The 288,358-nt window shown below is 44.2% G+C and overlaps 2 protein-coding genes across 4 annotated transcripts; one reads left to right on the forward strand and one right to left on the reverse strand.

Annotated features, from left to right (window-relative positions):
• The first annotated feature begins 52,282 nt into the window (after nt 1-52,282).
• On the forward strand, nt 52,283-202,680 carry ARAP3 (ArfGAP with RhoGAP domain, ankyrin repeat and PH domain 3). Of its 3 annotated transcripts, none has more exons than XM_040441106.1 (34): nt 52,283-52,398; nt 107,733-108,781; nt 119,064-119,125; nt 120,898-120,968; nt 123,163-123,239; nt 123,997-124,263; nt 124,846-124,915; nt 128,255-128,375; nt 132,585-132,766; nt 138,907-139,013; nt 141,888-142,087; nt 143,799-143,884; nt 145,670-145,852; nt 146,195-146,345; nt 149,524-149,655; nt 150,720-150,873; nt 151,981-152,083; nt 152,170-152,368; nt 160,522-160,585; nt 161,166-161,329; nt 161,501-161,713; nt 173,617-173,722; nt 173,813-173,960; nt 178,995-179,063; nt 184,737-184,811; nt 185,480-185,594; nt 186,568-186,696; nt 187,212-187,345; nt 192,605-192,687; nt 197,139-197,174; nt 197,927-197,990; nt 198,572-198,709; nt 200,057-200,095; nt 201,790-202,680. In XM_040441106.1, exons 2-34 carry the CDS (start codon nt 107,808-107,810, stop codon nt 202,417-202,419), a joined length of 5,346 nt encoding a protein of 1,781 aa, XP_040297040.1. In that variant the 5' UTR covers nt 52,283-52,398; nt 107,733-107,807; the 3' UTR covers nt 202,420-202,680. The 3 variants fall into 3 exon arrangements, with proteins under 3 accessions (XP_040297040.1, XP_040297032.1, XP_040297047.1); XM_040441098.1 differs by lacking the exon at nt 52,283-52,398 and adding an exon at nt 75,585-75,712; XM_040441113.1 differs by lacking the exons at nt 52,283-52,398; nt 200,057-200,095 and adding an exon at nt 75,585-75,712.
• A 46,156-nt stretch (nt 202,681-248,836) lies between these two features.
• Nucleotides 248,837-258,030, reverse strand: LOC121008515 (proteinase-activated receptor 3-like). The gene is made up of 2 exons (XM_040441125.1): nt 257,850-258,030; nt 248,837-251,749 (listed from the first exon to the last, which is right to left on the reverse strand). Exons 1-2 carry the CDS (start codon nt 257,923-257,925, stop codon nt 250,719-250,721), a joined length of 1,107 nt encoding a protein of 368 aa, XP_040297059.1. The 5' UTR covers nt 257,926-258,030; the 3' UTR covers nt 248,837-250,718.
• Nucleotides 258,031-288,358: the final 30,328 nt, after the last annotated feature.

A 288,358-nucleotide genomic window follows, 5' to 3' on the forward strand; every position in this document is an offset into this window, starting at 1 on the left:
TCAAAGGGGTTGTTTGGGATCAACATATTGATGACCTATCCTTATGATATTGGATTGAGGGGGTCTGACATCCAGGGCCCAATCAGCTGTTAGTGGCTGCCATGGTTCAAAATGTAACTAGTGTACAGTCGTGGCCAAAAGTTTTGAGCATTACATAAATATTGGAAATTGGAAAAGTTGCTGCTTAAGTTTTTATAATAGCAATTTGCATATACTCCAGAATGTTATGAAGAGTGATCAGATGAATTGCATAGTCCTTCTTTGCCATGAAAATTAACTTAATCCCAAAAAAAACTTTCCATTGCATTTCATTGCTGTCATTTAAGGACCTGCTGAGATCATTTCAGTAATCGTCTTGTTAACTCAGGTGAGAATGTTGACGAGCACAAGGCTGGAGATCATTATGTCAGGCTGATTGGGTTAAAATGGCAGACTTGACATGTTAAAAGGAGGGTGATGCTTGAAATCATTGTTCTTCCATTGTTTACCATGGTAACCTGCAAAGAAACGTGTGCAGCCATCATTGTGTTGCATAAAAATGGCTTCACAGGCAAGGATATTGTGGCTACTAAGATTGCACCTCAATCAACAATTTATAGGATCATCAAGAACTTCAAGGAAAGAGGTTCAATTTTTGTTAAGAAGGCTTCAGGGTGTCCAAGAAAGTCCAGCAAGCACCTGGATCGTCTCCTAAAGAGGATTCAGCTGCGGGATCGGAGTGCCACCAGTGCAGAGCTTGCTCAGGAATGGCAGCAGGCAGGTGTGAGCGCATCTGCACGCACAGTGAGGCGAAGACTTTTGGAAGATGGCCTGGTGTCAAGAAGGGCAGCAAAGAAGCCATTTCTCTCCAAAAAAACATCAGGGACAGATTGATCTTCTGCAGAAAGTATGGTGAATGGACTGCTGAGTGCTGGGGGCAAAGTCATATTCTCCGATGAAGCCTCTTTCCGATTGTTTGGGGCATCTTGAAAAAGGCTTGTCCGGAAAAGAAAAGGTAAGCGCTACCATCAGTCCTGTGTCATGCCAACAGTAAAGCATCCTGACACCATTCATGTGTGGGGTTGCTTCTAATCCAAGGGAGTGGGCTCACTTACAATTTTGCACAAAAACACAGCCATGAATAAAGAATGCTACCAAAACACCCTCCAACAGCAACTGCTTCCAACAATCCAACAACAGTTTGGTGAAGAACAATGCATTTTCCAGCACGATGGAGCACCGTGCCATAAGGCAAAAGTGATAACTAAGTGGCTCGGGGACCAAAACGTTGACATTTTGGGTCCATGGCCTGGAAACTCCCCAGATCTTAATCCCATTGAGAACTTGTGGTCAATCCTCAAGAGGCGGGTGGACAAACAAAAACCCTGTAATTCTGACAAACTCCAAGAAGTGATTATGAAAGAATAGGTTGCTATCGTCAGGAATTGGCCCAGAAGTTGATTGAGAGCATGCCCAGTCGAAATTGCAGAGGTCCTGAAAAAGAAGGGCCAACACTGCAACTACTGACTCTTTGCATAAATGTCATGTAATTGTCGATAAAAGCCTTTGAAACGTATGAAGTGCGTGTAATTATATTTCACTACATCACAGAAACAACTGAAACAAAGATCTAAAAGCAGTTTAGCAGCAAACTTTGTGAAAACTAATATTTGTATCATTCTCAAAACTATTGGCCACGACTGTACAGAGCCAAAATGCTACAACTATTACACTATGTAGTGGCCAGTCTCTGGTACTGCAGGTGATGCGCCTATTCAAGTGAATAGGTCATTTAGTATGGATAGTTCATTATGTTAGTCCCCTTTAAGAAGAACATTTGCAGCATGGAGACTCAGTGTTTAGTATAGCCCTGTATCTGTCAGGAACTTACCCAACCACGTTCCAGCACTAGCTGGAGGATGGAGGAGGAATGACTGTGGTAGCAATCATTCCTCCCAAATTCAGTATGCATCAGCCTGTGTAATCTGTTTAAGATCAGGCAGTGTAATACCATCCTGAGTCCTCCACCCACAAGCTCTCCCACAAGGCAAATACAGTACTTCAAATTTAGGTGGGGTCTATTAGACTGTATGGGGGAGGCATGGCCCCAGAACACCACAGCTCTGTACATTGTATAATGGCTGTGCCAGGTTACTGCAGTGCTGCTCCCATTCGCTTGACTGAGTGGGCATTCCTGTGTTTTAAGATATGCCTTTTTTTAAGACTTTTGTAAATAATTTGTATTGCCTGAACAACCCCTTTAAGTACATTATTTAGGGGATTTGATAGCAAACTGCAATTGAAATGCAATAAAATGTAGTATTACATGGCACTTCCTCATTAATACATGGACAGTTTGAGTCCTCTTTGCAGTGGCTTTCTTCTCATAGAGGAGGATGCCTAGTGAGGATCCCTGCTCATGCCCGCATACTGTGTGTCTCCATATGTCTTAGTAGGAAGGATTGGTTTAGGTGAAGGCAAATTGGTCAATTACCCAGGGTCCCCATTTTCTTGGACCCTCTTTCCCCAAAGACAACATCCACAGGAACAACTTGAATTTACCGTTGACCCCTTCCTTGACCTAAACCACCAGGGAATGCAACAAGAACCCCCAGTTGTGCTGTCGAATTTCATGCCACCCTGTGCCAGTTGCATAGTGTACCCTGATAGCTTCTGCAGAGCTATTGTAGAGGTCATTCTTGTATAGCTTTTACATAATCCAATAACATAATTATCTGGAAAATAGAGGGAAGAAAATGGTTTGTTTAGTGCAGTGATCCCCAACCTGTGGCCCTCCAGCCATTAAAAAACGACGACTCTCGACTGTTTGAGATTTGATATTGATAGATATCTAATTGGTTTAGTGTAAGTCTTGCAGTGACTGATATTAGATTTCTTTTGCCAGGCTGCCAGTCATTTATTTTATACACCGGTTTTATTGGTTGCATCATTCAATAAGCTCCTGCACAGTGTGGGTCAAGTGGAAGGGTATGTGGACACAGCTTATGTGTCAATTGCTTTCAATGCTTCCTCTTTGACATTGGCAAAGTCTTCAAGAGGAACTTAAACAAGACCTTATCAGCACTTAGCAAAGAAGCAAAACACAAAAGAAACAATGTATTTTTCTAAATATCCAACTCTAGATGGAAAATGTAAGGGTTCTCAGTTTTATATGCTGGCTACAAATTAGCAAGCAGCTACCATGTGGTAGACCAAGGGTGACTGTGACTGACTATACACCTTAGAGGCCAACATAATAGCTGGTCATCTCACTAGAGAAAATTAACCAGGCCACACCTGCAGAACCAAACCTATATTAGGAAATTAAAGGGGTTGTTTAACTTTAGGGGCCCTTTCTGCCATAACCCCCATCCCCCCCTTTGCCAGACCTGCAGAGGGAAGCATACTTATTTGTTCTTTATCAGTCCACTGTGGCTGCAGGTCACGTGGCCGCTGCAGCCAATGACTTGCGGCAGTGGTGTTTTGTCCTCCATGCATTACCTGACCTAGTGATGTGATACACAGGGGACACATCACTGCTAGGGCCAGACATTTGCTGCAGCACCACTTGACCCTCTTCAGAAAGGATGTTGACATGTGGAGACTGGAGCAAGGCTGCTGCGGCAACACGAGACTGAAGAAGTCAGAACCCAGCGGCAGGAGCAGGTAAGTATGCTTTCCTCCACAGGTCTGGCAAAGTGGGGAGTCTGGCAAAAATGACTCCTTAAAGTCAACAACCCTTTTAAAATATACCTGTACTTTTAAAAAACTTTTTAAAGGTTTGAAACTTTTTTGAAGGTTTTGATCTTTGGGTTGGTGCTAAGACCCCCATGAAGTGTTAAAATAAGGAAAAAGAAGTCTGTCTTCCCTAGCTGCTCAGAGCAGAGTGCACTGTACTTCACAATGAAGTCTCCAGTGAAATTGCTGAAGCAGAATCTGGTCCCACTTCTGAAAGGAGTGCAAAATATCACAAAAGGTATGTTTGTACTGCTCTACCCAGATCCTAACTAGTGCTATTAGCAGTTTAGCACTGCTGACAGTGACCCATCGAGGCAGCATTGTCACTCAGGCGTTTTGCTGTATTCAGGTACACAAATCCAGTGACTTACAATTGACTCTGATTGGAGTTGTCCCCTTTCCCTTTTCTTCTCATGTAGGGCCCAAACTGCAATGAAGACACCTTCAAGCCACAACTCTCTGCACACAAGTACACCATTCTGCTGCTCCCTCCAGTGCCCATTTCAGTGCCCCATACACACTACTAGTATCCACTTCTGTGCTCCAAAAAGTAATAGTCCCTCAACACAGTAATAAGCCCCCCACAAAATAATACGTTTTTGCCCTCAACTGATAGCTGTCCCAACTGTGTCCTACACAATAAACATACGGTACCCCCTTTCTTTTCCCACAAAGAAATAATATTACTTTTGTGCCCACTGTAATAGTGCCCGACTTTGTGCTTCCTCACAGTAATAGTACCTACATTTTACAAGTAATAATACCTACCCCTCCCAAGTACGGTAATTATGCATTTCCTGACTGATTTTCTTTAATACTCTGACCCAGTAGGCAGCAGCGTGTATATCCAGAATTTTCATCCCTGTCTCTTCTATCCGGGCACCAAAGAGAAGTACACAAGGAGGAGGATTTGGGATGCACACTTTGCCACTCACTACAATAGATGAGTCTTAAAGAAGCAAGAGTACAGTCAGCCTCGGGGTCCTATTAGGTGGCCAGATATTTTTGATTATTAAAGTGAGTAGTTTGCATTCAAAAGATGTTCAATTAGACAAAACAATAACCACTAAATATTTTTCACTGTTTGCATTTTATTGTGATGGTCAGGGGCGGACATACCGACTGTGCAGCAGAGCGAGGGGCCATTCCCAGTGCTAGCTCAGGTGTTTTTTATTTATTTATTATTTTTTCCTCTCATTTTCTTTGGGGTGGAGGGGGGCTCCGATTAGGACTGCGTATCTGCTCCCGGTTCTGCCTACACTCCATAGCTGAAGGACCTGCGATGACATCATAGTCATGTGATCTTTTCAACACTGGAAGTGGTGGTAGGACCTGTGATGAGGCCACCATCATGTGACCAGTGCAGAAAAAGGCAGCGCTCAGCAGTGGAGACCTGAGATGCTATGGAATGAATGTAAGTGTCAGAAAAATGCTGGGAGATGTGGTTCTCCCTTATTAAACCTCCTCTGATTAGTGGGAGGGAAATATGCTATTTAACTGGAGCTGAAGGAAGCGGATGGGTGTTAGTTACATGGGACTGTATGTTACAGAAGATTGGGGGGAGATGACTGGTGTTATTTACATGGGACTGGATATTATAGATGACTGGAGTAAGTAGTAATGTTATTTATATGGGACTATGTATTGGAGGGGGGTAAAGGAGGGGATTTAAGTTATTTACATGGGACTGTATGTTATAGAATACTGTAAGGAAGAGAGGTTATTTACATGGGACTGTATCATATAAAAGATTGGTGGAAGAGGACTGGTGTGATTTACATAGGACTGCATGGTATAGAAGACTGGAGGAAGAGGAGTGATGATATTTATATGGGACTATATTGTATAGAAGACTGTAGGAGAGGACAGGCATTATAATTTATGGGGGCACTAGAAAGAACATTATAACTCCAGGGGGTACGGCAGGAGGCATTATAATTACAGGGGGCACTGCAGGAAAACATTATAAATACTGTGGGCAGTGGTGGCGGACATTAGTACTGAGGGTTCCATAGAAGTGCCTTATAGATTGGCCTTATTTCTATTAGGGGTGCCTTATTAGTAGTGAGGGCACTGTAGGGGTACTATGGTGAGGGGGGGCTTCCACCTAGTAGTGATGAGCGGCAGAGGCTATATTCAAATTCGCGATATTTCACGAATATTTGCGCAAATATTCGTCATATATTTGCAAATTCGCTATCTTCGCAATTTTTTTTTTCAATGCGAAAATCGCAATGTAAAATTTGCTTACTGCACATGCGAAAAAGGGGCGTGTCCCAGTTTTCAAACTAGCCAAAGTTTGAGGAGATTGGAAAATATGGTTGGCAGCAATTGTGGCGATGGTGAGGAAGAACTCCTGATCACTGTAAGTAATTTGACATTACAATGCATGTCAGACCAATCGCTTTATATGCAGATACAGTGTTAAAATCGCCACTTATGATGCAATAGTTTTTTCGCAATACATACAACTTCACATTTTATCAGGTCTAAGTAGATATTACTGATTTGTGCACTAAGTATTGTTGTGACATCACAGCACTATGTCTGTAGCATATATGTATGGACATTATATAAATATCTCTCACATGCACATTGCACATCCATTTTCCTGCCGCACACTATATACCCCCCGCACACACACACAAACACAGTCTATAGATTAGAGTTTGTGTCCTGTTAGTCAGACTCAGGAGAAGCTTTCTTTGTCTTACCACCAGTATATGCTGGTTTATTTAGACTTACCCAGGGTGCACCACGGGGAGGCGAACCAGTTTTACACCCCATACAGTACCGTCACTTCACTAGACAGGTACATCTCTGCTCAGCTGGCCAATATCCGATTGCTCAGACCCCACAAACATACAATCGCAATACATTCCGATCTTATAACGATAACATTAAATCTAATATTTCCCCTTTAAATACTTAATTTTTTTTAATGTTTTGTTGAGGACATTATTTTCAATACTTGAATTTTAAAAAATGGGGATTAAATGCTTGCGTCTTTATCCTGCAGCGCATGTTGGAGGGGGCGATGACTGGATCCGGGTCCACACTGAGAAGCAGACGATTGTGAGGGAGATCCGTTTTGAGCTATGGAGGCACCCTAGGATGGCCATATTAAAGAAATGGTCCAATTTAAAGAGGAGTAACTCGGAGCAGATCAGAGAGATCCGTCACAGAATATGCCCAGGTACAATGCTTACATTACTTTTGTATCTCTCTCCAACACTCTGTAATGTATATATACAGTTATGAATATAAGTATTTCATCCCTTTACAAATGATTACTTAGTACCTGGTGTGACACGTAGCAAATCAGCAGGTTACATCATACATCTCTACCTCGCCATGAGAATATATATATATATATATATATATATATATATTTTCAATATGTGAGATCGCACATCCTCATTACTATGCTTTTGATATAACAACTGTTTTAAATTTCAGCATGATAAAACATGGCTATACAGCACTATTATCAATCTATTGCTATGCACTATTAGGAGGCATTAGTATACAGTTTGATCAAAGAGCATAGGCCCACTTACTACGACAAGGTTGCCTCTTCAAGTGGGGACCTACTCTAACTTTGGCGCGGCACTGTGCGGCGACTATCGTGCCCCCACACCGCTCCAGCAGGCAATGGGACCCAGCAGCCACACAGCGCCCTCACTGTGCGGCAAAGCCACCTAGGCCCTGGGCCCCATCACTCCACCAGCACAGCACAGTGAGGGCGCTGTGCGGCTGCTGGGTCCCATTGCCTGCTGGAGCGGTGTGGGGGCACGATAGTGAAACCGATTAAGGAGATGTTGGAACTTCATGACCAACTGAAAAAGTTGCCATACAGGCATGTTTGTAGATAAATATTTTTTCTGTTGTAACGTGTGCTTCAGTTTTTTAATATTGTTTTGTTTTTGCGTAATTTTTAACAATAAGGTTGCAGTAAGGCCCCTTCAGTCCAGGGTCAAACTCATCAGGATCAGGACAGACAGTAGCAGCAGCAGGTAAATGGCAACGGTGTACTATAAGGCCTACACATAGCTAGGCCAAAATCATCAGGACAGACAGCAACAGCATATAAATGCTAACGAGGTAGTATAAGGCCTACGCATAGCTCGGCCAAAATCATCAGGAGAGACAGCAGCAGCATATAACTGGTAACGGGGTAGTATAAGGCCTACACATACCTTGGCCAAAATCATCAGGACAGACAGCAGCAGCTTGTAAATGGTAACGGGGTAGTATAATGCCTACACATAGCTCGGCCTAATGCATCAGGACAGACAGCAGCAGCAGCATGTAAATGTTAACGGGGTATTATAAGGCCTACACATAGCGTGGCCAAACTCATCAGGACAGACAGAACCAGCAGCAGAATGTAAATGGTAACAGGGTAATATAAGGCCTACACATAGCTGAGCCAAACTCAGTCATAACAGACAGGAGCCGGTTCTTTGTTTGTAGCAGGAATATGTTCACAGGAATGGGCCCCCGCCAGAACGGGGCAATGCCAAAAATAAACTTATACACCTCTGACAGCAGCAGGTTCTTTGTCTACAGCAGGAATGTGTTCCCATGCATACAAATTGCAATATATTCCTTTGACAATTTTTATTTCAAAGGATTTTTAACATTGTAAAGCCCACAATAAATTGAATTAAAAAAAATATATATATATATATATATATATATATATATATATATACACAGTACAGACTAGGGATCGACCGATATAGATTTTTTAGGGCCGATACCGATAGTTTGTGAACTTTCAGGCCGATAGCCGATAATTTATACCGATATTCTGGGTATTTTTATTTTTGAGAAAAAAAAATTTCCTACACAAATCTGCTGAAAATTAATATGTTTATTGTTAACTTGTATTTTTTATTTTTTTTTGTAAATCTTTTTCATTTATACTTAATATTTTTGTGTTTTTTTTGTTGTTTTTTTTTTACTAACTTTTAGCCCCCTTAGGGACTAGAACCTTTGTCCTATTCACCCTGATAGAGATCTATCAGGGTGAATAGGATCTCACACTGTCCCTGCTGCTCTGTGCTCTGTGCACACAGCAGCATGGAGCTGAACATGGCAGCCAGGGCTTCAATAGCGTCCTGGTTGCCATGGTAACCGATCGGAGCCCCAGGATTACACTGCTGGGGCTCCGATCGGAGGAGCAGGGGAGAGGGGATCCTGTGGCCACTGCCACCAATGATTAATACTGGGGGGGGCGCAATGCGCCACCAATGTTTTTACTATTGGGATGGGGGTGGGGGGCGCACTGCGCCACCAATGATTAATACTGGGGGGCTTGGGGGGGGCGCACTGCGCCACCAATGTTTTTACTATTGGGATGGGGGTGGGGGGCGCACTGCGCCACCAATGATTAATACTGGCGGGCTTGGGGGGGGCGCACTGCGCCACCAATGAAGATAAGTCTCTCAATCATTCATATACAGGAGGCGGGAGCTGGCTGCAGAATCACATAGCCGGCTCCCGACCTCTATGAGCGGTAGCTGCGATCCACGGCACCTAAGGGGTTAACTACCGCGGACCGCAGCTATTGCTCATAGAGGCCGGGAGCCGGCTATGTGATTCTGCAGCCAGCTCCCGCCTCCTGTATATGAATGAATGAAAGACTTATCTTCATTGGTGGAGCGGTGGCCACAGCCCCTCCCCTCCTCTTATCTTCTCTCCTCTCATTGGCGGCAGCGGCAGCAGCAGCACAGGGGGAGGGAGACACTGCTTCCTTCTCCCCTGTGCTGCGGAGGGAACACAGAGAGCGTTGAGAGCAGCGCGTTCTGTGTTCCCAATACGTTATCGGTATATCGGCAAAATAGATGCCGTTACCGATAACGTTCAAAATCCTCAATATCGGCCGATAATATCGGTAAAACCGATAATCGGTCAATCCCTAGTACAGACCAAAAGTTTGGACACACCTTCTCATTCAAAGAGTTTTTTTTATTTTCATGACTATGAAGGCATCAAAACTATGAATTAACACATGTGGAATTATATACATAACAAACAAGTGTGAAACAACTGAAAATGTCATATTCTAGGTTCTTCAAAGTAGCCACCTTTTGCTTTGATTACTGCTTTGCACACTCTTGGCATTCTCTTGATGAGCTTCAAGAGGTAGTCCCCTGAAATGGTCTTCCAACAGTCTTGAAGGAGTTTCCAGAGATTCTTAGCACTTGTTGGCCCTTTTGCCTTCACTCTGCGGTCCAGCTCACCCCAAACCATCTCGATTGGGTTCAGGTCCGGTGACTGTGGAGGCCAGGTCATCTGGCGCAGCACCCCATCACTCTCCTTCATGGTCAAATAGCCCTTACTTTCAACGTTTTCCCAATTTTTCGGCTGACTGACTGACCTTCATTTCTTAAAGTAATGATGGCCACTCGTTTTTCTTTACTTAGCTTCTTTTTTCTTGCCATAATACAAATTCTAACAGTCTATTCAGTAGGACTATCAGCTGTGTATCCACCTGGCTTCTCCTCAACGCAACTGATGGTCCCAACCCCATTTATAAGGCAAGAAATCCCACTTATTAAACCTGACAGGGCACACCTGTGAAGTGAAAACCATTTCAGGGGACTACCTCTTGAAGCTCATCAAGAGAATGCCAAGAGTGTGCAAAGCAGTAATCAAAGCAAAAGGTGGATACTTTGAAGAACCTAGAATATGACATATTTTCAGTTGTTTCACACTTGTTTATGTATACAATTCCACATGTGTTAATTCATAGTTTTGATGCCTTCAGTGTGAATCTACAATTTTCATAGTCATGAAAATAAAGAAAACTCTTTGAATAAGAAGGTGTGTCCAAACTTTTGGTCTGTACTGTATATATATATATACAGGTGCAAGAAAACGTATGTGAACCCTCTGGAATGATATGGGTTTCTGCACAAATTGGTCATAAAATGTGATCTGATCTTCATCAAAGTCACAACAATAGACAATCACAGTCTGCTTAAACTAATAACACACAAAGAATTAAATGTTACCATGCTTTTATTGAACACACTATGTAAACATTCACATTGCAGGTGGAAAAAGTATGTGAACCCCTAGACTAATGACATCTCCAAGAGCTAATTGGAGTGAGGTCTCAGCCAACTGGAGTCCAATCAATAAGATGAGATTGGAGGTGTTGGTTACAGCTGCCCTGCCCTATAAAAAACACACACCAGTTCTGGGTTTGCTTTTCACAAAAAGCATTGCCTGATGTGAATGATGCCTCGCACAAAAGAGCTCTCAGAAGACCTACGATTAAGAATTGTTGACTTGCATAAAGCTGGAAAGGGTTATAAAAGTATCTCCAAAAGCCTTGCTGTGCATCAGTCTATGGTAAGACAAATTGTCTATAAATGGATAAAGTTCAGCACTGCTGCTACTCTCCCTAGGAGTGGTCGTCCTGTAAATATGACTGCAAGAGCACAGCGCAGACTGCTCAATGAAGTGAAGAAGAATCCTAGAGTGTTAGCTAAAGACTTACAAAAGTCTCTAGAATATGCTAACATCCCTGTTAGCGAATCTACGATACGTAAAACACTAAACAAGAATGGATTTCATGGGAGAATATCATTGCTGCACGTTTACACAAGAGCACCTGGATGTTCCACAGCAGTACTGGCAAAATATTCTGTGGACAGATGAAACCAAAGTTGAGTTGTTTGGAAGAAACACACAACACTATGTGTGGAGAAAAAGAGGCACAGCACACCAACATCAAAACCTCATCCCAACTGTGAAGTATGGTGGTGGGGGCATCATGGTTTGGGGCTACTTTGCTGCGTCAGGGCCTGGACGGATTGCTATCATCGAATGAAAAATGAATTCCCAAGTTTATCAAGACATTTTGCAGGAGAACTTAAGGCTATCTGTCCACCAGCTGAAGCTCAACAGAAGATGGGTGTTGCAACAGGACAACAACCCAAAGCATAGAAGTAAATCAACAACAGAATGGCTTAAACAGAAGAAAATACGCCTTCTGGAGAGGCCCAGTCAGAGTCCTGACCTCAACCCGATTGAGATGCTGTGGCATGACCTCAAGAAAGCAATTCACACCAGACATCCCAAGAATATTGCTGAACTTAAACAGTTCTGTAAAGAGGAATGGTCAAGAATTACTCCTGACCGTTGTGTACGTCTGATCTGCAACTACAGGAAACGTTTGGTTGAAGTTATTGCTGCCAAAGGAGGTTCAACCAGTTATTAAATCCAAAGGTTCACATACATTTTCCACCTACACTGTGAATATTTACATGGTGTGTTCAATAAAAACATGGTAACATTTAATTCTTTATGTGTTATTAGTTTAAGCAGACTGTGATTGTCTATTGTTGTGACTTAGATGAAGATCAGATCACATTTTATGACCAATTTGTGCAGAAATCCATATCATTCCAAAGGGTTCACATACTTTTTCTTGCAACTGTATATATAAAACACATGACATGGCACAGCCTCCAGAAAATGTACGTTTATTCACCCCAACGCGTCGTTTCGGTCCATACAATGGGACCTTTCTCAAGCAGTGTCAAAATTGAATGATTGTTTGATTAGTATTGTGTCTAAAAATAAAAAATCCAGTTTAAATTTATTTTTTACATAATATACAAGTATACATACTGTGAAGAGATTAATAACTTCATGTGAATTCATAATATGTGCTTAATTCATCAAAATTACATTTAAAAAAATTATGTCCAAAACCAATTGTGTCATTACAATATCAGGTGTACCGATTAAAAACATAAAGGAGGGGGCCAAGAACTAACCAGCATGGATCCAATATAGCATCCCGTTTCTTTAACAGCGCATGTCGGCGCATTGCTTCCGCATTACATAAAGGCCTCATGCACACAGCCGTTTTTTGGGTCCGCATCCGAACCGCCCTTTTGGCGGCTCAGATGCGGACCCATTCACTTCAATGGGGCCGCAAAAGATGCGGACAGCACTCCGTGTGCTGTCCGCATCCGTTGCTCCGTTCCGTGGCCCTGCAAAAAAAATATAACATGTCCTATTCTTGTCTGTGCTTTGCGGACAAGAATAGGCATTTATATTGATGGCTGTCCGTGCGGTTCCGCAAATTGCGGAACGCGCATGGACGCCATCCGTGTTTAGCGGATCCGCGATTTGCGGACTGCAAAACACACCACGGTCGTGTGCATGAGGCCAAAGAAACATGTGATCGCATCGAAGGAGTAACACACACAGGCTGCGAGTGTCCAGGCGTTCACATACTAACAGATCACATGTTCGCACCTGAAATTTAACGCAAGCCGAGCCACAAAAGCATCCTGTCTATGCTGTGTGGGGATTCGCTCTGGTAGGCAGGTGAGCGGAGGCAGTATAGAAGCAAAGGACCAGGTTGTAAATCACTCTTCAGTGTTTATTCACACTTAGAACATAACACAACAGTCACTTTTCAGGCTTGGTGCTTGTTCACACACAGAAAAACAAAATAAAGTTCACCTGGTATCCTGGGTGTCAGTTCACACCCGGCTGAATGCTCAGCCTCAGAAAGTCCACTTGCAGGCTTTAAGGCGGCCTGCTTGTCTGACACACGGTCTTCAGACCTCAGCACAGAGATCTCCAGAGTTCCACTGTCAGAGGGAGGTAATCCACACCACCTGACAGTGCTAGCTGTTTTTTATAAGCCTGCCAAGACCCGGCCTGGCAAGTGACACATGAAAATACCTGCTCTTACTTCACCGAGGCCAGGAACCTCAGTGACACATACCTACCCTCAATGACGACCCCTTGTACCTTCCTACATATCTGCCCCCTTTGTTCAACCCTGAGGGGGTACACACACATAAAACAGTGTACCCAGGACAGAGCATCCGCATTTCCCTGTAACCAGCCTGCCATGCGTTCCACCGAAAACGTAAAGTTCTGTAAAGAGAGAAACCATCGGGTGACCCGGGCATTTCTGTCCTTGGCCTAGCTCATCCATTTGAGAGGGGAGTGGTCGGTCATCAGACGGAACTTTCTCCCCAACAAATAATAGCGGAGAGACTTCAGTGCCCACTTTATAGCTAGGCACTCTCTCTCCACTATACAGTACCTGGTCTCGGCTGAGGTAAGCTTACGGCTAAGGAAGACAATGGGATGCTCCTCCCCGTTGACTTCCTGAGACAGTACAGCATCGAGGCCTACTTCGGAGGCATCGGTCTGTACTATAAACTCCCTTTTGAAGTCGGGCGTCACCAAAATCGGGGACCCACACAGGGCCAACTTCAAAGCGGAGAAAGCCTCTTCCGCCAGACCATCCCAGTTGACCATAGCAGCTGGTTGGTTTCCTGCTGCTGCTTATTAGCCTCCCGCTGCTGCAAGTTAGCCTCCACGAGGGCTTTCACGACAGCTTCCATTTTGTCAAAGGTCACGGCGGGTTGTAATCTCACTGGTTTGATGTAAGACATACAACCGTGCCCAGGAAAAACAAAAAATTTTCAGCCTTCAGGCCAGCCTCATAGCGCTTGCCAGCATCCTCCACCAAATGTGGGGATTCGCTCTGGTAGGCAGGTTAGCGGACGCAGTATAGAGGCAAAGGACCAGGTTGTAAATCACTCTTCAGTGTTTATTCACACTTATAACATAACACAACAGTCTCTTTTCAGGCTTGGTGCTTGTTCACACACAGAAAAACAAAATAAAGTTCACCTGGTATCCTGGGTGTCTGTTCACTCCCGGCTGAATGCTCATCCTCAGAAAGTCCACTTGCAGGCTTTAAGGCGGCCTGCTTGTCTGACACACGGTCTTCAGACCTCAGCACAGAGATCTCCAGTGCTCAACTGTCAGAGGGAGGTAATCCACACCACCTGACAGTGCTGGCTGTTTTTTATAAGCCTGCCAAGACCCGGCCTGGCATGTGGGGAGTAGTCACCCACCCAGCACTTTGACTACTTCCAGTAAGAGCCGTCCCAGATCAGGTATTTACAGCCATACTAAATAGCAAAGTGTCAATCAACATTAGCTGCCGCTGACACATGAAAATACCGGCTATTACTTCACTGAGGCCAGGAACCTCGGTGACACATACCTACCATCAATAATGACCACTTGTACCTTCCTACAGCGGTCACATTATAGCAACCATAGAAATGAGAAGAATAACTCCCAAAATGGTGACATGGCTTCAAGAATATTATATATACCACAGTTTATATGGGAAAAGCTGTGATTACATAAAAATCACATGTGCAAATTATTATTACATAGTTGTCAAGAAGTCATAAAATGTAAATGTATATATAGATATATACATGTGGCAATAACGCTCCATTGCCAAAACCGGATTACCGCACGGATGAGTATAACACCAGTCACACCCAACCATGTGGAGAGGTCAACATGGAAGTCAGGAATCCTGTTCAGGACGACAGACAACACCATGTTCAAACCTAAATCCTGATTAAAACAAACAAGAAAATTAAAAAATAATAAAATGTAATTAGGTTCCTCAATCACTCCTGTCCAATGTTAACTACACAAGACCTTTTAACAAGGGAAGCCCACATGTGGTCCCCACCTAGTTTTAGTGAGAACCACACCAGGGCCACCCAAAACCCAAGTAAGGCTACTTTCACACTAGCGTTCGGAGCGGATCCGTCTGATGTTTCATCAGACGGATCCGCTCCGATAATGCAGGCGTTCGCATCCGTTCAGAACGGATGCGTCTGCATTAAAACTTTGAAAATTTTCTAAGTGTGAAAGTTGTCTGAGCGGATCCGTTCAGACTTTACATTGAAAGTCAATGGGGAACGGATCCGCTTGAGGATTGAGCCATATTGTGTCATCTTCAAGCGGATCCGTCCCCATTGACTTCCATTGTAAGTGTGGACGGATCCGCTCGCCTCCGCACGGCCAGGCGGACACCCGAATGCTGCAAGCAGCGTTCAGGTGTCCGCTCACTGAGCGGAGCGGAGGCTGAACGCTGGCAGGCGGATGCATTCTCAGTGGATCCGCCTCCACTGAGAATGCATTGGGGCCAGACGGATGCGTTCGGGGCCGCTCGTGAGCCCCTTCAAACGGTGCGCACGAGCGGACACCCGAACGCTAGTGTGAAAGTAGCCTAAGCAAAATTATAACATATAAAATGAAATAAATAAAAAAAAGTTTTTTTGGTGAATGAAGCGTAACACCGTATGATTGTATTTTATTCAAACAAATCTTATATATATATATATATATATATATATATATATATATAAAACAAAAATCGGACTGCTTTCCAAGCATTTCTTCAAAGAAGTATGTTTTTATTCACCCATGTGGTGGCAAAAGCTATTGCCACCATATGGGTGAATAAAAACATACTTCTTTGAAGAAATGCTTGGAGTGCAGTCCGATTTTTGTTTTCTATAAGTGGGTAAGCACCTTTTACCGTACTTGGACATTGCACCCGTCTATTTTTCCATACTCCTCAGGGTGGTGCTGCCAGTGGTTTTTTGCTTTTTATATATATATATATATATATATATATGTATTAAGGCTAAGGTATTGCCGTATTTGTGTGAGGGGAGGCTCCCTCTCACGGCATATAAGGCTCACCCCCATAGCCCACGTCGCGCGGCTCGTTCCTTTTCCGGCGAGTTTCACTTCCGGGTCGGCACTTTTCGGCAGCGCTCACAGACGTCACGTGGCATCGCGATCGGAGTCTCAGCGACAGCTCCGGTTCTCCGCTTGCAAGCATCGGACTTAAGGTGATAAGGTTGGGGGGGGGGGGGAGGCGTTAGACGCCGGTACATGCCCAAGCATGGCGCAGTCTGACTACATGTGTGCGGCGGTCACTGGCCGCATCACTTACCCGGCAGCCGGTCAGTCAGCCGGCGTGGCTACGATTACAGCCTTGGCCATGGTAGGGGGCGTGTCTTACGTGTCTGGGGCATGTGCCGCCGCCACGTGTGCCTCACTGGGCGGCATTTGAGTGCGGTGCTAGCGTACGGGCAGCTCATGGTCCTTCAGTGGGGGCTGCAGTTGTGGTGGTCCGTGGCAGGGCAGTCTGGCGGTACACTTCAGTGCCCTCAGTCAAGGTCTTCAGGGCACGTCGCCTGGTCCGGCTCATGGACACTGGGCATTTAAACTGCTAGGCATGTAGTTATGGCAGTCAGCAGCCCATACTGCTCTGCATTGGGGCTTCTCATTGGCACACACGTGGTGGTCTTGGTGTCTTCAGCCAGCGCCAGATAAAGCATATAATGGCTCATAGGAGTTTAACCTGTCAGGGTGCTAGGTGGTAACCACAGTATCTTTTTCAGGTCAGTAGGATCGTCATCCCACAGCGCGTATTGCCACTACGTATCTCCTGGTACTTTGTTTCTGGCAGGTAAAAAAAAAAAATATATATATATATATATTAAAAAAAAAAAAATGGCGGGGGGGAAGGAGTAGTAGAGGTCATGCAATATGTTGAGTTCCTTTCTCCCCTTTTCCCCTTTAACTCGCAGCAGTAGGGCATATCCGCATTGGTTCAGGTAGGTGACACGGAGTCCGTCTTGGGGGTAGGGGGTTTGGTGTCACGGTCTGGTAACACGGGGGTGTGGCACATCCTATGCAGGGTATTCTACTCCTGAAAATTAAATTAAAAAAAATAAAATAAAATTAATAAGAAAAAAAAAAGTATATATATTAAAATGGGAAAAACGACAAGGGGGAAGACTTATATTTCTTTTCACCCCTTGCCTTGACCGTAGGGCACTAAGGTCTTGTCACGGCGGCCCTTGTGTCGTGTGTTGCGGGTACTGACGTTCGTGGTCTGTCACCAGTACAGATGCTCGTGGCTTGTTACCGATAGGCAGGCACGGTCTGTCACTGGTGCAGGCACGAGGTCCGTCATGTCTACAGAAGATCAAGGCCTGGGCCGATTGCAGGCGCCTATAGTCACAGACGCTCAAACCCGTCACGGCTGCAGACGCTCAACAGTCTGTCACGACTACAGACGCTCAATAGTCTGTCACGACTACAGACGCTCAATAGTCTGTCACGACTACAGACGCTCAATAGTCTGTCACGACTACAGACGCTCAATAGTCTGTCACGACTACAGACGCTCAATAGTCTGTCACGACTACAGACGCTCAATAGTCTGTCATGACTACAGACGCTCAATAGTCTGTCACGACTACAGACGCTCAATAGTCTGTCACGACTACAGACGCTCAATAGTCTGTCACGACTACAGACGCTCAATTAGTCTGTCACGACTACAGACGCTCAATAGTCTGTCACGACTACAGACGCTCAATAGTCTGTCACGACTACAGACGCTCAATAGTCGATCACGGCTACAGGTCACCAGGTAGTTATATATCTTGGGGTGGACCATGGGCATGTCAACAGATTCAGGAGTACGATGCCCGCTTCACTGGGCAGCACTGCATCATGTTAGCAGGCTCAGACATCACGGGTCCGGTGACACTGGTGGTGGGAGCACGAGAGTCGGTACCCATAGGTAACCTCAGTTTCTTTTAGTTAGGATGTCTCAGCAATCGCATGTGGAAGAGAGTGTCGCATCGCATAGTAATGGAGATACCCAATCCGAAAGAGAGGCGGTTCCAGCTCTCAGATCCTGGACTGTGCCGAGGCTCACGGCAGAACTGTTAAGGAGAGGAATTCCTTTTCCAGCGACCGCTAGGAAAGCGGAACTTTACAGGCTGCTGTTCTCAGAACCCCCTGCTTCAGGGGAGGACTCGGTGGCCACGGACACGATACAAAATTCCTTGTCACAACTGCACGCTGTAGTCAGTACAATGGCGTCTTCTCTGTCCCGCTTTCAGACCAGATTAGAGGCAATGGAAAATACGGCCTCTACTTCAAACGCGGTTGGCCCGAATACTGCCGTGCAGTTACTCACCCAGTCTTCTATTGTTGGCTCCCAGGTCAACCCTTTTAATATAGCACCATGTCATTTCATTCCAGCCAATGTGCGTCAAGACATATTAGATGGTAAGGACGTTAATTTAGCTTCCTTGCTCGTAGCCACGCACGAAACACCGGATAGCAAGACCATAGCGTGTGGGGAGGTTTCAGTGATCCTGAAGTCCAGAGATGTCAGGCTTAACAGGAAGCTCACCGTAGCAGAGTTCGTACTTGCATTTAGCTTATTTAGAGATGTAGTGTGTTCCGTGAGTCCCAATAGGAGAGAGGAGCTGGATCTGTATTTATACAAAGTGGTGGATTTAGCCAACAAATATGGCGGTACGGCATTTTATGAATACCACAGATCGTTTTCAGCTAAAGCTGCAGCTGCGCACAGGCAGTTTCAGCATACCATTGACTGGTCCATAGTCGATACCGAGCTGTTTTGCCGGCATTTTGCAGGTCTCAAAGCCCCGGCGTGTAGTAGCTGCGGCTCTTACGCACATGCCACAGATTGGTGTACCAGTGCCAGGCCAGAACGAGCACAAGCTAGCTATACTCCCCAACCTCCGTTTGCCAGGCTTACGACAGGCATAGACAAGTTAGGGTGGCCGATTAAATATCTTGGGAAAACACAGATATGTAACAACTTTAACACTACAGGTTGTTACTTTAATCATTGTAGGCTGCTGCACTTGTGTACCCTTTGTTTCAGGGCTCATTCCGTCACCGTGTGCCCCCAGAAAGGGCAACATTCAGCGTGACTAAGCGTGGTAGATACGGATTTGCTGGCCATATATTTATTAGATCATCCAGATCAGAGTTGGGTCCAGTTTCTAATCGATGGTCTTCGGCATGGCTTCCACACCGGTTTGGTGGCGCTGCCGCAGGTTACATATGAATGCAAAAACCTGTTGTCGGCCGTCCGAGACCCGGTCTCCATTTCACACTTACTATCTGTCGAGTTAGAGAAGGGATATTTGATAGGTCCAATGGCACAGTCCCCATATGATTGTTGGAGGGTCAACCCCATAGGTGTTGTCACAGGGAAATTCTCCAATAAAAAAAGGGTAATTTATGATTTGTCAGCTCCTCATTCACTCTCCATTCCAAGTTTGAACTCACTGATACCCTCTGAGGAAGTTTCTATGAAATATTCTTCCATAGATGAGGCCATACAGGTCATTCTGTCACTAGGCAAGGGAACCTGGTTGTCGAAAGCCGATATCACGGATGCTTTCAAGTTGTTACCCCTTAAACCTCAGCTGTGACAGTGGCATGGCATTAAGTGGCAAGGGCAGTATTATTTTGCGAACAAACTGACTTTTGGCGCTAAGTCGAGTCCCTGGTTATTTGATCAGTTTGCCCAAGGCTTGCATTGGGTACTAGTGAATGTTTTTCGAGCACATCACGTAATCCACTACCTGGACGATTTCCTGTTAATCGAGCCACCCACACAGGTCCCACGAGATCTCACGGTGTTGAGAGGTGTTTTTGAAGACCTTAAAGTCCCCGTAGCCCCCAATAAAGTAGAGGGTCCAGGTAATGTAATTACTTTTCTAGGCATTCGCTTGGACACAGTTAGCATGCAAGCTAGTCTGCCTCACGACAAGTTAACCAGGATCAGAGAAGTAGTACACAAACTTGCACGTGTTAAAGTCACCACTAAAACAGATCTCCAGAGTCTACTTGGTATGTTGAACTTTGCAATGAGGATAATACCACAAGGTAGATCATTCATATCCAGGTTGCTGAAGCTTCTACCCTTAGCCCCGGGTCAGGATAGCGCACTTAGATTAGATCAGGATGCTTTAGCAGATCTCATGATGTGGGATGAATTTTTGGCACAGTGGAACGGAGTGTCATTTTTTGTTCCCTCTGTATCCAGTCATTCCCCGATCATTCATACAGACGCAGCTTCTTCTACCGGGTTTGCGGCCATTTACAAGAAACATTGGATGGCCAGTCCTTGGCCGCCTGAGGTTTTAGATATTCCAGGCTTTCTACAGTCATCCGCCCTTTTTGAGATATATCCTGTAGTGGCAGCAGCTCATACGTGGGGCAGTCTGTGGGGTAACCAGACCGTGTTGTTTTTAACAGATAATGCAGCACTGGTGGACATCATGATGAAGGGCAGGTCTGGGTCCAGAGAAATTATGGCATTTCTGAGGAGGTTTGTGTGGTTATCGTTACAGCATAGGTTCAATTTTGTTTGCACGCATATTCAAGGACAGAGGAATCTTGCTGCAGACGCGCTATCCAGGCTTAACGTTCCATTCTTTTTACAGGTTTCCCCAGGGGCAGATCCGCTACCAACTACGATCCCGCAGCACAACCTGCTAGTCATGCAGTAGCACCACTACTCCTCACTGCCAGATCCCTGGTGGAACAGTCCCTCTCCGTAAATACGTTGAAAGTGTACAAGACAGCATGGGCGTTGTTTAGCAAATTTAGAGTCTCACATCCACCACTAGATATGGGACACATAACCTACCTAATGGCTTTTATTGGGTTTTGCCACTCAAATTTGAAGTTAGCTTACAACACAATCAAGCTATATCTAGCAGGTATCCAGCATTACTTCTATCTGGCTCACCCGGAGCAGCCTTCTTTGTTTTCTGCCTATCCCATTAAGGCGATGTTACGGGGTATACAGAAAACCACCTTTCAGAAAACCACGGGCCGTCAGCCATTCACAGGTCCCATGTTTAGGGCAGTCTCTGACATGCTACGTAACCGCCCCTTTGGTCTAGAGATTAGTAAACTAGTGGAAACGGCATTGTACCTGTCTTTTTTCGGTTTCCTAAGGCCCGGGGAATTTACGTGCACAGCCACTTCCACAAAGTTTCTTCGGAAGAAAGATCTAATTCCAGATAGTTCAGGGTTCTTGCTTAATTTAGAACAGTCTAAAGCCGCTCGTCCGAGGGAGATGGTACGTATCAGGTATTTTCCCACCGGTGACCAGTGGTGTCCAGTCGGAGTCCTAAACCAATGGTTACTTCATATACGTACATCGTTACCAGACTCGCCATTGCTGCCTCACAACGGCACATCTCTCAGCATTCAGGTTTTCCTGAAGTACGTTAGGGCACTACTTGTCAACATCAATGTTAACCCAGCTAGCATCACGGGTCACTCTTTTCGTATCGGCGCCGCCTCAGCCGCCTCCAAGAACGGTGTCCCGGTCCATGTCATCAGGAAACTAGGGAGGTGGAAGTCCTCGTCATACCTTACGTACATCCCAGACCCATGTCATGAAATGTCTGTTGCTTTTCGTAATTTGTTGGCATAATACGTTGTTTTCATTAAAGCACTAACTACACTAACGTTTGTACTTTTTGGCCACTTTAGGCTACTTTACGACAGCAGTTATGGCATAATTCTACTGCTTGTTATGGTAAGGGGGTCGTGGTAGGGCATGCGTTCTGATAGCCTGTCCGAACACAAGTATTAAGGCTAAGGTATTGCCGTATTTGTGTGAGGGGAGGCTCCCTCTCACGGCATATAAGGCTCACCCCCATAGCCCACGTCGCGCGGCTCGTTCCTTTTCACCCACCCACCCATTCCCCCTTTTTCAATTATCAGACTACTAAGGTGGCCCACTTTAGGCTACTTTACGACAGCAGTTATGGCATAATTCTACTGCTTGTTATGGTAAGGGGGTCGTGGTAGGGCATGCGTTCTGATAGCCTGTCCGAACACAAATATATATATATATATATCTTATATATATATAAAAATGGGTTTTTGTCTGTCTGTTCTTTATGCGCGACCAAACGACTGGACCGATCTTCACCAAATTTAGGACACAGGTACATCAGGTGTCCAGGAAGGTTTTAGACCGGGTCTCAGCTCTCTAGGACATACCGTTCCTGAGATATTCCTCAAAAATAACCCACATTAGCCAATACAAGCCTGCAAGTCTTTCTCTTCAAATCCAAACTGCCATAAACACAGTTTTAATCCAGGTTTCCACAACAACCCAGCCATTTTTCTTTACTGCTTAAAGGGGCGGGCACAGTAAAGGTCACTGTTTTTAAAGGGGCGGACACAGTGGAGGTCACTGTTATTAAAGGGGCAGGCACTGTGGAGATCACTGTTATTAAATGGGTGGGCACTGTGGAGGTCACTGCTATTAAAGGGGCAGGTGCTATGAAGGTCCCTGTTAAAGAGGCGGGCCCCCAGAAAGTCACTGTCAAAGGGGCGGTTACTGTTAAAGGGGCAGTCACTTTGAAAGTCACTGTTAAAGGGGCAGTCATTGTGAAAGTCACTGTTAAAGGGATGGTCACTGTAAAAGTCACTGTTAAAGGGGCGGTCACTGTGAAAGTCACTGCTAAAGAAGCAGTCACTGTAAAAGTCACTGTTAAAGGGGCGGTCACTGTTAAAGGGGCAGTCACTGTGAAAGTCACTGTTAAAGGGGCGGCCACTGTGAAAGTCACTGTTAAAGGGGCGGTCACTGTGAAAGTCACAGTTAAAGAGGCAGTCACTGTGAAAGTCACTGTTAAAGGGGAAGTCACTGTGAAAGTCACTGTTAAAGGGGCAGTCATTGTGAAAGTCACTGTTAAAGGGGCGGTCACTGTGAAAGTGACTGTTAAAGGGGCGGTCACTGTGAAAGTCACTGTTAAAGGGGTGGTCAATGTTAAAGGGGCAGTCACTGTGAAAGTCACTGTTAAAGGGGCGGTCACTGTGAAAGTCACTGTTAAAGGGGCGGTCACTGTGAAAGTCATAGTTAAAGGGGTGGTCACTGTGAAAGTCATTGTTAAAGGGGCGGTCACTGTGAAATTCACTGTTAAAGGGACAGTCACTGTGAAAGTCACTGTTAAAGGGGCGGCCACTGTGAAAGTCACTGTTAAAGGGGCGGTCACTGTTAAAGGGGGGGTCAATGTGAAAGTCACTGTTAAAGGGGAGGTCACTGTGAAATTCACTGTTAAAGGGGAGGTCACTGTGAAAGTCACTGTTAACCTTTTAAGGAAACATGACGTACCGGTACGGCATGTTGTCCTGGTACTTAAGGACACATGACGTACCGGTACGTCATGTGTATTTCTGATCACCGCTGCTCGGCGGGCAGTGATCGGAACCCGATGCCTGCTCAAATCATTGAGCAGGCACCTTGGCTTAATGCGCGGGGGGGTCCCGTGACCCCCCGTGTCGGCGATCGCCGCAAACCGCAGGTCAATTCAGACCTGCGGTTTGCGTCTTTACCTGCGGTTTGCGGCGGCGATCGGCGGTGCCATCGGGTCCCCATGCGGCTGTAGGGGGGAGCTGATGGCATGGAAGGCAGCGCGATGCCTGTGGAAGGCATCTCGCTGCCTTCCAGTGACGAGCCTGTGAGATCCAGCCCCCTGGATCTCACAGGCCGGAAGCTGTATGAGTAATACTCACTGTATTACTCATACAGCCAATGCATTCCAATACAGAAGTATTGGAATGCATTGTAAAGGATTATACCCCCAAAAGTTCAAGTCACAAAGCGGGTCAAAAAATAAAGTGAAACAAAAAGTTGAAAAAATGTAGTTTTCCCCCCCAAAAATTTTTACGTTTCAAGTAAAAATAAACCAAAACGTCATTTTCCCCAAATAAAGTAAAAAAAAAATGGTAAAAAATAGGGGAAAAAAAAAAAGTATACATGTTAGGTATCTCTGCGTCTGTATCGACCGGCTCTATAAACATATCACATGACCTAACCCCTCAGATGAACACCGTAAAAAAATAAAAAATAAAAACTGTGCTAAATAAACAATTTTTTTGTCACCTTACATCACAAAAAGTACAATAGCAAGCAATCAAAAAGGCGTTTGCCCACCAAAATAGTACCAATCCAACCGTAACCTCATCCCGCAAAAAATGAGCCCCTACCTGAGACAATCGCCCAAAAAATAAAAAAAACTATGGCTCAGAATATGGAGACACTAAAACATCTTTTTTTTTTAAAGGGGCGGGCACTGTGAAGATCATTGTTAAAGGGGCGGGCACTGTGGAGGTCAATGTTAAAAAGGCGGCCACTGTGGAGGTCAATGTTAAATGGGTGGACACTGTGGAGGTCATTGTTAAAGGGGCGGGTACTGTAGAGGTCACTGTTATGGGGGAAACTGTTGATATCTTTTTACGACACGCAGAAACATAAAATGAAATAGATGAAATATACCCGTGTAAAGCCGGATCCTTCTGCTAGTATATATATATATATATATATATATATATATATATACAGTACAGACCAAAAGTTTGGACACACCTTCTCATTCAAAGAGTTTTCTTTATTTTCATGACTATGAAAATTGTAGATTCACACTGAAGGCATCAAAACTATGAATTAACACATGTGGAATTATATACATAACAAACAAGTGTGAAACAACTGAAAATATGTCATATTCTAGGTTCTTCAAAGTAGCCACCTTTTGCTTTGATTACTGCTTTGCACAGTCTTGGCATTCTCTTGATGAGCTTCAAGAGGTAGTCCCCTGAAATGGTTTTCACTTCACAGGTGTGCCCTGTCAGGTTTAATAAGTGGGATTTCTTGCCTTATATATGGGGTTGGGACCATCAGTTGCGTTGAGGAGAAGTCAGGTGGATACACAGCTGATAGTCCTACTGAATAGACTGTTAGCTGCTTTTTTCTTGCCATAATACAAATTCTAACAGTCTATTCAGTAGGACTATCAGCTGTGTATCCACCTGACTTCTCCTCAACGCAACTGATGGTCCCAACCCCATATATAAGGCAAGAAATCCCACTTATTAAACCTGACAGGGCACACCTGTGAAGTGAAAACCATTTCAGGGGACTACCTCTTGAAGCTCATCAAGAGAATGCCAAGAGTGTGCAAAGCAGTAATCAAAGCAAAAGGTGGCTACTTTGAAGAACCTAGAATATGACATATTTTCAGTTGTTTCACACTTGTTTGTTATGTATATAATTCCACATGTGTTAATTCATAGTTTTGATGCCTTCATAGTCATGAAAATAAAGAAAACTGTTTGAATGAGAAGGTGTGTCCAAACTTTTGGTCTGTACTGTATATATATATATATATATATATATATATACAGTACAGACCAAAAGTTTGGACACACCTTCTCATTCAAAGAGTTTTCTTTATTTTCATGACTATGAAAATTGTAGATTCACACTGAAGGCATCAAAACTATGAATTAACACATGTGGAATTATATACATAACAAACAAGTGTGAAACAACTGAAAATATGTCATATTCTAGGTTCTTCAAAGTAGCCACCTTTTGCTTGGATTACTGCTTTGCACACTCTTTGCATTCTCTTGATGAGATTCAAGAGGTAGACCCCTAAAATGGTTTTCACTTCACAGGTGTGCCCTGTCAGGTTTAATAAGTGGGATTTCTTGCCTTATAAATGGGGTTGGGACCATCAGTTGCGTTGAGGAGAAGCCAGGAGGATACACAGCTGATAGTCCTACTGAATAGACTGTTAGAATTTGTATTATGGCAAGAAAAAAGCAGCTAAGTAAAGAAAAACAAGTGGCCATCATTACTTTAAGAAATGAAGGTCAGTCAGTCAGCCGAAAAATTGGGAAAACGTTGAAAGTAAGGGCTATTTGACCATGAAGGAGAGTGATGGGGTGCTGCGCCAGATGACCTGGCCTCCACAGTCACCGGACCTGAACCCAATCGAGATGGTTTGGGGTGAGCTGGACCGCAGAGTGAAGGCAAAAGGGCCAACAAGTGCTAAGCATCTCTGGGAACTTCTTCAAGACTGTTGGAAGACCATTTCAGGGGACTACCTCTTGAAGCTCATCAAGAGAATGCCAAGAGTGTGCAAAGCAGTAATCAAAGCAAAAGGTGGCTACTTTGAAGAACCTAGAATATGACATATTTTCAGTTGTTTTACACTTGTTTGTTATGTATATAATTCCACATGTGTTAATTCATAGCTTTGATGCCTTCATAGTCATGAAAATAAAGAAAACTCTTTGAATGAGATGTGTCCAAACTTTTGGTCTGTACTGTATATATATATATATATATATATATATACAATGGATATAAAAAGTCTACACACCCCTGTTAAAATGTCAGGTTTCTGTGATGTAAAAAAAATGAGACAAAGATAAATAATTTCAGAACTTTTTCCACCTTTAATGTGACCTATAAACTATACAATTCAATTGAAAAACAAACTGAAATCTTTTAGGTAGAGGGAAGAAAAAATATAAAAATAAAATAATATGGTTGCATAAGTAAGTGTGCACACCCTTAAACTAATACTTTGTTGAAGCTCCTTTTGATTTTATTTCAGCACTCAGTCTTTTTGGGTATGAGTCTATCAGCATGGCACATTTTGACTTGGCAAGATTTGCCCACTCTTCTTTGCAAAAACACTCCAAATCTGTCAGATTGCGAGGGCATCTCCTGTGCACAGCCCTCTTCAGATCACCCCACTGATTTTCAATCGGATTCAGGTCTGGGTTCTGGCTGGGCCATTCCAAAACTTGAATCTTCTTCTGGTGAAGCCATTCCTTTGTTGATTTGGATGTATGCTTTGGGTCGTTATCATGCTGAAAGATTAAGTTCCTCTTCATGTTCAGCTTTCTAGCAGAAGCCTGAAGGTTTTGTGCCAATATTGACTGGTATTTGGCACTGTTCATAATTCCCTCTAGCTTAACTAAGGCCCCAGTTCCAGCTGAAGAAAAACAGCCCCAAAGCATGATGCTGCCACCACCATGCTTCACTGTAGGTATGGTGTTCTTTTGGTGATGTGCATTGTTGTTTTTGCACCAAACATATCTTTTGGAATTACGGCCAAAAGGTTCAACCTTGGTTTCATCAGACCATAGCACCTTTACCCACATGCTTTTGGGAGACTTCAGATGTGTTTTTGCAAAATGTAGCCTTGCTTGGATGTTTTTCTTCGTAAGAAAAGGCTTTCGTCTTGCCACTCTACCCCATAGCCCAGACATATGAAGAATACGGGAGATTGTTGTCACATGTACCACACAGCCAGTACTTGCCAGATATTCCTGCAGCTCCATTTTTTTTTTTTTTTTTTATAAATATTTATTACGTTTTTCCAAATTTTACATGGTTATTCATCAGTCATTTTATTCTTACATTACATGTATTTCCCAAACTCCCACCCCTGACATATCAGTTGCTTAAAGGAAAAGGAACCAAACGAGAAAAAAAAAAGGGGGACATATTATTCCCTTCTCTCTCCTTCCCCCCCCCCCCCCCCCCCAAGGGCCCAGTCCTCCCCCATTGGCCCTCACTTTTTATTTAGCCATTTCTGCCATAACCTGGCAAATCTGTGTTTTTTCTTAATCTCAACCAAATGGAATTCCTCTCTGGCCAGCGACACCCTAGTAAGGTTCTCCCATTCTTTAACTGTAGGAACAACACTCACCCTAACCCCCCCCCCCCCCCCCCCCCCCCAGTGTCCAACTATGCATTTCCTAGCTTGAAACAATAGTTTAATTGCTAACTCTCTATGTTGGGGGCCTCCACTCCATCCATCACCCCCTAAGATACATTCCTCGAAGTGCCTAGGCACTATAAACTGATGGTATTCCTCTATTTTTTCAATAATCTTTACCCAATAGTCTTGAATTTTTACAAATGTCCATAATATATGTATATCGTCCACTCCTATCTCTTCACAGTAAAAACGTTAGTTTTGTAACACTTCATTAACTTCTTGGGAGAGTAGTAAAGACGATACAATATATTAAATTGGGTTATTCTATAGGAGAAGTTCCTTGAGACCCTGTTCTTTGCCTGTATAGCCGAATCCCAAAAATCTTCCCGTAAGGGGTTCAAGGCACCCTGCCATTTATACATCAGATTGTCAACTGCTCTTCTGTTGTTCTTTTGGTGCGACAGACATTGGTATATTCTTGAGACCAGTTTCTTGCCAGGTGTTGACTGAATTATCCAGAGGCTGCTTTAGAATAGTTATTTGTGTGCCTTTCCCTATCGTCTTATACAGTGCGTGTTTTAGTTGTAAGTAATAAAACCGCAACTCTATATTTTTTACTTGGTATTTCCTTTTTAACTCTTCATAGGAGATTATATCCCTCTCTTCCCATACCTGGCCTAATTTATATATACCGTATTTCCACCAGATCTTCTGTTCAATTAACTTTAATTCTGTGAGGCTAATATTATCCCATAATATGGTGTCAACATGAAAACCAGTTTGGGACCATAGTTCTTTTGCCGTCTTCCAACTGACTTAATAGGATGGAAGAATTTCCTCCGTCTACTGATACCTACCCAAATCCCCTTTAAATAATCACGCCAACACCTACTTGCTTGGTAAAATGACCATGACGGCCAAACTTTATTATTCCACACATTAAAGCAACATCTTTCACCATATGACATGAATAATAATAACAATAATAACAGCAGGCACTTATTAAACATCCCTCAACATTATCACCTACTGCACCGTACCAAGGATCCTGGAGGGCAACCCAAACTAGCAGTATCCTCCTTCACCGCCTCACCTCGTACTTCAAGCTTACCCTTGGCCGCACTCACCGACCCAAGGGCACCAACTCCTTGAAGTATACCAGTATCCCTCCTGTAGGCCTTGTAGCCCAAACAGGAGCCCCATCCTCGGTATTAACAAACCATATGAGATGCAGGCTCCAACATGTCCTGCATCTCTTAACCATTGAATTGCTCCCCCAGGATCCCATCTCAAGCAGCCCCTCCTAAACTACCACAGGGCTACCACCAATACAAGGGCGGGAGGGTGGGAAAAACTCGCTGGCTCAAGCAGGCAACTGTCCAGTAGCCCCTCCCTCAGTTATTTATATACAGCCCGCGAAATTACCAGCTCCCCCCACTCCGTCCAGCAGACCAGCCCCCAACCATACACCAACCCAGCATCATTAACCCCTTACTAGCCTACAGTCTTCCCCCTAAGTCAGTACGCCCTGCGCTATGTCTGCGCCTCGCTCCGTTGCTATTATGACTTAATAGGATGGAAGAATTTCCTCCGTCTACTGATACCTACCCAAATCCCCTTTAAATAATCACGCCAACACCTACTTGCTTGGTAAAATGACCATGACGGCCAAACTTTATTATTCCACACATTAAAGCAACATCTTTCACCATATGACATGAATAATAATAACAATAATAACAGCAGGCACTTATTAAACATCCCTCAACATTATCACCTACTGCACCGTACCAAGGATCCTGGAGGGCAACCCAAACTAGCAGTATCCTCCTTCACCGCCTCACCTCGTACTTCAAGCTTACCCTTGGCCGCACTCACCGACCCAAGGGCACCAACTCCTTGAAGTATACCAGTATCCCTCCTGTAGGCCTTGTAGCCCAAACAGGAGCCCCATCCTCGGTATTAACAAACCATATGAGATGCAGGCTCCAACATGTCCTGCATCTCTTAACCATTGAATTGCTCCCCCAGGATCCCATCTCAAGCAGCCACAAAACGACCACCGGTGACACCTCACCTGTGGGCGTCCCGCCATACCTTAAGGGCAGTCTCCAAACCCTCCTGAATACCCAATGCCCACATGTCTATGCCAACGTCATTCAGGTGCACACCATCCTCTCTCAAGAATTGAGGCGACGCCGCCTCCAATTCCCGGTGACGCACTACCAAACCACCTTGCCTGCGAACAAAACGCCCCACCTCCTTATTCAATTTTGCCCGGGCTTTATTGATACGCTCCACCGACCTGGCCAACCGCCAGCTACGTCTCGCAACCACCTCTGACCAAACAATCAACAAATCCGGAAAATCCGACAATAAGCGCAGCACATCCAACTTAATGTCCCGGATCACATCCCGAGATCGCCTAACACCCAGATCGTTGCCCCCAACATGGAGCACTAAGATATCAGGAGGCCGATCTAAAGTGGCATTAACCTGAATTTCAGGCAACACCCGACCCCAAAGGAGCCCCCTCAACCCAATCCACCTGATTACCAACTCATCTGCCGGGAAACCCAATTGGCGTCCGTTCCGCCTGACATCCGCACGTAAGGCCCCCCAATGGACGTACGAGTGCCCGAAAATCCATGCCAGACAAGGCGCTGCCCCTGTAACAAAAAATAAACATATCATAACAGATCCATAACACCAACATGTTACACTCACAGAAGACCCGCCCAACAGTCATTCATAAAAGATGAGGTCGAATATATGATTGAAAACAATCCGACTCCCAGCGACCAATTCGCTTGATAACATCTTCACCCAGCCCCCACCTGGCCGCTTCAGTTGCTGCCCCAATCCGAAAGGAGTGGGAAGCATAATCATTAACAGGCAAACCCGCCGCCAACAAACACTTCCTAAAAACAGATATGAATTGAAAGCGAGACAACCGCAACCCGTCCTGATGAACCAACAATGCACCCGATACATCCGGCCGCACTCCCAGATATTCCTCAACGCAGCGCACTGGACAAAGTACCGACCCCACCAATTGCCGAAGCCACAAAACCACACCTCTACCTTCCTGATCAGTTTTAGACTTGCGTATTACGCACCGCAAACTGCCTTCCAACAACCGTACATCTTCCAACAACAAACCTCCACCACCCGAGCGACTAGCTGCTACCAATTCAGAAATACGAAACGCTCCAAAAAAGGCTAGCGAAAACGCAGCCCTAAACAACAACACCTCAAATGCCGACACACAAACCGACTCTGCCCTCCACCACAACAACTGCAACACCGCAAAAGACACTGGCCTTCTAGTGTCCCTCCGAATCAACCCACGACGGTAACCCTTCAACGCCTGCCGAACCCCAAAACACTTAGAAACATCCGCCAGACCCCGCCAACGCAACCAGAAAGCCACAGCCGCAACCCTCTTTGACACCACTGAGAAAGACAGACCTGCCGCATAACACGAACCCACCCAAAAAACCAATAACGTCCGGAAATCATCATCCGAACTACAACCACCTACCTGCTCTATCAATTCCTCCCACAAAGCCCACACCGCCGAGTAAGCCGCCCACGTACCTCTACTAAGCGACTGCCTAATCAGGTCTGCTGACACCCCAAGGCCACGCTCCAGAGCCACTGGGGACAGGGTAACCCCCGAACTTCGGCACCCGGCGCCAAGCTGCGAAAGCGATCCCACTGGAAACGAGAAAGGGAATCAGCAAGTGAGTTATCTACCGCAGGAACATGCACAGCAACAAAACAGGCATTCAGCCGCAAACCCCTCAACACCAAATGCCTTAATAAATTCAACACCGGCGGAGAGTTGGCTGTCTGACTATTAATCGCCTGCACCACACCCATATTATCACAGTAGAAACGCACCCGCCGATTCCTAAGCCATTCCCCCCACAACTCCGTAGCCAAAACAATAGGGAAAAGCTCCAACAACACCAAGTTGCCGAGGACACCAGCCCGTCTCCACTCTTCCGGCCATGCCTCCGCACTCCATTGCCCCTGACAAAAAACACCATATCCACCCGAACCTGCCGCATCCGAAAACAATTCCAAATCCACACTACTAATCGCCTCTTCCATCCACATAGACCGCCCATTATACTCCCCAAGAAAGCTCTCCCAAACCGCCAAGTCCTCCTTTACCTCAGCCGGTAACCGTAAATAATGAAACGGTGCAACAACACCCGCCGTAGCCAACGCCAGCCGCCGACAAAAAACCTGTCCCATCGGCAAAATACGACAAGCGAAATTCAGTTTGCCCAAGACCGACTGCACCCGCTTGAGCTGGACCTTTTTGGCCCTTCGTAGGAAGACAACCTCAGCCAACAAATCAGACACCTTGTTGTCAGGTAGCCGACACTCCATGGCAATGCTGTCGATCTCAATCCCCAAAAACGTCAATACAGTGGAAGGACCCTCTGTTTTGTCACCCGCTAAAGGGATCCCAAACCTAGCCGCCACACGCTCCATCGTATGCAACAGAACAGCACACACCCTGGATTCAGCCGGACCTAAGAACAAAAAATCGTCCAGGTAATGCAATACTGAATTCCACCCAGACTCCTGTTTCACTACCCACTCCAAAAACGAACTGAACGATTCAAACAATGAACAAGAAATTGCGCAGCCCATCGGCAAACAACAATCCACATAAAAACAACCCTCCCATTGAAAACCAAGTAAATGCAAGCTATCCGGGTGGATGGGCAACAACCGAAAAGCAGCCTCAATGTCAGTTTTAGCGAGCAAGGCGCCCTGCCCGAAACGCCTAACCCACCGCACCGCCGCATCAAACGACGTGTAGGACACCGAACACAACTCATCAGCAATCCCATCATTCACAGACCCCCCTTGCGGATATGACAAATGATGAATCAACCTAAACTTATTGGGCTCCTTCTTAGGCACCAAACCCAACGGGGAGACCCACAAATCAGGCAAAGGACGCTCCTTGAAGGGGCCTACAACCCTGCCCGCCACAACCTCCTTCTCAATCTTCTCCCTTACCACACCCGGATGGCGCAATGCCGAGTTCAAATTCCTATCCGATACACTCGGCCCAACTAAACTACACGGAATCACGAAACCTTCCGTAAACCCCGCCAACAACAACCGAGCCACCTCCCTATTTGGATACTTCCTTAAATAGGGGGCCATCTCTTCCACCCTCACCGGCGTCACCCCTCTTCTGCGTAGCCTCGGGTCCCTTACCCCTCCCTCGCCGGAAACACCGCGACAAACTGTGGGAGCCACCGCAACCGGAGCACTCATGCTTGTACCGGCAGTCTGACAAGAACCTGCAATGTCCTTCATTATACTGCCAGCAACAACCCTTTCTACTTCCTCCTTGCACCTCCGCGGCCGAGGGACCCCCGGCCGTTCCCCGAAAGGGCTGCGAACCTCCCCTAGGCGCCGCCATCAGCCGCATCCAAAGACCAATGTCCTTATGATCCCATCGTATGCTGGGCCTGACCGCCTTCCGCTGCCGGAACTGCTCATCATACCTGAGCCACGCCACACCCCCATAAGTCCGATGAGCCTCCCCTATCGCATCCATATAGCAGAACAGTGCAGAGCAATGTTCTGGCGATTTCTCCCCAACCACACTGGCCAGAATCGCAAAGGCCTGAAGCCAGTTCTGAAACGAACGCGGAATCAATCTATACCGCCTCCGTTCTTCCTCCTCTTTCTTACTCTCATCAGGTTTACCCCTATCTAAATTAAATTTTTCCAACGGAAGCAATGAGAATATTTCCACGTATTCATCCTTCCAAATCTTGTCCCTAATTTCCTGCTTCAAGTGAGCCCCCAGCGGCCCCTCAAAACACACATATATCTCCCCCTTCGCGGCATCCGCCAACCGAACTCCATCCCCCGCATCACTACTAACACCCGCAACCGCCCCTGAACCTGAGGCCTGCGAACCAACAGCGGATACATTCACCCCGGAACCACCAGTACCCTGCACCGTCCCCTGATCCGACGCCCCCAACGCCTGAGCGGACCCCCAAACTGACGCCGGAGAGACAGGAGTCCCGGTCCCCAGCCGTGAAAGCAAAGACAGCATACCCGACAGTACCTCCCGAGCTAAAACATCCGCCCCCCCCCCCCACACTATGCTGTACTGGACCCCCAACCAGCATCTGACACGACGTCATCTCACCTGGCCGTCCCCGGATGAATCCTCCGGCAGCCGCGGATCCGCTCAAAGACACTCCCACCGGCGTGCTTGCTCCGCAGGGCACGGCGACATCCAGACTGGAAATATCTCTCCCGCCTGCCGTGACGTCCGCTCCCGGATCCAGTTCTCCCTCCTCCAACTGCGACGCCTCCCCCTCCAGCAGATGACTAGAGGGGAGGGTAATGCTCCTACTCCTTGATGTATGGGCCCGATCACTCGGCCGCAGGCTGTCCATTCTTCCTGCTTGCAACAGAAGAGGCTCTGCAGCAGCTGTACTGCAAGCCGTCTCTCCCTGCTCCAGGGGCAGAGCCACAGTATTCCCTTCATTAACAATTAGGGTGCAATGACGCCGACCCACCACTAGGGGTCGCGACGCATCCACTTCAACACCGGCTCCTGCGCTCTCCCTGGACACCTCACACATCAGCTGCCGGCCTGTATCCATCCGCCGCAGCGCCGACACCTCAGACAATGCAGCCGCACGAAGGCCCGAACCGAAAGACGGCCCGGCCGCACTGCTTCCTCCAGGATCAGGTAAGGCCCTCCTGGCTCGCTCCCCGCGCGGAGCATCTCGCGGGGATGCCGCCGCAGGCGATGCCATTCTCCCCCGTGTAACATGGGAAACAGGCCTGGGGCGAACCCGGCCCTCTCCCGCCGGCCCGCCACGCGATCCCGGATTCCTCCCGCTGCGCCTGAGGGCCCGACCGGCTACAGACACCTCAGACCGCAGCGGAGGGTCCCTGGCGGGGCTCCTAATACGTCGGCGGACCCGAGGGGTGGATTCAGGGCTCAAGCGCTCAGGGGGGACAGATCTCCTGGCCCTGACAGCGCGAGCGGACGCGACCGGAGGCGGAGGGGGGGGGGTTAAGAGCAGCCTGGATGGTCTGCTGAAGAAAATCCATACCGTGTAACTCCACCGCAGCCCTCACCGACGCCAAAAGCTCATCCATGGAGGCCATGACCACAAAAACTCGCTGGCTCAAGCAGGCAACTGTCCAGTAGCCCCTCCCTCAGTTATTTATATACAGCCCGCGCAATTACCAGCTCCCCCCACTCCGTCCAGCAGACCAGCCCCCAACCATACACCAACCCAGCATCATTAACCCTGAACTAGCCTACAGTCTTCCCCCTAAGTCAGTACGCCCTGCGCTATGTCTGCGCCTCGCTCCGTTGCTATTATTTTAGCCATCAACACAATTAAAGGTGTATATTTACATCCCTGTTGGGCCAGAATATCTGTTTCCATAATTTGAAAGATATTCAATTTTTCCAGTCTTTTGTTTATCCCTGCTATTATATTCTTAGGCCTCTTTCACACGGGTGTTGCGGGAAAATGTGCGGGTGCGTTGCGGGAACACGCGCGATTTTTCCGCTCGAGTGCAAAACATTGTAATGCGTTTTGCACTCGCGTGAGAAAAATCGCCCATGTTTGGTACCCAAACCCGAACTTCTTCACAGAAGTTCTGGCTTGGGATCGGTGTTCTGTAGATTGTATTATTTTCCCTTATAACATGGTTATAAGGGAAAATAATAGCATTCTGAATACAGAATGCATAGTACTGTACAATAGGGCTGGAGGGGTTAAAAAATTAATTAAAAAAATTAAACTCACCTTAATCCACTTGATCGCGAAGCCCGGCATCTCCTTCTGTCTTCATCTTAGCTGTGCAGCAACAGGACCTGATCTTTTACTATGATCTTTTACCATGGTGATGGATCATGTGATGGATCATGTGATGACCGTAGTGACGTCACCACAGGTCCTGTTGCTCCACACAGCTAAGATGAAGACAGAAGGAGATGCTGGCTCAGACTCCTGGACGTCTCTAAACCCCTCAACAAATTCTTCCTCCTCCTCGTCCTGGGCTTGGTCTTGGTGGAGCAGTGTTGCCTCTTCTTGCTCCACCAATGCACTCTCCCCAGCATCGAGCAGGCGTTCTAGTGTCCTGTCCAGCAGGAACACTATGGGGAGCACGTCATTGAGGCATACTCCCCGCTGACCATCTTGGTTGCCTGATCGAATGGGGCCATCATGTGGTATACCTGGTGTATCTGCCCCCACTCCGCATTGGTGATGTAGGGGAGTGGGTGTGATGGCCCGGAAGTGCCTTGGTCCATCAGGTACTCTTTCACCGCCTGTCGCTACTCCCACAACCTCTCCAGCATGTGGAGGGTGGAGTTCCATCGCGTCACACTGTCCACAATCAGCCTGTGAGGTGGCAGTCTGTTGTCCTGCTGCAGTTTCGACAAGAATGCGGTGGCATTTGGGGAGCATCGGAAGTGGCTGGCAATCCTCCGTAGTGTTGAGCGCGAATATTCGAATATCAAATTTTTTTAGCGAATATCGCCTCTTTTTATTGTTATATTTTTTTCTTTCCCACTTCCCAAAAGTAGTTCTTACCTGTCCTTAGGATTCCTGGCTTCCTGGTTGCTCCAGTCAGTGCCCGTTGCCGCTTCTGCCGACTTACGTGCTCATGGAGCGTCCCCATCACCATGGGAATGCCTCCATACTAGAATGTACTGTCGGATGTGAGAATTAAGTTGAAATCGCAATTTGATTATTATAACTTGAATTAATCGAATTGCGATTTCAATTGCGATTTCGATTATTATAACTTGAAGTAATCGCATTGTGATTTCAACTTAGACCTGGTTTACTATGGTTGGCTTGGTAGAATTAGCGAAGATGACGAATATGACGAATGTATTCGTCATATTCCTCAAAACGAAGATAATGAACTATTCTCCATCTTCGTTTTAGCTCCATATTCGTCAACTTCGCTAATTCTAGCAGTCAAATAGGAAAGTTGACTAAAGAGACAGCTGTGTTTAATTCGCTATGCGATTATATTACTTTGCTTTTTTTTAATAAATAGAATAATTATAATAATTATCAAGTATTATAATTATTTTATTTATTTAAAAAAAAAGCAAAGTAATATTATCGCATAGCGAATTAAAAACTTAGCTGTCTGTAGTCAACTTTCCTATTTGATTGCTAGAATTAGCGAAGTTGACGAATATGGAGCTAAAACGAAGATGGAGAATATTTCCTTATCTTCGTTTTGAGGAATATGACGAATCCTTGCCGGATCAAACTAACGCTAGTGTGAAAGTACCCTAACACTAAAACACAGTCAAAGCCTTTTTTTTTTTTATTCTTTTGTTTTTCACAGACAAAAGACGCTGACAATAATCCCTCCCTAGCACACAAAACCCTAAAACTGAGTCTGCTTATATAGAACCTACCAGTGGCCATTTGGCTCCAGGAGAAGTATATGGTGGGCTCAGCGTGCATGTTGGTACTTGCATCCCTGGATCCGATGAAAGCTGTAATGGCACCGGACGGGGTTAAAAGCAGAGTGTGCTTGGCGTGCACGCTGACCTGCATTCCCTTGGCCAAAATGTACACCAATGTCTCATCCAGCATGGAGGCAGGGCAGAATGCTGGATATAGAGTGCGATCACATTTGTATTCTCCGTTTTGTATATGTATTTCGCCATAGTGATCTGCACCTATATACAGGTTGTGCTGACTCAATTCCCCAAAAACCCTAAGGCCCCTTTCACACGAGCGAGTATTCCGCGCGGATGCGATGCGGGAGGTGAACGCATTGCACCCGCACTGAATACCGACCCATTCATTTCTATGGGGCTGTGCACACGAGCGGTGATTTTCACGCATCACTTTTGCGTTGCGGGAAAATCGCAGCATGCTCCTCTTTGTGCGTTTTTCACGTAACGCAAGCCCCATAGAAATGAATGGGGTTGCGTGAAAATCGCAAGCATCCGCAAGCAAGTGCGGATGCGGTGCGATTTTCACGCACGGTTGCTAGGAGACAATCGGGATGGAGACCCGAACCTTATTATTTTCCCTTATAACATGGTTATAAGGGAAAATAATAGCATTCTAAATACAGAATGCATAGTAAAACAGCGCTGGAGGGGTTAAAAATAAATAAAAATCTTTTAACTCACCTTAATCCACTTGCTCGCGATGCCCGGCATCTCCGTCTGTCTCTTTTACTGTATAGGACCTGTGGTGAGCATTAACTATAGTTTAAGGACCTGGGATGACGTCACTCTGGTCATCACATGGTACGTCACATGATCTTTTACCATGGTGATTCACCGGGGCGTTGCCATTACACCTAGAGGCTCCAGGTTCTCTGCAACTGCCGCTCCGTGTCTACTTTGAGAGGGCCTGGCAGCGAAAATGTCGTCACAACTAGCCATGTCAAAGTACAGAGGGCGCTGCAGTTACAGAGAGAGCGAAGCCTCTAGGAGTAATCGTAACGCCCCCGTTTGCATATAATAAAACATCATTTTTCTCAGCAATGCTGGGCACATATGAACATGGGACCAACACAGATGTCTTCAGCTGCCAAGTGCTCATGTAACGGGTCAGCCCTTTAACCCCTTAAGGACCCTGCCATATTTCACCTTAAGGACCAGGCCATTTTTAGCAAATCTGAAATGTGTCACTTTATGTGGTAATAACTTTAAAACGCTTTTACTTATCCAAGCCATTCTGAGATTGTTTTGTCGTCACATATTGTACTTTATGACAGTGGTAAAATTGAGCCAAAAATTTCATTTTTATTTATAAAAAATACCTAATTTACCCAAAAATTTTAAAAATTTCCAAATTTTCTAATTTCAATTTCTCTACTTTTATAATACATAGTAATAACTCCAAAATGAGTTATTACTTTACATTCCCCATATGTCTACTTCATGTTTGGATCATTTTGTGAATGCCATTTTATTTTTTGGGGACGTTAGAAGGCTTAGAAGTTTAGAAGCAAATCTTTTTAAGGACCAGTTCAGTTATGAAGTCACTTTGTGAGGCTTACATAATAGAAACCACCCAAAAATGACCCCGTTTTAGAAACTACACCCTCAAGGTATTCAAAACTGATTTTACAAACTTTGTTAACCCTTCAGGTGTTCCACAAGAATTAATGGAAAATGGAGGTATATTTCAGAATTTCACTTTTTTGGCAGATTTTCCATTTTAATAAAAAAATTTCCATTAACAAAGCAAGGGTTAACAGCCAAACAAAACTCAACATTTATTGCCCTTATTCTGTAGTTTACAGAAACACATCATATGTGGTCGTAAACTGCTGTACGGGCACGCGGCAGGGCGCAGAAGGAAAGCAGGGCAAAGAAGGAAAGGAATGGTTTTTGGAGGGAAGATTTCACTGGGATAATTTTAAGCTGCCATGTCACATTTGAAGCCCCCCTGATGCACCCCTAGAGTAAAAACTCCAAAAAAATGACCCCATTTTGGAAACTACGGGCTAAGGTGGCAGTTTTGTTGATACTAATTTAGGGTAGATATGACTTTTGGTTGCTCTATATTACACTTTATGTGAGGCAAGGTAACAAAAAATAGCTGTTTTGGCACCGTTTTTATTTTTTGTTATTTACAGTGTTCATCTGACAGGTTAGATCATGTTATATTTTTTACAGCAGGTTGTTATGGACGTTACCTACCTAATACAATACCTAATATGTATATTTTTTTTATTTATTTAAGTTTTACACAATAACAGCATTTTTGAATAGTTTTTTTTATTTTATGCGATTGTCTTAGGTAGGGTACAATTTTTTGTGGGATGAGATGACGGTTTGATTGGCATTATTTTAGGGTGCATATGACTTTCTGATCGCTTGCTATTACACTTTTTGTGATGTAAGGTGACAAAAAATGGCTTTTTTGACACGTTTATATTTTATCTTTTTTACAGTGTTCACCTGAGGGGTTAGGTCATGTGGTATTTTTATAGAGCAGGTTCTTACGGACGCGGCGATACCTTATAGGTATACTTTTGAAATTTATTTTTACATTTAACACAATAAAAGCTTTTTTGAAACAAAAAATAATAATGTTTTAGTGTCTCCATAGTCTAAGTCATATTTTCTTTTTTGGGCGATTGTCTTAGTTAGGGGCTCAATTTTTGCAGGATGAGGTGATGGTTCGATTGGTACTATTTTGGGGGGCATACACCTTTTTGATCGCTTTGTGTTGCACTTTTAGTGATGTCAGGTGACAAAAAAATGTTTTTTAGCACTGTTTTTATTTTATTTTGTTGACGGTGTTCACCTGAGGGGTTAGGTCATGTGATATTTTTATAGAGCCAGTCGATACAGACGTGGCGATACCTAATATGTCTACTTTTCTTGTTTTTCCTATTTTTTACAGGTTTTTTTTACTTTATTTTGGCAAAAGGACGCTTTTTTTTTTACTTGAAACTATTATTTTTTTATTATCGAGAATGCTCATCCTGGAGCGCTAAGTGCCGCCGATTTATGACGAGCATTCTCGTCCTGGGTCCTTAACGTGTTAATTGTGCAAGCGTATGAGGAGTCCTGAGGGATAGCTGAAGGCCTAGGGAGCATTTTACTGTCAGCTTTCTAAAAAAATATGGACTTCAGTGGGGAAAGGAAGCCGGCACTAAAGTGCCTAGGGCAGTATATAATCTAAATATGGCCCTGGCTCCACAGCAGCACCACAATGTAGTGTCAGACATCACACTGCTACTGTGAAGGGGGCACATATCTGGATATAACTACTGTGAGGGGCACATATCTGGACATAAGTACTGTGAAGTGGCACATATCTGGCCATAACTACTGTGAAGAGGACACATATCTGGACATAACTACTGTGAAGGGGGCACATATCTGGACATAACTACTGTAAGGGGCACATATCTGGATATAACTACTGTGAGGGGCACATATCTTGACATAACTACTGTGAAGTGGGCACATATCTGGCCATAACTACTGTGAAGAGGACACATATCTGGACATAACTACTGTGAAGGGGGCACATATCTGGACATAACTACTGTGAGGGGCCATAACTACTGTGAAGGGGGCACATATCTGGACATAACTACTGTGAGGGGCACATATCTGGATATAACTACTGTGAGGGGCACATATCTGGACATAACTACTGTGAAGTGGGCACATATCTGGCCATAACTACTGTGAAGGGGGAACATATCTGGACATAACTATTGTTAAGGGGGCACATATCTGGCATAGCTACTGTGAAGGGGCACATATTTGGGCATAACTACTGTGAAGGGGGCACATATCTTGGCATAGCTATTGTGAAAGGGGCACATATCTGGGCATAGCTACTGTGAAGGTGCCACATATCTGGGCATAGCTACTGTATAGGGGGAACATATCTGGGCATAGCTACTGTGAAGGGGCACATATCTGGGCATAACTGCTGTGAAGGGGGCATCACTGGGCATAACTGCTATGAAGGTGGCACATATCTTGGCATAACTGCTGTGAAGTGGGCATCTCTGGGCATAACTACTGTGAAGGGGCACATCTGGGCATAGCTTCTGTGAAGGGGCACAGTGTGGGCATTACTACTATGTGCAGGTACAAAGGGGGAATAATTACTATGTGGGTCCATTAAGGGGACTGGGTGTGTACAGTTATGCATTGGGCGGAGTTAGAGGCGTGGCCTAGTATGAAAAATATATATATACATATTGTAAGCATATTGACCCATATTCACAAGATGATTTTTATTTGCACGTATATGTTTATATTTGTATGTGGTTTGGGGGAAGGTACATTCCCTGCACAGGGGCCCTCTGCTGTCTGTGTCCGACCATGTAAAGGTAGCTTGTTCTTCTCAACAGCATTTACACTGCTGATGAATGGCAGATTTCTGATTAGAAGGTGGTGACTAAGGAGAATCTTTCAGTAAGGCAGATTTGTCCAATCCACAGAAAATGAACGATTTATTGTTTGAAAGTTCTGATATTACACAGCATCTGACCAAGGCCCACCAGAGGAAGGACCCACTCCTCTATATAAAAAGGGCAAGTGCATGACTTCTTTTGACCAATGTTTGTTTTTTGGCATATGCAGGTATGAAGTAGACATTAGGAAACAATGGTGTTTTCTTGGCAAGATGGTGGTGAACTCCTTTTCCTTTTCAGCTGCAAATGAGACTATCTTCTGCTAGACCACCGGGGTCTTGTTTCATTAGGGGCTTATTATTGTTTCACAGCTTGGGCCTACAAGAAGATCCTCTGGTATTCCAGTGAGCCAGTCCAACACTGCTATTACAAGCAACTACAATTTCTCGAACAATTATCTGAAAATTCAAATGATAAAGGTCCTTTAGATTAAAGGGTTTCTATCACTTTGTTTGACATATTTAGGTGTCAGACACTAGCGATCCGCTAGTGTCTGCTCTGCCAAACCATCCTAATATAATAGGTTTTGGGGCAGCCGTTTCGCTAAAAAAAGAACTTATATCTATATGCTAATGAGCCTCTAGGTGCTATGGGGGTGTCATTAGCACCTAGAGGCTCCGTCTACCTTCATAAACTGCCGCCGCCCAGCGCTTCCCTCCAGCCCGCCCATCCCCTGCTGAATGCGATCCTCCCCGTGCGCATCTCTGTTCGGTGCATGCGCAGTGAATGTCTGACCGCTTCCCTGCACAGACATCTCCACTGCGCCTGTTCCTCGGAGCACTATGATGTCATCGGCGCAGGCGCAGTGGAGATGTCTGTGCAGGGAAGCGGTCAGACATTCACTGCGCATGCGCCGAACAGAGACGCGCACGGGGAGGATCGCATTCAGTAAGAGATGGGCGGGCTGGAGGGACGCGCTGGGCGGCGGCAGTTTATGAAGGTAGACGGAGCCTCTAGGTGCTAATGACGCCCCCATAGCACCTAGAGGCTCATTAGCATATAGATATAAGTTCTTTTTTTAGCGAAACGGCTGCCCCAAAGCCTATCATATTAGGATGGTTTGTTAGAGCAGACACTAGTGGATCGCTAGTGTCTGACAGCTAAATATGTGATACCAAGTGATAGAAACCCTTTAACACTTGCATGGCCACCATCTAGGATATTCCCTGATGACACCATTATATGGTGGCAGTTAGGGGGGCGTCTGATAGTTTACTATTGGATAGAGAGGGAAATAAGATTTCCAGAAACTAGATTGTTCCTTCTTTATTGTTTCTAAGTTTAGAAAATATCCCAAAAGAAGCAGGAAAGGAAGTGGGAGAATTAAGAATAGAACATAATAAAATTCCAGTGAGTCAGAGGTTGTGATGTGTGGGAGGTTGATCATCATCACAGGTCCATGACTATCTAATATACAGTTGCAAGAAAAAGTATGTGAACCCTTTGGAATGATATGGATTTCTGCACAAATTGGTCATAAAATGTGATCTGATCTTCATCTAAATCACAACAATAGACAATCACAGTCTGCTTAAACTAATAACACACAACAAATGTTATCATGTTTTTATTGAACACACTATGTAAAAATTCACAGTGCAGGTGGAAAAAGTATGTGAATCCTTGGATTTAATAACTGGTTGGACCTCCTTTGGCAGCAATAACTTCAACCAAACTTTTCCTGTAGTTGCAGATCAGACGTGCACAACGGTCAGGAGTAATTCTTGACCATTCCTGTTTACATACCTGTTTCAGTTCAGCAATATTCTTGGGATGTCTGGTGTGAATCGCTTTCTTGAGGTCATGCCACAGCATCTCAGTCGGGTTGAGGTCAGGACTCTGACTGGGCCACTCTACAATGCTTATTTTCTTCTGTTTAAGCCATTCTGTTGTTGATTTACTTCTATGCTTTGGGTCATTGTCCTGTTGCAACACCCATCTTCTGTTGAGCTTCAGCTGGTGGACAGATGGCCTTAAGTTCTCCTGCAAAATGTCTTGATAAATTTGGGAATTAATTTTTCCTTCGATGATAGCAATCCGTCCAGGCCCTGAAACAGCAAAGCAGCCCCAAACCATGATGCCCCCACCACCATACTTCACAGTTGGGATGAGGTTTTGACGTTGGTGTGCTGTGCCTCTTTTTCTCCACACATACACTGCGTGCAGAATTATTAGGCAAATGAGTATTTTGACCACATCATCCTCTTTATGCATGTTGTCTTACTCCAAGCTGTATAGGCTCGAAAGCCTACTACCAATTAAGCATATTAGGTGATGTGCATCTCTGTAATGAGAAGGGGTGTGGTCTAATGACATCAACACCCTATATTAGGTGTGCAGAATTATTAGGCAACTTCCTTTCCTTTGGCAAAATGGGTCAAAAGAAGGACTTGACAGGCTCAGAAAAGTCAAAAATAGTGAGATATCTTGCAGAGGGATGCAGCACTCTTAAAATTGCAAAGCTTCTGAAGCATGATCATCGAACAATCAAGCGTTTCATTCAAAATAGTCAACAGGGTCGCAAGAAGCGTGTGGAAAAACCAAGGCGCAAAATAACTGCCCATGAACTGAGAAAAGTCAAGCGTGCAGCTGCCAAGATGCCACTTGCCACCAGTTTGGCCATATTTCAGAGCTGCAACATCACTGGAGTGCCCAATAGCACAAGGTGTGCAATACTCAGAGACATGGCCAAGGTAAGAAAGGCTGAAAGACGACCACCACTGAACAAGACACACAAGCTGAAACGTCAAGACTGGGCCAAGAAATATCTCAAGACTGATTTTTCTAAGGTTTTATGGACTGATGAAATGAGAGTGAGTCTTGATGAGCCAGATGGATGGGCCCGTGGCTGGATTGGTAAAGGGCAAAGAGCTCCAGTCCGACTCAGACGCCAGCAAGGTGGAGGTGGAGTACTGGTTTGGGCTGGTATCATCAAAGATGAGCTTGTGGGGCCTTTTCGGGTTGAGGATGGAGTCAAGCTCAACTCCCAGTCCTACTGCCAGTTTCTGGAAGACACCTTCTTCAAGCAGTGGTACAGGAAGAAGTCTGCATCCTTCAAGAAAAACATGATTTTCATGCAGGACAATGCTCCATCACACGTGTCCAAGTACTCCACAGCGTGGCTGGCAAGAAAGGGTATAAAAGAAGAAAATCTAATGACATGGCCTCCTTGTTCACCTGATCTGAACCCCATTGAGAACCTGTGGTCCATCATCAAATGTGAGATTTACAAGGAGGGAAAACAGTACACCTCTCTGAACAGTGTCTGGGAGGCTGTGGTTGCTACTGCACACAATGTTGATGGTGAACAGATCAAAACACTGACAGAATCCATGGATGGCAGACTTTTGAGTGTCCTTGCAAAGAAAGGTGGCTATATTGGTCACTGATTTGTTTTTGTTTTGTTTTTGAATGTCAGAAATGTATATTTGTGAATGTTGAGATGTTATATTGGTTTCACTGGTAAAAATAAATAATTGAAATGGGTATATATTTGTTTTTTGTTAAGTTGCCTAATAATTATGCACAGTAATAGTCACCTGCACACACAGATATCCCCCTAAAATAGCTAAAACTAAAAACAAACTAAAAACTACTTCCAAAAATATTCAGCTTTGATATTAATGAGTTTTTTGGGTTCATTGAGAACATGGTTGTTGTTCAATAATAAAATGAATCCTCAAAAATACAACTTGCCTAATAATTCTGCACTCCCTGTAGTGTTGTGTGTTTCTTCCAAACAACTCAACTTTGGCTTCATCTGTCCACAGAATATTTTGCCAGTACTGCTGTGGAACATCCAGGTGCTCTTGTGCAAACTGTAAACGTGCAGCAATGGTTTTTTTGGACAGCAGTGGCTTCCTCTGTGGTATCCTCAAATGAAATCCATTCTTGTTTAGTGTTTTACATATCGTAGATTCGCTAACAGGGATTTTAGCATATGCCAGAGACTTTTGTAAGTCTTTAGCTGACACTCTAGGATTCTTCTTCACCTCATTGAGCAGTCTGCGCTGTGCTCTTGCAGTCATGTTTACAGGACGGCCACTCCTAGGGAGAGTAGTAGCAGTGCTGAACTTTCTCCATTTATAGACAATTTGTCTTACCGTGGACTGATGAACAGCAAGGCTTTTGGAGATACTTTTATAACCCTTTCCCGCTTTATGCAAGTCAACAATTCTTAATTGTAGGTCTTCTGAGAGCTCTTTTGTGCGAGGCATCATTCACATCAGGCAATGCTTCTTATGAAAATGAAACCCAGAACTGGTGTGTGTTTTCTATAGGGCAGGGCAGCTGTAACCAACACCTTTAATCTCATCTCATTGATTGGACTCCAGTTGGCTGACAGCTCACTCCAATTAGCTCTTGGAGATGTCATTAGTCTAGGGGTTCACATACTTTTTCCACCTGCACTGTGAATGTTTACATGGTGTGTTCAATAAAAACATGGTAACATTTAATTCTTTGTGTGTTATTAGTTTAAGCAGACTGTGATTGTCTATTGTTGTGACTTAGATGAAGATCAGATCACATTTTATGACCAATTTGTGCAGAAATCCATATCATTCCAAAGGGTTCACATACTTTTTCTTGCAACTGTATAAAGCTGAGTGTATGTATGTGTGTGTGTATGTGTGTGTATGTCCGCTAAAGGAATCCGCACCGTCGCATTTACAATCACGAAATTTGGCACACAGGTACATCAGGTGTCCGGGAAGGTTTTAGACCGGGTCTCAGTACTCTAGGACATAATGTTCCTGAGATATTCCCCCCAAAAAAATGCAAATATGGCACATCACATGACCTACATTAGCCAATAGAAGCCTGCAGGTCTTTCTCGTCATATCCCAACTTTATATCCCAACTTCCATACACACAGTCACATGTCCCTTAGGCCTCTTTCACACTTGCGTTGTCCGGATCCGGCGTGTACTCCACTTGCCGGAATTACACGCCGGATCCGGAAAAACGCAAGTGTACTGAAAGCATTTGAAGACGGAGCCGTCTTCAAAATGCGTTCAGTGTTACTATGGCAGCCAGGACGCTATTAAAGTCCTGGTTGCCATAGTAGGAGCGGGGAGCGGTATACTTACAGTCCGTGCGGCTCCCGGGGCGCTCCAGAATGACGTCAGAGCGCCCCATGCGCATGGATGACGTGTCCATGCGATCACATGATCCATGCGCTTGGGGCGCCCTGACGTCACTCTGGAGCGCCCCGGGAGCCGCACGGACGGTAAGTATACTGCTCCCCGCTACACTTTACCATGGCTGCCAGGACTTTAGCGTCCCGGCAGCCATGGTAACCATTCAGAAAAAGCTAAACGTCGGGTCCGGCAATGCGCCGAATCAACGTTTAGCTTAAGGCCGGATCCGGATCAATGCCTTTCAATGGGCATTAATTCCGGATCCGGCCTTGCGGCAAGTCTTCAGGATTTTTGGCCGGAGCAAAAAGCGCAGCATGCTGCGGTATTTTCTCCGGCCAAAAAACGTTCCGTTCCGGAACTGAAGACATCCTGATGCATCCTGAACAGATTTCACTCCATTCAGAATGCATTAGGATAAAACTGATCAGGATTCTTCCGGCATAGAGCCCCGACGACGGAACTCTATGCCGGAAGAAAAGAACGCAGGTGTGAAAGAGCCCTTAATAGAAGCAGGTCCTTAGTCTCCACATACACACAGTTTTACACCAGGTTTCCATAACAACCCAGCCATTTTATTTCACTGCTGCAGGTCAGTTTTAAAGGGGCAGGGCGCTGTGGATGACACTGTTAAGGGAGCGGAGTGCTGTGGAGGTGACAGTTCAGGGGGCAGGTAGGGTGGCCATTCAGGTCACCCTCAAAAGGCGGACTTAAAAACCCTGCCCACAGGTCCCGCTAAGCCATGCCCTCTCACTCCGCAGCCGACAGGGATTAAAAAAATTAAGGTAAAAATCAACCTCTGTCAGCTTCATGGGTGGGAGGGAGGGCGACTTTCTCCCTGCAGCTCACACTCAAACAGCACAGTGCTGTTGTCTGAGAGGAAGCTGTTCAAAAAGACATGACTCCATGAGATATTAAAAGAAAAATGCATTAGCCAATAGAAGCTTGGTCACATGACCCTTATCAGCCAATAGAAGCTTGCAGGCCCTTAGTCTCCACATACACAGTTTTACACCAGGTTTCCATAACAACCCAGCCATTTTTCTTCACTGCTGCAGGTCAGCTTTAAAGGGGCAGGGCGCTGTGGATGACACTGTTAAAGGAGTGGAGTGCTGTGGAGGTGACAGTTCAGGGGCAGGTAGGGTGGCCATTCAGGCCACCCTGAAAATACGGACTTAAAAACTGCGCCCCCAGGCCCCACCCCCTCCGAATCCGCAGCCAACGATTGAAAAAATGAAGGTAAAAATCAACCTCTGTCAGCTGCAGGGATGGGAGGGAGGGTGACTTTCTCCCTGCAGCTCACGTTCAGACAGCACAGAGCTGTTCAAAAGAACATCCCTGTGTCCTTCCAGGCCCTGCGCCGGATGGAGGACGGGGAGTCTGAAAGCCAGACTGTCCGGCCAAAAACCGGCCCTCTGGTCACCCTAGGGGCAGGCTGCCGTGGAGGTAACAGTTAAGGGGATGGTCCGCTATGGAGGTCAGTGTTAAGGGGCAGATTGCTGTAGAGGCCACTCTTAAGGGGACGGGGTGTTGTGAAAATCACTGTTAAGGAGATGGGGTACTGTGGAGGTCACTAATAAAGGGGCGTTCACTGTGGAGGTCACTGTTAAAGGGGTGAGCTGCTGGTGAGGTAACAGTTAAGGGGGTGGGATGCTGTTGAGGTCACTGTTAAAGGGGCGGGTGCTGTGGATGTTACTGTTAAGGGGGCAGGCAGCTGTGGAGTTCACTGTTAAAGGGGTGGGGTGCTGTAGAGGTCACTGTTATGGGGGATTCTGTCTATATCTTTTAACAACACGCACGACATTAAATGAAATAGATGAAATATACCCGTGCGAAGCAGGGTCCTTATGCTAGTATATATATCATATATATATATATATATATATATATATACTGAATATCTAGGAAGGCTGTTTCCTGGGCATTTTCACTGTCAGGTAATGTGAAGAATATTTTCAAGAACTGTTGCGCTCATAGTATGTTCAAGGGCTTCTCTCCAGGACACAAAAAAAAAAAAAAAATTCATCTGTGGTGCATCCAATAGCTCTGTTCACCCTGTGCCTTCTGGTTACACATGTAGTAGGACAGGGGACATGCATGGACAGACTAGGTCCGCCAAAGCGGGGACTGCTCTTTGTTACTGTTACTTTCATCCTGTTTTGTGCAGGATTTTCCCTCAAAGGACAAAACTTAAATTCAATGTGGATATTTCTGGGTGTTTTTTGGTGGGTGACTAGTCAAATTGGGGAAGGGCTTATAATGTCCTGCGAATGCGAATTCATTGTTGTCACAATTGTCATTGTTAATATTTATTTTTTTCGGATATGATAGTATGGTCAAGTTCTCATTGAGTGATTTTTCATTTTTTCCTAAAAAATTTAATAAAAATATGTATTTTTCTTGAAGACAATCATTTTCACATGCCTCCCTAGGATCAGGTTTCTTACCCACAATATGTTTGATGGGTTTTGGAGTTCCATATGAATGGTTGACACATGGTGCCCAGTCCTCCTGACCCTTATCAGTACCTGAACTGGCTGAAGGATATTGGAGAGGCATCTCAGATTTAGGGTGCTGTCACACCTAGGTTAGTGCTGGCATCTGTCTGCACTTTTGGGCCATTTTCTCCCTCCAAAACCAGCTCAAGATGTTAGCTGAAGGTCTATGGGAAATATGTAATGCAGGACAGACGAGCGTTGGCTGTCTTTCCAGCTTCTTTTAAAAAACGCAGCATACTGGAACTCCTGGAGTTTTTCAGGCATTTTCACAACACCTTCTCTAGAGGAGAGAACTGCCATGAAGAAAATGCTACCACTAAAATTTAGACAACACTCCGTGATGATGATGATGATGATGATAAGACGTGATTATTTTTTTCATATCATTTCAGCCGGGCACAGCGGTACACAAGTTGCAACGTTTCGGGCTAACATAAGCCCTTCATCAGGCATAACAGGACCACATGTAAAATGTTGCCGGCGCTGAAGAAAATGCTCGTGGGCAAACACACTGTATGCGAAAGAACGCAGGAAAAAAGGGCAAAAAACACAGAAATGCATGCACTTTGGTAATTCATGTGTGTACGGATCCTGGAGATGATTCGTGTCACTGAAGTAGTCACCTGACCACTCAGTACTGTAGGTCATTTGTACTGGGGAGGGAAGGCCGGGATGTGCAGGGTGAGGACCTTTCTAACAGAGCACTGGAATGTCGAAAATTCCTCATTCATCCTGGATACACAACAAGCCTTTGTTGTACCTCCCATGTATTTCTCATGCAACTCACAATTTACTTTCTCAGGGGGAAGACATTATTAAGGGCACATGCTCCCGCCAATGTCGTTTATGCAGAATATGCACCGTTTCTTGTGAATTTTGCTGCATTTCTGAATGGATTTTGTCCCCGATTTGCCCCAGATCTCATCCTTTTGCGTAGCAAAATCTGCACCACTGGTCAATTTCCACTCCACGTACATGAGATTTTTTAAAAACGGTTACCATGTTACGTTACATCAAAAAGCGTTTTTTTCCTAAAACAAGAACCACCCGTTTATATCTGTTCCTGGAAAACGCTGAGCACCAAAGAATTCTCATTTATCTGGCATTTTTTATTCGGTTTACACCATTACTTAGCACTGAATTGTTTATCTCTTTAGAGTATGATGTTGGGCGTCGCGCTACGGTATTGCAGTGCAGCGGGGCCGCCAAAGGAATGGACAGGGTCACAGCATGACTCGCACGTTTGCTGCGACAAGTAAATCGCATAAAATCCAGTGTTTAAAACGTGCCCATTCGTTCCTATGGCGACCGCTGCGATCTTTGGTCGCGTGACATCTGTGTACCCTTAGTGCAGTGATCTCTCCAGTTGTTGCAAAACTACAACTCCCATCATGTCCTGATAGCTGAAGCTGCTGGAGAGCCACAGGTTGGTTAGCCTTCGCTTGGGAGATACCACAAGAGCGCTCCATCTCAGATCCGTTAGGAGCCTCCGCTGCCAGTTCCGTCCAAACAAATAGCGCAGCACCCATCAGGCGCTGTTAGTGTGTGTGGTGTATTGGATCAGCACCCAGAAGGTTGGGTGATAATGTAATGCCCCCCATACAGAAGGCTCATCCCCTGTCCTGCATGCAGCAGAGCTGAGTGTGCTGCTGCACAGGCCCCTGCTTTGTGAGGGGAGGCAGAAGGCTGTGCTAGACACGGGAGGGGGTGAGGGGCGCACAGCTCTCACATCTTCTCCTGTGAGAACCAGAGTCTGCTCTGCGGCTCCTGTGCGGCTTCCACTGCCGGCTGCAGGCTGGGGAGAGGGACGCACAGCTCTCACACCGGATCCTGTGAGAACCAGAGACTACTCTGCGGCTCCTGTGCGGCTTCCACTGCCGGCTGCAGGCTGGGGAGAGGGACGCACAGCTCTCACACCGGATCCTGTGAGAACCAGAGACTAGTCTGCGGCTCCTGTGCGGCTTCCACTGCCGGCTGCAGGCTGGGGAGAGGGACGCACAGCTCTCACACCGGATCCTGTGAGAACCAGAGACTAGTCTGCGGCTCCTGTGCGGCTTCCACTGCCGGCTGCAGGCTGGGGAGAGGGACGCACAGCTCTCACACCGGATCCTGTGAGAACCAGAGACTACTGTGCGGCTTCCACTGCCGGCTGCAGGCTGGGGAGAGGGACGCACAGCCCCCACACCGGATCCTGTGAGAACCAGAGACTACTGTGCGGCTCCTGTGCGGCTTCCACTGCCGGCTACAGGCTGGGGAGAGGGACGCACAGCTCTCACATCCTCCCCTGTGAGAACCAGAGTCTACTCTGCGGCTCCTGTGCGGCTCCCACTGCCGGCTGCAGGCTGGGGTGAGGGACGCACAGCTCTCACACCGGATCCTGTGAGAACCAGAGACTAGTCTGCGGCTTCCACTGCCGGCTGCAGGCTGGGGTGAGGGACGCACAGCTCTCACACCGGATCCTGTGAGAACCAGAGACTAGTCTGCGGCTTCCACTGCCGGCTGCAGGCTGGGGAGAGGGACGCACAGCTCTCACACCGGATCCTGTGAGAACCAGAGACTAGTCTGCGGCTCCTGTGCGGCTTCCACTGCCGGCTGCAGGCTGGGGAGAGGGACGCACAGCTCTCACACCGGATCCTGTGAGAACCAGAGACTAGTCTGCGGCTCCTGTGCGGCTTCCACTGCCGGCTGCAGTCCCCACACCGGATCCTGTGCTGCTGGGTGTGGAGCACAGTGTGAACGGGACTCCCAGAGAGCAGTGACTGCAGACACGCGGCGGACAAGATCCCGTCTCTCCAGGTCTGTATGGCTGCTTATTGTACACTGTGTAGTGGGTGGCTCTTACATGGGACTGCAAGGAAAGCTGCTACATTATACAACTGCGAACAAAGGACATGACTACTTCAGCTCTGCTACATCTGTACCTTGTGTGGGAGTTTGTGTTGTCACATAGACCTTGGCCCCTCTGGCCGTTTACCTCATCAGAACGAGTGAAATCCTGGTTTTCTGCTCAGTTTTGATCACAGTTTGCACTGGAAATAGATGTCGGGTATCTGGGTTAGGACCATGAATGAGTCTGATCTGGGTCACATCCCATAAACATTAGATGTGTGGTCAGATCTGATAATGAGCGGGTCTCATCATTTTTGGGTCTGATATAGTAATGGTTTGGTTCCACTGAGTGTGATCTGGAACTAATTGGATCCGGTAAAGATTGGATCTGATCTAATGATGACACAGTGTGATCTGGAACTAATTGGATCCGGTAAAGATTGGATCTGATCTAATGATGACACAGTGTGATCTGGAACTAATTGGATCCGGTAAAGATTGAATCTGATCTAATGATGACATGGTGTGATCTGGAACTAATTGGATCCGGTAAAGATTGGATCTGATCTAATGATGACATGGTGTGATCTGGAACTAATTGGATCCAGTAAACATTGGATCTGATGATAACTGAGTGTGATCTGGAACTAATTGGATCCGGTAAAGATTGAATCTGATCTGATGATGACACAGTGTGATCTGGAACTAATTGGATCCGGTAAACATTGGATCTGATCTGATGATGACACAGTGTGATCTAGTAATAATTGGATCTGGTAAAGATTGGATCTGATCTGATGATGACACAGTGTGATCTGGTAATAATTGGATCTGGTAAAGATTGGATGTGATCTGATTATGGCTGGGTGTGATCTAGTAATAATTGGATCTGGTAAAGATCTGATCTGATGATGACACAGTGTGATCTGGAACTAATTGGATCCGATAAAGATTGGATCTGATCTGATGATGACACAGTGTGATCTGGTAATAATTTGGTCTGGTAAAGATTGGATGTGATCTGATTATGGCTGTGTGTGATCTGGTAAAGATTGGATCTGATAAAGATAAGATCAGAGCTGAAAATGCTTGAGAACGGTCTGATAATGATTTGGTCTTATTTCATTGGATCTGATCTGATTGTTTCGCTGCGAAATGCTAATGATTGGATCTGATTCTTATCTGCTACTGATTGGGTCTGATCGGATCATATAATCTGATAATAATTGGGTTTGATTTCTTTGGGTCCTGCTTGTCTCTGTCTGATCTTCCAATCATTGCATCTGATGTGATCCTAATTGTATCTGAGCCGATAATGAACATGTCTGATCCTAGTTCTATATGATCTGATGGTTGGATCTAGTCTTCTAATGATTGGGTTTCTTTGCTCTAGCTGTTATTGGTAGACGGGATAAGTACAACCAGGTCTCTTTGGTGTGATACATTATAATATTAGTAAGCACAGGGATGACTATTACCAGAGGAACCACAGTGTTCACGGCTGGTTTCAGATGATTTACATTGTTTCTTCCCCTGACAAAACTCATTTAGTATGTACGTCATACAAGCCTGCACTTTACTGCATTGTTTTATGAGGCATGACTTCAAGAGCCCAGCGCTGATTCTTCTCTCTTCCATCTTCTTGCATCATCTGGAAAAGCTTTGAAGTTTTCACATAAAGCATGCGTCATGACTATATACTGGAAGCTCCAAGCCATAGGAGATACCTGACAGTGGAGGAAAACACCTTGTGTGCTGCTGATGTATCCGAAATACGTACAGGAGAAATGATAGATAGATATGAGATAGACAGAGGTAGATGGATAGATATGCAAGAGATAGGTACATTTGAGATCTGAGTTAGGCAGTTAAGTAGGCAGATTGATAAATAAATGAGAAATACAATGCATTAGGAAAAGCATTGTGCTAAAATAAAAAATATCAAGTTTTTCCGCATTAATCTGCACCTAGTACCCAATATTGTTTGAGATTTTTGCAAATTTATTAAAAAGGAAAAACTAAAACTTTGCATGGACATAAGTATTCGAGACCCTTTGCTATGACACTTGACATTTAGCTCTGGGGGGCCTCCCATTTCTCTTGATCATGTTTCTACACCTTGATTGGAATCCACTTGTGGTGAATTCAGTTGATTGGACATAATTTGGAAAGACATAGCCCTTCTATATAATCTCTCACAACTGTCAATGTGTATCAGAACAAAAAACCAAGCCAAGAGGAGGAAAAAACTGCCTGTAGAGCTCAGAGACAGGATTTGTGGAGGCACAGTCATGGTGGAGAAGGGTATAAAAAAAACTTCTGCTGCACTGTAAAGTTCCCAAGAACATAATGGGCTCTATAATTCCGGGCTCCATAAAATGGAAGAAGTTTTGGACAACCAGGACTCTTCCTGGAGCTGGTTGTCCCACTAAACAAAGTATTCAGGGTAGAAGGGCTTTGGTACGAAAGGTGACCAAGAACCCAATGGTCATTCCAGACATCCTGTGTGCAGATGGGAGAGACTTCCAGAAGTTCAATCATCACTGCAGCACTCCACCAATCTGGGCTTTATGGAAGAGTGGCCAGAAAGAGGCCTCTCCCCAGTAAAAGACACAGGAAAGTCCTCCTGGAGTTTGCAAAAACTAAAGGACTATCAGACTGTGAGAAACAAGGTTCTCTGGTCTGATGAAACCAAGATTGAATTCTTTGGTCTCAGTTTTAAGCATTGTGTTTGGAGGAAGACAGAGACTGCTCGTCACCTGCACAATACCATCCCTACCGTGAAGCATGGTGGTGGCAGCATCATGCAGTGGGGATATTTTTCAGCATCTGGGACAGGGAGACTTGTCAGGGTTGAGAGAAAGCTGAAGGGAGCAAAATACAGAGATATTCTTAATGAAAATATGATCCAGAGTGCTGTGGACCTCAGACTGGGCCAAAGGTTCACTTTCCAACAAGACAGTGACCCCAAGCACACAGCCAAGACAACACAGGAGAGGCTGAGGGACAGCCCTGACTTGACCCTGGAAATGGTTGTCCAAAGTTCTGAGAAAAGGGTCTTAATATTTGTATAAATGCAAGATTTTAGTTTTTCCTATTCAAAAAATTAATAATTATTTGTAACACCTTGGAGAACCCCTTTTAACTCTACAAAGTGACTTTTACAATGAAGATCTTACTGAGATACTGACGACACTTGAATCATTACAATACAATGAGCACTATATATATAAAGCGGTGCTTAAAAGGGAAATCCAGTTAAGGCCTAATTCCACAGGTAACGTACAAAATATCTTGTATGCCTCCAATGTGCATTTTACCAGAAAGTGCTACTTGTCTACATGTTATGATGTCTCTGTCACAGCGACGCTCCATGCCTGCTGCCAAACCAGTAACTGGGGTGGGCACGGGTGCCACTTCACTCACCCAGTTTCTTAGCTTCTGCCCAGGGCCGGCTACCAGACTCCTGTGTCCCATGCCGCAAACTGCAGCCAGGCTGCTAGGTCTCTTTCTGTGTCTGTATTAGTGTTTATTCTTTGAACCTCACCCTGCAGCACTTCAAAGGTTAATCCCCTCTTTTGTTCTGTGTTCAGCTGTTTGACTAAAGAATTTTTCACCTCTCCTATATATGCTGGCTGTTTTTTTCCCCCACTTTTCTGAGCAATCCTTTAGATTCCTTTGGGTCTCACTTGCTTGCAAGTCCCTGCAAAAGAGCTATAATCCGTTTGTCTTTGTTTCCTAGATTGTGATTCTCTGTTGCCTGACCTGACCCATGCCTGATTATTGTACTGACCCTGAGTCACCTTGCCCTGACATCTCGACAGTTTCTTGGATTCACACATAATCTCCCTACCCTGACCTTTGCCTGTTTCCTGACTACGTGCATTGCCTGATCCTCTAGTGCTTTGCACCTTTGTCTTTGACCCCAGTGGGTCAATAACCAAACACACTGGACTATTCCAAGAGGTACCAGCCTGGTGGATCCCCTTCAGTGAAGGCCAGATCATTCTATAGGGGATAAAGGGTGAAAACCAGGGGACCGCCAGGTTAATGTCCTTTAAGACTAGCTCAGCGTGAAATTGGTTGGCACAGTGGGTCCACATTCATTGTCCGTAACAGCATCCTTCTCCTTAGCTGTAAATGACTTCCTGTATTGGTGACCACCATTTTGTTTTCAGTGGGAAGTGTGAAAATTATGTCAGGGTTTCAGTCACGAAAAACCAATCCAGGTATGCCCAATTGAATTTTTAAGTGCTCCATATGGTGTCACAGTCCATTCATTTTGAGAACGAGCAGGGTTCTGAGCTCACACCAGTTACATCTTCTTGTGAAATGTCAATAACCTATTTCTGGTGAAGGGTTCCTTCTAATTTATGCATTGCCCTATGTTATAAATTCCTCCCCAATTGCTGATAACCTAGCGATGCCATTACCCTGCACCCTCTCACCCTTATGGGTGCGATGACTTGCATGTAATTTATGAGACATTTCCATATTTCATATCGCAGAGGGAAAACCTAATCTAAGCATAATAGACATCTTTATTCAAGTTCCCGGCGTAGAAAGTCGAAAGGAAGAAAAAGGATTTCCTAAAATAAGCCCACTATTCTTCAGCAGGAAATCACACTATACGTTGGAAAAGAAAAATGGTAACTGGACATGCACTAAAACCACCATGACCCCTAACCCCTGCCAATTACAGGAAGCGACTGATTAAACTTTTGCCAAGTCAGAGAAGAGTCTCCTGCTTCCAGATTAACCCATGGGCTCCAGAAAGAGCCCATTGCGTCCTTACAGGGCCCTATTGTTTCACAGGGCTTTTTAAGCTAAGTTGAGTCTGTGCGTTAATACAGAGTCACATACAGTGGTGTCAGGCATTGTCTTTACATATCATTGGGTTTTTCACATATTAACAGGATTCTTCTTTATTTTGCATGTATCGTGAACTTCCCTATTTAGAGTGCAGCCAAGAAAGTGATGAAATGCTGTCGTTTGTGGTTGCTTAACCTTTTTTAGACTGATAGTGCTGCTCCTCTTTCCCTTAGTGCAGGGTACCATTATACAGCACGGACTTGAAAGCCTTCATCTTATCTAAAAACGTTGCAGTTAGGGACTAGAGGTCACTTGTTATTGCTTACTCAGTCTGTCACCCAACTGGATAGTAGAGACAGGCACTTGCATCCTTGCCTACTTGCTTGCACCCATCCCTTTAAAAAATGGAGGGCTTTGTGACCCTCCGATCTCTACTTTCCTTTTGTCTCAAAAGGGGTACCGAACACACAAGAGGTTACATACACCCCATATCCCCCCCCCCCCCCACCCCGTTGGCCACAAGTGGTTTGCTGGGGGGAAAAAAAGCAAAGAAGCACTAAAACATGGGTGGACATTCTCCACAGGGGCACAGTGGGGAAGGGAGCCTTTCCCAAAATGCATCAGACAAGGAACTGATATACATGCTTCGCAACACATTTAGTAGTTAAAAAATACACTTTTTCAACCTGTCTGACAGCGGTGTGATCTTGTAGTAGATAGGTGTGGTCATTTTAAAAGGGACGTTACGTGGCAGACATTAATATGTGGTGCACTGGAAACTAAAAGTGTACCAGATTTATCATCCAGCATCAACCACAGGGTTCCATCCTGTGCATTAGACTGTCTAGTCCAAGTTTAAAGGGAGTTTGTCACCTGTTTTTCGCCAATTTCAGTAAGAGTGCTGCGCCATAGAAGATTGAAGACACATTCCAGACATACCTGTGGGCACTGTGTGTCTGTATGCCATGTCCAGGAACAGCTCCTAAGTGCCCAAAGCAATCCAGACTGTAGAGGGGAGGGCTGCTTCAGTTGGTCATATCTTGGGATTGGTAGCCACTAGAAATATGAACCTGACCTTTCAAACGATACCAGAATCATAGCATTATATCCACTATATCAGAGGATATAGCTGTTAGAAATCAGGAGTGAAAGCTGTTTTTCCTTTCACTTTCAGCTAGGCACCGGGGAGCTGTTTTTCAGCAGAATAAGGGTCCATTCACACGTCGGCAATTTCGTTCCGCATTTTGCGGAACGGAATTGCGGACCCATTCATTTCTATGGGGCAGCACGATGTGCTGCCCGGATCCGGAATTGCGCATCCGCACTTCCGAGTCCGCAATTCCGTTCCTGAAAAAAATAGAACATGTCCTATTCTTGTCCGTAATTGTGGACAAGAATAGGCATTTTCTATTAAGTGCCGGCGATGTGCGGTACGCAAAATGCGAAACGCACATCGCCGGTGTCCGTGTTTTGCGGATACACGGATCCGTGGATCCGCAAAACACAGACGGACGCGTGAATGGACCCTAAAAGTGATTTTCCTGGACATGGAATATAGACACAGTGCACACAGCTATGTCTGGAATGTGTCTGCAATCTTCTATGGGGCAGTGCTCTTAGTTATATTGGTGAAAATTAGGTGACAGACTCCTTTTAAACTGTCTAAAAATTAGACAGGATTAGTACTGTATTTTTCACCCTATAAGACGCACCTGCCCATATACACACCTAGGTTTTAGAGGAGAACATAAGAAAAAAATATTTTTCATCACAACTCAGCTCAGAGCCCTAATCAGACCCCCAATGTTAATCAGACCTCACCTCACAGCCCCAATCAACCTCCAATGTTGATCAGACCTCCGAACAGACCCCCAATGTTTAATAAGTCCGCTGTGGGCAGTTACAGCACAGTAAGTGGCCTAAGAAGACCAGGAAGCAGTGAGTACAGAGCCGAAGGAGCGTTGCTTTCACCGCCTCCCCGTCCTCCTGTACTAATGAGTGCTTCCATAATAGAAGCGCTCATTAGTATTCACCCCATAAAACACACTGACATTTTCCTCCCACTTTGCGGGGAAAAAAGTGCATCTTATAGGGCTTATATCTGCCCCATTTTGCATGAAACCACCCTTGAAAGCAATTCCTATTTAAGACATTTATGGCATATCTTGTAGCTATGCCCATAAATATCAGATAAAGGATACCCCTTTAAGTACATCTGTTACTTGGCACAAAGCTTTCCTTACGTTAGGTTTGAGAGGGTAGAAATCTTTTTGTTTTCGTAACAAGGTGCCAGTGGTCAACATTTCCTGAACATCCTCCTGCCGAGCGGTCTGTGTTATTGTATGACATCTCTACAAGTTTATGTGTATGATGAACACTGTATAACACTGGTGTGCTGAGCGCTTCCTAGTGTTAAGGGGATCCGCTTCCTATGTAGTAAACATATATGAACTTTTACTTCTTCTCCCTAAAGCTGGCCATACAAAATAATTCGGCCGACAGCTAGCTCTCCTGATTCCCTCACGGCTTCCCCATACACAAACACATTAATTTGGCAAAATATGTCTGTGTATGCTATGGGGAGAGCGGAGAAAGCCGCTGCCAGACAGTTCTGGTACTCGCCTTTCTCCCGGAAGAACATTTCACCAGGTCCTTGTCTCCACTGACACCACCGGTCGGGGAACAGTTGGAAGCTGCCCCCACACACATGTCTGCGGCTGTTCTTGGCAGGTTCAGCCGACAAAAGTATAATGTGTACGGTTGAATTAGACCTCATGCACATGTCCATATTCCTCTCCATTTTGTCCTAGGTCTTCCACCGTGGTGTATAACTGTGCCGCTATAAGCCTTGCTGTCATATGGACATTTTTCTTTTACTCAGATTCTAGAAGAATTGGACAGAATAAAAAGGTGAAGCTCAAGTTGATACTGTTTTATACTAATTATATAAGATAATTCCATAACTAACAATTCATTCATATCTTATTATTATGATTATTGTTATCAAGCAAAGGAGATCTGACATGAGCCATGCAATCCTTTGGGAAATTTCCAGTGAAGCCATCAAGTAAAAGTCTTGCAGGAACACTCCATGCAAAGCTCTTATACAAGTGGTGGCGAACCTATGGCACTCAGAGTCCTCTCTGTGGGCACCCGCACCCTGTAAAAAGTCTATGGTGTACCAATATGCCTTAGACTATTCCTGCCACTCTTTGAGAATCTAATAGGAATGCAAATTATGTTACTATGTTTGATACTGTGCTGTGGTACTTATCTGGCGGCCTTTTTTTTCTACCCCCTACAAATCTGTTGTTGGGATATTGTGGGCTGCCCGCATACACATTAGATTGCCTGCAGATCCCGCAGAACCTGCCAGGTTTAGTCAACTTTGATCTTTTATGTATGATCAGTTTAAAGGAGCTGTCCCAAGAGATAAATGGGGTCAATTATCAAACTGGTGTAAAGTTGCCTATAGCAACCAGTCAGATTCCACCTTTCATTTTTCACAGCTCCTTTGAAAAATGAAAAGTAGAATCTGATTGGTTGATATGGGCAACTAAGCCAGTTCTACTTTACACCAGTTTGATAAATGACCCCATTCACAAAGTTTAGGGCAGTTCTGTATTGACTAGACACACCTGCCCACACTGCCCACACCACCACCACCAAAGGCTTACCAGTGGCTGATGCATAGCGCTCTCCTTGACGTCTCTCACATTGTTGGTGGCCATCATTTCTTCTCAGCGTGAATCGACTTTCATCAATGAACAGCCACTAATCCAGCATAGCTGCTCCCTGGCTCATGCAAGACAATGACGCCTGTGCCTTGTGCTGTGGTCAGGCACCCTTGCAGGTCATCTACCATGCAGACCACGCTAATGTAAATGGTTTGGAATGGTCTGACGTGACACTTGGGTGCCTCTCACTTCCCTTAAATGTGCCTGGAGTTGTGTGGCATTTATCATCCGGTTCCGCAGGGCATTGTTCACAATGAAGCAGCCATCAATGTGGGATGTGGGCAAAGGACGTCCACTTCTATGCCTTTCTGTGACTCTTCAAGTCTCTCTGTATCTCTGTTGCAACCTTTAGATGACAGTCTGTGACACTCTAAGCTCAGTGGCCACTTCTGCCTGAGAACATCCTGCTTGAAGCCTCGCAATGGCGAGGTACTGTTGATCACTTGTTAGGTGTCGACTTGGTCTCATGATGTCAAAATGTGAACAGCATGATGAGGAGGACTGTTTAAATTCCAATTCTAATTGAACCAGGAAATGTATTGGCCGATTCATGGATCAAACACCTGTTGTGAATTTTGCCATTAAGCTCCTTGTTAGAGAACAGCAAGTTGTGCAAAAAGTACTAAAACATTGAACATTGGACATGTGTATTCAAAGGTTTAGAGAAGGTCACATTACGTTCACCTGTAAAGGTTAGAGTGCATTTTAGGTTCATCCTGAAATTTCACCCACAAGTCAAATATTCCTAACTTGTGAGTAGTGTATGTCTATAGGTGTCTATAATATATGCCAATACACTAATAAGAACCCATTACCAGCATTCGCCATGAGCTGTAAAATGATGTTAATTACCACCAAAATATTCTAGGAAAAAAGTCGCCTATTTTTAAGGACTGTCCAGAAATGTATGGACATTGGCAACCCTTGATCATATACCTATCCTGTGAATAGGTGATACGTTTATATCTTGGCACAGCCCACTTAAAGGGGTTATCCCATGATTAAAATAAAAAATGAAAATCAGACATCATATAGTACATGACAATCTCTTTCTAACAAAGCTAGAACCAGCCCTGTACCTCACAAGGGTCCAGAGATATCACCAATCATTCTTCTAGATTTATATCAAACTGACAGCTTAAGGGGAGTCACAAAAAAATAAGAAAAATTAAACCAGCACCTCCATAATAAATATAAAGCAGATGCATGCTACACAATACAAAGAACTACAACTAGCAGCACACTGCTTATTGCACGAAGACATAAGTAAATGGGGAATTCATGAAAAATTCATGCTCTCCTTATTAGAACTCAGAAGGCAGTTGAAGGACGAAACTGAGCATGTGCGGCCATCTCAGTGAGCAGGACGAAGAAATTAGAAAAAAAAAAAAAAACAGCAGGTGGTGCTATACAGAGACATTTTATTGAATAACTCAGTGGCTATGCTAAAAAAAATTTATTACATGCAATTACAAAAGTATTCAGATCCAGATTTGAAAACTGTAGAATAAGTTTCGTGGAACAACCTCTTTGAGACAGGTCATATACTGTACATGAATAACCCGCTGTGCCTTCTAACCGAGGGGGAAAGAATGGTTATGTTGGACTGCAACATACCGGATCCTTTAGTTCTTAGAGGAGATAGGCCACTGCCAGATGAGTCTTGTAGTGTCTTATCCCCCTCTACAGATTAAAAACACATACACACTGGGCCGAGCATGCCTGTGTATGGGGTGGAGGGGGGAGGGACGTATAGCAGTCTGACAAACAAGCATTTGGCCAACAACTATTCAAAGTGTAGTCAGCATGAGACTTTTCTGCATATTTAGGCTACAACCATACAGTGAGGTTTCCTTATGCAGTTTTTGAAGCCAAAGTCAGGAGTGGATCATAAAAGGAGAGAAAGTATAAAGGCCAGATACAACTTCTATTTTTTTAATTCACCATTGGTTTTCGCTTCCAAAACTGCATGAAGAAGTCTGTCCGTGCAGCCGTTCCATTATGCAGGCTATAAACTATCCATATATATCCTAAAGAACACTTCATGTGCCGATGTTGCTTCTAGAAGGAGTTTGGAAACCAGTAGTGATTGTTGCAACCAAGAACTGACAGATCTACTGGTTTTGTCTACACAGATTGCGTGGCCGCATACTGGTATCCATGGCTTGATAGTAAGGGGTGTGGCTGAACCCACTAATTACAGTAGAAGGGGCGCCCACTTGCGTTTGGTGATGTAGTACTGTATGTCATTGCTCTTGGCATAGGCTGCACAGTGGATGAATGCATTCTCTGTACAGTGTAATACGATAGTACTGGACAGTGGCATTCTCACTGTCATGACTCTGTCTGGACACAGAGCTATTTTAGACATCATTAAATGAAGATCTCAAAACTTTTCCATGTACATTGTCAGCTCATGTAGTCAGTTGGAAGCATCAGATGGAATTATTTACCTAATCGAAGGCCTTCTAATGTTCCGCCCTCGTAATGGAACCAGTGTCTAGTGCATTCTTTTAGGCTGGGAATACTCTTTATCTACTTTACCATAAGAATTACTGTCATTACACTCATTTACAACTTGAACTTGGACAAGAATTGTCATCAGTCATGTCAGTCTCTGTTCTCACGATCTAATTTCCCTATCAGAAACACATTTTCATATGTATCCAGTTAACCTTATCAGTATGTTATGGAAGTGGGTTGGAAATTGGAATATATGGAGAAAACAAGAAAGCCAGGGGACCCAACTGGAGTTGGCAAAACACAATCATAGGACCCAATGGTACAGCAGAAGCCAACCCCACTTAAGGCTGGCTTTGGGCCAGTGATTGGTTGAGTCACAATACCTATTCCCATACACATAAAAAATCTGTCAGCTGACAACTATTCATGCCGACCTTCCCATACACATGCACACTTAGCTCAGCCACGCGTGGTTCTGTTTTTAGTGGGAACAATTGATTGGTCATGTTGAAATCCAGTATGTCGATCCTAATTTCCCCTGACGTGCTGTTGGCTGAGGGTCTGAATACTCTATACACATTGGGTAGTCTGCCAATCTACCCAAAATCCTCAGTTTCATCCAGCATTTACCTGTGCATGGGCACCATTAAACCTTATTGATGATGTGTCCTGTTTGCAAACATTCTGTATAGATGGATGGTGGGCCACCTAATTAATTTCATCTGGTGGGCCCATGAGCCTTAGTCCGACACTGCACCCAATAGTAGTATTTAAGAGATAATCAGCAATGTGAGCCATGACGTGTGAGGTGAATTGATATCGGAGAATGCTTATGGAGACATGATATTTTTTCATGAGGAAATGTGACATTGAGATCTTGAGATGGACAAGTGGTTTTGATCAGAATTTTCAAGGAGCCTATTGATTTTGGATGATGCTGGTCTGTTTGCTTGATCTTGTGTAGTAATTTGGCCAGCAAATAAAGCTGATCCCATCAATTATTTCTGCCTTTAGGGGAAGTTAGATTGCAATTCAGCCCGTCTGATGTTTCCTTTTTCTCCAAGAAGAAGTGACATCAGAGACATCTGGTGGCTACTTCTTTGGCTCCTTCTACTTATGGTGGAATTGAGGAGAGATAGACTACCCAACACCCTGCACTGCAACAGCTCCACTATATCAGGATATAACCTATCCGGATATAACCTACACTGACTATCTCCCACTAACTATCTGTATTATATATATAAGCTATCTAACTAACTATCTAATGTAATGTGGAAAGCACAGAGCACAGCAATGACACTGCTGTCTCTCTCAGAACTGCATAAAACTACAGAAAATGGCTGCTGGGGAGGTTCTTATATAGTAAGCTGTAGGCAACTTTCTTATTGGTTGCTAGGGATGTTGCTAAGCTCAAACAAAGACATTGCAGCCTTCTCATTGGCCCACAAGCAAGAAGGGAGGTTACTGATGAAAAAAAAAATCTAGAATATTCGAAATTACAAATATATATCACTATATTATAAATATTAGTGAATTCTCGAAGTTCCGATAATCGCAATTAATTTTTGCGATTTGAATATTTGTGCCCAACACTACTGTTAGCCAGCCGAACTCATGAGTTGGATGATCCTTGAAGTTGTGCAGAGCTTTGCTAGAGTAGCATCAGCTTGAGGGAAACTCAAAACACAATCCTCATCACTGTTCTGATACGTCTTTATCTTTCATTGACTGAGGTTTTGGGATGTTTTCCCTTCCTGCGACTTTCTTCATGGGCTACTTTCTTAGTGTGTTGCTGATCATATAAAAGCCATGAGCAAGTGTTGACATGTCTGCTGTACAAAGCCAAGCCATAAAAAAGAACACAGTAAAGAAGCCAAAATAATAGATCTTTGTCTATTTCTTGTGGGAGTTGCTTTCAAAGACCTGTTAACAGTGGGCAAGTGACAGAGAAAAAAAGCTTTTTTTCTTTTTTTCAATACGCCTGAGAATTAACTTTGTTTTGGATGAGATATAAGAGTGAGAGCATTGTTCACGTAGAAACCACTGGAGACCTCATCTTGTATAAGGCATCTCTAACTTTACTGCATCGAAATCCGCAACCCTGTGTAAAGTAGATGAAGCGATAAGAAACTTCTGCACATCAGTAACTAAAGTGCTTTTCATGTGGTTAAACTTGACCCCAGTTTTTTTTTTACCACTAATGTTCAAGGTTACGGTATACAACCTCAATTACTATGAATTGTTGTTCAACGTAAGCCATTTTTTACTATTTTTCATTTAACATTACACAGCAAGATCATCAATGACACATATCATGGTATAGGTTGAAAATTGCTGATTATTCTGGATTCTTTTTTGAAGTTTTTCATAGACATTAATTTACACTGGACATCAACATCTGATTGGTGGGCGTCCAGCCCCCAGGAACCCTGCTGATCAGCTGTTTGAGAAGGCACTTGCACTCACAGTAGCGCCATGGCCTTCCCGCAGTTTTGTCTAGGCCGTGTGATGTCACATTCATTGGTCATGGCCTAAGCACTGAAGTGAATGGGGCTGAGCTGCTCTGAGCGATACTGTGCTTGGTGAGCAGAGAGAAGGTAGTGGTGCTACTATGAGCGCCGGTGCCTTCTCAAACAGCTGCTAGGCGGGGGTCTGGGGTGTCATACCCACCAATCGGTTAAAAAATCTCAGGAAACGCCTTTAAAGGAACACTAAATATAAAAAATACTTGAAAAATAATTGCAAAAAAGATCTATTTGTGTCCATGATAGCTATTTCCCCATTCATGTAAAAATTCATACAAGAATCGACAGGCACTCACACATTCAGAAAGGTAGGAAAGTAAATGTATTTATTAAATCTACTAAAAACAATATAATAAAACACCTAAAATAACTAAAAATGCACAAAAGTGTGGAATAATCGACTGATAGAATTTTAGGATAGCGGATAATATGGCAGATAATATGGCCAATAATGAGGCTGTCCCAATCACTCCGCCACACTGGTGATCAGTGTAATATGACGATATCGCAGTGGATAAATTTAAACACCGTGGTGAGGCGAAAGACTGCCACTTATATTAGGGAACCGCATACTGACCCCTAATAACAAGTCTGTCCGGACTAGATAGTAAATGTATGAATTAGTTGGTGCACGTTATGTAGACGAATCTCACTCTGTTCGTTTATATTATAAATGTATCCTATTCATAGTACTGTTGGTGTTGTTCAATATGTAATCTGCAAACATAAGTATCCTATTTTTCAGCTGAATAGATCAGTAATGTCCACAGTGTGTTACTCACAGTTAGATGATTAGTGTTGAGGAGCGGAATGCTGTGCCCCGGCGTGGCGTCCCACGTGGTCACCGGCACGAGTATCTCTTACCTCCGTGTCTTTTCCCCTCACTGTAAGCACTGTGAGTTCACTGTTCAATCAGCTGTTCTGTTTGTAGATCGGGAAGGCACACGGCGTCCCACGTGGTCTGTGAGGTTGATGCTGGCCTGGAACAGTGACTAGGGTGTCACTTTTTCTGAAAAAGAAGACTCCTTTAAGGCCTGCTTCACATATATCAGTTATGTCCAGCCAACTATTTTAAGCCAGGAACCGGACACAACTGATGTATGTGAACTGCGCTTAGTGCACAGATCCGACGTCTGTCCAGAAAAACAGTATGCAGCTTTTATCTGCCTGGCACTATTTGGCATCACAACTGATGCACCAGATGTATGAGAATGATCCCATAGAAAACTATGGGATCAGTTAAAGCTTCAGTTCCCTTCCAGCGCTTTCTACAGTACTTCATGACGGGAAGGGGGGGGGGACTGAACCTCCAGTAATATGTGAAGGAGGCCTAAGTGGTCTTTATCTGAGACGTAGACACTCTCTCCAACTAGTCCTTGGTTAGCTTGACTGAATTACTATTAAGCCAGATTACTTTAAAATCCATTTAAGTGATTTCAATAGCCAACCCCCTGACATTTTTACAGGTCTTTTTTTTAAATAATAGTTCTGCTTGAAGATATACAGTACCGTGAAAAAATATTCATAACCCCTTGAACTTTTTCAAATTTTTTCACATTACACCCACAAACATAAATATATTTTATTGGGACTTTATGTGATAGGCCAACACAAAGTAGCAAGCAGGAGCGTAGCTATAGGGGGTGCAGAAGTAGCAGTCCCAGGAGACTGAGGGGGCCCAAAGACATAAGAAGACACGGGTATGCTGGTCACGTTATACCTCTGGCTGGAGGGAAGGGGTTAGTTCAAGAATTTGGCATGGGGAGGCAATTAAAATTTTTGCCTCAGACAGCAAGAAGGCAATGTGCTTCCCTGCCCCTGGCCACAAAGCACTGAGGGAAGGGGAGCTCAAGCTGAAGTCTTTAGCTACGCCCCTGGTAGCAAGTATGTGTGAAGTGAAAAGAAAATGATACATGGTTTTCAAAATTTTTAATAAATGAAAAATCTTGAAAGTGTGATGTGCATTTGTATTTAGCCTCCCTGAGTCAATACTTTGAAGGACCACCTTTCGCTGCAATTGCAGTTGTAAGTCTTTTGGGGTATGTCTCTACCAGCTTTGCACATCAAGAGGCTGAAATTTTGCCCATTATTCTTTGCAAAATATCTCAAGCACAGTCAGATTGGATGGAGAGTGTCTCTGAACAGCAATTTGCAAGTCTTTCCACAGATTTTAAATGAGATTTAGGTCCGGACTTTGACTGGGCCATCCTATTACTTGAACATTGTAGCTCTGGTTGTATGTTTAGGGTTTTTGTCCTGCTGGAAGGTGAACCTCCGCCCAGGCTCAAGTCTTTTGCAGCCTCTACCAGGTTTTCCTCCAGGATCGCCTTGTATTTAGTGCCATCTATCTTTCCATCAACTCCTACCGGCTTCCCTGTCCCCACTGAAGAAAGGCATCCCCACAGCATGATACTGCTTCCACCATGTTTCAGGGGGGCTGCTGTGTTCAGGGTGATGTACAGTGTTAGTTTTCCCCCACACATAGCATTTTGCATGTAGGCCAAAAAGTTCAACTTTTGTGTCATCTGACCAGAGCACTTTATTCCACATGTTTGCTGTGTCCCCTACATGGCTTGTGTCAAACTGAAAATGGGATTTCTTATGGCTTGCTTTCAAAAATGGCTTTCTTCTTGCCATCCTTCCATAAAGGCCAGATTTGTGGAGTTTATGACTAATGCTTGTCCTGTGGACAGATTCTCCCACCTGAGCTGTGGATCTTTGCAGCTCCTCTAGAGTTACCGTGGTCCTATTTGCTGCTGCTCTAATTAGTGCTCTCTTTGCCTAGGCTGTCAGTTTAATGGGACGGCCATATCTTGGTAAGTTTGCAGTTATGCCATAATCCATCAATTTTCGGATGATGGATTGAACAGTGCTCTGTGAGATGTTCAGAGCTTGGGATATTTTTTTATGACCTAACCCTGCTATCACGGGTGAGGTAAGGAAGGGAACTCCACACCGACAACAGGAGGGAAGGGAAAAGCCACTAGGCCTCAATGCTAGGGAAAAGGGGAAAGGTCACCTCCTAAATAACCCTACTCCTTGCCCTGTCTCCTATCCGTATGGGCATACCCCGAAGGTAGGAATGCCCAATTGCCCATACACTGGAACCTGAGACCCTGGAGACCCAATGGATCCCTATAGATAAAGGCTGGGCTTGAGGCGATCTACTCCTTCCCAGTTAAAGGAACCAGCGTCTCCCTGAGGCCTAGTAGCAAAAGACACAGGGAGGGACAACAAGACACAAAGGAGCAAGACACTTAACTTCTGAAGAGATGGACGAGCACGGACTTCAGAGAGGACAACACAACAGCTCTTCCAAAATCTAAATGAAGCTATCAACTGCATAGCCAGAAGGGTGAGGTCAGACTATATAGGGGAGGTGTGATGACCACTAAGCTACACCTGAAACAAGGGGTGTGGTCATGAGCAATAACAAAAGCTGAAGCAAGTAACCAAAGAAGCTGTTAGATTCCTTCATGTGTAGCTAGTCTCTTTGATCTCCTGACATCTGTCACAGGAGGGACCGTGACACTTGCTTTACACTTCTCCACAACTTTACCCCTGACCTGTCTGGTGTGTTCTTTGGTTTTTATGATGCTGTTTGATCACAAATGTTCCCTAGCAAACCTCTGAGGCCTTCACAGAACAGCTGTCGTTATAATTAGAATAAATTACACACAAATGGACTCTATTTACTAATTTGGTGACTTCTGAAGGCAATTGGGCATGCAGGATTTTATATAGAGGTATCAGAGATGGGACCTGCACCTATAAGACAATGGGGGCATATCGATATGCCCCCAATATCTGAGGTGAGTCAATCCCTTTAACTTTGTGGGTGTAATGTGAAAGAATGTGTTAAAGTTCAAAGGGTGTGAATACTTTTTCAAGGCACTGTACTGTTGGCAGGGTCTATTATCTGACTCTTGCATTGTTTTGTATGGCACATCTCATAATCCTTTTGCACTCCCATCATTACCATTTCCAGGCAGGACTTTAGTTATGTTCAGCTTTATAGAAAATATTAGAATATGCGCAGTTAAATGAGACTGAGTTTGTCTGTTATTCTTTCTCCTGGGGAGAGAGAATGGGCGCGTGGGAGATCTGGAGAGAGGAAGGAAGTCAAAAATTTTAACAATAGCTGGAAACAGACAAGAAAATGGAAACTGGCAGTCAGTAAGCTGGAGACAGCAGCACAGCTGTTGGTTTGTGAGGGCACAATCGATTAGCATTGCTAGAACAAAGCCTGGCTTCATTTCTCTCCATTGAATTACCTTCATTGTTGCACTTAGAGACTATTAGAAACTCTTCTTTTGCTTAAAGTGTGCCCCTTATTGCTGGAGACAGACATTTTGCAGGCAAAAATCCCTCCCATCAGGATGCAAGTGTCCTACTAGAACTGTCTACGGGCACAGGCCTACTCAGGCTGTAGAAAAAACCAGCCTTGATTAAGGACTAGTTCACTGAAGCAGTATCATACTGTGGTGTACAATAGTATTGAAGGGGGTTTCCACTAATTACATTTCTTACCTATCCATAAGATGAATGATTAATATATGATTGCTGTGGACCCTTCCACTAGGACACGCAATGATCACTATCACAGGGATCCCAATAACCCTGTTTTCCTCACTACGTGACCACGGTAAAGAGGGTATTGAATAGAGTGGAGCTCGGGCATGCGAGGTGGTGCTTTATACAGGGTCGTCAGGGTATTCATCTGTCGGGGAGACGGACCTGTTATCTACACAAAGAGACCATGACCTATATTTTTTTGTAGAGGGAAATGTTCTGTGAAGGGCATGATCACATGTGGTGAACTTTTCATAGCTTTTCACTGTGGAATAGTACATAACCATACAAGTGAATGGGATTTTACAAAAAAAACAAAACTCACTCATATTCTGCAGAAAACTCTGTGCATGAAAATCAGGGTAGGAATATTTTTGGATCAGTTACATCAGGATGATTTCCCTTAAAGGGGTTCCATACTTACCTGTTAAATCCCCTGCCACTCCAGTGCTGCTGCTCTGGTGCCCCCAGCACCTGCAGCATTGACGTAACATAGACAGACATTACCACTGCAGCCAACCACTGGTCTCAGTAGTTAATATGCTTAGGAAATCATACACTTTTTGGGAAGTTTAGATAAGAAGTTTATTATTACAGATCTGCTCTGATCCAAAAAATGAACATTTCAGGAAGAATGTGAGAGTTTGGGATTTCTGTCACTCATGGAGGGACTCTCTCGAGAAATGGAAGGTTCTGCTGAAAACCAGAAAAAAAAAGTTTCTACAATATGAGTCAGATGTCTTATTGTATGGATACACAGTTCATGCTTGTTGTGTGAAATTCCCTTACAATAGACTGTTGGCTCTGCTGGGTGGGGACATCTCACCATCCACAATGGAATTGACAACTAAATTGTACCAAACATGTTCTATGCAGACCCCATTGTTTTTTTTTGTTTGCCGTGAGCTAATCTAGGACCCTATATCTCTGTATACGTTAATATTGGTGATAGAACAGACAGTTTAGGACTTGCTTGTACTGTAGATCTATAGAGAATTCCGCTCTGAGCAGCACAATCCCAGCAGCATTAGGCCTACATCAACCAGATACCATTGATGTGATTCACAGATACAAATCTAGATACACAAGACAACAGTGATTTTCCATGGATACATAGTATTATCTATAGGAGGATTTTTGCGTTGTCACAATTGGAGATTTATTGAATTCTTGATTTGAGGGAAAGAGTAGAGAGTTACAAAGATGTAAATGTTTGCTGCATCGAAACAAAGCATAAAACACAATTGAGATGAATTTCCAATAAACCAAAACTGAAGGGCCCTTTACATGGGCCGAGAGTCTTAAAGATAATCGCTAATGAGCGTTCATAGGGATGTTCCTTTTTGTTTGTGCACATACGAAAATCGTTTGCCCAAAGCAGATTGTCCTGTGTAAACACGATCTCCTGCCGGCAAACAACGAGTCAGTATGGGGAAGCGTGATGGCATTAGTGATCGCTCCTCCCCATACTCTGGAGGAGATCGCTGCATGTAAATGTGTCTCCTCCACCAGCGATCAGCAGATTGTCGGGAAGGAACGCTTTCTTCCTGATAATCTGCTTCTCTGTCGTCCTGTGTAAAGGGACCTTTAAATGATCTTTAGGATAGGTCATCAGCCGGCTTTGTTTTTTGTTTTATCAGTGTGCACTTGGAGATGTCTCTATCTTGGTCATGCACTCCTGAATAACCCATCATTGTAGTATAAGGCTGGGTTCACACCTGAGCGTTTTACAGCGCGTTCCTACGCGCTGTAAAACGCTCAACAGGCAAAAACCAATGTTTCCCTATGGGCATGGCTCTCACCTGAGCGTTTTACAGCGCGTACGAACGCGCTGTAAAACGCCCTACGCCTCAAGAAGTACAGGAGCTTCTTTGGGGCGTATTGTCGCGTGTTCCCACCCATAGACTTCAGCGGGAACGCGCCTAGATGGGCGTTTGCATGTTTCCGCCCATTAAAAACACCCGATACAAACGCCCGATAAAAACGCCTGTATATCGAATACGCTCAGGTCTGAACCCAGCCTAAAGATGAAACCTGCTCTCCCTGTATTCATTGGAGGTCATTTAGCGCCAGAAGAGGTAGCAAACAGAGTGGGTTCACTATATATACTATGTATATATGCTATTCACTATGTAGAGCCTGCCTTTCCTAAATTCATTGGATGCTGGTTGGCACCAGAAGAAGTAGCATATAGCGCAGGTTCTCATCCAAACGAGGTCACCTTGTCATGGTCGATGAGCACAAAAGATTTGATCAAATTATATTTGCTGTACCTCGGGTTTATTCATGAAGTGAGTATAGCATTCCTATATTCTGTGTTTGTGGAGTGCTGTTGCATTGTGCTTGATGGCATTGCAGAGCACTAAAGTTCATGTTGTATTTGGTAGTTTAATCACTGACCGAACACTGACTGTAAATAAGACCTTAGGGGAAAACCTGCTGTATGAATTAGGAAATCTTTTATTGCATGGGAAATCAATAAAAGTGGCAAGTTAAATTTAGAACCCTCCATAGGATTATACATTTTTTGGAAAAAAAAATCCTTGAAATAATAAAATTCAGATAGTGGATTAGCGGGGGGCCTCATGAATTTTCTTTTTATATGTGCCATTTTGGACAATAGGGAGAGTTACAGTATGTAGATGGGTTTGAAGTCCTGCAAGTAGAGTATTTTAGACTTATGCAACTGGGCATTTGCAGTCACTATGCCAGATGGATGAAAACATTGATATCTCTGTTACGGATAAGCAAGTGTGGACCCACTGTACCAACTAACTGGTTTGTCTTTGGGCTAATGGCATTATTATGGCGCTCCCCTGGTATTCACCCTTTAATCTCTGTGCAGAGATCTGGCCTTCGCTTTAGTGAAGCAACTGAAATGCTACCTCCTGGGCTAGTCCTGGTATAGTTGGCAGCTGACCCACAGGGTTCAGGGACTCCGGTGCAGGCACCGGGAGCTCAGGATACAGAAAACACACTAAAACCACAGGGGAACCGCAGGAGTGGTCTGAACAGTCACTAAAGCTTAAATTCTAGTTACTAGATCCAGACTGCGCACTGGTAGAGTAGATGAATGGACCCACAGGATAAACGGGCAGGCTGGATGGTAGTGAAGACACAGGCAGGACAGGCAGGCTGAGTACTTGACAGGAACATAACCAAGGCAGATTGACAGGTTTAAACAAACAAAAATAAAGCTGGAAGTGTAGGGAGCACACAGGGCTGGAGCACAGTCAGGAGTAAACACAGGAGTAACGCAGGCAAAATGCAGGTGAATCACATAAACGTTAGACTTCAACACCTTTGCTGGTCACGAGGAACCTTAAGCTCAGGCATCCTAAAACACCCAGGGACCCCTAGCCATTGTCTGGGGCAGGATTTGAAAGGCCACGCACTAGCCCTTTAAGAGGCCAGAGGTGAGCATGCCCACCATAAGGGGATAAAGACTAGAGTACTAGGCAGAAGCATGGAGCCAGCAGCATGGTGAGTAGCATGTTGCCTGTGCCCACAGGGGAGAGGAGGGTAGTAGCAGCCATGGGCAGCTGTCCTAACAATCTCCTCCATGCAACCTTCATGACCATCTCTCTAGGTATGTCTCACAAGTATATGGAGAATGAAATAAATCCCCAGAAAGAAAACTTAAATGTATGCTTAATTGGGAATAAGCCTACATTTGGAGTTGCCTTTAGAAAAATGATAGAGGATTTGTAGTGGATTAAAGGGGATGTATTACTATATATTGTTTTTTCTACTTTTAATCATATAGTAAAACATATTCATTTTTCTTGTCATTCTCATTTTTTTTATTCTGAGATGCTGTCAAGTGCGGTTGGCCACGAGATGTTTATTGATTTCTATGGAAGAGTATACTAGATATGCTCTGTGACTTGTGCAGGGAGGGGCAGTAGATAAGCTGTGTCCATTACCTCTTGTAAATGGTGAATTCTGTGGATTTCTTTTCTATTCATAATGATAAAGACATGAGTCACTGCTGAAAACAGATCTGTACAGAACAGAAAGGTTTGACATTATTAGGCTCAGTGGCCAGTGCCAATACTGGGATTTTAGGATTTTTTTTGTTAAATAAAATAATGACATGGAAAATGAAAAAGAGCATTGTCAAAAATTCTTCAAAAACACATTTAAAGGGGGATTAGCCTAAACTAACAAATTGATTAGTACTTACCTAGCAGATTCCGCGCTGCCAATCCAGTTCTCCCAGCTTTGTGACCACTGCATCCAGTCACTGGTCTCAGCAGTGCACCGACGAGGCCAGTGATTTGGCTGCCCACAGTGCACCAAAGACCATTTCTCAGGATCAGAGGACCAGATTTTTACAAGACAGATAATAATTTGAAACTGAATATTGAGGTGACAGACTCCCGACTGTATGTCCATGAACACTAAGCTGTAGTATGAGCCAGCCCTGCCAGTGCGTAGAATTAAAGTGAGGATATGCCTTTATTCTGCTCATTAGCGGGGGTCCTAAGAATTGGACCCAAACAATTCAAGCATTGATTGGCGTATCCTAAGTATAGGTCATCATTTGTTGCCCATACACCGTCAAACCTTGTGGCAAACATTCACTTGGGTCCAGTGTGAATCACATTGGACCCATGATTTGTACAGGTGACATTAAAACCACGCCCCCGCTATGTATGGACACCCATAGACTTTCCAGGAAAACACCCTTTTGCCTAGATGAATGGTAACCCCCAGTTATCCAATTATTCATACATTTCCAGGATGGATAACAGAGGAAAGGCACAAATCTGTTTTAATAAGAAATACAAGAATTCAGGAGGCTGATGGATCTTTTTTAATGTCAGAAACCGTTGTAACCCTTTCCTGTCTTATAACTAATATAACCAGGAATGAACTTCACATACGTAGCAGCAGCTTGCAGTTCTAGCCCTACAAAAAGGAAGATAAAGCCACAACTGGTGCTGATAACATCAACGGCAATGGTCAGTGCTTAGAGTTCAGTTCTCAGCTGCCGTCACTTCCCTTTCCTTTTCCTTTGCAAGAGAGCCCTGATGCCTAGTGCAAAAAGGAGAGATGTCCTGGCTGGGATGATGCCCAAATCCTAACGCGTTCTGAGCTCCACCAACAAGGGCCCATTCACATATACAGAGAGAGGGGCTGGACGTCGCTAGCTCAGATATTCAGGTAAATGAAAGCCATGCTGCAGAGGATAGCTGATCAGACGGCACGTAGAACTAAATCCTGCTCCACTGCACAATGCTCCTACTATGGTCCCTACGCACAGTTTTCATATCTTTAATTCTGTCACGTATTAAAGGGGAAGAATGAAGAAAAATCTGTCTATTGGTAGTTAGCACATAATTTCTTGGGGATCCGGCTTGTATTATTCTAGCCCAATGATTGATGACCTTTTTTTTCCCCACGGGTAGTGTGGGGGGGTCGGTATGAGAAATACCCAAAAATAGAGTAGAAAAAGAAAGATGTCACAAAGCACTATTTCTTCTACTAGCCACATCTTCTTTCTTAAGTTTCTTCTTTTTGTATCTCTAAAACCCAAATCTTAAGACTGTTCCCTATTGAAAGGTTGCGGTAAAAGAAAATCTTACATCATGGCACGTGAATGGTTAAAATGGTGCTGTTAGGAATCCAGAATATAACCTATGATTTGATGATGAATTTTTTTTTCATATTTGTTTTTAATATAACCTATAATCTGATGATCGATTTTTTTTTAAATATTATTTTTTTTTTAATAAATATATATTTTTATTTTCCAAAACATGATAATTAATACATAAAACAGTAATAATCACGACGGTATGCCTAGCATGGCAATCATAAACATCTTTACAACAAGAAAAATTCTATACAACATCCTAAGAACACCTTCCCGACAATATATAATAATAACTATATCTCCCCCCCCCCATTGGCTGCCGTCCACTCCATTCATCAATGTGTAAAGTAATATTAATTATGACTATGTAGGTCTGCGTGCAATTCTCCGCTTCCTTTCAATGTCCTCATAAACTCTAATTCTTTGGAGGTATGAAACCCACTCTCTTGTTGAGGGCGGGGAGACAGAGCCCCAATACTTTATCAATATAGCCTTGGCGACCATCAATCCCCGCATCCAAATCCGTCTGACCTGGACCGGGACTTCCCCTTCTAATCCACATTCTCCAAAGAGCACTATCAAAACCCCCGGGTTATAATTCACTGCGCTCTCCCTTTGTAGGGTAACAAAAATCTCATCCCAATAACTCCTTATTTTGCTGCAGCTCCAAAGCAAGTGGACATAGTCCGCATTAATATATCCACATTTAAATATTTGTTTTTAATGCGCACTGTAACTTTAACCCCTTAGGGACTTAGTACGTACCGGTACGCCACGTTTGCCGAGTCCTTAAGGACTTAGGACGTACCGGTACGTCCTAAGTTTAAAAGTAGATTGCGACGCGACGGGGGTTAATTGTGACAGGATGCCCGCTGAAATCATTCAGCGGGCATCCTGTCACAACGCCGGGGGGGTCATGTGACCCCCCCCCGTATCGGCGATCGCCGCAAACCGCAGGTCAATTCAGACCTGCGGTTTGCGGCTTTTACCTTATGCAGCGGCGGTGATCGGCGGTGCCATCGGGTCCCCATGCGGCTGTAGGGGGGACCCGATGGCATGGAAGGCAGCGCGATGTCTAAGGAAGGCATTGCGCTGCCTTCCGGTGACGAGCCTGTGAGATCCAGCCCCCTGGATCTCACAGGCCGGAAGCTGTATGAGTAATACACACAGTATAACTCATACAGCCAATGCATTCCAATACAGAAGTATTGGAATGCATTGTAAAGGATTAGACCCCCAAAAGTTCAAGTCCCAAAGTGGGACAATAAATAAAGTGAAAAAAAAAGTTGAAAATATAAAGTTTTCCCCCCAAAAAATTAAACGTTTCAAGTAAAAATAAACAAAAACTTAATTTCCCCCAAATAAAGTTAGAAAAAAATTGGTAAAAAACCAGCTCTAAAAAACATATCACATGACCTAACCCCTCAGATGAACACCGTAAAAAATAAAAAATAAAAACTGTGCTAAATAAAAAAAAAATTGTCACCTTACATCACAAAAAGTACAACAGCAAGCGATCAAAAAGGCGTTTGCCCACCAAAATAGTACCAATCTAACCATCACCTCATCCCGCAAAAAATGAGCCCCTACCTGAGACAATCGCCCTAAAAATAAAAAAACTATAGCTCAGAATATGGAGACACTAAAACATCATTTTTTTGGTTTTAAAAAAGCTGTCATTGTGCAAAACTTACATAAATAAATAAAAAGTATACATATTTGGTATCGCCGCGTTCGTATCGACCGGCTCTATAAACATATCACATGACCTAACCCCTCAGATGAACACCGTAAAAAATGTTAAATAAAAACTGTGCTAATTAAACCTTTTTTTGTCACCTTACATCATAAAAAGTGTAATAGCAAGCGATCAAAAAGTCACACGCACCCCAAAATAGTGCCAATCAAACCGTCATCTCATCCCGCAAAAATCATACCCTACCCAAGGTAATCGCCGAAAAACTGAAAAAAATATGGCTCTCAGACTATAAACACTAAAACATGATTTTTTTTGCTTCAAAAATGAAATCATTGTGTAAAATTTACATAAATAAAGAAAAAGTATACATATTAGGTATCGCCACGTCCGTATCGACCGGCTCTATAAAAATATCACATTACCTAACCCCTCAGATGAACACCGTAAAAAATTTATAATAAAAACTGTGCTAAATAAACAATTTTTTGTCACCTTACATCACAAAAAGTGTAATAGCAAGCGATCAAAAAGTCACACGCACCCCAAAATAGTGCCAATAAAACCGTCATCTCATCCCGCAAAAATCATACCCTACCCAAGGTAATCGCCCAAAAATTTAAAAAATTATGGCTCTCAGACTATGGAAACACTAAAACATGATTTTTTTTGCTTCAAAAATGAAATCATTGTGTAAATAAATAAAAAATAATAAAAGTATGCATATTAGGTATCGCCGCATCCGTGACAACCTGGTCTATAAAAATATCACATGATCTAATCTGTCAGATGAATGTTGTAAATAACAAAAATTAAAAACGGTGCCAAAACAGCTATTTCTTGTTATCTTGCCTCACAAAAAGTGTAAATATAGAGCAACCAAAAATCATATGTACCCTAAACTAGTACCAATAATACTGCCACCCTATCCTGTAGTTTCTAAAATGGGGCCACTTTTTTGGAGTTTCTACTCTAGGGGTGCATCAGAGGGGCTTCAAATGGGACATGGTGTCAAAAACACCAGTCCAGCAAAATCTGCCTTCCAAAAACCGTATGGCATTCCTTTCCTTCTGCGCCCTGCCGTGTGCCCGTACAGCTGTTTACGACCACATATGGGGTGTTTCTGTAAACTAAGGAATCAGGGCCATAAATATTGAGTTTTGTTTGGCTGTTAACCCTTGCTTTGTTACTGGGAAAAAATTAATTAAAATTGAAAATTTGCCCAAAAATTTAAATTCTGAAATTTTATCTCCATTTGCCAATAACTCTTGTGAAACACCTAAAGGGTTAACGACGTTTGTAAAATCTGTTTTGATTACCTTGAGGGGTGTAGATTCTTAGATGGGGTCACTTTTATGGAGTTTCTACTCTAGGGGTGCATCAGGGGGACTTCAAATGGGACATGGTGTAAAAACAAACAGTCCAGCAAAATCTGCCTTCCAAAAACCGTATGGCATTCCTTTCCTTCTGCTCCCTGCCGTGTGCCCGTACAGTAGTTTACGACCATATATGGGGTGTTTCTGTAAACTACAGAATTAGGGCCATAAATATTGAGTTTGGTTTGGCTGTTAATCCTTGCTTTGTAACTGGAAAAAAAATATTAAAATGGAAAATCTGCCAAAAAACAGAAATTTTTAAATTGTATCTCTATTTTCCATTAATTCTTGTGGAACACCTAAAGGGTTAACGACGTTTGTAAAATCAGTTTTGGATACCTTGAGGGGTGTAGTTTCTTAGATGGGGTCACTTTTATGGAGTTTCTACTCTAGGGGTGCATCAGGGGGGCTTCAAATGGGACATGGTGTCAAAAAAACCAGTCCAGCAAAATCTGCCTTCCAAAAACCGTATATGGCATTCCTTTCACTTCTGCGCCCTACCGTGTGCCCGTACAGTAGTTTACGACCACATATGGGGTGTTTCTGTAAACTACAGAATCAGGGCCATAAATATTGAGTTTGGTTTGTCTGTTAACCCTTGCTTTGTAACTGGAAAAAAATTATTAAAATGGAAAATCTGCCACAAAAGTGAAATTTTGAAATTGTATCTCTATTTTCCATTAATTCTTGTGGCACACCTAAAGGGTTAACAAAGTTTGTAAAATCAGTTTTGAATACCTTGAGGTGGGTAGAATGGGGTCATTTTTGGGTGGTTTCTATTATGTAAGCCTCGCAAAGTCACTTCAGACCTGAACTGGTCTCTAAAAATTGGGTTTTTGAAAATTTCTGAAAAATTTCAAGATTTGCTTCTAAACTTCTAATCCTTGTAACATCTCTAAAAAATAAAATATCATTCTCAAAATGATCCAAACATGAAGTAGACATATGGGGAATGTAAAGTAATAACTATTTTTGGAGGTATTACTATGTATTATAGAAGTAGAGAAATTGAAACTTGGAAATGTGCAATTTTTTACAAATTTTTTGGTAAATTTGGTATTTTTTTATAAATAAAAATGATTTTTTTTTTACTTCATTTTACCAGTGTCATGAAGTACAATATGTGACGAAAAAACTATCTCAGAATGGCCTGGATAAGTCAAAGCGTTTTAAAGTTATCAGCACTTAAAGTGACACTGGTTAGATTTGCAAAAAATGGCCAAGTCCGTAAAGTGAAATAGGGCCTAGCCCTTAAGGGGTTAAAGGGGTTATCTGGGATTTTTGTCAAAAATTTGGGCAATGTGACATAATTCCCCCGCTACTCAGTTGGCCTGCGGTCATACCATGTACATGATTCATGCAAATGTTGAAGCCAATCACTGGCCTCAGCGGTGAAGCTTGCATGTATGGCACAGTGTAAACAAGGCTGGTGATTGGCTGTAGCAGTCAAGATGAAGAGTATATGTGATGTCATTGTTGCAGGATCGGTGAGGCCACTGGAGTGGCAGTGCAGGAGCAGTGGAGGAGTGGACCTTAGTTATTGCTCTTCTGGTATATGAACAATCCAGTTCCAGAATTCTTATCCTTGTACAGCTACACACTTCTTATCCCCACTTGCCGTGACATTATCAACCGCCCCTACCGTCATTATTTTCATTGCTTGTGCAGATATGGATACTGTTAATGCACTGGTGGATCGCATGCAGGGATTATCTTTGGAGGTAGCTGACCTCCGTAATTCAGTTGCACAGTTTCAGAATTCTCAGGCGTCTGGTTCTGTCAGTGGGAACCAGGGCAGCCTTGAACCTAAAGTCGCCCTCCCAGATAGGTTTTCTGGGTGGAGTGATAATTTTGTCTGGTTCAGAGAATCTTGTAAACTGTATTTTCGAGAGCATCCGCTCTCATCTGGGGACGAAAATCAAAAAGTGGGAATTATTATTTCTCTGCTGAAAGGTGATGCTCAGACCTGGGCCTTTTCTCTACAAATCGGTTCTCAATTCCTCTGATCGGTGGATGAATTTTTCAGGGCCCTGGGCCTTATTTATGATGGCCCAGACCGGGTTTCTCTGGCTGAATCTAAGCTGCATAGTTTGAGTCAGGGAGAACGTTCTGCAGAGTCATATTGCTTAAATTTAGGAGATGGATTGACGTTACATTCACCACTCGCCAGTCTTAATGTAAAGTTCATCTGCGCATCTGATTTGATGCATTTATCAGCAGTCTGTGCATCAGAAATCTAAGCCAGTTATGAACTGGTGTAGCTTTGAACTATAATTGACTTCAGTTTCTGGCATAAATGATGGTATATCTGACAGGGTATGGGAAGCCACGCCCCTTTTCTTGCTGCTTTTCTGAAGTGTGAAAGAAGAAAAAGGACGTAAATATGTTATGCATCAAAATTAAAATTTTGGGTACTACTATTAAAAGACCAGTAAAAGACAAAAATACCTTCTCCGACTACCCACCCACCCATAGTGCAAAGAGTAAGAGAACTAGACCCATTAGTTACAACCTTTTTTTTTTTCCTTTTCACCTAGAGGTTTAATATAAGGACAAATGTTAATAAAATGTCCTTCTTAACCACAGAAGAAACAAAGTCTTCTCTGAACCCTGAAGTTCCTATTACCAGGGCATGAAGAGACCTGTCCCAATTGCATAGGCTCATCACCAGACACGAGCTAGAGTGTCTCTGTACCCCGCTGGACAGAAGAGGCTGTTTCCCTCCTCTCTCTCAGGCGTCTATCAATCCGTATGGCCAGGGACATAGCCGCCTCCAAAATATCAGGGCTTTCATGGAATGTCAGGGCGTCTTTTAGTCTCTCAAACAGCCCTTGACAGAATTGACTGCGGAGTGCTGGGTCATTCCACTCCGAATCAGTCGCCCATCTCCTAAATTTAGAGCAATATGACTCTGCAGAACGTTCTCCCTGACTCAAACTATGCAGCTTAGATTCAGCCAGAGAAACCCGGTCTGGGCCATCATAAATAAGGCCCAGGGCCCTGAAAAATTCATCCACCGATCAGAGGAATTGGGAACCGATTTGTAGAGAAAAGGCCCAGGTCTGAGCATCACCTTTCAGCAGAGAAATAATAATTCCCACTTTTTGATTTTCGTCCCCAGAGGAGAGCGGACGCTCTCGAAAATACAGTTTACAAGATTCTCTGAACCAAACAAAAATATCACTCCCCCCAGAAAACCTATCTGGGAGGGCGACTTTAGGTTCAAGGCTGCCCTGGTTCCCACTGACGGAACCAGACGCCTGAGAATTCTGAAACTGTGCAACTGAATTACGGAGGTCAGCTACCTCCAAAGATAATCCCTGCATGCGATCCACCAGTGCATTAACAGTATCCATATCTGCACAAAGCAATGAAAATAATGACGGTAGGGGCGGTTGATAATGTCACGGCAAGTGGGGATAAGAGGAACACCAAGTAAACAAACAGCAACAGGTAAACAGACTAGGCCCCAAAGCTAGGGAGGAGGGAATGGTAACCACCTAACAATCCCTGAGCCTCTCCCTGACTGCTGACAGTATGAGCAAGTCCTGATGGTGAACGAACTCATACGCTGGAACCTAAGCCCTGCTGACACTAAAGCAGGCAGTGACATGTTTATTATACATTAGTATCATTATATGCCCCCAACAAACATCCCTCTGCCTTTTTCTGCTCTCTCCTGTCAAAAGTTGCTAGTATGCGTAAGGGACACCTCATTGTAGTGGGGGATTTCAATGCCGTCATGTGGCCCTCTATGGATTCCACTTCATTAACTAAAACCAGGGAACCAACAGAGGTGTCGCGGATTGTCCATACCCATTATTTGTACAATGCCTGGCGGATTCAGCACCCTACTTTGTGTGATTTTTGTTTTTTTTCATGTGCCCACAAGATTTATACCCGTATTGATAACTTTTTAGTGGACAAGCAGTTGCTTCTGCGCGTAGACTCCACAACCATTCAAACTATTACGTGGTCTGAACACGCACCTATTTCTATGTCTGTGACGGAACAATACACTTCATCACCCTACTCCGTCTGGAGACTCAACAATTATATCTTACAAACTCTGCGATACTCTCCCCAAACTATTCAATCTCTTGAGAATTATTTTCAAGACAATGATAATGGTCAAACATCGGATAGTACTCTCTGGTGCGCCATGAAAGTAACTGTAAGGGGCCATTTCATTAAACAAGCTTCTTATGACTAGGTTACAGACTTTGCTTCAATTAAAAACTCAATTAGCAGATCTCCATCGCCTGAACAAAGACGTTTATTCCCCTAGCAGAGCAGTAAAGATCGCATTAATCCAATCTCGCCTGCACGAACTTAACACTTTTCAATACGATTTAATGTTACGGAGACTTAAGCTTAACCATTACTGGTAGGGCAACAAAAGTGGAGCTTTACTAGCTAAGCAACTGAAGTCCCGCACAGCAAATTAAAAAAATCCCTTTTTTGTTGTGCTGGTTCATGGGTGCTGGATCCGCAGGGCATCGCTGCCGAGTTTGACAACTATTATGCCACATTATGTAATTTGTCATCTGATACGTCTACCCTGCAACCTTCCTTACCTGGTATACAAAATTTCCTAGACCATCTCAATTTGCCCACTCTAACGGAGGCACAGGGGATTTTGGCGTCTTCCGGCATTCTCCCTACATGAGGTCATCTTAGCGATTAAAACCCTGAAACATATTGTGTTATGATATAGATATGTCCCTGAATGATATCTGGCACTGGTAGCTCCCATTGTTATCGTTTAGAGGGCAAGTATTTTTAACATTTTTTCTTTTTGGCATTTAGATATTCATAACAATTTTTGTGATGTATTTTAATATCATTAGCCATTTATTTTTCTGTGGCTAATTGAACTAACTTTATTTCCATTTTACATTCCCTATTGAGTTCTTTGTAAGCATGGAATGCTTTTCCTGAACTCTCAGCCTTCGATGTTTTAAATGCTTTTTGTTTTTGTCTTATGCTCAGAAAATCCCTTTTTAGGCTACTTTCACACTAGCGTTGTTTTAATCCGGTGTTCAATTCCGACACCGGAACTGCCCGCCGGATCCGGAAAAACGTGTGAAAACGGATTACATTTGAATCCTGATCAGGATTTTGATCACAATGAAAAAATGCATTGGAAAAAACGGATCCGCCATTTATGGACTTTAACTTTTTTTTCACATTTTTCGGGTTTAACATGCAAAAGCCGGATCCGTTTTGACTGAACACACAGTGCCAGATCCGGCGTTAATGCAAGTCAATGGGAAAAAGGCCTGATCCGGCGTTCAGTTAAAGTGTTCAGGATTTTTGGCCGGAGGTAAAAATACTGCATGCTACGTTTTTCTGAAAAGCCTGATCAGTCAAAAAGACTGAACTGAAGACATCCTGATGCATCCTGAAGGACGGACTCTCCATTCAGAATGCATGGGGATAAAACTGATCAGTTCTTTTCCGGATTTGAGCCCCTAGGACGGAACTCAGCGCCGGAAAAGAAAAACGCTAGTGTGAAAGTACCCTAAACCACATGAGGTTCCTTTTATCCATGGGCCTTTTATTAAATGTACAGCATTACTTACTGGATTTATGTAGTATGTCTACTTTTGTGATGTAAACCATTTGATAAATTTGCCTCATTGTGTCATGCACTATTAAATACTACTTACCAAATCGCTATGGCCCACATGACATTTCAGGCGTCAAGTCTTTTCAGAAAAGATCACTGGAGCAGTGTGTGTCAAGTTCAATAAAAGGTGCCCCTTAATAGATTTAGCATATTTTGGGCTGCCCGAAAGTCACAAGACAAAATATATGCCTGATATGAGTAGGTGTAGATTTATGCAAAATAATGTTCCATTTACTGTATTTCATCTTAAAAGGAATCTGTCACCAGATTTAAGTTCTCCTACTGACAGAAGCATAAACAGAGACAGGGTCTCTCATATGATATGACAGAGACCCTGACCAAAAAAACTTTGACGGAGAGAAGCTGACCTCTGTCATATATCAGTTATATCAGTTAAATCAGGATTTCTGAGTAAAAAGTAAGGAAAAGGACTCCAAGGAAAGGATCACCTGGCCCTCACAGGATGATTGACAGCTCCTCCTGTATCAGTGTGTGCATAGAGAAGGCTGTCAGTCACTGTGTGTGGTGGGGTAAGCAGGACTCTGTCAGGATTACTCTTCATTTTGCTCAGCTTTGCTCCAGCGTCCCTGCATATGGTCGACAGCTTTCTTCCTATATCATGTATAGAACAAAGTCTATCAATCTGCAGTGGGGAGAGCCGGGAGCTCATGAATATCATGGCCCCCAGCACTGAACTGAATACACCCCTGTACGCGGCTCATGCAGCGGTATTTTGTCCAGCAGAATGCCAGCTTTCATGCTGTAAACCCGGCGGACCTCGTCATGGTAAATGGGATCTGTTTGTCCCCAGCAGTGTCTACCCATGCCGGATACAGCAAACCCAGTATTCTGGTCTTCTGTCTGAACAGAATTCTGGAATGCCTGACGCAGATGTGGACACACTAGCGTTTACACTAGCGGCAGAGGATCTCAATACCGTCGAAAAATGCTTCCGTTTTGTCCCCATTCATCGTCTATGGGGACAAAACGGAACTGAACAGTACGGAATGCTCCAAAATGCATTCCGTTCTGTTTGATTGCGTTCCCATTCTGTCATGAATCTGTCCCCATTGACTTGCATTGTGGGTCATGCCGGATCCGCTTTCTCAGACACAATAGGAAACGGATCCGTTCCCTATTGACTTTCAATGGTGTTCGTGACAGATCCGTCATTGCTGTTAAAGATAATACAACCGGATCCGTTCATAATAGATGCAGACGGTTGTATTATCAGTAACGGAGACTTTTTTCTGAACCCTGCCGGATCCAGCAAGAACGCCAGTGTGAAAGTAGCCTTAGAAAAGTGACAGAAAACAATGCCAGGTCCAACCACAACCCATTAACAGACGATTGAGGGACGGGGTCTCATTCTAAATTATGCAATGGAACCCTATTATCTCTGTGTATACCCCTGTATGTGCGTCTGTTGCATTGGGACAATAGTATTCAGTACTTTAAAAGTTCCGATTAATCCATAGAGATTTTGTAAGATGGTGAAAAATGTTCAGGTGCAATATCTAGCACATCCATTTAGAGGTGCTTGAATTGACAAATTGAACCACTACATACAGTATATGGCTCAACAAGAAGACATTTACCGTACAGTGCTGCATTATTGTTAGGTAATCAGTCTTTGCCATTTTCTGACCTCAGTCATTATGACAGATGTTCACAACTTCCAAAGTCCTGCTAGCTATTAGTGACTCACATCAAAGCAGCAATTCTCAAGATGAATGTGTTCTTCCGGTCCATATATTACCTCCGCCCACACACAGCTTATTTGTAAAGGTTCTGCTAACCTATGACTGACCTGTGCAGTGTAGCATCCCACGCATCTTTTATTCCAGTAATTACCGGTAGTAACTGTTACAGTACACTACACCAGACACCACCTTTCACTCACTCCTTTGCCAGGCATATGCTACCTGCCCCATGGGTCGATACAGAGGGCTATCCCCAGACTAACAAGGCTATACAAAGCCAGGTCTAGTACACCTTTATATGGCACCCCTGGGATTCCTACCTGTGCTAGGAATATTCCCACCCACTGCACAGCAACTTTAGCAGATACCACCCTCAGGTATTCTCCAGCCACGCCAACACACTGCTCTACACCACACAGTAGATAGCAATACTAAGTATTACCAGGTACCATCCGCAGGACAACATATGATGTAGAACAATCCATACAAGTTACAGTTACAGAAATGAATAATACAAAGTGGGGTAAAACAAAGGGATTACATAAAAACTAAATGAATATCCCTAAAAGATGTGGTTTGGGTGTCCCTGCCAGTGAAGCTTGACATTCTTTCTTGTAGCCCTTTATTCAGGGAGCTATACACACAGAATCTCCCCCACACATCCATTTTTATTATTTTTTTTACTTTTCTTGGGCAAACACACCTTATATTTCCTTTGCCAAATCATATGGTTAACAGATAATGTTATCAGATGTGTCCTTCCCCCCACCCAATCAGTTTGGTGACCAGAGATAGATTGTTTGAGGCTCATTTTCAGTCTCTTCAAACAAAGGCATGATGGAGCCTATAAATACCATAATCCTCCACTTATCTTTCCCAGGGTCAGAGAAAGGATATGAGGTCATAAACCAGAAGGAAGTCATAAACTGGCCAAGCAGACCACAATTCAGCCATTAAAAGGGTTTTCCAATATTTTAATACTGATGACTTATCCTCTGCATAGGACATCCACATCTGATCGGTGGGGGTCTGACACCCGGATCCCCCGCCGATCAGCTATTTAAAAGGGCACCAGCGCTCCTGTGAGCGTCACAGCCTTCTCCTTTCTTACCAGTACATCGCCATACATTGTACAGCGGCTGTGCTCAGCCCCATTCACTTACAGCCAAATGCTTCAGAACTCATTGGACAGCACTTCACAGTGCAGATGGATAATGACCCAAAGCATACTGCAAAAGCAACCAAAGAGGTTTTTAAGGGAAAGAAGTGGAATGTTATGCAATGGCCAAATCAATCACCTGACCTGAATCCGATTGAGCATGCATTTCACTTTCTGAAGACAAAACTGAAGGGAAAATTAAAAAGTGAAAGTTTGATTTATGATTATTATTCTGTCCCATTACTTTTGGTCCCTTAACAAGTGGGAGGCACATATGCAAACTGTTGTAATTCCTACACCGTTCACCTGATTTGGATGTAAATACCCTCAAATTAAAGCTGACAGTCTACAGTTAACCCCTTAACGACCCAGGACGAGAATGCTCGTCCTCAATCGCCAGCACTTAGCGCTCGAGGACGAGCGTTCTCGCCCTGCAGTCGTTCCTCCACCCGCGTGCGGTCCCCCTGATTAGCAGCAGAGATCCGGCGGTTACTGACAGCCGGATCCCTGCTGCATCCACCAGCATCGGCAATAACGCCGTTGCCGGTGGAATAACCCCTCATATGCCGCGGTCAGCGCTGACCGCGGCATATGGGAGGTTTGCACTCCCTCACCTCATGCATTGGGTCCCCGCGCTGCTGTGGCAGGGACTCGATGGGTGCCATGGCAGCCCCAAGCCATTCCAAGGCTTGAGGCTTGTCATGTACGGAAGCCTAAGAGGCCCAGCACCCAGGCTGGGTCTCCTAGGCAACTGTTAGCGTCTTCTAATAGAAACAAAAAGGAGATAGAACCCGTGCTGACTTAGTGGCAAGATAAAACACCTGAAATATATGTCGGCCAATGGAGTAATACAATCAAATGACACCCGATTCTCTCGATTGTCCTAAGGTATCTATAAGCAAAGTTCAAAGTCCAAATGAAAAGTCTCAAAGCGTATATAAAGCAGAGCCTGCAGGTATTTACTGCTCAGCGCTCTTGAGGATGGATCTTGTACGCGCAGCTGGATACTTCTCCCGCTTGTCACGATGCTTCTACTCAAATTATTCTGTTAAGCACTTCTCCAGTGTATCCACTGACGCCGTCTTCTGCTGTCTTCGGAAGCTTCTCTGGTCCACAATACCTCCGACGCGTTTCGGAATAGCCGTATTCCTTCCTCAGCGATCCCTGAGGAAGGAATACGGCTATTCCGAAACGCGTCGGAGGTATTGTGGACCAGAGAAACTTCCGTAGCTTCTAGTGTGACGTCACACGCTAGGTTTCCAGGACAACAAGCAAACATTGCTTCCAGGAGCGAGCGCGAGCTACCGGCCGGAGCTACGCGCGTGCCACCAGGTAAGCAGAAGACAGCAGAAGACGGCGTCAGTGGATACACTGGAGAAGTGCTTAACAGAATAATTTGAGTAGAAGCATCGCGACAAGCGGGAGAAGTATCCAGCTGCACGTACAAGATCCATCCTCAAGAGCGCTGAGCAGTAAGTACCTGCAGGCTCTGCTTTATATACGCTTTGAGACTTTATTCATTTGGACTTTGAACTTTGCTTATAGATATCACATGACCTAACCCCTCAGATGAACACCGTAAAAAATAAAAACTGTGCTAAATAAACCATTTTTTTGTCACCTTACATCACAAAAAGTGTTATAGCAAGCGATCAAAAAGTCATATGCACCCAAAAATAGTGCCAATCAAACCGTCATCTCATCCTACAAAAATCATACCCTACCTAAGATAATCGCCCAAAAACTGAAAAAACTATGCCTCTTAGACTATGGAAACACTAAAACAACATGATTTTTTTTGTTTAAAAAATGATATTATTGTGTAAAACTTACATAAATAAATAAAAAGTATACATATTAGGTATCGCCGCGTCCGTATCGACCGGCTCTATAAAAATATCACATTACCTAACCCCTCAGGTGAACACCGTAAAAAAATAAAAACGGTGTATAAAAAGCAATTTATTGTCATCTTACATCACAAAAAGTGTAATAGCAAGCGATCAAAAAGTCATATGCACCCCAAAATAGTGGCAATCAAACCGTCATCTCATCCCACAAAAAAATGAGACCCTACCTAAGATAATCGCCGAAAAACTGAAAAAACTATGGCTCTCAGACTATGGAGACACTAAAACATGATTTTTTTTGTTTCAAAAATGAAATCATTGTGGAAAAGTTACATAAATAAAAAAAATTGTATATATATTAGGTATCGCCGCGTCCGTGACAACCTGCTCTATAAAAATACCACATGATCTAACCTGTCAGATGAATGTTGTAAATAACAAAAAAAAAACGGTGCCAAAAAAGCTATTTCTTGTTACCTTGCCTCACAAAAAGTGTAATATAGAGCAACCAAAAATCATATGTACCCTAAACTAGTACCAACAAAACTTCCACCCTATCCCGTAATTTCTTAGATGGGGTCACTTTTATGGAGTTTCTACTCTAGGGGTGCATCAGGGGGGCTTCAAATGGGACATGGTGTAAAAAAAAAACAAGCAAAATCTGCCTTCCAAAAACTGTATATGGCATTCCTTTCCGTCTGCGCCCTGCCGTGTGCCCGTACAGTAGTTTACGACCACATATGGGGTGTTTCTGTAAACTACAGAATCAGGGCCATAAATATTGAGTTTTGTTTGGCTGTTAACCCTTGCTTTGTAACTGAAAAAAAAAATCTAAAATGTAAAATCTGCCAAAAAAGTTACATTTTGAAATGGTATCTCTATTTTCCATTAATTCTTGTGGAACACCTAAAGGGTTAACAACGTTTGTAAAAATCAGTTTTTAATACCTTGAGGGGTGTAGTTTCTAGAATGGGGTCATATTTGGGTGGTTTCTATCACGTAAGCTTCACAAAGTGACTTCAGACCTGAACTGGTCCTTAAAAAGTTGGTTTTTGAAAATTTCTGAGAAATTTCAAGATTTACTTCTGGACTTCTAAGCCTTGTAACGTCCCCCAAAAATAAAATGTCATTCCCAAAATGATCCTAACATGAAGAAGACATATGGGAAATGTAAAGTAAGAACTATTTTTATAGGTATTAATATGTATTATAGAAGTAGAGAAATTGAAACTTGGAAATTTGCAATTTTTTCCAAATTTTTGGCAAATTTGGTATTTTTTAATAAATAAAAATGAATTTTTTTGACTCCATTTTACCAGTTTCATGAAGTTCAATATGTGATGAAAAAACAATCTCAGAATGGCCTGGATAAGTCAAAGCGTTTTAAAGTTATCACCACACAAAGTGACACTGGTTAGATTTGCAAAAAATGGCCTGGTCCTAAAGGTGAAAATGAGCCCGGTCCTTAAGGGGTTAAAGCACATCTTGTTTGTTTCATTTCATATCCATTGTGGTGGTGTATAGAGCCAAAAATGTTAGAATTGTGTCGATGTCCCAATATTTATGGACCTGACTGTATATGAGGTTGAGCTGCTCCTAGGCCATGTGACCGATGAACGTGTCATCACTTAGCCTAGGGAAAGGCTACTGTGCTACTGTGCTACTGTGCTACTGTGACAGATCAGATACTGATGATCTATGCATAGAATTGGTCATCAGTATTAACATCTTAGAAAACCCCTTTAACTCTTTGAAACACTGAGCATTAATATCAGAAAACACAAAAATGTCATATGCTTGTCACATTTTTGTCTTTAGTTTCAAAAATTTAGCCTAATTGCATTAAAGAGAATGTGTCATAAGAAAATAACTTATTGGTTAAATTACGTTTTTATGTTAAACATATTTTTAAAGAATATTTATTTTGAATTGTCCATATCTATTTTAAAAACACATAAAATCCTGCCACTAGCCCTAATAATAGGCGGCACTTTTTGGTCTGTACGGATCACTTTACTGCTGTCTGCTTAACATTACAGACAGGATTAGAATATACTGTATATATAATATTTCTGTCTGTCTGAATATCTGTCTGTCTGTCTCTGTTCTTTATGCGCAACCAAACGACTGGACCGATCTTCACCAAATTTGATACATCAGGTGTCCGGGAGGGTTTTAGACCGGCTCTTAGCAATCTAGGACGTACCGTTTCTGAGATATTCCCAATAATGACCTGCATTAGCCAATACAAGCCTGCAAGTCTTTCTCTTCATATCCCAACTGCCATACACACGATCACATGACCCTTATCAGCCAATAGAAGCTCGCAGGCCCTTAGTCTCCACATACACACAGTTTTACTACAGGTTTCCATAACAACTTTTGGTGACTGTTGTGTTGCAGTCGCAGCATGTCGCATGTCACAGTGCGACACCATAGCCTATCATTATAAAATTGTTGCGCGACATTGGTTCGACAAAATGTCGCTCGACGCCTCGTTGTGTAGCCCTATCCTTAAAGGAGCAGGGCGCTGTTGAGGTCACTGTTAAGGGGGCAAGGGCCACTATTAAAAGGGCAGCTGCTGTGGAGATCACTGTTAAGGGGGCAGGGGCCATTATTAAAAGGGCAGCTGCTGTGAAGCTCACTGTTAAAGGGGAGTTCACTGTGGATGTTTTTGTTATTTATTTTTTTATTATATAATCTTTATAGATTTTCTTTATTACAACATATCAAGACAAAAATATAAGTCTTTTTTTCCATTTTGCTATTCATTACAATATAAATAATAGAGAAACTTATATTGTGTGATATTTTTTTTTACAGTATACAATTACATACCCCATTGTGCATCCCCGTTGCTTAGTCCTCTTCTGGAGGAGGAAAAAAAAAGAAAAAAGGGAAGGAAAAAATTTCCTTCATTCTCCCTCCTCTCTCTCCCCCGCATCCGCCCCCCTCGCCCTCCACACCCACCACCCCTCCCACCCCCCGGGTCCACCACCAGCCAAATCCGCTAACTCAAGCCATTTGTGGGTAAATATATGTTTTTTCTTAGTTAATGCCAAATGAAATTCCTCTCTAACCAACGATAGTCTAGTCAAATTCTCCCATTCATTAATTGTTGGTATTGTTCTGGCTCCCCAATGTGCTACAATACATTTTCTTGCAATGAATAACAGCTTAGCTACTACTCCCCAATCTTGAACTGCCTCTACTTTACCCATCACTCCCAAATCACAAACCTCTATGCAAGTCGGAACTTTAAAGGGATTCTGTCACCTCCCCTAACCGAAAATCCGATTTTAAAGCATTCATGTAGCACAGCTTACCTTGAATAGGCTGTGCTCTTTTATCTTCTAATCCGTCCAGTAGTTTTTGATAAAATCGACTTTTATGTTTATGTAAATTAGCCCTGAAGGTGCCCAGAGGGGCGTTATGTTAGCTTTAGTGTGCCCAGTACCGCCCCTCTTACGGTGCACAAAACGCCTTCCTTCTGACTGCCCACAGCCTCTCATCCCTCTCCTCCCCCTCCCTCATGGCCGAACGTACTCTCGCGCAGGCGCAGTACCCACTGAGGGCTGCGCCAGTGCGATCTGCAGGAGACTGAGGGCAGGAGCTTCATCTTTGTCACTGGGCATGCGCCGAGCCCAGTGAGGTCAGATGCTCGCTCTTCCCTCAGTCAGCCTGGTGAGGAAGCGCAGAGGATTGCCGATCGGCTGCTGCACCCTGCGTTTTCTCCAGCCTGTCTGCCTGCCAGCGATTTCCTTCCCCACCCTCCCTCCTGGAAAGAAATCCTTATTTTTTTGGAGAAAATAGGTATTATTATATGAACAAAAAAACGCAGGGTGCAGCAGCCGATCGGCAATCCTCTGCGCTTCCTCACCAGGCTGACTGAGGGAAGAGCGAGCGTCTGACGTCACTGGGCTCCTTCAGGGCTAATTTACATAAACATAAAAGTCGATTTTATCAAAAACTACTGGACGGATTAGAAGATAAAAGAGCACAGCCTATTCAAGGTAAGCTGTGCTACATGAATGCTTTAAAATCGGATTTTCGGTTAGGGGAGGTGACAGAATCCCTTTAAGCTCATGATAACTCTCTATTTTTTCATTCGCCTTCCTCCAAAATTGCAGAATTTTTATACATGTCCAAAGTATATGAATATCATCTACTCACTCCCACTTCCCCACATTTTTTACATTTAAATTGTTTGGTTTTATAACATTTCATTAATGTCTTGGGGGAATAATATACGGTAAACGATATCATATATTAAATTGCATAATTCTATAGGAGAAATTATTTGACACACTATTTTTGAACCGTACAGCCCTTTCCCAAAAATCCTCCTGTTGCAGATTAAGTACATCTTGCCATTTATGATTTAAAATAATAACAGCTCTTTTTTTTGTCTTCTGTTGGAGTAGACATCCGTATATCCTGGAAACAAGTTTCTTCCCTGCAACTAACTTGGTAATATTAACTAGGGGTAATGAGAGGGGGACAATTTGCGTTCCCTTTTTTTTTCTCTACGCGTACAGCATGTTTTAATTGATGATAAAAAAAAACTCAAATCTTTATTTCCAACTGAGTATTCATTCTTAAGATCTTGATAAGAAATTATATCCCCCTCTTTCCATATCTGTCCCAATTTAAAAATTCCATATTTCCACCAAACTTTTTGTTCTATTAGTTTAAGTTCCCTTAGGTGGTTATTGTCCCATAGCAGCGTATCTGAGTGTAGACCCTCCTGGGACCACAGTTCCTTTACCCTTTTCCAAGCTTTAATCCACAACTCAAATAGGGGTAATTTATTAACTTGTTCTTGTGAAAAAATATCTGCTTCTAACAGTTGAAAAATACTACAGTTTTCCAGGTTTTTATTAACTCCTGTTATCATACTCTTATAGCTATGTGACTTACGCCACGTTATCATGTTTTTAATCTGTCCAGCCATAAAGTAAAGTTCCAAATCGGGAACTAATAGTCCACCCTTTTTCTCGTGAATATATAATATCTGTGCTCTTATTCTAGCTTTTTTCCCTCTCCATACCAAATCTGTTATTAAAGTGGCTATTAATTTGAAAAAAAAAATTGGGTATTACTGTCGGTGTATTCCAGAGCATATAGTTCAGGGAGGGCAATATACACATTTTCACAAGCGAAATACGACCCGTCATTGAAATATGTATTTTTTTCCAAACCTCTATCCTTTTACGTATCTCATGTATTTTGGGGAGTACATTCAGCTGTACATAGTCTTTAGGGTTAGGTGTTATCTGGATACCAAGGTACTTAACTGATTCCTGCCTCTCTTTAATTTCGAGCGCACCCGGTACAAAACCATTCAAGGGATCAATTGGGATACAGGCTGATTTTGACCAGTTTATATTCAATCCCGCATAGTTACTATAGTCTTTAAATATTTGAAAAATCTTCCTAAGTGAGATATGCGAGTTAACTGTGGAGTTAACTGTTAAGGGGGCGGGGTGCTACAGAGGTCACTTTTATGGGGGATACTGTTGATATCTTTTAACGACACGCACAAACATTAAATTAAATAGATGAAATATACCTGTGCGAAGCCGGGTCCTTCTGCTAGTATTTATATATTTATATAAATAGTCTAAGTTGCACTGAGAATTATGACCCCACAGGTGTTTCATAGAATTTATTAGAATTAGGGCATGAAAATCAGTAACAGTAATATATAGTTTTAGCTCGATATGTTTCATTTTTGCAACGATTCACAGAAGAAAAAGCACCACAAAAATTGTTACTTCATTACTCCTGAGTAGGGCAATACCCCATATGTGGTCGGTACCTTCTGTTTGGACACACAGCAGGGCTCAGAAGGGAAGGAGCACCATTTAGCTTTTAAAACTCAGATTTTATTGGAAAGGGTTTGGGTGCCAGGTCAAACTTGCAGGACTCCTAAGGTACCAGTACAGTGGAAACCCCAAGAAATAGCCGCATTTTTTTTAAATACACCCCAACCCTGGGAATTCAGCTAGTGTTGTAGTGATGGTTTTGACCCCACAGGTGTTTCATAGAATTCTATTAAATTTACATTTCTTTAGCCCTAATTGTTTGTATTTTTGCATGGGCTGAAAGGAGAAAAAGCATCACATAATTTGTTACACAATTTAACTTGAGTACAGAAATACCTCATGAACTTCTGTTTGGGGAAACATCAGTGCTCAGAAGAAAAGAAGCGGCATCTGGATTTTGTAACATGGAATTTGTAAATGGATTTTACGAGCCATAACTTTTTAATTTAAGCTGTGTGAGTAGTCATTTTTTACAGGACAGGTTTTATTTTTTAAAGGAACCATTTTGGGGTACATTTTTTTTTCTTTTTTTGGGAGGTGAGGTGGCCAAAAATTGCAATTCTATTCAGTTTTTTTATGGGGTTCCCCATGTGGTATATATAATATGATATTTTGCAGGTCAAAACAATGCCAGATTTATTTAGTTTTTTTTATGTTACTGCTTTTGCAGCATAAAATCTGTTTTTTTAAACCAAAAAATCAGTTGTATTTTATATCCCCTGTAAGAAGGTACCTGGAATCATCGTGGATGGAAGGTATGTGTCACTGAGGTTCCTGGCATTTAGCATGGCTGTTATAGCTGATCCAGGACGGCTCTTACTGGGAGTAGTCAAAGTGCTGGGTGGGTGACTACTCTCCATGTTCCAAACCGGGTTTTTCCAGGCATAAAAACCAGCCAGCACTGCCAGGTGTGTGGATTTACCTCCCTCTGACAGTGGAGCTCAGGAGTCTGTGTGCTGTGAACTGAGGGCTGTGCTGGGATTTGAGGTTTGAGCCGGGCTGGTGGACTCAGGCTCCTCTAAAGCCGAACAGGCCGTCTATGGACATGATGAAGCTGAACAGCTAACAGGGTGTGAATTAACACCCAGGAGAAAAGGTGACTTTTATTGTTTATGGACTTTCCTTGTGTGTGAACAAAGACCAAGCCACCTGCGTTTTGTGATACACCTTATCTGCATTTTGTTATACACCAATGTGTGAATAAACTGAGAACTGTGTACTTTGCCTCTGTACTGCATCCGCTAGTCCTAACTACCAGAGCGAATCCCCACACCCCATATACTTATTTCCATAACATTTTTATTTTTCCGTCAGCGTAGTTGTGTAAGGGCTTGTTTTTTACAGAAAGGTACCGTATTTTTCACCCAATAAGACGCAATGGCCCTAGGTTTTAGAGGGGGACAATAAGAATTTTTTTTTTTCATTATACCTCAGGTCAGACCACCAATTAGACCCCCAATGTTAATCAGACCTCAGCTAGCAGCCCCAATAAGATCCTCAATGTTAATAAAACCCCAATAAGACCTCAGATCAGACCCCCAAACAGACCTCAGCTCAGACCCCAATATGAATGACCCCCAATTAGACCTCAGATAAGAGCCCCATGGCTCTTATCAGCCCCCAGTAGCCTTATAGCAGCCCACAGTAGCCTTATAGCAGCCCTCAGTAGCCTCATAGCAGCCCCCAGTAGCCTCTCAGGCCCCAGCAGCCTCTTCATCAGCCCCCAGTGCCTCTTACCAGCCCCCAGAAGTGTCCTTCAGCCTCATAAATATAAAATTTAAAAAAACACTTACCTCTCCTGCTCCTGGACGCCGCCGCTCCTCTCCTCCAGCGCGATCTGCATCCTACAGCTGTCGGCTGTCGCAGTTGGTGATGTCACAGCTCATCTACTCCCTCCTGACCTGCACAGGTCACACAGAACGCAAAAAACTTTCCCATAGAAATCAATGAGGTTAACTCTTGTCCATTGTGTTTGTGGCCCCTAGTGGCTGCTGTCAAGAATATCTCTAAAGGCTCATGAACACAATCGTATGTTTGGTACACATCTAGGGTTGCCACCTGGATGGTATCTCACCCGCAAGTCCAGTATTTTAGTGGCCCTGCCGAAATTTTTTCCTAACGGGACTGCTACTAATGAGCACTTCCATTGCAGAGCGCTCATTAGTGAAGCCTTTAACGTGTTAATAAAAAAAAAATCACTCACCTCCTCCATTTGCTCGCGCTGCTGACTGGAGGACAGGATCAGCGAGACGTTATCACATCTTGAGCTTCCAGTCAGCAGGGGGCATTCACAGCGACGTAAATAGAGGAGGTGAGTGTGTTTTTTTTTTTTTTTGCAGAAACAGAGAAGAGGGCACTAATTGTGGCATTATTCTAATTGGGGGCACTAATGGGGGCATTATTCTAACTGGGGGGCACTAATACGGGCATTATTCTAACTGGGGGCACTAATGGGGGCACTATTCTAACTGGGGCACTTATGGGGGGTATTATTCTAACTGGGGGCACTAATGGGGGGCATTATTCTAATTAGGGTCACTAATGGGTGGTATTATTCTAAATGGGGGCACTAATGGGGGCATTATTTTAACTGGGGGCAGTAACTGGGGCATTATTCTAACTGGGGGCACTAATGGGGGCATTAATCTTGCGGGGGCACTAATAGGGTGCATTATTCTTATTGGGGGCACTAATAGGGGGCATTAATTCTGGGGTGCACTAATGGGGGCATTATTCTTCCTGGTGGGCACTAATGGGGGCATTATTCTTACAGTCATCCGACTGGCTTTCTCAATTAGAATGGCTTGTACGAGAATTCTCCTAAATTAAAGGGAACTTGCAATCTGCAGGCATCATGTTATAGAGCAGAAGGAGCTGAGTTATATACAGCTTTGTAAGAATAGTTCAGTAAAACCTGTAACTTATGCATTAAAATCTCTGTTCATTTTATGCACAGGAGTCGTGTGGGTGGTCCTACTCAGTGATTGACAGCCTCCCCTGTATGCTTAGTCATGTAAAGTTAGTTATCAATCACTGAGTGGCAATGACTCCTAAGCATAAATAGGTCAGAGGTGTAAATGAGTACCTTACAAGTTTTACTGAATCTTTTCTCATAAAACTATATATTTGCTCAACTCCTCCTGCTCTATATCATGCAGCCTGCAGCTTGCACTTCATTTTGTGAGCCAGGTTCCCCTTAAATACTGGTGACTCGTGCTTCAGTCATGGAAGTAAGGTACTGATCGCATTTGGATGGCTGAAGCTATTAGAAGTGATTAAACAGCACTAGGAGAGGTGTTAGCACTGCATTATAAGTGGCAGACAATAGATGTCGCGCCCCTCCACCTCTTTTCAAGCTTGTTTTTTCCAGAGTAACATAAATAGCTTCTTTCACACCTCTTTTGAACCAGTCCTCTTCTGTGTCTAAGATGCAAACCTCACTGCCATCAAATGAATGTCCTTTGTCCTTAAGATGTAGGTACACAGCCAGTGGCGTACATAGAGAAGTGAGGGCACCATAGCAAGGATCAAACCAGACCCCCACACAGGACAGTTTCTGCCTAAACCCTTTTCAATGACCATTGGGACATTTTTCACTGCCTCAGTTGTTCCTTTAGAGGGTAGAGTCCTGACCAAGTTTTCTCCCCCAGTAGAAAAGGAGATAATCTCAACTAAGACTGTGCCCCTTCTTGCCCTGGGCCCCATAGCAGTCGCATGGTCTGCCGCTATAGTAGTTACGCCCCTGCACACAGCTGAATCCTGACTGCAGATTTTGGCTTTTCTGTGCTGGACCATGTGCTGTGTAGAAATTCTTGGTACTCCTCACTGCACTGGACTGCATACACAATATTGCTATTTTTGTGTTTTGCTGCTGGGTCTTTTGAGTGAGCCTATTGTGGATACGCACAAGGGCCCCGTTGAGGTGTGCAAATTCCATTGTCTTAGCCTCTACACTGGTTGAGATCCTTTAAACCCGGCGGTGTAGGGTTCTGATGACCCCCAGTTTGTGATCCAGAGGATGGTAGGAGTCAAAAAGCAGGTACTGGTCTGTATGAGTAGGTTTCCAGTTGACTCCAGTTTCCAGCCTTCCTCCCTCTCAAACTGTTAACAAGCAGTCTAAGAAAGCCAGTGTGTTTTTCTGCACATCTTCTCTTGTAAACCTGATATTGCGGTCCACTGCGTTAATGTGTTTAGTAAATGCATGTGACTTTTATCCTAGGTCACATCCACATATCTGAACCAGTGACTGGGTACAATTCCCACAAAGGTGTTAGGGCTTTATGTCCCATCTCGACTCAGGGGAGGGCTGGCAGCATTAGTCCTGGGGGGCAAATCCAGTCAAGTGGCCCATTTTAGCCCCGCCCATTATTAAAAGCCCCTCCTACATATAATAGGCCACTCCCAACAAACACTGTACAGCTGACATTCTATTGTTGAGGCCTGTCTCTACACATCATACGGAGAGGGGAGGCCTGTCCTGGCTGCACTGCCTACTTCACTTTATTCAATAGACAACAGCAGGCTACAGCCAGGAAGCTCCTCCCTTCCCTGAACCTGCTCAAGGCTTGTGGTTCCCCCCACCATCTGCCACCCGCCCGTGGCCTGCTGCCCCCTTTCATCGTCCTCACCTAGTTCTGAATCCTCCTTCTGCAAATGGCAGGGGGAGGAGCTGGAGCATCTCCTCTCCTACATAGCGCCCCATACCTCTTACATCCAGTGATGTCACCTTTGTTGTAGACGTTCTCTTTCCTCATCTTCTCCATTCAGTCCAGACCGCCATGATGATTTTTCAGCCATCTCCCGTCTCTGCAGAGATTGAGAAACAGACATTAGTTTCCCACATTTACATCATCTTCACATCTTCTGAACACCCTTTCCTGCCACCCCAATATTATACTGCAGAAACAGTCCCCCTGGAAATACTGCTACCACACAGATAGTGCCCTAATACTGTGCCCGCTATGCCCCCAATACTATACTGCAGAAACAGTACCCCTGGGAATACTACTACCACACAGATAGTGCCCCCTTAAACAATTATTGGCACACAGTGCTCTAAAAAATAACTGCACCCAGACACTAATAGTATAAAGATAATGTCCCCCAAAAATAATTGTGCTAAGCTGATACTATGCCAGGGTGCCCCTAAAGTAACAGTGCTCCCCAAAATCCCACCAATAGAAATAATTCTCTGCCAGAGCACACTTACTAATAATAATGCCCCTATAGTGCCCTAGTAATCATGTTCCTCATAGCCCCCCAGTAGTAGTAAAGCTTCCCATAATACCCCCTAGTAGTACTAATTATCCCTATAATATGACAGTACATGAAATACCCCCGCTTAGTGCCCGCAGTTGAGCTAATGTCCCCATAATGTATGCCAGTATAAAATACCCCTATATAGTGCCCCAGTAAATGCCCTCATAGTGCTCCTCTCCCCCTTCCCCATAATGTCCCCCATAATATGCCAGTAAAAAAATGCCCCTTCTTAGTGCCCCCAGCAGATGCCCCTATAGTGCTCCTCTCCCCCACAATGTGCCAGTAAAAAAATGCCCCTACTTAGTGCCACCATATGCCCCAATAGTGCTCCACTCCCCCATAGTGCCCCCAAATAATGCCCCATAGTGCCGCTCTCCCCTAAAGTGCCTCCCATAATGTGCCAGTAAAAAATGCCCCCTTAGTGCCACCAAATGCCATAGTGCCCCCATAATGTTCCAATACAAAAGGCCCCTTTAGAGCCCCCACTTCCCCATAGTGCCCCCAAATAATGCCCCTATAGTAACACCAGATGCCCCATGGTGCTGCTCTCCCCTATAGTGCCCCCCAGAATGTGCCAATAATTAAAAAAAGCCCCTTTAGAGCCCCCAGATACCCCCATAGTGCTCCTCTCCCCCATGGTGCCCCCCCATAATGTAATGTGCCAGTAAGAAATTCCCCCATAGTGCTTACCCATAGTGCCAGCTCCTATAATAGTGCCAGCTCCCCTCATAGTGCAAGCTCCCCCCCATAGTGCCAGCCCCCATAGTGTCAGCCCCCCCATAGTGCCAGCTCCCCCCCATAGTGCCAGCTCCCCCATAGTGCCAGCCCCCTTATAGTGCCAGCTCCCCCATAGTGCCAGCTCCCCCATAGTGTCAGCCCCCCCATAGTGCCAGCCCCCCCATAGTGCCAGCCCCCTTATAGTGCCAGCCCCCCCATAGTGCTAGCTCCCCCATAGTGCCAGCCCTCCCTATAGTGCCAGCTCCCCCATAGTGCCAGCCCCTCCCTATAGTGCCAGCTCCCCCTATAGTGTAAGCCCCCCATAGTGCCAGCCCCCTTATAGTGCCAGCCCCCCCATAGTGCTAGCTCCCCCATAGTGCCAGCCCCCCTATAGTGCCAGCTCCCCCATAGTGCCAGCCCCCCTATAGTGCCAGCTCCCCCTATAGTGCAAGCCCCCCCATAGTGCCAGATCCCCCCCATAGTGCCAGCTCCCCCATAGCCATAGTGCCAGCACCCCACAAAGAAAAAAAAACAAAAAACACTAATACTTACCTCCATCAGCAGCGATGCAGGCCTCTTCTGGCCTGTGTCCCTGCTGTGTGCTGCCCGGCTCAGGCGGCGCGATGATAATGACGTCATCGCGCTGCCTGAGCCGGCCTCTGATAGGCTGCAGGCATTAGTGCCTGCGGCCTATAAGAAGAACAGGGGAGGGACACGCCTCTCCCTCCCCTGCCCCACAGCACACAGCCGCCACCACCGCCGCCGCAATTACATCCAGGGCCGCGCCGCCTGTGGTGATCGGCGGTGCGGCCCTGAAGAATAAAAAATAAAAATTATTTTTTTTAAAGACGGGCAGCCCAGCAGTCGTTTTTTTAGGGCGGCCTGGGGGGCAATTGCCTCCCTGCCGCCCGCCCCAGCATCTCGTCCTTGTACAGGTTAGGCTACTTTCACACTAGCGTTTTTACTGGATGCGGCAGGGTTCAGCAAAAACTCTTCCATTACTGATAATACAACCATCTGCATCCGTTATGAACGGATCCGGCTGTATTATCTTTAACATACCCAAGACGGATCCGTCATGAACTCCATTGAAAGTCAATGGGGGACGGATCTGTTTTCTGTTGTGGCAGAGAAAACTGATCCATCACCATTGACTTACATTGGGGGTCATGCCGGATCCGTCTTGCTCCGCATCCCAGGACAGAAAGCAAACTACAACATGTTGCGGTTTGCTCTCCGGTATGGGAACGCAACTAAATAGGACGGAATGCATTTTGGAGCATTCCGATCAGTTCAGTTTTGTCCCCATTGACAATGAATGGGGACAAAAGTGAAGCATTTTTTCCGGTATTGAGACCCTATGTAAGAACTCAATACCGGAAAACTAAAATGCTAGTGTGAAAGTGGCCCTAGCTACAATGAGTAAAACTGGTGATTCCATGGCACAGATGCTTCAAAATTGTTACATGGGACCTCTTTAACACCATAAAGAACATTTTAGAGAGGTCAAGAAGATATGACATGACTAAAGCTACATCTTGCTTGGCCTCCTGTAAAATCATTGGAGAATGTGGTGCATAACTGGGGGGGGGGGGGGGGATGAATGACTGATTAAACAGAGAAAGTGCCTGGCATCAGTGAATGAATATAGAGCTGCATACACTATACAATGTATTTTGAAATTATTTAGACCCTTTCACCTTTTTCACATTTGTTCTGTTGCGATCTTATGCTAAAAGTAAAAAAAATATGCAAGATTTCCTCCATCAATCTGCACTCAATGTCCTATAATGACATAGTGAAAATGAAATTTCAGAAAATTTGTTAAAAGGACACTTGAAACTTAGCTCTGGGGGCTTCCCATTTCTCTTGCTCATCTTTGAGATATTCCCACACCTTGATTGGGTCTGCTTCTGGTAAATTCAGTTGACTGGACATGATTTGAAAAGATAACCCCCTGAGTACATATAGTCTCACAGCTGACAGTGCATATCATAGCAAAAACTAAGCCATGAGAGGAAAGAGCTCAGAGACAGAATTGTGTGGAGGCACAGATCTCGAGAAGGGTACAAAAAAAGCTGAAAGTTCTGGAACAACTAGGACTCTTCCTAGAGTTGGCCTCTCCTGCAAACTAAGTAATTTGGGGAGGAGGGCTTTGGTAATACAGGTGAGCAAGAAGTCAATGGTAACTCTGGCTGAGCTCTAAAGATCCTGTGTGCAGATGGGAGAAACCTCCAGAAGGCCAATCATCACTGCAGCACTCCCTCAATCTGGGCTTTATGGCAGAGTGGCCAGAAAGAGCTCTCTCATCAGTAAAAGACACATGGAAGCCCATCTGGAATTGCAAAAAAAGCATCTAAAGGACTCTCAGACTGTGAGAAACAAGATTCTTTGGTCTGATGAAACCAAGATTGAACTTTTTGGACTCAGCTCTAAGTGTCATGTCTGGAGGAAACCAGGCATTGCTCATCACCTGCCAAGTCCCATTAATACAGTGAAGCATGTTGGTGATAGCATCATGCTGTTGGGGTGTTTTCCAGCAGCTGGGACAGGGAAACGGGTCAGGTTTGAAGGAAAGCTGAATGTAGAGATATTCTTAATGAAAACCTGATCCAGCGTGCTCTGGACCTCAGACTGGGCCAAAGGTTCACCTTCCAACAAGACAATGACCCTAAACATGTAGCCATGGCAACACAGGATTTTCTTAGGGGCAACTCTGTGAATGTTCCTGAGTGGCCCAGACAGGGCCCTGACTAGAACCCAATCAAACATCTCTAGAGAGACCTGAAAATGGCTGTCAACCAAAGGGTCCTGATCCAACCTGACAGAGATAGAGAGGATCTGCAGAGAAGAATGTCAGAAAATCCCTAAATCCACGTGTGCAAACCTTGTGGCATCATATCCAGGAAGACTGGAGGCTGTAATCACTGCTAAATGTGCTTCGACCAAGTACTGAGTAAAGGGCTTGAATACTTATGTCAATGCAAGATTTTAGTTTTTCCTTTTCAATTCATTATCAAACATTCTGTTTTTCTCTTCATCATTATGGGATTTTGAATGCAGAATGATTGGGAAAAACTTGCATTTTAGGACACAGCAAAATGTAAAAAAGGGGCAGGGTCTGAAGATTTTCTGAATGCATTGTATATGGTAAGGTGTCCAACTGAAGTGGAGATGGCCCCCTACCACAGCAAATTAGTCATAATAATGGGGGAGAAATAGGCTATTTATTATAAGTAAGAATGCTAAGGATTAGGGGTAGAAGGTATGCCATGGGCATAACTAGCAGGGTAGATGCTGCTATGGTCACAACAGTTAAAGAAGCCATTTGGCACTTTATAAAATGGATCATGGAAGAGGAGAGTAGTGGTTACTGTTGAGGTGGTCATGGTGCAGAAGGGACCACTTTCACAATTTACTATGAGGTCCTTATGGTTACTTTTTATGCCTCTGGGTAGACAGAAGGCACTTATGATTGCCCACCCATATACATTCATTCCAAGAGAAGTTGTTCTGTCACTGGTCTTAAAGATCAAAAGCAATCTTCACCCGACTCACGAGCTTCACATTCTACCTAATTTCTCACTTTTGCTTGAAGCTTTTCTTTGCAGAAAACTGGATTCTCCAGATAAGATATAGAAATGTCCGCACATTGTAGATTTCCTCCTTCCTACACTTTGCTTGCTAAATGTTGACCTCTCTCATGCTCTGGTTGGCTTGATACGGGACACTCTGGCTTCTTTCTTTTTATCTCTGGCTGAGTCTTCTAGGCTTACATTTAGACATATTTGTTTTATGGGATGTTTGCTTGCACAAGAAACATGTAAGTGTTTAGTTCCATAATTATGTTATGAGGGAAGGCTCCTGGTCCAGAAGTATTTCTGGCTGTGTCATGTTGGTAAAAGTTTTGTATCGTATATACATTTTTCCACTAGAGTAAAGCATTATGTCTATATTTGTAGCAGGTTTCTGTTGCTGATGTCTGTAGTGACTCCTCTTTCATTGCTGTTTTATCTAACCATAAGCATACAACTTTAGTGGTGTTATTCTATGTGCTGTTAAATACTTTTGTGTTAAAAAAAAAAAAAGTATTATAGCAGTGATACCTTTATTCCCTAACCAAGAAAAATATATATGTTTGTAAGCTTTCAGAGCACAGAGGTTCCTTTATCACACAAATGAATGACTGTGAGAAAGGCACAACATTTAAAGGGCATCTGTCAGCAGATTTGTACCTATGACACTGGCTGACCTGTTATATGTGCTCTTGGCAGCTGAAGACATCTGTGTTGGCCCCATGTTCATATGTGCCTGTATTGCTGAGAAACATTATGTTTTATTATATGCAAATGAGCCTCTAGGAGCAACTGAGGTGTTGCCATTACACCCAGAAGCTCTGCTCTCTCTGCAACTACTGCGCCTCCTGCACTTTGACAGGGTAAGGTGTAACAATGTTTTCACTACCTGGCCCTGTCAATCAAAGTGCAGAGGGCGCGGCAGTTACAGAGAAAGTAGATCGTCTAGGTTTAAAGGCAACGCCCCTGTTGCCCCTAGAGGCTCATTTGCATATATTAAAACATCATTTTTCTCAACAATATAGACACATGTGAACATGGGACCGACACAGATGCCTTCAACTGCCAAGTGCACGTTAAACAGGTCAGCCCTTTAAAAGATCTGTGCATGCGGTGATAAATCATCAAGATCAGACAGAGAAATAAAACTGTGGTTATTGTTACATAAGGTCTTTGTGCTCTGAAAGCTTGCAAACACAATTTTCTGGTTAGCCAATGAAGGTATCACAACTTTGTCTTTTTTTAAAAGAACACAGAAATATTTAACATCACATAGGTTTTTCAGGCTAACGTGGTACCATGATTTTTGCCATACATCTGGTGTTATTCTGAATGTGTAAGTTCACCCCCAGCAATTTACATAATGTTTCTGTAAAACGGAGTCCATGCACACTTAGTAGTAATGGTGTGGCAGACAGCCACACCATAAAAAACAGTAGGGTGGATTTATCATAGCCCAGCTGCGTAGACCAAATTCACAAAAATGTTTGCAATTTTACACCAGTTTTGAAAAGTACAATGGGTGGAAAATTGGTGTGGTTACCAATGTTATTGAGCTTCACTCCAGGTTTATGACCAGGACTTTTTAAAAACGTCACAAAAAAAACCCCAAAGCCACTCCAGTAAGGTGGTGGTGCAGAAAACTGGAGTAGCATTTGTAGACAAAAACATATGGTTTAAAGATGAGCCAACCGTCATGTAAAAGCATCTGAACAAAAATGCACAAAGTGGTTTGCATTATACATATTTAATATAATCCTGGTTTTAATATTAAAGTGCTCTTTTTACTTTGTTCACTAGACATTTAAGTAGGTTATTACTGCTGTGACACCAGTATACTGCACCTACAGGTCTTTGGTTGGGATGTTGAAGCTGTAGAAATGTTGAATATGTTGTTATTTTTCAGTATCTTGTTTTAGTCCTGAGTTACAGCATGCATTCTTGCGAAGAGCTGAAATCACAATTCTTGCCTTAAAGGGGTTGTCCAGGTTCAGAGCTGAACCCGGACTTATCCCCATTTTCACTCAGGCAGCCCCTCGATATGAGCATTGGAGCATTTCATGCTCCAGTGCTCTCCCTTTCCCTGGGCTGTATAGCGCAGGGCAAGGGCTGTTTATATTTTTTACGCCGTTCAGCATTATGCTCTGAACCCGGACAACCCCTTTAAGCGTTTACATACCATAGAGACGTTCCAGGGGCTGTTATGGGTCCCTTGGATACAGTTTTTTTTTAGCAAACAAGTAAGTGGGGAATGGTGTGGGGTTACCAGAACCTCCTGTCATGGGTGGTTAGGTGTTTGGTGGTGAGCTCAGGGTTTACACATAGTGATGATTTACATTCTAGATCGTTTAGTCTACACTCCATTCACTGTGACATAATCTGGTATTTAAATAACTAACTCTCAAACTACATTATACAAGTTCCCAACATTTATCCCCTATCCTATGTACATGTCTGATCGTTGGGGCTCTGACCACTGAAAGCACCAATAATCAAGAAAACTGTGGTCCAGGAGTTCCCTATAAGAATGAAGAAGTGTTGCACATGCATAAAAACCAACCTATTAACTTCTATGGAACTGCCAAGTACAGTGCATACTGGAAGTACCATAGAAGTGTCTTCATGAAGGGTTTTCATGGTTGTTGGGGCATGCGGTAGTCGGACCTCCAGCGATCAGACACTTCCTCTATGACCTATCATATGGATAGGGGTAGCTGTTTTTAGTAGGACACCCCTTTAAATTTAAAAAGAATTAAAATGCAATAGTATTAATTTGATTCTTTATTTCCTAGGTTTCTTCTGCTCACTGTCTGAAAATGTTCTGTTGTCACGGCATCTGGTAGAAGACAATTTTTGGCCAGCGTGCCATGACGTCCCCTGCAGATGAAGAGGTAGATATTGCAGACTGGCTCTGTGACATCCATTTGGAGAGATACCAGGACAATTTCAGGCAGCATGGCTACCACCGAGTTAAAGATATTCTGTCAGTGGAGAATGAGGTCCTTCAGCAAATTGGTATTGGTGCCACAGGCCACAGGAAGAGAATAATTAGTCGATTGAGAAATATTTCGGGTGACTCAAAGTTACTTTCCCCTTCAAGTAGTATGGAGATATCAGAGTCTCTTGAATATCTAAGCAAAGAAGAAAAAGACAACAGCACTGGTAAGAAAGATCAAGCAGATGGAAAAATAATTTATACGGAACCCATTGTCAAGCCAGTGCCAAAGCCAAGAACTGTTTTCAATAAAAGTACTATAACAACAAATAAGGAATTTGTAGTAGCCATGATGTCCACGACCACCACATCATCATCATCTGATTATTTAGAACCTAATTCAGCTACAGCTAAAAAGGCTTCTTCTCTTCAGGAAACAACTGTTCCAAGAGGAAGCAGCTTGGATACAGAGAACTGTAATTCATACACAGGGCTGAAGCCAGAAGGGGTGGAGATGGAGGCTGGTTCTTCTCAGTATACTTCCGCTGGGGTTGGGAAAACATTCCATCCCATTCCTCCTCTCCCTTTGCGTCAGAACAAAGAAACTTCACAAACTGGCTCATCTTACCAGCAATACAAGCTTCAGATGGAAGCGGATACCATACAGTGTTCTCCATTATCGATTTTGTCTTCCTTTGTTGGAAGTAAAGAGGAAGTTACCTCCTTTTCAACCAGTCCTCCATCTCCACAGGAAACACTAACAATGATATCCAATGAGATCTATTCTGGGTTTGGTCCCAGGACTGACTCTGTTAGCTGTGCTACAGACATTAAAGGAACACAAAATTATTTAAATCCCCCTGACATGATTAAGCAAGAAACAACACCAACGCCAGAAAGAATAAAGTAAGTACAATCTTGAAACTATTCTATGAAATTTCAGCTAGATACTATGACAATTATATTTTGCATTTGCTATGTAAAATGACTGTACAAAAACTTTTTTATTCTACTTTTATATAAAATAACATAATGCAAATCTTATTTTTACATTTATTTTTAGAAAATTACATTCAAACCTATTCAAATCTAAAATTTTGTGTTAAAATTATACGTCAATATATTATTATCAACAATAATTTTATTTAATTTAGATTAATTTGTGTACTTCAAGTTTAGATTTACAGTATATTTGTGTGCATGTATAAATTATATAGTACATATAAAGCTAGTGTACTTTGTAAATAAGGTATGCTGCAGCTGCTATGGTATAGTGTAAGACATTAAAAAAAAATCACATCCAGTTGTGCAAATAGGGGTAAATAACTTAAAAAAACACATTAACTATTTCAATACCAGATCTATATGAGATAATTTTTCAGTCACACTACAGTATAATAATATAATACAGTAAGTTTCATAACTTTTTTTTATTTTTTTTCAATTATACAAACTGTAAAACAGCATATGAGGAGGTTAATATATTAAGCCCATATAGGTATTTTTGCTGGGAACATTGGGTTCCTACAGATAAGTATACAGAGTGAGCCAACCATGGAAGTCTAAGAGTTTCCTGGAGCCAATGGTTAAGGAAAGGGTGGAGATTACTTTACAGCTGGATTCAGACAATTGAAGGAAGTCTTGACCTTGCTGAAATTATAATAATGACTTTACAAAACTTGTTAAAGGCACTAGCTGCACCCAAGCAATGCATGCTTTGGGGAGAACAATCTTTGCATTTTTCTCATGAACATAAGAATTTGATTTTTCTATACCTTCTACACCATTGCATGCATGGATAATAGGCACCGCTGCAGCAAAAGCAGGGTGGATGCATTTTGTTACTTCATCGTGACTAGCATTTAAACCTGATTAGTGGCTGCTTCATTTAGATCACCGCTGATGAGGAATTCAACTGTAAAACCTGCCCCAATGAAGAACACACCGTCACTAACACCAGGAAGCATGCAAGATGGTGTTTGTCCAAGGCCAGCTCCTGTAGGGATTTCTGCTTCCCCGACTACTTCACGGTTGAGGACTACTGCCCCAGGGAGACCACTGCCTGTTGGTAATCAAGCTCAACTATTTTCAAACCAAAAAAGGAGTACAGTTTCTATTCCATTTTCTACTGCCTCTTTAAGACCAAATCCAGTAGGAGATTCTGGGTCACCAAGGCTTCCAAGAACAGGACAGGTTGCTTTCCCTCGACCTGCACCAATTGGGCATTCTGCATCTCCAATGTTGCCTCGAGTGAGAAATTCTCCTCCACAAAGGACAGAGAGCCCACAGAATGATGACATTTGTATACAAGCAGTAACTAATCCTACATCTTCCAGACAAGTGAAGAAGAAACAATCTACAATGCGACAAGAGGTAACAGGCAATACATCATTGCAGAGGCAAAAGTCTGTAACTAAAAACACATTACATCCTTCACCAGTTGTTAGAAAAAATTCGTCAGGATCTCCACCTGGACCGAATGAGATTTTACAAAGGCCAACTCCAGTTGGAAATGCTGGTTCATCCAACACACCATCCATTCGTGCTCCATCTCAGAAGTCATTTTTGTTGAGGTACACAACTCCCTTAAGGCCTACAGTTTTGAGAAATGTCTCAGGAGCACATTCAGATCTACACAAACCTGTATTTCATACACAATCACATGTAGCAGAGCCGGAATCTGTCAAAAGTGTCGTCAATCCCACCAAAAATATGTCAAAGAGACCCACACCTATGGGAATTTCACCATCTTCATCGCTCAAAAAGTCATTTACCAAGAAGCCTGTTGTAAATATACCATCACCAAGAACAGCAGTGAGCAGCTTGCCTAAGCTTAAATCTAAGGAATTAAAGGTAGAAGATCGTACTGTATCACATCAGGGATCATTGGAAACTGTTTCTGTACCCAAAGCAAAGCCAGATGGATTGGTGCCAAGGACAAAATGTATAGTGAGTTTGGCCACACAAAAAGTAAAAGCTTCAAGAAATGATTCATCACTCAGGCTAATAGAGGCGGAACATTGTTCTGTAGAAAGAACAAAAGTGAAGGGAAGTAAGTTCTTATTGAAGCAGAAACCAGCAGAAAAAGATGGATTATCAATACAGAAATCTGCAGGAAGTGTGACTTTCCAGAGGCCAAAGCAAACAGGAAACACTGGTTCACAACCGCCTAAATGTAGGAATGTTGTGTCAAGTACAAAAATCTCACAGCCAAGTAGTGCTTTGCCAAGGTCTCTTGGGAATGCTGAGGTAAAAAAGCCTTCATGTAATACTGGAATATCACTATCAAAAGTGATCAAGAATATACCATCAGCAAGACCAAAACAAAAAGATGTTACAGTGACCAACCTGACTACATTAAGACCACAACCCGTGGGAAATACATCCTCCAGTGTTTCTAAATTAAAGAGCACAGTTTCATTAAACAATGGAAAACTATCTGAGGGAATTGTACAAACTCCACCAAAAAAAACAGCTAGTAACCTTTTGCCAAGGTTACCATTCATGCAAAAGAAGTCTCCTCCTAAAATGTCCCTCTTGAAGACTTCATCTTCCAGAGCAGGGGAGAACAGTTATTTGCTCTGTTCTCCAGGGAGGAAAACTGCATCAAATGTCCCAGAAGACGAAGAGAGTGATATGAATCCCTTGCTGGCTATATCTTCTTCAATTGATGAAAGCTTTGACCTGCATAAAACATATAGAGATTCTTGGGAGGTAGACTTAACTGAAGAATCTTTGGAAGCTGCATTACGTGCAAGTGCCACAACATTTAACCCAATTCAGGATGAGCATCTAGTTCTTGTAAGGCCACGGTTAATGGGATCCCACTTAAGTGATGCTTTTCTTGAGCAAAAATATCGAATTTCTAAAACAAATGATGGGTAGTGATAAATATCTACTACTTGGAACTGTACAGAAGACACTCTGTATATTTTCTTTTCTACCCAAATGTGTCAATCCGGCAGCTTCATGTTGGCATCAGTGCTTGATTGTCTACTGTTTCATGTATTTGTAAGGTCCTATCGTCATTTACAAGATAAGCATGTTATATGTTTTACATATTTACCATGAATGTGCTTATTTCTGGATTTAGTTGTTTCTTTATGAATTTGCCATGTTAGTTAGTTGGTTACGTTTGAAAGGCATAATTGATTTTTGTCAAGAGTCTCACTCTCTAGTAGGCAGAAATCTGGCACCACAACAGAGTTGTGTTTGCATTAAAGACAAACTATGGACTATACAAGAATAGGCGGATTATAAAACATCATTTTTGGGAAATGATTTAGTATAACTTGTAATTTTTTCATTCAAATTGCTGCTCTTTCTGAGCTGAGAAGCTAAGTGGGTGGTGTTAAGAGTGACTGACAGCTATCTTTATATACACCCTCATACAGGGAAATTTAGCAATCATTGATAAGACTGCCCACATGGCTACTGAGTTCAGAAAAAGCAGAGCTTTAAATGAAAAATATTGACATTTTGCTGAATAATTTCCCATGAAACTATGTATCAATCTTCCCAGCTCCTCCTGCAGTATACATATGTCACTGCATTTTCATGGGTTACCTTTACATCCTGTATTTGTCACTGTTTTGGAAATTATTCAGAGGTGGAGCTACGTACATCAACCGGGACCATTAAAGACTAACCTAATTATGTGTTTAATCACTAATACCCACATTAGACTTTCCATGAGAACATATGTACATGCTCTTTAGGTCTCATCTTTTATTCTCAGAAGAAATAAGTTGTTGTCAGAGGACTCTGGCAGTGGTCTTCTCCCTCTCCCCATTTGTGCTCATATAAGTTCAATACAGGTAGATTGGGCAGTTGTAGTGTTATGAATAGATTCCAGAATATGGCTTTGTATCATTTAGTTTTCTGCCACTACTGGATAGTGGAGGAACATGATGTAGATGTTTTTGTTTAACCTTTGTGTAACTTTTTACGAAATGAAATGAAATCTATATTTTTGTAATCTTTTCTTTGAAAAAGGAAATTGAACAAAAGGATATGTAATACATATAGGTGTGCATTATTTTTGGTATCATTTTAAAATGCTATTTCCCTTTTCTTGCACTTTCTTAATCGTTTTTGTATTATGTGCATAGTTCATATGTCGTTGTTTCTAGAATGTAGATGAAATTTGCATTCCTCAGCACTTCTTGTTTTTGAATTATTATTTTTTTAATCATTTTTTTTAAATTGGTGTTTCATCGAGACAGCCCCATTGCATGTGTCCATGGATATCATAGAGGTGGTGATCGTGGGGAGATACCTCTATCGATTAGACATAACGGAGAACCTCTGGTAGTAACTCTCGCTCTCATGGACCTGGACCATATATTTGGTCCCTGGCTTGTAATGCTACATTTTCCTTGCAGTGGTCACAATGTCTCCTGGCAATGACAGCTGATCACCAAAGGTTTCTGAACAACTGAGCTGATCAACTCAGTCATACAGAAAGTTATCCTGTGTTTATGGGGACATGATCTTGTTATTAGAAGGCTGGCTGTTTTGGTTGATGGGAGAGGAAATAAGCAGTGATTTTTATAGCTACCCTATGGAGATACATCAGATTGGGGGTTCTTCTTGTATCTCTAATCAATATTCTAGCTATTTTAAAGAAAAATTTATTTTCTTGAAACTATTATTTTTCTTTTGGTAGGGTTAAATGTGAGTTTCAGTCATATCTCTTGCATGAAGTAATATTAAATGCATGCTAAAATGTATACATTTGTTCATGATCTGTGAGGTGAAAATGGTTACAAAGGATGAAATTATGGTAACTAAAGTTTTTCCTGATGTATCCTACTTTCAGATATTAGGAATGAGGCTGCTTTCATATCACGGCTATTAATTCCATTCTTCTGCTCCGTTATAGGAGCAGAATAACTAAAATAATGGAAGTGCCAGATTTGGCAAGTAACTTACAGCAACGGAGCCTATCCGATCCCATTGGCTATATTGGGATCCGTTAGGTTTCTGTTCGGGAGAAAGTTTTTTTTTGCGGAGAAAAAAGTCCTGCATGTAGGACTTATCTCCCCACTATCTTTCAATCAACTGTGTGATGGAAGCCCCAAATGGAGCCATCCGCACAGATGTGAAGGTAGCCTTAGAAAGCACTATTTGCTTGGGAGACAGAAATGTCTCATGTGCGCTCTGCTCAATTTGTACAGGCTTTAATAAATATACAGGTGACTCTTAAACTGTCTCCAAGATAGGAGATCCTATGGTGAATCTGTCAGGTAATTTTCCCTAGTTTAACATCAGAAGGCTGTACATGCATGCTAAACATACCTTTATGTCATTTGGCTCTTTATTGAATGTCTTGACAATGTCAAAGGTGCTTTGCTTCTGAAAGTTCCCAGGCCCTGTGCCCTCCCCTGCTGTGTGCTCCTCCCCTTCTTTGTGCTCCTCCCCTGAGCTCCCAAGGCTTCCCCCCACTCTCCCCTGACATGCGAACGATGCAGACAGCACACAGCGGGGAAGCGCTTCATCGTCTTGACATCAGTGGGAGGAGAACACAGCAGGGAAGGGCAGTGGGCCTGGACACTTTCAAAAGCAAAGCAGCCCCTCCACCTCTGGACATTTTCCCTGAATATTCAATAAAGAGGCAAATGACGTAAAGGTATGTTTAGCATGCTCGTACAAGGTTCTGATGGCCATTGCTGGTAGTTAGATTAGTGAAATCTACCTGACAGACTTTAAAGTGTACTTATTATACTTCATCCCTCTGATGTGGTAATGGGGGTGAAAGTGAAGGTAACCATACACAGTAGATGATTTGTATGGATGTATCCAGACTCTTAATGACAGCAGATGCTGGGAAAAAAGGGTCAGACAGGCTGGATTTCAATATGTAAGTTCTCGTGGGAGAGAGGTGTCTCACTCCAGTGAGAAAACATGCATACTTGGCCTAGCATGCACATGTATGGTGGGGTCAGGAGAAACAGCTATCTAAGATGTATGGCCACCATTTGTAATCCAAACGAGCCCACTCTTTATAGGTCCCCTAATTCTACATAAGAGAGCAGCAGCACTAAAAGTGGTGTGGCGTCTGAACTACATATCATGCTAACTGCAAATTAATGAAATTGATGCTTTCCAGAGCTATCTCATCATACATATAAATACTTCATTTTTATTTTGAATATAGATCCTATAGAAAATGTTATATGATCTCACATGGTGTAAGTTGGTGGGCCCCGGTAAAGGTTTTACATAAATGACCAGTCCTGAACAGCCGATTGAGGAGCAAACTACTGAGGCGGGCATGTACACATTGAACCCTTTTTATTAAACTATATAATAAAACAATGTACTATATATACACATATACAAATATCTCCATAATGTCAATACATTGTACGTGAATACACAGTATGTCTAAGGGCTGTAGTAAACCAACAGATTATCTGACCAATTTCTGTCCAGTCAGACCAATAATTGGTGTGTAGAGCAAAAGATCTGTGCGTGTAACCGGCCATCTGACCAATGACTGGTCAGAAAATCTGTCGGTGTAATACAGGCCTAAGCAAAGCATCATCTCAGCTGCAAAGATCCCTATCTGTTATAATGCACACATATTTTTCTCATTTTTGTTTGTTGTAAAACGTACCTGTGTGGTCGATATTCAACAATAAAACAATATATTCCTAACAGCAATATTTTAGGTGATTTTGTATTATTTGTGGTGTTATAATAATTACAATAATTCAGCCATCTAAGTAAATTTCTTATATGTAGTATTAGTACATAGAGGGAATTTATCATCAATTTATCATAAACTAGGCACATCCTCTGGCAGTCTGTGCACCTAAACTGAAATCTGCATCAGCTAAGTGCTGCCGTAGATTTCAGTCTTTTTTATGCTAGCCCCCCCACCCTCTTACCATGCCCCCTTCTCAGGAAAGTGGAGTGGTCAGCTTAGAGCGCCACTTGCGCCTAAATTTACACAAGGTTTGTGGCTTTTTTTACGCCAGAAAACTGCCAATGGGGGTTGATAAATTCTTTCCATAGTATTTCCTATATTTGTGTTATTTGTTCAAAGTTGTTTCTCAACAAGGCATGTTTCCCATTTACACTGAGTTTTTGGTGCTGATTTTGGAGGACCTCCAACTCAAAATCAGCTAAAAAAAAAAGGCGTTCAAATCAGCCTTCCATGTTTTAGTGGGAAACAGCAGTTGCGTTTTTTTTTCTACGTGGAAAAAAGCGGCATGCCCTATTTTGGGGTAGAATCCACCCTGAAACTCCCATTGAAATGAATGGGAATTATAAAAAAACAGCTCCATACATGTCCATGTGGTTTTTGCATGTTTTTTTAAATGTTTTTGTTGTGGATCCACCCTAAAAACCACATGCTGAGAATGCAGTTTTGTATTGAAATAAGTATGGAAAAGAACGCGCATGTATTCCCCACTTAATTTTTTAGGCAGATTTTCAAAAACCTTCATGTGAACATACCCTTATAGTGTGTCTAAAAGGAGCCTAAAAACAGCAGCAGGGTAAAAGGAATATGGAATATAACTAACCTCATGTTTCAAGGGCTGAACTGCCATATAAAATACTTTGCATCTGTCAATGTCCTAAAATTCTGTTATTCAGTGGTCTGCTGTACATGTCTTCTACAAACATGGCCAACCATTAAACATGAGAGGCCTCAACGTGTGTTTGAATATGAAAGCAGTGATCTGATTGGATGCTGGCCCACCTAATGTAGTTTAGTATTAAAGTTCTGTATCAGTCTTTATATTCAGATTCACCACAAGGAGGATTGATCAACTTTTTTTTAGATGTGTGCATAACTTTTTTAAATTAGGGTTTAGAAATCCAGCACACACTCTTAGGGTATGCTAAGGTTGCAACACCGAGTAACCATACGAGCCGCAGTGGGAATAAATTTACCCACAAATTTATGCCACCATTAACAATGAAGACTGAGTAAACAATGCAGTCCTAATTACATTTTATTCTGCTGCGGCTTCAACGGCTGCGTGATAGTCGGCCACAAGGCAGGAGCATCGCAGCCACGACATACCCTTAGACCCTGTGCATATGACAGAGCGGAGAGACCTGCGTGATATAGCCATATGGTCATGGGTTGTCCTGCGCGGACAGTGCCGTATGCGCCGCTGTAGCCAATGACTGGCCTCAGCAGTGACATGTCCCCAAGCAACACATCACTTCTAGGTCACATGTGGGAACGTCACCACTAAGGCTAGTCATTGATGCACATGACCCCATTTGTGCAGAAAGTTTACACGCGGGACCCAGAAGTGCCATGAATACAGTCTAGGAGCCGTGGAACTGGAACCGAGCATCGAGGAGCAGGTAAGTATACTTCACGTCACAGGTCCTGCTAGATAGATGGAGCGAAAAAATGTAAAAAAAAATAAACTTGGACAACCCCTTTAAACAGATCAACAAGTAGATATGGGTACATAACCATACATCTAAGTTTTATCTTGAAAATAAAGTTATTTTAGCTGATAATTTTCTCCACTATCAACATGCACATTTACCAGCATTTGAGTCCCCATGGAGCCGGACTGGGTGTTGGTTTGGTTATTGGCTGCTAGGCCAGACATCTTTGTTGCCACTTCTCTTTCGAAAGAAACTATATAACATGGATGGTGTGATTTCTTGGTTGTCTTTAAAACTTAGACCTCCTCTCCATCACCTCATTACTTGTTATATCCATTGTGAAAGATTTAATTGGTAATGGCTAGATCCACTGTCAGGAATATAATTGCTTGGAGGCTAAATGAAAAATAGGTGACTCTTGCCAGGGTTTGGATGGATTGGGATCAGAAACTAATTCACTTTGGCCATCAGAGATATCGGCAAGTATTGGACAACATACCTTCAATAATTTCATTTGTGTGGACTTTTGGAATTGCAGGTAGGAGGAGAGCTGTAGCATCTTCTGTGTCCACATGCTAACTTTAACTGCCCCCCCCCCCCCACGCCCCAACAACGAGCCGTTACTTCAAAATGACTTCATGCCAGGATCTACATATACTGTACTAAAAGGTGAAGTGTTCAATTAAGGTGAAGTGCTCTGTCTAACAAATTATTATCATGGAATGAAACTGAGATATTATTGCACAGCCACTGTTCTCCTAATGGTCTAGCAGAAATAAAAGCCTTTAGACCTCCTATAGACATGCTGCTCGGCAGGAGGGCACATAATAAAGGTACATTAAGCTGCACTGTTCATGATTAAAGGGGTTGTCTCATGTGTACTAGTGTTGGGCGCGAATATTCGAATCGCGAATACGAATATTTAGAATATAGTGATATATATTCGTAATTTAGAATATTCTAGATTTTTTTTTCATCAGTAACCTCCCTTCTTGCTTGTGGGCCAATGAGAAGGCTGCAATGTCTTTGTCTGAGCTTAGCAACATCCCTAGCAACCAATAGGAAAGTTGCCTACCCCTTACTATATAAGAACCTCACCAGCAGCCATTGTATGCAGTATTTTGCAGATCTGAGAGAGACAGCAGTGTTATTGCTGTGCTCTCTGCTTTCCACTCATTACATTAGATAGTTAAATAGTTAGCTTATATATATAATACAGATAGTTAGTGGGAGATAGTCATTGTAGGTTAGATCGTGATATAGTGTAGCTGAGCACAATCGCGAATATATTGGAGAACTCTAACTGCATATAAAGCCTTTTTTTTTTTCTGCCGTGCCAATCATTTTCTCCAGTCTCAGGTAACTTCTAGCAGCATAGAAAATGTAGGAAAAGTGACCCACGCCTGTATTTCGCGCTCATTATGCGAGTATTACATTGCCGATTTTTCGCAATCAAGGAAATAATAGCGAATCCTCGAATTTGCGAATATATGACGAATATTCCCCCAAATATTCGTGAAATATCGTAATTTCTAATATTGCTCCTCCCGCTCATCACTAATGTGTACTAATAGCACATATGGATATCTATAAGACAGAATCGATCCAGTACATCTGTGCATTGCATGGACAGCCATTTATGTGTATTGCCACCATGTAATGCTACAATTTCTCTGCAGAGATCAGAATTGGGAGATACTGGGGTTAGAGAAGCTGGCTATCGTCATGGGACAACCCCATTAAAGTTGTACATTGATTTGTGATTGCAGAAGATTCTCAGTTACTGTTTCAATGCCACTAACTCTTATTTTTTCCCCAAAAGTTTTTCAGGTTCGGCTGAAGTAGATTCACCTGCTGTCCCTGAAAGGCCTTTGTCTAGTTTTGGTAAGAAATTCTTATTTGCTATAAAAGCAACAATTCATTGCTATTACTTGCAAAATTTGCATTATACTACTCAACCAATCAGACTGCAGCTGTTAGTCATGTGATGCCTATGCACTATTGCTTACCACACACAGTTCAGATTTTACAACCTAGTGCAGTATTAATGGTTAAAGTTAAATGAAGACCATGCTAAACATCTCCTTCTATCCGGACCCTTATGAATTTGAATTGGTGTATGACATAACTACACTAATAGTCTTAGGTACAATTTCTGCTACAAATGTATTTCAGAACTTAATCCATTCAATAAGGTATTATAAATTCTGCTTTGGCAACTGGAAATCATGGGTCACCACTTCCAATGGAAGTTGGCACCAATCTTTCCAAGACTCCTGCCTGGCAAATCTGTCTAAATATGCAGTTGTTTGCTTCTGTATCTAGACAACTTGCCAGAAAGCCAGATACAACAACCACGGTGGTAGCTGCCACTGCCCAGTGACCAACTAGAAGAAGAACAACCCTTGTACAGCCATTGCATGATCCTAAAACACATAGTCCTGTAGAAATCTTCCTGAGAATAGAGGTTTTCTCGTCAGGCCAATCCCTGGCCATATCCCCTTTGAGTGCATATATTCCAAACATTGCCAAACTACTGGACTCCAGGGACACATATTGTGTCTTTTCTGGTGAAGCCAATCAGCGTCTTTAATGGTAGCTGAGGACACATAGATTTGTATAGTATTTTAGGGATCCCTTCCCAGTTCAGTAGGCCTGCTAATACTGTCCCTCACTTATAGGATAGCTACCTTACATCTGGTGGCATCAGAAGCAGATCTTGCTAAGAGCTCATTTACATTCCCTCTTCACATAAAAAAAAAAAAAACATTGGTTGTATAGGTGAGCTAACCAGCACCTTGTATATTAAAGATTTATACAATATGATATACAATAACGGGTCTGGCCACCATTATTTTACTCTTGTTAAGGGCTGTTTCACACTAACGGTAAACAGATTCGACTGGCAGTTCCGTCCGGGGATAGCCTGTCGGATCCGTCCTTGCTGGGGTGCAGCCGTGCAGTGCCGGCAATCCGTCCGGCTCTATTGACTATAATGCATGCAGCAGTTTTCGTCCGGCTGCTTCTCAGAATATTTGCCAGGTTGCGGCCGGATCTTTGCCAGACCCCATTATAGTCAATGGGGCTGGACGGATTGCCAGCAGCGCACGGCTGCACCCCAGCAAGGACGGATCCAGAGCAAGGACGGATCCAGCAGGCTTTTCCCGGCCTGAACAACCTGTCAGATATGTTTACTGTTAGTGTGAAACAGTCCTAATAGTTCCTATTTTTAGTACAGATTAATAAAATATATATTTTGAGATTTGGTGGATATTTACATCTTTAAATCAATGGTTTGTGTAATATATAGCAGATCCTCCAGAGCAAGAAATGCTCTTTGTAGCTGTTCTCCATTCTGCCCAACAGATGAGGAGTCTGAACACAGAATCCCCATTATTATCTCAGAATTTCCTAATAGGGGGTATGAAAATGGGTTTTCTAAAAGGGACTACCCAATATTCATATTTGTCATGTCATGACTTCATGATCTACACCCCTAATTCCATACATAATTGCTATTTCTATTCAGTCATATCTGAAATAATATACCGTATATAAATGTACATTGATGTTCCAGATGTCAACCAAAATACCACACAAGGTACTGTAGACATTGTATCATACCCACTTACTGAAATGTCCTTCTTCTAACTTAGTGTCTGCAGAAGCAATCAACCCATACTGTGAAACCCCCTTCACCCGCTTCCATCAATTACAAGACTCAAAGGTAAGAATTTGGAGGGGTAATCAACATTTTACTATACAAGAATTCCCCCAAATAGATTGGGCACCCTCAGAGCTGCTTGATATCTATATTACCGAAAAATTAAAAAAGAACACCTGGAAAACCTAATGAGATTGAGCTGAGATTGATAAAGTATAAACTGCTAGTGGTGCTTGGCCAATGATCACCAAAGTGGTGCACCCATTATTTTGTGTTCTGCAGAAGGATATATGTTGAGGCAAGGGCACATTAATACTGGGGGCATCTTCCCTTGTTGCGATACAGGCTGCTACTCAAGTATGGCAGCAGTCATGCAGAAGCTGGATATCCTCCTGGGGTATATCATTCCATGCTCACTTGAAGCCATAGTTCAGCCAAGGTAGTAGTGGGCTGCTCTGCATCAGAGATCTACAGGTCAGAGTTGAAAGAGCTTGGAATGACATATCACAGGAGGATATCCAGCATCTGTATGACCTTTACCATACCTGAGTGTCAGCCTGTATCGCAGCAAGGGGAGATGCAACCCAGTATTACTCAACATATACCCTGCTGCAGAACCCAAAATTATGGGTGCACCACCTTGGTTGTGTGATCATTGATGACCAAGCACCACTAATAGTTTGTAAATCTTAACTCAATCACATTAAAGGGCATCTGTCAGCAGATTTGTACCTATGACACTGGCTGACCTGTTATATGAGCTCTTGGCAGCTGAAGACATCTGTGTTGATCCCATGTTCATATGTGCCTGTATTGCTGCGAAAAATAAAGTTTTAATAAATGCAACTTAGTCTCTAGGAGAAATTCATTTTTTGTCGTTACTCCCAGAGGCTCTGCTCTCTCTTCAACTGCCGCACCATCTGCACTTTGATTGACAGGGCCAGGCAGGTGTGATTACGTTCTCACTGCCTGACCAATAAAAGTGCAGACGGAGTGGTAGTTGCAAATAGAGGTGTAATGGCGACATCCCTGTTGATCCCAGAAGCCCATTTGATTTTCATTAAAACATAACTTTTCTCAGAAAAGTGGGCACATATGCTCATGGGACCAACATAGATGTCTTCACCTGCCAAGTGTACATGTAACAGGTCAGCCAGTGTCATAGGTATAAATCTGCTGACAGATGCCCTTTAAGCTTTCCAGGTGTTCTTTTTTTATTTTCCGGTAGTGTGTTTATATTGCTTGCTTTCCAGACAACCATGGTGGGAACTTATTAAATGATTTGTTCTTCTCACTCTTGTCATTTCCATCTCGTGGAGATACATTGGGGGAATTTATTAGGTCAGATTTGGTTGAGTCTGTGTTAGTGTCATTTGCACCAAATTTATCAAACATTGAACACTTTTTTATAAAGTTGGCGCATCTTCACAAAGAACACATTTCTCTATGGATTTTACTCCATTTTTAACGCCACCTCCATGTGTGTATCCCTGATTAGCATTACTACGCATCCCCACTTTTCCACACGTTTCAAAGGTGGCAATAAAATAACAAAAAGTTGGAAACTTTACACAAAAAGGTCATGTGCCAAAAAGTGTTATCTTTTTACAACATAAAACTGGCACAAGTCATATGATAAATTTACCTCATTGCACTTAGATAAGGAAATTTGAACCCCAATGTAGACTGATAAATCCCCAGTGCGAATCTCTTAGTTGCAGCCCAGCTGATACTAATGGAACCTATGAAACTGGGTTGGCCCCAAGAGGAAGCCCTGTCCTCCTTCCGAGTGTCATCATAAAACTGCTTTGTGGAAAGCTGCAACATGACATTCCTAGCAACTTCTAAGGGGTTGGGGTAGCGCCAGTTTGGACAAGATACCTTTGGATGGATTTTCCATTGAATTTTATGATATGCCATTGGCTATGTTAATATCAGTGTCAGAAGCTCCAAAAAATGGACACCTCCGTGGAATCCAATGGACCCCCATTGCAAATCAGTGGAGTCTTAAAGCGATATCTGTTTGTCATTTGGACCCTAGAAGAGTGGGCTGAGGTTGCTTCAGGCAACCTTTTGTGCATAGGACTGCAATTTAGGCCCTTGAAATAAATGTGGTCATTCTGTGCCTCCTGCACAGTGCCAGGAAAGATCTGCCATCAGTAGAACATCATTCTAATGAACAGTGGACATTTTATGTGAAATGTTATAATTACTCTTCACTCTATAATGATTCTTACCTTTATTTCAAATTATGCAGGATTCTAAGAATGGCAAAATCCGGTCATGTTCTACAATGCCCATGTTTACTCCAGGAGAGGATAGAAGTCATGCCAGGCAAGTCTGACTGCTTTTAAAATATTGGCCCAGAACCAACATTTAAAGGGCACAAAACGGGCAGATTCATTTTGGTTTAGTTAATGTAATTTAAACCTCAAACCAGTCATAAACATAACATTTTATTCGACAGCATGTGACATGAAAGAAGGAACAAGGTAGTTCTGCAACATCAGCCTCTGCACATTCTCACTATAAAAGTCAATGAAGCAGCTAAAATAGGAAGTATACAGTTTATAATCATAGGCCATTACAGATCAAATTCCTTCAAGAATGAAAGCAAATAAAAGAAAATGAAGATTTCAGAAATGAAAATTACTTCTCCACACTTTCCGGCCATGGAAATAGGATACCTTTTGGCCACAAGTTCTTTCATCCACTATTTGGCAGTGCTTACCCCATTGACATACCTAGTCATCTTTCCTTGATATGCTTATTATTTCTGTGCGGTTTGAAGGAGCTGAATATTTCTAGTATCATATGGATTTGGTGGAAAACTATAAAATGGCCTGTATTTCCTCCACCAGAGGGCATTATACATAAGGACAATAGGATTACATGAGAATAATGTAATGTCTCTGGCCATCTCAATATGACCAATCAAGGCCTAACTAAAGGTGACCACTTTTACAATAATGAAAATGTATTTGGGGCCTCATCAACCTTTGTCTATTATTTGATGGGGGAGAAATTGGAATAATTCTACTGAGTCGCAGGAGAATCCACTGTATATTGTTTGATGTTCTGTTCATTACAGGAATATTGGTGAGACGGCTAAGGAGAAGAAGAGTGATGATGAAGATGGAAAAACTCAGCGAATCACGCAAATTATACACAATGAGCAGGAAGGTTACTCCACTGTGGACTCTCCTGCAGATAACAAGAGGTTTAGTCTCCCCTCCGACTTGTACAAAGATGAAATACTAGATGACTTGACCATATCACCCTATGCCAGCTACACATCCATCTATGACAAGTCACGGCCAGTACTTAGTGGATGGTTGGATAAGCTGTCCCCACAAGGGTAAGTTGGATGACAACGTCTCAAAATGTATTCTCTATCCAGTATTGAAATCTTTTGGTCTTGCTGGCTTGAAGTATCATGTAATGCTTTCCTGTGAGGCCTGTGGCAGTGCAGTTATGTTCTGTTTTGCCTTTACATCTGACATGAACCCCAAATGGCCCTTATTTAGTAGCGCCAGTGTATTACATGGTAATATGAGTGACTTGCTGGTAGCTTCACTCATGCTATATCCATGACAAGCAATGCTACCACACACCACTTGATCTAAGTACAGTACAATATTATGAAGAATTCAGATAGGGCTACAATATGTCCAGATGTTCAGGCCACATTGCATCTCATCTATATGCCCAGTTTCATCTGATGTTTATATGTGAGAAAATTCAGATTCCATGTCACCTTGCTCTTAACTTCACTTGTCACCAAATATGTAGTTCTGTCAATATCAGCCTTAAAATATAGGTAGGTAACATTTTGGAGGTTGGGAGACTGATCCATATTCACTTTATATCAGTGTATATGATAGTATTTGGTTTATATATCTATGACCTCATTGTACTGATATTACTGATATTTTTGCAGGAACTATGTCTTTCAAAGAAGATATGTGAAATTTGATGGCAAGAATCTAATGTATTTCAGTAATGACAAGGTAAGTACATAGTCGATACTCAATGTCAGTTTACTGCGATCTTTTTACATGCATGGTTCTTCTTTAAATCAAAGATGAGGATTGATAGCTTAAAGGGGTTATTAGTATAGGTCATCAATGTTTGAGCAGCTATCAGTTCCACGAGTGCTACTGTGTTTGTGTAAAGAATGAATGGGATGTGACCTTTTAAACCTTTTACTTTATCTTTTATCAAGTCTTTTAGTATTAGCTCACCTTTACCTTTATCGTGTTGTGAGTTTATTGCATTGGGATGTGAACTCTTTATACCGTAGCTTAATATTATCCTAAGCCTAGAGGTGTCAACAGAATGCTTCTTGTGAAAAGTTTCTGAACAAGTAATTATTCTGCCACTGATGTACGTTTCTGTTGAGTGTAGTGAAGTAGAAGATAGTGAACTCGCAATAATCATTCCCCTAGCGACACCAGTTGCATGTAGAATTTCAGTGAGGGAGATGCAGTAGACATGCCCTTAGGTACATTGAATGTACCTTAAGAAATGATTATAGCGGTCAAAGGAAAATCCTCTCTGTGAAGCATGTCTGACAAACACGAAAAGACTGCAGGAAACAGGATATGAGCTTACGGAAGAGGAGGAGAATGTTACAAGAATGTCATGACATGGTAACTTCAGTATCTAAATAAGTATAGCTGATAACAGAAAACACTGAATAAAATGAATATGGATTATAGATGAAAACCATTATCTGTGACATCACACTAATTGTAGGTATTTGCTCTGTGGGACAAGATCAAGGCCCTTTTACAAGTGTCGATGAACGTAACAGTTATCAGAAATTAGCATAATCCAACTGAAAGGGATTTTTCTTCTTAATACCCCTTTTCCACTTCACATAGCGTTAATTACAGAAGTATTTTATATATCCATCATTACATCTATGTAATGAACTTAATTTACACTCTTTGATGTTTTGCACCTGAGATACCACATGCTATCGTCAGTAAGGTGGGTGTGAAAAAGGAGCAGTGGGTCTGAAATGTGTTGCCTGGGAATGGACCTATTTTTTTGTTTGACTATATATTTTTTTTACTGCAACTGGATGCAAGCTTGTGATTTTAATGGATTTTCTACAACAAAGCATTAATGCTGTGGCGATGGGAATCCCGTTTTTTTTTTATTACTCTTGTAGTTTGATGACTCTGGGAGAATGTGTGCTAGGAGTGGTGAGCTGACAAGTATTTCCATTTGTATCAGAAATGAGTGTTCCTATGGTAAATGCCCAGTGTAAGCGTGCTGCATGCCGCATGTTGCATGCTCGTTCATCTGTTGATCGCATATTTTATGTGGCACATAAAATTATTTTAGTCAAACAGTGAATCTATATAGGGACAAATGATCGCAGTAGCGATCATTCATCCCCATACAGAGAGGATGGTTGCTGCATATAAAGCAACAATCAGGCGACTATTAGTTCATTCCTGATTATTGCCTGTGCATCAGCTCATGTTAAAGGGCCATAAGTGTACAGCTTCTATAGAGGCAGTTCTAAAACAGAATCTGAAAAACAAGTTTTGACCGAACATAAGATTTTCATTTTCAAGTACCATATTGTGGAATTAATAGAAAAGATTTTCTGTTTAGGACCCTCATTTGTGGAGGACCTAGCACATCCATGCTTTACACAGATCAGCTATTCATTTCATTGAGTGTCCTGCAAATTTTATTTTCTTCTGTGGTGGTGCTCCTGGGTGATTAAAGGGGTTTTCTGGGATTTTAATATTGATGACCTATCCTCAATATCAGATCACTGGAGGTCCCCCCTCCCATCACCCCCACTGTATGTAGAGGCCTTTGTGCTCCTTGAATGCTTAGGCCTCTACCTAGGCCATGTGACGTTACATTCCTCAATCAAATGGACTAGGTGCTGCTCAGTCCTATTCGAGTGAATGGAGCTGAGCTGTGATGCCAAGCACAGCCGCTATCAAATAAAATGGCACTGTGCTTGGTAAGCTGCATGAAGGCTGTGGCGCTCAACGGAGCTCTGGTCAGCACCGCGGCTTCCTCAAACAGGTCATCAGCGGGGATACTGGGAGTTGGATTCATATTGATGCCCTATCCTAGGAATAGATCATCAATACGAAACTCCTGGAGAACCCCTTGTTGACATTCCTCCACTCCGTGAAATAACTGTTTCAGTATTGGGACAACATGTGATTTTTTTTTTCTCCAGAGGAAACTGTGTATTCTGTAAAGGAACACTAAACCTAGAAATGAATGATAAGTAACAGGAAGTAATGTTACACAGACTATTAGTCGGTCTCCAACATTTTCTGAAATAAACCCATAGAGAACACAGGGGTTAAGTTCCTGCTAAGCTGTCTGATTTTCTGCTGGTAAAAGGCTGAGAGGTGGAGTTTTACCAGGGGCCAGGGCCGAGGGAATTCAAGAGAATGGGGCTCAGCTTCAATACCAAGCACCCCTTTAACAATTTTTAGGTGTTACTAAAGTAAGGGCGGGGGGATCCTACTATTTTCAGTTGTCTTACAGTTTGTCAGGACAATGGAGAGGTGGATGGGTTGATGACCATATTCTGCCATATTCTGGGACACAGAGAGAGGATTGATTTATTTCTCCGTTTTAATTGTAATATGATACAAAATACGGTAGGTTCAAATTAAAATAGGAGATTGAGGGAGGAAGTGCTGGGATATTTTTAGTGCTTTTTCTATGTTTAGTGTTCCTTCCTCCACAGGGATTTGTTATTATGCATTTACTTTCTTAATTCTTTAACCATACTCCTTTCTGTTCTTTTCTGTTGCCAAGCCAAAGGAGCTGCATATAACCACAGGTAATGTTTGAGGGTCAGCCTTTGGCACTAGGCAATTCATTCTCCGAACCATTGTTAGTCATGACATTTAAAGGTACTGTTTAGTAGCCGATTAGTTGAAGAAATGTCTGCACTTGTTCCATAGATTTGAAAAGGGTTTATAAACCTCCATGCACATGTTGTGGGAACAATGCCATTCAAATGTATGCTACAGATTTTCTGTTGCAGAAATTTTTGCAACAAATCTGCAATGGAAGCACTCATTAGTTACAATTAAACATGAGAAAACAAGAACAGATTAGAATGTGTTACTATCTGGTTTAACTGGCACATTTTCTTTAACTTTGCTACTTGCTTTTATCTCTACCACTTCCTTTTACAACAGTTGTTGTGGTCTCTGAATGTTGATTAACCTTTCCTGCAAATATGATACAATATGACACAATGTGACAGATGCACAGCTGGACAATAGTACACACAATGTCTGCTAACAGCATTCCGAGTAAATCTATTGCACCCGGTCTCTTTTCAGGACATTTATTCTAAAGGTGTCATCCCCCTGACCTCTATTGAAATGGCTCGTTCAACCAAGGAGAACAAGTTTGAAGTAGTGACAAAACACCGGATTTTTGTATTCCGTGCTGAGAGTGAAGGTGGGTACAGATCAATCAGTATACTACAAGAATTATTACAACCATGAAAGAAATACCCCACCCAAAATAAGTCAGCCCCCCCCCGCAACAGTCTTCTCCTGTAAAAAAAAGTTTCAGACCTTGTGTTTGTGGCTTTTAAATGCCATTGTGCCGCCTCAATCACTTTCCTGAAATGGGGTGTAATGGGGGTGTGGCCAGTGGGCTACGCTTTTTATCTTCTTTAACGCCAGTTTTCTGGCTTAAAAGGGTTGTGCCATCTGATGCATTGAGACCAATGTCAAATAGGAGCGGGTCTCACCTCTGGGACCTGCACCTACCTCCAGAACGAGACCTCCAAAGTGAGCAGAGAGCAGCCGCACATGCACGACCACCCTGCGTTCATTTCTAGGGAACTGACTGAAGTTTCAATAGAAGCCAACGGAGCGGTAACACGCTCGGCTATTTTTGTCAGTGCCCTAGAAATGAATAGAGAGCGCACCGTGCAAGCGCTCTTCTTCTCTTTCAGGGGCCCATTTTGAAGATGCGTGGTCTCAGAGGTGGGACCCGCACATATCTGACTTACAGGTGAAACTCGAAAAATTAGAATATTGTGTAAAGTTCTTTTATTTCAGTAATGCAACTTAAAAAAACTGACATATGAGATAGACTCAAAACATGGAAAGCGAGATGTTTCAAGCCTTTATTTGGTATAATTTGGATGATTATGGCTTACAGTTTATGAAAACCCCAAAGTCACAATCTCAGGTACCCTTTGCTCAGGGGGTATGGATTAATTAGCTGACTAGAGTGTGACACTTTGAGCCTAGAATATTGAAACTTTTCACAAAATTCTAATTTTAAGCTGCATTAATGCAATTCCTTTTAAGTTGTATTACTGAAATAAAATGGACTTTTGCACAATAGTCTAATTTTTCGAGTTTCACCTGTAGATCCTCAAAATGACACAATCCCTTTAAATGAAGACAAAAATGGACAGCAGCACAGAACTGCTGTAGAGTTCTGTTTAGGTGCATCCTCTGGGCACGCAAGGGATATCATAAATTCCTCCGATTGTTTTCTGTTTTTCTGTGTATTACAGTTTTATAGACTCTGTGAAGCCTTATTCCACATGAGCGGGTACACGGCAGTTCAAAACATGTGAACAATATCAGACGCACCAAATCCAAAGATACAAAAAGCTGAAAACGTTTATAAATCCTTAGGGAGGATGCAAGCAGCTGTCTACTGAAATCTTCCTCGAGTGGCCCTCAGTTACTTCCTGCTTCCTGATCTTTAATAGCGCCTCAATAGGATTTCCTGTTCTATAGTGCAGGATGTCTCTGAATTTTATAGGAAAAATGGTTTCCCTACATATTCAGCAGGTGACATTGAGAGTATTGTCATTGCCAGCTATTCATGAAATACCCTATGTTTATTTTGGGGGGGTTCCTTTAAATCACAAATGTATTTTTTGCTGTGTCTAATGATAATTGTGATGCAAAATAGGAAATGGAACGTCCAGGATACAGTGTTTCCATTAATGTTCCCTTTGTGTTCTGTGTCAGGTTGTGTGGTTTTCCAAGGACAGTATGTTTTGGATTTTTTCTCATATTTTACATGTGTTTTTGTTGCTTATTACAGTTGCAAGTCATGTGACTAGAGTGTCTTGCATGCTACCCAATAACCAAGGGTGTATGTACGGTAGAGGTAGTCCATGCTGCTGTAATATTTTTCCCAGGTCGGTCTAACCCCTATTTTAGTGAGTTATGGAAATAAAATGCATGTAAGAGGGTTTGAAATCAGCCTTTGTGCCTCTTAACTGTTGCTATGGATTATGCTGCTGTAGTAGCGCCACAACCTTCTTGCTACTTCCCGCAGGCCAGTGACATCACAACTATAGGTCACATGGCCTGGGCGCAGCTCAGCCCCATTGAAGTGAATACAAGTGTCGCTTCCTTCTCAAACAGCTGATTGACGGGGATCCCAGGTGTCGGACCCAAACCAATAAGATGCTGATGACCTATCGAAAGGATAGATCCTCAGTAAAAAAAGGTGTACAACCCCTTTAAGTGTACCACATAACTTGCAGTCATAATATACCATGTTGTGATGATATGTGATTTACCATATGTTGTGCCGCAAAAAGGGCTTTCCAGAAATTAAAGTTTTTAATGGCCTCCCCATCTAACAGAGGTCTGGATATGTAGGCTGGTCTCCCTATCTAACAGGGGCCTGGATGTGTAGGCTGGTCTCCCATTCTAACAGAGGACTGCATGTGTAGGCCGATCTCCCCATAAAACAGAGGTCTGGATGTGTAGGCTGGCATCCCCATGTAACAGGTCTGGATGTGTAGGCTGGTCCCCCCATCTAACAGAGGTCTTGATGCATAGGCTGGTCTCCCGATATAAGGCTTCGTTCACACGGGTGAGATTTCCACGCGGGTGCAATGCGGTAGGTGAACGCATTGCACCCGCACTGAATCCGGACCCATTCATTTCAATGGGGCTGTTCAGATGAGCGATGATTTTCACGCATCACTTGTGCGTTGCGTGAAAATTGCAGCATGCTCTATATTCTGCGTTTTTCACGCAACGCAGGTCCCATAGAAGTGAATGGGGTTGCGTGAAAATCGCAAGCATCCGCAAGCAAGTGCGGATGCGGTGCGATTTTCACGCATGGTTGCTAGGTAACATGGTTATAAGGGAAAATAATAGCATTCTGAATACAGAATGCTTAGTAAAATAGCGCTGGAGGGGTTAAAAAAAATAAACAAATTAACTCACCTTCTCCTCTTGATCGCGAAAATCGCAGCATGCTCTATATTCTGCGTTTTTCACGCAACGCAGGCCCCATAGAAGTGAATGGGGTTGCGTGAAAATCGCAAGCATCCGCAAGCAAGTGCGGATGCGGTGCGATTTTCACGCATGGTTGCTAGGTGACAGTCTATAAACTGTATTACTTTCCCTTATAACATGGTTATAAGGGAAAATAATAGCATTCTGAATACAGAATGCATAGTACAATAGGGCTGGAGGGGTTTAAAAAAATAAACTCATTAACTCACCTTCTCCTCTTGATCTCGAAGTTCCCGGTCTCTTCTTTACTTGAGTTGTGGGCTAAAGGACCTTTGAGTTGAGCTTACTGATGAGTTGTGGGCTAAAGGACCTTTGGTGACGTCAGATCTCATGCTCCAATCACATGGTACATCACCATACACTACAACTAACCCAAACCTGAACTTCTGTGAAGAAGTTCGGGTCTGGGTACCAGTGTCGGTTTTTTATCACGCGCGTGCAAAAAACATTGCACCCGCGCGATAAAAACTGAACATCGGAACGCAATTGCAGTCAAAACTGACTGCAATTGCATTCCTACTCGCGCGGTTTTGCCGCAACACACCGGGACGCATCCGGACCTAATCCGGACACGCTCGTGTGAACCCAGCCTAAGGTGTTCACATGAGCGTATCGGATTAGGTCCAGATGCGTTCAGGGAAACTCGCACCATTTTGCAAGCAAGTTCAGTCAGTTTTGTCTGCTATTGCGTTCAGTTTTTTACATGCGGGTGCAATGCGTTTTTCACGCTCGTGATAAAAAAACTTAGGCCCCTTTCACACGAGCGTGAGGGATTAGGTCCGGATGCGTTCAGGGTGCGTTCAGTGAAACTCGCACTGTTTTGCAAGCAAGTTCAGTCAGTTTTGTCTGCGATTGTGTTCAGTTGTTCAGTTTTTTCCGCGCGAGTGCAATGCGTTTTGATGCGTTTTTCACGCGCGTGATAAAAAACTGAAGGTTTACAAACATCTCTTAGCAACCCTCAGTGAAAAACGCATCGCACCCGCACTTGCTTGCGGATGCAATGCTTTTTTCACGCAGCCCCATTCACTTCCATGGGGCCAGGGCTGCGTGAAAAACGCAGAATATAGAACATGCTGCGATTTTCACGCAACGCAGAACTGACGCAGGATAAACAACGCTCATGTACACAGACCCATTGAAATGAATGGGTCAGGATTCAGTGCGGGTGCAATGCGTTCACGTCACGCATTGCACCCGCGCGGAAAACTCGCTCGTGTGAAAGGGGCCTTACAATCCCTGTCCAAGCAAGTCTATTTGAGAGTTTGACCATCGCATAATTTATTTATCGTGCAACCAAATGACCAGAGCTACATTTTTACCTCTGTATCAATCCTCTGATATGCATTCATCCTTTCTATATTTAATAATTCCACAGCGCAGAGAAGTGAATGGTGCTCAACCATACAGAACAGGGTAAAAGAACAGCGTATGTTTAACCAACGTCCTCGCTCTACCTGCAACTTCTCCAGGGCAGGCTACCTAGAGCTGAAAGGCTATAAGTCTAAGGTATTTGCAGTCCTCACAACAGATGAATTATGGGTCCATAAAAATGAACAGGTAAGAACAGACAAGATATTCCATCCTGCTTTCCGACAATTATTTCCTGCTGTCAGATGGTAACTTTGCTTAGGGCTCCATCACACAGTGCTTTTGTGTGCTTTTGTTTTAGAGGTAAAAACACTGTGCATTTCTTGGAGAGAATTCACATCACTTCATTTTCAGTTCTTCATGCAGTATTTTTTTCCATCTAAAAAAACCTATCTCAGACAGAAATGGCTCACACGGATGCCAAATGTGCAACATGATCCGTTTTTTTACAGGATCCATTTTTTTTCTTTCTGGTCTTCTGACTGATCATAAGAACAGAAAATGAAACAGAGATGTAAACTCTTTTTTTTTAGGGTACTTTCACACTAGCGTTTTTCTTTTCCGGCATAGAGTTCCGTCCTAGGGGCTGATCAGTTTTATCCCCATGCATTCTGAATGGAGAGCAATCCATTCAGGATGCATCAGGATGTCTTCAGTTCAGTCTTTTTGACTGATCAGGCAAAAGATAAAACCGCAGCATGCTACGGTTTTATCTCTGGTGAAAAAAACTGAAGACTTGCCGGATCCAGCATTTTTTCCCATAGGAATGTATTAGTGACGGATCTGGCATTCAAAATACTGGAATGCCGGATCCGTTCTTCCTGAGCAGACCGAAAAAAGGTGAAAAAAATAAATGCCGGATCCATTTTGCCAGATGACACCGGAAAGACGGATCTGGCATTTGAATGCATTTTTTTTGACTGATCAGGCATTTTTAAGACTGATCAGGATCCTGATCAGTCTTACTAATGCCATCAGTTGGCACACGTTTTGCGTCCGGATTTCCGGATCCGGCAGGCAGTTCGGCGATGGAACTGCTTGCCGGATCACTCTGCCGCAAGTGTGAAAGTACCCTTAGCATTTTTTTTTTAAATCTTGTATACTTTAAGTAGATGCTTCTTTCAACTTGTTTTCAACTCCTACAGACACACCTGAAACAATGCAGCCATAACATGACAAAACATATTCAATAACGGTAAAAAATACTGAAAGATAGGATATAGGAGAAAACCTTTTTTTTGTAGTGAATTTCAGAATTCACTACAGACTTTAAAGGGATTCTGTCACCACATTTTACCCCCTACAGTAAAACATAGCTACTTGTAGGTCTCCCTGAGCTGTATTAAATGATGCCCTTATTAACTAATAGTCTTAATTTATTTCTTTATAAAATCGATGTTAGTGATATGCTAATGACTTACATAAGGTGCCCAAGGGGATGTCGTTTCCTAACTTGGTGCCCAGCCGCACCCATCGGTCTGGTCTAATATAATATATTCAAGAGCCGGCGCGCTGACGTAATCCCTGAGCCTGTTTGAAATCCCGCGTGTGTGCACTACACACTGTAGTCTGCGCCTGTGCGGACTACAGGTAATGGCATCGTCAAGCGAAGTGCGCATGCGCCGGCATGCGCACTTTGCTCGACGATGCCATTACCTGTAATCCACACGGGCGCAGACTACAGCGTGCGGGATTTCAAACAGGCTCAGGGATTACGTCAGCGCGCCGGCTCTTGAATATATTATATTAGAGGCGGCGCTGGACTCAGGAAGGTGGTGCTGGGCACCGGACCGAGGGGTGCGTTTAGGCACCAAGTTAGGAAAGGACATCCCCTTGGGCACCTTATGTAAGTCATTAGCATATCACTAAAATCGATTTTATAAAGAAATAAATCAAGACTTAGTTAATAAGGGCATCATTTAATACAGCTCAGGGAGACCTACAAGTAGCTATGTTTTACTGTAGGGGGTAAAATGTGGTGACAGAATCCCTTTAAAGTGTCATCTAGGTGCATAAAAACACCACGAAAAATGCAACAAAAAAGCAGCTACAAACTAGAGCATGAAAACATGGGGAAGCTTGATCATATACATATGCCAGGACATAAAAAATTGCAAACCCAGGGTTTGCAACTTTTTAAACACCATTTGTGCAAACATTATTTGGCAAATAGCTTTTCATCACGCCTTTGCCACTTTATTGAAAAGGGGGCACGATGGGGCATGTTGTGGTTGGAGCCATCAGCCCCAGCAGATATTGTCCTGATGTAAAGGCCAGCTTAGAGCTCACAGACTGCCAGAAGATGACGTGTGCCTCGTCATAAATTAAGCACATCCTATAGTCACACAGGAGATAACAAGACTAGCATTGAAGACGTAGGTCTTGATAAATCTCCCCCTATCGGTGAAAGCAGGCTTAGGTACCAAGTCCTTGTTTAAAAAAACTGCAGTGGAGAAATCCAAGATCATGATGCAACGTGACCAAGTGCTGAATTTAGCATCATGTATGGAGGACTGCCGGTGCACTATTTAATCAGTCTGTTTTAATGCCTCTGCAGACTGCATGAAGTATATTGCTCTACAATCGTTGTCGTAAATGTAATATTTAGGCCTCTTGCACACAAACATTTTTTTTTACCGTTTACGTTCCGTTTTTTGCGTTCCGTATACGGATCGTATACGGAACCATTCATTTCAATGGATCTGCAAAAAAAAAAAATGGAAGGTACTCCGTATGTCTTCCGTTTCCGTATTTCAGTTTTTTCCGTTCAAAGATAGAAAATGTCCTATTATTGTCTGCATAATGGACAAGGATAGTACTGTTCTATCAGGAGCCAGCTGTTCCGTTCCACAAAAAACAGAATGCACGCGGACGTCATCCGTATTTTTTGCGGACCTCAAAATACAGAAAAAGCCATACGGTCGTGTGCAAGAGGTCTAAGGGCTCAAGCACACAAACGTATTTTCTTTCTGCTTCTGTTCCGTTTTTTTGCAGACCGTATGCGGAACCATTCACTTCACTGGGTCCGCAAAAACAATGGAAGGTACTTTGTGTGCATTCCGTTTTCGCATTTCCGTATTTCCGTTCTGCAAAAAAGTAGTGCATGTCCTATTATTGTCTGCAAATCACGGTCCGAGGCCCCATTCAAGTCAATGGGTCCGCACACGGAACACATGCGTTTATCATTCATATTTCATCCGTATTTTGCGGATCCATACTGTAGAAATGCTATGCCCAGCCCATATTGCTCATGTGTTTGGTGATTAATAAGTTACTGTTTCTGTTTCCGATCCGCAAAAAACGGATGGTATACGGAAACCATACAGATATGTTTTGTGGAATAACGAAACGGAAGAGGACTTAAATCGGAGAAAAAAAAAACCTCAGATACAGAACAACGGATCGGTGAAAAACGGACCGCAAAACAACAACGGTCGTGTGCATGAGCCCTAAGGCTGAATCATATGGTTATTTTCCATCCTCTGGAGATAGTCTCCAGGGAAGGGCATGTCCTAACCCCTGGACTTGACTCTGCAGTTCTGTGGCATACACAGTCAGCATTTGGAACCTAGGGGGGACTCCAGAGAACCCACAAGACTGAGAGTAGAAAAGAACTATTGAGAAAGTGGATGACTGAAAGTAGACTGTGGAGGTACCACGAGTTTATGGCTTCTGGACTTCACAGTGGGCAAAAAGGCTTCTGGCACCCATTCATACCAATGTGACAGATTGTGAGGACTTGCACCCCTAGGCTAGATTGGAATGTAGAAAAGTGTTATGTGAGCAAATGCATCTTAAAAGATAACCCCCTTGATTCAAGCTGGAACCTATTAGAACTGTTTAAGAATTTTCCCTCCATTTTATGTGGATGATGTTTAGAACTTGCTATTTAGTTAAGCCTTTTGGTAAATGTTAAACTGCACCACCTCTATCCTGGTCTCCTGTCATTAAACTGCACCACCTCTATCCTGGTCTCCTGTCGTTAAACTGCACCACCTCTATCCTGGTCTCCTGTCGTTAAACTGCACCACCTCTATCCTGGTCTCCTGTCATTAAACTGCACCACCTCTATCCTGGTCTCCTGTCATTAAACTGCACCACCTCTATCCTGTCTCCTGTCGTTAAACTGCACCACCTCTATCCTGGTCTCCTGTCATTAAACTGCACCACCTCTATCCTGGTCTCCTGTCATTAAACTGCACCACCTCTATCCTGGTCTCCTGTCATTAAACTGCACCACCTCTATCCTGGTCTCCTGTCGTTAAACTGCACCACCTCTATCCTGGTCTCCTGTCATTAAACTGCACCACCTCTATCCTGTCTCCTGTCGTTAAACTGCACCACCTCTATCCTGGTCTCCTGTCATTAAACTGCACCACCTCTATCCTGTCTCCTGTCGTTAAACTGCACTCTGACTCTATCCTGGTCTCCTGTCATTAAACTGCACCACCTCTATCCTGGTCTCCTGTCGTTAAACTGCACCACCTCTATCCTGGTCTCCTGTCATTAAACTGCACCACCTCTATCCTGTCTCCTGTCGTTAAACTGCACCACCTCTATCCTGGTCTCCTGTCATTAAACTGCACCCCCTCTATCCTGGTCTCCTGTCGTTAAACTGCACTCTGACTCTATCCTGGTCTCCTGTTGTTAAACTGCACCACCTCTATCCTGGTCTCCTGTCATTAAACTGCACCACCTCTATCCTGTCTCCTGTCGTTAAACTGCACCACCTCTATCCTGGTCTCCTGTCATTAAACTGCACCACCTCTATCCTGTCTCCTGTCGTTAAACTGCACTCTGACTCTATCCTGGTCTCCTGTCATTAAACTGCACCACCTCTATCCTGGTCTCCTGTCGTTAAACTGCACCACCTCTATCCTGGTCTCCTGTCATTAAACTGCACCACCTCTATCCTGTCTCCTGTCGTTAAACTGCACCACCTCTATCCTGGTCTCCTGTCATTAAACTGCACCCCTTCTATCCTGGTCTCCTGTTGTTAAACTGCACTCTGACTCTATCCTGGTCTCCTGTTGTTAAACTGCACCACCTCTATCCTGGTCTCCTGTTAAACTGCACCACCTCTATCCTGGTCTCCTGTCGTTAAACTGCACCACCTCTATCCTGGTCTCCTGTCATTAAACTGCACCACCTCTATCCTGGTCTCCTGTCATTAAACTGCACCACCTCTATCCTGGTCTCCTGTCGTTAAACTGCACCACCTCTATCCTGGTCTCCTGTCGTTAAACTGCACTCTGACTCTAAGGGAAACCCATCTTTCAAGAGGCCATAACCTGGGTGTGCCTTGGTGGAGAACTACAACTATCATCCTTCAGCCCCCTCGTCACTGTAACTGCCCTGGGGAACCACAATCTCCTTTGTCGCCATTGTCACTCCCATCCTCCTCCCCATTGTGCTACCCCCATGTGCGTGTTGCATCAGTGTTTTTACCCCCACCAATAAATTGTCACTGACAAATCAAAAGTTTTCCCAAATTGCAGGGACACTTTTAAGGGGTTGTGCAAGGATAGGGGTGTTTTTGGCAGAGCCCCTCATTTAGTTTACTTACCTGCTTCCCAGCTCTGGCTCCCAGGTCCTTCTCTTCCAGGTCTGAGATGCTCCACTATAAACATCTGGTTTGACGTGACCGCAGCCAGTCGCTGGTCACACATGATGCAAGGTGATCAGGTCTCTGCCGCGGCCAGTGATTGGGTGCAGCGATGTCAATCTAGATGTTTACAGCGAGGGAGCCCAGTGGAGCATTGCAGCCCGGGAGAAGGAGTGGAGAGGCAGCTCCAGGAACCCGGTGAGTAATCTTCCCTTTAGGCTACATGCACACGACCGTATGTGTTTTGCGGTCCGCATATTGCGGATCCGCAAGAAAAATGGATGACGTTCCGTATGGCATCCGTTTTTTTTTGCGGATACGTTTTTTTTGCGGATCCATTGTAATAATGCCTATCCTTGTCCGCAAACTAGAAAAAAATAGGACAAGCACTATTTTTTTTGCGGAGCAACGGAACGGACATACTGATGCGGACAGCACACGGTGTGCTGTCTGTGTTTTTTGCAGACCCATTGAAATGAATGGGTCCGCATCCTATCCGCAAAAAAAAACGGATCGGACACGGAAACAAAATACGGTCATGTGCATGAGGCCTTACAGGTCCAGCCAAGTCAGAGGAAGGGGTTGCAAAAAATCCCCCATTCTTGCACAACTTCTTTAAGCATCGAGGCTCAAAAAAGAAACCGTGAAACAACTAATTTAGCTCTAATGCATCTCATTTACATAGAAAACTGAAACGACGATTGTTTTTGATTGTCCCTTGCAGTTTTTCAAAATGGGCATTGGAATGTTTGTGATTGAAATGCATGGTTTCACCATCCGAGACGGGCGCAACAAGACCTTTGAGTTGATCACGCCACAAAAAACTTTCAGGTAATATGGAAGTATATAATAAACTTTAAAAATGATCCTCAGAAAAGTATTTGGTCCTCATTTCTTACACTTCTCTGGAAAAATAAAAGCAGCACTGTAATTGGTTGCTGCGGACAAGCAGGCCCACTTTTGATTGACCATTTTGACAAATGAGACCCATGTGTTCAAGCTATATTAGTCCTAGCAAATTTCATAGGTAGGAAATGTTACACTAAGGTTATTACAAGTATATGGAGCCACAGGAACCCCGCCATATGTCTAAGATATTATCCCATAGAAGTAGGGTTTCTACAGGAGAATACCTCCACAATACAATACGCAATACAGAGAGAATACCTCCTCCCACTGAAACTTGCAATTTTTGACTCGGAATTAGATTACATTTTCTATATAAAAACCTCTGTAAGCTTCAACATGAAATTGTAGGTTTACAGAGGTGCAGTGCCTTGCAAAAGTATTCACCCCCTTGTCTTTTTTCGTGTTTTGTCACATTACAGCCTTAAATTCTGTTTTGTTAATCTGAATTTAATGTGATGGATCAGAACACAATAGTCTAAGTTGGTGAAGTGAAATGAGAAAAATATATAAATAAAACTATTGTTTAGAAATAGAAACCAGAAAATTGGCATGTGCGTATGTATTCACCCCCTTTGTTAGGAAGCCCATAAAAAGCTCTGGTGCAACCAATAACCTTTAGAAGTCACATAATTAGTGAAATGTTGTCCACCTGTGTGCAATCTAAGGCCTCTTGCACATGACCGTATGGCTTTCTAAGGCCTCTTTCACACGGACGTTGCGGGAAAATGTGCAGGTGCGTTGCGGGAACACCCGCGATTTTTCCGCGCGAGTGCAAAACATTGTAATGCGTTTTGCACTTGCGTGAGAAAAATCGCGCATGTTTGGTACCCAAACCCGAACTTCTTCACAGAAGTTCGGGCTTGGGTTCGGTGTTCTGTAAGGGTACTTTCACACTAGCGTTTTTCTTTTCCGGCGCTGAGTTCCGTCCTAGGGGCTCAAATCCGGAAAAGAACTGATCAGTTGTATCCCCATGCATTCTGAATGGAGAGTCAGTCCTTCAGGATGCATCAGGATGTCTTCAGTTCAGTCTTTTTGACTGATCAGGCTTTTCAGAAAAACGTAGCATGCAGTATTTTTACCTCCGGCCAAAAAGCCTGAACACTTTGACTGAACGCCGGATCAGGCCTTTTTCCCATTGACTTGCATTAACGCCGGATCTGGCACTGTGTGTTCAGTCAAAACGGATCCGGCTTTTGCATGTTAAACCCGAAAAATGTGAAAAAAAAGTTAAAGTCCATAAATGGCGGATCCGTTTTTTCCAATGCATTTTTTCATTGTGATCAAAATCCTGATCAGGATTCAAATGTAATCCGTTTTCACACGTTTTTCCGGAACCAGCGGGCAGTTCCGGTGTCGGAATTGAACGCCGGATTAAAACAACGCTAGTGTGAAAGTAGCCTAAGATTGTATTATTTCCCCTTATAACATAGTTGTAAGGGAAAATAATAGCATTCTGAATACAGAATGCATAGTAAAACCGCGCTGGAGGGGTTAAAAAAATAATAATAATAATTTAACTCACCTTAGTCCACTTGATCGCGGCCCGGCATCTCCTTCTGTCTCCTTTGTTGAATAGGACCTGTGGTGAGCATTAATTACAGGACCTTTGATGACACCACTCCGGTCATCACATGGTACGTCACCATGGTAAAAGATCATGTGACGTACCATGTGATGACCGGAGTGACGTCATCACAGGTCCTGTAATTAATGCTCACCACAGGTCCTATTCAACAAAGGAGACAGAAGGAGATGCCGGGCCGCGATCAAGTGGACTAAGGTGAGTTAAATAATTTTTTATTTTTTTTAACCCCTCCAGCGCTGTTTTACTATGCATTCTGTATTCAGAATGCTATTATTTTCCCTTATAACCATGTTATAAGGGAAAATAATAATGATCGGGTCTCCATCCCGATCGTCTCTTAGCAACCGTGCGTGAAAATCGCACCGCATCCGCACTTGCTTGCGGATGCTTGCGATTTTCACACAACCCCATTCACTTCTATGGGGCCTGCGTTGCGTGAAAAACGCAGAATATAGAGCATGCTGCGATTTTCACGCAACGCACAAGTGATGCGTGAAAATCACCGCTCATGTGAACAGCCCCATAGAAATGAATGGGTCGGTATTCAGTGCGGGTGCAATGCATTCAACTCACGCATCGCATCCGCGCGGAATACTCGCCCGTGTGAAAGGGGCCTAAGTATTTTGCGGTCCTCTATGCCACCAATGTCAGATAGGTGAAGGAGATTGCAATGCGCAAGTGCTGCATGCTCTCCATGCACTTCTATGGGAGTTGCGAAAACAGCCGAGCAAATGAAAAAGTGAACAGAGAGCACACAGCGCAAGTGCATTCACCTCTTAATTTAACTCAATGGGAGCTCCGGAAATAGCCGAACCGACGGGCAGCTATTTTTAGCACCCCATAGAAGTGCATGGAGGGTGGCTGCTCTTGCACCTTCATTCACTTTGGGTGCCCTGTTTTAGACATAAGAGCGGGTCCCAGAGGTGGGACCTGTGCCTATCTGACGGTGGCATATCCTAGTGATATTCCACAATGTGTGACATGGGCCAACCCTTTTAAAGTGGTTGTCTGGCCTAGGAACCAACAGTCCCAATGGTCATAACCTGTGACCAATTGAAAAAAACTCCACCTGTCTGGGGGCCTGCCGTTCCTGCTCCACTGCCCTGAGGCTAGTGATTGGCCAACATTAATATACAATAGAAGACTGTGTTTATATATTTAAATGTAAATTTATGAGTTTGTAATAATTGACAGTTTCCATTTGTTTCCAGCTTCACTGCAGAATCTGACAGGGAGAAGAAGGAGTGGATGGAAGCCCTGCTGGAATGTATATCTGAATCACTCTCAGACTACGAGGTGGCTGAGAAGATTTGGTCCAATAAAACCAACAAGACCTGTGCTGACTGCAAAGCCTGCAATCCTGATTGGGCCTCCATAAACCTGTGTGTTATAATATGCAAGCAGTGTGCAGGTCGGTGCAGGACTGTGCTAGCGCTGAGTGACATGCATTATAATACTGGAAACTGAAAATGTATTTTATGTTTAATGGTTTCTGCCTTGCGCCATACTATTACCTCTCTTCAAGTACCTAGTTATTGTGAAGCAACTTAAAGGGGTTATCCCATGACTGATGTAAAAAAATTAAAATTAGACATCATATGGTACATGACAATATCTTTCTAACAAAGCTAGAACCAGCCCTGTACCTCACATGGGTCCAGAGATCTCCCCATTCATTGCTCTGCTAGATTTATATCAAAGGGAGTGTCTTTTCTCCTGCAGCTCAGGGGGAGTGTCCATGCTCTCCCTATCACAGCTTAGGGGGCGTGTCCATGCTCTGCCTATCACAGCTCAGGAAGCAGTTGAAAGATAAAGCTGAGCATGTGCGGCCTTCTCAGTGAGCAGGTCAAAGAAATAAGAAAAAAAATTGTAGGTGGCGCTATACAGATACATTTGATTTAATAACTCAGTGGCTATGCTAACTTTTTAATTAAATGCAATTACAAAAGTATTCAGAAAAAGGTGATGGTGTAAAAACTGTAGAATATTTTTCATGGGACAAACCCTTTAAGCATACGGCACTGTTATGTTGCAGGTTTAGAAGCTGTACCTGTGCAAATACGTGCCGGAGCTAGCTCTGTTATACATCTGGCACCATGATCTCACTGCCAGGATTGAATCTAACTCAGATCCTGGCAGTATAACTCCTTAGATGCCACAGCATGTAAGTGGTTAGAGATGGGGGGCTTCTTCTCTCCCCTTATCGCCCCCCCAACCTGGTTCAATTTATAAAAGTTATACATTAGATCTAGCCTAAAATTATGCCATTAAAAAAATACAACTTGTCCTACAAAAACAAGTCTTTATACAGATATGTCGAAAAATATAAAACTTAAGGCTTTTGAAATGCAGAAAAGAAAAAAATTAATCCTTAAAGGGAACCTGACATCTCAGATATGCAATTTTAACTGCCCATTGTACCTTATTACTGCTCTTTATAGAGCTCTGGAAGCAGATGCTGGTACGTATTCTAAGTAGTAAATGCGCTGAAAATGCACTTTTAATCTTATTTCCGCTGTATGGAAATGAGTCTGTTCAAGTCAAGGCGGCCGGTGTTTTACTCCTTCGAGTCAAGGTTTCCCCACCCGTACCCCACCTCCTCCATCTTGATTGATGTTCTCTCAGACAGGGAGCATTATTCCGAGGTCTCATTAGATCCCACGCAGGCTCAATCAATTAAGCTGCAGGAGGTGGGGTCGGGAGATATTGTGGGCAGTTATAATTGCATAGCTAAGATGTTGGGTTCCCTTTAAGTACCAGACTGGACTGTGTCTTTAGTGGCTTAAATATCAGCTAAGAATTGGCTTTAGCGGAACAAGCATCATAAATATAGGTGACTGGTGTCCAAAGAGCCTTCAGTGAAAATTAAACTTTGGTGTAGGTTCTAATGTCGAGTGAAATTCAGTGCTCTCTCTCTCTGTGTATATATATATATATATATATATTATATATTTTTTTTTCATTTCACAGTATATCTTAATTACTAGTGATATTAATCTCATTGTATGAACGTTCTGGAATTTTTCTTAGCACTGTGTCTTAGTCATAGCCAGACTTGTCTGATCATTCCAGCTGCTGTACAGTCTTTTTTTCAAGTTTCACATCTTGTTTTTGCTCTACAGGTCAGCACAGAAGTCTGGGAACAAATATCTCCAAAGTGCAGAGTCTGAAACTAGATATCAGCATCTGGAGCAATGAGATTGTGCAGGTGGGACATGTCTCTGGTTAGAGATTGCGATGAGTACAACTTAAAAGCAGTAGGGAGTCATTGGGAATCACCTCTCATACTATGGCTTTGTTTAGTCAGATCTGCTGCCCTCAGACCATAGACAATTTGATGTTAAACATATCGTTGACTTTATTAGTCAATACATATATATATAGGAAATGTAAAGTCCTAAGTCTTAGGGTTCTTCAGATGAGTACTAGTACTGGGAGCAGACCCTCCTGCAATACTTCTCATACCGTAGATGCAGCATGCAGTGCTCATCAAGGAGCTTTAGTAGGCCACACACAAATTAGATGACTGGCTAGTCTCACTGAAGTCAGCGATTTTAACTGACATTTATCTAATGTGTATAGTCACCTTAACAGGGTGGTCCACCTCTGAAATTTTTGGACACCCCTCCTCCCTGCTGGACCTGTGGAGGGAAGCATACGTACATTCTCCCCATTGCTCAGTTTCAGCTTCCATTGTCCACCGGTCTCCGCTTGTTAACTTCCAGCATGGACGGGAGTCAAGCGTGCTACTGCGGCTAACTACCGTACTGGCCACAGTGGTGATGTGTTCCCCAAATGGCACTGTCACAATCTGCTTGGGGAAAATGTCACTGCTGCAGCCAATAATTGGCTTCATTAGCACATGTGAACCCCGTCCATCCCAGAAGTTGAAACATAGTGATCGGAGCACTCTGGACTACAGGGTGGGCCATTTATATGGATACACCTTAATAAAATGGGAATGGTTGGTGATATTAACTTCCTGTTTGTGGCACATTAGTATATGTGAGGGGGGAAAGTTTTCAAGATGGGTGGTGACCATGGCGGCCATTTTGAAGTCAGCCATTTTGAATCCAACTTTAGTTTTTTCAATAGGAAGAGGGTCATTCGACACATAAAACTTATTGGGAATTTCACAAGAAAAACAATGGTGTGCTTGGTTTTAACGTAACTTTATTCTTTCATGAGTTATTTACAAGTTTCTGACCACTTATAAAATGTGTTCAATGTGCTGCCCATTGTGTTGGATTGTCAATGCAACCCTCTTCTCCCACTCTTCGCACACTGATAGCAACACCGCAGAAGAAATGCTAGCACAGGCTTCCAGTATCCGTAGTTTCAAGTGCTGCACATCTCGTATCTTCACAGCATAGACAATTGCCTTCAGATGATACGAGATGTGCAGCACCTGAAACTACGGATACTGGAAGCCTGTGCTAGCATTTCTCCTGCGGTGTTGCTATCTGTGTGTGAAGAGTGGGAGAAAAGGGTTGCATTGACAATCCAACACAATGGGCAGCACATTGAACACATTTTGTAAGTGGTCAGAAACTTGTAAATAACTCATGAAAGAATAAAGTTACGATAAAACCAAGCACACCATTGTTTTTCTTGTGAAATTCCCAATAAGTTTGATGTGTCAAATGACCCTCTTCCTATTGAAAAAACTAAAGTTGGATTCAAAATGGCCGACTTCAAAATGGCCGCCATGGTCACCACCCATCTTGAAAAGTTTCCCCACTCACATATACTAATGTGCCACAAACAGGAAGTTAATATCACCAACCATTCCCATTTTATTAAGGTGTATCCATATAAATGGCCCACCCTGTAGAGAAACCGAAACTGAAAATCTGGGGAGCAAGTAACTATGCTTCCCTCCGTAGGCCAGTAGGAAGGGGGGCTGCCTAAAATTGTTTCAAAGCTGGACAACCCCTTTAAGTATATTTGGATTTCTATATTTATAATTGAATATGTTTGTTAACATTCACAGCTATTTATTATCCTGGGGAATGATCGAGCTAACCGATTCTGGGCAGCACGTGTGCCACCGTCAGAGGTTCTTCATCCAGACGACTGCATAGAACACAGACGAGACTTCATAGCACACAAGTACCGTGAAGGGAAATACAGAAATCCTCACCCTCATTACAGTACACAGGAGGAAATTCTCAAGGTATTTACCCGAACTAAAGGTCACCCACAATAGAAATTTTAACAGGCAGTGGTAGATGATAGGAAAGACCAAAGGACAGTGGACCTGGGGCCACCATCATCTTTACCTCTTGACTGTCCTAAATGATTAGTGCAGGATCCAGCAGCAGACCCTGTATGACGTTAGTGGCGTCGTTAATTATTATGCCCTCCTTCTTCCGCCTGTGCTAAGCTGCCAATAGACTGCAGGAGTGCTGTGGTGTCATTAGTTCCTCTAGACGTAGGAAAGGGGCTGATATAATGTGGTGTCCACAAAATTCTATTTAGACTTATGGTGACTTACATAGTTTGTAATTTTTTCCAGGTGCTCTGTACTGCTGTCACAGGACCTAACCTGCTGAAGACGGTGATGCAGTTTTTCTCTGATGCTGAATCCACTGCTGATCCCATAGACAGCTCTACCCTCTCCCTACAATCAGCGGAGACCTGGAAGGCGAGCACCTACAGCCTAAATGGTAATGAGATCTGTGCTGTGCGTTCACCTCTTGTGAATGTTTAGTGAGATTTGCAGCCACAGGCAGTTTCAGCATGAATTAGCATTGATATTTACAATGTGAATTTTTAGGGTTTTTTAAAAAATATGCTTTAAGGGTACGACCACGCGGTCAGGTTTCCTGATGCAGTTTCGGAAGCCAAAATCAGAAGTGAAACATAAAAGGAGAGAAAGTATAAGGCCTCTTTCAGACGGGCGTTGCGGGAAAATGTGCGGGTGCGTTGTGGGAACATGCGCGATTTTTCCGCGTGAGTGCAAGACATTGTAATGCGTTTTGCACTCACGTGAGAAAAATCGCTCATGTTTGGTACCCGAACTTCTTCACAGAAGTTCGGGCTTGGGATCGGTGTTCTGTAGATTGTATTATTTTACCTTATAACATGGTTATAAGGGAAAATAATAGCATTCTGAATACAGAATGCATAGTAAAACATCGTTGTAGGGGTTAAAAAATAAAATAAAAAATTTAACACACCTTAATCCACTTGATCGCGAAGCCGGCATCTCTTCTGACTTCTCTCTTTGCTGTGTGCAGCAACAGGATCTGTGGTGACGTCACTCCGGTCATCACATGGTCCATCACATGATCCATCACCATGGTAAAAGATCATGTGATGGATCATGTGATGACCGGAGTGACGTCACCACAGTTCCTGTTGCTGCACACAGCAAAGAAAGAAGTCAGAAGAGATGCCGGCTGCCCGATCAAGTGGATTAAGGTGAGTTAAATTATTTTTTTATTTTTTTTAACCCCTCCAGCGCTATTTTACTATGCATTCTGTATTCAGAATGCTATTTTCCCTTATAACCATGTTATAATGATCGGGTCTCCATCCCGATCGTCTCCTAGCAACTGTGCGTGAAAATCGCACCGCAACCGCACTTGCTTGCGGATGCTTGCGATTTTCACGCAACCCATTCATTTCTATGGGGCCTGCGTTACGTGAAAAACGCACAAAATAGAGCATGCTGGGTGCAATGCGTTCAACTCACGCATCGCATCTGCGCAGAATACTCGCCCGTGTGAAAGGGGCCTAAATGACAGATATGACTCTTCCTATTTTTTTAATTTACTCTTGGTTTTGGCTTCCAAAACTGCATCAGGAAACCTGACCGCGTGGCCGTGTTTTAAGGGACATGTGTACTTCACTGTTCAAGACCTCTGCTTACTGTCAGTAGATGAAAATATTTGTTAAAATTGTATTAACAAATGCTAAACGGATACGGATATGTATTCCAAATATTAAATCTAATTCTGATCGCAGCAAATGTATTACTTTAAATACATGCAAATTGATTGTGTACAGTATATACTTACAGAGATACCTGGATGCTATAGAAAATACCTTGCAGGCATTACTGCATATAATAAATGCTGGATGTGTGCAGAATAGCACAAACAATGAGTGTCGCTTATGAGAGAATGCATATTGTTCTTAATCTGTACCATAGCTTCGGCTCTTATCATTTCATGCCCATACAAGGGAAATCAATGCAGTTATAAATTCCCCTTTATATACTGTAATTCCTCCGAAACACAAGAGCTCATTGTACTTGTCCACATGCTGCCAACAGGGGGCTGTCCCATAGCATGTGACCCACTTGAATACTATGTAATTGTGACTGCATTAAATCATTCACATCTGATTCATAAAAATGACTCATATCCCACATTATCCCGAACTGTAGATACAATGGCAGTGCCTTAGTATTTTATATGTAGCATTTTACGTTGAATAACAAACTAAAAATACACTAAATATGAAACAATGAGTAGGCACATTGCTACATGTATGCAGGGGCGGACTGGGAACTTAAAGTGGCCCTGGAAAAAATACTAAAAGTGGCCCTGTTTTCTAGTCGGGTCCAAATTGATGGAAGGCAAGGCCAACAATACCATATTGTGGCACATTATATGACCCCAACAGAGCCAAAAACCACAGTCCATGACAATTTACTGCCAGCAGCACAAAATACATCCCCAATAACTACTGCTCAGGTAGTCCCCTGGGCATCGGCCCACTGGGAAATTTCCCTGGCCAATCCACCCCTGCATGTATGATATAAATAACATACAGAAGAGGAATCCATACCCCCACCTCCCCACCCCAGCATTCTGGTTCCCTACCTCTCTTCACTGGTATTCTGGTTCGTGTGTATCAACTTCTGCATGGACATGGTCGCGTACACCGCAGCAGCCAATTACTGGCCTCATCGGTGACATGTTTCCAAGCTGGTCACAAGCCACTTGGGGACAACCCCTGTATAAACGCTCAACAGGCAAAAACCAATGTTTCCCTATGGGCATGGTTCTCACCTGAGCGTTTTACAGCGCATACGAACGCGCTATAAAACGCCTCTACGCCTCAAGAAGTACAGGAGCTTCTTTGGGGCGTATTGTCGCGCGTTCCCGCCCATAGACTTCAGTGGGAACACGCCTAAATGGGCGTTTGCTTGTTTCCGCCCATTAAAAACGCCCCATACAAACGCCCGATAAAAACGCCTGTAAAAAGCGCATATCGAATACGCTCAGGTCTGAACCCAGCCAATGTCCTTACATTTGTTGTCACGAGGCTTCCACTTCTTTTTTCATCAGCTTCTGCAACAGCTGGTGCAAAGCTACCTATCAATGAACACATACCACAACTGCTGCAGAACTCCGTTCAAAATAGTCAAGGGGAATTTCAAATCAGTCAGTCAGTCAATCCTGACATATATTTAGTGAATAACATGAAACTAGAGTATTATCTTCTTAAGCATTTTTGAAGAAAATGCAATACCCTAAGCACCAGGGATCAGCAACCTTCAGCACTCCAGCTGCTGTGAAACTACAACTCCTAGCATGCACACTTACTCGGCTGTTCTTGCAACTGCCATAGAAGTGAAAGGAGGATTCTGAGAGTTGTAGTTTCAGAACAGCTGGAGTGCTGGAGGTTGCTAATCCCTGCTACACAAATTCTTCCAGCTGAATAAAAAGCTGTGAATTCAAGTCATTGAGGCCAAATAGCTGTAAACTGAATGGTATGAAATACTCCTCCTATTTTGATACTAACCCATTTTATTACAGCTACCCCACATCAGAATGTTTATGACATCAGACCATTTCTTGTATTTTACCTCTTGTAAATATGTTACATTAGAGGGAACACAGCCAGACGACAACAGTCAATCAAGAGTCTATGATGAGATCATGCAGCCTGTGGTGCATTCTGGGTACTTGAGCAAAGCCGCTGTTGTGAGCAAGACATTCACATCGAAGAAGATGAAGGATGGTAAAGAACAGTGTAATAAAGGGGCACTTCTGTCAGAAATGAATAACTCAATATTCCTAGAAAACATTTTTAAGAATATTTGGCTGTTTTTCATTTTGGCAGTACCATACTAAAGATGAGCGAATTTCTTGTAATTCATTTTCTCTCCCATTTGGTTAATTTTAAAAAAAATTCAGTTTGTGGCCTAATCGATTCAACATGAATCAAAAGGGCTCCCATTGGCCTGAAAATTGGTATATGACACTCTGAGGTCAATTTTTTTCTTTTGTCGTTCTCTCTTTTTTTCAAAAAAAAATTCCCCTTCCCCTCTCCCCCCTTTAAGCTCTTTAAAAGCTGATGTACACATTTGGGGGCAATTTTTTTATTATTGCATTGTACTCATTATGAGCAATTTTTTTTTTTTTTCAATTGGTCTTTGTTAAAAATATAGAGCCATTTTCTCTGTACAGAGCTGAGATGCTCTAGTAGAAGCCTGTGGATTTTCCATCAGACCAGGAGCTGACTGGCTCCTTATCTCTGCTCTCTGACATTATAAACACTCATTATAGCTCAGTTCTTATATTACTGATAAGAATGTGGCGTAAATACATGTTTTTGACCTTTTTGTAATTACCTAGTATATTTTTTAAGAATATTATTATAATATTATTGTGCTATTAAACTTTTCTTCTACATATAGGAAAAAAAACTGTAGAATGCATAATGTCTGCGGATGTAAAGTGTTGTTACTGATGAGTATTACTTAATGATTATCTTAGCATTTCAATTCAGAAAGCACCGTTCATCCTCAGCCCTCTGATTCATGACTGAAGACCACAATTACCAAACAGCTAGGACTATGATCTCTACTCATGAGGAGCAATAGGAAATTTATAGTCTTCAGAAAGGTGTGACCAGGAGAATCTGTAGCTAAAGAACAAAGCAAAACAGATTAACACAGCGCAGGGTAGATTTACTTCAGTCATAAACCTCCGCTTGTTTTTCCATTTACTTAAGAGGTGATGCGCATTAAAAAACTTAAAAGGTTTTGGTGTATTGAGAATATGTATTTTTTCTGCCCTTAGAATTCCACAAGCAGTGGTGTGTCCTGGAGAGATCTCTCATATTTTATGAAAATGACAAGAGCTCGGAACAGATTGGAAGGATTGATCCATGTGAAGTTGTCTGTCTGGGGGTAAATAAGGTTGACACGTTGCACAGCCCAGCAGCTGTGGAAAGGTATGGACCTAGACAAGGTTGTGCATTCACGCATGGAACAGGAAAGTTTAAATATTGGTTCACCTTGGGAGTTGCCTTAAAGGAGTTTTCCAGGGTTAGTTTGTTAGTGGCCTATCCTCAGGACAGGACATCAGTATCAGAGTGGTGGGACACAGACCCTTGGCACCCCTGGTGACAAGATGTGTGATGGCGCTGCACCACCTATGTGACCGCTGTGGCGGTCCATCTACCTGCACGCCGTCTACTTAGTAGTGATGGTGCAGGGAATTGCAGCTTTATCTAATTCACATAGGATTTAGCTGCAATATCCTGCACAACTTTGACTCGTCTTCCGCTATAAAACATAAAGCAGATGGGAGCTCTTTGTAAAGCTCTTCAGACCCTTCTTTAAAAACTTTTCTTTAACCCCTTCCTGCTCCATGCCGTAAATGTATGGCATCAATTCATTGTAGAAGGAATACTATACGAATGATACAAGGTAGAGTCATAAGTATGGGTGCTTCAGAATTGTTATTAGATGTGGAATGCAAGTAGTAGTTCTATATTAAACCATGAGTCTATTATTCCTTATAAAAGTTATGAATTAATTGCCAGCCGTTCACAGGGAAGGTCCAGATGGCTGTTACCAGAGGTTTGTTTCTGACACTGACAGCACTGATTGGTTAGTCAGACTGTGCAGGGACATTCATCTAACTGGTAACACCCATATGGGCATTTAACGCAAACTGCTGGTATTAATTCATAAACCTCTAGTAGGAATAATAAAGGAACGACACATCATAGAGTCATAAGAATAGATGCTCCAGAATTGTTATTACATGGGAATACAACAGACATGTCAGGAGATGTGACAGGTCCACTTTAAATGGAGATGTACTTTGTGCTTTCTCTCTGAAGGCTATCTATCATAAAAATTGAGTTTTATACTTTTCTATAACTGTCTGATAATTAAGAATATTTTATAATCACGTGGTAGTAATTTCCCTGTACAGCCAATCCATAACTCAAATAAAGTGGCAATTTTACCATTTTGGACAGGATATCTAATCATTATCATTGCAATCTGCTGTACAATGCCCCTCATATTCACTTGTTTTTGTGTTTTAGGTTTCGTTTCACTTTTGAGATTTTCCTAACATCAGAAAAAGTTCACCAATTTGGAACCGATGCTGCCGAAACCCTCCAGACTTGGACCAACTCTATAGGGAAGGTGAGTGGATTATGTCAGCGTTACTTCTGTCAGTCTGTGGGTAGTTTGATGAGCACTTGGCAGACAATGCTCTCCTGTCTATTCAGTGGTTCACTCCCATCAGCTGTCACTGCCTGTTGGGGTACGAGTTCCAGCGTGTGGGGAGAATGCGTTACAAGGCCATGCTGAATCCCGACCAGTGGATGGAAGGCTTCTTCCTGTTACAAAAATCTCACCTTTTCATCTGCCCCGAGGAGCAAGGAGCAGCAGAAGACAGCGTCAACCTACGTAGTCTACAGGAACTCAGTAAGTTTTATCAGTACCAAAAACTGAGCAGTCACACATGCACTAAAGCCCCACCTGTGCGCTTATGTTGCTCTTCAAAACAGTGGACTAATGCGCCCCCTAGGGGTGTCACTTTGTGTACTTATTTTCACTTTCACAAAACAATGGAGCAGATTTACCAATGAAGATGCACCACAAATTCTGTCTCAATATAAGCCAGAATTCTGGCACACATGCCATGCATCACATTTATTAAGTTTCTTAGATGTTTCTAGCATTTCGGGCAAAAGGGTGAGAAAGCGACTTGGCTTAAGATGGGACATTAGGGAAGACTTACTAATCCTACAAATGGCATAAGCTTAGGGGGTCATTTATTAGACGCCGGTCTTAATAAGCCCTATATCTGGCAGTGGATCCGCTGAAGTTATGTAGAGGCACCGGCCTCTACATAGCTTCGGCACATCCACCACTGGTCTAAATTTAAGATAGCTTCCTTGCTGGCTTAAATTTAGACTATTTTCTACACCTAAAAAAGTAGAACGTAGAAAATGATAAATGAGACGGGCCTCCTGTGCCGTCCCTTCCCCCTTTTTTAGACCTTTGTGCCGCAATCTGCAACATGTCAGAAAACTGCCGTATATTGAATAGTAAATGACCCCCTAAGGGTGAGTTCACACTAGCGTTAGGAATTCCGTTATAACGGAATCCATAAGACGGAAGGACGGATCCGTTCTTCTGCCCATAGAATTGTGTTATGACGGAAGGCAAAACGGTAGCCTTTAAAAGGCATTCCATTTGCTTTCCGTCCTAATAGAAGTCTATGGGGAAGCATAACTGATCCGTCCGGGTCCCTGTCACGGCTGTATGTGAGCAACAATAGTAATACACAGTACAGTGCCACTGACTGGACCCAGAACTAGGGAGGATAAAGGGTGACCCCTGTCCGACCCTCAACGCTTTCCCTATTCTGCTAAAGCACATGCCCGGATCCAAATGGCGGAACGAGGCATGCCCACGTGCCTAAGACTAATGACCACTGTAACCCCTACAATAGTGGAAGGGGCACGGCCACCAGTGCCCTACTCAGTATATGGAGGGAACCGTGGCCACCTCAGATCCAGTCAGAAAGCAAACAGGAATACAACAATGTCTGCAGACTTAGCTGAAGGTGTTGCAGCCGCAGAGAAGACGGATCCAAGGACAGGCTGGCAATATCCGGAGTGCTAGCTGCAGCAGAACACAGGTCCAGTGAACTGATAGCTACAAGTGAAGAAACTAAAGCAAGAGCTACAACTGAAGTGAGAACTATAATCCACATCCTATCATAGGAGGAGGGGTGATATAAAGAGAGGGAAATCAAACACATGAAGAACAGCTGTGGTGAAAGAAACCAAAAGTAAACAGAGTAGTGAGAACTCCTCCCAGCCCTAGTAGTGACATCATCACAGGGGTGGAGAAACAGAGCTGTGAGAACGTCCCAAAGCTCTGGTAGTGACAGTACCCCCCCCCTCTACGGGTGGACTCCGGACACCCAGGACCCACCTTCTCAGGATGAGCCCTATGAAATGCCCTGATGAGGCGAGTGGCTTTAATGTCCGACACCGGAACCCACATCCTCTCCTCAGGACCATAACCCTTCCAATGAACGAGGTACTGAAGAGAACCGCGGACAATGCGAGAGTCCACAATTCTGGAAACCTCAAACTCCAGATTGCCATCAACCAAAATCGGAGGAGGAGGCAAAGAGGAGGGTACCGTGGGCTGGACATATGGTTTTAAGAGAGATCTGTGAAATACATTATGTATCTTCCAAACCCGTGGAAGATCAAGACGGAAGGCAACAGGATTGATGACTGACAAGATTTTATAAGGCCCAATAAACTTGGGACCCAATTTCCAGGAGGGAACCTTCAACTTAATGTTTCTAGTAGACAACCACACCAGATCACCCACATTCAGGTCCGGACCAGGCACACGTCTCTTATCAGCCACACGCTTATACTTCTCACTCATTTTTTTAAGATTACTCTGAATCTTTTGCCAAATGGTAGACAAAGACGAGGAAAATCTCTCCTCCTCAGGTAAACCAGAAAGAGCCCCTCCCGAGAATGTCCCAAACTGCGGATGGAACCCATATGCACCAAAGAATGGTGACTTATCAGAAGATTCCTGACGACGGTTGTTCAGAGCAAACTCAGCAAGAGGGAGAAATGAACACCAATCCTCCTGGTTCTCTGCCACAAAACAGCGCAAATATGTCTCCAGATTCTGATTGAGGCGCTCAGTCTGACCATTCGACTGCGGATGAAAAGCAGAAGAGAAGGACAGCCGAACCCCCAGGCGAGAACAGAAAGCCTTCCAGAACCTGGACACAAACTGCGTGCCTCTATCGGAAACAATATCAGAGGGAATCCCGTGCAATTTAACAATATGGTCGACGAAAGCTTGCGCCAACGTTTTAGCATTGGGTAAACCAGGGAAAGGTACGAAATGAGCCATCTTGCTAAAACGGTCCACCACCACCAGGATCACCGACTTCCCCGAGGAACAAGGAAGATCCGTGATAAAGTCCATGGACAGGTGTGTCCAAGGACGGGAAGGAATGGGTAACGGGAGAAGGGAACCTGAAGGCCGTGAATGAGGGACCTTAGCTCGAGCGCACGTCTCACAAGCAGCCACAAAACCCTCCACCGACTTACGAAGAGCCGGCCACCAAAATCTCCGAGCAATGAGATCTACCGTGGCTCTACTCCCGGGGTGACCAGCAAGAACCGTATCATGATGCTCCTTAAAGAGTTTGTGACGTAGCTCAGGAGGCACGAACAACTTCCCAGAAGGACAACGGGCAGGTGTCTCAGTCTGGGCAGCCTGGACCTCGGCCTCCAAATCGGAATATAGAGCAGAAACAACTACCCCCTCCGCCAAAATGGGACCCGGGTCCTCGGAGTTTCCTCCTCCCGGAAAACAGCGAGAGAGAGCATCAGCCTTCACATTTTTTATCCCAGGTCGGAACGTAACAACAAAATTGAATCTGGAGAAGAACAGAGACCATCTGGCCTGTCTCGGATTCATACGCCTGGCCGACTCCAAGTATGCCAGATTCTTATGGTCGGTAAAAACGGTGATAGGGTGCCTGGCCCCCTCCAACCAATGGCGCCATTCCTCGAAAGCCAACTTGATGGCCAACAACTCCCTATCTCCCACATCATAGTTTCTCTCTGCCGGGGAGAGTTTTTTAGAGAAAAAGGCACAGGGTCGCCACTTGGCAGGGGAAGGGCCCTGGGACAAAACCGCACCCACACCCACCTCGGAAGCATCCACCTCAACAATAAAAGGTAAGGAAACATCGGGATGCACCAAGACGGGAGCAGACGCAAAATTCTCTTTAATCTTAGAAAAGGCTGTAAGCGCCTCCTCCGACCAAGAGGAAAAATTCGCCCCCTTTTTTGTCATGTCAGTGAGGGGTTTGACAACAGAGGAATAATTCAAAATGAACTTTCTGTAATAGTTCGCAAAACCCAGAAAGCGCATCAATGCCTTCTGATTCTCAGGAAGCTCCCACTCAAGTACAGCACGGACCTTCTCGGGATCCATGCGAAAACCAGAAGCAGAGAGGAGAAAACCCAGAAATTGAATCTCCGATACCATAAAAAGACATTTCTCCAGCTTGGCGTACAATTTATTTTCCCGCAGAATCTGGAGAACCTGAAAAAGATGATCCTGATGGGTCTGAACATCAGGGGAAAAAATCAAAATATCATCAAGATACACCAATACAAATTTCCCCATTAAATGATAGAAAATACTATTAACAAAATGCTGAAAGACGGCCGGAGCATTCATCAGGGCGAAAGGCATAACGAGATTCTCGAAATGCCCGTTAGGGGTATTAAAGGCCGTTTTCCATTCATCCCCCTCTCTGACCCTGACCAGGTTGTACGCGCCTCTCAAATCCAATTTGGAAAACACCTTGGCCCCAACAATTTGATTGAAGAGGTCCGGGATCAGAGGAAGGGGATAGGGATCGCGAATCGTGATACGGTTCAGCTCCCTAAAATCTAGGCAAGGTCTCAAAGAGCCATCTTTCTTTTTAACAAAAAAAAAACCCGCGGCCACAGGTGACTTTGAGGGACGAATATGCCCCTTTTCGAGACTCTCGGAGATGTAAGTTTGCATAGCGATTCTTTCCGGTTGTGAGAGATTGTAGAGGCGTGCTTTTGGCAGCTTGGCGCCGGAAATGAGGTTAATGGGACAGTCAAACTCCCGGTGAGGAGGTAGCTCCTGAACACCGCTCTCAGAAAACACGTCCGAGAAATCAGAGAGAAATTATGGCACAGTTTTAGTAGACACCTCTGCAAAAGTCGCTGTGAGACAATTCTCTCTACAAAAATCACTCCACTCATTTATTTGCCTTCCTTGCCAATCAATAGTGGGGTTATGTCTAGTGAGCCAGGGTAACCCCAAAACTAGAGGAGACGGCAATCCGTTAAGGACAAAACAAGATATATCCTCCACATGAGTGTCACCTACAGCTAGCCGGATATTGTGAACAATGCCCTTCAGAGATCTCTGTGAGTGGAGCAGAGTCAATAGCAAAAACAGGTATATCTTTATCTAATGTGCAAACCTGAAAACCATGCATGGCTACAAATTGAGTGTCAATAAGATTGACGGCCGCTCCACTATCGACAAAAATCTCACAAGAAATGACTTTGCTCTCTAGCGCCACCCTGGCAGACAGGAGAAAACGGGAACTGCAGGTCAGAGGAAAAGCATCAAATCCTACATCAACTTTGCCCAAAGTAGCAGATGAAGCAGAACCTGATGATTTACCTTTTGAGATTTTTCTCTTATTATCGCTCTTAGTACGGTTCAAGAATCTCCTAGACGGACAAACATTTGCCAAATGACCTATGCCCCCACAACAAAAACAGACCATACTCTGAGGACTAAATCCTCTTTTATCAGGGGCAAGTCGAGCTAGCTGCATGGGCTCCTCCTCAGAGGGGAGCGAGACAGGATGAGGCCCCTGCACACTGAATGAGTCCGCACCACTGCCCCTAGACTGACAATGGTTGGACAGAGAGGTCTCGTTTCTTTCTCTTAGACGCCTGTCAAGGCGTACCGCCAATGACATGGCAGACTCTAAGGACGTTGGTCTCTCATGGAAAGCAAACGCATCTTTTAATCTCTCCGAGAGACCATGACAGAACTGACTCCGGAGTGCAGCATCATTCCAACCCGAATCAGCTGCCCATCTCCGAAATTCAGAACAATAAAGCTCCGCAGACCGTTTGTTCTGGCATAAAACACGTAGGTTAGATTCGGCCAGAGCAACACGATCCGGGTCATCATAAATCTGCCCCAGGGCCACAAAAAATCCCTCCACGGATCGAAGGGAGGGATCCCCTGATGGCAGCGAAAAAGCCCAAGTCTGAGCATTACCCCTGAGCAGGGAAATGACAATCCTCACCCTCTGCTCCTGATTACCAGAAGAGTGAGAACACAAGCAAAAATGGAGTTTGCATGCCTCTCTGAAACGAACAAAATTCTTACTGCCCCCGGAGAACATCTCCGGAAGTGAGACCTTTGGCTCGCAACAGACTCCATGAGCCGGAGCAGGGCCCAATGCTTGAAGCTGGGTCATAGTTTGACGGAGATCCGCTACTTCCAAAGAAAGACCCTGCATGCGGTCAACCAGGTCAGAAAGCGGATCCATGTCAAAAAAGGACGGTTTTGGTGGATTATAATGTCACGGCTGTATGTGAGCAACAATAGTAATACACAGTACAGAGCAACTGACTGGACCCAGAACTAGGGAGGATAAAGGGTGACCCCTGTCCGACCCTCAACGCTTTCCCTATTCTGCTAAAGCACATGCCCGGATCCAAATGGCGGAACGAGGCATGCCCACGTGCCTAAGACTAATGACCACTGTAACCCCTACAATAGTGGAAGGGGCACGGCCACCAGTGCCCTACTCAGTATATGGAGGGAACCGTGGCCACCTCAGATCCAGTCAGAAAACAAACAGGAATACAACAATGTCTGCAGACTTAGCTGAAGGTGTTGCAGCCGCAGAGAAGACGGATCCAAAGACAGCTGGCAATATCCGGAGTGCTAGCTGCAGCAGAACACAGGTCCAGTGAACTGATAGCTACAAGTGAAGAAACTAAAGCAAGAGCTACAACTGAAGTGAGAACTATAATCCACATCCTACAATAGGAGGAGGGGTGATATAAAGAGAGGGAAATCAAACACATGAAGAACAGCTGTGGTGAAAGAAACCAAAAGTAAACAGAGTAGTGAGAACTCCTCCCAGCTCTAGTAGTGACATCATCACAGGGGTGGAGAAACAGAGCTGTGAGAACGTCCCAAAGCTCTGGTAGTGACAGTCCCGTTAAGCAAGACGGAAAACAAAGTCCTGTCGGCAGGACCCAGATGGATCCGTTATGCTTTCCCATAGACTTCTATTCGGACGTAAAGCAAATGGAATGCCTTTTAAAGGCTACTGTTTTGCATTCTGCCTGGGCATTCCGTTATTTTCCGTTATAACCATGTTATAACGGAATCCTTAACGCTAGTGTGAACCCACCCTTAGACTGTTTAAATCTACACCAGATTTATCACAGGGGCTCAGCCTGGATGATAAATGCGGCACAGGGATAGACACTATTCTCTGACTCTATACCAACTATTGGCTGGCTTAACTTGAAATAGAATTGTATGCTAGAATTGTGGCGCAATTTGGTGCTAAAGGCTGCATGTTAGGCCATGCCTCCTTTTCCGTGAGGCCACGCACCCATTCTGGTAAGTCACGCCCCCTTGTCAAACTAGGTGTAGAGAATTTCTCAAGAAGGAGATGTACTATATTGCACCAAAAATGTACCAAAATGCGCCATATTTTGGCACAGTTTATCAAAGTGTCTAGATTCAATGACATTAACAAATGTGAGACGATGTCTGCCAGAATTCTGGCACAAAGTTCGCCAGCTAATAGGTGGTATAAAGATGCACTAAATTTATCATCCAGCATCAGCCAGTGTGATAAGTCAGTTGCATCTAAATATTAGACAGGCTTAGTAAATCTGCCCCACTGTTGTAAAGCTCCAGCTAGTGGGGGTACATTGTGCACTTATTTTGATCTACAAAACAATACTGTAATACCATCTCTCATTGAAGAGATCTGGTGGAGACTTATTTACAGGTAATGCTCATTGGTAAAGGTGTGCAAATAAGAAGGGTTTTCTGAGATTTTGTAACTGATGACCTATCCTCAGGATAGATCATCAGTATCTGATCGTTGGGGGTCTGACACCCAGGACCCCTGTCGTTCGGCTGTTTTCAGAAGACACTGGTTCTCCTCTGAGCGCCGCTGCCTTCTCGCAGCGTACCAAGCACAGCGCTGTACATTGTATAGCAGCTGTGCTTGGTATTGCACTCAGCCCCATTCACTTGATTTTTTTTATTTTTATTCTTCCTCTCAGCGGTAGCTGTGAAGAGATATATACTTACCTGCATTCTGCCACACCATTCCAGCATCGTGGCTCCGAGCGGTCTTCACTGCAGTTATAGTCTCCGTTCACAACCGCGTGGACACTATTACGTGTGCTGCTGCAGCCAGTGACTGGCCTCAGTGGTGATGTGTCTCCTAGTGGCACATCACTTCTTGGTCACATGCCGCTTGGGGACAAGTTACCATTGAGGCCAGTCATTGGCTGCAGGAGGACAAGTGATCCCATCCATGTGGAAGTTGACAGGTGGGCACTGGAAGTTCAGGGAAGACAACCCAGGAGCCACAGAACCGTAAAACAGCGGTTTAAGAACAGGTAACATACATCTCTTTTCACAGGTACCTCTGGGAAGTGGGAGGAATAAAAAAAAAACGGCCGTCCCTTTTAGGTAAAACATCTTCATTAACCCAAACCAGTACGTCTACAGAATTTCCTCAATGGTTCATTTGACCTGTCTCCAACACAGTAGAAAGTTCTTGCTTTTATTTGGAGTAAAAAAAAAAACAGCCTTTCCTTTTTTTTTTTTTAGCTTTATCTTACATATCTTGCTGAAAAGCTTATGTGTAGTGGAGGGATGACAGCATGCAGGGTTTTCCTGACATACAATACAATGTATACAACACAATAATCAACTTATCTTTCATTTGTTTCTTATTACAGCTGTGGCACCAATCACAGAAAATTCAGAAAAGAAAGACGTCTTAATTCTTGTAGAGAAAGGAAGGTAAGTGTTATTTTGAAGTGTGAACTTGATGTTACATTGGAAATATGTGCCATCTAGTGGCCAGTAACCAGAACTGCAGATAAACATTACACTTGTGAAATCTGTGATCCCATAAGCATAGATTATGAGAACAAATGCAAAGTGAATGCCGGTGACTGTGGAAAGAGGGTATTCTATACACTGTATACAAGTATCACTCCTCCAGGGGGAAGAAAACTCTGTATAGTGCCACCTACAGGTAGCTGCACTGTAAGCCACTGCCCAGCCCAATCAATAACTGCTTCAAAGGCATCTCAACCAGCCAACTAGAACCCAACGCTGTTTTGATAGGGATCAGAAACTGTAAAACAGTCTACAGATGGTACCCCTGGTTTGGTTGATATCCTCATGTCTGAAGGCTTTATTATGGGTTGGACATTGGTTTAAAGAGGAGCTACCTATAGGTGGCAGTAAACAGACCATTTTCTTCATTCTGGAGGAGAGCAATTTGGCATACATTTCCCAGACAGCACTGCCTGTAAGACGTCCACAAGGAGAACAGTACCTTCCTATACACTGAGATGTTTCTTTCTCCCCTAAGGACGCTGTACCTACAAGGAATTACACGTACTGACTTCTCAGCTTGGAGCAGCGATATCCAGGCGGCCGCATGCAGTGGCGGCAACATGTTACGAGACCAGCAACTCAGTAGAAATGACATTCCCATCATTGTAGACAGCTGCATTGCTTTCCTTACCCAATACGGTAAGTCCATTATACGTTTATATGTAACATCTACAGATGCCTCAAATGATGATGAATATAGAAGTTGAGAGATGCCATATTAAGAAACCAATTGTACAGTGCCCTCCCAGTGCCACCCCTCCACCCATGTAAATATATGTAAAGTTGTAGCCTTCAACAATCTCTCTACAGGCCTTCGTCATGAGGGAATTTATCGTAAAAACGGTGCCAAGTCTCGAATAAAGCTTCTGATGGACGAGTTCCGCAAAGATGCCCGAAACGTAAAATTGCGCATCAGTGATAACTTTATTGAAGATGTCACAGATGTATTAAAGAGGTTCTTCAGGGAGTTGGATGATCCAATTTTTACAACAGAACTTCACCCACAATGGAAAGAGGCAGCAGGTAATGTACTAACTTGTCACAATGTGACCTTACGTGAGGACTTTCAGCTGGGAAGTGAGACCTTGTTTTTTTTAAAGGCTATGGCCACCTTTTTATTATTGCATTTAGTTTCAGTATTTCCATACTGTGAAAAGATAGAACATGTCCTATTCTTGTCTGCAAATCACGGTGCTTGGCTCCATTCAAGTCAATGGGTCCGCCAAAAAAACTGAACACATACGGAAATGCATCCGTAGGTCTTCCGTATCTGTTCCGTTTTTGCGGAACCATCTATTGAAAATGTTATGCCTAGCCCAATTTTTTTTATGTAATTACTGTATAATGTATATGGCATACAGAAAAACGGAAAGGAAACGCAACGGAAACAAAAAACGGACCGTAAAACACTGAAAAAGCCACACGGTCGTGTGCATGAGGCCTTATACTGTAGATTCCCGTCAGGTTTTAAAGCTGACATTCCTGGTCGAGATGTATCACCAGTTAGAGCCCTTAGAAACAGAGCCTTGGATTTGGTCCGCTTTAAAACAAGACCTGGCATAAATCAGAAGCTCTTACTCAGCCCAATTTATTCCAGCAGAAAGCAGCCAGCATGGAGGAGGAGGGGGGGTAGTGGAGGAAGTGATGACAAGCTATACTAAGGAGACAGAACCACAGAGCCTTCCCCCTCCTCTCTGTAAGGGCTCACGCACACAATCGTATTTTTTTGTCTGCACCCAAACCACATTTCTCGCCCATATTCCTTGGGGGACACAGGAAACCATGGGTATAGCTCTGCTCCCTAGGAGGCGTGACACTAAGCGAAAGCTGTAAGCCCCTCCTCCATCAGCTATACCCTTCAGCCTGGAGAAGAGACTGCCAGTTTTTGCTTAGTGTCCAAGGAGGCAAGACACCCCCTGCTTATGCAGGGTTGTTATCCTATGATTTTTATTTTTTACGTATTTGTTATTTTTAACTCGGTTTTTTTCTACCTACAGGGACAACAGAGGCGCATTAGACCCCTCTGTTTCTCCCGGGGTTGAGTTGCGCCAGTGCCGGTAATTCCGCACTGCCGCCTCCCCCACAGAAGACAAGGTGGACCAGGGCAGCCTCGCTCCCCTGCGTCCCGCCAGCTCAGGGTCGCCCGCACGCCAAGTCCCTCCCCCGGCTTCCTGCCACCGCGGTGCCAGGAGCTGAAGGGGCGACCCCCGCTGGATGGACTGAGGGCGAAGACAGCGTATGGTGAGAGTGGCTGCTCCAGCCTCCCCTTCCTCCCTCCCACCGCTGCTACCAACATGGCCACTGTTACATGACCACTGTCCCCCCCCCCCCCCGCCCCCCCCCCCCCCCCCCCCCCCCCCCCCCCCCCCCCCCCCCCCCGCATATCGGGACGTTACCGGGCATAGTGGAGGGCAGTCTATCTGGGCAAGTCCTAGACCGCTGCCTTACAGGGGACGGCTGCAGACATGCAAGCCGTCTGCTACATCTAGGCGCGGTGGGAGCCGTTTTTCCTGGCATGAACGGCGCCATGTCATGGCCGGCACTTCAACATCCTTGGGGGTTAAAATCATTTTGCCGCGCGCGCGGCTCTGCTTCGGCTTCAGCGCGGCAGGGGGGGGGCGGAGCTTCCTTACACATTCAGCTCCGTGCTGCTGCGCTCCGCTACTTCCGGGTTCATCTCTCTGCCGTGCGATCCTGAAGCCTTTCAGCTCCGTGCTGCTGCCTCTCCTCCACAGCCTCCTCAGTCTGTTCCCCTTACAGCTGCCGCTTGTATCATCGGGTCTGGTAGGACTGTTTAACCCCCTCCGTGCCACAGTACTGTTGCTTTAAAGTGCAACATCTTTCCACCATGTCAGACCCTTCTGCAGCCGCCAAGCCATGGTACCATGCCTGTACCGCTTGTAGGGAACCCTTTCCCCGGGGGCAGTCTGATCCGCACTGTACTGCATGCCGAGCTCCACCGCAGCCTCAGTCGCCCGCTGTGTCGCTCCCTGCTTCCTCTGACCCGCCTGACTGGGCTAGATCCCTGTCCCAGGCCGTGGAAAGCCTCACTCATGTCGTGGGCCGCCTAATAGACAGGCCACCTACCCCGCAGGACGCCACTCTGACTGTCGCGCCCTCCGGGTCCACTGCTTCTGCCGCTGCAGCGGGTTCATCCTCTCCTAGTGACCCCTCCCGAGCTAGGCACTCTCAGAAGCGTATTAGAGTAGAGCGAGCCTCCTCCTCGGATGCCTCCCTCTCCCCGCCACGCGTGCGCACCCAGACGAGCCTCTCCTCTCCAAAGGATTCGCTCTCTGAAGGTGAATTGGCGGCTTCAGATTTGGAAATGGACTCGGCCCTGCCGTCCAAGCTAGCCTCAGCGATGGGTCAACTCATCTCTGATATACGTGACACCTTTAAGGTGCAGGATGACCCCCCTAGCTCGGACGCAGCTAGCGTCTCCTTTATCAGACCCAGGCAGGCCTCAAAAGTCTTTCCAATCCACTCTGATTTCTCCTCCGTGGTGTCTAAGGCTTGGGCTCGCCCGGACGCCCGTTTTGTCAACCCAAAGAAGCTGGACATTTGCTATCCTTTTCCAGCCGATGTCGTGGCCACCTGGTCTTCCCCACCCAAGGTAGACCCCCCTGTGGCCCGGCTGTCAAAAAACACGGCCATCCCTGTTCCCGACGGGTCCTCTCTTCAGTCAGCGGAGGACCGTCGCATGGAGACCCTGTCCAAGGGCATTTTTGCTGCCTCCGGTTCTGCCCTCAGACCGGTTTTTGCCTCTGCTTGGGCAGGGAAAGCAATCTCTGCTTGGGGTACGCAGCTGGAACAGGAGTTGGACTCGGACATCCCCATCCAGGACCTACGTTCCTTGGCCCAGCTTATTATTCGGGCCGGGAATTTTGTCTGTGAGGCCTCCCTTGATGCGGGAGCCCTTATTGCGCGCTCCTCCGCCCTGGCAGTTGCCGTCAGGAGGGAGCTCTGGCTGAAGGTCTGGAAAGCGGACGCTGCCTCCAAACGTTCCTTGGCGGGGCTACCGTTTGCGGGTTCCCGCCTTTTCGGGGTCCGCTTAGACGAACTTATTTCAGAGGCCACGGGTGGTAAAAGCACCCATCTTCCTCAACCCCAAGCCAGGGGCGCCCCCCGCGGACGCCCTGGTGCGTCTCGTTTTCGGTCCTCCCGCAGGGCCTCTGGGGCTCCCACCACAGCTGCCGCTTCGGCTCCTCCCCAGGACAAGCGTAGGAAGCCGTTTTTTCGGGCGCAGCCCTCCTGGCGCAAGCCGCAGGCTGCCCGCACACCCGCAGCAAAACAGTCCTCTGCCTGAAGGCGCGCCCCCACCCACCCGGGTGGGGGGCCGGCTCCTCCTTTTCAAGGACGTCTGGATGGCTCACGTCTCCGACGCCTGGGCCCTCGAAATTGTGTCCTCCGGATACAAAATCGAATTTGCATCCTTCCCTCCGGATCGGTTCTTTCGCTCCCGCCCCACGCGAGACCCGAAAGACGCGGCCGCGTTCTCCGCGGCCGTTCAAGCTTTATTGGACAGGGGGGTGATTACCCCCGTTCCTCTAGAGGAAAGATTCCAAGGGTTCTACTCGAACCTCTTTGTAGTTCCCAAGAAGGGAGGTTCGGTGCGGCCCATTTTGGACCTCAAAAAGCTCAACCGTTTTCTCCTCCTTCGACGGTTTCGGATGGAGTCCCTCCGCTCCGCGGTGGCTTCCCTGGAGCAGGGAGATTTCATGTCTTCCATCGATATACAGGATGCCTACCTCCATGTTCCGGTAGCCCAGTGTCACCATCGCTTCCTTCGATTCGCCGTGGGGGACCTCCACTTCCAATTTGTCGCCCTTCCCTTTGGACTGGCAACAGCCCCCCGGGTGTTCACCAAGGTCCTGGCCCCGGTTTTAGCCTTACTCCGTTCCAGGGGTGTTTTTCTGCTACCGTACTTGGACGATATCCTCATCAAGGCTCCGTCCCTTTCTCAAGCGGTTGCCAGCGTGGATCTCACTCTAGAGACTCTGGCGAGGTTTGGTTGGGTCATCAACTTCCCCAAGTCCTCCCTTCCCCCCTCCAGACAACTGGTCTTCCTGGGGATGCTTTTAGACACGGGAGCGGCGGAGGTACGTCTTCCCTCGGAAAAACGTCTGATCCTCCGTGGGGCGGTTCGGGGTCTCCTTCTCCACCGTCGACCGTCCTTCCGCTTCTGCATGCGGGTATTGGGGCAGATGGTTGCCTGCTTCGAGGCGATCCCATTTGCGCAGTTTCACTCCCGCCCTCTCCAACGGGCGATCCTCTCCTCCTGGGACAAATCGCCGCAGTCTCTGGATCATCCCTTCCATCTGTCGCCTCCGGTGCGGTCATCTCTCCGCTGGTGGTTACAGTCCCCTCTTCTGGGCAGGTCCTTTCTGCCACTCAACTGGTTGGTGGTTACAACCGATGCCAGTCTCTCGGGCTGGGGAGGCGTGTTTCCTCCCCGATCCGTCCAGGGCATTTGGTCTCCATCGGAGTCCAAACTCTCGATCAATGTCCTGGAACTGAGAGCGGCCCTTCTGTCTCTACGACACTGGACTCATCTGCTGAAGGGTCATCCAGTTCGTGTACAATCAGACAACGCCACGGCCGTGGCGTACATAAACCACCAGGGGGGCACTCGCAGCGCTGCAGCGATGCGGGAGGTCACCAGCATTCTCCGTTGGGCGGAAGCCCACGTCCCGGCCCTATCTGCAATTTTTATTCCAGGGGTGGACAATTGGGCGGCGGACTTCCTCAGTCGCACCACCGTCGACCCCGGCGAGTGGTCTCTTCACCCGGAGGTATTCGAGGCCATTTGCCTTCGTTGGGGCATTCCGGACGTGGACCTCATGGCCTCAAAATTCAATCACAAGGTCCCCGCCTATCTGTCCAGGGCCAGGGATCCGGGAGCTTGCGGAGCCGACGCCCTCGTTCTTCCTTGGCGAGGCTTCGCGCGCCCATACATATTCCCTCCCATCCCTCTCCTGCCCAAGGTCCTTCGGAAGATCGCGGCGGAAGGCGTCTCGGTGATTCTGGTCGCTCCGGACTGGCCCCGCCGGTCTTGGTATGCCGACCTCATGCTGCTCCTGGCAGACGCGCCCTGGCCACTGCCCGCCAGGGAAGATCTTCTCTCTCAGGGACCGATCTTCCACCCGCGTTTAGGGTCCCTACGTTTGACGGCGTGGTTGTTGAGACCACCGTCCTGACACGTAGGGGTTTTTCTGCGGATGTCGTCCGCACCATGATCCGCGCCCGTAAGCCGTCCTCTTCTAGGATCTATTATAGGACCTGGAGGACTTTTTTGGGGTTCTGTGCCGATCTGGGGATTCCTCCGCTCCGCTTTTCTCTCCCCACCGTTTTGTCCTTCCTGCAGAGCGGACTGGCCCAAGGTCTAGGCCTTAGTTCTTTGAAGGGTCAGGTATCTGCGCTGTCCATTTTGTTTCAGCGCCCACTGGCCCCCCTTGGTCCTGTCAAGACCTTCCTTCAGGGCGTGGCTCACGCGGTTCCCCCGTATCGCCCTCCGGTACCGCCCTGGGACCTGAACCTGGTTCTCTCAGCGCTCCAGGCTTCTCCTTTCGAGCCTCTGCGGACGGTTTCCTTGCGACTTCTGTCCTGCAAGGTTATTTTCCTTGTAGCCATCACCTCTCTTCGGAGGGTGTCCGAATTGGCTGCACTCTCCTGTCTGGAACCTTTCCTAGTGTTCCACCAGGACAAGGTGGTTCTTCGTCCGGTCCCTTCCTTCCTTCCTAAGGTGGTCTCCGCCTTTCATCTGAACGAGGACATAGTTCTCCCCTCTTTGTGTCCTTCCCCTTCCCATCCGCGGGAGAGGAAGCTTCATCGCCTGGACGTTGTCAGGGCGCTCAAGATTTACCTGGAAGTAACCAGCTCTTTCAGGCATACTGACTCGCTCTTTGTGGTCCCGGAAGGGTCGCGCAGAGGGATGGCGGCATCCAAAGTTGCTATCGCTCGTTTTGTCAAGATGGCTGTTACTGAGGCTTATCTCGCCAAGGGCAGGGTTCCTCCCCTTGGTGTTACCGCTCACTCCACTAGAGCGGTCGGGGCTTCCTGGGCTCAGAGAAATCGGGCTTCTTCGGAGCGGATTTGCAAGGCGGCCACTTGGTCCTCCTTGCACACCTTCACCAAGTTCTACAGGGTGCATACTCATGCGTCGGCTGACGCTGCTTTAGGCCGTCTGGTGTTGCAGGCGGCAGTTGATTGATGCCTCTGGCGTTGGTTGAGTTTGTTCTGGTCCCTCCCTTCTGGGACTGCTCTGGAACGTCCCATGGTTTCCTGTGTCCCCCAAGGAATATGGGCGAGAAAAGGAGACTTTTGTATTACTTACCAGTAAAGTCTCTTTCTCGCTCTTCCTTGGGGGACACAGCACCCGCCCTTCATTGGGTTACAGTTGTGGTTCCGGCTTGGTTGCCCCCGTTGGGGCTCGACAGTTCTTTTTCCGGTTGGTGGTTATCTTTCACTACTTGGACACGCAACTGGCAGTCTCTTCTCCAGGCTGAAGGGTATAGCTGATGGAGGAGGGGCTTACAGCTTTCGCTTAGTGTCACGCCTCCTAGGGAGCAGAGCTATACCCATGGTTTCCTGTGTCCCCCAAGGAAGAGCGAGAAAGAGACTTTACTGGTAAGTAATACAAAAGTCTCCTTTTTTTGCGGGTCAGATGCGGACGATTCACTTCAATGGGGCCGCAAAAGATGAGGACAGCACACCGTGTGATACATGCATCCGTATGTCCGTTCCGTGGCTCCGCAAAAAAGTAGAACATGCCCTATTCTTGTCCGTTTTAAGAGCAAAAAGCGGAACACACAAGGCCGGTATCCATGTTTTGTGGATCCACAATTTGAAGACTACAAAAACACCAACGGTCATGTGCATGAGCCCTAACTGGTAAGGCCACCTGTACACGTTTTGTATTTCGCACATTTTTTTCTGCGTGGATTTTCATGCAGAAAAAACACATAGTAATACATTACCAGCAAAGTGAATGAGATTCGACAAATCTCATGTACACTTTGCATTTTGTTCACTCTGCAAGTAACATGCGGATTTGGTGCGGAAACGCAGAGAAATCTGTACCCAGGAGGAAGATACATATTTTAGTCATAAATTCGAATTTTTGTCTAATTTTTGTTAATGGTCAAAGTTGCATGAATGTGGTTGTGTGTATTAACTGCTAGGTTATATTTTAATACATGTAAACAGAAGGCCTGCTGCTCGGCAGATACACTGACACTGACAGCTGTACCGGGAGAGAATTAGTAGAGTAGAATGCACATGGAGACACTTCAGTTTTTTTTGCTGAACCATTGAAATGAATGGTTCAGTATATGTACCACATACTGAACTAAAAAAAACGCCAGTATACTGAATGCAAGATACTGTCGTGTGCATGAGCCCTAACTGTTACACAGCCTGAAATCTGGCCATCAGTATCAAAGATGTACCAGGCTACTAAATTGACACCCTGCAAGGACATATAACATACATCCTTGTCAGGGAAATGGTTAAACCAAGTTTGAAAAAATGTTGATTATTTTATATTTTTCATGTTACTACTTTTAAAAATAATCCATAAATCCTGCAGTTTTCACATTGGCCACTAAGCCTAATCATAGGCACCACTTCTTGGTCTGTACAAATCACTTTACAGCGGTTATCTGCTTAACATTAAAGGCAAGATTACAATGACAGATATTCCTATATATACAGATAAAACACGATCTACCATTCACAATAGATGATAGCAAAGCTTACCTGCTCCTCTTCTCCTCCAGCCTCTGCACATGTCACAGAGCATGCCTAGAAAACTCTTCCATAGAAGTCAATGGGAGAGATTCATCAAAAGGAGCAAAGGAGCTCTGAAAAATGAAAGGTGGAACCGGATTGGTTGCTATGGGCAACCAAGCCAGTTCTACTTTCCACCAGTTTTAATAAATCTTCCCCAATGAGTCAGCTCCTTCCTGCCCATGGTGCCTGCTGTAAAGCAATTCTCTAAATGCTCTTACTAACAGCTCAGGCAAGATGGCTACCCAGGGGCAGACTGGGAAACTTAAAGGGCTTCTCCGGGAATTAAGAAAATGAAAATACTTAAATACTACTTTATAATAAATACATTTCCTAATACCTTTTATTATATATTATGGCTCATTTTGTCGGTGGAGCAATCATCAGGGGACACAAATTGGCCGCTGTCCTACCACTACACACAGAACCTGTCCTAATCACACAGGTGGACAAGTTACAACACTGAGGTAAAGAGATGCCTCACCCTCCTCTCCTACTTGCCAGGGATTATTATCCTGAATACAGTTGATAAGAACTTTAGCTTAATCTCTGGGGAATTTAGTTCAGAGGAGACATAAAGTACAGAGAGGACGGACAGGACAGACTGTGGTAATATGGAGCTGTGGTAATGGAGACTGCAAACAAGTGCTGCTACTCATTACCCCCCGCACCCTCCTTCTATTTACTTCATGTCTCCTCATAATTTCCATTCCCACAGAGCAGAGAGGAGGATGAGGCAGCTCTTCAGCTCAGTGTTGTGAAGTAACTTGTCCTCCTGTATGATTAGGACAGGTTTTGTGTGTACTGGTAGGATGGCGGCCATTTTATTTCTCCTAGTGATTGCTCCACTATAACTAATGAAAGGTATTTGAGAATATATTTATTATAAAGTAATATTTAAGTATTTTCATTTTCTCAATTCCCGGAGAACCCCTTTAAAGTGGCCCTCGAAAAAAGTACCGCCCCAGCAGAGCCAAATACCACAGTGCAGCACAATATACTGCAGAACCAAATACCACAGTGTATCCCAGAAATCTTCCCCCCTGTGTTGGCCAGCGCCAGCTGCCACATTACAGTCTCCTACACTGGTTGCCTCAGGGCAGTAATACAGTTGATTTCAGGAGGGCAGCTGCCCGCCAAGTACATAAGTGTTTGATGCCCCCAGCATTAATTAACTGTGGGAGTGTTAGACCACTACTTCTCTGTCTGGCGGCAGTGAGGAGAGTGCAGGTGGTCCCCTGGGCATCAGCCCACCGGGAAGTTTCCCTGTAGGTTCTACGGCCAGTCTGCCCTGAGGCCATTAATCATATTAAAAAAACTGAAGAAAAATGTACACTTAAAAATAAAAATATATTAAAAAACATACAGTATGTGTCACTATCTAGTTTTAACTGGCAGAAAAAAAAAATTGGTGACCCATTACCTTTAAATGATCACTCCTGGGGGTGGTGCAGAGTGAGGGTGCATGGAGACTCTGCCCTCCTCCTGCTTTTCTGGCTGTTGTAATTTGATTTAGGCTACTTTCACACTAGCGTTTTTGCCGGATCCGGCAGGGTTCAGCAAAAACACTTCCGTTACTGATAATACAACCGTCTGCATCCGTTATGAACGAATCCGGTTGAAAAATAGGGAAGGTGTAGCTGCCCTTGATAGTTTCTCTCCTGGTATACCTTCTGTTCAGATGACAATATCTTGTAATGTCATCTGAACAGAAAAGAAGATGGGTGTTAAAAGACCAGTTACGTCAATGGAGACCGGCTTGAATAATGACAGTTATGTGTGTTTGTGTGTAAATGTTTATGTGGAGAATGACCTGGATCTACATAGTGCGCTATGACAAGGCTGAAATAAGCCAAATGTCAGGCAGGATTGGGGACAGATGAATGTGGTTTTTGTCACGTCAAGAACTGATAACGTGTCAAATAAGTTACCGTAACTACTAAACATTTTAAGGGCCTGCCATATAGCCTTTTAGTACCCTGAATGCACACATAAATACATTAAAAACTGAGCAATAAAACATGGCTGATGGTTCCTGGAGTCCTAGAAGAAAGTAGGGTGGTCGCTGAGTCCCTCTGTCAGATCACTTGGGCTGTTTTACTGCGGAGACCTCTTCAGATCACTAGTTTTCTATACATAATGTCCAGAGTCTTGTTACTGAATTGCTCAATTTGTCCTCCTCAGGAATCAATTTGCAAGTTACCATAAAACTGAGGTACTGTTCAGTAAGCCATGAAATTAGAAAAACGAAGTACTGGAATTCTCCGCCAGCTTGCTCATTCCTCTTGTCCTAAATTCATTTTATGTTTGTTCATTTATTTTGTTTGCTTTTAGCTTGGCTTACTTATGTGCCCCTCTGCATTTCAAGAGGCCAAAGGGACATTTCAGTTTGTTGAGGTGTAAAAGCTTTTTTGAGTATTGATCTACATCTACACCACAGCAATCACACAATACTGCAGAAGACACATTATGCATGTAGGACTTTCGTCTCCGCTCAGAAATCATGTTCTGAGCGGACACCAAATGGACCCCATTATAATTTATGGGGTCTTTAGGCTCCGTTACGCTCAGTTAGGTCTCAGTTATCTGCAGAATCCGTCCGTTCCATTCTCATGCTCCTCAACGGAGCCGAAGAATGGAAAGGAGAAACGGTGATGTGAAAGGAGCCTAAGTTAAAGATCCAGCGTGTTTCTGGTTTAGACATTTTTTTTTATAAAATCCCCCCCTTAACCATAATACTTTTGAATATTTTGTGTCTGTAGTGGCAATACTGCTGCGGTACCGCAGCGTTAGGAATACAGGTGAAACTCAAAAAATTTGAATATCGTGCAAAAGTCCATTTATTTCAGTAAGGCCTCATGCACACGGCCGTGTTACAAGTGTATTACTGTAGTGCAGCGGCGGCATGAAGCGCACGGCGTCATAGCAACCTATGACGCCGTGCGCTCTCAACAGGAATCCAGGCTGTGATACCACGGACCGCTCTCGGCCGCGGAACGCAGCCGTGTGCATGAGGCCTAATGCAAATTAAAAGGAATTGCATTAATGCAGCTTAAAATTAGAATATTGTGAAAAGGTTCAATATTCTAGGATCAAAGTGTCACACTCTAGTCAGCTAATTAATCCATACCCCCTGAGCAAAGGGTACCTCAAAATTGTGACTTTGGGGTTTCATAAGCTGTAACCATAATCATCCAAATGATACCAAATAAAGGCTTGAAATATCTCGCTTTGCATGTAATGAGTCTATCTCATATGTTAGTTTCACCTTTTAAGTTGCATTACTGAAATAAATGAACTTTGCACGATATTCAAATTTTTTGAGTTTCACCTGTATAGTATAGAGTAGTAAGCGCCAGTGAAAAATAGTGATTTAATTTATGATAAGGCCTGGGCCTCATCATAAATGAGTCGCATCAGCAGGAAATTCCTGTGTGCAGGTAGCCTTACAGTCTCTTGGTGAGGGCACTAATTTTGAACTATTTACAATCTGAATTTACAGTCCATGCAGTATATAGTAATCCCAAAGAGGACCTACAACCTGCCTCCATGAATACAGGACAAAGGATCCCATTCTTGTGATGGGTGATGGACACCTCCTTAAAATCCTTATCTCCCCTAACATCTGCTGTCCAGGGAAAGTCAGGAGGCATAAATACATATTAGTCAGTTGTATTCACCTGAAATGTATCAAACGTTTATGGCCAACTTAATCCATGCAGATAAGGCTCTGGATGCAGCTCTCATGTCACTCCATGGCCTGTAGGGAAGGTGGTTGAACTCCATCATGTCCTGGAGACTGTAATAATCTATGATATTTATTGACTGCTGTTCTCAAGAATTCGGGGGGCGGGTGGCTGGTCAAACCCACCCATTCTGCCGGACCTGCAAAGGGAAGATGACCTACCTGATTCCCAGCACTGGCTTCCAGCTCCTTCTCTTGCAGGTCTGGGCATCTCTGCTGGGCTCCAGCGATGTCAACATCTGTTTGACTTAGCTGGCCAGCCGGGGCCATTGATTGGCCGTGGCCATATCAAACTGGATGTTTTTTTCTACATTAATATACCTTTTTATGTGTTTTTGTTTACACTTTTTTCAGTAGTAGAGCTATAATTTGAAACCATATAATTTTTTTTCAGAACACACTGAAAAGGCAAAGAGATTGGAGAAGTATATGGAGTTAATAAACCATCTTCCCAAAGTCAACAGAGCTACACTGGCCGCACTGATTGGTCACCTCTATCGGTAATGAGCTTCACAAATATCATCTGATGCTTTCTGTATCCAATCTACCCTTTCTGTATATTCACTTCTCTTCCATTCTTTATGTGCTAGGGTCCAGAAATGTGCAGACTTAAACCAGATGTGCACCAAGAATCTGTCACTGTTGTTTGCTCCCAGCTTATTTCAGACCGAAGGAAAAGGAGAACATGAGGTGAAGATAATGGAGGATTTGATAGACAACTATGCCAGTGTCTTCTGTGTAAGTGAAGTCTTCGTTTGGCATTTATTGGATGTTGGAGTCTATTGGTCAGACAATATATCTCATTTGTGTGACACGAGACCAAGAGAAAGTAAAATAAAATAATGCATTTAAAATGTTTTTCTCATGAAGAGAACCCCTGGCCATATTACCTATTAGAGCATATAGACATCATGAAGGGGAGTCCCAAATTGAGAGTCCCATTCTTTAGAGTTACACCCGATTTTGTGAACTCTTGGGTTGCAAAGAAGAAAATGGGGGTTAGTCAGCACATCCCAATGCGCAGGTGCACGACGCCATGGCTGAAAGCACAAAAGCAAAAACAAACACAGCGCAACAGCACTTTGCAAACCCAAATAACAATGCAAATACTATAATGCCATACTCACTATATAAAATGTACTAGTGCTAATGCTACATTATAAATGTGAGATTCTTGGCAAATAAATATTATATGGATGACATCTCAGCAGTACTACATATAGTAGGCTTCCCTGGCAAAATCAACTTATAGCTGCAGCACTTGTATTTTCAACTAGCCGGCTCTGAGGAGGTAGCTTCTTTAACCACTTCACGACCGCCCATTGACTATAAATGTCCTGGGTGGTCGGGTTTATCTCTGATCGGGCATTTGGGAATCGTGCAGCTGCTGTGCTAGGGACCCGCTGTCAGTGACAGCAGGGCACCCCATAGAGAAGGCAGGGACCGTTCCTGGAGTCCCTGACTTCTGGATCGCTGTATATACAGAGCTGACCGAGCGCTCTGTATACAGATCCGGAAGCGCTATGCCGATTCCTGTCCCGACCCAGTGGTCATGTGACCGCCGGGGCCAGGAGAGTGCAGGAGCTGTCGGGTCTTCCATAGACCACGATAAGCCCTGCACTGAGGCTGTACAGCACAGTATAATGCTGTATTGCCTCTCTGGGGGGTGTATTTCCCCTGTAACTGGGGCTACTATGTTAGTCCCAGTTACAGGAGAAATCAATAGTGGAAAAAAATATGAAGTTAAATGTCCCCCAGATGTCTTGTACTATGACCTTATGGGGGACACAAAGTGTAAAATAAAAAAATAAAAAATATAAATAATAAAGTGTTTTAAAGGGAACCTGTCACCAGTTTTATGGTGTCCTAACTAAGGGCAACATAACTAAGTGACTGATTCTCTTAGCATAATGCTGGGTAACTTTCTTTAATTGACCCAGTCAATCTGCCAACATCTTGTATTGAAAAGCTCCAGCTCATAATGATGAGTCCTGAATATTCATAAGCTCCTGACTCTCCCCGCCTACCTGCTGCTGATTGACAGTTTTTTTCCATATGAATCAGCAGCAGGTGGGCAGGGGAGTGGCTATAACTCTGAATTAAATAAACGCTGGACTCAGTGATGTCACGCTGGACTCAAATCAGCTCATTAGCATGCGGCATGTGGCATCTTTGTGTGTATATTATGAGGTAACCATCTGTCACAGCAGTAAGTGAATATATCTAAGGTACTTTTTAGTAGTTAATGATTGTATATACAGTTGCAAGAAAAAGTATGTGAACCCTTTGGAATGATATGGATTTCTGCACAAATTGGTCATAAAATGTGATCAGATCTTCATCTAAGTCACAACAATAGACAATCACAATTTGCTTAAACTAATAACACACTAATAATTAAATGAGATGAGATTGAAGGTGTTGGTTACAGCTGCCCTGCCCTGTAAAAAACACACACCAGTTCTGGGTTTGCTTTTCACAAGAAGCATTGCCTGATGTGAATGATGCCTCGCACAAAAGAGCTCTCAGAAGACCTACGATTAAAAATTGTTGACTTGCATAAAGCTGGAAAGGGTTATAAAAGTATCTCCAAAAGCCTTGCTGTTCATCAGTCCACAGTAAGACAAATTGTCTATAAATGGAGAAAGTTCAGCACTGCTGCTACTCTCCCTAGGAGTGGCCGTCTTGTAAAGATGACTGCAAGAGCACAGCGCAGACTGCTCAATGAGGTGAAGAAGAATCCTAGAGTGTCAGCTAAAGACTTACAAAAGTCTCTGGCATATGCTAACAGGGATGTTAGCGAATCTATGATACGTAAAACACTAAACAAGAATGGATTTCATGGGAGGATACCACAGAGTAAGCCACTGCTGTCCAAAAAACAAATTTCTGCACGTTTACAGTTTGCACAAGAGCACCTGGTTGTTCCACAGCAGTACTGGCAAAATATTCTGTGGATAGATGAAACCAAAGTTGAGTTGTTTGGAAGAAACACACAACACTATGTGTGGAGAAAAAGAGGCACAGCACACCAACATCAAAACCTCATCCCAACTGTGAAGTATGGTGGTGGGGGCATCATGGTTTGGGGCTGCATTGCTGCATCAGGGCCTGGACGGATTGCTATCATCGAATGAAAAATGAATTCCCAAGTTTATCAAGACATTTTGCAGGAGAACTTAAGGCCATCTGTCCACTAGCTAAAGCTCAACAGAAGATGGGTGTTGCAACAGGACAACAACCCAAAGCATAGAAGTAAATCAACAACAGAATGGCTTAAATAGAAGAAAATATGCCTTCTGGAGTGGTCCAGTCAGAGTCCTGACCCCAACCCAATTGATATGCTGTGGCATGACCTCAAGAAAGCGATTCACACCAGACATCCCAAGAATATTGCTGAACTGAAACAGTTCTGTAAAGAGGAATGGTCAAGAATTACTCCTGACCGTTGTGCACGTCTGATCTGCAACTACAGGAAATGTTTGGTTGAAATTATTGCTGCCAAAGGAGGTTCAACCAGTTATTAAATCCAAGGGTTCACATACTTTTTCCACCTGCACTGTGAAGGTTTACATGGTGTGTTCAATAAAAACATGGTAACATTTAATTATTTGTGTGTTATTAGTTTAAGCAGACTGTGATTGTCTATTGTTGTGACTTAGATGAAGATCAGATGACATTTTATGACCAATTTGTGCAGAAATCCATATAATTCCAAAGGGTTTACATACTTTTTCTTGCAACTGTAATTAGTTAGATTATAATCAAATATCCACATGACAGGTTCCCTTTAAGGCTAAGTTCACACGAACGTGCGTGACCCGTGGCCGTATTGCGGCCCGCAAATCGTGGGCCGCAATACACGGCCACAGTTCCGTGTGAATTCCGCATCACGGATGCGGACCCATTCACTTCAATGGGTCCGCTAATCCGGAATCGCGGAACGGCCGCACGGGACGGGACCCCTCGGAAGCACTACGGAGTGCCTCCTGGGGTTACGTCCCGTTGTTCCGTTCCGCTAAAAGATAGAACAAGTCCTATCTTTTCGCGGAACGGCCGGATCGCAGACCCATTAAAGTGAATGGGTCCGCGATCCGATGCGGCTGACCTACGGCCGGCGAACAAGCATTGCGGCCCGCTATTTGCGGGCCGCTTCACAGGCACGGGTCACACACGTTCGTGTGAACCCGGCCTAAGTTTCACATGTAAAAAAATAATTCCCCAATTAAGTCATTTAAAAATTAAAAAAAAAACATGAATAAAATAGACATATTTGGTATTGCCGCAACCGTGACGGCCAGCTCTATAACAATATTGCATGATCTACCCCATCAGGTAAACTCTGTAAAAAATAAAAAATAAATAAACATTAGCCAAAACAGCTTTTTTATTTACCTCACCTTTATTTACCTCACCTAATGTTAATCGCTCAAGATGTAATATGTACCCCAAAATGGTAGCAATAAAAACTTCACCTCATCCCACAAAAAATGAGCCCCCACACAAGACCATAGCCAGAAAATTTTTAAAAATATGGCTCTAAGAAAATTGCAACACAAAAACATGAATTTTTTTTCAAAAAATGCTCTTATTGTGTAAAATGTTAAAAAATTAAATAAATACACATATTTGGTATTGGCGCATCCGTAACAAGTGGCTCTACGAAAATATCACATGATCTACCCCATCAAGTGAACGGCGTAAAAAAAATATAAACAATTTTTTGGGTTGGATGATACAGACACTTCGGTTTTCACATATTTGCAATATGTTGGACCAGACACCAAAGTGACAAGTGCCAGATACTTCGTGAATATGGCACACATGCTTGTCATTTCCATTTACTTCATCTACTATTAGGCTCAGTTCACACCTGAGCGTTCTGAAAGGAGCGCTCTGTATGCGCGATTGTACGGGCGTTTACAAGCGCGCATACAGAGACAAGTGTACACACAGTGTCGCGCGTTCCCGAAAGTCTATGTACGGGAACGCGCGACAAGCGCCCAAAAAAACGCTCCTGTACTTGTGTGAGCGTCGGGCGTTTTACAGCGCGATCGTACGCGCTGTAAAACGCCCAGGTGAGAACCATTCCCATAGGGAAGCATTGGTTTCTCCTTGTTGAGCGTTTTACAGCGCGTAGGAACGCGCTGTAAAACGCTCAGGTGTGAACTGAGCCTAATACTGTACAGAGCTGCTGACAGGTGCTTTGGATTGCTGTGCTCCTGGTTTTGGGGGCTGCAAGAGTGGAGCAGCTAACTATTAGTTAGAACCCTATCCTGGCCTCAGGCACACAACCATATTTTTTGTATTTAAGCATTTTTTGTGCATCGGACACGGACCCATTTATTTCTATGGGGCCGCAAAAAATGCGCAACGGTTGCACAAATTGTAGAACTGTCTTACTCTTGTCCATTTTGCAGACAAGAATAGGCATTTTTATAATAGGGACAGAGGAAAGTGCAGGATGCATATGTCCAGTATCAAATTATATACAGCGGCATAAGCCGTATGTATTCTCAGATTCGCACACAATCAGGCAAACGTTCCTGCAGATAGGACTACATTTACAATGTGACAAGTTCCCTTGAACAGGCAGATCATCTCTGCTACATTTGTATATGAAAAGACTGAGAGCCAGGGATCTAAAGTTCAGAACGTTCCTGGGCCTGCATTGTATGCATGTATTTCTTATTTAGAAGCTGAAGCAATTATGGGGTGCCCAGTTTCATCAGAGATTCTAGCCTGCACTGACATAGAGATCTTCTCTTTCAGATTGATGAAGAGCAAGTAACACAGATGGATTTAGAAAATAGCCTAATTACTACTTGGAAAGACGTCCAGGTAACGAGCAGTAGAGTTGGTGCTGGGCACATCTGACTTCTGATATTTTCTGTGCTCTGCTGAGTTATCAGATGCTTAATGAAAAAGTTGTTTGGACGGCACTCCTATAACGATGGTCCGGTGCTCAGCGGTAATGACAGTCAGTATATAAAAATATAGAACCGCGGCACTCGAATTTAAGTAGTTAATTATTTATTTATATATCCATCCACAAAATTAGGACTTAAGGCCAACGTTTCGGTCTCATCCCGAGACCTTGTTCACGGCCTGGAGGAAAGAAACGTCTGGTGCTACAAGCCATCCTCCACACCAGACGTTTCTTTCCTCCAGGCCGTGAACAAGGTCTCGGGATGAGACCGAAACGTTGGCCTTAAGTCCTAATTTTGTGGATGGATATATAAATAAATAATTAACTACTTAACCACTTAAGGACCACAGGTTTATACCCCCCTAAAGACCAGGCCCTTTTTTACAAATCGGCACTCCACAACTTTAGCGGTTTATTGCTCGGTCATGCAACTTACCACCCAAATGAATTTTACCTCCTTTTCTTCTCACTAATAGAGCTTTCATTTGGTGGTATTTCATTGCTGCTGACATTTTTACTTTTTTTGTTATTAATCGAAATTTAACGATTTTTTTGCAAAAAAATGACATTTTTCACTTTCAGTTGTAAAATTTTGCAAAAAAAACGAGATCCATATATAAATTTTTCTCTAAATTTATTGTTCTACATGTCTTTGATAAAAAAAAAAATGTTTGGGTAAAAAAAAAAATGGTTTGGGTAAAAGTTATAGCGTTTACAAACTATGGTACAAAAATGTGAATTTCCGCTTTTTGAAGCAGCTCTGACTTTCTGAGCACCTGTCATGTTTCCTGAGGTTCTACAATGGCCAGACAGTACAAACACCCCACAAATGACCCCATTTCGGAAAGTAGACACCCTAAGGTATTCGCTGATGGGCATAGTGAGTTCATAGAACTTTTTATTTTTTGTCACAAGTTAGCGGAAAATGATGATTTTTTTTTTATTTTATTTTTTTCTTACAAAGTCTCATATTCCACTAACTTGTGACAAAAAATATAAAGTTCTATGAACTCACTATGCCTATCACGAAATACCTTGGGGTCTCTTCTTTCCAAAATGGGGTCACTTGTGGGGTAGTTCTACTGCCCTGGCATTCTAGGGGCCCAAATGTGTGGTAAGGAGTTTGAAATCAAATTCTGTAAAAAATGACCAGTGAAATCCGAAAGGTGCTCTTTGGAATATGGGCCCCTTTGCCCACCTAGGCTGCAAAAAAGTGTCACACATCTGGTATCTCTGTATTCAGGAGAAGTTGAGGAATGTGTTTTGGGGTGTCTTTTTACATATACCCATGCTGGGTGAGATAAATATCTTGGTCAAATGCCAACTTTGTATAAAAAAATGGGAAAAGTTGTCATTTGCCAAGATATTTCTCTCACCCAGCATGGGTATATGTAAAATGACACCCCAAAACACATTCCCCAACTTCTCCTGAGTACGGAGATACCAGATGTGTGACACTTTTTTGCAGCCTAGGTGGGCAAAGGGGCCCACATTCCAAAGAGCACCTTTCGGATTTCACTGGTTATTTTTTACAGAATTTGATTTCAAACTCCTTACCACACATTTGGGCCCCTAGAATGCCAGGGCAGTATAACTACCCCACAAGTGACCCCATTTTGGAAAGAAGAGACCCCAAGGTATTCGCTGATGGGCATAGTGAGTTCATGGAAGTTTTTATTTTTTGTCACAAGTTAGTGGAATATGAGACTTTGTATGAAAAAAAATAAAATAAAAAAAAATCATCATTTTCCACTAACTTGTGACAAAAAATAAAAAATTCTAGGAACTCGCCATGCCCCTCACGGAATACCTTGGGGTGTCTTCTTTCCAAAATGGGGTCACTTGTGGGGTAGTTATACTGCCCTGGCATTTTCCAGGGGCCCTAATGTGTGGTAAGTAGGTAAATGACCTGTGAAATCCGAAAGGTGCTCTTTGGAATATGGGCCCCTTTGCCCACCTAGGCTGCAAAAAAGTGTCACACATCTGGTATCTCCGTACTCAGGAGAAGTTGGGGAATGTGTTTTGGGGTGTCATTTTACATATACCCATGCTGGGTGAGAGAAATATCTTGGCAAAAGACAACTTTTCCCATTTTTTTATACAAAGTTGGCATTTGACCAAGATATTTATCTCACCCAGCATGGGTATATGTAAAATGACACCCCAAAACACATTCCCCAACTTCTCCTGAGTACGGCGATACCAGATGTGTGACACTTTTTTGCAGCCTAGATGCGCAAAGGTGCCCAAATTCCTTTTAGGAGGGCATTTTTAGACATTTGGATACCAGACTTCTTCTCATGCTTTGGGGCCCCTAGAATGCCAGGGCAGTATAAATACCCCACATGTGACCCCATTTTGGAAAGAAGACACCCCAAGGTATTCAATGAGGGGCATGGCGAGTTCATAGAAATTTTGTTTTTTGGCACAAGTTAGTGGAAATTGATATTTTTTATTTTTTTCTCACAAAGTCTCCCTTTCCGCTAACTTGGGACAAAAATTTCAATCTTTCATGGACTCAATATGCCCCTCACGGAATACCTGGGGGTGTCTTCTTTCCGAAATGGGGTCACATGTGGGGTATTTATACTGCCCTGGCATTCTAGGGGCCCTAAAGCGTGAGAAGAAGTCTGGAATATAAATGTCTAAAAAATTTTACGCATTTGGATTCCGTGAGGGGTATGGTGAGTTCATGTGAGATTTTATTTTTTGACACAAGTTAGTGGAATATGAGACTTTGTAAGAAAAAATAAAATAAAATTCCGCTAACTTGGGCCAAAAAAATGTCTGAATGGAGCCTTACAGAGGGGTGATCAATGACAGGGGGGTGATCAGGGAGTCTATATGGGGTGATCACCCCCCTGTCATTGATCACCCTCCTATAAGGCTCCATTCAGATGTCCGTATGTGTTTTGCGGATCCGATCCATGTATCCGTGGATCCGTAAAAATCATACAGACATCTGAATGCAGCCTGACAGGGGGGGTGATCAATGACAGGGGGGTGATCAGGGAGTCTATATGGGGTGATCACCCCCCCTGGAAGGCTCCAGGGAGACGCCTGTATGTGTTTTGCGGATCCGATCCATCTATCAGTGGATCCGTAAAAATCATGCGGACGTCTGAATGGAGCTTTACAGGGGGGTGATCAATGACAGGGGGGTAATCAATGACAGGGGGGTGATCAGGGAGTCTATATGGGGTGATCACCACAGTCATTGATCATGCCCCTGTAAGGCTCCATTTAGATGTCCGTATGTGTTTTGCGGATCTGATCCATGTATCCGTGGATCCGTAAAAATCATACGGACATCTGAATGCAGCCTGACAGGGGGGGTGATCAATGACAGGGGGGTGATCAGGGAGTCTATATGGGGTGATCACCCCCCCTGGAAGGCTCCAGGGAGACGCCTGTATGTGTTTTGCGGATCCGATCCATCTATCAGTGGATCCGTAAAAATCATGCGGACGTCTGAATGGAGCTTTACAGGGGTGTGATCAATGACAGGGGTGTAATCAATGACAGGGGGTGATCAGGGAGTCTATATGGGGTGATCACCACAGTCATTGATCACGCCCCTGTAAGGCTCCATTTAGACGTCCGTGTGCGTTTTGCGGATCCGATCCATCTATCAGTGGATCCGTAAAAATCATACGGACATCTGAATGCAGCCTGACAGGGGGGGTGATCAATGACAGGGGGGTGATCAGGGAGTCTATATGGGGTGATCACCCCCCCTGGAAGGCTCCAGGGAGACGCCTGTATGTGTTTTGCGGATCCGATCCATCTATCAGTGGATCCGTAAAAATCATGCGGACATCTGAATGGAGCTTTACAGGGGGTTGATCAATGACAGGGGGGTAATCAATGACAGGGGGGTGATCAGGGAGTCTATATGGGGTGATCACCACAGTCATTGATCACGCCCCTGTAAGGCTCCATTCAGACGTCCGTATGCGTTTTGCGGATCCGATCCATCTATCAGTGGATCCGTAAAAATCATGCGGACATCTGAATGGAGCTTTACAGGGGTGTGATCAATGACAGGGGGGTAATCAATGACAGGGGAGTGATCAGGGAGTCTATATGGGGTGATCAGGGGTTAATAAGTGACGGGGGGGGGGGGTGTAGTGTAGTGTAGTGGTGCTTGGTGCTACTTTACTGAGCTACCTGTGTCCTCTGGTGGTCGATCCAAACAAAGGGGACCACCAGAGGACCAGGTAGCAGGTATATTAGACGCTGTTATCAAAACAGCGTCTAATATACCTGTTAGGGGTTAAAAAAAACACATCTCCAGCCTGCCAGCGAACGATCGCCGCTGGCAGGCTGGAGATCAACTCTCTTACCTTCCGTTCCTGTGAGCGCGCGCGCCTGTGTGCGCGCGTTCACAGGAAATCTCGGCTCACGCAAGATGACGCCAATCGGCGTTAGTGTGACCTGGGAGCGCCGCAGAAATGACGCCTTTCGGCGTTAGCGTGACGGTAAGTGGTTAAATTCGAGTGCCGCGGTTCTATATTTTTATATTATCAGATGCTTAGGCCCCTTTCACATGGGCAAGTTTTCCACGCGGGTGCAATGTGTGACGTGAACGCATTGCACCCGCACTGAATCCTGACCCATTCATTTCAATGGGGCTGTGTACATGAACGATGTTTTTCACACATCACTTGTGCGTTGCGTGAAAATCGCATCATATTGTATTTTCTGTGTTTTTCAACCAACGCAGGCCCCATAAAAGTGAATGGGGCTGCGTGAAAATCGCAAGCATCCACAAGCAAGTGCGGATGCAATGCGATTTTCATGGATGGTTGCTAAGGAGATGATGTTAATAAATAGGAATAAGCCCCGGGACCCCATTAAAGTCCATTTACTTTATTATTGTCCATTATACCATGGTTATAATTGAAAATAATAGCATTCTTTAATACAGAATGCAAAGTGAAATGTCCATTGAGGGTTAAAAAATAATAAAAAAACTTACCTCATCCACTTGATCGCGCAGCCGTTATCGTCTTCTTTTTTCCTCTTGCAAGACCTGCAAAAGGACCTGCACTGACGTCACCGCGCTCACCACCTGGTGAGCGCGGTGACGTCAGTGCAGGTCCTTTTGCAGGTCTTGCAAGAGGAAAAAAGAAGACGATAATGGCTGCGCGATCAAGTGGATGAGGTAAGTTTTTTATTATTTTTTAACCCTCAATGGGCAATTTTACTTAGCATTCTGTATTAAAGAATGCTATTATTTTCCCTTATAACCATGTCATAATGGAAAATAATACAATCTACACAACACCGAACCCAAACCCGAACTTCAGTGAAGAAGTCCGGGTTCGGGTCTGGGTACCAACATTCAGTTTTTTATCACGCGCATGCAAAACGCATTAAAACGCTTTGCACTCACGCAGAAAAACTGAATAACTCAATAGCAGACAAATTGCGTGCTAACTCACGTGGGTTTTCCTGAACCCGCCCGGAACGCATCCGGACGGAATCCGGCACGCTCGTCTGCAAGGGGCTTTAATGTATGAAGAACACCACTCTTCAATGAATGCAATAAGTTCAGCTGCTGTTTTCTCTCCCGTCCATAGCTGTCACAAGCTGGAGATCTCATTATAGAGGTTTACTTAGAGAAGAAGGAGCAAGATTGTTGTCTCACCTTAAAGGTCAGTAATTATGCAACCACTTAAAATGTGACACATCTTCAATAATACAATTGTCACTTGCTCTGCAACTCCTGTGTTGTTGGCATGCATCTAATGACACAGCTTACTAAAGGAGTTTAGGTATTTGTATAGTGCCCTTTAAAAGGGTTGTCCCAGAGGACTAAAGGATCCTTATTCTCATGATCAGTGAGGTTTCCAGAATCGGACTCCGCTGATCAGATACTTATCACCTAAGTTGTTATGGTGGGACATCCCCTGTAACTTCATGTTCTGTCATGAAATGAGAGTGTATTCCAGGGCTGACCTTAGTGGAGTATCAGCTGTCATAAATGAAAGTGGAGGCCACTGTTCCTGATGACCTGGCCTCCTGGAACATCCCTAGTTTATTGATTATGCTTCAACAGATTATGGACCACCTAGAATTTCCAGAAATAAAGGGCCACAACAATATAGTACTTTAAAGCTCCTTTAGCATTGATTTCTCTGATTACATAAAAAGATAAAAATCACCCTGTTGCTGCCTCATCACCATATCTCTATAGAGCCACAGCTGATGCAAAGTAAGGTTTCAGCAGTGGCCCACGTCAGGGTGCTCTGTTCCAGTGTAGCGGATTTAATGAAAGAATTTGCCATATGAGTCATGCTACGGAGATGTCATTCCCACTTAGGTTTCTCCGGTCATGACCGCTGAAGAACTCACCAATCAGGTACTGGATATGCGGAATATTCCAGCCAGCATGGACATCTGGTTGACCTTTGAAGTGTTTGAAAATGGAGAACTTGGTAAGTGATGAAAGGATCTCTATTTATCACATTTCATTGAGATTACTTAGAAATATAAAGTAACTTTATCCTAATAGTCTTGTACTCTCCCCGTTTAGTTAGTTTTTTTTTGGTTCAGAATATTAATGACCTATCCCTAGGATAGGAAATTAATATCAGATCGATGGTATCCAACTCTTGGCATCCCCACTGATCAGCTGTTTGAAAGAGGCTGCAGAACTTATGCGAGTGCTGTGGCCTTTTCAGCATTCACATCAGTCCATCTACTTGCACGTGTGTAGGTAGATGGATCGATAGAAACAATGAAGAGGCTGCACCACTTTCCATGAATTCACAGCGTATCAGCAGGGGGTGTTCAGAATCTGAGTATAGGACATCAATATTCTGAAACCAGAAAACCCTTTTAAAGATTCTACCTTACTTACCTAATGAAACAATAATGGAGTAAGGCTAACTTCACACTTGCAGCAAAGCTAACCAGGCGGCTATTCTGTATCCGGCATAGCTAGATAGCGCCACGTGCCCAACGGACCTCTTTGACTGTAATGGGATCTGGCTGAGATTCGGCTGGACAAAAACCACACAGTGAATGTCTGCATCTACGCTGGGGAGCTTCTGGATCCCATTATAGTCAATGGGGTCTGGCGGGCATGCGGCACTATCCGGCAATGCCAGATCTGGAGAACACCGGCAGTCTGTCGGATAGCAAGTGTGAAGTTAGCCTAAGAATAGATATAGATTGATAAGGATACAGGCAGGGGTGTGGTCACAGGGGGTGCAGAGGTAGCAGTCACATGCAGGTCCTGGAACCTGTAGGAGCCCAAAGTTCTATGTAGGTGGGGGTCCTGTTACAAATTGTGCATTGGAAGTATAAGTTACATCTCTGCAGGTCATGATAGGGATTTGATGTCAGGACTGCTTTCTATGCATGTGAGTATGTTCCCACATTTATTCGCCTATTATCTTTATCTAGAGAGACCTTTACACCCGAAGGAGAGGGTCCTAGAGCAAGCTCTACAGTGGTGCAAGTTGGCTGAGCCCAGTTCTGCATTTCTGCTAGTAAAGAAGATGTCCTTTGGTGAAGGAAGTTGTCTGTTCACAGGTAATTTCCAGCTGTATGATATACTTGTGGTAAGGAGGGTTTCAGAGGTGACATTATGGGAGAACCACTAGGAGCCTTCAGTAGCATTGCAGTTTCAGGTCCCGGCATTTACTATAACATTACTGTTATAGAAAGACTGTACAGTTTGCTGCTGGCAGACACAAATGGCTAATCGTAGATGTAGGTGCATTTATTGGTATGTCTGAGACTGGGTAAAATCTAGCAAAGAGGAAGAGGAGGGAAGTTGTATAAATAAAAGACCCATTACTCAACTATTAAATTGTCCACCGTTCAGTACTGTTGCTCCAAGCAGGTGAGTATTGGGTCTTTAATTTTTTATTCAATTACCCCTCTCCCAGCTAGACTTTGTCCCATCGCGGACAACCCCTTTAAATTTATACAAATTATTTGTTAGGATGGTAACTCATAAAATAGATCAGATGTAGTAATAAGCCTCATTAATATCCCTGAATTACAAAGAAATAATAATTATAATTCATTTAAATTCTTGTTAGGTGCAAAAAGAGAGACCCCAAAATGTGGATTGTTGAAGTGCAGAGAGGAATCTCCGAAGCTGCTGGGCAGTAAGTTCCAGGACAGATACTTTGTGATCAGGGATCGCAAGCTGCTGCTTCTTAAAGAGAAAAAGGTACGCAATAATCTAGAATTTGGGCTTTTTACAATATATGAACTACTTTTACTACTTTTTAGCCAACACCAGCAATGGGTTCAAAGCACAGAACAAGTCCAGTTCCACTCTTTTGACTTACAAATACTGGGGCAGATTTACATATACTGTCTAAAATATAAACTGTCTAAAGATGTGCCAAATTTATCACAGGGCCTCAAGCTGGATGATACATTTGCTGCATGGCTAAGCAGTTTTCTTTCACTTTACACTATTTGTTGGCTTACTTTGCCTAAACTTTGTTGCACTTGGTGCGCTGACCTCTTTTCTGCTAAACCACACTCCCTTGTCAAACAGGACCCAGTGGATTATTCTTTCTGGCATATTTATCTCACAAATAGGTCTAAAACTTCATGTGACATTATAGAGCAGGAGGGGCTGAGCAAATTGAATGATATATAATAATATGGGAAACTTCAGTATAACTTGCATTCAATTTCCTGCTCTTTCTGTGCTTTGAAGTCCAGGAGGCGGTCCTTTCAGTGACTGACAGTTTTCTCTGTATACACAGTCATAGAGGGAAGGCTGTCAGTCACTGATAGGACCATCTCCTTGTCTTCAGTCAGTGACTGACAGCTATCTCTGTATACACAGTCATAGGGGGAAGGCTGTCAGTCACTGATAGGACCGTCTCCTTGTCTTCAGTCAGTGACTGACAGCCATCTCTGTATACACAGTCATAGAGGGAAGGATGTCAGTCACTAATAGGACCGTCTCCTTGTCTTCAGTCAGTGACTGACAGTTTTCTCTGTATACACAGTCATAGAGGGAAGGCTGTCAGTCACTGATAGGACCGTCTCCTTGTCTTCAGTCAGTGACTGACAGCTATCTCTGTATACACAGTCATAGGGGGAAGGCTGTCAGTCACTGATAGGACCGTCTCCTTGTCTTCAGTCAGTGACTGACAGCCATCTCTGTATACACAGTCATAGAGGGAAGGATGTCAGTCACTGATAGGACCGTCTCCTTGTCTTCAGTCAGTGACTGACAGCTATCTCTGTATACACAGTCATAGAGGGAAGGCTGTCAGTCACTGATAGGACCGTCTCCTTGTCTTCAGTCAGTGACTGACAGCTATCTCTGTATACACAGTCATAGGGGGAAGGCTGTCAGTCACTGATAGGACCGTCTCCTTGTCTTCAGTCAGTGACTAACAGCTATCTCTGTATACACAGTCATAGAGGGAAGGATGTCAGTCACTGATAGGACCGTCTCCTTGTCTTCAGTCAGTGACTGACAGCTATCTCTGTATACACAGTCATAGAGGGAAGGATGTCAGTCACTGATAGGACCATCTCCTTGTCTTCAGTCAGTGACTGACAGCTATCTCTGTATACACAGTCATAGAGGGGAGGCTGTTATCACTGATAGGACCGTCTCCTTGTCTTCAGTCAGTGACTGACAGCTATCTCTGTATACACAGTCATAGAGGCAAGGATGTCAGTCACTGATAGGACCGTCTCCTTGTCTTCAGTCAGTGACTGACAGCTATCTCTGTATACACAGTCATAGAGGGAAGGATGTCAGTCACTGATAGGACCGTCTCCTTGTCTTCAGTCAGTGACTAACAGCCATCTCTGTATACACAGTCATAGAGGGAAGGATGTCAGTCACTGATAGGACCGTCTCATTGTCTTCAGCCAGTGACTAACAGCCATCTCTGTATACACAGTCATAGAGGGAAGGCTGTCAGTCACTCATAGGACCGTCTCCTTGTCTTCAGTCAGTGACTGACATCTATCTCTGTATACACAGTCATAGCGGGAAGGCTGTCAATCACTGATAGGACCGTCTCCTTGTCTTCAGTCAGTGACTGACAGCAATCTCTGTATACACAGTCATAGAGGGAAGGCTGTCAGTCACTGATAGGACCGTCTCCTTGTCTTCAGTCAGTGACTGACAGCCATCTCTGTATACACAGTCATAGAGGGAAGGCTGTCAGTCACTGATAGGACCGAATCCTTGGCTTCAAAGCACAGAAAGAGCAGGAAATTAATTGAATAAAATGCATGTTATACTGAACTTTTTCCATAAAACTATATATCAATCTTCTCATCTCCTCCTGCTCTATACCATGCAGTCGGCAGATTATTTAGCATTTTCATGTTGACAGGTTCCCTTTAAGCCACATTCTATGTACAATGACATTAGTAAATGTGGGCCACTGACGCAAAATTCTGTCATATCAAACCACCCTTGGCTACATCTAGAGTCCTTTTATTGTTTTTTTGCCTTTGCGGTTTTCCAAAAAAAATTGCAGTTTTTCTGCAACAAAAACAACGTATGTCAACACACTCTTAACTGATGGAGCAGTGTATAGCCCATAAAATATGGGGGTACTATATCTCCTTATGGAGAGTGCTGAGTAGGTGTAAAGAGCCTTATAGGCCAGGCAACGCTCCTCTGGGAAAAATGTATGTGAATTAGCTCTCTTTTCTTTTTCCCAGAGGAGCGTTGCCTGGCCTATAAGACTCCTTACACCCACTAGGCACTCTCTAAGGAGGAATATTACCTCCTGAATAGTGACCTAGGCCTCTCACCCACTTAAGCAAATACTCTCTGCTCTGCACTGAGGGCCAATAACCCTGAAACATCTGGTGCCATTAGATGCTCAGCTTAATTTTCTTTTTTTGCCCGAAGGAGCCCACCTGGGACCCCGCCGATCAGCTGTCTGAGAAGGCAGGGTCACTCCCAGTAGCACCGTGGCCTTCTCAGAGCTTCCTTCAGGCTAGTGACGTCACAACTGTTAATCATGTCAATGGGGCTGAGCTAAGTACACGTGACATAGAAGTATTGTCACTGGTCTGCAGGAAGCTGCTCGCAGCAGTGCCGCCACCTTCTCAAACAGCTGATCTGGGATCCCCACCGATCAGATACTGATGACCTATCCAAAGGATAGATCATCAGTAAGGAACAGGTAAAGAACCCCCTTTTAAGGCTCTTAACCCCATTGTTTATGATGATTTTCTCAGCCTTGGGGCATGAGTAAAGAGCTGACTGCTATTCAGATGAAATAAAGGCATACAGCAATATCTCACTGAGCCACATGTTTACCAGTGTTTGTCCCTGCACAAGTCAGGGGGGAACTAACTCTCCTTAGGGAGAGAGCACCTTAATCAGTGTGAGGAGACTTATAGTCCATACATGCTCCTCTGGAATCCTGGGAGGGAAGGGATGCAAATGATGCCATACATCTGGTGGCATTAGAGGCAGAGCTTGTTAAGAGCTCATTTCCATCCTTTCCCTCCCAGAATTCCAGAGGAGAATGTATGGCCTATAAGTCTCCTCACACTGATTAAGGTGCTCTCTCCCTAAGGAGAGTTAGTTCCCCCCTGACCCGAACACAGGCCTCTCACCCAGTTAAGCCAGTACTCTCTGCTCTGCACTGATGAGGGGCAATCACCCCGAAACAGCTGCCTGCAGATGAGGTGCTGGCTTATTTATTATCCAAGTCATGTCTCAAGGACTATTTTAATAGCTGAACATTGACTTATAGGATAGCTGCCTTACATCTGGTGGCATTAGAGGCAGAGCTTGTTAGGAGCTCATTTGCATCCCTACTGTTCCTGCACAATTAATGATCCTTATTCCATATATACATACATAGACCCCACCTGGTGCATACATTGCCAAAGATGTTTCATAGAATGCCCATAAAGGCAAACAGTACCATTAATGTGCTCCATAGTGACAAGCAGTGCCCACATAGAAGCATGCTGTGACTATATAGAGACAAATAACGCCCAAATAGTGCCACTGCTGCATATGCAATGCTAGATAGTGCCCAAGCAGTGGCATAACTGGCTCAGTGATGCTTTGAAATAATGTCAAACGGTGCCCAGAGAATACCAAGTTATTCCAAAATCTGGTGCCTTTTGCACTTATAAAGTGGCTACAGACCTGTCATCCTTACATTCCTGTGAGGAGGATGCACAGTGCAAAAAAGTGATGCTGCCCTCTGATGGCAGCAGTTAGTAAAGCGGCTGATATCTCTTTACTGACATCACTTGTTTTACCATAGAGAAGGTTTTTAAGTGCTGAAGATCAATCTTAGATAAGGCCTCATGCACACGATTGCTCACTGACTCATTTATTTCTATGGGTCCGCAAAAAAAAACTAAAAACGGACAGCATACAGATGTCATCCATGTACTGTCTGCATCCAAGTGTCTGTTCCGCAAATGATAGAACATGTCCATATAGTGCATGAGAATAGTCATTTCTGGTAATGGGAACGAGAAAAATGCAGACTGCACATGGAAGGTGTCCGTATTTTGCGGATCCATGGTTGCAGAGCTCAATAAGGACACGCTAGTGTACATGAGGCCTAAAGGGACATTCAAGACCCAGTGGGAAATGGACAGGACAATTTTAATTGGATCTGGGAAAATCAAGATACTTTTATCTATTAGCAATCTGCTTAAACGGGTTAATCCCACAAACAGGAGATCGGGGGTCCCATCTGAATGGAGTATTAGTGTGCACGCCAGTCCACTTCTGCATTTGTTTCTATGGAACGTATGGAAGGCTGTGGATCAATGGGCCAGCATGTGCACTCAGCAGTCAAACATTTGTCACTTAGGCTACTTTCACATCAGCATTTCCTTTCCGCTATTGAGATCCATCATAGGATCTCTAAACCAGAGGAAAACACTTCAGTTTTGTCCCCATTCATTGTCAATGGGGACAAAACTGAACAGAACGGAGTGCACCAGAATGCAAGCAGCATTTTTGAGAGTGTCATGTGATACTGATCAAGATGGATCATGATACATATTGTAAGTCAATAGTGCCGGATCCGTTTTCTCGGACACAAAAGGAAACTTATCCGTCCCCCATTGACTTACAATGGTTTTAGAGATGGCTCTGTCATGGCTATTTTAGAGATAATACAATCAGATCCATTTATAATGGATGCAAATGGTTGTAATAATTATCAGTAACGAAAGCGTTTTTGCTGAACCCTGCCGGATCCAGCAAAAACACAAATGTGAAAGTAGCCTTACGTAGGTGATAAATGCTGCTAGTAGGATAACCCTTTTATATAGCAAAATATAAAGATATCTCATAGATGAGCAAACACAGACGGCCATGACTTCCTGACAAGAATGGCTCCCAATAATAAGAATATATGAGATTGATTTGTTCAGTTGCCCAATATATGATTATAGATTCATGAAGGCCATTCATTATTCATATTTTTTCTTCTTTATCTTACAGAGTTCCAGGCCAGAAAGAGAATGGTCACTTGAAAATGCCAAAATTTACATGGGGATTCGGAAAAAGCTGAAACCTCCGACCCCGTAAGTGTTTCCTTTATTACATGCTGCCTTCATAATGGTCAATGAATCGCAATTATCATATGTTTAAAGGGGTTGCCCCATTACAAAGATTTATCCAATGGAGAGGGGATAAGTGATCAGTGGGAGTCCGATCATGAGAACTGGGGCCCTGTGTTCTCCCATTCGAATGGAACGCTCGCTGTCCTTCCATTCTACTCTATGGGACTGCCAGACATAGGTGATCGCCTGTACTCAGCTGTCACCAGACATTTCTGCCTTTATTACCTGGTATGTGACTTCCCAAGCAAAACTTGTGTGTAGACAAATTAGAATTTCTTATGAAATTGACATAATGGATGAAAATCGTGAAAAACACAAAAGTAAGAACAAACAATAGCAACCAGTCTGCTTTCACCTGCCAGAAAACATCAGCAAGCATGAGATTGGTTTCCTGTACAATAACTTTTATATATCAGCCCTGTATCGTTAAGGGCTTATCTGGTTTGGATATATCATTTTCTTTGAACGAGCGCCCAACCATTGTAATGAATTTACCATCTGTGCACAGACAAGGTAGTAACAGAAGAAAGCAGGACTTGGGTAATTTAGCCAAGAAGGTCGGTCCAGACCTTCATCATTGGTAACAGCTAGTAAATACAGAAGAATAGTGCATTATTATATTGGTGTCCTCTGCAACGTTTCATTTCCCACCCGTAGCTTTTTTCTGTGCACAGATAAAGGGATAGACACAGACAGCGGAGCTCCCATTTGTAAGAACAGTTTGAATGCTCTTGCATGGTCCCCCCCCCCCCCATGTCTCATGAGCAATCCACTACTTTTCGCGTTTTGCTCCAATATGCCTCCACCGGTTGGTTTCCCACCGAGTCTAAGGCCTCTTTCACACGGGCGTCATGTTTGCCTGGATAAGATGTGGGTGCGTTGCGGGAAAATGCACAATTTTTCCGCACGAGGGCAAAACATTGTAATGCGTTTTGCACACGCGTCAGAAAAATTGGCATGTTTGGTACCCAAACCCGAACTTCTTCACAGAAGTTCGGGTTTGGGTTAGGTGTTCTGTAGATTGTATTATTTTCCCTTATAACATGGTTATAAGGGAAAATAATAGCATTCTTAATACAGAATGCTTAGTACAATAGGGCTGGAGGGGTTAAAAAAAAAATAATAATAATTTAACTCACCTTAATCCACTTGGTCTCGCAGCCGGCATCTCTTCTGTCTTCTTCTTTGCTGTGCACAGGAATAGGACCTTTGATGACGTCACTGTGCTCATCACATGGTCCAATCACATGGTTCATCACCATGGTGAGGGACCAAGTGATTGGATCATGTGATGTGACGTCACCACAGGTCCTTAGCCGGCAGCTCAACATTACAGAAGAAGACAGAGATCCGCAACTACGCGATCAAGTGGACTCGGTGAGTTATTTTTTATTTATTTTTAACCCCTCCATCACTATTTTACTTTGCATTCTGTATTCAGAATGCTATTATTTTCCCTTATAACCATGTTATAAGGGAAAATAATACAGGTCGGGTCCCCAGCCCGATCGTCACCTAGCAACCAGTGCGTGAAAATCGCACCGCATCCGCACTTGCTTGCGGATGCTTGCGATTTTCACGCGGCCCGATCCACTTCTATGGGGCCTGCGTTGAGTGAAAAACTCAGAATATAGAGCTTGCTGCGATTTTCACGCAACGCACAAGTGATGCGTGAAAACCACAGCTCATGTGCACAGCCCCATAGAAATGAATGGGTCAGGATTCAGTGTGGGTGCAATGCGTTCAACTCACGCATTGCACCCGCGCGGAAAAATCGCCCGTGTGAAAGGGGCCTAAGAATGATGGAGCCACATCTTCTTTAGTGTTTTTTCCTGGACCTCCGTGTCCAAGGGCATTGTTGCATGGGCCCATTCAAGTTAATGGGACGGACAGCAGTTCCCTGCACAGCCAGGTGTCTAGGGATAAAGTACAAGATAGCACTAAATCAGTACTGTGGCCACTTAATCCTCAGGATAGGTGGGGATCCAGACATTGAACCCTCACTGATTATAATGTGATAGCATATCCTAGTGGCAAGACTTCTTTATTGAAATTCATTAGCCCAATCCATCCCTTACATACATATTTGGAAGCAGCCTTTCCCCGTGCAACAAATATGTTCAGAGGGATACCAGGTCCTCTAGAGTGAGAGCTACTCAATATAGTGGGTCTCCACTCTGACTGATAGAGTGGGGTCTCAAATCTAATTAGTCAAATTAATAGGCTTGTCCAGGATTCGAAAAAAGCAGGGTGAGACTGTCCCCCCAGAGAACCAGAGGATCCTCCAGGGGGTCCAAGCTCTCACACAACCTAATAGAATGGTGTCCCCTAAGGTCCAGCAGAAGACAATTTGGAGCTGATCAATGAACATATAACCAAATTAGGGGGGGATGTACCATATGTGTATCTGCACAGTAGAAAAAGTTGTCCGCCAAATCTTATCAAGAAAACAGCATTGCATCCTAATGTCTACTCTGCTCAGGGCCGCGTTAGGAGGGCAAACGGGGGACGATCCTCTAAGGGGCCTCCTTCAGATCACTGAACAGTGGGGGACTTCCCAGCTTAGGAGTCCCTGCTCTGACTCCATATATGGCTGTGTCCATATATGGAGTCAGTGCTATGAACATGAAGGGGGTATCCCCAAGCATTGTCAGTATGCTTGGGGACACCCTGTTTATTTAAGTCTAATTTAGCCTCTATTTTTGAAATGTTTCTGTGGGGATTCGAACTTACAACCATGCACATTAAAGGCAAGAACCTTGCCTTCAATGTGGCCTTACAGCAGAAGTATTTTATTTTATATTTCTTTTGTAATTGTAAAAAAAAAATGTATGGCACAAAATAAATATGTAATTACAAAAAAAAGGATAATTCGGATATATATGAATGAATAATGCATGGGAAACTACTATGAGGGTTTTTAGCCATAACATAGTTACAGTAATTTAACATGGAGCTCTATAGCTCAGTGGTTAAGGTTTGTTCCATTAATGTAGATGGTTGTGAGTTCAAATCCCCACAGAATCATTTAAAAAATAGAGGCTAAATAAATATTTAATTCTTAGGGTGTGCCCAACAGTGAAAAGTTTGATTTTATTGAAAAAAAAATTAAGCAAAACGTAAACTATTATCAGATAACACCCGTATTAACCCATGCCAATCTTTTTAACTTCAACCAGTATTTTTTGTTGGGAATGGCGGCAACCCTAGCAGCACCCCTGCTCGGGACCTCTATAGGCCTGCTCACTGCAGATTATTTTTTTGCGGGATGATCTGTCGTTTTTGACAATACCATTTTGGGGTGTGTATGATGATCATACAGGGTTCAGCAAAAAGGATTCCACTAATGATAATACAACGATCTGCATCCGTTATGAACGGATCCGGTTGTATTATCTTTAACATTGCCAAGACGGATCTGTCATGAACACCAGTGAAAGTCATTGTGGGTCATGACGGATCTGTCTTGCTCCGCATCCTATGACAGAAAGAAAACCGCAGCTTGCTCTCCGGAATGGGAACGCAACCAAACGGTACAGAATGCTTTTTGGAGCATTCCATTCTGTTCAGTTACATTTTGTCCCCATTGACAATGAATGGGGACAAAATGGAAGTTTTTGTTTTCTGGTATTGAGACCCTATAACAGATCTCAATAGAAATAGAAACGCTAGTGTGAAAGTAGCCTAAATCTGTGAGGGAGGGCCGGAATCGACAGAATAGAACTGTGTTCTTACTACATTATTACAAGATATGGGGCCCCACTTTTAATTTTTTTACATTTTGTCTGAATTACAATAAACAAGAGAAGTTGGTACGCCATTAATTAAATTGCCAGAAAGCAGCTCAGCAAGTGTTAAATAAACCGGAGTCCATATACTATTCATGCACAGGGGCCCTTTGCATGTCCGCCTCTGAACCATATACCGTATTACGTCTTATTGATGATGAGCCCTACATGTGCAGTGATAGCAGAAATTTCGTAAAAGTGGACATGCATATGTCTTGTATACATAAAAGGTGGGCCCAAGGAACTTTATCTGACACTGGGCCCAGAAACAGTGACTCTCTTCTCCATGGGATCTGATTGGTATTGCAGGTCAACCCTATTCAAGTGATACTAGGTAATGCAGATGGACAAGAGTGCCAATGTTTCCGGGCAAAATCAGACCCTTTTCTGTAATCCCACACAAATCCCTTCAGTCGTTATCAATGACATTTCTACACACATACACACCCTTTGTCAAGTGAATACTCTCTACTCATTGCCTTATGTCTCACAATGTCATCACATTTGTTCATTTCAGATATATATATATTCCGTTCTCTTTAAATAAAGCCTAAATAAATGTGGAAGTATTACAGTTGCTGGTTTTGACCTGTTCTAACTGCAATTCCTTGATTTGTCCACTAGATGGGGCTTTACAATCTACATGGATAAACAGCAGTTGTGAGTATTGTGATTTATTACAATAATAATTGTGAGAATGATTACACAAACAATAATCTCATGTAAAAAATCTTTTTTGCAGTCTACGCTAAATGAGATTCTGTTTAGTGGAAACTATCAGTAAGATCACGCTGCCCCATATGCTAGTGGCAGGGATATGCTGCATAGGCGTATACCTATTCTATATAGGAGGGATAGGGAACACATTAGGAGACAGATGAGCCCTGAACCAGCAATTTACGCTCTCTATATACCAGTGTATAAAATGGGATATACTTCAAACCCAGCAGCATTTTTTTTTAAGACTGCACATTCCTGTCACTACCTCAAGCTGCCTTCAGATCTTAATGACAGGCTCCCTTTAAAGAGGTTGTCCTGGATTTGTTTTAAAAAAAATGGTATGCTTTTTTCCAGAAACAGCGCCACTTTTGTCCATAGGCTGTGTCTGGTATTGCATCTCAGCCATATTCACATGCATTGAATGGTGATGAGATGCAATAATGGACAGAGACCATGGACAGGCCTAGCATTATTTTTTTTTAAAAAAACATCCTTGATGACCCTTGAAAGGTTTGTTTCTATATTAGCCTAGACTAGTGGGCACCAACTTTAGATTATATACTGTTGGTGTTTCCATATGATCTGTTGCCAGAAGAAATCCGCACATGTAATTAGCTTGTAGTAACGGCAGTCATTGGCCATTATTGGGAGGCATTGCAATGTAATGTAAGTGTATCTGTTGCATTTTGCAGGTGCTTATGTTGTGCCGCACAAGCAGAGATGTGGGACTGGATCACAAGTATTCTCAAGGCTCAGGTAATAATCCTGAGGACTCTCATCAATGGAAATAATGGCTGCGACATAGTGAGGGCTACTAGTCGTATATGGTCAAATGGATATTCTCCGCTCCGATGTGCTTGCTCAAGTCCTTCCATAAATTCCATAGACTTCACTGGCCACCCATCTAGTCTGCAGCTCAATGTGGCTGCTGCCGGCCACTGTGTCCTATGTAACATGTGTCAGTTGGCCGTTATCACATATCCTTTCAGACATGCCAAAAATGGAGAATCCCTCTAAACACAACATAAGAACTCTTACACCACTTTTAGGCCTCATGCACACGACCGTTGTGTGTTTTGCAGTTCGCAAACCGCGGATACGCAAAACAGGAATGGCGTCCGTGTGCGTTCCACAATTTGCAGATTTTTGCGGACCACGGAACGGAGCAACGGATGCGGACAGCACATGGAGTGCTGTCTGCATCTTTTGCGGCCCATTTAAGTGAATGGGTCCGCATCCGAGCCGCCAAAACTGCGGCTCGGATGCGGACCAAAACAACGGCTGTGTGCATGAGGCCCCACAAGGCAAAAATGCATGTCCTGCTTTGTTTTTTTCAGCACGATGATCTCCGCCCTGTGATTTTAAGGCGACACTCTTCCTCAGATGTAACAAAACAAAAATTTGGCACCATGCCCTTAGTACCAATTCGCGGAGATGACACGAACACCACCATGGTTTCTGCAAATCAGCAGCTGGTAAGTTTCACTGCATTCATAGTGAGAGCTGAAGAGGAAGCTTAGTCCCTTCGCAGCCATGTCAGCACTTGCTGCAGAACCACGGGGCTTCTCCTATTTCTCCTCCTTCATCTCATTGCCCTCTGCAAAGCTCTTAGGATCCCAGTGATGAATGCATCCACCTCCGAACATGGTTTAAGTGTCTTTCAGCACTGGATATATCTGTCACTGGTCGTTAAAGGGTTAAAGCTGCAAGTCTACCAGAGCAGATATCATGCACTTAACATCTTGAAAATCTATTACTAGAGACTAGGGGCACATTTATTAAGACCGACGTTTTAGACGCTGGTCTTAATAAAGCCCCATCACTGGCAGTGAATTGCCGAAGTTATAAAGAGTCGTCGGCCCCGACATAAGAATACAGCACCAGTTGTAAAAGTAAGACAGCTTCCGAACTGGCTTACATTCAGACCATTTTGTACGTCTAAAACAAAATAAATTGCAGAACGGATGAGGACTCATTCATACGGCTGTCTGAATGGGCCCTTATACTGAGAAAACCTGTTCCAAATCACATAAGTCTACGTATCCCAGAGCTCATTTGCTCGCATTCTGTCATATCCTGCTATCACATAGGCCTTTTGGGTTTCTGTCATCAGAAAAATCGTTCTGTATCTGGCTTACCGTAGCGATGTGCTAATGTCAGCAGAACATAACTGTATGATTTTTAAAGGGATTCTGTCACCAGGTTTTGGCCTATAGAGATACGGACATGCACGGCAAAACCTGGTGACAGAATCCCTTTAACTCCCTGCCTGCCGCCGTTCCCTCAAAATAAAGACTTTTATAATATGGTAATGAGCCTCTAGGTGCTAGTGGGGCGTTGCTGCAGCACTTAGAGGCTCCGTCTTCTCACCGTTTGGCATGCCCATGTCCAGTTGATTGACGTCCTAGTTCTGCTCTGTGCCCGTAAAAGCCTGCGCCATGCGCCAGCATCCTTCACTCACTGCGCCTGCGCCGAATACTAAACGGGATGGCGCAGGCGCGGGATTTACGGGGCACAGAGGAGAACTAGGATGTCAATCAACTGGACATGGGCGTGCCAAACGGTGAGAAGACGGAGCCTCTAGGTGCTGCAGCAACGCCCCACTAGCACCTAGAGGCTCATTAGCATATTATAAAAGTCATTATTTAGCGCGAACGGCGGCAGGCAGGGAGATATAAGTCATACAGTTATGTTCTGCTGACATTAGCACAGCCATTTAAACTTCACTTCAACTTCCTGTAAACTGGAGGTTTTTCTTCAAGCCTCCTAAAAATATCTTTAAAGTGCCTGTTCCTTTTTCATACCTTATTTCTGTTCCTCAGCGTCGTCTTCACACACGAAGGACACTGTCAATGTTCTTTGTAAGTATTTACACGCCAACATACTCATGTGCTCCTAGCATGCGTTGGGCATTGCATGTCAGGTTACTAGGCTAATAATGTAGCATGAAGGCTGAACATGCTGTCACCAGTACTTTTCTTCTTGTGTTGTAACCTCTGCTTCTACCAAAGAGTAAAATGAGCCCAAAAAAAAATTAAATCATCGAATTGTGTAATAAAAAAAAATATATATGTTTTTAAAGGGGTTGTCATCTTGCAAGTTTCAGGAAGAAACCAGACATCACTCGGGTCTTGCCTGAAATAAAAAGTAGACCGTAGCTCCGTCGCTCAGGTTCTCCTGGCCAGGCTCTGTTGACCCGGCTGCAGCGGTGACGTCATGTCAAAAACATGTGACCACTGCAGCCAGTGACTTCCGTTAAGCAGTCCAATGATTGGTTGCAGTGGTCACATGTTTTTGACACAGCTGCAGCCGGGTCAACAGAACCTGGCTGGGAGAACTGGAGTGGCGGCGAGGTAAGTAATGGTCAGTTTTTTATTTCAGGCATACCCCAAGTGTTCACCAGAAACTGGACAACCCTTTAGTGGGTTTTATGAAATAAATCGTTTTTGGGAAGGTCAGCAGTTTAGCAGCATTCAAGTTAATGGCACTGAGCTGCAATACCAGGCACAGCTACTGGACGGGAGAGGTGCTGTTTTGGGGGAAAAAGCATCCTTTTTTCTGATATCATACCCCTTATATGAAAAGCCATGTTTTCTGTTATATTTAAATCCTTTTAAGATCTCTGCTTGCCTTCAATGTATGGAAACCTGTCCTGATCATGTTCAACTGACACAGGTGCACGACTCATTACAGTACAGAGCTATGACACACTAAATGAACTAAACAGCTGTATCAGTTGGATATGATCAGGATGGGTTTGCCACCAATGAATCCAGAAGAATTCCATTCTCTGACAGCAATCCAAAATCTTGGAAATGGTGAGGGACTGATACAAAAAGTACAGTATATGAGAAAGTTGCTTTCTTTACACCCAAGTGATCCCTTGAAGAGATTTTTCTGGCAATTTTAAATGTAAATTGCATCATTTACTCTTTAACACATTTACTCATTAACACATTTTCAGACTTTTTTTTCTCACACACGCAATAGTCCCATGACCAGAGGTTTTAAAGGGCTTCTGTCAGCAGTTTTGTACCTATAAAACTGACTGACTGATCTGTGTTTGTTCCATGTTCATACGTGCCAACATTACTCAGAAAAATTTAGTTTTATTATATGTAAAGGAGTCTCTAGGAGCAATGGGGGCATTGTTACACCTAGAGGTCCTGCTCTCTGAAACTGCCATGCCCTCTGCACTTTGTTTGACAGGGCGCAGAGCGATCAGAGCCTCTAGGTGCACAAATTGACCCTAGAGGCTCCTTTACATATAATAAAACTTTGTTTTTCTCAGCAATGTGATCAAAGATGAACATGGGACCAGCACAGATGCCTTCAGCCGCCAAGTGCCAGTTTCATAGCTACAAATCTGCTGACAGATGCCCTTTAAACATATTGCATTTGGTTACTAACCTGATTGCACAGCACTTTGCATGTGTTCGCTGTGTTCACACTCAGACTTGTGCCTGTATAACACTGTTTGCATGAATATCAATATGATTTCACTGTTGCACACAACTAACTTATACATCATAGTGCAAAATGTTTGATTTTCTAGCCAATGAAGATGCATCAAGACTCCCTTGAAGACCTACAGGAAAAGCAAGATGAGGAGCACGAGCCCTTGTATGAAGAGGTTGGAAATTTCCACAGCATCCAGCAAACAGATTCAGATTGTGTTTTTTCAACAGAACGATTCCAGTTGCCCCCTCCCTTGGACCGGACCAAAAAGCCAGTATTAAACCAGGAACCCATAAAGCCAACCCCAATGAAACCTCAGTCCCCAGAGAAACCTGACTGGGACAGTTACTCCAAGACTCAGTCTTTAGACAGAAACCTTTGTGTGGATAATTTTAAGATGGTCCAAAGTGATGGTGTTAGATCCCCCATGGCAGACAGACGCACTAGTGCTTTTATTACGAAAACTGCTTCCCTAGAAAGGCAGGTGGAGCCAAACCGAACTCAGACTGTTTCTACGAGAAGCCAGGTGGTTAAGAGTGCACTAGACTTGAGCACGTTGCCATTGTTTTTTGAACCAACAGCCCCTTCAGATCCAACGAACATTCCTGCCTGGAAGAAGATGTCTCCTATGTCCTCTAATATGCAAGAAAAATTACTCCAGGAACTGAACACCATGCTCAATAAGAAAAACGACACTGGGTCTGAGCCAGGACAGCAAGTAACGTGATGGAGAATTGTAAATGTTGATATGGCCTCCTAGAGCCTCAAAAGGCTAAAATGGTGTCTGCAACCTGAAATTATATGGTTGCAATCCAGCTTTGACTCGTCTTATATGTATTCTAGGTATATCTTTGTATAAACTCCTGGTCATGTACAGGTGAAACTGAAAAAATTAGAATAACGTACAAAGTTCATTTATTTCAGTAATGCAACTTAAAAGGTGAAGCTAACATATGAGATAGACTCATTACATGCAAAGCGAGATATTTCAAGCCTTTATTTGTTATAATTTGGATGATTATGGCTTACAGCTTATGAAACCCCAAAGTCACAATCTCAGGTACCCTTTTAAGTTGCATTACTGAAGTAAATGAACTTTTGCACAATATTCTAATTTTTCGAGTTTCACCTGTATGCCTTTGTGAAAGAACCATGATTCTGCACAGAACATGTATAGAGTCCTTCTTGGATGAACTATTTAAGTCTTCGAACTACTAAGTTATATATTTTTTAAAGAAAAGCTGCCAGCCTTATCATCATGCTGTTACCTGATGTCTCACAGTCTGTTGGAACATAAAGTGAAGAGCAGCTGGTTTATAAGGAAATGTGTTGAACTACATGTTCATTAAATTATAGTGAAAATATCCTCCGTTTTAATGACTGTACTTTTCACAGTTTGTACCGTCTTACACAAAGAACGGTTTCCTGTTCCTTATATTCCACAGTGCTGTACACAGATTGTCATCTTCCACACTAGTCCCAATGGTGCTTGGAATCTCTTTTATCTTATCTTAGACACACACACACACAAGGACCAATTTTAGAAGAAGCCTATTAATCTAATGGTGGGTTTACACGCGGCGAGGAGCAGCCAATTATAACTGGTTTCTAGTTCAATGGGGGTGAAGTGCAGCATTTACATGCAGTGATCACCTCCACAGCATGAGAACGAGTGATCACTATTGCGATCACTCGTCCTCATACAGCTACGTTGTTTCTGGGCAGCAGATCACTGTTTAGACAGCACGATCTGCTGCCCAGAAATGATAGTTTAGGTGCCTGCAGGAACAACAGTTTCACACAATGAACAAGCATTTCCCTTGTTTATCAGCTGCCCCTTCAGGGGTGCAGATTGTTAGGAACGAGCATCCCCAATAATCTGCCCGATGATCGGTCCATGTAAACCCGCCATAACAGTATGTATTCAGAGAATGGAGGGAACTGCTGAAGGAGAATAAACCCACACAAATGTGGGGAGAACATATAACGTCCATGAAGATGTTATCCATAGTCAAATGTGAGCTTGGTGCTACAGGACAACAGTGCTGACCAGGGCTGTGTAGTGGTGATCATGGATTTGGTAGAAATGTACTGATTCCAGCTTCAAAATAAAAATATTAAATATAATAATAATAATGTACCGGTAATTAATTATGGAATGCATAGCTTGTTACATACTTAGTTTCATAGGAACATTTAAAATTTATAAATGCTGTGTTGTATCAGTCAATCTAAAAACACTGATACCTAGAAGGGCCTTCTTCTAAAAAAGTATAGGTCTTGTTGAGCTTCTGGAAAAAGATCCACCAATTGGTATCCAATCTAATAACTGAGACATAAACTTCAAATATGGTTCTAGGGGAATGATGATGTCCTGTGACATGACTGGATTCCCATGTATTTCTCAGGTTGCCATGTACTGTTAAAAGTATTTACAGAGTGGTTCTCTGGTCACAGCAGCTGATCATTGTGGCTACCAGCAGCAAGGGCCCCATGCAAAGAGGTCATTGCCAGAGCGCTAATTATAATTAGAAATCTCAGACAAGCCATACAATTGCTTAAGATAAAAAAAAAAACCACTCCTTTCACAAGAAGCTCTGCAGTGCTGGCCTGGTACTCCTGCCGCTGTTTGTTTACAAGCAGCAGTGGGGACACATCATCGTTGTAGTCAATCACTGCCCTCAGTGCTGTACCGCTGATGACAGTGATGGCTGCAGCGGTCACAAATTATTGTATCATAGGCCAGGCCCCCTTTCCCAATAAGAAACCCTAACTCGTCAAGTGAGCAAATTATTCCTTTTGGCAGACTTTATAAATATGTCTAAAATGTGATGCAACATTTTGTGCCATAAACGTACCAAATTTTGGCACATTTTGTGCGACATTCACATAAGCAAATGTGGGCCAAAGTCTTCTGCCAAACCCCTCTAGGTTCCCTTTCTTCTTCTATAATTAAATTAAATTATAAAAACTATTTGCAGCAAGCCAGGGGCGGATTGGCCATAGACCTTACAGGGAAATTTCCCAGTGAGCCGATGCCCAGGGGGCTGTCCAAGTCCCCATCCCTGCCCCATCTATTATTATGGGTACATAATAAGCTGTCAGTGGTAATTAACTCTGTGATAATCAGGTACTCATGTACCCAGCCAGCGACATCCTGAATTCATCTATGTCCCGCATCTCACTTCTAAGCACCCTGCTCCATATCTTAATCAAAGACAACTGGAAGAGAAGGAGAGAAAATGGCCACTATTGATGGCCAACTCAGAGGGACAGCTTTTGGGGCAATATATTGTTTGGCACTATGGTATTTTGAGTTATGGTATCGCAGATCCAACTACTTTTGTTGTGCTGCCTCCTGTCAATTTAGACCCTCCTACAATATGGGGCCACTTTTAGGTATTTTTTTTCCAGGGCTACTTTAGGTTTCCAATCCGCCCCTGCAGCAAGCTCTTGAGTAGCCGGAGTGGAGGATGGGAATGGTAGGGACTCTATAGGATGTATCACAGTGGTTTCCCTCAGGCTGTTGCTCCCTAGGGCTGGTGCAGTGAGTGGCGGGTGAAACCTTTCTTCCCTCGGGACACTCCGTGTAGTTGGGGTTCCTGCCTGATGGTAATTTGGGGTACCCTTGACATTGGCAGTTGTATAGGTGCCTCGCAGGAGGGGTAGTAATGCAGTGGCCAGCATATGGTGTGGTAGGGGTCAGAAAACCAGGCCAGAGAAAGAAGAATAAATGTCTCTTTTTATTTGAGTGCAAAATAGTTGTTGTACATCCAAAAATAATTTGTACACAAATATTTTTTCGAGATAGTGAGATATGGAGGCTGGAAAAGTGGCGAATTTTAGCATTTTGTGTATGCTATCCTGCTAAAGTCTCTCTCTCTCTGTAGAATATCTGACTAGTAACAATAATCTGGTAATTATGGATGCAGGATAAAGGTCTCAGAAGCACGTCAGGCCAGGAAGTGGTTAAGTGTAATGGGTGTTTTAACCTGCAAAGTCTGGTTAGCTGTAGTCCCAGGGTACCTTGCTGACTCCTATGCTTGGCCATGCAGATTCTAAGTTCTTGTCTTCTTTCTGTAGCAGAAGTGGTAAATCTCACAGAGATGCTTTGATCCTGAGGCCTAAGGAGAATGAGCACATGGACTTGCTTACTCCCTCACTAGACTTGAACCACCCTTCTAGATCAGGGATGCTCAACCTGCGGCCCTCCAGCTGTTGTAAAACTACAACTCCCACCATGTCCTTCTGTAGGCTGATAGCTGTAGGCTGTCTGGGAATGATGGGAGTTGTAGTTTTGCAACAGCTGGAGGGCCACAGGTTGAGCATCCCTGATCTAGAAGGGTGGTTCAAGTCTAGTGAGGGAGTAAGCAAGTCCATGTGCTCATTCTCCTTAGGCCTCAGGATCAAAGCATCTCTGTGAGATTTACCACTTCTGCTACAGAAAGAAGACAAGAACTTAGAATCTGCATGGCCAAGCATAGGAGTCAGCAAGGTACCCTGGGACTACAGCTAACCAGACTTTGCAGGTTAAAACACCCATTACACTTAACCACTTCCTGGCCTGACGTGCTTCTGAGACCTTTATCCTGCATCCATAATTACCAGATTATTGTTACTAGTCAGATATTCTACAGAGAGAGAGAGACTTTAGCAGGATAGCATACACAAAATGCTAAAATTCGCCACTTTTCCAGCCTAACCATAATTTTATTGACATCCATGCTCTGCTTGTTTTTGAGAATGTAATGAAGGGGAGGGGCATATTCATTATCACAAAGTATAATAACGCATGAGCTGTGCAATGGCGGATCCAGAGCCTGGTCTTGGGAGGGGCACTTCCAGATTATTTTCTGTCCGCCGCCACAAAACAATGGTGCTTATAGAACAGACTACACAGTGTAGCGGTATACTGTATATTGTGTGGCACAGTGTAGGCTATATGTGTATAACAAACATATTTCACATGAAAGCTTACAATTACTTGGCTTGGCTCTTGAGGATCTCGGACACCACTTCAACACTTTGGCCGGAGGCTCGGTGGAGCTGATGTGTTTTATCCTAATGAGAAAGATTTCATAATAAGGATTTGGAGAAGGGGCAGAGGAATAGCAGAGCAGGGAGAGGCTGGTGCTGCTACTAGGGCGTCATACCATGGGGGAGTAATAAAGCCCAGCATAATGCCCCCCAGTAGAAATAATTCTCCTTATAATGTGACAGTGCAAAAAATACCCCCTTGTAATGCCCCCAGTTGAGCTAATGTCCCCATAGTGCCCCCATAATGTGCCAGTATAAAATACCCCTATATAGTGCCCCCAGTAAATGCCTCCATAGTGCTCCTCTCCCCCATTCCTCCTAGTGCCCCCCATAATGTGCCAGAATAAAATGCCCCAGTAGATGCCTTCAGTGTCCCCCATAATTTGTAAGTGTAAAATACCCCTTCTTAGTGCCCCCCGTAGATGACCCCATAGTACTCCTCTCCCCCCTTCCTCATAGTACCCCCCATAATGTGTCCCAGTATAAAATTCTACTGTACAGAGCTCCCCATATAAAACACCCCTTCTTTGTGGCCTAAGTAGATGCCCCTATAGTGCCCCCAATAATGTGCCAGTAATAACAGCCCCCCCATCATGTGCCAGTAATAACAGCCCCCCCTATCATGTGCCAGTAATAACAGCCCCCCCATCATGTGCCAGTAATAACAGCCCCCCCATCATGTGCCAGTAATAACAGCCCCCCCATCATGTGCCAGTAATGACAGCCCCCCATTATGTGCCAGTAATGACAGCCCCCCATTATGTGCCAGTAATGACAGCCCCCCATTATGTGCCAGTAATGACAGCCCCCCATTATGTGCCAGTAATGACAGCCCCCCATTATGTGCCAGTAATGACAGCCCCCCCCCTTATGTGCCAGTAATGACAGCCCCCCCCCTTATGTGCCAGTAATGACAGCCCCCCATTATGTGCCAGTAATGACAGCCCCCCATTATGTGCCAGTAACAGCCCCCATTATGTGCCAGTAATGACAGCCCCCCATTATGTGCCAGTAATGACAGCCCCCCATTATGTGCCAGTAGCGAGAGACCCCCATTATGTGCCAGTAGCCAGAGACCCCCATTATGTGCCAGTAGCCAGAGACCCCCATTATGTGCCAGTAGCGAGAGACCCCCATTTTGTGCCAGTAGCTACCAGTATTTTGCACAAAAAAATTAAACACTTATACTTACCTCCTTGGCAGCGATGTGATGCAGGCCTCTTCCGGCCTGTGTCCCGCGCTGTACGGCTCAGGCGGCGCGATGACGTCATTGCGCCGCCTGCGCCGGCCTCTGATAGGCTGCCGGCCTAGTGCCTGCAGCCTATCAGAAGAAGGGAAAGGGACATGCCTCTCCCTCCCCTGCCTCAGCACAGTCATCTGTATCACTGCCCTGAGGATCGCTGTCCTGAGGAAGCTCTCATCTCCCTGTGCCCTACCGCCACCCCCCCCACCCCCCCCCCCCACCCCACTTCTGAGCAGCCTGCGGACGCCCATGAGCATGCCTGTTCTAGATGGTAAGTAGGAACAGCCTACTCCTGCCAAGAGTGGAGGAACAGGGGTTTCAACCCTCTCCCTTCCAACCATACCAGATCATGAGTGCAGTAAATAACATGACATTACAAATAATTTGCAGAGGAATCCAGAAAAAAAAAAAAGCTGTCTGGTTTGAAGCTGTTTGGGAGCTGCACTTATACAAGCAAAAAACGCGAGTTTGGGAGCGTTCGCGTGTTTGATTTTAAGTGTGTTTTTGTAATAAATGTGTGACTTTAGATTAAGTGACTTATGATTCAGGGACTTTAGGAAGGGACTACAGTAAGTCAGTATCTTATCACATCTTTGTTCAAAATGTTAGCAAATTGCCTGTTTGGAATCGCACATTGTATTTCTAACCGGGCGAGTTTCAACACTGAGAAGCGTTAGTAATTTGGAACAGAGTTTGCTGCTCACTGAACAGGCACTCTATGGGGTAGATGTGGAGGAAGGTGGTAGTATGGAGGATTAGGAAAGTGAGGTAGCTAGCTGGATAACAGTTAGAGTGCCAGGGAGGCTAGCCCTGATCTGACACACCCCAACAAGTTTGCAAGGTTGGCAGATGAGGGGGATGTCAGTTCAGAGAGAGCACTGCTGCGGCCAGACACTTCCTCTGCCAGTCAGGGGAATGTCAGCTCCAGTAAGCAGGGGACCAGGAGAGCAGGGCAGGCCAGACAGGTGCTAGTAGTGGGAGACTCCGTTATTAGGGGTACAGATAGGGCGATCTGTCACAAAGACCCGGATCGTCGAATGGTGTGTTGTCTTCCTGGCGCTCAAGTTCGACATATCATGGACCTGGTTGGCACTGTATGAAAATAAGCAAATAACGCCATATCAGCATGGCTTCATGAGGGATCGGTCATGTCAAACTAATTTAATCAGTTTCTATGAGGAAGTAAGTTCTAGACTTGACCACTGCTTGGACTGGGAGAAAATGTCTGTATGTGGGTAAGTAACTGGCTCAATGATAGAAAACAGAGGGTGGTTATTAGGCTACTTTCACACTAGCGTTCGGGGCTCCGCTTGTGAGTTCCGTTTGAAGGCTCTCACAAGCGGCCCCGAACGGATCCGTCCAGCCCTAATGCATTCTGAGTGGATGCGGATCCGCTGAGAATGCATCAGTTTGGCACCGTTTGTCCTCCGCTCAGCAGGCGGACACCTGAACGCAGCTTGCAGCGTTCGGGTGTCCTCCTGGCCGTGCGGAGGCAAGCGGATCCGTCCAGACTTACAATGTAAGTCAATGGGGATGGATCCGTTTGAAGTTGACACTATATGGCTCAATTTTCAAACGGATCCGTCCCCCATTGACTTTCAATGTAAAGTCAAAACGGATCCGTTTGCATTATCATGAACAAAAAAAAATATATATATATATATATTTTTTTTGTTCATGCTAATGCAAACGGATCCGTTCTGAACGTATCTAAGCGTTTGCATTATAGGAGCGGATCCGTCTGTGCAGATACCAGACGGACCCGCTCTGAACGCAAGTGTGAAAGTAGCCTTAGTGGTACACACTCAGATTGGGTCACTGTCACTAGTGGGGTACTACAGGGGTCAGTATTGGGCCCTATTCTCTTCAATATATTTATTAATGATCTTGTAGAAGGCTTGCATAGTAAAGTATCAATTTTTGCAGATGACACTAAACTGTGAAGAGGACAGTATACTGCTACAGAGGGATCTGGATATATTGGAGGCTTGAGGTTTAACAATGACAAATGTAAGGTTATGCACATGGGAAGGAATAATGCAAGTCACCCGTACATACTAAATGATAAAACACTCGGTAACACTGACATGGATAAGGATCTAGGAATTTTAATAAACAGCAAACTAAACTGCAAAAAACAGTGTCAGGCAGCTGCTGCCAAGGCCAATAAGATAATGGGTTGCATCAAAAGGGGCATAGATGCCCGTGATGAGAACATAGTCCTGCCACTTTACAAATTACTAGTCAGACCACACATGGAGTACTGTGTACAGTTCTGGGCTCCTGTGGACAAGGCAGACATAGCAGAGCTGGAGAAGGTTCAGAGGAGGGCAACTAAAGTAATTAAGGGAATGAGGGACTACAGTACCCTGAAAGATTGTCAACATTAGGGTTATTCACTTTAGAAAAAAGACGACTGAGGGGAGATCTAATAACTATGTATAAATATATCAGGAGTCAGTACAGAGATCTATCTCATCATCTATTTATCCCCAGAACTGTGACGAGGGGACATCCTCTGTGTCTGGAGGAAAGAAGGTTTGTACACAAACATAGAAAAGGATTCTTTACGGTAAGAGCAGTGAGACTATGGAACTCTCTGCCTGAGGAGGTGGTGATGGTGAGTACAATAAAAGAGTTCAAGAGGGGCCTGGATGTATTGCTGGAGCGTAATAATATTACAGGCTATAGCTACTAGAGAGGGGTCGTTAATCCAGGGGGTTATTCTGATTGCCTGATTCATGTCGGGAAGAAATGTTTTTTCCCCTAAAGTGGGGAAAATTGGCTTCTACGTCACCATTTTTTTTTTTTTTTTTTTTTTGCCTTCCTCTGGATCAACTTGCAGGATGACAGGCTAAACTGGATGAACGAATGTCTTTTTTCAGCTTTATAAACTATGTTACCCTCAGTACTGAGGTACTGCATGTACAAGCTTATCTATAGTCTGCTGCCATGTTTTGTCTGCCATTTTTGACCACCACCTGGGACCAGTATCAGAAACTCTTATGAAAATTCACCTCCAACTCTTCATGTAAATTTGGGTGAAACTATATGGATTTACTATAAAGCACACATATGCAGTGTGGTCAATGCTTTGTTAATGTGGTTGGGACTTTATTCATTACAAAGTCTGAAAAAATCCCTAATGAATAATAACTACATAATGGTGATTACCTAGGATTTTACCAGTGTTTCCCTTTAATTTCAAAACGCGTAATACAATTGTCACCATGGTTATGCTATATGTGAGGATAGCATAATGTACTCACAAACACCCTCATTCCAGCACTGGGTTACTTACTGGTTGTCTTGCTGAAGTTTCCACAACATTGTAGGGTAAAGACCAAGACCTTGATTCCTACTGTGTCACGGGTGTATGTGAGCAACGATAGTAATTCACAGTACAGAGCAACTGACTGGACCCAGAACTAGGGAGGATAAAGGGTGACCCCTGTCCGACCCTCAACGCTTTCCCTATTCTGCTACAGCACATGCCCGGATCCAAAAGGCGGAACGAGGCATGCCCACGTGCCTAAGACTAATGACCACTGTAACCCCTACAATAGTGGAAGGGGCACGGCCACCAGTGCCCTACTCAGTATATGGAGGGAACCGTGGCCACCTCAGATCCAGTCAGAAAACAAACAGGAATACAACAATGTCTGCAGACTTAGCTGAAGGTGTTGTAGCCGCAGAGAAGACGGATCCAAGGACAGGCTGGCAAAATCCGGAGTGCTAGCTGCAGCAGAACACAGGTCCAGTGGACTGATAGCCACAAGTGAAGAAACCAAAGCAAGAGCCACAACTGAAGTGAGAACTATAATCCACATCCTATCATAGGAGGAGGGGTGATATAAAGAGAGGGAAATCAAACACATGAAGGACAGCTGTGGTGAAAGAAACCAGAAGTAAACAGAGTAGTGAGAACGCCTCCCAGCTCTAGTAGTGACATCATCACAGGGGTGGAGAAACAGAGCTGTGAGAACGTCCCAAAGCTCTGGTAGTGACAGTACCCCCCCCTCTACGGGTGGACTCCGGACACCCAGGACCCACCTTCTCAGGATGAGCCCTATGAAATGCCCTGATGAGGCGAGTGGCTTTAATGTCCGACACCGGAACCCACATCCTCTCTTCAGGACCATAACCCTTCCAATGAACGAGGTACTGAAGAGAACCGCGGACCATGCGAGAGTCCACAATTCTGGAAACCTCAAACTCCAGATTGCCATCGACCAAAATCGGAGGAGGAGGCAAAGAGGAGGGTACCCTGGGCTGGACATATGGTTTTAAGAGAGATCTGTGAAATACATTATGTATCTTCCAAACCCGTGGAAGATCAAGACGGAAGGCAACAGGATTGATGACTGACAAGATTTTATAAGGCCCAATAAACTTGGGACCCAATTTCCAGGAGGGAACCTTCAACTTAATGTTTCTAGTAGACAACCACACCAGATCACCCACATTCAGGTCCAGACCAGGCACACGTCTCTTATCAGCCACACGCTTATACCTCTCACTCATCTTTTTAAGATTACTCTGAATCTTTTGCCAAATGGTATACAAAGACGAGGAAAATCTCTCCTCCTCAGGTAAACCAGAAAGAGCCCCTCCCGAGAATGTACCAAACTGCGGATGGAACCCATATGCACCAAAGAATGGTGACTTATCAGAAGATTCCTGACGACGGTTGTTCAGAGCAAACTCAGCAAGAGGGAGAAATGAACACCAATCCTCCTGGTTCTCTGAAACAAAACAGCGCAAATATGTCTCCAGATTCTGATTGAGGCGCTCAGTCTGACCATTCGACTGCGGATGAAAAGCAGAAGAGAAGGACAGCCGAACCCCCAGGCGAGAACAGAAAGCCTTCCAGAACCTGGACACAAACTGCGTGCCTCTATCGGAAACAATATCAGAGGGAATGCCGTGCAATTTAACAATATGGTCGACAAAAGCTTGCGCCAACGTTTTAGCATTGGGTAAACCAGGGAAAGGTACGAAATGAGCCATCTTGCTAAAACGGTCCACCACCACCAGGATCACCGACTTCCCCGAGGAACGAGGAAGATCCGTGATAAAGTCCATGGACAGGTGTGTCCAAGGACGGGAAGGAATGGGTAACGGAAGAAGGGAACCTGAAGGCCGTGAACGAGGGACCTTAGCGCGAGCGCACGTCTCACAAGCAGCCACAAAACCCTCCACCGACTTACGAAGAGCCGGCCACCAAAATCTCCGAGCAATGAGATCCACCGTGGCTCTACTCCCGGGGTGACCAGCAAGAACCGTATCATGATGCTCCTTAAAGAGTTTGTGACGTAGCTCAGGAGGCACGAACAACTTCCCAGAAGGACAACGGGCAGGTGTCTCAGTCTGGGCAGCCTGGACCTCGGCCTCCAAATCGGAATATAGAGCAGAAACAACTACCCCCTCCGCCAAAATGGGACCCGGGTCCTCGGAGTTTCCTCCTCCCGGAAAATAGCGAGAGAGAGCATCAGCCTTCACATTTTTTATCCCAGGTCGGAATGTAACAACAAAATTGAATCTGGAGAAGAACAGAGACCATCTGGCCTGTCTCGGATTCATACGCCTGGCCGACTCCAAGTATGCCAGATTCTTATGGTCGGTAAAAACGGTGATAGGGTGCCTGGCCCCCTCCAACCAATGGCGCCATTCCTCGAAAGCCAACTTGATGGCCAACAACTCCCTATCTCCCACATCATAGTTTCTCTCTGCCGGGGAGAGTTTTTTAGAGAAAAAGGCACAGGGTCGCCACTTGGCAGGGGAAGGGCCCTGGGACAAAACCGCACCCACACCCACCTCGGAAGCATCCACCTCAACAATAAAAGGTAAGGAAACATCGGGATGCACCAAGACGGGAGCAGACGCAAAATTCTCTTTAATCTTAGAAAAGGCTGCAAGCGCCTCCTCCGACCAAGAGGAAAAATCTGCCCCCTTTTTTGTCATGTCAGTGAGCGGTTTGACAACAGAGGAATAATTCAAAATGAACTTTCTGTAATAGTTCGCAAAACCCAGAAAGCGCATCAATGCCTTCTGATTCTCAGGAAGCTCCCACTCAAGTACAGCACGGACCTTCTCGGGATCCATGCGAAAACCAGAAGCAGAGAGGAGAAAACCCAGAAATTGAATCTCCGATACCATAAAAAGACATTTCTCCAGCTTGGCGTACAATTTATTTTCCCGCAGAATCTGCAGAACCTGAAAAAGATGATCCTGATGGGTCTGAACATCAGGGGAAAAAATCAAAATATCATCAAGATATACCAATACGAATTTCCCCATTAAATGATAGAAAATACTATTAACAAAATGCTGAAAGACGGCCGGAGCATTCATCAGGCCGAAAGGCATAACGAGATTCTCGAAATGCCCGTCAGGGGTATTAAAGGCCGTTTTCCATTCATCCCCCTCTCTGACCCTGACCAGGTTGTACGCGCCTCTCAAATCCAATTTGGAAAACACCTTGGCCCCAACAATTTGATTGAAGAGGTCCGGGATCAGAGGAAGGGGATAGGGATCGCGAATCGTGATACGGTTCAGCTCCCTAAAATCTAGGCAAGGTCTCAGAGAGCCATCTTTCTTTTTAACAAAAAAAAAACCCGCGGCCACAGGTGACTTTGAGGGACGAATATGCCCCTTTTCGAGACTCTCGGAGATGTAAGTTCGCATTGCGATTCTTTCCGGTTGTGAGAGATTGTAGAGGCGTGCTTTTGGCAGCTTGGCGCCGGGAATGAGGTTAATGGGACAGTCAAACTCCCGGTGAGGAGGTAGCTCCTGAACACCGCTCTCGGAAAACACGTCCGAGAAATCAGAGAGAAATGATGGCACCGTTTTAGTAGACACCTCTGCAAAAGTCGCTGTGAGACAATTCTCTCTACAAAAATCACTCCACTCATTTATTTGCCTTCCATGCCAATCAATAGTGGGGTTATGTCTAGTGAGCCAGGGTAACCCCAAAACTAGAGGAGACGGCAATCCGTTAAGGACAAAACAAGATATATCCTCCACATGAGTGTCACCTACAGCTAGCCGGATATTGTGAACAATGCCCTTCAGAGATCTCTGTGAGAGTGGAGCAGAGTCAATAGCAAAAACAGGTATATCTTTATCTAATGTGCAAACCTGAAAACCATGCATGGCTACAAATTGAGTGTCAATAAGATTGACGGCCGCTCCACTATCGACAAAAATCTCACAAGAAATGACTTTGCTCTCTAGCGCCACCCTGGCAGACAGGAGAAAACGGGAACTGCAGGTCAGAGGAAAAGCATCAAATCCTACATCAACTTTGCCCAAAGTAGCAGATGAAGCAGAACTTGATGATCTACCTTTTGAGATTTTTCTCTTATTATCGCTCTTAGTACGGTTCAAGAATCTCCTAGACGGACAAACATTTGCCAAATGACCTATGCCCCCACAACAAAAACAGACCATACTCTGAGGACTAAATCCTCTTTTATCAGGGGCAAGTCGAGCTAGCTGCATGGGCTCCTCCTCAGAGGGGAGCGAGACAGGATGAGGCCCCTGCACACTGAATGAGTCCGCACCACTGCCCCTAGACTGACAATGGCTGGACAGAGAGGTCTCGTTTCTTTCTCTTAGACGCCTGTCAAGGCGTACCGCCAATGACATGGCAGACTCTAAGGACGTTGGTCTCTCATGGAAAGCAAACGCATCTTTTAATCTCTCCGAGAGACCATGACAGAACTGACTCCGGAGTGCAGCATCATTCCAACCCGAATCAGCTGCCCATCTCCGAAATTCAGAACAATAAAGCTCCGCAGACAGTTTGTTCTGGCATAAAACACGTAGGTTAGATTCGGCCAGAGCAACACGATCCGGGTCATCATAAATCTGCCCCAGGGCCACAAAAAATCCCTCCACGGATCGAAGGGAGGGATCCCCTGATGGCAGCGAAAAAGCCCAAGTCTGAGCATTACCCCTGAGCAGGGAGATGACGGTGGATTATAATGTCACGGGTGTATGTGAGCAACGATAGTAATTCACAGTACAGAGCAACTGACTGGACCCAGAACTAGGGAGGATAAAGGGTGACCCCTGTCCGACCCTCAACGCTTTCCCTATTCTGCTACAGCACATGCCCGGATCCAAAAGGCGGAACGAGGCATGCCCACGTGCCTAAGACTAATGACCACTGTAACCCCTACAATAGTGGAAGGGGCACGGCCACCAGTGCCCTACTCAGTATATGGAGGGAACCGTGGCCACCTCAGATCCAGTCAGAAAACAAACAGGAATACAACAATGTCTGCAGACTTAGCTGAAGGTGTTGTAGCCGCAGAGAAGACGGATCCAAGGACAGGCTGGCAAAATCCGGAGTGCTAGCTGCAGCAGAACACAGGTCCAGTGGACTGATAGCCACAAGTGAAGAAACCAAAGCAAGAGCCACAACTGAAGTGAGAACTATAATCCACATCCTATCATAGGAGGAGGGGTGATATAAAGAGAGGGAAATCAAACACATGAAGGACAGCTGTGGTGAAAGAAACCAGAAGTAAACAGAGTAGTGAGAACGTCCCAAAGCTCTGGTAGTGACATACTGTTTTTATCAGCTGCAGCCGAGCCCATGAGCCTGTTCATGAACAGCGCTCTCCCTGCCCCCTGCAGCTGATTGACAGCTATCTCCCTATAGTGTGCATAGGAAGAAAGCTGCTAATAAGCGCCTTCCGCGTTGGTATCGACTGCAGCTGATAAACAGTAGGCATCAAGGTCTTGGTCATTACCCTACGATGTCCTCAGATACAACATGCACCTGGGGACAGATTCCCTTTAATATTAGTATTAGAGATGAGCGAATTTCAGGTTATGTTGTTTACTGATAAAAGGTGAATTGCGTTATGGATTCCGTTACCACGGACCATAACGCAATTCTATGACGGAATGCATAATAATTCCATTATAATAGAAGTCTAAGGGCTGCATAACGGATCCCTCCCGTTTCCATTTTGCAGGGGAGTCCTCTCCATCTGGGCATAACCTGTGAAGGGGGCACAATGTGGGCATAAATACTGTGCGGTGGCATAATATAGGGGACTGGCTGGGATTAGGTGTTTGGTTATGTTTTGGGTGGCGTTGGAGGCATCGCCCTCTTCCTTCTTTTCAAAAGTTGGGATGTATGGTTAATGGATTACTCCTACACACCATGACCGCTGTAAGTAAAGTTACGTGAGGTAAAATCCTCTGTATTGCTCAGTAGCCTCTGCTATACAGAAATGTCCTATGCGAAGACTATAACCCTTCCACCCCTTCCCCCTGCATTCATCTCCAAAGCCTCTGTTCCTTGCTGCTAATTTTGCCATTAAAAAGTTAATGATCTCTTTTCTGGCAGCTGGAGATGTGCCGCCATCTGCTCATCCACAAATCATCTTCCCTTGTCTCCTGCACTCCATCATCTCAGTGCATCAAAAGATTTATGATAGGCTGCTGGACATCAAAGGAGATGAAAGAAGTGCAGTCAGCCTTAGTTTTGTGGGCCCAATCACAAATGTGATTACTACATACCTCCCAACTGTCCCAGATCGGGCGGGACAGTACCGGACTTCAGTGGCTGTTCCACGGTCCCGGTACGGGGGAGCTATATCCTGCTTTCTGGCAGCTGTCTCTAGTACAGTTGCCTGTAGTATGATGAAGCAGAGAGCCGGCACTGGCTCCCTGCTTCATCATTCCTCCTCCCTGCCGGCTCTCCACACCTCTGGTCTGTGTGGGGGGCAGGGCCGGCCGGCAGTCAGCCTCGGGCCCGCCGATGTCCTGCTGCTGCTAGGAACAAGGTATATGGTGTTTATTTATTTTTTTACTTTCTGTAATGGCACATAACTGGACATACTACTGGGGGCACAGCTGGGCATATTACTGGGGGTATATAACAGGGCATATTACTTGGGGCACATAACACGCATATTACTGTGGGAACAGCTGGGCATTTTACTGGGGGCACAGCTGGGCATATTACTGGGGGTATATAACAGGGCATATTACTTGGGGCACATAACACGCATATTACTGTGGGAACAGCTGGGCATATTACTGGGGGCACAGCTGGGCATATTACTGGGGGCACAACTGGGCATATTACTAGGGGCAAAGTTGGGCATATTACTGGAGCACACGCAGCGTCCCACTAAGGACACGTGGGAACTGCAAAATTACTGTAAAACTGTATTACTGTGTTGCATGTCATTCTGCATTACATCACCTGTTGTATCCCTGTTCATAGGCTGGTTAGGTGTGTTTTATACATCCCACCACTAGAGGGGGATAGCACTTAGTCTATATAAATACCTTACTCAGGCCTAGAGTAGGGGGAGCTGTTGTGGTTGCTACTGAAGTGATTCAGTTCAGTTGAGACTCCACATCACAGACTAGTGAGTGAAGTCAGAAGCAGCTATGTGGTAGTGCCAAGGTATGAGGAGCAGGAGAGCGTTTTCCTCCTGTGGTCCTCTTAGTTCCTTTCATCCTACAACCAGAGGATAGAGTTTCGTCCCTGGAAGAAATCCAAGCAGAGAGACATCAGTGATACAGCCACTACCTAAGGGTTAACGGGCACCTTTGCACATGGTGGAGGACAATCTAGCTACAGGCATCCTCACCATAAAGTATAGAAGACAGATTAGCTACCTGTTCAAGGGCTTGGAAGATACAGAAATTATAGGACTAAGCATACCTGAAAAGAGTACTACTGAACCACAGCCTGAGTCAGAACCTAGCCAAACCTATTAACAGTGGATCAACAGAATTCCTCTAAATATCAAGAGACTGTATTCTGTCTGGATGTTTATGCTGCAACTTAAACCAGCTACAGTAAAAGTTGTGAGTTGTATCCTACCTGTAACGGTCACGTCCACACACATACAGGGGGAAGGATAGTGACCACTGCGCTCCACCCTCACCCCTGGCCCTGCCTACTTGCCGCACAAGTCCTGATGACAGGGGACAACTGGACGACAGTCCTTAACTTAGGATACGTGCAGGGAAGACAGACAAGACAAAATACGGAACATGAACGGACCGGGTCAGAACCAAGAGAGCTACGCAGTACAAAGGGTTAAGCAAAGAATGGTCAGGAGAAGCCGGGGTCAAATACCAGGAGAGTAGAGAAGTACAAGAGGAGTCCTAAGAGAGTAGTCAGGTGGGAGCCAAGGTCACAATACCAGGACGGATGCGCAGTACAGGAGGAGCAGGCAAAAGGATCGTCAGGGAACGGAATCAGGTGAGTATTCAGTAGTCCAACAAATAGCCAGGAACCTAGAAATTAACAGGCAACCTGTGGCTAGCAGGCTGCCTGTATTTATAGTGGGGAGTGAGGGTCATGTGACGTGGCCAGCGTCACATGACAGACAGACCAACCAGTTGAGCACCGAGTGATCAGCTCGGCGCTCAAGGCAGACTTAGGATCAGGGAGCCACCCAGCAGTAAAGCCGCCCTGGGAATGAGGTCAAACACAGATCCTCATTCCCAAAGCTAAGCAACAGTTCTGCGGGCAATGGGGGACCGAGTGCACCTTCGGAACCCCGTTACACTACCACTGTCTACTTCATTCTTCAATACTACTACTACAACTGGTTGTACCACCATAAACGGTACTGGCGTCACGAAAAATACCACCAAGGGACCCAGCCGCCACAAGCACCCTAAACACCGCCGTCATCAAGGGCACCTCAACCTCCATCTAGGCTGGTGCTCCCCTATCACAGAGTGTGCCCCGGAGGATTTCGTGCTGTCTTCCTCATCACTGTGCTGCCAGCCCAGGGAGGCTTTCTGCTAACCGTGAGTAAACCGATGAACTGTGTTATTACTTTCCCTCATTGGCCCACCGCGCACCTCACGTGTCGCCCCTGCGGTTCTGGCACGCCACATTAAAATATTGGCGTCACGAACAGGATATTAATCCCTGCGCCTTATTTGAAAGACTGTCGTATGAGAATAAGCCCCTTTGCTTCATTGAGAGACTTTTACATATTGCACGCTGTGTTGGGCATCAGAACTGTTTAAAGTATTTGGAAGTTGCATGGAAGTGTTATACCAGTCTTTAGCATGAAAATCGCAGTGTCAAAAGTGAGAAAATCAGATATTTGCGTGTTACTAAAACTGCTTGCTGTCATTGAATGGACTGTTTCTATGCACTTAAGATGGCCGCCGGAGGCCTTCTTGTTTGAAAAAATACTGCGCCATCACTGTGGATAAGTTAGCGACACCCCCTGAAGAGCGGGAAAACCTAGTGCCGCCCATTTATGCTAAATTGTCTGGCCAGCCCGTCCTACCTGTTGCTGTATCAATTCTGCGAGGCCGATCCTATATGTGCAGTAAGCCGGATTGGGGTTATGCACACTGACGCTATAATATGCAATGACTGGGTCAGGTGTAAATGATAGTGAAGAGTTTTTGTTCGTGACGCCAATTGCAGCGTGCGCAGGGTACAATCTCAGGGCCCTTTAAGGTGTTGCAACTCACGTACCAGGTGAGGAATGTCAGAGTGGTGTAATGTCTCTGTGTAGTAGTAGGTATAGTGTCAACGGTGTCTCCTACCTTGGTACGGCTGGACTCCTGGATCCTGGCTCACTTGCAATAAATGAGTGTTGCTAGTAGGAGTAATTGAGGAACTTGGTAGCAATGAATGAGATCCAGACTTGAAATATAATTCAACTTGTCTTTACTGGAGGCAGCATTAATCCACATAAGATACAGCAATAGTCTTGGGTCCCAGCAGGTATTGGCAATGTATGGCAGGGATCACTATCTCTTCTGCTTCTATCATGTGCCTGGAGAATATGGCAGGAATCTGTCTTCTGCTCTGTCTATCTTCTGCTGTGTTGGGGACTGACTAGCTGAGGAGGAATTTGGCTTCTCCTGGTCTCTGGATGGTACTCACAGTTATGCTCAGAGGGAATGGTTCGTCCTGGAGTTCTGGAGGTGGCTGCTTGCTTGTCACCAGTTGAGGCTGAAGGGCTCAGACTGGGAATGAAGATCTTTGGTCTCAACCGAGACAAGATCGTGGTTTGGGATCCCTATTTCTGGGAGCTCCTACTTGCACAGCCTTCCCCTTGCAGGGAGAGCTGGAACACCGGATCTAACTGGTTTTTCCCTCCCTTGCTGCAGGGTGTGGGAAAACTCCACTTCCCTTAAGCAGGGGGGCAGAACAGAACTGGAATGTTCCATTCTGAATGGCCATAACATAACTATTCCTACCAACGATGGCGCCACCTGCTGGTAGACTTGAAACATTACAAAGAAAATATCACATTTACAATGGTTTCATCTGCACAGTGGTGAAATCACATCAAATGACCGTGTTGATGCCCTTAGCAGATTGTAGCGGCGTAAAAGCGTTTAGTAACCCCACTCTGGGATGTTACATTCCCCCTTACTTTGAATCAAGCAGTCCTCAGCTTGCGCTTAGGAGGGAGAGAAAGAACCAGCTCTGGGGTACCCAATAAAGTACAAAATGCTGCGTGAATTACACATATGACATACAAAGACAAACATGTAACGGCTATCCCCAGGTTCCTGCCCGCTAGAGTAAGGTGTCCAACCTACAGTTTCCTTCTCTTGGTATAACCAGTGAACCTAATACTGCACTAAGCAAACATTACTGACTGACCTTGAAGTGTTCTGGCCACGAACACCAAAGAAAGCATGGGGGTGTCTTTACTCCGTAATCCCACCATGGTGTAATGAAATACTGGCAAATGGAAGGGTGGCTTTATCCTGTATTCCCTTTCCTGCACCAAAGCCTGAGAAATTTGGCTTAAAGCACGATCACTATGGTGACTAAGGGGTAGCTAAATTATGGCTCTAAGGTTTGAGGGCCCGTACCTTAGGCAAAGGCTCAGAAGGGGAGGCATTTAGCGCCTCCATGCCCTTCTGGCAATTTCACAGGAGGAGGACCAAGTGATCCTATGGAACTCTTGGAAGACACACCAGGAAGGGGGTTTAGAAGCCCCATTACCATTCCTGGTACATATAACAAGCGAGAAGGAGGGGTACCTTATTCCCCTAGCCATTCTCAAAGCAGCGGGGTTACCCATGCTGGACCTGCCTGGAACTTACCACTTGGTCCTACCTGTGCACTAAGAGTAGGCCATTAGTTTTAAGCGTCCGTATAAAGGCAGTCCGTGTAAAGAGAACAGAGCTGTAAGGCAAGACACACAAAAGTAAGGTGCTACTGCTTTGGCTAAAGGCAAAAGTTAGTGCAGTTTCACAATAAATGCATAAATTCACATTGCGGCATCTGTAAAAGAGTCCATACATTGGGCACGAGTACTTGAACGTTGCACAACCTGTAAAAATGTAAACAAAATTAATGTAAGATTAGAACAGTATAAGTCACAAAGAGCTCAGGTACACGTTTGAGTCCTTTCTTTGGGTGCAAGCTTGTAACGTAGCATAACTTGTATCAAGTAGGAAAAAAATTAAATAAAATCTAAATTAATTTGTAATCCAACATGAAGTAAGGTTTGGGTGATAGATGGAGTCCATTAAGTCCAGGCACAAAAAGGTGAGATGAAAAGGGCCAAAATGTCAACAATAAACAGTAGGCAATGTTTCTTACCAGTCAAAATGTGTCCATGGCTTGGCTCCTATTGTCTCTGTAACTAAAGGTCCATCCCAAAGAATTCCCGATAACGGGCAGGTGGTTTACCTTTATTGATCCGTTGGGATCTCCGCAAGGACAGTCCTTCTGCTTCTCCAGTGGTAGAAGTACAGTCTTGCACTTGTGCAGGAGGATCAGCTGTCTGACTTGGAGTAATCTCAGCAACTGGCATCAGCACTCGAATTTGAGGCTGGAGTAACCACTGAAGGGGGTCAAGCATGGAAGGCAACTCTGTTTGAGTCTTACTTTCTGAAGACAATGGCAGCTCAGGTAATGTATCCTCTTCTTCTTGCTGTTCTTGAACAGGTTCCTGTAGGCATTTCTTGAGTCTGTTACGATGGACTCGCTGAGTACCTTTATCCTCTCTCTGGATTTTGTTGACCTCTGATGAGGGAATGGCCACTATTGTATATGGCTCACGCTCCCAGCGACTATCCAGTTTGCTTAGAGGGTGATTGTTTTTTAGCCAGACCTGGTCTCCAGGCTGTAAGGGCTCAGCATGTGCATGCATATCAAAGTCCTGTTTTTGTTTTTGTTGAGCCTTCTCTATTTTAGAGTCCACTATTTCTTTAACGTCCTCCAGAAGCGTCTGATGCTCTTTGACCCACTCAGATTGGGGATTGAGTGGTTCAGCGTCCGGCACAGGGACGTCAAGGGCAAGATCTGCGGGTATACGGCCATGTCTTCCGAACATGAGGTAGTATGGAGTGTACCCAGTGGAGCAATGGGTTGTATTGTTGTACAGGTACACTAATTCAGGGAGGAGTAATGGCCAATCAGCCCTCTGGTGAGGCGGCACAGCCTTGAGCATGTTGATCAGCGTCTGATTCATTTTTTCGCACCGTCCGTTTCCCTGAGGGTGGTATGCGGTAGTTCTCAGTTTTTTGCAGTTGTACAAGGCACAAAGTTCATAGAATAACTGAGACTCGAATGCAGATCCCTGATCAGTGAGTATTTTGTCAGGACACCCATACGGCAGAATGAAGCTCTTCCACATGGCAGCAGCTGTAGTTTTTGCAGTAAAGTCCTTTACAGGTACAGCCACAATGAACTTAGTATAATGGTCTATGATTGTCATGGCATAGACATACCCGGAGCTGATGGGTTCCAGTTTCACATGGTCGATGGCCACGATTTCAAGAAGACCTTTACTCACTATTGGATGAAGGGGAGCTCGCTGATCATGTCTTTCCCCTTTCGCCACTGCATAGGTGGGACACTGTCGACACCAGGTTTCAATGTCACTTCTCATGCCAATCCAGTAGAAACGTCGTCTGATGGTGGCTTCCATTTTTTGGATTCCAAAGTGACCAGACCGGTTATGGTACATGTCCATCACCATCTTGGCATCTCTTCAAGGCACCATCTGGTGGAGGCGCTCACAGGTGACTGGATCAAGTATTCTACTGAGGAGTAGTTTCCGTTGTCGCCAGAGGTGAACTAGCTCTGAGTCAGTTCTCTGCCGTCGGATTCTCTCCGGTATGCGCCCGCTGTAAAAATAATCCAACAGTTCTCCAATGGCTCTGCTCTCTGATTGTAGTTTAATCCAGAGCTCTTTCTTAACTGGAGGTGAGGGGTCACAGGTCTGTGAAAAACAAGTGACTTTAGAGGTCGGGCGCCTAGTGTGTAGGGCCTCCTGTTGGGGAAATCGGGAGTAGAATATTGGCATTTCCACATCTTCCCACTGATCATCGATAGAAATTGGTTCTTTCTGGACAGGTAGCCTAGACAAAGCGTCGGCATTGTCATTAGATTTCCCAGTACGGTACTTAATGGTAAAGTTGAAGTTGGCCAGTCTAGAGGCCCATCTTTGTTCTAGAGCTCCCAGACGTGCAGTGTTCAAGTGAGCTAGTGGATTATTGTCGGTGTAGACCGTGAAAGGTGTAGCAGCTAGGTAGTCCTTGAATTTCTCAGTGACAGCCCAGACCAAGGCTAGGAACTCCAGTTTGAACGAACTGTAGTTATGGTCATTCCGCTCTGGCTCTCGTAAAGATCTGCTTGCATAGGCGATGACTCTTTCAGTTCCAGCTTGTGTCTGAGATAGTACAGCTCACAAACCTTTCTTACTTGCATCAGTATGGAAGTATAGAGGCAAAATGGTAGGCTGTAGTCAGGATAACCCAGGACTGGAGGTTCTGTAAGTTTTTCTTTCAACAGTTGGAAAGCAGCTTCTCTCTCTTCATTCCACTCCACTGATATCTTGGAATTCTGACATCCTTTAGGGTGACCTTTCACAAGCTCCTGGATAGGTTCCGCAATCTGAGCAAAGTGCGGGATAAATCTCCGATAGTAACTTGCAAATCCGAGGAAGCTCTTGACCTCTTTGACTGTTTCGGGAGCCGGCCAGCTTTGTACTGCTGCTATTTTGTCAGGGTCCGGTCTCACGCCTTCTGCACTCACAACATGTCCCAGATATTTCACTTGGGGCTTTAGTAAATGACACTTTGAAGGTTTCACTTTCAGTCTATGTTGAGTCAAAGTCTGGAACACTTCCGCCAGGTGCTGTAAATGTTCCTCGTAGGTCTTAGAGTAGATGATCACATCATCCAGGTACAACAACACAGTCTCAAAGTTTTTGTGTCCAAGACATCTTTCCATGAGTCTCTGAAATGTCCCAGGGCCATTGCATAGCCCGAATGGCATGTTGTTGAACTCAAACAGACCCATTGGGGTGGCAAAAGTTGTTTTTTCTTTATCTTCTGGTGCCATGGGAACTTGCCAATAGCCACTGGTTAGATCCAGAGTTGAAAAGTAGGCAGCGGATCCCAGAGCTGCCAGGGATTCTTCAATTCGTGGCAGGGGGTACGCATCCTTGTGCGTAATGTTGTTGATCTTACGGTAGTCCACACAAAAACGGTTCCATCCTTCTTCTTTACCAGGACTAAGGGGGCAGCACAGGGGCTGTGACTATCCTGGATGACATTAGCTGTCTTCATATCCTGAACCATTTTCTTCACTTGCTGGTACATGGCAGGAGGGATTGGTCGGTATCTCTCTTTGATTGGAGGATGAGTGCCGGTTGGAATGGTGTGCTGTATTAAGCAAGTCTGTCCATAGTCCAGAGGATGTTTGCTGAAGACTTGATGGTGTTGTTTGACTAAGTCCAGCACACCGTTGAGTTGCTCGGCAGAGCTTGTGGTATCCTCGATGTGTAATTCGGCCCACCAGGGCTGTTCTGGCGGGTCTTTGGCTTCCACCACTGTTTGGAGTGATTGTTGAGCTGCAGCAGTGGGATAATCCAGGATATCCTGCGGACGGATGTGGTATAGGCAGGCCACTGGATAGTGCTTTTTTAATTTCACAGCTTCATCACCCAGATTGACTAAGCGTATGGGTACCTTTCCTTGGGACACGGTGACCACGTTCCTGGCGGCTAGGACAAGGGGATGATCCTGAAGATGTATTGGCTCCACAAGGGCCTGATAATCTTGACTTTGGATACCGATGCAAGCCTTCCACCATATCACAGTCTCTTCTCCAGGCTGGAGTTTGATAGGGTAAGCATCCTTGATGCGGACACGGCAGATTTCACCCCGTCGATTGCTAAACTTTTGTTGAGTGGATAGCACTCGAATGGTCTGGTGTATAACCCATTGAGTTTCATGGGGCGTAGTCAGCAGGGTTTTCTTTAAGGCTTTCAGCACTTCAGGGTAGCAGTTGCCGAGTACATTCATTCCCAGGACCACAGGGCAATTGTCATCATCTGGGACCTGAATCATGACTACTCCTTGGCATAAGAGTTCAGTATCTTCAATCCGTAAGGTAGGTTCCCAATAACCTAGTATAGGCACTGGTTTGCCATTATGATCTGGAGCCAAGATTCAGGAGGTTGTATCAGTTGGGCTCTGTTTCGGCATGTGTCAAATGCTGCTTGGCGGATGGTAGTCACATGAGATCCGGTATCAGTCAAAGCAGAAAACTTCACTCTGTTGATGTCAACTTCCACCATGGGGCGGGCACCCACATACCTTGGCATAAAGGCTGGATCTTTGGGACCTAGTATTCTTCCTCCCGAGGGGCGGTCCTCGACCTCAGGGGATACCCGTTTAACTGACGGCAGTCCTTTGCAATGTGTCCATACCTCTGACAATGCAGGCATCGCTGTTCCCTGATGTTTTGATAACCGGGGTCTGGCAATCTACTGACTGGCTGATGCCGATATTCTTGTGGACCGGGCGTAGAGCGGTCTCTGTTTACAAAAGTTCCTTTCCTCACCTTGGGTTGCTGTTCTAGTCGCTCTAGCTGTTTCCTCATCCTCCCCATATTCTCAGCTAAGAGGGAGACTTGAGCGGTCAGAGCTGCTACAGTATCTGGAATGGGTGCCTGAGCTCCATGCTCAGCTATTTGGCTGTGAGTAGCAGGCTGTAGTGCGGGCCCTGCCTTCTTGTTTTCAGGAGGTTCAGCTTGGTGACTTTTCCCTAGAATGCCAATAGCAAGTTCCTTAAAGTCAAAGAAAGGAGTATCTGGGTGCTGAGCTGAAAGCATCTTCAGCTGACGTTTGAGGGATTCATCGAGGACACCTTCAATAAACTGTTCCCTGAAGGTTTGATCTTGTCCCTCAGTTTCACGGGGATCAATCTGAATAACAGCTCGCAGTGCTTCCTGCAGGGACAGGGCAAAGTCTCTCAAGGTCTCCTTTGACTGCTGCCGCTTTCCAAAGAAGCGCATTTTAAGTTCAGAGGCGGTCCTAGTCTCAAAGGTGGTACTGAGTTGGTCTAGGATCTGCTCAGCGGTTTTCCGCTCTACCTGGGGCCAGGACTTGACCTCCCGGAGCGCAGCTCCCTGTAACTCGCCAATCAGGATTTCCACTTTCCACTTTATCACGGAATTCCCTGAGTGAATGGGGTTCTTCTGAGTAACTTGGGAGCCAGGGTGCCCCAAAATAGTATGGCATACTGAGAGGCATAATGCAGGTGGCTGCCGCTGGTGAATCGCTGCGGTCAAAGTGGGTGCTATCTTCGTTGTCAGACATGACAGATTAGAGGGGTTAGTACTGGCTACAATGTAATTTTAGATGCAGGTTGCTATGGGTGACTGCAGCAGAATTGGTGTGTGGCTCCTTTAAGAGTCGCTGCAACTGCTCAATTTCTGGAACTATGGTGCCCTGGCAGACAGGTAACAACTATTAACAGTCTTTAGCAAGGTTATTTGCACAATTGTACTCACTCAGGTTTAATAGCAGACGATTCTCCACCATTCAATGAAGACAATGCTGTATTTCCCTTTTTTAAATGGCCGCCGCTTTACTTCCTGCTTCCTGTATGGGCAGCAATCTCTTTGTCCTCCTGGGAACTTGTATCCAACACTTTTGTTCCTGCTGCTGTAGGAATGCTTTCTCTGTGGAGGCAGGCTGTTTGGTTCCCTCCCCTCTGCTAGGTGGAGATATCTGGGATAGTTGCTTAAACCCTGCGCTGCCACTGTGCTGCAACTGATGCAAGTCCACACTCCTCAGCAATAAGTACAAGCAGTAAGGCACAAAGGTAAATCCTGGTGAGGCACACTATTGGATCCGGGTCTTTTGGCACACAGCTCGATTCTGTTCCAGTGACGCCAAAATATGCAGTAAGCCGGATTGGGGTTATGCACACTGACGCTATAATATGCAATGACTGGGTCAGGTGTAAATGATAGTGAAGAGTTTTTGTTCGTGACGCCAATTGCAGTGTGCGCAGGGTACAATTTCAGGGCCCTTTAAGGTGTTGCAACTCACGTACCAGTTGAGGAATGTCAGAGTGGTATAATGTCTCTGTGGAGTAGTAGGTATAGTGTCAACGGTGTCTCCTACCTTAGTACGACTGGACTCCTGGATCCTGGCTCACTTGCAATAAATGAGTGTTGCTAGTAGGAGTAATTGAGGAACTTGGTAGCAATGAATGAGATCCAGACTTGAAATATAATTCAACTTGTCTTTACTGGAGGCAGCATTAATCCACATGAGATACAGCAATAGTCTTGGGTCCCAGCAGGTATTGGCAATATGTGGCAGGGATCAATATCTCTTCTGCTTCTATCATGTGCCTGGAGAATATGGCAGGAATCTGTCTTCTGCTCTGTCTATCTTCTGCTGTGTTGGGGACTGACTAACTGAGGAGGAGTTTGGCTTCTCCTGGTCTCTGGATGGTACTCACAGTTATGCTCACAGGGAATGGTTTGTCCTGGAGTCCTGGAGATGGCTGCTTGCTTGTCACCAGTTGAGGCTGAAGGGCTCAGACTGGGAATGAAGATCTTTGGTCTCAACCGAGACAAGATCCTGGTTTGGGATGCTTATTTCTGGGAGCTCCTACTTGCACAGCCTTCCCCTTGCAGGGAGAGCTGGAACACCGGATCTAACTGGTTTTTTCCTCCCTTGCTGCAGGGTGTGGGAAAACTCCACTTCCCTTAAGCAGGGGGGCAGAACAGAACTGGAATGTTCCATTCTGAATGGCCATAACATAACTATTCCTACCAAGATGCCGCCACCTGCTGGTAGACCTGAAACATTACAAAGAAAATATCACAATTACAATGGTTTCATCTGCACAGTGGTGAATGACATGAGGGAAATCACATCAAATGACCGTGTTGATGCCCTTAGCAGATTGTAGCGGGGTAAAAGCGTTTAGTAACCCCACTCTGGGATATTACATATGCAAACGCAGCGCCGCCTCCTCTCTTTGCAGCCACATCAAAGCGAGACGCCGCGCACGGGAGGAGAGTGTGACGTGCACATACCCAAAAGTCGCGAGACTTCGCATGTGAAATAAAGAAGTGAAAATAATCATATCACCAACTGTCCTTTCCTGAATATAAAAATTCTTCCATTAAACCAAATAGGTGGAACCCTACGTGGAATATCGATGTGCCCATCTGTTAGATGTTTTGACAAACATGCCGCCTCTCATGAATGTCCTAATACGCAAAAGACTGTTGAACCATCACTCGCATTAACTCAATTATCGTGTGTCACCCAGCCACCAAACCCAATTGGAGTACTGACCATTGTTGCTCCGGACACCCGACTCTCAGAGACTGCCCCTTGTACGGTAAATAATGGTTACGCCCCCCCTATCATTCATACAGACCTAGGAGGCGGGCCCAGCATTCGGGAAGAACGTGACGTGCGTGCGCACGTTAAAGAGAGAGACGCTGATTGCTTCCTAGAGAGGAAAGTGTGCAGCTGAAGCAGCATGGCTGAGAAGCAAGTGAGCTCTGTGATGGAGACAGGACCCGAACGAAACCTTGTCGCCGCACCGACGTGGACCCCTGCGCTCATTACTCCCGAGCTGCAGGTCCGTGTCCAGGACCTATGGGATCGCCACTGGAAGGACTGCAGTGTGTGTCGCCCTGCTGAATCGGCTGATTACAGCACAGGTCAGCATGTCGCAGCGATACTTCGAAATCGGGCTCAGATATGTTCCGAAAGGTCCGGTCCGGCTACAGATTCCTCCACCTTAGAGTGGCTTACCACTGCACAGACCGAACTTTGGGCCAAGTTGTCAGCGGAAATCAAGTCAACTCAACTCCCGCGCACACACGCCTATAAGAGGTACAATGAGGGCCTGACCCGCAAGTTGCTGGAGGAACCCGTAAAGGACTTCCCGGTTCCTGTACGGAGATTGGGCCGAGTTCTTAGCTTCTGTAAGCAGCGAGGATTCGGGTTTATCAGAGACATGGCAAAAGATAGAGACTATTATGTCAATCGCTGGTCTGTAAAGAGAAAGGAACTCCCTAGTTGGCTTCATAGCCTGTATGTCAATGAAACAGTGGAGTTCACACCTGCGGAAGGCACACATGGACCATACGCCACTGCGGCACATCGAAGAGGACAGCCCACGGAGACCCAGGAGCTTGCTAGAGACTCCGAGTCCGAGGAGGACCTTGAACAGGAGCCTTCTACCGCCCCCGTGCGGCCTGCTGCAAAATATGTGCCGCCTAGCACCCAAAATCAGTATGCTACTAGATTCGCGGGCACCAACATTCTCTGGCAACCTGTCATTGTCACTAAAGACCCTGCAAGTGATCCCAAACCCCAGAGGGAACGTGTCAGGAGAAAGAGGACAGAGCCAAAAGGCCTAAGCGCATCTGCTGAGGACTGTGCAGTTTTGTTCCAGCAGCTGGCTGTACAGCAGCACCAGGAGTTCGACATTCCAACCTACAGAGGTGAACCAACAAGTCCACGACTAATGAGAAATCCTTCAGTGGAATCAAAGCCTGTAGCCAGGATTAACCCCGCAGTTGGGCTGGATTACAGTACTATTAAGGAGGGATCTCCTATTTCTGAAGAGCTGAGAAAGAAGTTGAATTTACCATCCACTCCTAAACAGCAGATAATGGAGGGAAAACAAGAAGGATCTTCCCCTGATTCATGGGATTCTGGGTGTCCAATGCCTACAGATGTGTACTCCAGTCCAGATCCCTACAATTAAGTAGGCCGTATGCCAAACACTTATATGGAGCTGGAGCTGCCGTTGTTTTGAGAGGACTTCTCTTCCTGTTTTTGTTTTTGAGCCCCTCTCTGTGTTTTATTAGCAAAGACTCCTTCATGGACTCCAATTGAATCCAGAAAAAAAAAAAATATTGCACTTTATTTGCGTGTTTTGTGCTATTTAACCCCTTTTTACCCCATTTTCAGGTTATCAAGGGACTGTGTTGATGAAACGTTTAAAGTACACTACCCAGAAAGACTTTTCTGTGTTCATCCTTTTTACAAAAATTTTGCACTTTAAAAAGTTTTTATACATGTTTTATAACCCAATTTAGGTATGGACTTTGTCTTTAGAACCGTATCATGGACTTTACTGCCCTTATGTGAGATCATTAATTACCATTTTTGGCCGTAAAGCATCAACCAAGGAAAAAATGTGTATGTGATATATTATATATTTGCCTAGAATGTATTTTTGTGCATAACCCTTTATTTGGGAGTTCTTTTTAGATCCTTTAGGGACATATAGTTTATTCTTTTTAGGGACAGGTTCCGGACGGGGTCGTCCTTGTAAGGACGAGTGCCCTGTGGTGAGGCTGCTACCTATATCTAGTATTAGGGACACTCATCTCAGCCAGCCATAGGGCCTTAACAGGGACCCTGCACACATGTGCATCACTGCCTGACATTTTTTCAATTTTTATATTGATTTGAAGAAACCTCAATCGTAGGCCTGACGGTGGTGAATGATCCGTATCCTGTTCCGCGGTACCGGTAGGACAAATGGTTACTGGTGCCGCCGTGCACTATTTCAGTGTATTTTTTTGTCATTTTCATTTGGGATAGACACCTAGGTTACCCCTAGGGTCCATTTACCATTTCTATCCCAAGGTTTGTCTTTTGCACACTTAATTTAGGAAAATATTTTATCCGCATTATTAATAAATGTTATATTTTAGATTACCCACTTTCTGATTAATGCCTTTACTCTTGGTAATCTGGAGCGCCAATCTCACATTGGTGTGACCTCCTATATCAGTACACTTAGTTGACATAACCCTTTATTTACAGGAGGTTATCGAAGAGTCATGGTAATACATTGCAATGTCTATATCCATATGTGCATATTCGGTGGTGTGTATTTGGTGTATTACAGGAATCGGCTTAGAGATCCACAGCTTCAGATATTACCACGTCGAGGCCGACTTATCTTTTACCATGGGGGTATGCAGCGTCCCACTCGGGACACGTGGGAACTGCAAAATTACTGTAAAACTGTATTACTGTGTTGCATGTCATTCTGCATTACATCACCTGTTGTATCCCTGTTCATAGGCTGGTTAGGTGTGTTTTATACATCCCACCACTAGAGGGGAATAGCACTTAGTCTATATAAATACCTTACTCAGGCCTAGAGTAGGGGGAGCTGTTGTGGTTGCTACTGAAGTGATTCAGTTCAGTTGAGACTCCACATCACAGACTAGTGAGTGAAGTCAGAAGCAGCTATGTGGTAGTGCCAAGGTATGAGGAGCAGGAGAGCGTTTTCCTCCTGTGGTCCTCTTAGTTCCTTTCATCCTACAACCAGAGGATAGAGTTTCGTCCCTGGAAGAAATCCAAGCAGAGAGACATCGATGATAACAGCCACTACCTAAGGCTTAACGGGCACCTTTGCACATGGTGGAGGACAATCTAGCTATAGGCAGCCTCACCATAAAGTATAGAAGACAGATTAGCTACCTGTTCAAGGGCTTGGAAGATACAGAAATTATAGGACTAAGCATACCTGAAAAGAGTACTACTGAACCACAGCCTGAGTCAGAACCTAGCCAAACCTATTAACAGTGGATCAACAGAATTCCTCTAAATATCAAGAGACTGTATTCTGTCTGGATGTTTATGCTGCAACTTAAACCAGCTACAGTAAAAGTTGTGAGTTGTATCCTACCACTGTCTACTTCATTCTTCAATACTACTACTATAACTGGTTGTACCACCATAAACGGTACTGGCGTCACGACAAATACCACCAAGGGACCCAGCCGCTACAAGCACCTTAAACACCGCCGTCATCAAGGGCACCTCAACCTCCATCTAGGCTGGTGCTCCCCTATCACAGAGTGTGCCCCGGAGGATTTCGTGCTGTCTTCCTCATCACTGTGCTGCCAGCCCAGGGAGGCTTCCTGCTAACCGTGAGTAAACCGATGAACTGTGTTATTACTTCCCCTCATCAACCCACCGTGCACCTCACGTGTCGCCCCTGCGGTTCTGGCACGCCACACACATAACAGGGCATATTACTGGGGGCACATGTGGGCATATTAATGGTGGCACATAACACAAATATTACTGTGGGAACAGCTGGGCATAATTCCATGAGGGGGCACAATGTGGGCATAAATATCAATGTCATATGAGGGTTTGTTTTTTGAAACATGAGCTATACTTTTTAAATAGAACCATTTTGGGGTACATATAAATTACTGATTAAACCCTTAAGGACCCATGACATACATGTACGTCATCTCTGGCCGTGACTTAACCACCTCCCGACCGCCTAACGCACGGATGCGTCCGGAAGGTGGTTGATTGATTCCTCCTGGACGTATCCGTGCGTCATCTCGCGAGACGCGAGATTTCGGTCAGAGCCGGCCCGCGCATGCGCATCGCGGGCCGGCAAAAGTTAAAGAACAAGTTCGTCACCAGCCTGCCAGCAACGATCATTGGCTGGCAGGCTGGCGATTTTCAAAAAATCCAATCACAAGCCATATAACAGATCATATTAGTAAATATGATCTGTTATATGGCTTCTCTGCTCCTCTGCTGGTCCTTTTCGTCGGTTGGATCCAGCAGAGGAGCAGACTGAACTGTGAGTAGCACCAACACTACACTGTAGCCCCAGATCACCCCCCTGCACCCCAATTAACCCTTTGATCACCCCTTTGATCGCCCCTGTAAATCACTAGTGAAAGGAAAAAAAGTGATCAGTGTAAACTGTCACTTTTTTTTTTTCACTGGTATTGACTGTTAGGTTTTAGGGATAGTTTAGGCCCCTTGGTTAGGTAGTTTAGCGTGAGTTAGCGCCCAGCCCACCGCACCGCAGTCACTTATTCGCTGTTTAGCGTATCGCTAATCAGCATTTGTACTTTTATAGTATCTGTAAGTGATCAAAACTGATCACGGTCAGATCTATAATTGTATTAGTGTCACCTTAGCTCGCCCTCCACCCAAAACGCAGTGTTTGCCCGATCAGGCCTGATCGGTCGCCCACACGTGCGTTCACCCACGCCCGCCCCGCCGCAGTGACAAAAAAAATATATTTTTTGATCACTGCACATTCACTTTACACGCGCTGCGGCGATAACCGATATCAACCGCAGCGGCCTCCGGTACTTCGCTAGCCTCCCCTTTGTAAGACAGGCTTGCTTTTTTTCTTGGGTAGTCTCAGGGAATACCCCTAAATTTAGTAGTCCAAAATGTCAAACAGGGGGTATTCTTCTGAAGAGGCCTACAGGATTCTGACCCAGTCGGATGAGGAGTGGGAACCCTCATCTGACGAATCTAGCGGGTCAGAATATGAACCTGTAGAAAGCAGTGGCTCTCTGACCCAAAGTTCGGACGAGGAGGCTGAGGTCCCTGATAGCACCAGGCGTACCCGGCCCCGTGTCGCTAGACCACAGGTTACGCAGGATCCGCTTCAAGAGCAGCAGAGTGGGGCTGTCGCTGCCGGATCACGTGGTGAGGCATACACCAGCAGCGCATCCCTTCCTGGACCTAGTACCAGCACTGCCGTACAACATGGTGAAGTAGCGAGCACCAGAAGGGCAGTTGAAGCTGGTACGGTGGCACGTGCAGTAGTTACCCCGTCGCAGCCACCGCACAGACAGGCCCGTAGAGCCCCTAGAATCCCTGAGGTGCTGGCAAACCCTGATTGGCAGTCACCAACTTCAGCCGCACCATTAGTTCCCCCTTTCACCGCCCAGTCTGGAGTTCGGGTTGAGACGGCTCAGATCGGTTCGGCCCTGGGATTTTTTGAGCTGTTCTTGACTGCGGAGCTCTTAGACTTAGTTGTGGCAGAAACAAACCGGTATGCCACACAATTTATAACCGCAAACCCGGGAAGCTTTTATGCCCAGCCTTTCCGGTGGAAACCAGTCTAAGTTTCCGAAATTAAAATTTTTCTGGGCCTTCTCCTCAACATGGGTCTAACTAAAAAGCATGAATTGCGGTCATATTGGTCCACGAACCCAATTCATCACATGCCCATGTTCTCTGCTGCTATGTCCAGGACACGATTTGAGACCATCCTGCGTTTTCTGCATTTTAGCGACAACACCACCTCCCGTCCCAGAGGCCACCCAGCTTTTGACCGGCTCCACAAAATTCGGCCCCTCATAGACCATTTCAACCAGAAATTTGCAGATTTGTATACCCCCGAGCAAAACATCTGCATAGACGAGTCCCTAATACATTTTACCGGGCGCCTTGGCTTCAAACAATACATCCCAAGCAAGCGTGCCTGGTATGGGGTCAAATTGTATAAGCTCTGTGAAAGGGCCACAGGCTATACCCACAAATTTCGTGTCTATGAGGGAAAAGATCAGACCCTGGAGCCGGTCGGTTGCACTGACTACCTGGGGAGCAGTGGGAAGACAGTCTGGGACTTGGTGTCACCCTTATTCGGCAAGGGGTACCATCTTTATGTGGACAATTTCTACACAAGTGTGGCCCTCTTTAGGCATTTGTTTCTAGAACGGATTTGCGCCTGTGGCACCGTGCGACCTAGTCGCCGGGGCTTCCCCCAACGGCTCGTTACCACCCGTCTTGCAAGGGGGGAGAGGGCTGCCTTGTGTAACGAAGAACTGCTCACGGTGAAATGGAGAGACAAGCGTGACGTTTACATGCTCTCCTCCATTCACGCAGACACGACAATCCAAATTGAGCGAGCAACCCGTGTCATTGAAAAGCCCCTCTCAGTCCACGACTATAATTTGCTCATGGGAGGGGTGGACTTCAATGACCAGATGTTGTCTCCGTATTTAGTTTCCCGCAGAACCAGACGCTGGTATAAGAAGGTGTCTGTATATTTGATTCAATTGGCTCTGTATAATAGTTTTGTTCTCTACAGTAAGGCTGGGAGAACACGATCCTTCCTCAAATTCCAGGAAGAGATCATCGAGAACCTCCTGTATCCAGAAGGTTCCGTGGCCCCATCCACCAGTGTAGTTAGCCGTCTACACGAGCGACATTTCCCCAATGTCGTTGCTGGTACCTCAACCCAACCGTCACCCCAAAAAAGATGTTGTGTCTGTAGCAGGAGTGGAATAAGGCGTGACACCCGCTATTTCTGTCCTGACTGTCCTGACCACCCTGCCCTATGCTTAGGAGAGTGTTTCCGGAAGTACCACACACAGGTACACCTAGCATAGGGATCACATCTCACCAGGACAGGCACACAGGGCTATTAGGGCCCATTCACTCACAGCTGCTGCAAACGTCTCCTTTCACATGGGACAAAGTGCTTACCGTACTTCGCCACATCTTTGGGCGATTTGCGCTTTGCACATTGACCCATGGGGAAGGAGAGGTTTGTTCTATAAAGGTAAAAAAAAAAAAAAAAAACACCAGTAAGCAAAAAGGTTAATGTTCAGTTCAAAAAGTTAAAGTTTATATGTTCTCTTCCAAAGTTAATAAAATTATTGTGTTGCGGCCTGTTTTTTTTTTTTTTTTTACCTTCCAGGTGGACCAACCGATCGACTGGCTGCAGCACTGATGTGCATTCTGACAGAAGCATTGCGCTGCTGTCAGATTACACGCAAGTCGGTGTATGCGGCGCTGCAAGACGAGATTTCTCCTCTGCAGTAAAAGATACGTTTGCCGAGGCATATGAGCTGAGGAGGTGGCGGTGTTCCTATGCTTTGGCAAACACTTTGTATATAAAAAAATAAATAAAAATCCCGGCAATGATTTATTCATCCACATCGATTGATGTGAATGGAGAAATCTGGTTTGCCAGGGCATACGAGCTAAGTGGGTATGGATGTTGGGCGGAGCTCCTATGTCCTGGCAGACGCCTTTCCCCTCCTTTTTTTTTTTTGGCAGAGATTTTTTCATCCACATTGATCGATGCGAATGAAGAAATCTGTGCCGTTCATTTTTTTCTTTCAGCCCAGAGGCTGAACGAAAAAAAAAAATCTCATTACCCGTATGCTCAATATAAGGAGAATAGCAGAAACTCCTAATGCTGGCCATACATGTAATGATTGCGGAGACCCTCAAATGCCAGGGCAGTACAAACACCCCACAAATAACACCATTTTGGAAAGAAGACACCCCAAGGTATTCGCTGAGGGGCATATTGAGTCCATGAAAGATTGAAATTTTTGTCCCAAGTTAGCGGAAAGGGAGACTTTGTGAGAAAAAAATCAAAAAAATCTATTTCCGCTAACTTGTGCCAAAATTTTTTTTTTCTATGAACTCACCATGCCCCTCATTGAATACCTTGGGGTGTCTTCTTTCCAAAATGGGGTCACATGTGGGGTATTTATACTGTCCTGGCATTTTAGGGGCCCCAAAGCGTGAGAAGAAGTCTGGTATCCAAATGTCTAAAAATGCCCTCCTAAAAGGAATTTGGGCACCTTTGCCCACCTAGGCTGCAAAAAAGTGTCACACATGTGGTATCTCCGTATTCAGGAGAAGTTGGGGAATGTGTTTTGGGGTGTCATTTTACATATACCCATGCTGGGTGAGACAAATATCTTGGTCAAATGCCAACTTTGTATAAAAAAATGGGAAAAGTTGTCTTTTGCCAAGATATTTCTCTCATCCAGCATGGGTATATGTAAAATGACACCCCAAAACACATTCCCCAACTTCTCCTGAATATGGAGATACCACATGTGTGACACTTTTTTGCAGCCTAGGTGGGCAAAGGGGCCCACATTCCAAAGAGCACCTTTCGGATTTCACAGGTCATTTACCTACTTACCACACATTAGGGCCCCTGGAAAATGCCAGGGCAGTATAACTACCCCACAAGTGACCCCATTTTGGAAAGAAGACACCCCAAGGTATTCCGTGAGGGGCATGGCAAGTTCCTAGAATTTTTTATTTTTTGTCACAAGTTAGTGGAAAATGATGATTTTGATGAGTTGGGGAATGTGTTTTGGGGTGTCATTTTACATATACCCATGCTGGGTGAGAGAAATATCTTGGCAAAAGACAACTTTTCCCATTTTTTTATACAAAGTTGGCATTTGACCAAGATATTTATCTCACCCAGCATGGGTATATGTAAAAAGACACCCCAAAACACATTCCCCAACTTCTCCTGAATACGGAGATACCACATGTGTGACACTTTTTTGCAGCCTAGGTGGGCAAAGGGGCCCACATTCCAAAGAGCACCTTTCGGATTTCACCGGCCATTTATTACAGAATTTGATTTCAAACTCCTTACCACACATTTGGGCCCCTAGAATGCCAGGGCAGTATAACTACCCTACAAGTGACCCCATTTTGGAAAGAAGACACCCCAAGGTATTCCGTGAGGGGCATGGCGAGTTCCTAGAATTTTTTATTTTTTGTCACAACTTAGTGGAAAATGATGATTTTTTTATTTATTTATTTTTTTCATACAAAGTCTCATATTCCACTAACTTGTGACAAAAAAGAAAAACTTCCATGAACTCACTATGCCCATCAGCGAATACCTTGGGGTGTCTTCTTTCCAAAATGGGGTCACTTGTGGGGTAGTTAGACTGCCCTGGCATTCTAGGGGCCCAAATGTGTGGTAAGGAGTTTGAAATCAAATTCTGTAAAAAATGACCAGTGAAATCCGAAAGGTGCTCTTTGGAATATGGGCCCCTTTGCCCACCTAGGCTGCAAAAAAGTGTCACACATCTGGTATCTCCGTATTCAGGAGAAGTTGGGCAATGTGTTTTGGGGTGTCATTTTACATATACCCATGCTGGGTGAGAGAAATATCTTGGCAAAAGACAACTTTTCCCATTTTTTTATACAAAGTTGGCATTTGACCAAGATATTTATCTCACCCAGCATGGGTATATGTAAAAAGACACCCCAAAACACATTTCCCAACTTCTCCTGAATACGGAGATACCACATGTGTGACACTTTTTTGCAGCCTAGGTGGGCAAAGGGGCCCACATTCCAAAGAGCACCTTTCGGATTTCACCGGTCATTTTTTACAGAATTTGATTTCAAACTCCTTACCACACATTTGGGCCCCTAGAATGCCAGGGCAGTATAACTACCCCACAAGTGACCCCATTTTGGAAAGAAGACACCCCAAGGTATTCGCTGATGGGCATAGTGAGTTCATGGAAGTTTTTATTTTTTGTCACAAGTTAGTGGAATATGAGACTTTGTAATAAAAAAAAAAAAAAATCATCATTTTCCGCTAACTTGTGACAAAAAATAAAAAGTTCTATGAACTCACTATGCCCATCAGCGAATACCTTAGGGTGTCCAAAAAATCGTTAAATTTCGATTAATAACAAAAAAAGTAAAAATGTCAGCAGCAATGAAATACCACCAAATGAAAGCTCTATTAGTGAGAAGAAAAGGAGTTAAAATTCATTTGGGTGGTAAGTTGCATGACCGAGCAATAAACGGTGAAAGTAGTGTAGGTCAGAAGTGTAAAACGTGGCCTGGTCTTTCAGGGTGTTTAAGCTATGGGGGCTGAGGTGGTTAAAGGGCTTCTGTCACCCCCTACAGTCATTTTTCATTTTTTGGCTACTTAAAATCCTTATACTGCGATTTATCAATATATAGTGCTCTTACTCTTTTTCGTTCAGTAGTTTCTTCAAAAAACTGACTTTTATAATATGTAAATTACCCCTCTACCAGCAAGTAGGGCGGCTACTTGCTGGTAGCAGCCGTATCCTCCTTTCATAAAGACGCCCCCTCCTCATGTTGATTGACAGGGCCAGCGAGCGCTCTCGTCCTCTGGCTGGCCCTGTCTGCGTTTTAAATCTCGCGCCTTCGCCGTACCGGTTTTCAGTCAGATTTTAAGTAGGCAAAAAATGAAAAATGACTGGGGGGGGGGGGGGGGGGTGACAGAAGTCCTTTAAGGACCAGAGAAGTACATGTACGTCATGTTGATCGGGCAAGTGCAGGAGCCTGCCCGATCAGCGGCAGGGGTCCGGCAGGCACTGATAGCCGGACCCCTGCTGCATGCGCCGGCATTGGTGAAATCACCGATGCAGGCGCATTAACCCCTGCACGGCCGCAGTCAGCACTGACCACGGCACGTGCAATGTCCGTGCAGGGAGGAATCAGCCATCGGGTCCCTGCGCTGCTGTGACGGGGTCCCGATGGCATGGAAGGCAGCACGATGCTTTCCTAAGGCATTGTGGCTGCCTTCCGGGAGAGCCTGTGAGATCCAGCCCCCTGGATCTCATAGGCAGAAAGCTGTAAGTGTATTACACTGGTAATACACTTACAGCAGTGGTTCTCAACCTTTCTAAAGCTGTGACCCCTTAATACAGTTCCTCATGTTGTGGTGACCCCCAACCATTAAAAATTTTTCCTTGCTACGTCATAACTAATTTTGCTACTGTTATGAATTGTAATGTAAATATCTGATATGCAGGATGTATTTTTATTGCTACAAATTGAACATAATTAAAGCAGAGTAATTAATCACAAAGACATCCACAGATCCCCCCCTAAACAGTGCCATCCACAGATCCCCCCTAAACAGTGCCATCCACAGATCCCCCTCCCCTAAACAGTGCCATCCACAGATCTCCCCCTAAACAGTGCCATCCACAGATCCCTCCTCCCCTAAACAGTACTATCCACAGATCCCCCCTCCCCTAAACAGTGCCATCCACAGATCCCCCCCTAAACAGTGCCATCCACAGATCCCCCTCCCCTAAACAGTGCCATCCACAGATCTCCCCCCTAAACAGTGCCATCCACAGATCCCTCCTCCCCTAAACAGTGACACCCACAGATCCCCCCTCCCCTAAACAGTGCCATCCACAGATCTCCCCCCTAAACAGTGCCATCCACAGATTTCCCCCCTAAACAGTGCCATCCACAGACCCCCCCTAAACAGTGCCATCCACAGATCCCCCTCCCCTAAACAGTGCCATCCACAGATCTCCCCCCTAAACAGTGCCATCCACAGATCCCCCTAAACAGTGCCATCCACAGATCCCCCCTAAACAGTGCCATCCACAGATCCCCCTCCCCTAAACAGTGCCACCCACAGATCTCCCCCCTAAACAGTGCCATTCACAGATCCCCCCTCCCCTAAACAGTGCCATCCACAGATCTCCCCCCTAAACAGTGCCATCCACAGATCCCTCCTAAACAGTGCCATCCACAGATCCCCCTCCCCTAAACAGTGCCATCCACAGATCTCCCCCCTAAACAGTGCCATCCACAGATCCCCCCTCCCCTAAACAGTGCCATGATGGCACTGTTTAGGGAAAGGGGATCTGTGGATGGCACTGTTTAGGGGGGGATCTGTGGATGGCACTGTTTAGGGGGGATCTGTGGATGGCACTGTTTAGGGGGGAGATCTGTGGATGGCACTGTTTAGGGGAGGGGGGATCTGTGGATGGCACTGTAGGCGGATCTGTGGATGGCACTGCCATCCACAGATCCCCCTACAGTGCCATCCACAGATCTCCATCCCCGACGCTCACAGCAGTATATTTATAAACTAATCAGTAACTACTTTAACTTTAATCATTGCTCATTGCTGAGCTCTTTACTTGGATTATAATTTATTTGGATATGGGATATCTTACTTTGTCTTAGCTCCGGTAATAGCAGGCAGTGCGGGGGGCGGCGCTCACTCACTGACGTCACGCGCCTGCGCCGCCTAGTGAGAGGAGCAGGAGCGTGACGTCAGTGAGTGAGCACCGCCACCCGCACTGCCTGCTATTACCGGAGCTAAGACAAAGTAAGATATCCCATATCCAAATAAATTATAATCCAAGTAAAGAGCTCAGCAATGAGCAATGATTAAAGTTAAAGTAGTTACTGATTAGTTTATAAATATACTGCTGTGAGCGGCGTGGCCCTGTATATTCTAGCCCCCAGGCAAGCGTCCCTGTCACCATGGGAACGCCTGGGGGTTAGAATATACCATCGGATTTGAGTTTTTACGATAAGCCTCAGGCGACCCCCCGGAAAGGGCCGATCGACCCCCAAAGGGGTCGCGACCCCTAGGTTGAGAACCGCTGATATAGGGCATGTGGTCAATGCTCAAGGAGTCCTCCCTGACCCCTATAAAATCGCGGCCGTTAAAAATTGTCCCGCACCTACCAATATCTATGAGGTGAAGAAATTTCTAGGCTTTGCTGGATATTACAGGTTATTTATTCAAGATTTTACTAAGATTGCAGCCCCTTTGCAGGACTTGTTAAAAGGCCAGCCTAATAAAAAAGGTTCAAATAAGACGACTACTGCATTGACTGATGCTCAGAAAAAAGCTTTTAATGATCTGAAATGGAAACTTACCGAAGCCCCTATTCCTGCTTACCCAGACTATACAAAATCCTTCAGACTGTATACCGATGCATGTAAAAAGTAAAGAAGCACCCTGGTTTACTGCAGACCCTGACTCTCTGGACTTATTTCCCATTGGGTTGCACAAAGTCTTACCATCCCTTCCGGAGAGCAGCAACACGTGGTGGCACCTCGATGGTGTCCAGGGGACCCAGCATAGCGTTGGGGCCACCCCAAACCCAGCCACTGCACATGCGCCAAAATGTGTGACTTTTTTACACTACAATATTGGTGTAAATACCACAATAAATGTTACTCATAGATTTTTTTGAGTGGTACTTGTATAATAGTGTCCTGTTTTTTTTCAGGTCCCTTGACATAATGTATTTCAAATCACAACATCCTCTGGATGTCACATTTTTTCTCTTAGACTTCTCTATAAAAAAAAAATGCTGAAAGAAACTGTTTAAAACCATGTGACTAAAATCACCACCCCAAGAAACAGCAGGAAAAATATGTGCGGCAGCACCCTAAAATGTATTGCTCAAAACCCTGCATTTACTGCACAAATGGCGTAGACAAATAAGAAGTTATAATGAGTTTTTCTCTAACGTTATGGGAAGCCCTACATGGAAAAAAGTGACCATAAAACCTATTAATGGGCCAGTCTCAAAAATTCAAGATCATGAAAATCTATCTAGCTCCTTCTCAAGTTACGGTAGATGGGGAAAGTTTCATCTTATAAACCAATGTTAAAAAAGGACATGTGAAAAAAAAGTGAAAAAAAACTTTAATAAGAAAACTAGAAGGAGGATGTATTCAGGTAGTTTCCACTTATGGTATTGAACGTCATTACCCGCAGTCATGTAATAAACACGAGGCATTATTTAGAAGCCAAAGGAAATGAATAAGCACTTTAATTTCACACAGCAAAAAAAAAAAAAAAAGCGCTTAGTTCAGTGTATGTATTTCCAGAAGATGAAGTAAGTCTAGACATTGCATAAAATAAGAAATCTCCAGCCTGCGGCACTTCCGCTGTTATAACACTACAACTCAAAGCGTGGTCTGATAGACAATGCCCCTCAAGTTCCCATGATGTTTTATGGTGGCATGTGACTTCCAGTACATGCTGTGAATTGAGCCAAATGTACCATTAGAGACTACTGCATTTTTATAATGGAGCTGTTCGATTAAAATTTTTGTTTACTTTGTAAAGTGTTATTTATGAGATAGATCTTTATTACTGTGCCCCACTAAGTTAGTTACATTGTTTTTTTTGTTTTTTTTATTACCAAAGTTTTCCATTTTGGACCACCTCAGCCAGACTGTGGGCTCTCCTGAGTTCCAGAAAATCCTACAGCAGAGAGGCTGTGCTGTAGTTTCCTTTACAACCAGTGGCCAGGAGAACAGCTGTATACGGAAAACTTTGCAGGGGGTGCATTGCTTAACCAACGGTGTGGCCCCTTCATTGTCAGTATTAACCCTACCGATTAAAAAGTGATGGCAATATGCTTTAATGTTATAAGATGGGCATAAAGGAGGTTTCCACCAACTAGATGAAGAAGAGAAGGCACTTCAGTAAGCACCATAACCTTCTCAGTAGATTAGAGATGAATGGATGGATAGATAGATAGATAGATAGATAGATAGATAGATATACACTCATTGAAATTGCAACACCAAGAAGGACAATCCTTAAGGTACACAAAGTATCAGGTGTCACTAAGATCTGCAGATGATCACATTGTCAAGCACCTAGCTCCAATCTGACATGTGGGAGAGGTATAAAAGTCAGATTGAAAGAAAGTTTTTTTTTTAGCCACATGAAACCACCAAAATTTGGTTTAACCCCTTAAGGACTTAGGACGTACCGGTACGTCCTAAGTTTAAAAGTACATTGCGGTGCGGCGGGGGTTAATAGGAACAGGATGCCCGCTGAAATCATTCAGCGGGAATCCTGTCACAACGCCGGGGGGGGTCATGTGACCCCCCGCATCGGCGATCGCCGCAAACCGCAGATCAATTCAGACCTGCGGTTTGCGGCCTTTTCCTGCGGTTGCGGCGGCGGCGGGCGGTGCCATCGGGTCCCTATGCGGCTGTGGTGGGGACCCGATGGCATGGAAGGCAGCGCGATGTCTAAGGAAGGCATCGCGCTGCTTTCCGGTGACGAGCCTGTGAGATCCAGCCCCCTGGATCTCACAAGCCGGAAGCTGTATGAGTAATACACACAGTATTACTCATACAGCCAATGCATTCCAATACAGAAGTATTGGAATGCATTGTAAAGGATTAGACCCCCAAAAGTTCAAGTCCCAAAGTGGGACAAAAAAGAAAGTGAAAAAAAAGTTGAAAAAAGAAAGTTTTCCCCCCAAAAAATTAAAAGTTTCAAGTAAAAATAAACAAAAACATCGTTTTCCCAAAATAAAGTGAAACTAAAAATTGGTAAAAAATAGGGGGGAAAAAAAAGTATACATATTAGGTATCGACCGGCTCTATAAACATATCACATGACCTAACCCGTCAGATGTACACCGTAAAAGATAAAAACTGTGCTAAATAAACTATTTTTTTGTCACCTTACATCACAAAAAGTACAACAGCAAGCGATCAAAAAGGCGTTTGACCACCAAAATAGTACCAATCTAACCGTCACCTCATCCCGCCAAAAATTAGCCCCTACCTAAGATAATCGCCCAAAAACTGGAAAAACTATGGCTCTCAGAATATGGAGACACTAAAACATAATTTTTCTTTGTTTTAAAAAAGCTGTTACTATGTGAAACTTACATAAATATAAAAAAAAGTATACATATTTGGTATCGCCGCGTTCGTATCGACCGGCTCTATAAAAGTATCACATGACCTTACCCCTCAGATGAACACCGTAAAAAATAAAAAGTAAAAACTGTGCTAAATAAACCATTTTTTGTCACCTTACATCACAAAAAGTGTAATAGCAAGTGATCAAAAAGTCATATGCACCCCAAAATAGTGCCAATCAAACCGTCATCTCATCCCACAATAAAATAGACCCTACCTAAGATAATCGCCCAAAAACTGGAAAAACTATGGCTCTCAGAATATGGAGACACTAAAGCATGATTTTTTTTTTGTTTCAAAAATGATATTATTGTGTAAAACTTACATAAATAAAAAAAAAGTATACATATTTGGTATTGCCGCGTCCGTATCGACCGGCTCTATAAAAATATCACATTACCTAACCCCTCAGATGAACACCGTAAAAAATTTAAAATAAAAACTGTGCTAAATAAACAATTTTTTGTCACCTTACATCACAAAAAGTGTAATAGCAAGCAATCAAAAAGTCACACGCACCCCAAAATAGTGGCAATAAAACCATCATCTCATCCCGCAAAAATCATACCCTACCCAAGGTAATCGCCCAAAAACTGAAAAAATTATGGATCTCAGACTATGGAAACACTAAAACATGATTTTTTTGCTTCAAAAAATAAATCATTGTGTAAAACTTACATAAATAAAAAAAAAGTATACATATTAGGTATCGCCGCATCCGTGACAACCTGGTCTATAAAAACATCACATGATCTAACCTGTCAGATGATTGTTGTAAATAACAAAAAATAAAAACGGTGCCAAAACAGCTATTTCTTGTTATCTTGCCTCACAAAAAGTGTAATATAGAGCAACCAAAAATCATATGTACCCTAAACTAGTACCAACAATACTGCCACCCTATCCCGTAGTTTCTAAAATGGGGCCACTTTTTTGGAGTTTCTACTCTAGGGGTGCATCAGGGGAGCTTCAAATGGGACATGGTGTCAAAAAAAACAGTCCAGCAAAATCTGCCTTCCAAAAACCGTATGGTATTCCTTTCCTTCTGCGCCCTGCCGTGTGCCGGTACAGCTGTTTATGACCACATATGGCATGGCTGGCCAACCTGCGGCTCTCCAGCTGTTGCAAAACTACAACTCCCAGCATGCCCAGACAGCCTACAACTATCAGCCTACAGTAGGGCATGGTGGGAATTGTAGTTTTACAACAGCTGGAGAGCCACAGGTTGGCCAGCCCTGACATATGGGGTGTTTCTGTAAAATACAGAATCAGGGCCATAAATATAGAGTTTTGTTTGGCTGTTAACCCTTGCTTTGTTACTGGGAAAAGGGGATTAAAATGGAAAATTTGGCAAACAATTTTAATTCTGAAATTTCATCTCCATTTGCCAATAACTCTTGTGGAACACCTAAAGGGTTAACAACGTTTGTAAAATCTGTTTTGAATTCCTTGAGGGGTGTAGTTTCTTAGATGGGGTCACTTTTATGGAGTTTCTACTCTAGGGTTGCATCAGGGGGGTTTCAAATGGGACATGGTGTAAAAAAAAACAGTCCAGCAAAATCTGCCTTCCAAAAACCGTATGGCATTCCTTTCCTTCTGCGCCCTGCCGTGTGCCCGTACAGTAGTTTATGACCACATATGGGGTGTTTCTATAAACTACAGAATCAGGGCCATAAATATTCAGGGACATAACAGTATGTTTTTTACATTTCTCCCTGCAGCCGTTCTGATAAAATAAGCACTTTTATAATATGCTAATGAGCCTCTAGGTGCTATGTGGGCGTAGAATCAGCACCCAGAGGCTCACCCTTTATCCCGCCCAGGTCCCCTGTTCTGCCCGCCCGCTCTTCTTGATTGATGTCAGGGTTCGCAGCATCGCTGACGATTCGACGAAATCCCGCGCCTGCGCCGTTCACTTCTGTATTTGGTGCAGGCGCAGTGAGTGAAGGACGCTCTCCTGATGCCGGCTTTCTCACTGTGACGTAGTCGGCACAGGCGCAGTGAGGAATCCAGCACCAGGAGCGCATCATTCACTCACTGCGCCTGCGCCGAATACAGAAGTGAACGGCGTAGGCGTGGGATTTCGGCAGCGATGCTGCGAACCCTGACATCAATCAAGAGGAGCGGGGCGGGCAGAACAGGGGACCTGGGCGGGATAAAGGGTGAGTGGATGGAGCCTCTAGGTGCTGATTCTACGCCCACATAGCACCTAGAGGCTCATTAGCACATTATAAAAGTGGTTATTTTATCAGAACGGCTGCAGGGACAAATGTTAGAAACATACTGTTATGTAGTGCTGACATTAGCGCATCGCTGTCAGTCAGCTACATAACAGTATTTCTGATGGTAGAAACCCTTTAATAAATCGAGATGTTTGGAATATTTTGTTTCCATTTTTTTATAATTAGCATATCATTAACATGTCTATCAATCCTATAATTTCCCTAATTCCATGATTTTTTCTTCTCAGTGTTGCAATTTCAATGTGGAGTGTATTCTCATGAGATAGACAGAGTCTGGAGAGTTTGCTTCCCATGGCCAGACGTATCTACTGGCACATTTCTATTGTCCTTGTTTTAGCAGTATCCATTCTGTTCCCTCTACTATGTGATGTTAACTATTATAAGGCGCTATGTGCCTGCCTGTGGGTAGAAGTTATTACCGTTCTTGAATACCTCTATTTAACCCATATTTCTTAGGCACAACTATGTAGGCTCAAATTACAGGATTTTATTGAAGTTTTAAAGGGCATTTGTCTGCATGTTTGTACCTATGACACTGGCTGACCTGTGGTATGTGCTCTTGGCAGCAGAAGGCATCTGTGTTGGTCCCGTTCAAATGTACCTGCGTCGCTGAGAAAAATGATGTTTTAATATATGCAAATTAGCCTTTAGGAGCAATGGGGGCATTGCCATTGCAGAGAGCTAAGGGATATCTAAGGAAGCAAGTGAACAGACAGTTCGTAAAAGGGTTGTCCCACAAAAAATATTCTACATTTTTCCAACCACCCTCTGGCTCTGAATACTTTTGTAATTGAATGTACTACAATTAGAAATGTATTATAGCTACTGAACTATTCATTGAAATCTATCTGAATTAGGTACCCTTGTTTGATTAATGACATTTTCTTTTACATCATGTGGACAGCCAGATGCGTGTGTGTCACTTACCTGGGGAAGAGATGACCCCGGGATGCACTATGGGAAGAAGGCAATTCAGAAGAAGCAATAGAAGTGTTCTGGGAAACCTTGGCTCCTAGCATTCATGTTGATGTTATTTTGACATGTACTATCTACTTAAACATTGGTTGTTGCACACCAAGTACAAACCGTCATGGATATGGTATTGCCTAATGGCAGGATAATGTGCTCTGTCACACTGCAAATATTGTTCAAAAATTATTAAGGAACGTGCTTGAAAAATAATCCCAATGCATGATGTCAGATACCATAGGACATCTTCAGAGTCCATGCCTCAATGGGTGAGCTGTCTTCATGGCAAAAGGAATATCTACACACTTGGTGGTTTTAATGCTATACGTAATCAGTGTTCATATATGTACACAACACACAAGTGCATGTCGATTATGTAATATACATCATATATACATTATATACATACATATATCTATTATACCATGTACAAATTTTATTAAGTACAGCTTTCCTCATTAGTTCAGTTTACTTTTGTGCTCATCATTTGCAAAATCTTATTTTACGGATTAACTTTTCTGTTTAGTAATGCAACACTCCTCAATAGAAAGGTCACAGAATGAAAAGGAGATCACACAGGTTTACAACTAAAGAGTACTCAACAATTATGAGTAGGCCTCATGTTCTGCTTCAGTTCTTCTGAGCAGCGAATATGCCTTCTATACACAACTCTTACAGTGCACCCAGTGCCAGCTGTCACACAGGGCGCAACACCTGTTACCATTAAAGTGGGTGACACTGTTCCTGATATCCCAGCCATCTAAAATCTATCTACACTCTAATTTATTAATTGGGAAGCGTTACTTGGGCACCTTATGGCAATATTATTTGGGCACTATATAGCACTACGTAAACAGAGAGCGCTTCACTAGAAGATACTCTACAAGACACCAAACAACCTAAAGCCAGCCTTGAGTGGATCCTTCACAACATTAAAGTTGTTCTCAATATAGGTCATCAGTATCAGATCGATAGGGGTTTGACACCTGGCACCCCCGTGAATCAGTTGTTTCAGGCAGCCACTGTGCCAGAAACTATACAGTGAATGGAGTGTAGCAGAAGGCTACGTACACTGTGTAGTTTCCTGTGCCGTTGTACTGCAGCTTAGCTCCCTTGAATGGGATCTTAGTTGCAGTACCCTGGCATGGCTACTACAAAGTGTATGGAGCGGTCTACTTCCAGTTCTGTACAATGTATAGTTTCTGGCACCTCGGTGACCCGAAACCACAAATAGGGGAGGTGCCAGGTGTCAGACTCCTATCGCTCTGATATTGATAACCTATCCTGAGGACAACAACTAAGATATCATTTAACCTGTCTGCCTGGTAAAGGGCAGTCCTTCAACTTTAGTTCCTCTAGTCAGGGTATAATTTGCAAACAGTTTAGAGTCATGCCCAAGTAAAATAAAGCCATGACTAATAGTAAAAGAGCAGGACTATTCTACAAAACAGCTAACCTGTTATTGTGTTCAATTCTTAGATGTCTAACTGTGAGGGGTGCTTTAGTCATGTAGCAATTGCCAAAGACAAGCATAGGTAACATAGCAGTACAATCATTTGTGGAGATACAGCCATATTACTCTTCTACAGTGCCACCAATATAAAAATGAAGATGGCTGGGGACATCAAGGACATTATGCTCTGTATAATTAAAGTACCCCATACACAAAAGATAGTTGCTATCATCCACTGACTCCCGCATATCTACTGCCCTAGAAAAAGGGGGATACTGAGCTGCCAGACACTCCTCGCAGCCTTTATGTCAGGAGAATTGGGCATGTTAGGGAATCATGTACACTCAGTACCTGTCTGTATAACCAAACTAAGATATGTAAAGGCATTTGTAAAAAGAAGTAGGAGCTTGCTTAATAACTGCATCATCAGATGTGGTGGAGGAGCTAGTATGAAAAGTTTATGTGCAGCTTGAGTCAGTGCAGGGAATGGTCTCCTCCACTTGCAAAATCAAAATGACCAATTTACAAAGTTCTATTAGGGTATGGCCACCATGGTCAGGTTTCTGCACCCAGTTTTGGAAGCCAAAATCAAGAATGGTTCATAAAAGAGTTAAGGAGGGAAAGTATAAAGAACAAATATTTTACTTCACTCCTGGTTTTGGCTTCTAAAACTGCATACAGAAACCTGGCCGTGTGGCTGTACCCTTAGGATACAGTCAAACGTCAGTTCCTTAAATTACTAAGCTAGGCAGCAGATCTTAACATCTCTTTATCTGATGACAACGTTAGCTTAGATCTCTTAGTGCCTTCTGATGACACACTATTTCCTTCCCTGCTAATACAAAGCGTATCCTTTACCGTAGTCCAGAAATCACTCGAAACATAACAATAGATGAAAGGGTCAATACAGCTGTTCAGTGACGTTAAAGACAGGGCCACCACGTACCAGAAGTAAAGTTGATTATGGCAATCCCACTCTGTCTCCAAATAATGAAGCACAAGTAAAATGTTACTGGGCGTAAAGCACACAATGAATATGATAAGCACCAATGATATTAATCCTATAACACGTCTGTAAGATTCTTTTTTCTTTGCCAGCGTCACCAAAATCAGAACATAGCAGAATAAAATGACCACCGATGGAATGAAAAACCCTATAATCACTAGTCCAAGAAAATACAGCGTGTACCAGTTATAGCCCGTACAGTTTGCCCAGATGTCATGGCAAGTTGTTCTGTCTGGATAATTAAAATGTTTTGTCTGTGGTACAAAAGTAAATGCAGATACAGCAGCTATAGCCACAAGCCAGAGTCCAATAGATGCATATGTACAGTATTTCCAGTCCCGTAGACCTTTTGCACTAAATGGATGAACTAGACCAATGTAGCGATCAATACTGATGGCCATGAGGAATAACACTGAGCCATACATATTTCCATAGAACACTGCAGTGACTATCCGACAGAGAGTTTCACCGAAAATCCAGTTGTTTTCCATGAAATGGTAAGTTATCTTGAAGGGCAAAGCCAATAAGAACAGTAAGTCTGCAGTGGCCAGGTTGATTAATAACATAGTAGAAGGCATCTTCTTAGTTTTGAAAATGAGCACCCATAAAGCAATACCATTTGCTGGAAGACCCAAGAAGAATACCACAGTGAAGACAGCAGGCACAACCCTCGTAGTGATGGTATCCTCCAGATGCTTCAGAATTTCAATGTCTAATTTGGAAGTGGTACAATTACTGTTTAAGATCACTCTGCCCTTCTTTGTAGGAGCTATAGGGGGAAAAAAAGAGATTACATTGACATTTGTATTTGTCTTAAAGAGGCTGTATGGTTTAGATAGACTATTTTCATATATCCTATTAGGGAATTCTAAGTAAATAGATGGAGATCCTTTGTATAGTAGAGAGTGGCTGTGAAGATCGTCTCTCATTGTGGAGGACCTATTCTGTCCTGCATTACACACATAACCCACTGATTGGAACAGGACCCATGCAAAGCTTAATTTCCCCTGTGATGGCACTGCAGGGGTTCTGAACACTTACGGGGCCCATACACGTTCAATAGCCGTTGGCAGAACAATTGTTTGGCTAACAGCTATCTCTCCTGACACATACACCTTCGGCTTGGCTTGTGTCTGTGTATGCTATGGGGAGAGAGCAGAGAAAGCCTCTGCCAGACAGTTCTGGTGGCAGCTTATATCCTGACAGAACAAAAGGATCGGGCAAAACAATTAATTTTACCCGATCCTTGTCTCCTCCCCACATCATCTTTATGGGGAGAGTCGGGAGCTCACCACACACATTAGAGTGTTGGCTGAACTTGCTGTTCTTGGTGGAATCGGCCAACAAGAGACTAATGTGTATGGAATACTTACTGCCGAGCTTCCCCACAGATTACAGTTTATCACTGGGGGTCCCAGTGAAGGGACACTTTTTGATCAGCTTGTTGTCAAGGAACTCTTTTATTAGGTAGAAACTGTCCAAACAGAACACATTAAAGTAACCATCAGGTCCAAGAAAAAAATGTCACATTAACTGGAGAAAGAACGGGACTCTTACCTGGTGCCCTCCGTTTCATCTTTTCAGCTACAGATCTCACAATTCCTGGGCTCAGCTTCTGCCATCCAAGACAGCAGCACCGCTTCTCAGACTACCTGATGCCTACTCTACACTCCCTGCTGCTCTCAGACTGACCAGGACCGCTCATGTGAAGAGTGCTTTAGATTGGCCAGCACTGCTCATGTGAGGGCACAGCGGGACAAATAGGAAGTATCTTGGACTAACAACTGCACAGTGTGTATCAGGTAGTCTGAGAAGTGCTGCTGCCATCTTGGATGACAGAAGAGAAGCTTGGGGATTGGCAGATCTACAGCTAAAAAAGATGAAAAGGACAATACCATGTACAGTAAGTAAAGAGTGATTAGTCTGTAAAAAGTAAATGGAATCATGTTATTCACTTTAGTTTGGGGTTCAACAAACAAGGCCCTCATCTACCTGGTCAGAGCCTTTTTGAAATAAACAATATAATTTGATAACAGGCATTATATGCATAGCTGTAACAAGATGTTGGAGGATAGGCCACTACTTAGGGCACAACTGTGGTGAGGGATGCAATTTATGAATAAAAACAATAAAACCCCTGTCTGTAAATTTCTTTGTACGACCAGTTGAGTGTTGTGTCCGAGCAGCTTATAATGCTGTAGGCTCTAGCATCTTCTCTTTAGTGCAATTAAATTAATTATTATCCATTCAACAGCATATGATCATACTGACCTTCAAGGACAACTAGTTACATAGTTAATACGGTTGAAAAACAGACATAAGTCCATCAAGTTCAACCAAGGGATAGGTGGGGACGCCAATCCCAGAAGGAAGTGAGACTCAGATTTCTACACATTTTCATAAGCATTAATGTTGTTTACTTTTAAGGATTCATCTAAACCCTTTTTAAAACTGTCCACTGTTCCTGCTGTGACCACATCCTTAGGAAGTCTATTCCACAGATTCACAGTTCTTGCAGTAAAGAAGCTTTGAAGCTTCCGGAGACTGAACCTTTTCCTCTCCAATCGGAGGCATTGCCCCCTTGTCTTTTGAGCGCATTTTACATGGAACAGCTTTTCAATGTATTTTTTGTATGGCCCATTTATATACTTGTATAGGTTAATCATGTCCCCCCTTAGACGTCTCTTCTCAAGACTGAATAAATTTAATTATTTTAATATTTCTTCATAACTAAGACCCTGCATGCCCCTTATCAGTTTAGCCGCTCTCCTCTGTACTTTTTCCAGCTGCAGTACATCCTTTCTATGCCCAGAACTGGACTGCGTATTCCAGATGAGGCTGCACCAATGCTTTGTAAAGTGGTAGTATTACATCCCTGCCCCGCGAGTCCATGCCTCGTTTAATGCATGACAATATCCTGGTGGCCTTAGAAGGTATCAGGGTCACAAATGCCAGCTGAACAGCTGCAGGGGTCCTGCAGTCACTGATAGCCGGACCCCTGCTGTATGTGCCGGCATTGGTTAAAACACTGATGTGGACACATTAACCCTTGATGTGTCGCAGTCAGCGCTGACCATGGCACTCTCGATGTCTGTAAAGGGAGGGAGCTGCCATCGGGTCCCCGTGCTGCTGTGACGGGGGACCTGAAGGAAGGGAAGTCATCCCGATGCCTTCCTTAGGCATTGTGGCTGCCTTCCGTGTGAGCCTGTGAGATCCAGGCCCCTGGATCTCACAGGCAGGAAGCTGTAAGTGTATTACAGTGTGTAATACACTTACAGCCAATGCATCACAATACAGAAGTAATACATTGTAAAGGGGATCAGACCCCCAAAAGTTGAAGCCCCTCTACATTCTGCTCTAAGCTAGACACACCCCACTATATATATCATGTGGTGCCATCACCACCTAGGAACGAATAGGTGCAATGACATTGCCAGCCAGATAATAGGAAATATCATACAATGCAAATACATAGGCAGATGTTTAAAGTGTTCCATTTACACACATATGTGGGACGCTGCATACACCACTGCTAAAAGATAAGTCATCCTCGATGTTTGCAGTGATTGAAGCTGTGGATCTCTACGCCGTCACCTGAAATACACCAAGTACACGCACAAAAATACGAATATGGATACAAACATTACAATGTACTATCATGACACTTCGATAACCTTCTCTAAAGAGTTATGTACAACAACACATTCTAGGCAATTTATCACATACACATTTTGCATATTTCACATTAAGGTTTTGCATATTATTGCACAAGATAGCAAAAAAGAATAATGGGCGTTGTTCTTCTTCTTTACTTTTACTCTCACATTTGGGGAAATGCAGTCCATGACGTAGTCCTGAGACAAAGTCCATCCCTGATTTGAGGTATAAATAATTTTTAATCTAAAGAATTAAAGTGCGAACATTTTTTATTTAAGAGTCTGTGCGTTGCATAGGATAAGGTCTTTCTGGGTACAGATTACTTATCTGGGTCTTTCAAAGTCCCAGATAACCTGAGAAGGGGGTAAAAAGGGAATAAAAATGGCACAAAAATAAAGTCCTTGGTAGAATCTTTAGAATGGCAAAGGGCTCCACAGTGGCTTGGAGAAACTACCACCACAACAACAAACATTAGAGTCCCTTTGACAATGTCTCTTGCTCCATTTTTAATAATGGCCAACCGGCCTACTTAATCATAGGGGTCTGGAGAGCTGGGTACATCGGTGGGTAATGGGCTCCCAGATTCCCAAGAGTCAGGGGATGACCTTTCCCCAACACCTTCAGTTATCCGTTTGGTGGATACAAGGGGGAGGTATAAATGTTTTCTCACCTCGTTGAAGATGGAATAGTTCTCTTCCAATTTTTGCATCCTGGGCTCCAGCCCAACGGGTTTCTTTAGATCAGTTGGTTCTCTCTCCACAAGAGCTGGTAGAACTGCAACTGTCGGTTTTGGGTCTGTATTTGGGGTATCTCCTGTAGGCATGGGCTCATTCGATCTTTCCATTGGCGAATGAAACACATGTCTTCTGACGTTGCTGTGCAGTCAATTGCTGTAGAAGCTGTACACATTCCCAGATGGGGTTCCTTATAGATATTGCTTCTGGCATAGCCTTAGGTCGCTGCTGTTAAGGCTTAGGGCGGACTTCTGGATCACTGGTAGCTATGGCAGGTTGCCAGAGAATAATAGTTCCTGCGACTCCAGTGGCATACTGGTTTTGGCTGGGTAGAAGGCGAGGTACATATTTTGCATCCGGACGCTTTGTGGCAGTAGGGAGTACTGACTCCTTGTCTTCTTCAGACTCAGTGTCCTCCACGGGCTCCCAACTTGGTGACACAGGTAGCGTAGGGCCCACGAGTGCCCTCTGCTGGGGTGAACTCGACGATTTCATCCACATAGACGCTGTGGAGGTGGCTGGGTAGGTCCTTGCGCTTTACTGAGCGACAATTCACATAATAGTCCCTATTAGATACCAGATCCCGTAGGAAACCAAAGCCACAGATTTTGCAGAATGAGAGAACCCGGCCCAGCCCTCTCACGAGGACTGAGAAATTATCTACAGGTTCCTCCAACAATTTGCACTACAGGTTCCTCCAACAATTTGCAAGTGATATCCTTGTTGTATCGCTTGCATTTATGCGTTCTGGATAGCTGTGCCGTTTTAATTTCAGCTGAGAGTTTAGACCAGAGCTCTGCATGGGAAGCAGCTGGCCACATAAGAACATGCGCAACTTGGTCCGGACCGGACCTTTCGGCTGGATTAATTACAACATGCTATTCGGAAGTGTTCTGACCTGAAGCGGTTGGCGGTCTGGGCAATGGGTCCACACCACGCTCCGTCCAGTAGCGCTCCCGCACCTCCTGGATACACGCCTGCAGCTCTTTTTTTATTGTGGGCCGAAGTCTAAGTAAGTTGGGTGACCACAAGGGGTGCAGAAAGAGGTACTCTTTGCGCTCTCCGGAGCGCTGCCTCGGGGGTGAGATTTGCGCTTCACTCCGGCGCTGCATCGGGGTGCTTTTCCACCATGCTGTCTTGCACGTCTTTCCTCCTAGTGGGCTCAGTGTCATTTGACATGCCCAGTGTGTGCATGCACGTCACGCTCTTCTGGTGAGCAACCCTCCCCCTGGGTTTGCTTTGCACAGGGGAGGCGCCGGCATCTTTGACACAATACAATAAAGGTGGGAGGCACATTTTGAGTTACTTTGCATAAGGGGTGGCACAAAAGCTTTTCCCGTTCTTGAGGGGGTGTAACTCAGTTTTCCCGCCGCTAGCAGGGCATAAAGTAATGGCGCAGTTAATTAATCAAGAAGACGGCCATTTTAGATTCAATGCAAAAGTCCATTCAGTGACAGCAAACAGTGGTAGTAGCACAGAAACATGCGATTTTTCCACTTTTAACACAGCGATTTTGTAGCAAGTGACTTGTATCATATGTCCATGCATTTTTTAGCAATTGAAACAGTTCTGTAGCCCAATAAATCGTGTAACAAACAAAAGTCTTTCAATTAAGCAAGTGGGGCTTATTCTCATAAGGGAATGGCACACAGTTATATTGCACGAATTCTGTTCTATAAGTCACAAAGGATTTGTATCCTGTTCTATAAGGCACAAAGGATTTGAATGTGACGCCAATTCTAATGCAACGACCGGACACCCTAGGGGTGATATATCATGTGGTGCCAGCATCACCTAGGGGCGAATGGGTGCAATGTCATTGCCAGCCAGATAATAGGAAATACCATACAATGCAAATACATAGGCAGATGCTTAAAGTGTCCCATTTACACACATATGTGGGATGCTGCATTACCCCTTGTGAAAATGACTAAATTTGGGGCTAAAGCAACACTTTATTGGAAGAAACAAAACTTTTCTTGGATAAGTAAAAGCGTTCCAAAGTTATTACCACATAAAGTGACACATGTCAGATTTGCAAAAATCGGCCTGGGATTTAAGGTGAAAAGTGGCCCGGTAGTGAAGGGGTTAAAGTATTGTCTCTTTTATTATTATTTCCTGGCACTATTGGAATATGTTTAGAATTGTACTTCTAAATATTTCCATATACTTACGACAATATCCAAACCCCAGCGAATATACACAGACTAAGTACTTACTAAACACAGCTGGGAGCAGCATGTCCGAATGTCTAATGGCTCATACATACACTTTCTATACGATTCTCGTTATAGCCCTGTCACGTTGTACATCTGTGGACAGTATGGTCTAGAGCAGGAGAAGCTCAGCAGACTGATATATTGTTTGGTGGGAAGCGATTTCAAATAAATTGCATTTGGTAATCTATCATCTATCTATCTATCTATCTATCTATCATATATCTATACACGGACACACACATGCACATAGTGCATTTACCTCTTGGACAGGAAGCCTTCAGAATGCCCAAAAGAGAAATAAGAAGCACAATGGTGTACAGAACCCGCAGAGACATTGTGAAGAGAAGATCACCGGAGCTGCTTTCACAATTGTTGGATGACTTGCAGTGAACAGTACACAGAACATCAACCACCGTCTGAACTTATCTGCTGGCTACGTAAGTGCCACCCCTCACATCCTTTTCTGGCAAAGTATTTTTGTGATGACATGTAGAGTTGTTTAGTTTTCATGGGCCTTTTTGGGTAGTTTTTCTTCTTGTTCCTGTTGTTGAAGGGAATGTCAGTGATTTTATTCGGCCAGTTAAAATCATCTCATCCTTTTTTTTCTAATCTCTTTTTATTTTCTGATTACAGATTTTTTTAATTCTGTTTCTGAACATGTTAATAGTGGCAACCATTTTGCCTGAGCTGTTCTTAACAGTATTTAGAAAGAAAATTAAGAAAATTGCTTTACGGCAGCCATATAGGCCATTGACTTATATAAGACCTGTGCAGAGGGCAGGAGGCAGTAGATAAGCTTTGGCAATCATGGAGGATCATGTGTTACCTATATATAGAGGTGATATATGGTATTCTAAACCAGCCTGTAATGATAAGGGTACTTTCACACTTGCGGCAGTGTGATCCGGCAGGCAGTTCCGTCGTCGTAACTGCCCACCGGATCCGCCGATCTGGATGTCACTAAAAGCATTTGTAAGACGCATCTGGATGCAGATCCGTCTCACAAATTCATTGCAAGAACGGATCCATCTCTCCGCTTGTCATGCGGACAGACGTCTCCGTCTTGTATCTTTTTTCACATTTTTACCGGTCTGCGCATGCGCAGACCGGTAAAATGTGTATATAAGTCCCTGGTTGGGAACTGAGGACATAACATAGCAGCCAATCCTTACAGTTTAAACACAAAAACTATACATTCAACAAACACAATGGCATTGTCTGTGACGCAATTAACAAACACAATGGCATTGCCTGTGACGCACTCAATAACAGAATAGGCATTGTCTTTGACGCAATCAACAAAATACAATTACCAAAACACAATGGGCTCTGCCTGTGATACAATTACCAAACATAATGGGCTAACTTAATCACTCACAGGCAGAAAACACAAATTTTTCCCCAAAACACAGAAAACACCACAAAAACCCACATATCCCCATAATTTATACATCCATGGATAGCTCTGATCTGGGTGAACAACATATCCAAAAATCACCCAGATCCGAGCAGGGGTTCCTGAATTCCATGAAAGTAACATTTGGCCGACCGCAAGCATGGCTTTCCTGCCCAAAACAGTTCCACAGATTTAGGCTGTGCGGCCGGTCTACCTTTTCCTTCAAAGTTAGTATATGGGCCATAATCCTGAGGCGAGAGGCTGGCAAACAGGCCCCTCCAAAACCCAGTGGCGAGGTTATTTTTGCCACACATCTCCCCCTCCCAGAGAAGACTAACCAGATACTTGACCTCACGCCAGTCGGTACCTGAGTTAGTCTGGAAGCCCACCCACAACCAAATACTGGACCTGTTGAATTTGGTAGACTGTCTCTGTCCAGTGAGTCCACCAAGGTTGTGTTGGTAACTGGTACTCCCGGTCTCTGTGTTGCTCCCTGCCTTGGAGTGGAGGTTGCTTTGTGGGCAGGGATCAGCGGTACTCTGCCCTGGTGCCAGCACATCAGCTAGGCTAGTCTGTGGGGAGTCAGCCTCTGGACAAGAGGATAGGGGAGGGCAGAGGCCAACTGTGCTCTGCCCAGATGACAGCTCTTCCGCTGGGGTAGTCTGTGGGGAGTCAGCCTCTGGACAAGAGGATAGGGGAGGGCAGAGGCCAACTGCGCTCTGCCAAGATGCCAGCTCTTCCGCTGGGGTAGCCTGTGGGGAGTCAGCCTTTGGACAAGAGGATAGGGGAGGGCAGAGGCCAACTGCACTCTGACCAGATGCCAGCTCTTCCGCTAGGGTAGCCTGTGGGGAGTCAGCCTCTGGAGAAGGGGATAGGGGAGGGCAGAGGCCAACTGCACTCTGACCAGATGCCAACTCTTCCGCTGGGTTAGCCTGTGGGGAGTCAAAACTTCATGAAGGGGTAAAGCAGGAACTCTTTATTGAACACACAAGCATTGACTTATATACACATTTTCCAACAAGGGTACCACCCCTGTGGACCTGGTTGGGAACTGAGGACATAACATAGCAGCCAATCCTTACAGTTTAAACACAAAAACTATACATTCAACAAACACAATAGCATTGTCTGTGACGCAATTAACAAACACAATGGCATTGCCTGTGACGCACTCAATAACAGAATAGGCATTTTCTTTGACGCAATCAACAAAATACAATTACCAAAACACAATGGGATCTGCCTGTGATACAATTACCAAACATAATGGGCTAACTTAATCACTCACAGGCAGAAAACACACATTTTTCCCCAAAACACAGAAAACACCTCAAAAACCCACATATCCCCATAATTTATACATCCATGGATAGCTCTGATCTGGGTGAACAACATATCCAAAAATCACCCAGATCGGAGCAGGGGTTCCCGAATTCCATGGAAGTCCCATTTGGCCGACCGCAAGCATGGCTTTCCTGCCCAAAACAGTTCGACAGATTTAGGTTGTGCGACCGGTCTACCTTCTCCTTCAAAGTTAGTATATGGGCCATAATCCTGAGGCAAGAGGCTGGCAAACAGGCCCCTCCAAAACCCAGTGGCGAGGTTATTTTCGCCACACTTTCCATTCAGAATTCATTAGGATAAAACTGATCAGTTCTTTTCCGGTATAGAGCCCCTAGGACGGAACTCTATGCCGGAAAAGAAAAATGCTAGCGTGAAAGTACCCTAAGGAGGTAACTGCGGTAAAGTGATCTGTACAGACCAAGAAGTGGCTCCTATTAGGAGGCTTAGTGGCCAGTGTGAAAACTGCAGGATTTTATGTGTTTTGTTTAACCCTTTGGCTACCGGAGGTTTTTTCGTTTTTGCTTTTCATTTTTCTTCCTAATTCTCCATGAAAGATAAACTTATTTATATTTCTGGTCACTTAGCTGTATGAGGGCTTATTTTTTGCGGGACAAGTTGTACTTTCTAATGCCACCATTAATTATAGCATAAAATGTAGTGGGAAGCAGGAGAAAAAACATTCCCTCCACCGTTTTACGGGTTTTGTTCCCACAGTGTTTCGTTTACGGCAAAACTGACCTATGCCCTTCATTCTCTGAGTCAGTACGATTACAACAATACCCCATATGTATATGTTCTTTTTGTCTAAATAGTGTAAAAATAAATTAAAACTTTGAGAATTATTATTTTCTTTTTTATACTCATGTCTACTGAGCTTTTTAGGGGCTCATTTTTTGCTGAGAAATCTGCACTTTTAATTGTTACCATTTTGGAGTGTGCATGACTTTTTAATCACATTTTAATACATTTTTTTAAGAAAGAGAAGCAATGAAAAAATGGCAAATCGCCCATTTTGACCCTTTTTTCCATTACGCCATTCGCCTTATTGGAATTTTTTTATTTCTATTTTACTAGTATGGGCATTTTTGGTTGCGGTGATACCCATAATGTTTATATTTATTGTTATTTAGGTATTTATTTTTTAATTATACGGAAAGGGGGGTGATTTAAACTTTTATATATTTTTTTATATATTTTTTAACATTTTTTTATTTTTTGTGATCATTATGTGCCTTCAGAAATTTTTTATTAGCTTATTTTGCTTACTTTTGCTCATTTCTTATCCTGGCCTGCCATCTGGTGGGCAAAATAAAAATGACAGCTCAAATACTGTTAGCCTCATCGGTAAAGCTTACAGTATTCAGCGCAACTACCTGTGCCCAGATTGGACACACAGGGCATCGTTAGGAAGCGTGAGCTTCCGGGTTTTTGTGCATTTAGGTGCCATGATCTCACTTGATCACGGCATCTAAAGCATTTAATTACCGCGATCGGCATTATTGCCGGTCACAGTAATTAGCCACAGGTCTCTGCTGTATGAAACAGCAGAGATCTGCCAGCCATGACGCCCGCTACACGAGCAAGCGAGCGGGCGTCATGTTTACACATTCCATCAGCGCTTTACATGTACGGCGCTGGTAGCGAAAGGGTTAAATGTAGATATTGACATGGGAAATGAAAAATTACATCACCAAAATTATTTAAAAATATGTTTAAAGGATAGGTCATCAGTATAGCAGTAGTGCTGGGGCCTTCTCTCCGTTCTTCCTAGGCCAAGTGACGACATGTTCATTGGTTACATGGCCTAGGTGCAGCTCAGCCCCATGGAAGTGAATAGGTCTGAGCTGCGATACCAAGCACAGCCGCTATATAATGTACGCTGTGCTTGGTTTGCTGCGAGAAGGCTGCGGCACTCACAGGAGTGCTGTGTGTCAGACCAGAGGATAGGTCATCAGTATTTAAATCTTGGAAAACCCTTTTAAACCCCTCAGCTCCAGGCGATTTTCTGTTTTGCGTTTTCAGTTTTTACTCCCTGCTTTCCTGGACCCATAATGTTTTTATTTTTTCTGTTCATATAGACGTATAAGAGCTTGGTTTTTGTGGGACAAGTTTCACTTACTATTACATACAATGTAGTGGGAAGCTGGAGAAATGGTGTGGAATTGAAAAAAAAAATATTCCGCCACAGGGCTTTGTTTTTTTTCCCTATGCGATAAAGCTGACCTGTGTCCTTCATTCTCTGGCTCAGAAAGATTACAATGATACCACATTTATATAGGTTTTTCTTGTGTTTTAATACTGAAACAAAAAAATAAATAAACTGTGGAGCTGTTCCTGGTCTAAAGCACAGCACTGCTGAGTTTTATGCTCTCAGATGCCGGGTTTACATTTGACCATGGCATATGAAGGGTTAAATGCCTGTGATAATCGTTATCACCAATCACAGAGATTAGCGCCAAGTGTCTGCTGTATGACAGAGCAGAAATCTAACAGCTATGCGCCCTTTCCATGTACGACGGAGGTCTGGGAGCATCAAGGCTGAATCGCGTTGCCAATTAAGTACATTATTATTATTTATTATTAAAGCGCCATTAATTCCATAGCGCTGTGCATATGAGAAGAAGTATAAATACATAATACAGACAATTGAAATAAGCATGAACAAGACGAGTTACAAACTGGTACAGAAGGAGAGAGGGCCCTGCCCGTGAGGGCTTACAATCTACAATATATATCAAATCCATAGCCTGTTTGATGTTGTCTCCACCGTGGGGGAAAGGAACAGAACGCAACCCCCTAGTCCTTCTTCACCAAAGAAGGGAGCTATACATTAACTCTAGTGGGCAAGAGTTGAGTAGAGACTGTTAAATCGGAGTTCAGAAGAGCTCTAGGCCAGTAATAAGCTCACTCTGCAGGGTCTCTACCAGATTTAGGGATTAAAGTAATATCAGAATGTAAAAAAGACTGTAGTATAGAGAAGTCCTGTAGAAGGGAATTACACAAATCAACCATTTTAGGTACAATAGTCTCCTTAATCATTTTGTAGTAAAGGTAGGTGAATCCATGTCAGCTTGGAGTCTCACTGCCGGGTAAATCTTTCAAAATGTCGGAAAGCACTTCCGGTGATAGTAAAAAGAAGAAGAGCCTGCCGAGTCTGAGTAAACCCTTGATCCCTTAAGAGCTGAGCCAGAAGGGTATGAGCCTTATTGTCCCTCTCATAGTACTTTTGCTTTGAGTGAGGGAGAGATTGCTCGACTCCTTGCATAGCAATATCATGAGCTTGCACCTCAGTCAGCCTCCACTAGGTCAGAACAGACGGTCATTCCCTCATCGAGGGCAGTTATACATTGCAGCACTTCTCATTTTTTAAGCTGAGGGATCCTTTTTCCGCTAAGAACCTAGAGCTTTACATTGTCTATGCATGACTGCACTTCCCATAAGGCAGCACAATAAGTAATTGAGCCATCATTTTTACAAACAAAGCAAGTAAGTAATTACAAAGGGAATCTCTAAGCACAGTCGTTTTGGACTCAAGTGGCAGTGATAGGATCTAGCAGGGAACACTGTCAAAGCTAATTCAATGATTACTGGAGCAAGATCCAACCAAGAAATGGCAGTTGAAAGGAGCAAAAGTCAAATATACATACCCTGTGACATGGCAGTTACAAATATATGCAGCCCCAAGCACCAATACTTCGACGTGCGTTTCACCTCAATATGCTTCATCAGGAGGTGATACTGATAGAGAGAGCAGGGTATATATAGAGACCAGATGAGAGGGGGATGTTAATCACCTGTGTCACCGCTTGTATGGGCGGGAATATGCCATGATGCTGCTCCCCATCCTAGATGCGCTCATCCGGCCCTAGCACGTGGCGATGGAGTGTCACATGACACATCGCGTCAACGCGATGACGTCAGCAAAGGAGCGATCCCAGATGGGGTCGCTGTATCATGACCCAGCAATGAGCAGAGTATGTATATGTAAACTAGAAGGAGGGACTAGGAATTAAAGTGAACAGTGCTTAAATCCATACATAATATCTATCAGATCATAATATATAATTGTTGAAATATGTGGAAAGGATGCACAGTATAACAGTGAAAATGTAATAAAAGAAAGATGTCAACCCCAATGCTGGTGTACATATAGAGGGCCACAAAAAATTGATGGCACAAGGCGGGCAGAACAGCATTTACAGAGTCACAATGCAAGAATTTGCAAAATAACAAAATAAATGTACCTCAATGCATGTGCATATAAATAAGAAGAATAAAATATGCATACAAAACTAAAAAATTCAGAAACATAGATCCAAATGAGTGTCATAGGAGTGGGAGAAAAGATTTACGAGTGATTGCCCAGATGGTCACTATACCATAAATTAAAAACTGTGTATTCTCATATAATAAAATTAATATGTCAAAAAAGTGTGGAAAGCTGTTGTAACAAGCAAAGAATATTAGCCTCCCCGCCACCTAAACAGGCTATCCTAGAAAGAGTAAAAGAGTTAGATAAAGCTCACTTTAAAAATAAATTTGAGAGGTATTCCAAAGTACCAGAGGCTCACCATATAAATTCCCTTCTTGAATAATGCACTCACCTAAAGAATTATTAGGAACACCATACTAATACTGTGTTGGACCCCCTTTTGCCTTCAGAACTGCCTTAATTCTACGTGGCATTGATTCAACAAGGTGCTGGTAGCATTCTTTAGAAATGTTGGCCCATATTGATAGGATAGCATCTTGCAGTTGATAGAGATTTGAGGGATGCACATCCAGGGCACGAAGCTCCCGTTCCACCACATCCCAAAGATGCTCTATTGGGTTGAGATCTGGTGACTGTGGGGGCCATTTTAGTACAGTGAACTCATTGTCATGTTCAAGAAACCAATTTGAAATGATTCGAGCTTTGTGACATGGTGCATTGTCCTGCTGGAAGTAGCCATCAGAGGATGGATACATGTTCTCATTCTGTTTACGCCAAATTCGGACTCTACCATTTGAATGTCTCAACAGAAATCGAGACTCATCAGACCAGGCAACATTTTTCCAGTCTTCAACAGTCCAATTTTGGTGAGCTCATGCAAATTGTAGCCTCTTTTTCCTATTTGTAGTGGAGATGAGTGGTACCCGGTGGTGTCTTCTGCTGTTGTAGCCCATCCGCCTCAAGGTTGTGCGTGTTGTGGCTTCACAAATGCTTTGCTGCATACCTCGGTTGTAACGAGTGGTTATTTCAGTCAACGTTGCTCTTCTATCAGCTTAAATCAGTCAGCCCATTCTCCTCTGACCTCTAGCATCCACAAGGCATTTTTGCCCACAAGACTGCCGCATACTGGATGTTTTTCCCTTTTCACACCATTCTTTGTAAACCCTAGAAATGGTTGTGCGTGAAAATCCCAGTAACTGAGCAGATTGTGAAATACTCAGACCAGCCCGTCTGGCACCAACAACCATGCCACGCTCAAAATTGCTTAAATCACCTTTCTTTCCCATTCTGACATTCAGTTTGGAGTTCAGGAGATTGTCTTGACCAGGACCACCCCCCTAAATGCATTGAAGCAACTGCCATGTGATTGGTTGACTAGATAATTGCATTAATGAGAAATAGAACAGGTGTTCCTAATAATTCTTTAGGTGAGTGTATATTGCCCATGTGTCTATGTGGGAAGTGTGAACTTGTATAGGGCAAGACCGGAAAATCAGTACAATTACTACAACTCCCATTTCACATCCCGAAGAGGCAGAATACGAAATGGGATAGGCTCTCTGTGCAAAGATTAATCAAAATTAGAGAGGAGCAAATCAATTCTAAATTAACTAGATTTGTTACGAATTTTACAAAAATTCATCCACCAAACAAATCCGCAGCTTTCACGATTCAATTTGAGGGGGAAACCACACGGGAGGAAGAAGATGGAAGATCACATTACACTGGGAGGAAGTGGTGGGAGGGCTTGCCCTGATTGGCTCAGAGGCTGACAGATGGCCTTATCAGCAAATCAGGAGCAGAATTCAGGTAGATCCTTTGCTGAGAATGTCATAGAATGCCATTCTGTGCGCAGCTTCTGACCTGGACAGATGTCATGTGGCAGTGTCTGACAAATAGCTATTACATACACAAGCCACTGATGTAGGTTAATAGGGACACTATATGGATCGAATAGGGATTATATAATTGGGTAGATTTTAGGGAATTTGATCAACTAAGCTTGGCTGCCCCTACATCTGTGCTAGTATCTCCCGTCTGGCAGTTTTTATCCCCAGTGCCGGAAGGGAAATGCATTGCTGTGTGCAAGATCTGCAGGATTAAAAGAAGCCGTGGGTTTTCAAACACAAATGTGTGCACAATGGCTCTGTTACAGCACATGAAGCAGCATCACCAGTTATTGTGGCAAAATAGAAGCGGCCGACAGCTAGCGCAACAAGAGTTTCCTCCTTCTCCCAGCATCTCTTGCAACAGCCAGGTCATATCCACGTGTAGTACAGTGTGCTTGTCATTGTGATCATCAGTTACTCCTTCTCCCACTTAGACTACTCCCTACTACCTACTCTACTCCCTCGTCAGCCATTGATAACAGAATGTGTGGCCTCGAAACAAGTCTACACTTCCAGCAATTTGTTGGTGAACAAACTTAACTCCCAATTGGCCAAGTGCCTAGCGGTGCATTCAAAGCCGACACGTGGCAGAGAATTTGGGCTGCTCCTGGCAATTGTCACTGTGCGGCAAGGTGCACAACACCATGAACACATAGAGCAGCTTTTACGGGCAGGGACTGTACATGTCTTTCACTGTCCACTGGGTCAATGTTTTTTATGATAAGGCAGCACCAAGACCACATCCTACTGACACCTCCATCTTTATATCTGTTTTGTTCCCACACGAGGCTCTTATCCGTCGCCTCCACATCCTCCTTCATAGACATCCTCTTATTCCCAACAGAAGCAGGGCAGAGCATTGCTCCCATTTCCCCTCCCACCTATTATATCTCTAAAGTGAAGCCTTGCCATGCTGTGTTACAGCTGATCAGCTTGGGCAAGAGTAGCTACATAGCCAAGTAGTTGTTAAAGTGAATCAATCAGCAAACATACCACTTGCTGTCTCCCCACCAACTCCAACTGGGAAAGGCGGTCAGAGTCAATGGCAGGAACATTGTGGCCGCTCTGCATTTGGGGGAAATAACACATGCTCCCTGCATGGTGCACATGATACATTTAGTTGTGCATGAGAAAGTATGTCCAGACTGTCCTCACTTTTCATCTATTCTTATGTGGCAAAGAACACCCATCTTCAGCCATAGAATGGTCTCTCATTGCACCGCTTGATCCACAACATTTTAAATCACTGGAATTCCACCAATAGGGTCTATAAGAGCAGCGTAAAGCAGTGAATGATTTCGTCATGCACCCAACCACCTCAGCATAGAGCATGTGTTGATTTTAAGGTCAGGCAGTGGCAGCTCATCAGACACACCTATAGCTTACTTAAGCCCTTCAAAGAGACCCCCAGATATGTCAGTTGGGGCAATTCAGCATCAATAATGTAATCCTGATTATGTAAGCCCTGATATTTATCTTAGAGCGGATGCTCATACTGATGCAACAAGGGATGTCAGAAGAATAGCTTACACATCTTGCTGGCTGCTTTGTAGCTGTTGGGGACCCACATGGAAAAAGTCCTATGGAGGATGAAGTGGAGGATGAGGATAAGGAGCTGTGAATGGAGGAGGAAAAGCAGAGGGAGTCACTTGTGTAGGAGGACGATGATGATCCGACAAAACTGCCCACAATGATAAAACATCTCAGTAGGGTGGGAGGAGCCAGAAAGAATTGGATCCTTGGGCACGCTGGTGAGAATGGCCAACTAAATGTATGCTTATGTAATAACTGGCATATCCTTACCATCGAGCAATCTAATGATTACTGGATAGCAATGGATTTAGACCCTGCTATTAAAGCACAATGGGGGAATGTTTTCCTGTTGTCAAAAGGAAGAAAACATTATTTATTACCAGGATACACTGTGTACACAGCTTGTTGCAGCTTTTGGACGCACATCTTCCACCCACGTGTCTGACCAGGAGGCCCCTGTCTGTCCCCCGCAACCACAAGCAGTTGAAGACGCAGCAGCCAGTTCAGCATCGTCAACTAATTGTGATGAAGAAATGGTTCCATGTGTTCCATGAGGCAAATCAGCAAACTGAGATGACATCATGCCATTGTCTGCCTGCCTACCATCATTCTTTATAACATATGGCTGCTGCTGCCATCATGCCACTGCTGATTTTTATATAAAGGACCGCAATGCTTCACTTTCCATCAAGGGATAACCTCTCCCAGTAGGATTCTTTCGCACTTTCCAAATGCAGTGGCATACGAATCTTCACATTTGCTTTTACCCTCCTGGTAGATGGTATATACCTTCAAAAGGGACTTACGCAATAGTGAAGTACGTCCCTTTGAAGGTATATACCATCTACCAGGAGGGTAAAAGCGAACGTGAAGATTTGTATGCCACTGCATATGGAAAGTGCAAAAGAATCCTACTGGGAGAGGTTATCCCTTGATGGAGAGTGAAGCAGCGCGGTCCTTTAAATAAAACGCATTGCTGTGTGAACTTGTCCATATCACTACAGGACCTGCAGTGCATCGAAGGAAGGCAACGTATTTTGAGACATTTTTTTCTCTTTAATGCCACTGCTGCTGTCCGCCTGCCTACTATCATGTTCCGAACTGTAAGGCTACTGCTATTATCATGCCACTGCTGTTGTCTGCCTGCCTATCATCATGTTCTGTACCGTTTGACTGCTGCTGCCTCCATCATGCCACTGCTGCTGTCTGCCTACCTACTATTACGTTCAATAGCGAATGGCTGCTGCTAAAGCCATCATGCCACTGCCACTATCTGGCTGCCTACCATCATGTTCCGTACCATATGGCTGCTCCTGATGCCTCCACCGCAACCGTTACTCCCTGCTAATAATTTTCCTAATGCCACTTTCATTACCCCCACTGCAACTACCATTACCGCTAAATAGACAGTAAAATAGACATAGAATAAAAAATGGCACTCAAAACAAGTCCTGATTTCTTGTGATTGAGAACCCTCTGAAAAGGGGGGGGGGGGGGTTCTACTTTTCTAGGTTTATACTTTGTGTATTATTGTGCCTAAGTTGGGCCTTTACTTGTTTATGTCAATGTATATTTGATGTACACCTATCTATACGAATGGGAATTTTTTTTAAATAAAAATAACTTGATTAAAAAAAAAGAGAACCCTCTGAAAATATGGGAATTCATATGGGAATAAAAGGGTAAGAAACAAGAAAAAAACAATGTGGGTAAATAGAATTGTAAAGAAAGCAAAAAAAATGTCAAAAAGAAGGCATTTAAATCACTAAATCAGGAGGGTAGCGAGGAAGCATTAAAAAACTATAAAGAAAAAAATAGAACGTGCAAAAGCAGCCAAACTAGAGACAGAGATTTATTGCCAAAAGAGATTTATTGCCAAAGAGAGTAAAACTAACCCTAAAGTGTTCTTCAATTATATAAATGGTAACAAGTATAAATCTGAAGGTGTCGGCTCTTTACAGAGTGATGAGGGGGCGTTGCAGACAGCGATGAGGAGAAAGCAAAACGATTAAATATTTTTTTCTCCACTGTATTCACTGAGGAAAATAAACTGTCAGATGAAATGCCGAATGTAAAAGTAAATTCACCATTAAATGTGCCCTGTCTGACCCAGGAAGAAGTGCAGCAGCATCTTAAAAAGATTAAAATAGACAAATCGTCGGGACCAGGTGGCATACACCCCCGTATCCTAAGAGAATTAAGTAATGTCATAGCCAGACCCTTATTTCTGATATTTAAGGACTCTATACTGACAGGGAGTGGACAGGATTGGTGCATAGAAAATGTGGTGCCAATATTCAAAAAGGGTCCAAAAACACAGTCCAGAAACGAACATCTGTCGTGGGTAAACTGTTTGAAGGTTTTCTAAGAGATGCTATCTTTGAGTACCTCAATGAAGACAAGCAAATAACACCATATCAGCATGGCCTCATGATTGATCAGTCATTTCAAACTAATTTAATTCGTTTCTATGAGGAGGTAGGTTCTAGACTTGAAAGCAGCGAATCAATGGATATTTCTCCAAATAATTTGCTACTGTACCAGATAAAAGGTTAGTATATAAAATGAGAATGCTTGGACTGGGGGAAAATGTGTGTAAGTGGGTAAGTAACTGTCTCAGAAGGTGGCTATGGTACACACTCAGATTGGGTCGCTGTCACTAGTGGGGTACTGTGACAGACTGAACAATCACTGGGGCTGCTGGAGAAGCCTGAGGGCCAGCCTCCTTCCTACGGACTATGGACCCAGAACTATGGAGACCCCCCTCAGACCTTTTGGGGTTACAAGGAACTATGAACCCTGATTTATGTGTGGAATTAATATGCCACATATTTCCTATTGCCCATTGAAGGTGCAGGGTGTGAATTCAGCAACACAAAAAGGTTAACTCTGCACTGAGACTCCCACTGATTGTGTTAGTGATGGGATTAAAATAGCTGACTCTAGGAGCAGCCGACTCCTAGATGAGTAGATCACCCTATGATACACTCAGGAGATAATCCCATCACATGTGTCTCCTCTCTCCCTATTCATTCATTATGGAGGGGTGAAGATGTCTGTTTGCATGTTGTTCATGGTTGATTGATTTATGTTGCTAGACTTCTTGAACTGTATATATACTGAGTTGATCTTGAATAAAGTGAGTTCCTGTTTTACATTCAACATAGAGCCTCATCTCATGTGTGTGGGGATTGCTATACGCTGTATACTCCCCTGGCTATAACCCCTAGCTCTTGTAAGAGCTGTTCCTGTTCCTTGTTCCTGTGGTGGTTACAGTGTCGAGCGGAGTGCTTGGAGCCCTCGGGAAGCACTAGGAGCATCCATCAACGGAGGTACCCAGTCAGGGTGCCAATAGATCTGTTACAGGTTAAACAGGGGTTAGTATTGGGCCCTATTCTTTTCAATATAAATTATTATATACTATTAATGATCTTGTAGAAGGCTTGCACAGTAAAATATCAAAGTAATTAACATGGAAGAGGACAGTATACTGCTACAAATAGATCTGGATAGATTGGAGGCTTGGGCAGCGAAGTGGCAGATGAGGTTTAATACTGACAAATGTAAGGTTATGCACATGGGAAGGAATAATACAAGTCACCCATACATACTAAATGGTAAAACACTGGGTAACACTGACATGGAAAAGGACTTAGGAATTTTAGTGAACAGCAAACTAAGCTGTAGAAACCAGTGTCAGGTAGCTACTGCCAAGGCCAATAAGATAATGTGTTGCATGAAAAGGGGCATAGATGCCCGTGATGAGAACATAGGCCTGGCAATTTACAAATCAATAGTCAGCACACACCTGTCACATCCAGTGCCTCCCAGGTGACGTATCCTCTGATATAGATCTTCTCTGTCATCATCTTCTCCATATGGTCCGTACTACTTCTGTCAGCCATGCCTCGTCTCTGCAGAGTGTGACACACAGACATTTTAGCTTCCTCACATTTCCTCCAATTATCCCCCAACCTGGAGTCCAAACTGTGTTATCCTGCTGCTCGCTATGCCCCCCCAATACCCCCAAATACTATCCTGAATAAATAGTATCCCCATAGTAATAGTGCTCCTCAAAGTCCCACCAATAGTAATTCCCTTCTAGAATGCCCTCATTAGTAATACTGCCCCCTACAGTGACGACCCCAACAATGATAATGCTCCCAAGAGTGCCCCCATTAGTAGAAGAGCCTAGCAGTATTAATAATACCCTCAGAGAGCCTCCAGTAGAAATAAGGCCCTCTATTGTTACCCCAGTGGTAATAAAGCTTTCTACAGACCCCTCAGTAGTATTAAGACCCTCATAGTGCTCTTAGTAGAAATAAGGCAGATCTATAAGTCACTCTTATAAAGCCCCCAATAGTAATAAGAACGCCTAATGTCCCCTGTATTTATAATACCCCTACAGTGCCCCCAGTATTTATACTGCCCACCTACTGTTATAATGCTCAACCTGAAGTGTCGCCAGTATTTATAATGCACCCTGCTGTCTCTCATGTAGTTATATTCCTCCCTCCACCATACAGTACCATGTAAATAACATCACACTATCTCTCCTGCCCCCTCCAAAATACAGTCCCATGTAAATAAAATCACACCATCTCTTCAGCCCCCTCCAATATACAGTCCCATGTAAATAACATCCCTCTCTATCTACAGCCCCCTCCAATATACAGTCCCATGTAAATTACATCACCTCCTCCCCAGACGCCTTCAACCTACAGTCCTATGTAAATAATATCACCCCCTCCCCAGATGCCTCCAACATGCAATCCCATGTAAAGATCACCCCCTCAACATTCAGTCCCATATATATAGCTTCACTCCCCCCCAGCCGCCTTCAATATTCAGTCCCATGTAAATAACATCACTCCCTCCCACAGCCCCCTCCGACATACTATCCCATATAAATAACCCCCCTCCCTCATCTGCCATCAATATACATTCCCATGTAAATACATCACCCCCTCCCCAGTCACCTCCAACATACAGTCCCATGTAAATAACATCCCTCCCTAACATACAATCCCAGTTAAATAATCACAACTCCCAGCATTGCTTTGCCTCTCCCTTCACTTACCTCTCCTTATGTACAGACCTCACCACAGCTTCTTCCCCCAGGTCTTCTCCTCTTCACTGCCTTCCTCCCCTGCACTGGTCACATGATGGTGACATCAACGCAGATCCTTCTCAACCACTGCCTGTTTTACTGCTCACATGATCTGTTATGTCTGAGGACAGTTGTATCTAGCTGGCGGGCAGGACAAAACATCAGGGGCCCAGGCCCCAAATGATTTAGCCTAGCAACACCCCTGGAGTACTGTGTACAGTTCTTGGCGCCTGTTAACAAGGCAGAGAGGGTTCAGAGAAAGGGCAACTAAAGTAATAACTGGAATGGGTGGACTACAGTACCCAGAAAGATTATCAAAATTAGGGTTATTCACTTTAGAAAAAAGACGACTAAGGGGCAATCTAAAATATATGTATAAATATATCAGGGGTCAGTACAGAGATCTCTCCCATCATCTATTTATCCCCACAACTGTGACTGCAACGAGCGGACATCCTCTGCGTCTGGAGGAAAGAAGGTTTGTAAACAAACATAGAAGAGGATTCTTTACGGTAAGAGCAGTGAGACTATGGAACTCTCTGCCTGAGGAGGTGGTGATGGTGAGTTCACTAAAAGAGTTTAAGAGGGGCCTGGATATATTTCTGGAGTGTAATAATATTACAGGTTATAGCTACTAAAGAGGGGTCGTTGATCCAGGGAGCTATTCGGACTCCCTGATTGGAGTCGAGAAGGATTTTTTTTATTCCCCTAAAGTGGGGAAGATTGGCTTCTACCTCAGTTTTTTTTTGCCTTCCTCTGGATCAACTTGCAGGATAACAGGCCGAACTGGATGGACAGATGTCTTTTTTTCAGCCGTATAAACCTTGTCACCATGTAAAAAATAAAATTGATGGGACTCAAATGTATTATCTGTGTTTATTATGTGTTTTTTTTTTTTTTAACTCTTACCGCAAACCTCCTCAATGTGCCTCAAGGAGGAAACCAGTTAGGTGAAGTAGGTGAAGTACACATTATTTTTATACAAGGCTTTTAAACAAGTTTTAATCTTGTGAGTATACCAATAAATGGAGATTTAATAGTGTACGTGGATCCCACCCAGGGTGTTTGCTTCTTTCCCTCTTTATTGCCCTTTTCAGGTATTTCCTGCAACACTACAAGTGTGAGCATAGGTCTGAAGATGCTGCGCATCTGAAGAGGAAACACTACATTCAGAGGAGAAGGGAAACCTGGGTATGATACAGCCGACATCAAAGTGGTGTTTTAGGCTTATCGGGAGCTGGACTGCAAACACTCTGAGGAGGTTTGCGTTAAGGGTTTTAAAAAATACATAATAAAAACACAGATAATACATTTGAAGAGATTTTGCTATGATTAGCACTACACAGCTGTCACTGCTACTAACCCTAAAAAGGGATAATTTTTCCAGGCATTTTCAAAACAAGCCAGTGTTTCTTTCTATGCTCTGGATAGGTCATCAGTATCTGATTAGTGGGGGTCTGACACCCGGGACTGCTGCTGATCAGCTATTTCTCTCTGCTTTTCCTAGACCAGTGACATCACATTCCTCGAGCACATGGCCTAGGAGCAGCTCAGCCCCATAGAAGTGAATGGGCCTGGGCTTGCAATACCAAGCACAGCCGCTATATAATGTACGGCGCTGTGCTTGGTGAGCTGCGAGAAAGCCACTGCAGGGATTTGCCCCTGTTAAGGTATTATTTTTGAATGCTGATAAGGGACAATTTTTAAAAGGTTTCTAATATGAAAAAGCACAGCCGCTATACAACATACAACGCTATGAAGGCCGCGCTATTAGTAACAAACTGTTGGCAAACCCCTTTAACACTTTCTACCCTGGAGTTTTTTTTGTTTTTGCGTTTTTGTTTTGCGCTTCCTGCCTTTCCATAGCCATAACTTTTTTATTTTTCTGTTCACATAGCCTTATGAGGGCTTGTTTTTTGTGGGACAAGATGTACTTTCTAACACCACCATTTAATATAGCATATGATGTAGTGGGAAGCTGGAATTATTTTTTCCAAATGGGGTGAAATAGCAAAAGAAAATAAGCAATTCTGCCACAGTTTCACGTAACTTTAATTCTACAGGTCAGTACGAATCCGGCGATACCTTATATGTATAGTTTTTCTTGCGTTTTCATAGTGATAAAATAATTTGCAGGGTGATCTGAACTTTTCATTGATACCATTCTGGGGTGTGTATGACTTTTTGATCACTTTATTTAATTTGTTTGTAGAAAATGAAGAGACCAAAAATGGCGAATCGGCCATTTTGCAGTTTTTTTTTCCTGTTTCGATGTTTGCCGTATGAGGAAGATATTTTTATATTATGGGCATTTTCGCATATGGCAATACCCATGATGTGTATTTTTATATTTTTTTTATTTTTATTTTGGGGAAAGGGGGGTGATTTGATTTTATATGGGTTTTTTATTATTATTATTTTTTATTTTTTTCAGGAGTGGGCGCCATCTTTAAAGACCTGGCCAGTGCCTTACTAGTACAGCTATGCTGTTACACAGTTAATATTTACAATAATGTAGATGGAATTTATATAGTTCATTGAACCATTTCTATGGATATTTCTGTGGTTGGTTATATGCTGCCATCTAGTGGCCTTTTTTTGGTAATGCACTTGTTTTTCTATGTTCCTTTCTTTGAGATCTATGACTCATTTCCTGTACAATGCTCCACCCTTCTTCTGGAGTACATCACTTCCTGTATCTTCATGCAGCTAACAGGCCACATGTATCAGGGACACATGTAATCTCCATGGTACGCTAAAGAAAGTATCATCTTTTGGCCGCATAATACTGAAATCCATTCATTCTGCTGTATCCTGTTCATGTACAGAATAAAGCAACTTGTGGATGAACACAGTATTAGTGAGTTCAGCCATCTGATGAGGATTGTCCGTAGTGATTTTATCTGCTTATACAGGCCAGGCATAGAGGTCTTACAAGGGATAGATCGCTATCACAACATTTGTAGTCAGAATAACGGCGCTGGTTGGGAAGGGGTTAAACATGCTCTTTGACACAGTTAATCATGCGTTTACCCATAGCTGTATATGTCAGTATCACACTGACATTATTTGCTATTGCTGTCATTGCGTTCAAGAGCTTAAAAGGGTGGGAGGAGGGAAGGGGGGAGAAAGAGCAAAAAATCCTAAAACAATTTGAAAAGTGATAACGAAAAAAAATAAACAAGGAGACCTTACAGTGTGATTTACCAATTTTCAAGCCAATTGGAGAATATATGTAACATAGTAACATAGTATATAAGGCAGAAAAATACATTTGTCCATCCAGTTCGGCCTGTTATCCTGCAAGTTGATCCAGAGGAAGGCCAAAAAAAAACTGTGAGGTAGAAGCCAATTTTCCCCACTTAAGGGAAAAAAAATTCCTTCCCGACTCCATTCAGGCAATCAGAATAACTCCCTGGATCAACGACCCCTCTCTAGTAGCTATAACCTGTAATATTACTACACTCCAGAAATACATCCAGGCCCTCTTGAATTCCTTTATTGTACTCACCATCACCACCTTCTCAGGCAGAGAGTTCTATAGTCTCACTGCTCTTACCGTAAAGAATCCTCTTCTATGTTTGTGTACAAACCTTCTTTCCTCCAGACGCAGAGGATGTCCCCTCGTCACAGTCCTGGGGATAAATAGATGATGAGATAGATCTCTGTACTGACCCCTGATATATTTATACATAGTTATTAGATCTCCCCTCAGTCGTCTTTTTTCTAAAGTGAATAACCCTAATGTTGACAATCTTTCAGGGTACTGTAGTCCCTCATTCCCTTAATTACTTTAGTTGCCCTCCTCTGAACCTTCTCCAGCTCTGCTATGTCTGCCTTGTTCACAGGAGCCCAGAACTGTACACAGTACTCCATGTGTGGTCTGACTAATGATTTGTAAAGTGGAAGGACTATGTTCTCTTCACGGGCATCTATGCCCCTTCTGATGCAACCCATTATCTTATTGGCCTTGGCAGCAGCTGCCTGACACTGTTTTTTGCAGCTTAGTTTGCTGTTCACTAAAGTTCCTAGATCCTTTTCCATGTCAGTGTTACCGAGTGTTTTACCATTTAGTATGTACGGGTGACTTGTATTATTCCTTCCCATGTGCATAACCTTACATTTGTCAGTGTCAAACCTCATCTGCCACTTCTCTGTTCCAATCTATCTAGATCCCTCTGTAGTAGTATACTGTCCTCTTCTGTGTCAATTACTTTACACAGTTTAGTGTCACCTGCAAAAATTGATAGTTTACTATGCAAGCCTTCTACAAGATCATTAATAAATATATTAAAGAGAATAGGGCCCAATACTGACCCCTGAGGTACCCCAATAGTGACAGTGACCCAATCTGAGTATGTACCGTTAATAACCACCCTCTGTTTTCTATCACAGAGCCAGTTACTTACCCACTTACAGACGTTTTTTCCCAGTCCGAGCATTCTCATTTTATATACTAATCTTTTATGCTGTACAGTGTCAAATGCTTTGGAGAAGTCCAGATATACGACATCCATTGATTCGCCGCTGTCAAGTCTAGAACTTACCTCCTCATAGAAACTGATTCAATTAGTTTGACATGACCGATCCCTCACGAAGCCATGCTGATATGGCGTTATTTGCTTATTTTCATTGAGGTGCTCCAAGATAGCATTTCTTAGATTCATGTAGAATTGATTCGGACACAAATCTAATTTAAAAAAAAAATGTTGACAAATCGGACTTGAAATGAATAAAAAAGATTTCTCTCACCTCTAATCTCTAAAAGACGTTAATTCCCTTAAAATTGTGCGACACATCATGTTTTAATTGAGACCATTAAGTGTAAAGCCCCTAACCATATTTAGAAATGTGATGAAGTGCAAGATAATATTGGCAAGTACCTTATGGTTCGGATGAAGTAGGGAACCCCAAAATGTTATAGGACAAAAAGGCCACCAAACCATCCCCACCAACCATAAGCGTAACTATAGCCATAGCACTAGTTTTAGAGATGTCCGGAACTATTTGCAGGCGAATAGTTCCCGGCGAACATCGCTTGTTCGCGTTCGCCGCGGCGGGCTAACATATGCGATGTTCGGTCCGCCCCCTATTCGTCATCATTGTGTAAACTTTGACCCTGTACCTCACAGTCAGCAGACACATTCCAGCCAATCAGCATCATACCCTCCCTCCCAGACCCTCCCACCTCCTGGACAGCATCCATTTTAGATTCATTCGGAAGCTGCATTCTTAGTGAGAGGAGGGACAGTAGCTGCTGCTGATTTAATAGGGAAATCGATAGCTAGGCTAGTGTATTCAGTGTCCACTACAGTCCTGAAAGACTCATCTGAGCTCTGCTGTAAGGACAGCACCCCAAAAAGCCATTTTTAGGGCTAGAACATGTCTTCTTTTTTTTTTTTTTTTTCTGTGTAATCTAATTGCAGTTTCCTGGCAGCGTGTGTGTCAGGCTCACAGCGTATGCTGTGCCCACTTGCCCAGTGCCACCACTCATATCTGGTGTTACAGTAGCTTGCATTTTAACCGCCTCCGGACCGCCTAACGCAGGATCGCGTTCCGGAGGCGGCAGCCCTGCGCACAGTCACGCATATATGCGTCATCTCGCGAGACGCGAGATTTCCTGTGAACGCGAGCACACAGGCGCGCGCGTTCACAGGATCGGAAGGTAAGAGAGTGGATCTCCAGCCTGCCAGCGGCGATCGTTCGCTGGCAGGCTGGAGATGCGATTTTTTTAACCCCTAACAGGTATATTAGACGCTGTTTTGATAACAGCGTCTAATATACCTGCTACCTGGTCCTCTGGTGGTCCCTTTTGCTTGGATCGACCACCAGAGGACACAGACAGCTCAGTAATAAGTAGCACCAAACACCACTACACTACAACACCCCCCCTGTCACTTATTAACCCCTTATTAACCCCTGATCACCCCATATAGACTCCCTGATCACCCCCCTGTCATTGATCACCCCCCTGTAAGGCTCCATTCAGACGTCCGTATGTTTTTTACGGATCCACGGATACATGAATCGGATCCGCAAAACACATACGGACATCTGAATGGAGCCTTACAGGGGGGTGATCAATGACAGGGGGGTGATCACCCCATATAGACTCCCTGATCACCCCCCTGTCATTGATCACCCCCCGGTCATTGATCACCCCCCTGTAAGGCTCCATTCAGACATTTTTTTGGCCCAAGTTAGCGGAAATTGTTTTTTTTTTTTTTCTTACAAAGTCTCATATTCCACTAACTTGTGTCAAAAAATAAAATCTCACATGAACTCACCATACCCCTCACGGAATCCAAATGCGTAAAATTTTTTAGACATTTATATTCCAGACTTCTTCTCACGCTTTAGGGCCCCTAAAATGCCAGGGCAGTATAAATACCCCACATGTAACCCCATTTCGGAAAGAAGACACCCCAAGGTATTCCGTGAGGGGCATATTGAGTCCATGAAAGATTTAAATTTTTGTCCCAAGTTAGCGGAAAGGGAGACTTTGTGAGAAAAAAAATTAAAAATCAATTTCTGCTAACTTGTGCCAAAAAAAAAAAAATTTCTATGAACTCGCCATGCCCCTCATTGAATACCTTGGGGTGTCTTCTTTCCAAAATGGGGTCACATGTGGGGTATTTATACTGCCCTGGAATTTTAGGGGCCCTAAAACGTGAGAAGAAGTCTGGGATCCAAATGTCTAAAAATGCCCTCATAAAAGGAATTTGGGCCCCTTTGCGCATCTAGGCTGCAAAAAAGTGTCACACATGTGGTATCGCCGTACTCAGGAGAAGTTGGGGAATGTATTTTGGGGTGTCATTTTACATATACCCATGCTGGGTGAGATAAATATCTTGGTCAAATGCCAACTTTGTATAAAAAAATGGGAAAAGTTGTCTTTTGCCGAGATATTTCTCTCACCCAGCATGGGTATATGTAAAATGACACCCCAAAACACATTGCCCAATTTCTCCTGAGTACGGCGATACCAGATGTGTGACACTTTTTTGCAGCCTAGGTGGGCAAAGGGGCCCACATTCCAAAGAGCACCTTTAGGATTTCACAGGTCATTTTTTACACATTTTGATTTCAAACTACTTCTCACGCATTAGGGCCCCTAGAATGCCAGGGCAGTATAACTACCCCACAAGTGACCCCATTTGGGAAAGAAGACACCCCAAGGTATTCCATGAGGGGCATGGCAAGTTCCTAGAATTTTTTATTTTTTGTCACAAGTTAGCGGAAAATGATGATTTTTTTTTTTTATTTTTTTTCTTACAAAGTCTCATATTCCACTAACTTGTGACAAAAAATAAAAACTTCCATGAACTCACTATGCCCATCACAAAATACCTTGGGGTGTCTTCTTTCCAAAATGGGGTCACTTGTGGGGTAGTTATACTGCCCTGGCATTCTAGGGGCCCTAATGTATGGTAAGTAGTTTGAAATCAAAATCTGTAAAAAATGGCCGGTGAAATCCGAAAGGTGCTCTTTGGAATGTTGGGCACCTTTGCCCACCTAGGCTGCAAAAAAGTGTCACATGTGGTATTGCCATACTCAGGAGAAGTTGGGCAATGTGTTTTGGGGTGTCATTTTACATATACCCATGCTGGGTGAGATAAATATCTTGGTCAAATGCCAACTTTGTATAAAAAAATTGGAAAAGTTGTCTTTTGCCAAGATATTTCTCTCACCCAGCATGGGTATATGTAAAATGACACCCCAAAACACATTGCCCACCTTCTCCTGAGTACGGCAATACCACATGTGTGACACTTTTTTGCAGCCTAGGTGGACAAAGGGGCCCACATTCCAAAGAGCACCTTTCCGATTTCACCGCCCATTTTTTACAGATTTTGATTTCAAACTACTTACCACACATTAGGGCCCCTAGAATGCCAGGGCAGTATAACTACCCCACAAGTGACCCTATTTTGGAAAGAAGACACCCCAAGGTATTTCGTGATGGGCATAGTGAGTTCCTGGAATTTTTTATTTTTTGTCACAAGTTAGTGGAATATGAGACTTTGTAAGAAAAAAAAAAAAATCATCATTTGCCGCTAACTTGTGACAAAAATATAAAGTTCTATGAACTCACTATGCCCATCAGCGAATACCTTAGGGTGTCTACTTTCCGAAATGGGGTCATTTGTGGGGTGTTTGTACTGTCTGGGCATTGTAGAACCTCAGGAAACGGAAAAAGCGGAAATTCACATTTTTGTACCATAGTTTGTAAACGCTATAACTTTTACCCAAACCATTTTTTTTTTTACCCAAACATTTTTTTTTTACCAAAGACATGTAGAACAATAAATTTAGAGAAAAATGTATATATGGATGTCGTTTTTTTTGCAAAATTTTACAACTGAAAGTGAAAAATTTCATTTTTTTGCAAAAAAATCGTTAAATTTCGATTAATAACAAAAAAAGTAAAAATGTCAGCAGCAATGAAATACCACCAAATGAAAGCTCTATTAGTGAGAAGAAAAGGAGGTAAAATTTATTTGGGTGGTAAGTTGTATGACCGAGCAATAAACGGTGAAAGTAGTGTAGTGCAGAAGTGTAAAAAGTGGCCTGGTCATTAAGGGTGTTTAAGCTAGGGGGGCTGAGGAGGTTAAAAAAACAAAAACTTTTTTGACTGTAATATAATAGCAGTCAGTTGCCGGCAAGCGCGTGTGTTTCATGCCCTGCAAGTGCATAGTGTCACCAGCGCAACTCATATCTGGTGTCACGGTAGATTACATTTAAAGAAAAACAACAATTTTGACTGTGAATAAATAGCAGTCAGTTGCACACACGTGTTTGTGTGTTTAAGGCCCAGCTGAAAGTGCATAGTGTCACCAGCGCAACTCATATCTGGTGTCACAGTAGCTTGCACGCATAGTACAACTTAACTAATCTAAAAAAAAATGACAGGCAGAGGCAGGCCACCCCGCAGGGGCCGTCATGGTCATGGTGCTGTGATTCCCTTTGGCCCTAGAATAATGCCCGGTGTTCAGAGGCCACGTACCCTGAAATCGAAAAGTTCTGAGGACATAGTTGACTGGCTAACACAGGACACCCAATCTTTTACAGCTTCCGCTCTGAACCTTGACGCACCATCCTCCTCCAGCTCAGCTTCGGGCACCTCTCAAGTTACCACTCGCCCGCCTGCCGCCACCACCAACACTAGCACCACAGCCGCTTCACTTGATCTGTCAGAGGAGTTATTTACATATCAGTTGGAAGAAATGAGTGATGCGCAACCATTATTGCCAGCCAGAGGATGTAGATAACAGGGATATGTCTCAGTCAGGCAGCATTACACACGTACGGTGTGATGATGATGATGTTGTACCCGCTGCTGCTTCCTTTGCCGAGTTGTCAGATACAAGTGAAGCAGTTGATGATGACGATGTGTCCATGGATGTCACATGGGTGCCCGCTCAAAGAGAAGAAGAACATGGGGAAAGTTCAGATAGGGAGACAGAGGAGGAGGAGACGAGTTGGAAGCAGGGAGAGGTCATCGCAAGGAGCTAGTGGCACCCGGTGTCAGCCAGACAGCACGCCAATCAACGCATGCTGTTGCCACCACCAGAATGCAGTCATTGCAGAGCTCAGCAGTGTGGCCTTTTTTTCTGTGTGTCTGCCTCTGACAACAGCGATGCCATTTGCAACCTGTGCCAAAAGAAACTGAGTCGTGGGAAGTCCAACACCCACCTAGGTACAACTGCTTTGCGAAGGCACATGATCGCACATCACAAACGCCTATGGGATCAACACATGAGTACAAGCAGCACACAAACTCAAAGCCGCCATCCTCCTCCTGGTCCAGCATCTTCAGCCACGTCAACCACTGCTGTCCTCCTTGCCCCCTCTCAACCATCCGCCACACCGTTTCTCGCCTTGAGCAGTTCCTGCTCATCTGCCCACAGTCAGGTGTCTGTCAAGGACATGTTTGAGCGTAAGAAGCCAATGTCACAAAGTCACCCCCTTGCCCGGCGTCTGACAGCTGGCTTGTCGGAACTCTTAGCCCGCCAGCTTTTATCATACAAGCTGGTTGAGTCTGAGGCCTTCCAAAAATTTGTAGCTATTGGGACACCGCAGTGGAAGGTACCCGGCCAAAATTTCTTTGCACAAAAGGCAATCCCCAACCTGTACTCGATTGTGCAAAAGGAAGTAATGGCATGTCTGGCACACAGTGTTGGGGCAAGGGTCCATCTGACCACTGATACCTGGTCTGCAAAGCACGGTCAGGGCAGGTATATCACCTACACTGCGCATTGGGTAAACCTGCGGACAGCTGCCAAGCATGGAATGCGTGGCTCTGCAGAGGAGTTGGTGACACCGCCACGACTTGCAGGCAGGCCTGCTGCCACCTCCTCTACTCCTCCTACTCCATCCTCTTCCATAACCTCTTGTGCTGCTGCATCTTGCTCCACATCAACAGCACCCCCCATCTCCCCAGGGGCTATTCCACATCCCGGATACGACAGTGTCACGCTGTTTTGGAGTTGACTTGCCTGAAAGCAGAGAGTCACACCGGACCAGCACTCCTGTCCGCCCTGAACGCACAGGTGGATCAGTGGCTGACTCCGCACCAACTGGAGATCGGAAAAGTGGTGTGTGACAACGGAAGCAATTTGTTGGCGGCATTGAATTTGGGCAAGTTGACACATGTGCCGTGCATGGTACATGTGTTGAATCTGATCGTACAACGCTTTGTGCATAAGTACCCAGGCTTACAGGACGCCCTCAAGCAGGCCAGGAAGGTGTGTGGCCATTTCAGGTGTTCCTACACGGCCATGGCGCACTTTTCAGATATCCAGCGGCGAAACAACATGCCAGTGAGGCGCTTGATTTGCGACAGCCCGACACGTTGGTATTCAACACTCCTAATGTTCGACCGCCTGCTCCAACAAGAAAAAGCCGTCAACGAGTATTTGTATGACCGGGGTGCTAGGACAGCCTCTGCGGAGCTGGGAATTTTTTTGCAACGTTACTGGATGCTCATGCGCAATGCCTGTAGGCTCATGCGTCCTTTTGAGGAGGTGACAAACCTAGTCAGTCGCACCGAAGGCACCATCAGCGACATCATCCCATTTGTTTTCTTCCTGGAGCGTGCCCTGCGAAGAGTGCTGGATCAGGACGTAGATGAGCGTGAAGAGGAAGAGTTGTGGTCACCATCACCACCAGAAACAGCCTTATCAGCATCGCTTGCTGGACCTGCGGCAACGCTGGAAGGGGAGTGTGAGGAAGAGGAGTCAGAGGAGGAATGTGGCTTTGAGGAGGAAGACCAACCACAGCAGGCATCCCAGGGTGCTCGTTGTCACCTATCTGGTACCCGTGGTGTTGTACGTGGCTGGGGGGAAGAACATACCTTCAGTGAGATCACTGAGGACGAGGAACGGGACATGGGTAGCTCGGCATCCAACCTTGTGCAAATGGTGTCTTTCATGCTGTCGTGCCTGTTGAGGGACCCTCGTATAAAAAGGTTGAAGGAGAACGACCTGTACTGGGTGGCCACGCTATTAGACCCCCGGTATAAGCAGAAAGTGCCTGAAATGTTACCAAATTACCGCAAGTCGGAAAGGATGCAGCAGTTCCAAAATAAATTAAAAAGTATGCTTTATACAGCGTATAAGGGTGATGTCACAGCACAACGGGAATCTAACAGGGGAAGAGGTGAAAGTAATCCTCCTCCTACCACGACCACGCCGGCAAGGACAGGACGCTTTACAGACGTGTTGTTGATGGAGGACATGCAGTCCTTTTTAAGTCCTACGCATTGCCACAGCCCTTCGGGGTCCACCCTCAGAGAACGACTCGACCGACAGGTAGCAGACTACCTCGCCTTAACTCAGCGGTTCTCAACCTAGGGGTCGCGACCCCTTTGGGGGTTGATCGGCCCTTTCCGGGGGGTCGCCTGAGGCTTCCTATTGTGGGTCGCCCGCACAACGGCAGCGGCCCCTTATCCTCGCGCACAGGAAGTGATGTCCTATCACTGCCTGTGCTTGAAGGAGCCTGACGTCTGCACGGGTAAGTCGGGCCGCCTGTCTGCTGAGGTCCGAGTTTTTTCGTTAATGACACCGCCGCTGAGCACCACTGCCACCAATGATTTAATTGAGCCTGGCTGAGCCTGGCTAATTTTATTTTAATTATTTGGCTGAGCAAGGCTTAATTTATTTGGGGGGACATGAAGCACCGCTGATTTATTTATTTGGGGGACCCTGAGCACTTCTGATTTATTTATTTGGGGGACCCTGAGCACCATTGATTTATTTATTTGGGGGGGGACCTGAAGCACCGCTGATTTATTTATTTGGGGGACCCTGAGCACTTCGGATTTATTTATTTGGGGGACCCTGAGCACCATTGATTTATTTATTTGGGGGAAACCTGATGCACCACTGATTTATTTATTTGGGGGTACCCTGAGCACCGCTGATTTATTTATTTGGGGGAGACCTGAAGCCCCGCTGATTTATTTATTTGGGGGACCCTGAGCACTTCTGGTTTATTTATTTGGGGGGGACTTGAAGCACCACTGATTTATTTATTTGAGGGGTACCCTGAGCACCACAGATTTTTTTTTTTTGGGGGGGGTACTGTGAGCACCACTGAGTTATTTATTTGAGGGGTACTGTGTGCACCACTGATTTATTTTTTAGGGGGTATTTGTTGTTTATTATTTATTTTAAAGTTATTTATTTGGTTTACAAATATTTAGTATTTATGCTAAAGTTCTGTGGTTATGAATGAATACTTGTGTATTTGAATTAACATTTGGAGTATTGGTGTCTGTGCGTTTTTTGGTGGGTCATCATAACAGTAGCAAAATTAGTTATGACGTAGCAAGGAAAAAAATGTAATGGTTGGGGGTCACCACAACATGAGGAACTGTATTAAGGGGTCACGGCTTTAGAAAGGTTGAGAACCACTGCCTTAACTGCAGATATCGACACTCTGTGGAGTGATGAACCCCTTGACTACTGGGTGTGCAGGCTTGACCTGTGACCTTAGCTATCCCAATTTGCGATAGAACTTCTGGCCTGCTCCGCTTCAAGTGTCCTGTCAGAAAGGACCTTCAGTGCAGCAGGAGGTATTGTCACTGAGAGGAGAAGTCGCCTAGGTCAAAAAAGTCTAGATTACCTCACCTTTATTAAGATGAATGAGGGATGGATCCTGAAGGGACTGACAGTGGGCGATACATTTGACTAAAAAAGGCCTGATGAGATGAGCTGCCTTGGGCTAAAAATGGTCCACACGCTGCTGTATTTTATCTCTGAATGCCGGATGACTTGCGCAACTTATCCGCCACCAACAAGGGTTCAAGCCGCAATGTTTTAGGGCACTTTATGCCTGGGAAACATCAATTTTTCAGGCATGTGAACATGCCTAATTTTTCTGGCCTCTTGTGCTGCACTGTGGCTGCAAAAACAAAACAAAAAAAAAGGCACATGTGTCAATTCCCCTTCGTGATCACAATGAAGCAACCACCTCTATGAGTGTGTTGGCAATGGCAATGTTAGCACACCCCAGATGATAAGGTCGTTGCTTCATTGTGAACAGACCAAAAGCGATCGGCTGGATAATTTTGCATAGAAAAAAACATTAATTTTCTTTGTGATCATTTAAGCCTACTAGGCCAACAATGGGCCCACACTGCAGAATCATTGTTTTCTGGGTCACTTAACTGTCACTGAACTACCTCAGTCAGCGCGACCATAGGCTTTGAAAAACCGCCATCACCTGCTATCTCCCAAACGTGCGCACGAGCACAGTCATCACTACACCAAGATTGACGCATAGAGGAATAAAATTTATGTCATGAGTGTGTCAACTATTGACATCTCTTTGCGGTTGTCTAAAATCTATTCCATACACGTCCCCTGATAGGGGACGTAACAGGGATGAAACTGATAGGATTAGTACTACTTAACACACTTAATAATAACGCAGAGAGAGGCAACGCAGAGAGAGGAGTCTGAAGAAGAGGAGTCAGAGGAGGAAGGTGGCTTTGAGGAGGTGGAAGACCAAACACAGCAGGCGTCCCAGGGGGCTTGTTGTCACCTTTCAGGGACCCTTGGTGTTGTACGTGGCTGGGTGGAGGAAGAGACCTTTAATGACATCAGTGAGGACAAGGAACAGGATATGGGGAGTTTGCGGTTGTGCTAATGGACTGTTTGCGGTTGTTTCCGGTGCGTTAAACGTGGAGTTTGGTCTGTCACTGTGAAGCGGGCGTAACCCTTACACTACCTGATCAATACAACATCATACCTGATGTTTTAAAGCACGCTATTCCAAACAATTTAGGAATGTTAGGTGATTTATGCCCTTTATGGATTAAAACCCGACTCTGCGTCGACTACGTAATTTTCCATGGGAGTTTTGCCATGGATCCCCCTCCGCATGCCACAGTCCAGGTGTTAGTCCCCTTGAAACAACTTTTCCATCACTATTGTGGCCAGAAAGAGTCCCTGTGGGTTTTAAAATTCGCCTGCCTATTGAAGTCTATGGCGGTTCGCCCGGTTCGCTCGTTCGCGCACATTTGCGAAAATTCGCGTTCTTTGTTCGGGAACGAAAAATTTTTATGTTTGCGACATCTCTACTCGCTATGGGGCCCAGAGGATGAGGGGGACCACTCAGGTGTGGGGGATAACAATTTGCCCGCTATTATGTGTACCTTTAATTATTGTCAATTATGCTGCTGGTTTAATTTTCTCACACTAAGGGCTCATGCACACGAACGTATTTTCTTTACGTGTCTGTTCCGTGCGGACCGTATAAAAACCATTCATTTCAATGGGTCCAAAAAAAAAAAACTGAAGGTACTCCGTGTGCATTCCATTTCTGTATGTCCGTATTTCCGTTCCGCAGAAAAATAGAGCATGTCCTATTATTGTCCGCATTATGGACAAGGAGTACTGTTCTATTAGGGGCCAGCTATTCCGTTCCGCAAAATACGGAATGCACACGGACGTCTCACCTCTCCTTATTGCACAATACTTGTCACACAGGAGGTGGAAATGGCGGAGGGAGGCCAAGTACCCCAGCCTGTGTTTTAGGCATGGGAATCCACAAGGTGTCACGGAAATAGCACAAGTCAGAGTGGGCCCTCAGCATAACTAATGTACCATCTTTACAGACCGTCCATGAAAAATGAAAAACCTCTTCATATAATACAGGGAATAGAGAATGAAGAAGCCAGCCTTTTTGGAAGGCCACACAGGAGAGATCAGGAAACAACAGAATTAGGACTCCATCGAAGTTAAAGGGGGTTGATTTAGCGAAACTAGTACAAAGG

This window comes from Bufo bufo, chromosome 1, assembly GCF_905171765.1.
Source record: "Bufo bufo chromosome 1, aBufBuf1.1, whole genome shotgun sequence".
In the NCBI taxonomy this organism is placed as follows: Eukaryota; Metazoa; Chordata; class Amphibia; order Anura; family Bufonidae; genus Bufo; species Bufo bufo.

Bases quoted from the DNA above. Each gene is read 5' to 3' on its own strand.
- ARAP3 (XM_040441106.1), top strand. From the start codon at position 107,808: ATGACGTCCCCTGCAGATGAAGAGGTAGATATTGCAGACTGGCTCTGT. The intron at 142,088-143,798 runs GTCGGTGCAGGA...TTTGCTCTACAG, and splicing joins AATATGCAAGCAGTGTGCAG to GTCAGCACAGAAGTCTGGGA. The intron at 197,991-198,571 runs GTAATAATCCTG...TGTTTTTTTCAG, and splicing joins CAAGTATTCTCAAGGCTCAG to CACGATGATCTCCGCCCTGT.
- LOC121008515 (XM_040441125.1), bottom strand. From the start codon at position 257,925: ATGTCTCTGCGGGTTCTGTACACCATTGTGCTTCTTATTTCTCTTTTG. The intron at 251,750-257,849 runs GTAAATGCACTA...TTCCCCCTATAG, and splicing joins GAAGGCTTCCTGTCCAAGAG to CTCCTACAAAGAAGGGCAGA.